The 288,358-nt window shown below is 44.5% G+C and overlaps 2 long non-coding RNA genes across 3 annotated transcripts; both read left to right on the forward strand.

The window, feature by feature from the left end:
- Window positions 1-17,746: 17,746 nt before the first annotated feature.
- LOC112547699 (uncharacterized) lies at window positions 17,747-167,330 on the forward strand. Of its 2 annotated transcripts, XR_012903916.1 has the most exons (4): window positions 17,747-18,023; window positions 70,585-70,654; window positions 141,240-141,345; window positions 166,271-167,330. It is a non-coding gene; the product is annotated as an uncharacterized LOC112547699 (long non-coding RNA). The 2 variants fall into 2 exon arrangements; XR_012903915.1 differs by lacking the exon at window positions 166,271-167,330 and having other exon boundaries at window positions 141,240-142,038.
- A 61,997-nt stretch (window positions 167,331-229,327) lies between these two features.
- LOC142829488 (uncharacterized) lies at window positions 229,328-253,153 on the forward strand. Its single transcript, XR_012903914.1, has 3 exons — window positions 229,328-229,764; window positions 238,997-239,077; window positions 252,612-253,153. It is a non-coding gene; the product is annotated as an uncharacterized LOC142829488 (long non-coding RNA).
- Window positions 253,154-288,358: the final 35,205 nt, after the last annotated feature.

A 288,358-nucleotide genomic window follows, 5' to 3' on the forward strand; every position in this document is an offset into this window, starting at 1 on the left:
GCACAAATAGCCTGCTGATGATAATTTCTTGCCCACCCACTGGAGTTTACTCTGAATGTATTTTTGGTGGTGCTGATTCAATCAACTGAAAAAAGAACTAATTTAGTACCAGAAAATGCTCACATTATGTTATTTGTGAGAGTAAATCTTCCACATTTAGTGTTACATGAGCCATGCTAGAAGAACATAGGGGATGTTGAAATAAATCAGGAGAAAACAATCCCTTTGAGCTACTCTTCACGGCACCAGACTTTTTGTTACATGCACTGAGCAGCACCGGGCATCTTTCAGTGCTGCTGTGTGCTATGACCTGACAGATATATCCCAGCTATCTCAGCTGTGGCTGGACCTGGTGAAATGTGAACAGTCAAATAGGGTTCCGTTTGCTTGTTCTGGAATGTGGGCATGGTAACTTTAGATGCAAAGCAGTTTAGCAGAAGAAAAGTCATTTTATTTTTTTTCCTAGGAGTTAAGCTCTCATGACAAATTTGGTCAAGTCACATCTTGTAAGAGCTGGACTCCGAAAGCCAGTTGAAGCACATAACTACTTTAAATCAAACCTAGCAACTTACAAGCAATGCTAAATACTAGTATTTTTCCATCAGACAGCAGTATTTTTATTAACTATTTATGTAGACATCCCTTTTTTATGGAACCCCATAGAAACACCTGTATACAGAGCAGAAGGATAGAAACTCCAGGGCCCTGTGCTTTGACTCTGAAAAGCACTTTAGCACATGCTTCAATCCATCCCTATTCAGAAAAGCATTTAAGAGATGGGACTACGTCTATGCTGACAATGTAGGTTTAAGCATCCTTTCCAAACAGGGACGCTTTCGTGAATCGAGGCCTACATCTTCCACAGTGACATTTGGGCTGTGTCTACACTGGCATCCCTTTCCGGAAAAGGGATGCTAATGTAGCACTTTGGAATAGGCAAATCCGCGGGGGATTTAAATATCCCCCGCGGGATTTGCATTAACATGGCTGCCGCTTTTTTCCGGCTTGGAGATAAGCCGGAGGAAAGTGCAAGTCTAGATGTGATTCTCCGGAAAATAAGCCCTTTTCTGGAGGATCTCTTATTCCTACTTGAATGGGATGCCAGTGTAGACACAGCCTTGGTGTCTGTAGTGTATGTGGTTGAGAGCATGGAATATAGACACTTTGCTGTCTCCAATGGGCTTTCCCCACACAATTATAAGTGTATAATTAAAACACACACATGCGCGCATGTGCACGCGCGCACACACACACACACACCCACCCCTCCCATTGAAAGTTAGGTCAGAATAGGGCTATTTGGTTTGGGAGATCTGAATATCAAAAGACTGTCCATTCCTAATGATCACCACTGAATTGCTTCTGACCTTGCTAGATTTCATTTGCAGGTAGGTCAGAGTTTGTTAATAACATTATTATTGTTCCATGAAGCTCATTACCTACCTACTAAACCATGTTGTTTTCCTCTTTGGATCCTTTCAATGGCTTCTCTTTACCTGATAAATCTAAACATCTCATCCTTGTGATGATAAAGTGTTCCACTTCCACTCCATCACAGGTGCCTTTAAGGCCATGCCTACTTGTCTTCTGACCAAATCACATACACTATTTTTCAGTGTCTCCCATTTCACTATCTTCACTCTCCCAACTACAACAATCTCTCCATCTTTTCTTTTCCCCTCTTCTCCCATTTTTATGCCTTCTGCTCAGCTGCCCCACAGGGCTTGGAAGCTTCCTGCTCCTCATTTCAAGACTCAAATGAGTAGAGTTGAACAAATAATTCCTTAAATTTCTTCTCCCTTTCTGTTCACAATATATGTGTGCACAACGAGCAACAGTCTTGTATTTATCAATGATTTCAGATTATTCAATAATTATTTTACTTTGCTATATGAATAGCTTGTAAACTGTTCAGTGCACATATTTGATACTCAGTTTTGCACTGTGTTCTTATTGATTAATTATTACCTTTTAATTCTGGCAATGCCAATAGTGTGAAGGACTCTGTACAAAGAGAAAGCAACAACCCAATTCCTGACAGCAAATTACTTGAATCGTGGACACAATATGAATTTTCAACATTGCACATTTGCTTTCACTGGCTAGCCACACATTTGCTTTCAGGAAGAATTCATGCTTGTGTGGCTCAACTACTGAGCATTCACAAGAAGTGATCATGCTCAAATCCAAATTTATTTTTCCGTCTGAATGAATCTACACAAAGTTTTCCTCCTTGCTATTTGTTCTGCTCTTAAGGCCTGCCATAAGAAAAGCACTAAAACACATGCCTGCCTCCCACTGACTTTAAGCATGTGCTTAAAGTTAAGCATGTACATAAATGTTTTGCTAAATTAGCATACAAAGCCTGACTATAGCCTTTCCATTGACTTCAGTGGAAAATAGATAATAGGTGATAAAAGAGATCAAGTTCTAAATGGCCTGCAAAAAGTGGGTGGTATGTTTCTTTCCTATCCAGATAAATATTGCACGTAGAAAGTGTTCCTATTCTGGCCCAGGCTGGAATGTAAGTACATTTGGTCTGTTAAAATACTTGATGGAAAAACACTAAACAGTCATTGTGTAACTCCGTTTACCATGGTGTCCCCCAGGAAAGAATTGTGTAAGCCTCCACTTCCAGAAAGGATTTATTTGTAAGATAGTTTCTTATTCAGAAAGCTTTTTATAGAAATGTACCATTTTATTTACCCAAGTTAATTTCTGGATTCTGTTCAGGTTGTTCTCTTCAGTCTTACTAACAATGACCTTCTGTCCATTCCTATAATCAATCCATCAGTGTTCTATTTAAAAAAAACAAAAACTTTACCATAACAAGTCCTGTGTTTGCAGAAGAACTTACCTTTGGAATTGTGGGTGTATGATTCTCATGGTCAGTTTCAATGATTAAAAAGCATTAGGACATCTGTTGAAACAAACAACATTGCAGCTGGTGTTTGCTGTTAAAACAACACACTTTTCAAATTCTAGCCAGGAGATCTGATAATAATGGTAACATTTGGGGGTATTCAGTATCTTCTATATAGGGAATTAAGACTGTTTTCCAAACTAATTTATTTTCATTATAACCCTTTGAGGTAAGCATAGAATAAGTATTATTATCAATATTTAACAGGTAGAACACAGAGAGGTTATATGACTTAACCAAGGTAAAACAAAGAAATTAGAAATAGAACCAAACATAGGACCCCAGAGATCTGACTACTGCCAGATTGCTGCTCTACCCATTAAACATCACTGCTGTACTTCAAGTAAGTTTTGATTGATTGATTTTAGGCAATGCCCTGGAGTTGGGGTAGGAGAATCAAAGCCTCATTTTTCTTGATTACATTTACTTTAAGGGGGAACTGTCCTCAGTTAAATGTGCTTTGACTGATTGTTCGGAATTGTTATGAAATCTGACTGCATGGGGGTATTGAGCTGCTGATTAGCTTTCTATCATGCCTGTGTCAGTAATAACAGCATGCTTCAAGAATAATGCTTTGTCAGCAGATGGTTTGTATGTAACTGTTCTGCAGTTGAAAATATTTGCATGTTCTGTAGAAAGGAATGGTGATTAAGGCATTGGCCTAAGGCTTGACTTGCTACTTCTGCCACAGAATTCCTGTATGAAGTTGGGCAAATCACTTCGGGTTACAATGTGTAGCTGCAGTGCTCCAAGTCAGTGATTCTCAGGTATCGATACATGTACCCCTGAGGGTACACAGAGGTCTTCCAGGGAGTACATCAGCTCATCTAAACATTTGCCTGGTTTTACTATGGGATGTATAAAAACGCACTCCTTTTTCGAGGCATAAGGCTCTTGCGCAAAAAGGGCTTTTTTGCGCAAAAAGGAAACATCTACACTGAACATAAGAACATAAGAACGGCCGTACTTGGTCAGACCAAAGGTCCATCTAGCCTAGTAGCCTGTCTGTCGACAGTGGCCAGCTCCAGGTGCCCCAGAGGGGATGGACCAAAGACAATGATCAAGTGACTTATCTCCTGCCATCCCTCTCCAGCCTCTGACAAACAGAGGCCAAGGACACCATTTTATCCCCTGGCTAATAGCCTTTTATTGACCTAACCTCCATGAAATTATCTAGCTTCTCTTTAAACTCTATTATAGTCCTCGCCTTCATAGCCTCCTCTGGCAAGGAGTTCCACAGGGTGACTACGTGCTGTGTGAAGAAGAGCTTTCTTTTATTAGTTTTAAACCTGCTACCCATTAATTTCATTTGGTGACCTCTAGTTCTTCTATTTAGGGAACTAATAAATAACTTTTCTTTATCTGCCCTCTCCACACCACTGATGATTTTATATACCTCTATCATATCCCCCCTCAGTCTCCTCTTTTCTAAACTGAAAAGTCCCAGTCTCTTTAACCTCTCCTCATATGGGACCCGTTCCAAACCCCTACTCATTTTAGTTGCCCGTTTCTGAACTCTTTCCAAGGCCAAAATATCTTTTTTAAGGTGAGGAGACCACATCTGTACACACTATTCAAGATGTGGGCGTACCATAGTTTTATACAGGGGCAGTAAGATATTCTGGGTCTTATTTTCTATCCCTTTCTTAATAATTCCTAGCATCCTATTAGCCTTTTTGACCGCTGCTGCACACTGTGTGAAAATTTTCAGAGAACTGTCCACGATAACTCCAAGATCTCTTTCCTGATTTGTTGTAGACAAATTAGCCCCCATCATACTGTATGTATAGTTGAGGTTATTTTTCCCGATGTGCATTACTTTACACTTATCCACATTAAATTTCATTTGCCATTTTGTTGCCCAATCACTCAGTTTGGTGAGATCTTCTTGGAGTCCCTCACAGTCTGCTTCTGTCTTGACTATCCTGACAGTTTGGTATCATCTGCAAACTTTACCACCTCACTGCTTACCCCTTTCTCCAGATCATTTATGAATAAGTTGAAAAGGATCGGTCCCAGGACTGACCTTTGGGGGACACCACTAGTTACCCCTCTCCTTTCTGAAAATTTACCATTTATTCCTACCCTTTGTTTCCTGTCTTTTAACCAGTTCTCAATCCAAGAAAGGACCTTCCCTCTTATCCCATGGCCATGTAATTTACACAAGAGCCTTTGGTGAGGGACCTTGTCAAAGGCTTTCTGAAAATCTAAGTATACTATATCTATTGGATCCCCCTTGTCTGCATGCTTGTTAACCCCTTCAAAGAACTTTAATAGATTAGTAAGACATGATTTCCCTTTACAGAAACCATGTTGACTTTTGTCCAACAAATTATGTTCTTCTACATGCTTCACAATTTTATTCTTTACTATTGTACACTGCTTGTTTTTGCGCAAAAACCCCTACTGAAAAAATGGATCGGCAGAAAATATACAAATGAGATTGCGGCTTATGCTAATGAGTCCCTCATTAGCATATCTTTTGCTGCAAAAACTTGTAGTGTAGACGTAGCCTCACAGCCTACTTGTGCACAGCAGGGAGCACTAGGGGTATGTCTAGACTACATGGCTCCGCCGACGGAGCCCATGTAAACTAGTTTAATGAACTAGTTTAATGAATTGGAGCCAGATCAATTGTTAGAATCTGAGTTTGGTAGATCTAACTATTGAGTCCAGCGATTAAATAATATGGTTACATAGCTTAATTCTAAGAAGGAAAGTTGTCCTTCAGGTATCTATGTCCATGAGGCATGCCCCTTCACTATGACTGTAATATTTACTTTGACACCCTCCATGGCCTCTCATCAATCACTGCATTTGAGGGACTCTATAGAAAATTGAAAGGCTCCTGGGATTTTGTGACTCTTCTTTACTTTGAGATTGTAGGAAAGAGGGTGCAAGGAGATGAAAAGTATGTGTGGACAAATTTGGCTAGTATTGGAATCCCAGATTGCCTTGCCACTCCGGATGTTTTTTTGCAGCCTGCGGCTGGTGCATTGCTCTGCTTTTCAGTCACAGCACTATGAAAAGTACATGAGTAAAGTGTACAAAAATAGTTTCCCTTTGGAAATTACCTTGCATTTTTGCCATTTCATTTATCAAATGTAATTATAGTACACAGGCCTGACGACGAGGGTGGGGGTAGAAGGGGCAACTGCCCCAGGATCCAGAAATTCTAAAGGCCTGATTCTCCTGGCCATTGTTGCTGCTGCTGCTGCTGCTGCTGCACCAATGGTGGTGTCCAGAACCGAGGGCCCTTTAAATCACCGCCGGAGCTCCATGTAGCACAGGGTGGTTCTGAGGGCTGCCTCAGGGAGGCTAGTTCCCAGCCCTGCCCCTTCTGCCCAAGGCCCTGCTCCTTCATGGGAACCTCCCCCACATTGTCCAGGGGCCTGGCAACTCTATCAGACTTCATGATAGTCCAATAACAACAGGTGATTGTGAACAATTCATTGTCCTCCAATCTGGGCTATTGACAGTTTGTATTTGATATCTTCCTTTTATAGCTTGAACCTCCCACGTTTTCGAATCTCTAGTCTGGCAAGATCTGTGGTCTGGCAGGACTACAGGGATCCAGAGGCTTGGAGCCTGAGCCAAGTGGGAGTCCAACAGTTTCTGGGGAGCCCTGCTGGGCTGGCAGTAGCTGGGGAGCCTAGCCCCGGGGAACCCCACTCAATGAGAGTGGGCCTTGTGGCAGCTGGGGAATCCCCAGCCCCAGTCAGAACCCTTGGGGAGAGTGAGACTGGTGGCAGCTGGAGAGCCCCAGCCCAGGGAGCCTGATCTTGGGAAACCTCAGTGGCCTGGGCCCAACATCAGGGCAGGCATCCCATGTTCCAGGGAGCCCCACAGCCTGGAGGGAAGCTGAAGAGTGGTGCCTGCAGCCAGCAGGGGAGCACTGACCTCCCCCGGTCTGGCAAACTCCCTGGTTCGGGACCGCTCAGGTCCCAAAGGTGCTGGATCAGGGAAGTCCAACCTGTACTACATTACATACCACTGGCACTTTTCAATGGCATCCAAAAATAGATTACTCTTGTGTTTAGGGATGTGATCCATCGTCCATCAAAGCCAGCGTGGAAAAAAATCCCATTGACTTCAAGGGTTTTTTTGGCTCAGCACAGGCAACATTTATAGAGGCTTGATTCTTCTTTCCATTGCACATCAGAGCAGTGGAGAGTCGAATCAGACCTGAGGCTATCCTGTATACTCCTGATCAGGTATCAAGATACTCAAAGATCAATCCAAAAGCCAGAGAAGTAGAGAGATTTTTCTGTTTGGTGGAAAACAACTTATTTTCTTTGGCTTGGCGATCCCAAAATATAAACACTCTACATTTCAGAGGAAGGTTGGGATTTGGCATTGCAAACTAGAGAGCCCAGCTTAGCCACATTAAAAAAAATTGTGCCGTATGTGCAAACCAGCACTAAGTAAACAACTCTCTAGTTCATGTGCCTGTGCAAAATTATACACAGCCAGAATTAATTAGAAAAGAAAAAGTATTGACCGTGGAAAATGGCTAAGAAACATATTGAAAGCCTGAGTGGTGAATACTTTATTAGTCTTCTCAGATGTTCTGCACTTCAGTATTGAGCTGAAACACACTGAGACCCAAAGATGGTCACAATATAAGAACAGCTGCATCTTAACTCTTATACTTAGATTTACTTGAATAAATATCACCAAAGCTGAGACCTATCATAAAGGGCTTTAGATAGCTGACAGAGTAACAAAGAAGCCTCACAAAGTAGGTCTCTGACTGAATACTGGGCTAATATTCTCTAATCCCAAAGGACTTTTCAGACAAACATATCCCCACAGAGGTCTATTTACTCAACAATTGGCATTTAAAATAGGTATCGTACCAAGATTAGGCTTTTCTGAGCCTTTGTTTGTGTTCTGAAAATCAATATTGCAGTAAGAGGAAAGACCCTTTGAATGCTATTATTCTTGTGACTTTATAATTCATTTTCCCATAAGACATTTGTGAATAACCAGAAACCCATAATGTCTTAATTACTCATAAAAAATATACATCACAGCTGATAAATATACATATTCAGGATGAGAAATTTTTGCCAAAGGACATATTAATTTCCTGGGTAACTTGCCCTAGATTTGTCAATGCTTTATTTATTAAATCAGATCAAATGATTGATAGGAATGAAGAAAACTGTATTTTTACTGCCTACATTAGTTTATCGGTTTATATTTCATTCTCTCTTGCCTCCTCAGTCTGAGTATGGGTGTCAAATGGAAGGGAAAGAGGATCAAAATGGAAAAATAAAGTTAGCTAATTTTATTAAGAGGTTAAAATAATATTTAAAAAAACCCCAAACAACCCCTTAGAGTAAAACTGAGATTTTTGTATGAGAAACTCATCATTACATCAATTGTTCTCTTCTTTTCATGTTCCATCATCCATGCTTTTATTAATGAGCATAGTGCTCTCTAGTTTAGCCAGTGACATTGCTTAAACTGTGATTATTTGCTGTAGTATAGCTAGTGTTTGCAAGGTTTGACCCTGATGCTCTGTGCCTCAGTTTCCTGACCTGTGAAAATGAGGATAATGCTTGCCTCTTCTGTGATGTGCTTATAGATCCATTGATGTAAAGCACCATGCAAGAGTAAAGTGATGGATGGAAAAACTTCTCTCAGATACCAGTAAATGTAAAATTTTGGTACTCGCTACAATACTAACTCATTCCCAGGTAGAAGGACTCTGCAAAGGGTGAGATAATAGGATGCGGGGCTGACATGGCAAGGGATATAGTGGAGGATTTGATGGAGCTAGTATACAGATAAGTGTAGATGTGCATAGCATTAGACCAGGCCAGCTGACAGGAGTGGGCAAAGAGGGCAGTAGCCCTGAGGCCCGGTCATTCAAAAGGGCCCAGGGCTCCCAGTCATTGCTTCTGCTACTGCAGTACTGGACCCTTTTCTGCTGAAATGCCTTGTGGTATTGTGTGGTGCACTCCAGGCAGCACTGAGGACTGGGGAGAGAGCATACCACTGTCTGGGTGGCCTTGAGGGCTGGCTGCCATCTTTCCACCCAAGGCCCCACCCCTTCTTGGAGCATGGAGCTGCTGTCCTCCCCCACCTTGCCCAGGGGCCCAGTGAGGTTGTCAGCTCCCCTGCATTAGACTGTGGGTTCTGGGCGATGAATCTGTTTGCCTGCCACTCCCTATTGGTCAGTCATCAGCAGCAGCAAGTGAAATATTTAGAATTAAACCAGTTTTAAGCTCAACACTGTCTCCTGCTATTTTTCCCCTCTCAGACTTGTTCTGCCATCCTCACACAGATGATCACAAGCACATAATGTACAAGGTGGGTTCCTGTTCGTTATAAATTACAGGAAAGGGCCAGATTCCCAGCTAGTGTAAATCAGCATAACACCACTGCAGGCAAAGGAGCTGTACTGATTTAGTGGTGCTGAAGCTCTGCCCATTGTGTCTCCATATCACTGTGTAACCGCCACTGGGCAGATTTAAACCTGGGACCTCTGAAGCTTGATGTAGGAGCCTCCACAGCTTGTGTTAAAAGCCACCTGGAGCTCAGCTTAGGCTGTAGAGCTCCCTTGTTGTTATCTCTGGCTGTAAGTGGTATAAGTGTCACTACATGGTACAGTGAACCACAATAGGTGTGTGGGTTACAACTGCTCTGGGAAATTGCCTACTCTCACCCATGTTTTCTAGAAAACCTTGGCCCCAGAATGAGTTTAGGGACTAATTCACCCCTGAGCAGCATTCTGTGACTGAAGAAAGCTGGGGTTAGCATGATAAAGCAACTCCTAAACACAGGGGCAGATGAATGTTTTGCGGGGCCCCGGGCAGCGTAACTCCGCGGGGCCCGCCTTTTGCCACGGCGCATGCGCGGGGCTTTTTTAAGTGCAGAGCCCGGGGCAGTCGCCCCGTTCGCCCTGCCCTATATCCACCCCTGCCTAAGCAGTGTCTTGAGTTTATGCTGGGAGCTGGCCCTTTCTGGAGCCTGGAATGCAGGAGAGAGGAGCATATCAGATGGTAGGGGATGCAGGTCATCCATCTGCCCATGTAAAGGTAAAGACCAGGATCAGTTGAAGGAGGTGGAATACTGAGGAGAAGAGAGAGCTGCCATTAGTTACACCAGAATTTGTTCCAGCATCATTTGGAGTATTTGCATATATGTGAACTCAGGGTAATTCAGGAGTCACAAACCAAACTCATCATTTATAGCTCCGTAATATTGTACTACGTGGGATCTGTAAGTTTCACATAGGACTTGGGCAGACCATCTGTGTACATAGAGACAACTTGGTCATATCCAAATCCTTTTTGCCCCGTGATTCCATTTTTAAATATACACAGGACCAGTTAGCAGATGACAAACTGTATCCGTAGACAAACCAAAAGAACAGTTCCTGCAGCAAACTGTAGGTAAATGAAGGCATTTCCACAGTCAGAGCACTTGCACTTGATATTTGCTAGCTCACATCTTTATAGGCATTTGTATCCCCTTGTAGCACTGGGAAAGTCTTGACTCCTAGCATGAGAGGATTATGAAATATGTGATCTTACAGGAAGATACTTTCCATTGTGTCTTGCAGTTTTTGAGAGTCTACAGCAAATGTTTTCATCAGTCTAAATATAAAGATTAGAGAAGTACCCTATAAATAAACAATTCTTTGAACAGAGCAGTCCCCTTATTTCACTTTAGACTTCTAACATCTAACAAGCCATTGTATATGGAAAGAGCTTGACTTTCCATCCCATTGTTTTAGATTCCCCTCAAAATGAAATATTGATGGGGTAATATCTTACAGATACAGCCATCTAATACAAACAAAACTAAATTAAGCTTTAAAAAAATAAGCTAATGTTAAGGACCTGAAAGCAGACTGGAAAAACAAAAGGCAGAGTTAAACTGCCTTAGCTATGCCAGTATCCTTTATTTAATTCTACTACAACTAAGCAGTAGGGGTGTGTCTAAAATACATGGCTCTGTCGATGGAGCCATGTAGATGAGTCAGAATGACAAAGGGAAATGAAGCGGCAATTTAAATAATCGCTGCTTCATTTAAATCAAAATGGCCACTGTGCTGTGGGATTTGAATTTCCCGGGCTTCATTTGCATAAAGCCGGGCGCCGCCATTTTTAAATGTCCGCTAATGCGGACTCCGTGCCGCGCGGCTACACGCGGCACGGACTAGGTAGTTCGGACTAGGTTTCCTAGTCCAAACTACCGTTACTCCTCGTTTCACGGGGAGTAACGGTAGTTCGGACTAGGAAGCCTAGTCCGAACTTCCTAGTCCGTGCCGCGTGTAGCGGCGTGGCACGGAGTCCGCACTAGCGGACATTTAAAAATGGCGGTGCCCGGTTTTATGCAAATGAAGCCCGGGAAATTCAAATCTCGGGCTTCATTTGCAACTCCGGTTGCCTTCATTACCACCCTAGTTCAAACTAGGGTGGTAGTGTAGACATACCCCCAGAGATTACAGTTCTTCTACTCATGTATAACATCACATAGGAATAGAGCTTCTGGGAAAAGTGGGGAGATTCAAAAGCTCAAGCTGTTTTCTATGCTGCAGAGTTCAAAATGGAACCATTATTGTTCTTTCCAGAATTTTCACTATTTTTTAAAAACAAAACCAACATTTTGTAATTTTGCTTTCCTTCCCTACATCTCCCCTATTCTCTGCCCCCCTCTCACTTTTTTTTGTTTTGTTTTGACATTTAGTTCAATAAAATGAATGATGTTCAGACTTGGTTTTGTTTTCCTATTTTTTTCCTTTTTCTTTTTCTTAATTTTTCAAAACTTTGTCAACTTTGGGAAAGTTATTGAGTTAGTTTCATTTTTCTTTTAGCCTCTCTATAACTTTTCCAAAATTGACAAAGTTTTGAGAAGTTACAGAGGGATAGGGAGAGAAGGAAAAGGAAAAAGCAGGAAGAAAAAAACTTTTATTTATTCTGTTGTGTTTTGTAGCAAACAAATGTTGGGGGAGAGATGGAGGGAGAGAGAAGAAGAAACAGAGAACAAAACTGCAAAATTTTAAAAATCAATTTTCAAAACCAATATAGTCTAAAATTTCAGTCCAATAATAAAATACTTTTTTTCTTTTGAGACTTCCCATTAAAAAATTTGAAACAAAAGGTTGAAACTTATATTTTATTTCCAGTGAAACCTTTTGTGACAGAAACAAAGATCAAGTTGCAAAATTTCCCTCTGCTCTAAATAGGATCCTTGTATGAGTCATTTAAACCCAGAAGTGTCAAGTCATTTTGAGTACCTGTATCTGGAGCAGAAGTAGGCAATAATCTTTGATGAGCGGACACTCTGAGAATTTCGTGCTGCACTCTTCCATAAAATTAATGGAAGAGGTACAGACTCTGAGATGGAGTTTGGGTGAAGGAGGGGGTTGTAAGCAGCGGAAAGGGATTGGGTAGCTAGAAGAGGTGCAGGATCTGGGAGAGGAATGGGTGCAGGAGGGGATTCTGATCAAGAGACGGGGTGTACAAGGGGGTGCAGTGTCTGGAAGGGGTCTAGGTGTAGGATCAGATATGCAGAGGGTAGGGGAAAAGGGGATAGGGTGCCAGGTGCAGGCTCTGGCCAGGAGGTGCTTAACTTAGGCAGTTCCCAGCCAGCAGCCCAGCAGGTCCCTCAGGCAGGCTCACTGTCTGCTGCATCCCCAAATGTCAGTCAAAGTGGCCAGCTGTGGGGGACCATGTGCATCTCTGTGCACCCCTTAAGGGGGGACTCTGCATGCTGCCTGCACCACAAGCACAGTCCAGATAGCTCCCATTGGCTGGTTTCCAGCTAATGGGTGCTGCAAGATTGTGCTAAAGGTAGAGGTAGTGCATGAAGCACCCCCTGGGCATGCAGCACAGAGAGATACACATGGCCCTGTCCCAAAGCTCCCACTGGCATGTGTCAAGACAGGTCTGGTGGTTTGGCAAGCTTAATTCAGCCTGCAGGCTGTATTTTGCCTGCCCCGATCGAAAGGCTATTTCCACGGTACATTGAGACACCTGTGGCTGCTATGCACCAGCTGACTTGGATTCACAGGGCTCAGGGCATGGCCCTGTTTAGATTCAGTGTGGATAATGTGGCTCAGGTTGGGCCCTGAGTTCTGAGACCCTATTAACATGCAGGCTCATAGAATCCTAAAAGATTAGGGTTGGAAGAGACCACTGGAGGTCAGTTAGTCCAGCCCCTTTGCTCTGCCCAAAGCAGCACTGCAGCCCTAGCCTGGACATCTGTACAGCAATTCAACAGCCTTGAAGCCTGAATTAGCCTGAGTCAGCTGGCACAAGCCTGCTGCACATTTTGAATTGCAGTGCAGACATATGCTTAGTGGTCAGCTTGAGATACTCTGGCATCCAAAAATCAAGACATACATTTCTGAACGCTTGTGGAAAAAATATGGGACTTAGTGTCTCTGTGATTTCCATGCCCCATCTGTAAAATGGGTCTAATGATTCTCTATTTCTTGGAGATGCCAGACTGAATACATGAAAGCCTGTAAAGTAATCTGAAACTCGTTCCCAGAGTTCTGAAAGTCCCTGTAAGAGTTGCTTGGTACAGGATAAATGTGCTAAATGTGTCCAAGTATGAACATTATCAATGAAAAAAGTTTGGAATAGAGGCAGATGAAGGTAGGAGGCAGCCCAGGGAAGTCACAGTGAGTCTGAGGGAGCAGAGTGGAGTGGCTTAATACAGGATCCCTTGGCTGGAACTCAAAGCAGAGGGGGAGAAGACCTTGCCTAAGGTCATTGTTGGGAGTTTTGCCCACCCAGTAAAGGGCGAGGTTATCAGTGATCTGGTTGGTGGGCTGAGTCCAGGAAAAGGGCAGCCGTTGCAGGTTTGGAGAGGCTGTTGACAGAAGGGGTCAGAGCAGAAGAGGCTGCTTTACCATGTCTCATCGTGAAAGGGTGCATGCTCTGGTGAGTGACTCCGGTCCTACTGCCTCAAAGAGTTCACCATCTAAGGACTTCATCTTGCCATTCAGTGTGGAGGGACAGAAATCTGTGAGCTCATGGAGTCTCAATGACTTCAGCTGCAGGGCCCCGGAAGAAAGTAAGAGCTATGTAAAAACTGGATTTGTTTCTCAAAGGGTTTCTGTCATGTGGTTGGTCTTTTTGTTATGCCTATTGCCACCTGGTGGTCAACGTGAAAATAACTATTGTTAGATGCCCTAAGGAAGGCTGTACTGAGAATGGTCCAGTCCAGAAGGAATGTAGTGAGGGAGTGAGGAAGTTGTTCAAGATGGAGGCAGATGAGTTGTCCAAGTGAATACGTACCAGACTAACAGATCTCCTTTATTCCCTCCTGGTCTAATCTGCTTGGGCTCTTCATATACTACAGTTTTGCTGATACCTTCTTTTGTACCAACTGGGGTAACGTTTAATTCTGGAATAACATCGCTGAGAGATACATGAACACTATTATCCCCACTTTACAGATAAGAAAATAGAGGCACAGTCAGTGGTTTGTCCAGAATCTCACAGAAAGGGGCAAAGAGATTGGAGTATAAATCCATGTCTTCTGACTCCTTTTTTTTTTTTTTTTTTTTTTTTGAAAGAACAAGACCTTCCTTCCTGTAACTGCTGAGTATACTGCCTCCAAATACAGCAGACAGGCAGAGATTCATCTCTGCACAGGAATGGTGTTAGGTAAGATTTCTAGTGATGAGAGGGCTATTCATAGGACCACAGGGAAACACACGACAGTTTCCAATCAAAACAAAATAGGAAAATATTGTGTAAAATCAGCCCTGTATCTTTTTTCATTCCAGTCTGTCGCTCTCTTTTGACTGTTGGATGTTGTGACTTGTGTCCAGGGGATGTTTCTCCTGCCCTTGACCAGTAGGTTAATATGTCAGTCCCCTCAGGGTACACCCTTTAGTTCCTTCTTTGCTAATGGATTAAATATTATTTTAATGTTTCTTAGAAGATGAGCCTTAAAGAAACCACAAGACAGGATCACAAGGAGAGAATCTAGACTCTAGGGGTGCATCTACACGGCACCCTTAGCTCAAAATAAGCAACACAATTTGTGGTATGCAAAGTGTAGCTTATTTCAATTGTATTTCTAAATAGCTTTTTTCGTACACAGCACCAAATTTTGAAATAACACACTATTCCCAAATTCCCCTTAACCCTCGTGGAATGAGGGTTACTGGGATGCAAGAATAAGCCACCTGTTAATTTGAAATCTATTTTGAAATAACAGGCTGCTTCAATAGATGCAGAGTAGATATTTCGGGATACTTCTTATCCTAAAATAGCTCCACAGTGTAGATGTACTCTGGTGTGCAAAAGGCTAATGCCAGGTCACTTTGCAATGAAAGGGAGTTTTGATATTCACTGCAGTGGGCTGTTCAGCACAGCATGTTGGGTTTTTTCCCCCACAGTGAAATATCCAGAAGTTAAACTTCCATCATCAAGGGCATTATGCATGAATCTGACTGAAAACACTATTCTTTCTGCAAGCAGTTCATGCTATCTTGGGCTTTCATTCTGTTTGCAGTTGAATATGTTCATGTATGGCTAAAGGTTCTGGTCCAGTTTTACATTTTTCCCTGTAGATTTTGCTGGACATTGAATATCATTGAACAAGCCTTTCAAAAGATACTAGCAATTGTTCTTTTAATTTACAACAGAAGGTTTTTTTCATTCTCTACTTTACAGACTGAAGTTGGAATGATGGCCAAGATTTTCAGAAGTAATGAATGATTTAGGTTGCTTCCATTTTGAGGTATTTTAATTGAGACAGACTAAATTGGTCTCCCCCAACTTCAGACACCAGGGGATTTTTCAGAAAATGTTGGGTACTCACCCTTTGAAACCAGAACTATTTATGGTGTCTCAATTAAAATACTTCGAAGTGGAAGCAACCTAAATCATTCATCACTTCTGAAAATCTTGGCCATCATTTCAACTTCACCATGTAAAAGTAGAGAAGGAAAAATCCTTCTGTTGAAAGTTAGAACAACAATTCATGAATGGCTTTCACATCCTCTGCCCTTCTCTTTCATAGCTACTGTGTATCTCTATTTTACTAAGTTATTTAAACTGAGACTAAATTTCTTCCCAGGCTCCCGGCCCCTCATGGCATGTTTTCTCTGTTGGAGATTCAGTCCTGGTACATCATGTAGTAAATATAAAAAAGTAGGTTTACAGACCAGTGAATAGAGAAATCTCTTTCCAGGTCAATGCAAGAAATTATAGAGCATCGGAAAGCCCTAGTTTTATCTCCTGCCAAAGGAGGGATTAAGCCACAATGATTCCCAGGCCTAAGGGTTTTTTTCTCTCCGACGGCCTTCTTTGAGCGCAAACTGACAGAGACGAGTTTTTACTCCAAACAGCTGTCTGTTATTTGAATGGAGTCAGTTCCTAATCTAGCACATGACTGCCATCAGAGCCTGTTGTAGTGGAAATGTTTCTAGTATCAAAACAAAGCCTTTGGCACAGAGATCTGTTTGAGCGGGATCTAGGCATAACCCCTGATTTCAAACACTATCTTTTCGCAGAAAGCAGCACTCTGCTGGCTACCAAGCTAGTCATTACCCAGTTAACTAAGAAAAGATGCACTGAGATTTGCATAATTATAAAGAAGCAAAATAAATATAAGATGTTTAACTGAAAATCGGTCCCTGGCATCTTTCTCCTTTGGTTCATATGTGTTTTCTTTCCTTAAAGGTCCATCTGGAAATTAGGATTTCAAGTAAAACTGGATCTAATAATAAATGGGCTGGTTTTTACCTTTAAATTATATATCCCAAAACATCACTTTGCTGGAGATACTTACAGCAGCTCTCGATTAATTTGATAAGGGTTAGTTTGAAATAAGTATCCAGAATGTTTATTTCGTAATTTCCACTTGTATGCTACCTGCTGGTCAATGGTTACAATGTGGTTAACACAAGGAATAAGTTACTATTACAGGTGGGGAAACTGAGTCAGAAAAGCTACAGCCCAATTTTTCACACTTGGGTAACTAAAGTTAACAAGAGACACTGGTGGCAGAATGATGCTGTGGTTAAGGCTATACACTTTGCAACACAAGGTTTAGGTTCAGCAGGTTTACGTTTAGGTTCTAGCTGGCTTGGCTAGCGATTTCTTGCCTGACCTTAAACAAGTCACAATTTCTTTGTCTTTCAGTTTTCCTTTTGTGAAATGGTGCCATAAATACTTCTGCTGTTGTAAGTTCTCTGAGGCATGGACTGTCTCTGACTTGTGTTCAGCACCTAATCTTAGCTAGGGGTCTCTAAGTTCTAGGTTAATAAAAATCAGGGCTGCTGACAGAATTCCCTGCCCCCTAGGCAAGGTGGGGGGGGCCACCCCTCACCCCCAAAAAGGGTGGGGCCTTGGGCAGAAGGGGTGAGGCTGGGAATAGCTGTGGCATGACCTGTGCCACCCAGAGCTCCAGTGGTGATTTAAATGGCCCAGGGCTTAGGCTGCTGCCACAGTTACAACAGTAGCGCCCCGCACAGGGTTAGAACTGATATCCCTACCTTGGAAATGGAAGTTCCACGCACTAAGCATCCACAGATTGTCTGGTGTCTCTAGTGGGGATACCGTTCCTTCCCAAGAAGCCTTTTCAATCCGGTGCATCTTAAGGGTAAAAACCCTAGGTTTGTAATGTTTAAAGGTATTATGGGGCATCCATTTTGAAAACAAAATGAAAGATCAGTCCCATTACACTGGGTCTGACAGGCAAAGGTTTTCCCGCCTTTTTACAACAGAGAGGTAAACAAGTTCCAGTTAGAACCAGAATTACCTCAGAAGATCCTATGGGGTTTCCCTGTAGGGGCAGACCCCACAGGGTCTCCCTTGCAGGGGTTACCCACCATAGACAGCATAAAAGGCTGGCAGCCGAACAGCTCAGGGCTGCCCATCCTAGTGGCAGGTTGTGTGGGGTTTTCCTTTCAGGTCATCTAGTCTCAGACTAGACAGCCACAGCCATACTGAAGACTCCACAAATACCACCAGATAACTAGTAACCTTGCCAGTTACCTTCCACCTGAAGCGGGGAAGACATCGGGGGTTCTCCTCAGTGCTCCTCTCTCACAGCTCTCCAGGAGCCATGAGATATGAGGTCCTGAGCGACCATCTTGGGAACTTTCAAGAAGGTTTCTATAAACTTATTGTAATATTTACCTTATTATTTAGACTCAGCCAAAGGCTTATTTTGTTCAGTGGGTGCTGGGGACTGACTACTGTACAGGTTAAATTGTTCTTTTGTTTTTAAATTACTTTTGGTTACCCATTGAATTCCCTATTTTCTTAAATTTTCCCTAAATACATTTTCTATATGTTCAATTTACATACAGTGAATTGTCCTCTGATTAATTAAGGGAAAAGGGAGGGACACCACCAGATGATAGATGCTCACTGTCACAAAACTGCACAGAGGGTCTAGTGTTGTTAGGGGACCGCTTGCAGCATTATCTTTCTAAAATCATTTAGCTACCTAACATGCGGTAAGGTGCCTAATAGCTAGTAGAAAGGATTTTAGATCAGCCTCTCATAAGGGTTAATCACGGGCTCAGAACATATCTCAAGTAAGCTGCATTTCAGCTGTCAGGCAATTACTTGACGTATTACCCATGAGAGCAGTGGCTGTGGCTCATATACTTACCTGCTTGCTTGCTGAGAAGAGTAAACCATGGCTGGGCCCTATAGACAGAAGAAGGAACTACTGGGATGCTCTCCACAATGGTCCCTTGCTTCCTCCTTCTGGCATAAGGTGGGCAAGTCCAGGGGAGTAACATCACTGAGCTTCATGCTCCGCACCAGCACTGTGGCAAATTTTCTGACAGTTACATGGACTCCTTTGGAGTGCTCTGCGACTTCTCAGTGCATCCTGCTGTGCAGTTGCAGGCAGTGAGACTAGGGGTGCTGGCTGTAGGGTGGCAATTGAGGTGTGTGTGTGTGTGGCGGGGGGGGGGGGGATTTTTTCTGTAGTCTGCAAACTCCATAGGTATAAATGACTCTGTGAGATGTTCTAACAGTTCATAGTTTGCTTATCTCTGCTCATTTCTCTTAAAAAAAAAAAAAGACTAAATGTTTTAAATTTTAAAAATCATGTCACTAATGCTGTCAATTTCTAGGACTTTCCACAGTATCTGAGGAAAGTTTACATTTACAACACTACTACACCACTAGCACAGCTACATAGTGCTTCAGTGTAGACAAAAATTACTTATGCTGCTTGGGGGCTCAGTGTAGGTCAGTGGCTCTCCCAGTTCAGTTTCTGGATCACTAGTAGTTCGCAGACTGCACTTTGAGAACCACTGACCTTACAGGTGGTCCGTAGCTCAAGTTCACCCCCCCCTTATACTGCACACAGCGGGGAGCCCACGCTGCCGTTTGAGCCTCGCAGTTGCCAGGTGAGTGGAATGGGTGACATGGAGCCGAGTGAGGGCCCTGCACTGAGATGCTGCAGATGGCCAAGGAGGTCTTTCGCGGTGGCAACTTTGAACTGGCGGATGAGATCTACAGCTCGCAGCTGGCCGAGCTGCTGCAGCCTGAACGGGGCCTCTACCTGAATCAGGGGAATACACTGGCCTGCGCCGGCTGCATGGCTGAGGCCCTGGAGGTCTACAGCGCCTCCACCCAGCTGGCTCACCTGCAGCCCAAGGACCTGCAGGAGCTGGCCAAGAGCCTGGAGCGCTGCCTGTGTGAGAAGGCACTGTGCTGCCACCCTGGCCTGTCAGTAGCCCCGAGGGGGCGGGTGAGGCACTAGGTGACCCCGCCTGTTGCTTCCCACTGGCCCTGCTCAGCTGCCTGCTGTGCCAGCGACTGCTGTGCAAGCCAGTGACACTGCATTGCGGCCACACTCACTGTCACGACAGACGCATCCGGCCCCACCAGCCCACAGATCAACATGGTACTGGGCAGCCTGCTGAAGAAGTGGCTGAAGGGGGAGAGCCAGGCGCGGCGGCTCCGTGCTGAGGGCGACAAGTAGGAGCTGCTGGCTGTGCTGGAGAAATACAACCAGGCGCTGGAGACTGCTTCCTGCAAATGTTCATTAATAGCACAATGAGCAGAACTGTGGATAACTTTGAAAAACTACCAGCAAGCTCTCCATGATGCACATATGCTCTGCCAACACAAACCCCTCTGGCCCAAGAGTCATTATGTGAAAGCATATGCTCTTCCTGCATTGGGAAAGACTGAGAAAGTTGGAGCTGCTTGCTCTGCCTTGGTCCATGAGCCAGATCTGGAGGGGAAGGTCAGGGCTTTCTTCACTTCTCCGCTCCCCACACACATTCTCTGAGCGGGAAGCCAGAGCTGGTGCTCCAACCTTGCAGCTGCGTGGCAACTGCAAGGCTGCAGCAGCAACATGGGCTCCCCGCAGTGTGGGGAAGAAGAGGGAGACTGAGCTCTCCCTCTCCCCACTCCACTGGGGGAATGACAGCAGTTACGTGAAGTCCCCGCTGCTCCCTTTGGCCTGCCAACAGGAGTGGCAGGGGCAGTGCTTAGGAGCAACAAGGGTGCAAAGCCAGGTAAGCATACCCCCTCATGCCCATACCTCTGCATCCCAATCCCCCTCACTCATTCCCTGTCCTCCCCACCAAGATCCTGCACTCTCACCTTGCTCCTGTACCCTCCTCTTGGCCAGACACCCTACTCCCATCTTGCTTCTGCACCCTACCTCCCACCCAGACCTTGCACACTCACCTCCTCCTGCACTCCACTTCCTGCCCAGATCCTGCACCCTAATCCCTATCGTACTCGCTGACAGTCAGTTTTTTTGAAAGGAATCCCGCTGTCACTAATCTTCATTATTAAAAGATACATGGAGATATTTAGAGGGGCTGACAGCCTAGCTGGACTCCTAGGCAAGATAGGTGGGGGAGGAGCTTCAGATGGAAGGTGAGGGGCTGGGGGTAGCTGTCACTCAGTGCTACCTGGATTTTGTTGTTCCCCTCCCAGACCTCAGTGCTGCCTGAAGCGTGCCGCGATTTAAAGGCCATTTAAAGGGTTCAAGGCCCTAGCCACCGCTGTTGTCCTGGGCCCTTTTGAAAATCACCAGTCACTCCTTGGGCTCCCCTCTCTGCTGTCAGTGGGCCTGGAGATAATACAATCCCAATTAACTCTTTGTTAATCTAAGTTTGGATCCCAGGTGTAGCTTGGGTGCCTCCAGTGCAGGTGTCAAAGCTCACTTAACTACATCTCTTGAGGTAATTGAACTGCAGGATACCCACAGGATACCATAGTGGAATTTATGTTGTTTCCACATAATGTGCAAAAGCTAGACACCTAATGCCATTCACACTGCTTCCACCAACACAGAAGACATTTACACTTTAACCAAAGCATCTGTTCACTGCAGAAGATACCATGCCACCAACTTTTGGTGGCTACTTGCATAAAATCAGTTTCACAGCAGGTAACGTAAGATAAGAGGCTCCTGGCTCCACTTTCTACCACATCTATGAATCACAAGCCTCTCTCTCACTTCCCCCAGATCTGAAACAAAGGAATCATTCAACAAATGCCAAAGTACAACAGGATAAAAACGAAAAAGTCATCATCTTTCCCTGCGCTTCCCTTTGGGTGTTTGAAAGGGATACACTCAGCATGCAAAAAAACCTGCTGACTTCACACTCCATTAGAGAATGTGATTTGAAACCAACAAAAATAATTGTCACTGTGTTTAGCCAGAGTCAATAAAAGCACTAAGGGCCTGGCAGTGTCAACCCAAGAAGAAAATAAATTGCCAGCTCATGAGCACTCGCTACAATGCATCCTGAAAAGACGTTTTCTTTGCTCTTTCCTCAGAAAAAAAAGAAAGGGGTTGTAATGCAGAGTTCCCAGTGACATATTTCATGTGTGTCAATATTGTTTTAACAGGGAGCTTTAAACTCGGGGAGCTTGAATCATGGCCAAGGCTTGCACGGATTGCATAGTTCGCTCATATAGTAAATCTACAGTCAAATGTTTATCTATTGGGATATACACAAAAGTTTCAGAAGAAAAATTGGTATGCAGCCTTCATTTTCCATACCAGCTAGAGATTTCAGGTGCCCAGCTTGCTTTTCAGAGAGATGCAGTGCTCAGGACCATATTAAAACAAGGCTTTCTTAAGACATCTCAGCTTGAACCCCTCAAAAATGGAGGCATCCAGAATCACTCATCACATTTTTTAAACTATGGGACAAAATACAGGTATAATAACTTCTCAGGGAAATAGTACTGCAAATCGAAAGATAAGTAGAAATGATCTTTTACTGTGTGTTTTAATAAAATCAGCTGAATACAAAGATGAAAAAGGAGCAATATGCCACAGGTGTTTCAGGATGGGGACCCACAAAATGGAGGCACCCAACATTTTATGCTGACATTTGAAAATTTTGACCTCTGTTGCATTGTCAGTTCAAGTGTTGAGGGCACGGTGGGTTCCCCCTACAGATTTGTATTTGCTGTGTAAAGCACATATCATGTTCTTGGGCACTGAATACAAAATAAATAATAATGGCATGGTGCCTCTCCAGAGCTGTGGAATAGGACCTTCTGTTTCTGGATCTCCCCTCCACATGTAAAGAGCATTCAGGCACCCTTATGGTGACATCCCGACTCCTATCACTTCCTCTCCACCCTTTTCCTGGTTACTCTGTATGCAGGGATTCTCATGTGCGAAGTGGGGATTCATAAGAACAGCCATACTGGGTCAGACCAAAGGTCCGTCAAGCCCAGTGTCCTCTCTGATGACAGTGGCCAATGCCAGATGCCGGGAACACAACAGGTAATCACCATGTGATCTCTCTCCTGTCATCCATTTCCAGACAAACAGAGGCTAGGGACACCATTTCTACCCATCCTGGCTAATAGCCATCGATGGACCTACCCTCCAAGGATCTATCTAACTCTTTTTTAACCCTGTTAAAGTCCTACTTTTCCCAACATCCTCTGGCAAGGCGTTCCACAGGTTGACTATGCGGCGAGTGAAGAAAACCTTCCTTTTGTTTGTTTTTAACCTGCTGCCTATTAATTTCATTTGGTGATCCCTAGTTCTTATATTGTGGGAATAAGTAACTTTTTCTTATTACTTTTTCCAAACCAGTCATAATTTTATAAACTTCTATCATATCCAACCGTAGTCTCCTCTTTTCTAAGATAAAAAGTCGAAATTTTTTTAATTTCTCTTCATAAGGGCCCCATTCCAAACCCCTAATAATTTTTGTTGCCATTTTCTGAACCTTTTTCAATGCCAATATATCTTTTCTTCAGATGAGGTGACCACATTTGTATGCATCATTCAGGATGTGAGCGTACCATGGTTTTATATAGAGGCAATAAGATATTCTCTGTCTTATTCTCTATCCCTTTTTTAATGATTCCTAACATTCTGTTGATTTTTTTGATTGCTGCTGCACATTGAGTGGATGTTTTCAGAGAACTATCCACAATGAGTACAGACAGGATAACACAGCATTCTCTCCTTCAGCCTTAGATGATCATACAACTCCATTTTCCCATGCTTCTCCCATACTAGATACAAAAGATTACCTATTGCAGCTGTTCTCTTGGGTCTCAGGTGACTTAGTCCAGTCCAGAAGCCTGGGGCCTTTGTATGGATGACGCTAACCTCCTGCAGATCTTGGGGGTCATCATGGACCAACCCTGATGCCTTCTCTGCGTGGGGAAGAAATTTCTGCATGACCCTCCCATTGAGAAGGGCACTGAAGCATGTAATAGTGTTATTACTTTATGTGAACAAATTAAGCTCTTAGGCTAGGTTAAATCCAGTGTGTGCAATGCCAGAGCCACAGTAGAACTAAGTGGAAGGCCTTTGGAGGTTGAAATTCAGCCCAAGGCAGCAGAGGTTGATATAAGAGGCCCACAATTGTTCTTCAGTGGCAGTGCGGAAAGCACAGGGAGCATCTTCAAACACCAAGAGCACTGGCTAGGGGGCAAAGATATGCACACTTAATATCATCTTATGGTGGCCTCCCTGGCAAGGGAGCCCCAGATAGGTGCCAAAATTTGGCTCGCTCTGGTGGTATTCCCAACAACAGCTGTTGGAGGAAATCCCACGTTTCCTCTGCAGGGAGTAAATCACTTATGGTGTCTGAGTGGGACAGGGACGTACAAGTTCACAGGTGAATCCGCCCATACAATGAGAGAGAGGCCAAGCCAAGCACCATAATATTCTTCTTTTATGCAATGCTTCAGCCATTCATCCAGAAAGAGGTATATTCACTGCAAGTCCTGCTGGGTGGAATGGCAAAGAAAAAAAGATTTTTAAGAAGAACAGAACAAGAGCAAAGGGCTCCCACAAGCACACAGCTGCCAGGGGCTGAGAAATCCCAACTGCTACAAGCAAGGCCTCAGACCACAGTTTTTTAACTATATGTGACAGCTAAGTGTTCAGGCATGTGAGGAATTCTAAGATAAATGAAAAGGGCCCAGGGAGGGATCAGCTGGGATAAAGAGGCTGAGATAAGGAGAAGGACCTGCTTAATCTTGTTTTGATCTTTGTTTGTTTATCCTAGACTGTCAGCAGCACTAGCACAATCGCATAGGCAGTCATGTAGAATCCAGCACGTACTAGGTGCCTTACAACATGACAATAACAGTTCTGCCTTGTGCATCCAGGCTCCCAGCCCCTTGGTAAACAGAGTCTTCTTGTTTGTCAACACGCAGGAATTTGTGACCCCCTTTACTTTCTAGTTCTCATCAGCTGGGCAAGGCTCTGGACATTGTTGTGTCTCCCTCCTCTTGATAATGAGTGTTGCTTATCTCTAGCACCTCAGGGCTTTACAGCTTCCAAACAGTCTGGGCCAAAGATTAATGGGTTGATTCTGTGAGTAATGCAGGGTGTTATCCATTTTACTATAGTGGGTCTATAAGTCATGCTTCCCAAAGAAACACACGCTGCAATTCCCTTCCAAGCAATTTCTAGCCTATGTCTAATATTCCGGTTCAGCTTTTATGGAGTAAAAGAAATGCCTTGCCCTTGTAGGAGCACCTTCCACGGGGGTTCCAAAGCAATGTATAGACAATTAGAGTTGGTGTCCATGAATCCTCTTGGAAACCAAGGGAGATAACTCAGGGCAGAATTTTATCCTAATTCATTGTCTCTCAACCTCCCTGTTCTGTTAGGTGTCCACTTGTGTTCTGATTTACAGTCCCTTCTAAAGAGGCCATGGAAGTGCAACTCAGCAGAGAGTTTGGCTCTAACACAGCTACCTCTGGGAGTTAGTTTCGCCACCTTGTTTGTACAAAGCAAATTCACTGTGTATCCTTCTTCCTGATGCTGGCAGGAAAATGTTCATGGAATTGTAGCAAGGTGTGCAGGACCATATTCTCAGTTACACTGTGTTTCCTGTACACAACTGGGTGCAAAAGGGCCAAGAGGCATACAGTGACCCAGTTTACCCCATCTTAGGTAGGGCTGCTAGACACTGAAAGTCCCTTCCAAACAATTACTACTCTATGCCTAATTTTCTCATTCAACTTTTATGCCATAGAAGAAATACCTTGCACTTACAGAAGCACCTGGAAGCTGCCAGCATGTCAGGCTCTTAGATGCAGGGATGGCTATGGATCTAGGGTGCCTATTCGGACTCCAGGCCAATGACCTGGAGGGCTGGCAACCCTGACAGGGTCTCTGTATGGTGTCCCTGCCCCCAGTGCCCACTCTACAGCTTCCACAGCTCTGGTACCCTAGCCAATCAGAGTTGTGGGGTGGTGGCTGAGGGCATGTGCAGAGCCCCTAACCCTTCCACCTAGGAGCCAGACATGGCAGCCACTTGCAGGAGACACATGAAGCCTGGACAGGCAGGGAGCCTGCCTTTGTCCTGCTGTGCTGCCAATTGGGAGTTGCCTGGCTGGAGTCCATACCCCCTCTTATCCCTCCAACTCCTTGCCCCAGCCCTGATTCTCTTCCCAGAGCTAAACTCCCTCCTAAAACCTTCACTCCAACCCCTTGCCCTAGTTTTGAGCCCCCTCTTGCATCCAAACCCCTCATCCCTGGCCCCACACCTAAGCCTGCAGCCTTAGTCAGAGCCCTCCTCACTCATTCTGCACCTCAACTTCCTGCCCTAGCCTGGTGAAAGAAAGACTGGATGGGGAATAACGAGTAACGGAAGAAGGGGGGAGCAAGGGGAAATGGAGTAAGTGGGGGGCAAAGAGAAGGAGTGGGGCAGATAGAGGCGGGATCTCAGAGAAGAGGTGGGCTTGGGCAAGGTTTTTTTTTTTTTTTTTTTTTTTTTTTTAGTGGAAACCCTAATCTAAGGTCCTGGATGGGTTTTGTGAAATCTCATGTACTGAGACTCCAAATGAGTGGTTGCTCTACAAAGAGTATCATGCAGCCTATCCTCAGAATGCTGCCTTTGCTGTTCCTAGATCCCACTGCTTGCTGAATAATTCAAGTGAGGCTAATTCAAGTGAGGCTATTTTAACATATCACCACTTTGATCTTCAGCAGGATTTCTCTGCCAAAAGTGTAAAATTCCCTTTTTTCCCCTTTGCAAGCATTTGATCATTTCTATGAATGGTTGCAAGAGGTAAAATGGTTTTTCATTATCCTAAATATCCACATTTCCTACTGCAAGCCAGTGGTCATTTCAACAGAGAGGAAAATAATAATCATAGTAATTTGCTGCACTTTTAGGACCTAACTTTCACTAGGTCTTCTTAAATTAAGCCTAGTAGAGATTGATAGATTCTAGGCACAGAAGGAACCATCACACTCCTCTAGTCTGACCCCATTCATAACATAGGCCAAAGAACACCCCCCAAATAACTCTTATCTCGCTTTAAAAATGGGCAGGGATGGAGAATCCACCACAACCCTCAGTAAGTTGTTCCAAGGGTTAATTACTCTCTATATTAAATTCAGACTTGGAATAGGTTGTATATTATAAATCTTGCTTCAACTTTAAGCTATTGAATCTTATTGCCTCTTTCTCTGCTAAAGAGCCCATTATTTAATATTTGTTCCCTGTGTAGATGTTTATACACTGTAATCAAGTCACCGCTTAGTCTCTTTGTTAAGCGAAATAGATTGAGCTCCTTGAGACTATCACAGTAAGACACGCTGTGACATTTGCATCTGAATTCAGATTCAGAACCAAAACTGTGGGTGTGTTCTGCTCCAGGTTATATATTGAAATGCTGTTCTTGCTGGCAGAAATCAGAAATGTGAGCTGGGTGCATGCCCCACCCACCCTGAAGTGAACACATTGGGAAGTTTTAGGTGAAAGTTTCTGTTGGTCTCATTCCATCCCAACTGTTTTGCACATTTTGTCATGATCTAACCCAGGCCTGCACAACTCGGAAAGCGGTGAGGGCCATATTGGTCCAAAGAAAACAGCTGCAGGCTGCAAGTAGGGATGCTCTCCCAAAAAATACTGAACATGCGGGCTAAAAATTTTTGTTGAGAAGAAAAAACACCCACGCGTGTCTTCACTTGGCCCCCTGGCATTGTCTCTCCTGCACCCTGCCCCTTGATGTCTTCCCCTTTCTTCTGAACTGCCCCTCTCCCCTACCTGGCACAAGACCCTTCCCCTTCACCTCTCCTACCTGGCTTCTGCCTTCCAGGGGCTGCCGGAGCCTTTTTGAATCCAGTGGTTGCCAGCCATGATGCCATGTCATGCCAGCATCCTGGTGTCTGCCAGTGTCCCGCCCTCTGGCTTGTGCCCTGCCTCCTCACGCCAGAGCTGCATGCAGGCAGCCTGGCAGCGAGAATCACCGCACTTCCCTCTCCCTGGCGACACTCCGCTCCTCCGCCTGGCCGGTGGATCAGATGGTGCTCTGCCGCCCATAGTTGGCACAGGCCGCACAGTGAGCCCCTGCAGGCTGCATGCGTCCCTCGGGCCGTATGTTGTGCAGGCCTGATCTAACCATAACTCCTGTATTCATAAAGCACTCATCACCCTAGCAGCTAGTTCATTTACAGTGTTTAACATACAAAGTGAGAGTGGGGGAGAGTAAGCAGGAGGGAGGGGGATGGAGTAATTAGGGGGAGCTTAAAGAAGGAGGGGCAGGGATGGGGCCCTGGAGCCGGTTCACTTCCCACCTCAATGGCCCTGATTTTGGATGCTGTGTTCATTCTCCTTCTTTCAGTTCAGTCCTTGGCTATTATTTGTGAGGGTGTTGTTCACTGTTGTTAGCATCTCTTCTTGGTAGGTTTGGCTATACTCTTTGGAGCTGTCAGTGAGTTCTACTGAAGACAACAGGTACAACGTGGGCAGCGCAGACTGAAGCACTGAGCCATTCAGGAATGCACATCATCATCTCTAGAGTGGGGAGTGGAGAGGGAGGGCAGGGCTATTACCAGAGGCTTCTCCAGGCTTTCTAAAAGCCTGTGTTAGGGTATGTCTACACTACGACGTTAATTCGAACTAACTTAGTTCGATCCAGACTAAAAAACTAGTACGAATTAGCGTTTTGCTAATTCGAACTAGCATGTCCACATTAAGTGGACCCTGAACCGGGCTTAAGGATGGCCGGAAGCAGTGCCGGCAGGGCATCAGAGAAGAACGTACAGCGTGGAGATGCTTTCTCAGGCTAGCCGAGGGCTGTGCTTAAAGGGTCCCGACCCCCACCCTGGACAGACAGTTCTCAGGGGTGCCCCGCTTGCAAAGCAGTCCTGGCTTGGATTGCCCGGACTACCCACACTGGGCATATCACACCACTCGGCCATCAGCCCGACTGCACTTGCCGCAGGCTGCCATCTGGGGAGAGGGAGCACCAGGGAAACCTGGGGAGGGCTAGCCTCCCACTAGTTCGAATTAAGGGGCTACACACCCCTTAATTCGAACTAGCTAGTTTGAACTAGGCTTAATCTTCGTAAAATGAGGTTTTCCTAGTTCGAACTAAGCGCTCCGTTAGTTCGAATTAAATTCGAACTAACGGAGCGCTAGTGTAGCACCTATGAAAGTTAGTTCGAACTAACGTCCATTAGTTCGAACTAACTTTGTAGTGTAGACATACCCTTAGATAGTGTTGGGACAGTTCATGTTTTCACAGAAAATCACCATCTTCTCACATTGCTTAATCTAAATTAGTCCTGCACCCATTACGTAGGGCCATTGAGAGTTCAGCTGATCAATTACATACTCAGGTGGAGTAACAGCGCAAGGAATGTAGAGTATGCAGTTGCCCTGGCATTGGATGTGCATAATGTGACTCCAAGGGTATGTCTACACTACAGCACTAATTCGAACTAACTTAATTCGAATTAGTTAATTCGAACTAGTGCATTGAGACCTAAAAACTAGTTCGAATTAGCATTTTGCTAATTCGAACTAGCATGTCCACATTGAGTGGACCCTGAACCGGGGTTAAGGATGGCCGGAAGCAGTGCCGGCAGGGCATCAGATTAGGACTTAAAGCATGGAGCTGTGTCTCAGGCTAGACCAGGGCTGTGCTTAAAGGGACCCTACCCCCACCCCAGACAGACAGTTCTCAGGGGTTCCCCGCTCGCTTGTCTAACTCGATGAGGGACAGCAAAGAAATCCAGGCTTGGAGTGCCCTGAATGCCCACACTCGGCACATCACAGGACTCGGCCATCAGCCCGGCTGCACTTGCCGCAGGCTGCCATCCGGGGGGGGGGGTCAATCGGGGGGCTTCACCCCGAGGAGCCCGCAGAGCCACCCCAGTCCTCCCCATCGCGGGCTCGTACCCCATTCCTCCCTCACTTCCTTCCACTTACCCCTCCCTAACCCCCCTTCCTGATGTACAAAATAAAGGACACGTGTGTTCAAAAATAGAAACTCTCTTTATTGAACAAAACTCGGGGAAACTGGGAAAAGGAGGTGGGAGAGGGAAAGAGAGAGGTTGGGAGAGGGGAGGGCAACTAAACTGATCAGGGGTTTGGAACAGGTCCCATATGAAGAGAGGCTAAAGAGAGTGGGACTTCTTAGCTTAGAAAAGAGGAGACCAAGGGGGGATATGATAGAGGTCTATAAAAGCATGAATGGTGTGGAGAGGGTGCATAAAGAAAAGTTCTTCATTAGTTTCCATAATAGAAGGACTAGAGGACACCAAATGAAATGAATGGGTAGCAGGCTTCAAACTAATAACAGAAAGTTCTTCTTCACAAAGCAAATAATCAACCTGTGGAACTCCTTGCTGCAGGAGGCTGTGAAGGCTAGAACTAGAACAGAGTTTAAAGAGAAGTTAGATAAAGTCATGGAGGTTGGGTCCATGAAGTGCTATTAGCCAGGGGGTAGAAATGGAGTCCCTGCCCGAAGTTTGTGGAAGGCTGGAGAGGGATGGCATGAGACAAATGGCTTGGTCATTGTTTTGGTCCATCCCCTCCAGGATCTCTACTGTCGGCACACAGGCTACTGGGCTAGATGGACCTTTGGTCTGACCCAGTACGGCCATTCTAAGCTCAGGGCTCAGGGTCGGGGGTCTCACTGGACCACCCTGATTTTCATGCAAACCTGCTCCTGGGTGGCCAGGCTGGCAGCTCTCCTGCCCTAGACAGCCACTTTCCTGTGCCTAGTGCGGAGGTCGTGGATGAGGTCCACGATCTCCGCACTAGAGCAGGTGGGCGCCCGCCTCTTGCGGACCTGGGCAGGGGTCCAGGAGCCGCCAGCCTGGTCCCGGGAAGAGATGGAGGGCTGGGTGGCAGCAGATGGCTGGTTCGTGCCATGCCAGGTGCAGGGTCTGCTGGCTGGGTGCTGGCAGGCTTGCACCTGGCACGGGCACCGTAGCCAGACTGTGCCCCTTTAAGGGCTCCGGAGCCGGGAGAGGGGCAGACGAGTTTCCCTGGTGGTGCCCAGAGTGGCCACCAGGGAAAGCTGGGGAGGGCTAGCCTCCCACTAGTTCGAATTAAGTGGCTACACAGCCCTTAATTCGAACTACTTAATTTGAACTAGGCGTTAGTCCTCGTAGAATGAAATTTACCTAGTTTGAATGAAGCGCTCCGCTAGTTCGAATTAAGTTCAAACTAGCGGTTTGCCTGTGTAACACCTATCAAAGTTAATTCAAACTAATGTCTGTTAGTTCGAATTAACTTTGTAGTGTAGACATACCCCAAGTGAGTAGTTGCTCCAGGCCTCACTGCAGGACTTCGTGCCGCTGCAGTTTTGCGCAAGGCTCTGAGGGCATAAATGGAGTTTTCACAGTGTTAATCAACTGAAATCAGAGTTATGCAAGCCAGCAGCATGCCTGGAAATCAGGCCCCGCAAGTCTCAGTTTGGCCAGCTAGAAACTGAGGTCCCTAAAACTAGGGGAAAGTGGTGAAAAGTCAAACTTTAGCTGACGTGCCTGAAATTTCCCACCTCTAGGTTCGGGCTAAAAACACTTCTTATTCTCCCATGAGTGTTTTGTGGATGAATTTCGTAGTGTTTGGTAAAGCACTCAGCTCCTCGGATAAGAAGGATGCTGTGGAAATGCAAAGCGCTGTTATTTTAGCATTTGGGCTTTGAGAGACAAAGCTCTGGGCTATTCAGAGATTTCCCATTACCTTCTGCCTGACAATCTGTCTACTTTGGGGTTTTTCAACACCGTAGCAGCCTAAATGCGTTCTGCCTCAATGGCATGTTCCTTTCAGTCATTGTAGTTAATCCATGTCTCTGATATGCAGCAGCTAGGTCAACAGAGGAACTCTCCCATTGAGCTACACTGAGAATTAGGGGCCAGCCTTACCATTCAGGGCACAAAAATGTTCATATTCCCAAGCCCTGTAGACAGGCTGATATAATTATAGTCCAAGCTTCAGTCTAGTGGATCCACACTAGTATAAAATGGGTCCAGTCTTGGCATAGCTCAGTGATTTTCAAACTTTTTTTCTCATGACCCAGTTGAAGAAAATTGTTGATGCCCATGACCCAACAGAATTTGACTAAAGTGTGAGGTCTGGGATGGAACTGAGAGTTTTGGTCTATCGGGGGAGGCTCTGAGTCAGGGCCGGGGCAGGAGGAGCTTACCTCAAGAGGATCCCGGTCAGTAGTGCAGCGGGGGTGCTAAGGCAGGCTTCCTGCCTCTCCTGGCACTGCAGATCATGCTGCTCCCCAAAAGCAACCAGGAACAGGTTCCCAGCCAATGGGCAGTACTCAGGGCAGGGGCAGTGTGCGGAGCTCTGTGCATTTTTCCCCACCTCCAAGGAGCCAGGCCTACCGTCGGCCACTTCTTAGGTGTAGCCCAGTCTATGGTTCCAGGCTGGGCAGGAAGCCTGCCTTAGCACCCCCACTGATCACCTGGCAGCAATGAGACCTAGTGCCTGATATTCCATGACCCAGTGGTGGGTTATGATCCCTAGTCTGAAATCCACTTGCATATCTGGGGGCTTCACTGGGATAGTAGCACCAGTGCACAAATCCTTAACCTAAGCTTGAGTTGGACTGTTTCAGTGTAAGACAGCAGTTGCCACTCTATTTAAGTGCTCGCTGATACTTAACTTGTAAGCTGTTTGGGGGCAGAGCCTGTCTTTGTTCTGTGTTTGTACAGCACGTAGCAGAATGAGGTCCTGGCCCATGACTAGGGCTCTTAGGCAGCACTGCAATACAGATAAATCATATTGTCCACAAACAGAGACAATCACCTACAGGATCTTTACAGAGCATTCCTAAAACTGAAATACCCACCTGGAGAAGTGAAAAAACAAATTGACAGAGCCAAAAAAGTACCCAGACATGAACTGCTTCAAGACAGACCCAAAAGAGAAAATAACAGAACTCCTTTTGTTGTTACCTACAGTCCACAACTCAGACACCTCCAACGTATTATACACAACCTACAACCCATCTTGGAAAATGATCCCTCACTCTCAGAGGCCTTGGGAGAAAAACCTATTCTTGCCTACAGACAACCCTCTAACCTGAAACGTATTCTTTTTGGTAACCATGTCACACAACCACATCATAAGCCCCCAGGAACACAGCCATGCAACCAAAAGAGATACCAACTCTGCCCACATATCTATACTGGCGAATTCATCACTGGAGCAAACAACATAAGCCACAAAATCAAAAGGTCATTTGACTGCACATCCAGTAATCTGATAGATGCCATCAAATGCCAGCAGTGCCCCACTGCTGTATATATTGGAAAAACTAGACTGTCTCTGTTAGAAAGAATTAATGGACACAAATCAGATATAAATAAAGGAAACATACAGAAACCTATTGGTGAACATTTTAACTTTCCCAATCATACTATGACACAGTGATCCACAACGCAGTGCTTGTGGGTACCATGGCGGCCACCAGGGGATTTATGTGCGCCTGCACATAAACATCTGGGCTGGCCCCGCCCCCAGCGCGCGGCACATGTGTGGTGCTGGCCCCAGGCGCGTGGTGCATGGGCGGCCCCTGCCCCGGGCCCGTGGCACATGCTCAGTGCCCCATGAAAGCTCATGATACCATCTCAATTTATTGTTAGTCTATAAAGTGCTACCAGACCATTTGTTGTTTTTTTCTGTAACAGACTAACTTGGCTACACCCTGAAGCTCATGTTCATTTTGTTTGCTTAAAACAAGAATCCACTCTGCTTCTGCGTGACTCAGTCCAATGAAGCATTTTACCTTTCCCACCATCTGTAGAACAATATCACAGTATTAAATAGAATCATTTGAAAACATTACAGAGGCCAGATTCCCAACTGGACTAAGCCATCATACCTTCATTCAACATCAGTGGAGCCAGAATTATTTTTATCATCTAAGGAACTGGCCCACTAAGCTTAAAGAATTTAACAGATATGGAAAGGACTGTCTGTGAGTTTCAGACATTAACAGCAGTAAAAATGGTGCTGCTCTATGTAAAGGCTTGGGAAATACCTTAGAAACCTCTATGAATGTCAGACTCCTGATGATGATCATGGGGATGGTCCCTTTGTTCTTAGTGATGCATGATCATTAGACGTTATAAGCAGTATGTCAGTAAATCAACCTACATACTTTGCTATAATAAGCCTCAGTACAAAATGCTGATAGATTGACCATGCTCCATTTCAGTTCATGAACAAAGCTCCCTGCTCCCACTGGCAGGATGATTAATGTAAGGTTCACATACTTAACATTGGGGGCCAATATTTATGGCCTTAAAAACATCAAGAAAAAAGTGAAATGTGTACAGTGACAGCTTGTATAGCATGAGTGTCAAATCTTATCAGGGATTTTGCCATCCATTATGGCTTCAAGAGACACTATCATTTACCAAGCTGCCCTGATAGACCTCAAACCTCATTGTAACATTCTTTGTATAATCTAGTTGAGAAGCCAAACACTAACTAAGGAAAAAGTAGTTTAACACTTTCACGTACTTGATAAAACTGTTCTTGGGAACAGCAAGGCCAGTAAGGGTATGTCTACACTACCCTCCTAGTTCGAACTAGGAGGGTAATGTAGGCATACTGCACTTGCAAATGAAGCCCGGGATTTGAATTTCCCGGGCTTCATTTGCATAAGCGGGGAGCCGCCATTTTTAAAACCCCGCTGGTTCGAACCCCGTGCAGCGCGGCTACACGGGGCTCGAACTAGGTAGTTCGGACTAGGCTTCCTATGAGGTGTACCGGTAGTTCGGAATAGGAAGCCTAGTCCGAACTACCTAGTTCGAGCCCCGTGTAGCCGCGCTGCACGGGGTTCGAACCAGCGGGGTTTTAAAAATGGCGGCTCCCTGCTTATGCAAATGAAGCCCGGGAAATTCAAATCCCGGGCTTCATTTGCAAGTGCGGTATGCCTACATTACCCCGCTAGTTCGAACTAGCGGGGTAGTGTAGACATACCCTAAGTGTCTCACATCATTTGTTTTCCCTAATTTTGACCCAAGCTTCTCGATGACTCTTGTCTATAAAGGTTTTTATATCACACTAAGCTTTCTAGTTGCTGAGTGCCTTGAAGGAGCGAATTAAGCAACATGACAGCCATCTTTCATAACTTGCTAGGTTAGAGTCCCAGTGATATTTGTAAAGGGGGCAAAATATAGATTTGTGTGACTCGTGTCTGCATCAGTGAAGCCACTCTTTAACCAAGTGGGCGAAGGAGGTGAACATATGAATTTGCCTAAGTCAAGAGGCAACAGTCAGTACTTTAGCTAGATTTAGGCAGAGCCACTTGGTCTCTCATGCTGCTCTCCTTGGCTCCCACAACCCACCTAAGGCTACATCTAGACTACATGCCTCTGGCGACAGAGGCGTGTAGATGAGGCTACCTGGCATAGGAAAATGAAGCGGCGATTTAAATAATCGCTGCTTCATTTAAATTTACATGGCTGCCGTGCTGAGCCGACAAACAGCTGATCAGCTGTTTGTCGGCTCAGCGCTGTAGTCTGGACGCGCGGATGTTGACATCAAAGGCATTTGTCGACCACCCAGGTATGCCTCCTGGGATGAGGTTTACCTGGGTGGTCAACAAATGCCTTTGATGTCGACACCCGCAAGTCCAGACTACAGCGCTGAGCCGACAAACAGCTGATCAGCTGTTTGTCGGCTCAGCGCGGCAGCCATGTAAATTTAAATGAAGCGGCGATTATTTAAATCGCCGCTTCATTTTCCTAAGACTGGTAGCCTCATTTACATGCCTCTGTCGTCAGAGGCATGTAGTCTAGACGTAGCCTAAGAGGCAGACAGAGGAGAAACCAGAACGTCCCTCTCCTTCCTTTTCACCCTGTGCAGTGCAGCAGGTTGCCGATGGGGGTAGCTGTTGAGCAATGCTAGCTCAGAATTCAAATCTTTCCATTTAAAAGTCAGGAGCACTGTTTCAATTCCTAATTAAACAAACTTTTTCTTTGGACTACAGTAGCCCAGGAGGTCCCCAATTTAGCAGCTGAAGGGCCAGTACGTCCATATGAAATGCTATCATCCCTAGTAGCAGATCTGCTCTGTGAGTTTATAGATCATGAACATTTTGAAAGGATTATTCAAGGAGCAACCAAGAACTGGCTGAGTAATTATATATGTTCCTCCCTTGAAAATAAAAATAATGAAGTATGAGTCAACAGTGTGACAGTGTTGCAAAAAAAGCAAACATGATTCTAAGCTGCATTAACAGGTGTGTTGTGAGCCAGGGGTGGATGAGAGTGCTGTGGGGCCCAGAGCAGCTCCGCGGGGCCCTGGGCAGCGAAATTTTGCGGGCCCCCCCTTTGACACAGCACATGCGCAGGGCATTGGGAAGCGCGGGGCCCGGGGCAGCCGCCCCACTCGCCTTGCCCTAAATCCACCGCTGTTGTGAGCAAGACACGAGAAGTCATTCTTCCACTCTACTCTGTGCTGATTAGACCTCAGTTGGAGTATTGTGTCCAGTTCTGGGCACCACATTTCAAGAAAGATGTGGAGAAATTGGAGAAGGTCTAGAGAAGAGCAACAAGAATGATTAATGGTCTAGAGAACATGACCTATGAAGGAAGACTGAAAGAATTGGGCTTGTTTAGTTTGGAAAAGAGAAGATTGAGAGGGGATATGTTAGCGATTTTCAGGTACAGTGAGCCCTCGCTACTTCGCGGTTCGACCATCGCGGATTCACGACTTCGCGGACTTTTTTCTGTACATTAAAGGGTGGTTTGTTAACAGTACTACCGTATATTCCGGCTTTCAAAGCCTCGGGGGAAGCCGGCGGGGGGGCATCCCAGGCGCGCCTGGGCTGCTCCCCCGCCGGAGCCCCTCCGCGGCTTTCAAAGCCTCGGGGGAAGCCGGCGGGGGGGGGCATCCCAGGCGCGCCTGGGCTGCTCCCCCGCCGGAGCCCCTCCGCGGCTTTCAAAGCCTCGGGGGAAGCCGGCGGGGGGGCATCCCAGGCGCGCCTGGGCTGCTCCCCCGCCGGAGCCCCTCCGCGGCTTTCAAAGCCTCGGGGGAAGCCGGCGGGGGGGCATCCCAGGCGCGCCTGGGCTGCTCCCCCGCCGGAGCCCCTCCGCGGCTTTCAAAGCCTACTTCGCGGATTTTCAGCTATCGCGGTCGGGTTTGGAACCTATCTACCGCGATAAACGAGGGTTCACTGTATCTAAAAGGGTGTTACAAGGAGGAGGGAGAAAAATTGTTCTTTCTGGCCTCTGAGGATAGAACAAGAAGCAATGGGCTTAAACTGCAGCAAGGGAGGTTTAGGTTGGAGATTACAAAAAAGTTCCTAACTGTCAGGGTGGTTAAACACTGGAATAAGTTGCTTAGGGAGGTTGTAGAATCTCCATCTCTGGAGATATTTAAGAGTAGGTTAGATAAATGTCTACCAGGGATGGTCTAGACAGTATTTGGTCCTGCTATGTGGGCAGGGGACTGGACTCAATGACCTCTTGAGGTCCCTTCCAGTCCTAGTATTCTATAATTCTATGATTCTATGATTAAACGGGTCTCATGCATGATCCAATATACTTAACCTACTGTGCACAGGAAAGGCAATAAGAGCATATACATGCTTGTAAGGGATTAAGTCAGGAATTGAGGTTTAGTAGCATGTCCCTACATCTTTAATTTAAGTATTAGCCATAGTTTGAATTGTGTTTTGCACAGGTTCCTCCCTGTAAATATCTCTTTATAGCTTGGATATCAATATATAGACCTACCTGGACTTTAGATACCATAAACGGTAGAATAAATAAGCAACAATATATTACTTACTGACTTATATTACAGGTTGGACCTCCCTGGTCTGTCACCCTTAGGACCTACGTGGTCTTGAAGGAGGGATTTTGCAGAACCAGAGGAGGTCATTTCTGGCCCTGCTATGACCAGCTCCCTTCCAGCCTGGCTCCACTCCTGGATTGGCCTCCCGGCTGGCTCCCCACCTGCCACCAGCCCTACTACCCTGCTACGGCAGCCCATAGTCCCACCAGAAGGGCTCCAAGCTCTGCCGCAGCAAACCACTACTCTGCTGCCAGTGCTCTTGGCCTCGCCAGCCCTGCCATGAAAGCACCAGCCCCACCAGCCCATAGTCCCGCCACTGGGACTCCCTCCCTTCCGTGGCAGATCACTGTCGAGCCACCAGGATTCCCAACCTAGCCAGCCGTACTGGGGCAGCACTGCCAGGACTTCCATCCCCACCACAGCAGATGGCTGCCCTGCCTTCAGGGCTTCCAGCCCCACCATGGCAGACTGCTGCCCTGCCAGAGACTGCTGGTATTCTGGCTTCCCTGCCACTGGCCCAGCTGGACTCCTGAGGCATGGCTCCCAGGTGCTTGCCTCCCTGCAGCCAGCCTGGCTGTGTTCCTGGCCCTGCAGGGCTTCTGCCTCTAGCCCTCCACCAAGTCTCTCTGTTCCAGCAACATCTGTGGTCCTGTCAGGAAGTCCTGGTTGGGAGAGGTTCAACCTGTAGTTCCATTAAGGACAGCAGTTAAATATGTGCTTTATTATCTCTGTCCTGGAAAACTCTTACGTGCATACTTAATTTTAAGCAAGTGCTTCAGGACTATTGACTTCAGTGGGACTTAAGCATATATTGGAAGTTAAGCTCATATAACTGTAGGAATGTAGAGCTGGAAGGGTCCTCAAGCAGTCATCGAGCCCTTCCCCTCTTGCTTCAGCAAGAAGAATTATATCCAGATCATCCATGACAAATATATACTAAAAAGATGGTATCCACCATTTGCAATTTGTTATGCACATGCTGAAACAGTTCAACTAGCCATTGGAGTGCAAAAAGAATACAGTGCGATTTAAGTGATTAATTACGTACCAGGAATAGGATTTGAGACCATCAAAGTCAACCAGTTTTTCCACTGACAACAGTGCATGTTGCACCAGTCTCATAGCATATAATTAAAGTGCACAGTTCATGAATAATTGATGGGCTGAAAATTTCTTCCCCGAACTCTTTGGAAACATCTGCAAACAACAAAGACATTTTGAGAAACCAGATTTGGGAACATTCTCAAATAGAAAAAAGGAATATTTGTGAAGGAGCATTCAGTCATCTGTAGTCACAATCAAAGTCAAACAAAAACAGGCACCTTGACAAAATGCTCAGATATGTTAATCTGATGTTTTAAGGCCCTAAATACTTGTTTTACCTATTTTAGAGCTGATTTGGTACTGGATTTGGTTGTCTTATTAAGATGCCTATATTCAAATCTTAGACTCACTGGAATACATACATTTTCATTAAACTTTCATGCCTCATTTCACGGTAACAGCACTGTGAATACTAGTATGAAATACTGCAGAAAAGCACAGGCTTGTGTCTGAAGTGGTAGCTCTCCTAAGCGGGATTTAACTCCATATACTGCTATTTGTAATCAATAGTAGATTTCAGTCCTATAAATTGCAATCCATGCCATGTCCCACTGATCTGGTAAAACAAAGACATTGTTTGTCAACAGCTGGATGTGGCAAATTTTAGTGCTTTTATCCCATGCTTTGCTTTAAAAGAATCTCTTTTTCATTATACAGTCACAGTTCTCAACCCCCCTGTGAGTTGTACTTAAACCACTCCTTTTAAATGCCTATTGACTTAGCTACAGCTCCCCTGAAGAGCACAGAGACTATTGTTTTTGAAATGCTTCCATCTGAGCTATGATGCTGGGTCTGCAGACAAGCATCACATTTCCCAAGAGGTTTCCAAGAGGAGTTCCATTTGGGAGTTGGGCTAGACTTGAAAGGGAGCAGGCTGGAGAGTCTTCTGCAAGGTAAATTAAATTTTCCTGTTTATTTATCTAACATAGAAAAAAATGGTGCTGCCTAGCAGAGCATATGTTGGGCATAATGAAAGACAAACTTTGGCTTTGGAGGGAAAACAGACATTCATCAAAGTATGTGGAAGAACAAACAACTTTTTCATTAAAACACAATCGAAAGGTAGCTTCTCATATCCGTTCCACCTGCTTTCCCATGTCATGTGATGGATGGGAATCTGCTATTCTCTTCAATTTTCAGTCAGTTTCTCTTTACTGGAGTTGATGCAGGGCCCCCCACACATGGCAGGCAATCCAGGGCTTACCACCCATAGGCATGGGGGTAAGGAGCAATGCATGTGGTACCTTAAAAGATATAATAAAGCTCTGCTGTGGCTTTGTCCCAAGCCTTGAGTAGAAAGTCAGCCCAAGACCCATGCAGCACTTTAAACCTATTATGAGTGGAACTGACTTTCTGCATGGGGATTGAATTTCCTCCTCCCCCAGGGCCCAATCCTGCAAGGTGCCAAATGCCTCAACTCTCATTACTTTCAACAGGAACTGAAGGCCAACATACCCTATCATTGAGTCCTCAGTGCCTAAGAGGAAGCGTACAGACCATTGTCATAAGATAGTAAAGTAAATGTGCAGCACAATGAGGCACTTGTTCAAAGGAAAAGCAGATTTGTACAGAGTGTGCAAAGTTGTTTTCATTGCACTTTCCTGAAAAAAATATTATGTCCTCTTCCCTCACTTTAATGAATGGATCTTTCCCCTTCTTCCCCCCCTCCTCTCCCACCTGGCAGTGTCTTTTATTCAGGTGTGTTAACTCCATATCCTTTTATCTGTTACTAAGGGTATGTCTACACTACAAAGTTAATTCGAACTAACAGCTGTTAGTTCGAATTAACTTTAATAGTGGCTATACATGCAAACCGCTATTTCAAATTTAATTCGAAATAATGGAGCACTTAATTCGAACTAGGTAAACCTCATTCTACGAGGAGTAATGCCTAGTTCAAATTAAGTAGTTCGAATTAAGGGCTGTGTGGCCACTTAATTCGAACTAGTTGGAGGCTAGCCCTTCCCAGGTTGCCCTGGTGGCCACTCTGGGCCAGACAAGGAAAACTCTTCTGCCCCCCTCCCAGTCCCAGAGCCCTTAAAGGGGCATGGTCTGTCCACAGTGCCAGTTGCAAGCCTGCCAGCATCCAGCCAACAGACCTTGCACCTGGCACAGGATGAGCCAGCCACCCACTCCCAACCAGCCCTCCATCTCTTCCAAGGACCAGGCTGGTGGCTCACAGGAGCCTGCCCGGGGCCAAAAAAGACGGGCACCCACCTGGTCTAGTGCAGAGATCATGGACCTCATCACGTTTTGGGGGAAGGCCCCCAATGTCCATGATCTCTGCACTAGGCACAGGAATGCGGCCGTCTACAGCCGCATGGCTGCCAGCCTGGCCACCAGAGGCCATGTGCGGACCCAGGAGCAGATCCGCTACAAAATTAAGGACCTACTCCAGGGCCTCCCAACCAGGGGCTGACCCAGAGGCCTGCCCTCACTTTGAGGCCCTGGACCACATCCTGGGGTCTCACGCAGTCAGAGGAGGAGGACGCCCAGAGCCAGGAGCCTGCAGGGAGCCTGCCCAGGACCAAGGACCCCCGAGGAATCCCACAGAGCACATCAGCTATGTCGTCTGAGGCCGGGGAGGGATCCACATGTGAGTGCCATCATGCTCTCCTTATGTGTATTGGAGGCGTGGGGGGAGAGGGAGTCCAGAGACTCTGCACCTGGGCTTTGCCCACCATGGAGCAGCAGCTGGGTGTCATGCAGGGGCTCTGGCCCGTTCCCCACACACCGACCTCATCTTGCAGAGAGGGGGCTGGGTTTTACCCACCATGTCCCCAGGGAGAACTGACCACTGCTCGTTTCACCACAGCCACAGCACCTGGGACTGCAGGGTGCACCACCCCGCCTGGAACAGCCACACGCAACTGGGCCAGCAGGCGCACCCGCAACCAGGAGGACTACCACTGGCAGCACCTGTGGCTACTGGAGCACCAGATCTGCATCCAGGGCCACTGGGTCCGGGAGGACCTGAGGCTGCGGCTGTGGCAGAGGAGCTTGGAGGTGCTGGAGGAGCAGGGCCGTGCCCTCTGAGGTCACCTCCAGACCCGTGTGCACAGGTTCCTGCCTCCTCCTGCTCGAGCCCCTGCGGCCACCCCAGCTCTTGCTCCTCCTCCCATCACTGGTCCCCCTCCCACTTCCTCTGCACCACCTGTCCCTCCTGTCCCACCCTCCACACGCACTCCCCCCCGACGCACCCACAGTGCTGCGAAACGGGAGAGCCAGCAGGACCCCCAACCCTGAGATTTTCCTTCCCTTCCTCCCATTTCTCCCCCTTCCAGCTCCCTCCTTCCAGGTTTCCCCCTTCTCTCTCCCACCCTCACTCCTCCCTCCTCCCACCCCAGTTATGTAATATAAAAAGAGATTTTTGTTGGCAAAACAGGTATCTTTATTTGACGTTAGGGAGGGGAAAGGGGAAGGAGGGGAGGGTGGAAGAAGGCCACAGTGGGGCATGCAGGAAGAGTTCAGTCCTCCTCCACATGGAAGCTCTCCCACAGGGCTTCCCGGATCTGGACGGCCCCCCGCTGGGCCTCCCAGACAGTGGCTGTGCGGGGCTGCGCATACTGGCAGGAAAAGCCTCCCCCTTCCACTCACATAAATTGTGCAGAACACAACATGCTGCCACTACGGGAGGGATATTGTGCTCGGTGAGGTCAAGGCGGGTGAGGAGGCACCTAAAGTGTGCTTTCAGTCAGTCGAAGGCCCCCTCCACCACAATGCAGGCCCTGGTGAGCCTGGAATTGAAGGCCTGCCGGAAGGGGTTGAGGTGCCCCATGTAGGGCTTCATCAGCCAGGGCTATAGAGGGTAGGCCACATCCCCACCAGGCAGATGGGCATGTTTACATCCCCGACTCTGATGTGGCAGTCGGGGAAGAAGGTCCCGGCCTGCAGCCTCTGGTACACGGAGGAGTTGCGGAACACCCTGACGTCATGTGCCTTGCCAGACCAGCCCACATTAATGTCCGTGAACTGGCGCTGGTGGTCAGACATGGCCTTGCGGTTGATGTACTGGGAGGCCTGGTATTCCGGGGCATGGATGGGGATGTGTATCCCGTCGATGGCCCCCCCGCAGTTGGGGAAGCTGAGGGCACTGAACCCCTGGATGACCGTGTCCGGGTCGGAGAGGTGGACCACCCTGCGGAGCAGCACTCTGTTGATGGCCTCGACCACCTGCAGAGAGACACACCAAACCACGAATCACTGGGGTGCCAGGGTGGTTGGGAGTGTTCGTTCCCTGGCACTGCCCCGCGCCCCACTCCCAGAAGCAACCCCCATGGGCGCCGTGTAGTACGGCTGGGACAGACTGAACCCTCCCGTGCGGGGCACTTTTGCCTCCTCCCACCCCTTTTCCCTGGGGCGGCCCATCCCCTCCTTGCAGCCCGCTTTCCCCCCCAGCACAGTGGCCAGTGAGTGCCATACCTGCATGAGCACCGCTCCAATGGTGGATTTCCCCACACCAAACTGGTTTCCGATGGATCGGTAGCTGTCCGGCGTGGAGAGCTTCCACAGGGCGATGGCACATGCTTCTGGAGGGAGATGGCGGGCCTCATGTGAGTGTCCCATCGCTGCAGATCAGGGGTGAGCCACTCGCAGAGCTCCAGGAAGGTGTCCTCCTTCATCCTGAAATTCTGGATCCACTATTGGTCTCCCTAGCTTTCCAGGATGATGCAGTCCCACTAGTCGCGGCTGGTGTCCAGACGCCAGATGCGGTGGGGCATGCTGGGCCAGGGAGGTTGTGGAATCTTCATCTCTGGAGATATTTGAGAGTAGGATAGATAAATGTCTATCAGGGATGGTCTAGACAGCATTTGGTCCTGACAAAAGGGCAGGGGACTGGACTCGATGACCTCTCGAGGTCCCTTCCAGTCCTAGTATTCTATAATTCTATGATTCTAAGGTGGGACTTTAAGAAAAACATCAAATATCACAAATCCAGTGATAAAAGAATGAGTTGGCAATGCTGGATTTCTAGCTGCTCCCTTTCTGATAGGATCTGCTACTTTAACAAGCAGACAAAACATGCAACAAATGAAAGTGACTGCAAGTTGAACCTTTCTAGTACAGCACTCTCTGATCCAATAACATCTGTGGTCTGGCATGATTTTAGTTATCTGGATGTCCACTTATCATGGATACGGCCAAGTTTTCAACAGTTCCATAAGATTTGCTTAGAGCCACCAGTCCTTGCTCTCAGTGTTCTGTTATTTAGCTCTAATTTACCCCTAAATGTCTTCTAACATCCCAGTAAGCAGTAGAAGTGTTGGTAGTGCTGCAAGACAGTATTGACCTCCTGTAGTCTGGCAAATTCCTGGGTTTCATGCTGGTCTGGTTCCAAGGATGCCAGACTAGAAAGGTTCAACCTGTAGTACATAGTGCTGCCAGCCATCTGCGAGGACAGGACCCTATATATGGACACATCAAGAGACTAGGAAGAAGTGAATACCCTGGTAGAACACAGTGGTCATCTCTTTCTTTCTTTCTTTCTTTCTTTCTTTCTTTCTTTCTTTCTTTCTTTCTTTCTTTCTTTCTTTCTTTCTTTCTTTCTTTCTTTCTTTCTTTCTTTCTTTCTTTCTTTCTTTCTTTCTTTCTTTCTTTCTTCCTTTCTTCCTTCCTTTCTTCCTTCCTTCCTTCCTTCCTTCAATATGGCCTAAAAATTAACTGTTAAACTGGGAATAAAGTTCTACACCAGACTGGGGGTTATTTCAAGAAGGACTGTAAAGACCCACAAAGCTCTGCAGGGGAAGGAGTAGAGGTGGTTTTATTAAACTCATTTGCTGGAAAACTGATTTTTTCATTTAGAAATTTAAGCAAGTTACGGTAAAAAAATCCTTTAAAAATAAGCTCAAAATTGAAATGGAACACTTAGAAGTCTTCACAATGAAACATTCTGAGTGATCTCAATCTAGGTTTGTGGGTTAATTGGGGTGATGAGGTGATTGTGAGTCTGTGAAAATTTTCAATTGACTCTTTGTTCTGATGTGGGGGAAATAGTGAACTCTCAAATGTATTCCTGAGATGCAAAAGCTATTTCCCAACTAGTTCTTGGAATGAAAACACCTTTAAAGGTCTAGAGAAAGCAATTATTCTCCTTTGGTGAGTCTATCAACAAGCAGAGGCTAGGTCATCTAAGGTGAATAAATACCTTTGTAACATATGCTATCCACCTGTAATCTTATTATCACAGTTTTGGTCTGCGATAGAAATGTAGCCGTGTTAGTCTGGTGCAGCTGAAACAAAATACAGGACTATGTAGCACTTTAAAGACTAACAAGATGGTTTATTAGGTGATGAGATTTCGTGGGCCAGACCCACTTCCTCAGATCAAATAGTGGAAGAAAATTGTCACAAAGGATACAATTAAAAAAATGAACACATATGAAAAGGACAAATCATATGATTTTTTAATTGTAGCCTTTGGTATATATGGTTGTGACAATTTTCTTCCACTATTTGATCTGAGGAAGTGGGTCTGGCCCATGAAAGCTCATCACCTAATAAATCATCTTGTTAGTCTTTAAAGTGCTACATAGTCCTGTATTTAGTTTTGGTCTGGTTATCCCTTCCCCTGTGGGCTAGATTGGGACTTGGACTTCATACCTACCTATGGGTATGTCTACACTACCCTCCTAATTCGAACTAGGAGGGTAATGTAGGCATACCGCACTTGCAAATGAAGCCCGGGATTTGAATTTCCCGGGCTTCATTTGCATAAGCCGGCCGGCGCCATTTTTAAATCCCGGCTAGTTCGAACCCCGCGGCACGGAGTAGCTAGTTCGGATTAGGCTTCTAATACGAACTAGCTGTACTCCTCATGTAATGAGGAGTACAGCTAGTTCGGATTAGGAAGCCTAATCCGAACTAGCTACTCCGTGCCGCGTGTAGCCGCGCAGCACAGGGTTCGAACTGCTGGCATTTAAAAATGGCGCCGGCTGGCTTCATGCAAATGAAGCCCGGGAAATTCAAATCCCGGGCTTCATTTGCAAGTGCGGTATGCCTACATTACCCTCCTAGTTCGAATTAGGAGGGTAGTGTAGACATACCCTATGGGTGTAAGCCCTCCTTTTATGCCCTGTGTAGGCAACATGGGCATTGAAACCAGATCCAAAGAAGGAAGTGGGTGCTGTCAGCCTGTGTAATTCCCCACTGCTCTCCCTATAGCAGGTGGTTAGAGAGAAACAGGGAATGACTAGATCCAAGGCCTCACTCCACCGATCTGAAAAAGCACAAGGGACTTGCAAGTATAGACTAGTATAGACCAGCAGTAAGTTAGGATCCTTTACCTTACCTCTAGCCATGGGGAAGCATTCAGAGGGGTGTCTCTGAAGCTACGTCTACACTACAAGTTTTCTCGGCAAAATATATGCAAATGAGGGACTCATTTGCATGAGTTGTGATCTCATTTGCATATTTTCTGCTGATCCGTTTTTGCGCTGGGGTTTTTGTGCAAAACCAAGCAGTGTGGACGTTTTGTTTTTGTGCAAAAACTCCTTTTTCTGCAAGATCGGTATACCCTATACCAATTTTGGGGTGTGTCTAAACTACATGGCTCCGTCGATGGAGCCATGTAGATTAGGCTGATCGGCAGAGGGAAATGAAGCCGCGATTTAAATAATCGTGGCTTCATTTAAATTTAAATGGCTGCCACACTCTGCCGACCAGCTGATGATCACCTGTTTGTCGGCAGATCGGGGCAGTCTGGATGCGCCGCTGTTGACAAGGAAGCATTTGTCGACCGGCGCAGGTAAACCTTGTTTCACGAGGCATAGACGGAGCCTGAGACAAAGGCTTTGTCTATGGTGCTTTAAACTGAAAGAATGGCCACAGCAGGAGTGCTGGGAGAAAGCATCCCAGTGCTCCATGTAAACCACCTCCGCAAAGGGAGTAGCTAACAGATTTTGGAGCTCGGGTCTCAGTGCTGTAGCCTGGTTCACATTGATGCTGTACAGAGCTGTAACTTTGCTGCGCTCAGTGGGAGGGATGTTTTAGTCCACCCCGAAGCCCGAAAGCTATAGTGCAGAAAAGCACAAGTGTAGCCTGAGCCATAATGTTTTATGAGATTACAGAGATGATGAAGCTGTCATATCACTCCTTGCTTGGAGCTGTGCCTGTGGAAGCTCACAGAATTGCCAGCCCTCTGGGCAAGGTGTGTGGGAAGGTGGCTCTGTGCTCCCAGAAGGGGTGGAGCTAGGGGCAGGCAGTCTTCAATGCCATGCCCTGCCCCACCCTGCCCCACCAACCTTTAGCATGGAGTGGCAGGGAGCCCAGGGCCTTTTGAATAGCTGGTCCCTAGGGCAACAATCCCCTTTGTTCCTCCTCCACTCCCCCGAGTTGGCGGGTCTGGCTGTGCCTAAAGGAGCTGAATATGACAAAGTTGTTTACTTTTCCTGTTTTCCTGGGAGCTGATTTTCCTCTCCTTTGCACCAGTATAAATCCAAAGTAGTTTCACTGAAGCCTGTTGAGTTAATCAGTTAATGCAAGTGTAATCTGCCAAGCTAATGTAAGTGAGAATCAGATCCCTCAGTATGCCCCAGATTATAAACTCCTCTAGGAAAGGAATCTATTCTATGTTTGTTCTGTGATGGGCCATGAACATCTGTGGAACTATAAAGAACAATTACTAAATGGTAAATGTTTTCAGTAAAAGCACACAAAGCTTTTTGGAATGCACTCATCTGCTCTCAATCTAATTGGTTTATGTTTTCACGCTTCTGAGTATTCATTACTGCATGACTTTCTGGTCAATCATGAGCCAAAATATTGATCTTGTATTTAATAATAATTAACATATTTATCTCCAGAGAGAGCAGGGAGTCTTTGTTCATTAGTGTTAGTGAAGACTTGAAAGGTGACAGAAGAGTAGAAGCATTATCATGTGGTGACGGCCATCTGTTTTGTGCTGTGTTATAAGATTTGCCTTAGAGTTCCCAAATTACTGGATGTCTGATTGGTTATAGAATATCTCTGTTGTTGACTCAGAGTTCAGTTCAAAGTTTAAGAAAAGAGTTATTCAAAGGACACTGACTGTACTCCTCTACTTGTCGGTCATGTTTTTGCTGCTTGAAGTCATACAAACAAACGAGACATTGAGAATGCTCTTGAAGTTGTGATTTGGCTGGGAAAGAACTCAAGAGGGGAGAGTGGAGTAGAGATATTCTGATTTGTGCTTACATCTACAATCCAAATTTCAGGAAGAACAATACTGCCCCGATCTTCGATCATCTTGTAATTATGAATCTGATGGCTCTTGGGCTGGACACATTGAATATTTGTGTAACTGGGTTTCACTGAGGCCAGCATGGCCAGTGAGCAAGCCACAACTCAGCAGGCTCCAAAAGTCTTGGGACGTATTTGCTGGTCATTCTCAGGGCCTGGAGGCCGAGTTACAGTCCGCCATCCCACAGCACTGGGTTCTGCCAATCATCCAGAAGAGGGAGTGGAAGGGAAGGGGCAGAGGTGAGTACCTCAGTCTCCTGGTGCTAGTACAAGAGATGCACATGCCCTGGACCACTTCCTACCTCTCCTGTTCTCCAGTTTGGAGCTTGGTCCCATCACTGAGCTTCTTTTTCAGAAGAAGTTGCTCATAGTCTTAATAATTGAGACAATAGTTAGTTGGGGGCTTCTCAGATCACTTTTCAGGGTCCATTCCCCTCCCCCAACAGGGAGAAAATGAGATCAGGCTGGCCTTGGCCTCCCAGTCAGGTCATACCCATTGTCCAGATACCTGTGTCCTGGACGTTACAGTGTGGCTGCTTTCCTGAAGACATGTCTCTGCATAAACAATGCCCTGGTTTGACCGGCAGATCCCCTTTTTAAGCAGGTCCTCTGTTTGGAGCATGCTCTGCAGCTTCTTAGCCCAGTAATGCTCCACAACTACCTTAGCCTTAGTGTGGGGTCTGTAAGCCCCAGCACAGTCCATAACATTACTCACCAGCTTTGTCACTAAACAGTTTTGGCGGTTGCTAGGGTGTAACTAGAAATTATTAATTATGGTCCTTTTTAGTTGGGCTTTTTCTTGACCTATAAAATTTAAGTAGCTTTTTTTTTCTCCCCAAACCACCCTCCCTCTGAGTCTCACTCTGTGGGCTGTACTGAATGGGCCCCTTGTGTGGGCAACATATCGGAGCCATGTGGAATATAGGCTTTTATTTTCAGAATGTTTGCAAACAGACACCAGCCTTTGACTTGCCCCCATTCATGAGTCTACCTGGGACAGAGGGAGGCCACAGACATTTCAAGTTGTACCTTCATTTGCTTAAATAGCATATTACTTTGTACCCAAAGATAGAGCAAAATCGAGGCCAGACAGAAGGGCAGCGTGAAGCTGAACAAGCCTTCAGAATGAAGTGTCATGTTAAAAGTCATGGTCCTATCCCTGGTTCGCCTCTTGAGCCAGGAGGAAAATAATTTGCTACTGGATTGTACAAGTAACAAATTCATTTGTGATAGTGCTGTTTTAGATCAACTTGCTGGTGTATGGATGGGATAGAGCCAAGTCCCTGCCACTCCACACTTTGCTCTGCCCATTCCCAGCACACCTTTACTAGCAGGATGTAGCAGCCCTACAGAACCTGTTCTTCTTCGGGTAGTGTCCCCATGGGTGCTCCACTGTGGGTGTTGGGCTTGTCCTGGTGCTGCAGACTGGAGATTTCTTTGCTGTTGTCTGCCGGACCACGCATGCGCAGTGGCCATCTTGTGGCTTTTCGTGACGTTTCTAGCACGTTTTCGTGTAGTCCAGCTCCCACCAGTTCCTCCTAACCGTCTTCGGGGACAGACGGAGAAACAGCTCCCTCTCCTGTCGTTTCTCAAACCTGAGAGGAGAGAGTCAATTTAGTTGTAAATAGTTATTCTATCGTAATCTAGTTAGTTAGTGTTAATACGTTTAAAAACAAACAAACAAACAAACAAAAAATGTTTCATAGTACTTTCTCTTAGGTAGTTATATTGTAATGCCTGGCTCCCCAGGCTTCAAGAAGTGTGCGGTATGCAAAGACTCCATGCCCACTTCAGACAGGCATTCGTCCTGCATAAAATGTCTCGGTGAGGGGCACATTCCACAGAAGTGCCCCCACTGTTCAAAGCTGACTGCCAGGGCATGTAGAGACCGCGAAATACGACTCAAAATGTTACTCTTCAACAAGGCCCTCAGGCCACAGTCAGACCCTTCTGTGGAGGTGCCTCGCCATGTTTCAGCCAAGATGGCTCACAAGAAGAAGCCTCCTTCCCCCTCTCTCTCTTTACTGCTGAGAGTAAATACGGGTGATGAGCCGGGAACCGCAGGACTGACGGTGACCTCTAGGCCAGAGAAAGAGAAGCACGCACGCAGCGCGTTGGCATGTAGCCTGGCAGAACGTACGTCACATCACCCTAAGTCGGCTTCAGCACCCTCGGCACCGTTTCCCTCAGTGCCGACTCGGTCAGCAACTGTAACCGCACCACCGGACGTTCTGGCACTGAAAGCCTCGGCACCAAGAGCCTCAGCATTCACCACCGCGACATCAACTCCACCAGCGGCACCAACTCCATCGCCAGTACCAACTTTGCCTCCAGTGCCGGATACATTGCCACAGACACCGATTCAAACCACGGCACCGAGTGCCTCGACCACTGTTCAGGCGGCATCAGTGCACGTGAAACAGACCTCTTCTCGGATAGTACCATCTCCTAAATCAATGCTATCCGCATCACCAGCACTGCAGGATACGGCACTGAGAAGAGTGAGGAAGAGGGCACATAGGCTGTCTACTCTATCTCCTAGTCCTGAGCCAGAAGCCTTCTCTCCTGAACCACTGTCTCCACCGGTGCGTTCACCTCGTGCAGTCCGTTGTTCCTCTCCCTCAAGATATCATGCACCCAGCATCTCACCTCATCAGGGACGTCACTACTATTACCGCTATTATTCTCCATCACCTTCATATCCTAGACGATGCTCCAGGTCTCCGAGATCTCCTTCATATCAGAGGATGTCTCACTACAGGCACCATTACCTGAGTGACCATGATTACTCACCTTATCATGACGACTGCTGGCGTAAACACTACGGCTGTGTCTAGACTGGCCAGTTTTTCCGGAAAATCAGCCGCTTTTCTGGAAAAACTTGCCAGCTGTCTACACTGGCCACTTGAATTTCTGCAAAAGCACTGACTACTGTAAGAAATCAGTGCTTTTTGCAGAAATACTATGCTGCTCCCGTTTGGGGAAAAGTTCCTTTTGCGCAATACTCTTGTGCAAAAGGGCCAGTGTAGACAGCTGAGATTTGTTTTCCGCAAAAAAGCCCCGATCACGAAAATGGCAATCGGGGCTTTTTTGCGGAAGAGCACGTCTAGATTGGCCACGGACGCTTTTCCGCAAAAAGTACTTTTGCCATTCGATAGGCAAAACTTATTTGCAGACAAGACAAACCAGGTTCTGCATTCTGGAAAGGACACACTTACCATACTAAGAACATTAGGGATGTATACACCACCTTTCAGGCGGAGACGTTATACAGCCTACTGAAGGCAGAGGCCACTCCCCTATGCGCCCCACCAGGGGAGACAATACGACCCTCAAAGAGGAAGACAACGTTCCCAGAGGTGCCATCCACAACCACCTAGACCAGCTCATCAACAATCAAGCAAGCAGCAGGTTTGACGGGAACATTGAGGGATTGAAAACCATTGAGTTGCTACCCACCTGCAATGTCACCAAAGCACTTTTCCATCATCGCTTGTGGCCCTTTCAAGACCATTGGGCGGCAATAACATCAGACCAATGGGTCATGCAGCTCATAAAATCTGGCTACATGATCCCATTTCTTCCCCTCCCTTCCTCTTCAGGGACCCATCTCACAAATCTCTTCTCGCTCAGGAGGTATCCCACCTACTCAACATAGGAGTGATAGAGAGGGTTCCGGAGGCATTTCAGGGCAGGGGTTTTTACTCCCATTATTTTCTGACAGAGAAAAAGTCAGGGGGATAGAGGCCCATACTCGACCTTTGACAACTCAATCATTACCTCCGCAAGCAGCGATTCAAGATGGTGATATTAGCAACAATCATTCTGGCATTGGAACAGGAAAACTGGTTTGCATCCCTCAATTTACAGGATTCCTACTTCTATATTGCCATTCATCCAGCCCACAGGAGATTCCTCCACTTCCTAGTAGGCAAGGCCCATTACCAATACAAAGTTCTTCCATTCGGACTATCTTCAGCCCCAAGAGTTTTCTCCAAAACCTTTAAGACCTTTCCTTTGTTGCCTAGGAATCATCATTTTTCCATATGTAGACAATTGCCTCCTCAGAACACGTTCATTCAAGGAAGTGTCACAAGCCGTCACCATCACGAGGCATATGTTCCATGTATCGGGGCTCATAGTCAACATTCAAAAATCCTCTCTTATGCCACAGCAGTCCAAAGAGTTCACAGGAGCCCACCTTGATTCCACCACAGCACGTGCCTACCTACCTGCTGCCAGGTTCCGTACCATTCAAGATCTGGTATAAGTCATTACCACAAGCCCTACCGTAGCCAACAAGTCATTACCACAAGCCCTACCATAGTTACATGTTTCCAACTTTTAGGACACATGGCGGCGGCGACATTCGTTGTACCCAACGCAAGACTCCACCTCCACTGCCTTCAGCACTGAGTGTCCAAAATATATGCCCCTGGCAGACACGACGTACACAGGATGGTAGTAGTCACCATCACTGTCAAGCGATCCCTTACCTGGTGGACTGCGCCTCACAATATGATGACAGGTATGCCTTTTCACAAACCGCAGCCCACTGTTCAGGTCACAACAGATACCTCTCTGCTTGGATGGGGAGCACACATGCAAAGCAGCCAAGTTCAAGGTCGCTGGTCCCCTGAGGTGTCTCCTCCATATAAACCTGTTGGAACTACGAGCGGTCTCCAATGCCTGCAGATACTTCCTTCCCCACATCCACAACTAGGTTGTGAGGATACTGACTGACAACATCACAACCATTTATTATATAAACAGACAGGGAGGCGCTCTCACTCCCTGCATGGAAGCGGTCCGACTCTGGAATTTCTGCAACCTGCTTATCTACCAGGTCAGGACAATACCATTGCAGATGCACTCAGCAGGTGATTCGCTCAACAACACGAATGACAGATACACCCACATGTTCTGCATACCATTTTCGACGACAAGTGGTGTCATCCTTCAATCGATCTATTTGCCACACAATACAACACAAAGTGCACACAGTATTGTTCGAGAGTGGGTACCGGCCTCGCATCCATAGGAGATGCCTTCCTCTACACCTGGGGCCACGAGCTAATGTACGCATTCCCTCCCATTCCATTATTATTGAGGGTCCTGGAGAAGATAGTTATGGAGAAGGCAATGGTGATTTTAATAGCACCATTCTGGCCCCACCAGATTTGGTTTCCTTACCTGTATCGAATGTCTCCTTATCGTCCATTCCATCTTCCCAATCGTCCAGATCTTCTTACACAGGATTATGGTTGAATATTACACCCATAACCACATCTCCTCGCTCTTGCTGCGTGGTTCCTAGTTGGTTCAAGCAAACAGAGATGAGCTGCTCCCAGGAAGTTAAAAATGTTCTCTTGCATAGCAGGAAATCCTCCACACGCACTACTTACCTGCAGAAATGGCAGAGATTCCAACAGTGGTGCTCATCTCAGAATCTAGTCACTACCATTAGCCCATTGCAATCGATACTGGACTATATCTTACACCTTAAACAAGCTGGACTCGCCCTCTCACACTCAAAGTACACTTAGCGGCGATTACAGCCTTTCACCAGCCAATAGAAGGGTTCACCCCCTTTTCTCACCCAACTACAAAGAGATTCCTCAAGGGCCTTACCAATCTCTTTCCTGAACACAGGCAACCTCCGGACTCCTGGAACCTAGAATTAGTCCTAGATATGCTAATGTGTCCACCATTCGAGCCCTTGACTAAATGTGACTTCAATACCCTATTGATGAAAGTGTTATTTCTCATGGATATTACATCTGCTAGGAGAGTGGGAGAATTAGCAGCCCTTGCGGCTACTCTGCCATATATCATCTTTACACCACAGGTGATTATCCTTCGTCCTCAACTGTCCTTCCTACCGAAGGTTAATTCCGCCTTCTACATAAATGAACCCATCACATTACCAGTATTCTATCCAAAGCCCCATACCTTGGAGCATCAAGCAAGACTATATTCCCTCGAGGTACGCCGGGCCCTTGCCTTTTACATCGAAAGGTCTCGTGAATCACAGATGTCTCAGCATTTGTTCATCTCAATAGATGCTCATTCAAAGGGTTCCCCACTCTCTTCGCAATGAATTTCTAGAATAATCATTTCCTGTATAACCCGCTGCTATGAACTAAGGAACAGGCCACTTCCGCACACCACCACAGCCCACTCCACAAGAGCGATGGCCTCTTTAGCGGCTTTCCTTAAGGGAGGTCCTCTGAAGGACATTTGCCGAGCAGCCACCTGGTTCTCGAACTTTACATTCGCGAAACACTACGCTCTACAGAACATGCTCATGACTGATGCAGCTGTAGCCACCGCAGTGCTATCCAAGGCGGCAATCCACTGGCTCGATCCCGCCGCCTTCTTTCCAGCTACTGCTATGAACTCACCCACAGTGGAGCACCCACGGGGACACTACCCGAAAAAGAAGAAGTTACTCATCTTGTGCAGTAACGATGGTTCTTCGAGGTGTGTGTCCCCATGGGTGCTCCACTACCCGCCCTCCTCCCCTCTTCGGAGTCTGTTCTGTATGTCTTTCAGACCTCGATGGTCAGGAGGAACTGGTGGGAGCCGGACCGCACAACTAGAAATGGTGAAAAAAACCGCAAGATGGCCGCCATGCATGCAGGGTCTGGCAGACAACAGCTAAGAGATCTCCAATCTGCAGCACTGGGTCGAGCCCGACACCCACAGTGGAGCACCCATGCGGACACACACCTTGAAGAACCATCATTACTGCACAAGGTGAGTAACTTCTTCTCTCCTGCAGTCTGCTCTCCAGTGCTCACATTGGTACTCCAAACTCCTGCAGTGGGGAAGAGAAACAGGCAAAGAGAACATGGCAGCTTTTTGCCCAATATTCAAGTGAATTCACGTGAATTTTGCCCAATATTCAAGAAGCTCTTCAACCCACATACTGCTTCCATAACTCATAAAATAGACCTAGTCTAAAGAGAGACCATACCTCCATACTCAGACACCTATCACCCCATGAGAGCTCACAAGCTAGAGCTGAAATAAACACTGGTCAGTAGGTGGACTCCACAAGTAACGTTCCCTCTAATTTTTTCCATCCAAGGGAGGAATAAATGTTATGTGCTCCAAAGCATGCATAGATGTGCACCACCAGTAAAAACACATGCCATTGATTGTAGGTAAAGCAGGTGCTCAGCTAAGTAGGTGAGCAGCATTTGAATCTCTCCTAGGTGGCCACCCAAGCACTCAGTTTACAGGGAACACTGCCCACTAGGAATGCTCATGTGGATGCAAAAAAAGTTCTGGAACTGAATCAATGGATATCACTCTTTCCTCTGAGTTAGTGCTGCAACAATGCCAAGGCATGATAGTGAAACCGTTATGCTGTCAGTACCATTTTTCAGATGAAAGATAAAACTGACCTTGCCCGTGTGAGGCTGTTAAAGATCCCATCACACTTTTTTGCAAAGGGAAGGAGCAATTGCATTGTGCCTACTTACCTTTCCCTTCATTTTAAACTGTATACAACATTCTTCCTCCTATCCTTTTAAAAATATTGCTTTGCACCGCTGGACTGTACTACATCCTCCCTCCAAGGTGCCTGCGTATAAATGATGGGTAAAATTACTTCATTATAATAAAGCTTGCATTACATTTCAGGCTCTTTTCAGGAGAAAGACAATCACAGAGCATGATTATCATTTTTTCTGTATTACTAGATGATGCCTGGATACAGTTAGCAATGTTCTGATGGATGGTCTGTTCTCTTTCTCTTGCTGTCATGTCAGTGCTGTAAATATTTCTTTGTTATTATTTGAAAGGAAGATGGTCCCAGACATTTGTCATTTCTACATGAGAGGTCTTGCTCATTGATCTCATTAGCATGTGAACATATGAAGAAGCACGTCTGGAAAAGCACTAGAGATTATATTGTCAGCAAAGATCTTTTTAATTGCTTGGCAAGTAAGTGCTCGATTTGGTGACAATTCACCAGCAGCTTCATTTTAAATACAAAAATGAGCAACACCATCAGTATAGTGACCCTTGTGTGGTTTATTTTATTATTAAAATAAACTTGTTTTTATGCAACCTCAATATGCTGCAAATTTAGTATCAAGTACACATACTTCCACTGTATTGTAGAGTCAGGACTAGAATCTCAGCGTGGCTTTAAAATGTCTTTAGAGTGACCCCTTTTGACACTAGCTGAGGCTCCAGTCCTATGAGAAGATGTGTTAGAGGATCATTTAGAGGGGAAACACTTCACACTGATGCCAGGTTTTTAGAATAAGTTTTCCTTCGGATGATCACAGGTCCAAGATATATTTTAGTTTTCTAAAATCGGATTAATCTCCCTGCTTCAATAACTTTGTTCCACCAAACGATGAAAATGGTAAGCTAAGGGATAACCCAGCAAGTGAGATATTCAAGCTTGGACTTAGTTTAAAGGGACATTAATGGAAATTCCATCCTGGTCATGTAGCCTGTATCAATTTTGGTTTCCTTTTCACCAGGTTTTAAATCTGTCTCTTTGTATGTATGGTTGTTGCCAGAATGGAAATGTGGAATGTAGATTTAGCTGATGTAAATTGGCATAACTATTGACTTTAATGGAGTGTGCCGATTTGCACCTTGTCAGTGTCTGGCCCATGGAATGCAAATAACACCTGACACTGTTTAAATAACTGTTGGGTGAATCACAATGGCTTAGTCCAAATATCTCAGATTTAACTATCTGAAAAAACAAGTATTTTCTCTTTGAACAAATACTTTGGGTGAAATCCTGGTCACAATGAAGTCAATTGTAAATCTTCCATGGCAGTTCACTAGGAAAAGATTTCACCCTAAGCACCTGACTAAACCTTGAGTTTTTCAGAGATCGATTCAATAATTATTTCTTTAAATTTTGACGTATACATTTGTAATCATATTTGAGATGCTTCCCCCCAAAAGAAAAATAAATTAATAGTACAATGGGAGTTAGTGTGTGCAGAATGTAACTTAGGGTACGTCTAGACTACATGCCTCTGTCGCCAGAGGCATGTAGATTAGGCTACCTGACATAGTAAAATTTACATGGCTGCCGCGAATTAACCTCATCCCAGGAGGTTTACCTGGGTGGTCGACAAATACCTTTGATGTCGACACCCCCGCGTCCAGACTATCGTGCTGAGCCGACAAACAGCTGATCAGCTGTTTGTCGGCTCAGCGCGGCAGCCATGTAAATTTAAATGAAGCGGCGATTATTTAAATCGCCGCTTCATTTTACTATGCCGGGTAACCTAATCTACATGCCTCTGGCGACAGAGGCATGTAGTCTAGACGTACCCTTAAATTTGTGTACTAATGATAATAATACCAGTACTTTCCAGCTATGGCTCTCAAAGCATGTTACAAATATTAATAAATTAGGCACCACAATGTCCTTGTAAGGTATATAGGTATTGTTTTTCTCATTTATAGATAGGAATACTGATGCATAGAAAGTTTAAATGATTTGCCGAAAGTTATACAGAAAATGGGTGGATAAGTGAAAATGCAATCCAGAATTCCCAAGATCTTATCCTTCACTGTAACTTGCATCTATTCTTTTCTTTTTTGGTTATATGCACAAAAACATCATCATCGTCATCATCATCATCATCGTCCTTCATGCCCACTGGCGTATAGGGCAGCAACAAAGGTCCTCCACTTCTATCTGTCTCTGGCCAGCCTCTCAATAGTGCCCCAAGTGTAATTCATGCTCTTCATTTCTACTTCAATGGTCTGGCGCCATGTTGTTTTGGGTCATCCTTGTTTCCACTTCCCTTCAAGGGTCCAGTGCATAACAACCTTTGTGATGGAGCTTCCATCTTTCCTGAGCAGATGCCCAATCCATCTTCAGCATCTTTTCATAATGATAATAGCCATGTCGTCTTGTTTACACCGCGCAAGCAGGTCCTGATTAGAAATGATTCTTGGCCAAAATATATGGAGGATCCTTCGAAGACTTCTGGTCTGAAAAGTCAACAATTTATTGAAGTCGTACACTGTCATCTGCCAGCATTCTGATCCATATAATAGTGTTGATAAAACACAGCTCTGATAAAACTTCAGTTTGGTATGGATGCTATACTGTGATGACTTCCATTCAGCATTCAGACTCATGAAGATATTTCTGGCTTTACTGAGTCTGCTGTGGATATCACTTCTGACACCTCCGTCTTGCCTGATAACACTACCCAAGTATGTAAAGCTCTCTGTGATAGGTAGGTTGTGGCCATCGATCTTAACTGATGCTGGTGCCTCAATATTTAGGGTCATGGCTTCTGTCTTCTTCTGGCTAACTCTTAGACAGACATGTTTTCCGAAGGTGCAAAGTCTATTTGTCTTCTCTTGCATATGACGATGTGTATGAGAGAGCAGCACGAGGTCATCAGCAAAATCAAGGTCCTCTAATGTGGAGAAAACAGTCCATCTGATGCCTCTTGGCTCATCTTCTGTTGTACACAGCATAACCCAGTCTATGACTAAGTTAAAGAGCATTGGAGACATGACACATCCCTGACTTACTCCAGTCTTAACTTCGAAGCGTAGATCATTGTTCCCCACACTGCATGTGAAATTCCCCACACTGCATGTGTGATTCCTACTCCGAACAACCTAGTTCGAGCCCCGTGTAGCCGCGCTGCACGGGGTTCGAACCAGCGGGGATTTAAAAATGGCGGCTCCCCGCTTATGCAAATGAAGCCCGGGAAATTCAAATCCCGGGCTTCATTTGCAAGTGCGGTATGCCTACATTACCCCGCTAGTTCGAACTAGCGGGGTAGTGTAGACATACCCCAAGTGACTCTGGAAGGCCATCACACACAGTTGATATGGAATTCTTTGTTGCTGTTCCATAACAAAAGCTTCTTCTAGGTCAGGGTTGTTAGCCCTGAACTAAACCCCCACTCCTGGAGGACCGGTGTGCATGCTTTGTCTGGCTCCTCTCCCCTTGACCTTTCCGGCTTGGTTGAACCTATCAGAAGCACTAAGCTCCCGCCAACATAGCTCCTGGAATCATAAGAACACACAAGCTGCCCCACCCTGACAAGGCGCATGCACATGGGGCAGATGCATAAAAACATGCACTCATTGAAAAGAAGAACTATGCTGTAATAACATCCTGGCAATTAGAATTGGCCAAGACATTTTTTGACAAAACATATTTTTTGACAAAAATGCTGATTCATCGAAACAGAAAAGCGAATTTTGCAAAAATGTAGAAAATAGTGTCATAATTGTTTTGTTTCAACATTTCTGAAATGAAACACTCCAAGTTTCCAATTCAAAACAATTTTGTGTTTCAGCATAAGAACTAATCAGACTTTATAAAGTTAAAGAATAAAGTTGGAAATAAAAATTAAATGTTTCTAAATTTTCAAAATAAAACATTTTGATTGATCTAAACTGAAAAAAAAAAGTTTTTTCAGTTTAAAAAAAAATCTAGATTTTGACTTTTAACTGGATTTCAAATGGGAAAAAATGTCAAACTCTCAAAAATATTCAGGGAATGAGAAATCTGCTTCCCATATGGCTCTACTGGCTAGCTGGGTCTCCACCGTTGTCATCATGCCATATACCATTGATGATTCACATTTTCATGGCAATTTTTGGGAAAGAGATGAATTCCTCTGCTCAAAATGCATGAGTCTGCTACATGAACCAAGGAAGAGTTTCCATTAGCCACTTCTAGGATAAGGTTTAATATACAAACTGGCTTGATTTCATAAACTCCAAAAATGTATGGCAAGAAACTAGAGCTATTCTATAAATATTACAAAGATAAATTCAATAATAAATGGCTAAATGTGATTTATTTGTACAGTAGTGTTGAGCAAGAACATATGATGGGAAAGGCTGCTGTTAGATTTGTCTTGCCAATCAAGATGAACCTAAGCTATAATATTTGGGTCTAAAAATGAACTTTCCCAGAGTTTGGGATGGTTTCAGTCCAGGGCATGGGAAAAGGAAGGAGGACATTTGGTTTTAAATGAACATGAACATCAGCTGTGTAAAGAGTCTAGCATGTGGGAAGTTAATAGTCTTGGTTCTCCTCTTATGCCTGCTGCTGCAAATCAATGAAGGGAGAGGTGCTACAGAGGTGAGTTAAGGATCCAGTTCACCAGATACTGAATGAATGTATAGTTTTGCTACCCTTTGCTATTAATGTGTGACATGACTCTCTTAGTAAAGTCCACTGCAGCCAACCCACTTGCATCACGGAGGGGACAGTACTTTATTGCTAAAGACCGTGAACCTGCCCTTTCATTGCCCTTTCTGTACACTTTCTGAAATTACACTTTCTGTAATTTCTTACACCAGGACAAGGCACTTTGGGTCTCATTTGGAAGCATATCACACTGATAGTGCTCATTTTGTCCCATGTAACTGACTTCCCAAGCTGCAAGGCAGTGGAGTATCAGACCTTGTCCCTTCTATAGCAGCCAGCAGATATTCATGTGGTCGAATGATTTTATGTGGAAATGAGCTTTCATGTGCTGGAACCCACTTCATCAAATGCATGAAATGGAAACTTCAACTTGGCAGTGATATGTTCCCATTCAAAGAGGGGAGTGTTACATAACTATGTGGAAGACCAGTGCTAACGAGGGCAGTTCAATCAGGGTGGATATGGCCCATTCCCAATACTTGATGAGAAGGTGAGAATATTAAAAGGCGGGGGGAAGGGGAGGGATTACTTTTTGCAGTGAGTCAGCCACACCCAGTCTCTATTCAGACCCAATCTGATAATGTCAAGTTTGCATATGAGTTCGAGTTCTGCAGTTTCATTCTGTAGTCTGTTTTTTTTTCTAACATAAGGCATAATGTAACACTCCTCATTGTTTTTGCTGAAACACAGTTACACCTCAGAAACAGGTATCCATGGCAATTCTTCAGACTGGCTCTTGAGTGGGCACATTTATTTCTATTGACATAGGATCAAGGTACCACCAGTTTCGTACATTTAAAAATGACTGTCTTGTCTAAGGCAGCTTTCCCTATCTTTACCTGACCGTGTTCAAGTGTGCAGCTTATTAATTTAAAAGATACATACCGATGGTGAACACCACATCTGCTTATCCAAGATATCCTCATTTGCAGCTTAGAGACATTTCATCCATCATGCCAGCACCAGATAGCTATGCTGAAAAATTATTCATGAAGTATTGTTTGTTTTGGCCGAGCATATATTTGTTTAAATGTTAATATCTCGGCTTGTGCTTTAGAATATCCTGTTTTGTCATCTCACTGAAATGATCTCCACTGTGTTTCACATCAGGATCTTCTTAGGCTTGAGGGAAAAGCTAGCTCATTTTGTCTAATTCTTAACCTGCTGGAATGGCTTTCCAACCAAAATGGTTTTTTTTTTCTGAACAATTTCATTTTGATAGCCATCGTCCCATTCTTCAACAGAAAAAAGGAAATCAGATCGTGACATCCCTTCCTACCCATGCTGCAGGAGGAGGGGGGCTACCACCAGTTCTTGTGGCCAGACAGGGGCCAGACCACGGGGCTTGCCCCAGCATTGGAGCCAGGGCAGGCCGCTGTGGTCAGATGGGGGCCAGCCCCTGATTGGGGCCTTGTTGGCCAGGCTGCCACAGCTGGTGCCCAAGCCAGGCCACTGCAACCGGGCTATTGCAGCAGTTGTGGGGTCGCCATGGTTGGGTCACAGGGTCTGCCCCAGGATCACGGTGGCTGGGGAGAGACCACGACTGTCAGATGGGGGCAGTATCTGCCACCACCAGCCCCTCTTACTATCCCAGTTTGGAGTGAGCACACATCCCCTACAGCATGCCCTCAGCCGGCCCTTTAAATGAGCAGAGTCCCACAGCTGGCTTTTGCCAAAGTACACCTGGTTCTCCTTCAAGAGACGTCCCTGGGGATGCTCCATATCAGGTGTAGAGCATCCGAGCACCTCTGGACGGAGTTTTGCTAGTAGTGCCTCGGCGGGGGTCATGCATGAGCAGCGCACTACACGTGCGAACTCCCTGACTAGCTATGCGCATGCGTGACCCCCCACATCCCTTCAGTTCCTTTCTACAGTACCCAGCTGCGGACGGAACGCGGCAGTGCTCTCTCTCGCTTAGCTTAGTTAGTTAGTTCTCAGTTTCTAGTTTAGTGTTTAGTCTTTGTTGTTCAACGTTGGCTTAGTTGTTACTGGTACTTTAAAAAAAAAAAGTGGTGCTGGGTTTGAACCGCCACTTCAGCACTCAAGCCAGTATGAGTTCTCCCAGCTTAAAATGCTGTGCGCTCTGTAGTGGTGTGATGGCCACCTCCGACAGGCATGAGTCCTGCCTCTAATGCTTGGGGAGCTCTCATTCACGCAGAGATTGCCCCCACTATGCTAAAATGAGACCTAGGTCTCTCAGAGATAAGGAGCTTAAAGTGAAATCACTCCATATTGACAACAACAAAAGATAGGTCTCTGACCTGGGCAGGGCTCATCATCTAATAAGGAAATCTCTAAGCCTTCTAAAGGAAGGGCAAGTTCTTTACCTCAGGACAAGAGCTGCCTCAGCGCATTCAACCACACAGATACTTCGGGCAAACAGCGTAGTAAGCCTGAAAGTGCTTCAAACACTGCACCGATAGAGGCAAAGCACCACTCTGTGCCAGCCTCAGTAAACCTGGTAATGCTGACCCCTATGACAGCTACACCGGTACCTCAGCCATTCACGATGGCACCCAGTGAGGGGATAGAACACTCTCTGAATGTTGCCCCCTTTTCTCAACAGTTAGGGACTACAGCTCTTCCTCTCACCTCTGAGAAGAAGCTCCTCTCAGTTAGCGCAGCCCTCCATGTCGCAAACTCCCCTGGTCACTTACAGGGAGGGTAAAGACTTGTACATTAATTCAACCCTTCACTCTCCTATATTGAGTGAAGAGAGATATATTCAGTCGCTACTCTCTGATGACTCAGATCCACAATCCCTCCTCTCAAAGAAGAGGAGGAGGAAAGTGAAATGTTCTCACCAGAGCCCCCCCTTAACCTCAAGGGGCACTGGGGACTCACAGGTACATGCCACCAGACCTCCTCACAGCACAGATGGCCCTGTGGGCTCCATATCTTTGGATGGCCCCTCCAGTAGCAAATGTGAAACCAGCATCCACATCAGCACAAAAAGAGATTGTGTAAAAGAAACACATAGAGAAGCCGCTCTCGTGCTTCACTGAATCTCCTCACAGAGACATTAGGAGTGATGATGGCAGCAGGTACTCCACCAGATTAGCCACAGGGTCTCTGGCTCAAAGGTCATCATTAGCAGATATGGGAGAAGTGATGCTACCTCGCACTGTGAATACTTCAGAGGACATAACCTCTTTCCAAGATTTATTTAAACATGTAGTGCAAGACCTGAACATCCCAGTGGAGGAGGTACGAGACACTCTTCACAACCTCACTAACATCCTACAGTCCAGCTCATTTTCAAAAACTGTTCTCCCTATCAATCCAGCTATTCTCCAACCTGCAAAAGCTTTATGGCAGACACCTGCCTCGATTCTCTCTACTAGTAGAAAGGCGGATTGAAAATACTTTGTGCCACCCAAAGACTCTGAGTTTCTCTTCACACATCCTGCCCCTGGCTCTCTGGTGGTGGACGCTGCACAACAGAGAAACAAGCAACAAAATTGCTCAACCCCATCCAGTAAGGAGAACAAAAGGCTAGATGACTTTGGCAAGAGAGTGTATGCGTCTGCTACACTCCAACTGAGGGTGGCAAACTATTCAGCCCTTCTCAATAAATACGACTACAACAATTATATAAAAATGAACTTATTTATTGATGATTTGCCAGACAGTAAAAAAGGGCACTTTGAGGCCATTGTCTCTGAGGGCCAGGCAATTTCATGGACAGCGCTCCAGGTGGCACTTGATGCAGCGGACAGAGCCACTAGAGCATTGGCTACAGAAGTTACTATGCGCAAGGCCGCTTGCTACAACTCCTCGGCCTTCCTGACGCAACTTCAGACAGCTGTAGAAGATCTGCCCTTTGAGGGTAACAGTTTCTTCTCCTCGAAGATCAATGCGTTTTTTCAGTTCATGAAAGACTCCAGGACCATCCTTCAATCCTTGGGTATTCAGGCCCCTACAACAAGATCCAGACAATATAGATATTAGTTGTACCACAGGCCAAGATACCAGCAGCCCCCCTTCCAGTACCACAGACAGGAACAACCCCCTTACCAACAGCAGGGTCAGAACAAGCAGCAGAGGTGGCGGTCTCAAACCAACACCCCCAACTGCCAGGGGCAATCCAATAAGCAAATTTGAGAATATAGTCAAAAGATCGAAAACCAGATCACCATTTCCAGCAAATCAAAACCCTTACAATCTCTTCCAGTTTCATTTACTCCCCTTCCTCCACCAATGGGAATTTATTTCCTCAGATAAATGGATACTTCAAACTATAACCCAGGGATACACCATCCTCTTTCTTTCCCTTCTCCCCTCCCAGCCTCCAACCCCGTTCCTCTTTAGGGACCCATCTCACGAGATCATCTTACAACAAGAGATAGATCACCTGCTACATATAGGATCCATAGAACCTGTCCCATCTTAATTCCACAGAACAGGGTTCTTGTCTCACTATTTTCTAATCCAAAAGAAGTCTGGTGGGTGGAGACCTATCCTGGACCTCAGATACCTAAATAGCTTCCTAAAGAAACAAAGGTTTAAAATGGTTACTCTAAATACAATCATCCCAGCTCTGGAGCCAGGTGATTGGTTTTCCTCTCTCGACTTGCAAGATGCCTATTTTCATGTTCCTATCAGACCTTCTTATAGATGTTTTCTCCATTTTACTTTAGGTGCACACCATTTTCAGTACACAGTCGTCTCCTTCGGACTTTCTACAGCTCTGAGAGTTTTTTCCAAGACCCTAGTGGCAGTCACTGCTCACCTAAGGAGACAAGGGATCACTATATATCCCTACCTGAATGACTGCCTAGTAAAAGCAAGGTCCAGACAGGAGTGCCACCAGCATACTCACATGGTGCTAGACTGCCTCCATTCTTTAGAGCTCCTAGTGAACCACCCCAAATCAATGCTTTTTCTCTTGCAGACCATCCAATTTATTGGGGCAAACCTCAATTCTATCACAGCCAGAACTTCCCTTCCTACTGACAGAGCTACTCACATCAAGCACCTGGCATTATCCCTCCAGGACATATGTACAGTCACCACTCTCGACTGCCTCCGACTGTTAGGCCATATAGCTTCCTGCAACCCTGTGGCTCCCAATGCAAGGCTATTTATGAGGTGTCTCCAAGGCTGGCTCCTAATGTAGTACAGACCAAACATTCATTCACTGACAAAGAGGCTAACTATGCCTCCATCAGTCAAAGCATCACTGAAATGGTGGACAGAGGTGTTTAATCTAACTACAGGCACACCCTTCCAATCCATAGAGCCCTCAGTGATCATCACCACAGACGCCTCACTCACAGGCTGGGGCACTCACATAGAAGGGAGAACAGTTCAAGGACTGTGGTCTCCCACGGAACGTGGCCTTCACATAAGTATCGTAGAACTCAGGGCCATTCGCCTAGCGTGTCAAAAGCTGCTCCTTCAGGCAATGGGAATACATGTCCGTGTCTTCATGGACAACACGGCGTGCATGTTTGATGTAAACCAACAAGGTGGGGCATGGTCACAGCCCCTGTGCAGAGAAGCCATAGCCCTTTGGAACTGGGCAATAGAACAGGATATCCAGTTATCTGCATGCCATATACCTGGGGCTCTCAACACAACAGCAGACATGCTAAGCAGGGCCCTTCCCCAGGAGTATGAATGGGAGATGGACCATACAATCTTGCGAGAAATATTCAACCAATGGGGCCACCCTTGCATAGACCTGTTTGCCACTAGATCCAACAGAAAATGTAAGATGCATTGCTCCAGAGCAGGCAAACACTCCCTAGGAGACACTCTGACTCTCTCATGGAATGCACCCCTACTATACGCATTCCATCCCCTCCTGAACAGGGTCATCATAAAGATAAGGAGGGACAAAGCGAAAATCATCCTCATAGCCCCATGCTGGCCATGACAGCCTTGGTTCCCTCTGTTACTCAGGGATGACACAATGCCACCCAATCACATTACCACAAGTTCCTTACCTCCTCTATTACCTGCAAATCAGCATGGCGCACCCTCAACTCGCGATGCTCCATCTAAAAGCGTGGCACCTTAATGGTTCACTGGCATAGAGCTCCAGTGCTCCCAACAAGTCCACAAAGCTCTTCTGCACAGCAGAGCTCCTGCAACAAGAAAAACATATATCAGCAAATGGACATGATTTACACACTGGGCCTGCGAGCTCAATATATCATCGCAAACAGCCCCACTCACGACAATATTGAAATACTTACTACATCTGAAGCTGTCTCATCTCTCATTAGCCTTAGTCAGAATGCACTTAGCAGCTATAACAACATTCCACGTACCACTGGATGACACCACTTTGTTTGCACACCCCACGACGAAAAGGTTTCTGAAGGACCTGCAAGCTCTTTACCCTGACATGTCACCCCCACAAGAACCATTGGACCTCCACCTGGTTCTGGCAACCTTAACAAAACCACCCTTTGAACCTATGGCCATATGCTAGGAATTCAGTCTGTAGAATTGACTGATTGCTGTGTGACAACCCCCTTACAGAACCTTTCTTGGCACTTCTCTTTTGATAGCTGGCCTTTTAAATCAGATATAATGGGCTTGTTTTACACCTGACTGCTGCAGGATGCCTCTTTTGGTCTTGTTTTTGGCATGTATTTTAGCTCCCATTATTTATGCTTCTGATTGTCCCTGTCTCTCATCCCTTGGATAGCACAGCCTTGGTGAGGTGCTGAAAAGGAAACACGGGAAGGAGGTGCTGAAGAGTATTTAATTCTCCTGATTCTCCTCTGGCTCCACGGAAAGCTACAGTAGCACAAACCAATGTGTGCTCAGAAGCAAGCCTTGTGGAGTTATTCTGGTATAGTGCTGCTGTCAGTGGAAGAAGAAAAGGACTCTATGATCCCCAGCTGGTGTAAAATGGTGTAACTCCACTCACTTGGAGTCAGCTAACAGATGGCCCTATATTTGCAGTGGCTGGGTTTATGTTCAATTTGAAGAATTAATTTCCTAGTGTGATACTTACAAATAAATGAGGACTGATAAACTAGGGTAACCTTAATTAAGTTACCCCTTATCTATTGCAAGTGGAAGATTTTGAGGAGTTTTTTTAACTGTTATGATCTTTTGCAGTTGTTCTGTAAGTGTTACATAACCTTGTGGTGCCCAGTATAAGATGATGGTTTTGTAGTCTGATGGAGGAGAAGGGTGAATCTCATCCTCCCCTTCCAGAAATATCTAAGAGTGGGGTTGGGTTTTGGACTGATGATTAGGGTACAGTTAGCTCTGAGGAGGAGAAAAGGGTCTGGCAAAACCCCAGATCCTAGCACCCCCATGAATTTTGGACCTAGAGTTAGACATGACTGTCATGGATGGAATAGTTGATTGGAGCCCTGTAGTTACGGATCCTTCAGGCAGGTATCTGTCACTTTCCCAACCCACACTCAAACTTCTCTAAAACTCCCCCACTCTCTTATTTTGGAGGCATGAGTAGCTTCTACAAAGTTGTGAACTGTGTCATGGAGGACTTGCTGCAATGCCTGCATAGACTCCCATTCATCCTGCTTAGCCTTATCCTGATGTTGTGGAAATTCATTGTATATGGGATCCTTCCATACTAAGGGTACGTCTAGACTACATTCCACATTCGAAAGAGGAATGCAAATGAGGGAAATCGAAAATGCAAATGAAGTGCTGATTTACAAATCTCACTCTTCACCTGAATAATCTCATCCGATCACTTTTTTGGAAGAGATTTTTTTAGAAAAAAACAAAAAAAACCCCATCTAGATGGGGTTCTTTTGAAAAAAAAAACACCCTTTTACAAAAGAACTCTTATTCCTGAACAAATGAGGTTTACAGGGTTCTTTTGAAAAAGGGTGGGTTTTATCGAGAAAACCCCGTCTAAACTGCTTTTTTTATGAGATTTGTAAATCAGCGCTTCACTGCATTTTTTATTTCCCTCATTTGCATTCCTCTTTCAGACGAGGAAAGTAGTCTAGATGCACCCAAAGGGTTGGGAGGAAGATATTTTTGTGATCAATGGCTATTTCTGTGGGATGGAAATGAATCTAGTGTGATTGATCCATAAATCCTCTGTACTGAATTCTGCCCCTTCATGCAGACTAGTCGTTTCTATTTACTTTTTAATAGGAATCCCTTTTGTACATCCAAAATCAGAATTTGCAGATTCAGCTAACTAAAGGCAAAAGCAAAAAAACTTTGTTTAAAATAATGATAATGCAAGTTGATTTCTAAGTAAAAGTTACCTAGTACCATAACTTCAAGCCTAAACAAGACTGAACCAAGGAGTATTTTGTCCCAAGGCAAATATGAAAAGCTGATACTTATTTTCCATGGGAAATTAATTTTTCCGGAGAACAGCTTCAGCTTGGCTACTTTGTATAATGCTTCTATGACAAGCTGCTCTTTTAGCAGCACTGACAGATCTCCAGAAATATTTACTTTTTCAGCTAAATCCTGACCTGGTGACAGGTACATAATGGAATGAAAGCAGAATGAAGAGAAGCATGAAAGAAAGTACAGAAGGGAAGAGAAGACGCCTGTTAGGAGCCTAACCACAAGAGGCACTGTTTGCTGTGAGATTTGAGTTTCCTCTCGCTCATGGTGCACTAAGTTTTGGCTTAGGTCTTAACTGGAAGACACACTTTTTGAAAGCTTTGTTATCACTCTTTAAAAATGAGGAGCAAACAAAGAAGGAAATACAAATGTTAAATGACCATTTATTGTCCATTCCCTTAATCCACAGCACCCTTATTTTTGGAATATGTGAATACATAAACCTACAGACTCCTCAAGGCCTAATTTTTCAAGATGTGTGAAGGAAATTAGAAAACTAACAATGAAGAGTATGATGGGCAGTCAGTTGTGGGCAGTGCCTAACACAGCTGGGCTCTAATCTGGTTTGGGACTTTATTGTACTGTAATGAGATCCCTCTCCATCACCCTGTATATAGGTAGTGTCTAACCCCATATCCACTGAAGTCAGAGTCTTGCTTTCTATTGATTGTAGTGAGTGTTGGATCAAACGGTTTTGGTTGAAATCTAGGCCACACTGAAAACAACCAGAGTTCAACCATTGACTTAGCATTATAGATTGTTATAATAAGCCATAAACTCAGGCTGTGTCTACACTACAAAGGAGAGTTGGAAAAAGATACGCATTTGAGAACTGCAATTTACATATATTTTTCTGCTTCTCTTTCAGAAGAGGCTTTTCTGAAATTTGGCGTGTCTACACAGCACCAAATTTCAGAAAAACCTCTTTCAGCACATCTCTTCTTCCTTGTACAATGAGGTTTACAGGGATGGCGAAAGAGCGCATCCACTTTTCCAAAAATGTTTTTGGAAAAGTAGACTTGTTCCTTGGACATAGCATAGCTTTTCCAGGTATCCCAGAAAAGAACTGCAGTGTAGATGTAGCCTCAATGACTTTATGAAGACCATGATTTTAGTGTCCAGCAAAATTGTGAATTTTAGCTCCCAGGCTTGTCTTTTGAAGGTAATGTACAGGGTCCTTTTGAGGATGAGGACTAAGGGTATGTCTACACTAGCTCGTTAGTTCGAGCTAGGTAGGCAAATGAGGGCAACCGGAGTTACAAATGAAGCTCAGGATTTAAATATCCCGGCTTCATTTGCATGTTCCCGGGCGCCGCCATTTTTAAATCCCCCTTAGTCTGAACTCCGTGCCCGCGGCTACACAGAGCAGGTAGTTTGAATTAGAGATCCTAATTTGAACTACTGTTACTCCTCATTCCACAGAGGGGGCTGGAGCATATGACTTATGAGGAGAGGCTGAGGGAGTTGGGTCTGTTTAGTCTGCAGAAGCAAAGAGTGAGGGGGGATAGCAGCCTTCGACTTCCTGAAGGGAGGTTCCAAAGAGGATGGAGAGAGGCTGTTCTCAGTAGTGACAGATGGTAGAACAAGGAGCAATGGTCTCAAGTTGTGGTGGGAGAGGTCCAGGTTGGATATTAGGAAAAACTATTTCACTAGGAGGGCAGTAAAGCACTGGAATGGGTTACCTAGGGAAGTAGTGGAGTCTCAATTCCTAGCGGTGTTTAAGTCTCGGCTTGACAAAGCCCTGGCTGGGTTGATTTAGTTGGGATTAGTCCAGTTTAGAGCAGGGGGCTGGACTTGATGGCCTTCTGAGGTCTCTTCCAGCTCTATGGTTCTATGATTCTATGAAATTGGTGGCTATGGATTGAGCTCCTTGAAGCTATCAAATAAGGCACATTTCAAGCTACAGGACATAGAATTGGTCCCGTTGTGCTAGGCATTTTACCAATCCAGAGCACAAAGACCATCCCTGCTCCAAAGATTTGACAATTTCAATATAACCCAAGAGACAACAGATGAATGCAGACAGACAAGAGCACCAGAAACAGTTGCCTCATCTGATAAGCATTGGTCTCAGCACACAAGCTGGGCATGTCTTCACTACCCGCTGGATTGTATGCTAGATATGATAAATCGACTGCTGAGCACTCTCCTGTCGACTCCAGTACTCCACCAGAGTGAGAAGCATAGGTGGAGTCCATGGGAGAGCATCAGCTGTTGACATATCATAGTGAAGACACCTCAGTGAGTAAATATAATCATATAAGTATGTCGACTTAGCTATGTTATGCACATAGCTGAAATTGTGTAACTTAGAAAAATTGCTCGCGGTAGTACAGACTAATTCTTGATTTTTTTTTGTAGGCATCACATCAAAGGAGAGTTAAAGGAAGGATTTGAAGGAGGCTAGTGAGGTGAATTTACAACTTTGCAAGTATGTTGTAGAACTCTTTCATTTTTGTGCTCAATTTTCCCAAATGAACAAACCATGCCACAATCCTTTACTATTCTAAGGAGTGGTTTGTCTTCTGAAAGGTGACTATGTAAATGTAATTGTGGAGGCTCCATGACTGCCTTGCAAATGTGTTCAGTTTACAAGGTTTCTTTTTTCTAACTGGCAGCCCGCCCCCCACAAACTCATCACTGCATTCCTTTCCCAATCAATGACTTCTAAACATAAATAAGGGGAATACCTCTCTCCTCAGCATTTCAGAACATTGACTTACACATGAGAACTGTGCAAAGTAGTTACTGACCTCTCTTGTCTTTCTTGATCATTTCCAACTCTGTCAATAGCCAATATGTCCCATATCATAATGACAGGCAGTTATTGTATGATTACATTAGCAAGAACATGAAGATTTATTAATATCCACAAACTTAGGGATGTCCTAGGGATATTTGATTGTCATAGGAAGAAATATGTGGCCTTAAAAGCTAATAAATATAAGCCTTTGTATTTGTCCATAATAAGGTTTCATAATAACTTCACCTGTGCTACAATTTAATGGTCAGAAGAAAAACACATTGGAAACAATTCATTGATTAATATAAATTGTACCTTGATTCCCTGCTTAAAAACAAATTTTATCATTTTTACAAGTCTTTATATTTTACTTTCACCCCTTGAGAACTTTTGTATAAGAAGCTTTTACTGTGGAATAAATCCAGATTGACTTGCCTCTGAATCTAAGCCAGGTTGCAGAATTCCTACACCTGGCTTACCTCCAAGCCTCACAAAAGACCAATAAATCTGTGAATATTTCCCTTCTGATGCTTCAGAGGATATAGAGTTACTTCACAACTCCTCAAGCCTGGAGCACTGCTGAAGCTAAGCTCCAAATGGAGTTGCTGAATTGTGATGCAAAAAAGCAAATCCCTCTACAAATTTGCAGCAGGATGATTTATCAGACATGATAGTGATGTCTGAAAAACAATTCTCTCTGTCTTTTTAGGCTGTAAAAACTGTAGCAACTGTCATAAGGTTCCATTCATGTCAAGTTGTAAACAAAAGCATTTGACACAAAGTCATGGATAAAGACAATTTAGTCTCATCATTGTATAGCCAGTTGTTCCCTCCTTTTCCTGAAAAGGAATAAATTATGCAGCAGCCTAAATTTTATATAGTGTTATTGAAAAAAAGAGAAAAAATAATATTCACTGAATTGCTGTTTTACAGGAAGATGCATGTTACAGTAAGTTGCATCTTTGGCATATGTTTTATTGAGTATTCCATTTCTGCAGGCTTTTAAGTGGAATTTCACATGAGCATACAAACTCAGGCTAAGAGAAGCAGCAAACTAGCAGCTGCTGCCCATTTTTAAGTACCTTCATCTGTGAGATCTAGTAAACTGTGAAAGAAAAGCACGGTATGGCTTGAATAACATCATTTGAATTTACTTTTAAGCAGGAAAAAAGAAAACCGTTGTCTTTGATAATTATTGCATTTGTAATCTCAGAAGAAATGGCCATTTGGGTATCAGAGTGGTTTGCGTATCAATTAAATAAAAGCAATGCAAGGTAAAATGTGAATGACCTTGCCCTGCTGTCTGATGCAAATTAAGATTCATTAGGGCCCTGGGTACAAAGAACATTCGGGCCCCTCCCATTTCTCTTTACCACAAGGCCCAATCCTCTGCTACTCCCCTTCCCCCTGGAATTCCAGCCCCCTGGTCAGGCCAGAAGCCAGGCAATGATAAGAGCTACCTTAGGAGCAGAGTCTACTTTGCAGAGCCCCGACCATCTTGAGCATCCTGGCCTCTTGCCCAGGGCAGGTGGAGGGTCCAGGCTCCCTGGGAGACCTTACAACAGCCTAGGAGGATCGTGTGTCCCATTTTGGCTGGGACAGGACACTTTTTAAGGCCTACCCAGGAAGTCCTGAATTTTTCTAGCAAAATTGGCCACTTGTACCAAGTTGCTCTTGCCTGGTGGGGATGAGCAGAGTCCTTCATGTCAGGGCTTCAGCCAGCCCCATGTGTGTGGGGAGGGGGGGGGGAGAATGATGGGGGGGCGGGGCTCGGGCAAATGGCTTGGGCAAGCCCCACTGGTGTGAGGGAGAAGGTAGGCCAGCTTTGGATGTGGGTGGTCGGGAGGGGACTTGGGCCAGAGTCAGGCAGGGAGGAGAAGGCAAGCAGCTTGGGCTAGCTCCATGTGCGGGAAAGGAGGGAGGCTTGGTGAGTGGCTAGAGCCAGGTTTTCGCAGGGCAGAGGGCGAGTGGCTCAGATCAGCTCTTGAGTGGGGAAGGAGAGGGAGGCAAGCAGCTCCGGTCAGCTTCATATGTGGGGGGAGAGGAAAGAGTGAGCCGTTTAGGTCAGTTCCATATTGTGGGGGAGGAGGGAATATGGCAAACCTACCACAGCCTGGCTCTGGCTTCTGGCCTTGCCATGGGGCAGGGCTGTATTCCAGTGTCAGTGACCTCCCCACTTCCTCACAGGTTCTGATGTGCCTCCAGGAGCCAGAGGCTCTGGGTACGCAGTCCATGGACCCATGCACTAATCCAATGCTGCCTGCACTTCTCCTCTACATGGAACTGGTGCATGCAGTGGCTGTGTGTTTAATGCTTTTCGTGCACTAACCAAAAGAAAAAAAAAAAAGATGGACTGATGGTCCCCATTGAAGTCAATGGCAAAACTTCTTGTGACTTCAGTGGAGCAGGGATTTTCACCTAAACTTAGCATCAGTCCTGTTTCTGCAAATTATGTGCCCCGGATCTGCCACCTGCACATGCTGTGGTAGATTAATGTTTGTGTACAGAACATTTTCTGCTTTCATGTGGTATGCTAGTAGAATTTGTGTATTTTGAGTTGGGCCATAGTAGCAAGAGGCAGTTAAAGATGATAGGATTTTCAAAAGCAAGAAGAGATTTTGGACATCTTGTAAGTTGGGACTGAGCAGCTACTTTTTTGAGGACCAAGTATCTCAAATTGGACAACCGAAAATTGAGGCACTAAAAATCACTGCTCATTTTGGAATATCTTGGCCTCTGGGGGTATGTCTACACTACCCCGCTAGTTCGAACTAGCGGGGTAATGTATGCATACCGCACTTGCTAATGAAGCCCGGGATTTGAATTTCCCGGGCTTCATTAGCATAAGCGGGGAGCCGCCATTTTTAAATCCCCGCTGCTTCGAACCCCGTGTAGCGCGGCTACACGGGGCTCGAACTAGGTAGTTCGGACTAGGGTGCCTATTCCGAACTACCGGTACACCTCGTTTCACGAGGAGTACCGGTAGTTCGGAATAGGACCCTAGTCCGAACTACCTAGTTCGAGCCCCGTGTAGCCGCGCTACACGGGGTTCGAAGCAGCGGGGATTTAAAAATGGCGGCTCCCCGCTTATGCTAATGAAGCCCGGGAAATTCAAATCCCGGGCTTCATTAGCAAGTGCGGTATGCATACATTACCCCGCTAGTTCGAACTAGCGGGGTAGTGTAGACATACCCTGGGGGTTAGTTCTCTTAGACCATAGAGCAGAAATTCCGGTGAGTGGGTCTATTAATAATAGAATGCTTTGCACTCCCCAGGCACCCTCCACTGGAAGGACTTCAACGTCCATATTATTCCCCGTTTATATTGTGGTAGGGCTGAGAGGCCTCAACTAGATTGAGTTTGTGCAGATGTCCCTAGCTTCCAGGGAAGTGACCCCATAGTTTCTTTTGGTGGGGAGCGAGCTCCACATAACCTTCAAGAGAACAAAATGTGTGTGTGAGGAGGAAAATCTCTAAGGCTTTGTCTACACTTGCAATGGATCCACAAAACTTTTGTAGTTCACGGATGTTTAACACCTCCCATCCTGAAGGACAAAAGTTTTGTCACAACAAGTGCAAGTGTGAATGCTACTTTGTTGGCAGGAGCCACCACCTGTCCCACCCTGCTGCAACACACAGCAACTTACCACCCTGTGCTGCTATGCCCTTCCCTGCACTCAACTGCGCTAGAACAACTCACCACCACACACTGCCCCCCAGCTCACTGCAACAGAGTAACTTACTGCCCCACGCCGCTGCCTGCCCCACCCTCATCCCACTGCAGTAGAGCAATTTACCCTGTGTCTCTTCCCTTGTTTCATACTCTACTTTCAGTGACTTGCCCATGAGCCTTGGGACTTGAGAACAATTCCTGGCTGCCTGCTGCACTGGTTGACCCCACAGTGAGCCCCTCTTTCTTGTCCTCTTTCACCTCTTCATCAAGAACTTCTGCCTGCGGGTTAAGTCCTTTTTCTGCTGACTCTGGGCTTTGGGAAGTATCCAGTGGATCCTTACCTGAGGAGGTAGGGTCCTCACGCAGGACTGCATCATGCAACACTAGACTGGCTGTTTGCTTCCTTCACCTTCTGGTATGATTGCAGGATTCTTTTATCTTGGCTCAGTCATACCCCTTCATACAGCACTTGAGAAATGTGACTGTACGTGTCCCAGTTCACTCTCAGCTGTGATTGCACCGATTCTTCACCCCACACACTGATAAGATCCAAAAGCTCTGGGGGTGCTCCAGGCAGGAGAGCATATGGAGCGATAGCCACCCCTGTTTTCCTGAGAATATGACATCAAGAGCATTCCACACTGAGACAATCAGCAGGAAATGAATTTTAAATTCCCTGCGCTTGTAGGGCTGAGGGGCACATTTCTGTTTACCTGTTTACATGGCTACAGACATGGAGTTCAAAGCACTGGCCAGAATGGCTAATCGGACACGGTGGGAAACATCCTGGAGTTCAATTAACTCAAATAAACCCCAACCCTACCATAGTACACACTGCATGATTGTTGACAGAAAAGGCAGGGAGAGACTCAAAAGTCCCTCATAGAGACGGAAGTTTTTGGTGCTGAAACTAGGTATTTTTCATGACTTTTGTTGTGTTTTTTGGTGACAAAACTTGCCAGTGTAGACAAGTCCATACCTTAAAAGAGGATACATGCTGAAATTTTACCCTTGTTCTCTGTGTTTAGAATAGGATTTACAGGCATACTACTGTAGCTTCCAGATCCCCCTCCCTGCTTGTGAATGTTTCTAGCATCACCAAAGTTAAACAATTAGAAGATGTGTTTTTCTCACAGCATGGACACCTTGTTCCAAATATTTCTTCAAGGGCGTGGGTAAACACAGGAAAAGATGTCCCAGCAGGAGAAAAGTGTTTGTCAGGACAGTATGGACCAGTTCCAATTCAGAGTTATCAGTGGTCTAGAAAGCAAGATGTAGATAAACATTTTCTTTATTTAAAGAACCAGAACATCTCCTTTCAGAGAACAATGCAGTCATGGCTTGCAGTACATGTTGCACTCTTCTTTATTTGTTCATGCTAATGAAGACAAGAAGAGTTCAGATAACATTGTTGATGCACTGAGGGGGCAGTGTTTTTTGGGTCTGATTCTTCTCTTACTGTGGAGTAAGTCACTGGAATTAAAAGGTGTGACCGGGTCAGTCCTCCTCCTGGGACCCTGACCCCTGTTCCATCCACTCTCTTGCCCTTTGAGGGCTGCAGCAGGGCCCTCACTTGCCAAATTTTTTAGCCCTGGGCCACTCACAGCTAAGTAGCGAGCCCTCTTCTAGCCCCGTCGGGATAGGGAGCCATTCAACACTCTTTGGTCGAGCACTTCACCTCCCCCTGCAGCCTTTAGCAGGACTGGAGGTTCCTCCTGTTCTGCTTCTCTGAGTCTCCTTATCCCTGGGTTGTTTGCTCCTCCTCCACTCTCTCTCTCCTTCTGCCCTAGGGAAGGCTTTTAAAGAGGCCCTGTGGCAGCCTAATTCAGCTCACCTGGTCCTTAATTAGTTTACAGCTGCCCTGTCTCAGCTGCCTCTTTTCCCTTTTAACAGGCTTTTTACCCTTACCTGTCACAAAGGGCAACAGGAAAAGAGTTGTGGAAATGAGAGCAGAGGTAGACCTAGTCTTTTCCATCTTATAGATGACTTCTAGTTCTCATTGTACACTTCTAGGAGACTCTCAGACATCCCAGTGCCAGGCGTGAGGAGGGCATATAAATAGATAGATATTTGGCTACTTTCTCAACCCAAGGAGAGGAATCACTGCCACTTTTATTTTCTGGGATTGATCACATCATCTTGTGGAAGTTGAAAATATTTTAAATGTGGAAAAATACTATGACTGCCTCTGTACTACAGATAGGTTAAACGGCTGCACAAGCAGGTGAAGCGACTTGCAAGTCATTGGAAGAGCCTGAGAGAGAACTGAGACTTCCTGCAACATGAATGCAGTTAATACATACACTTGCAGATATGGGGTCATTATCGAGTGTGTGTGCGTGTGTGCATGCATGTATGTATATATATATATAGACACAGACGCACACACACCAACAACATCTATAGTCTACGAAGATACTGCATAGGCAAGAAAATATAGTGTTCCATTCTTAAGTATTTTTATTCTGACGTTGTTACTTTAAGCTGATCTCTAGGGGAATATCTACACTATAGAGAAGATTGAAGCTGCCACTGTTGATCTTCCAGGGTTCAAAATAGCAGTCTAGTTAATTAAGACAGCTAATTAGAAGTGAGAGGGGCACTCTGGTCAATGCCGGTAACCCTGCTTTCACAAGGAGTAAGGGAAGTCAAAGGAAGAGTGTTTTTCCTTCGACTTTCTGCAGCGTAGACAGCGCCAAAAGCCGAACTAAGCTACTTCTACTTCAGCTAATGTACCTAAAGTTGAGTTTCTTAGTTCAACTTTGTCCTGTAGTGCAGACATACTAGGTGAAGCAAAACCACTGCCACCTGTTAAATATCTTCAAATAGCTGGTTACCTTTGTTTCCCATTTGCCCAGGAAAGTTCTGTATCTACAGCCGCGTGGTAGCCCCTGAAATGTATGGATGGAGTTCAGTACATTTTGACTAACATTTTCAGAGCTGCCTATGGGATTTAGAAATAAGTATTCCTGTGGTACCTTACAGACTAACAAAAATATATATGGTATCATTAGCTTTCATGGGCAAAACCCACTTTTAAGTCTGTTGATACTACCAGTTAATATGACATTCTAGGATACGGACACATTACCACCAAGAATTTGGGCATAAATGCACCAGTTTATTTCATACATGCCACCAAATAACCATCATATGGGAACAACTTTAATTCAATACTGATCTGGTTTGGATTTGAACCAGTGAACACAAGATGAAAGGTTCAATATTTCAATACCAGTTCCAAGATCTATGCACTCCAATGAATGAAACAGAAATACGTTGGAAGCACATGCAATAATATTATTTTGGCTAAATTACCAGCACAGCAAATTATAGGGTCTCTATTGGGAAAATATCTCCTCCAGATCTTGCCTTGTTTTTTTCCAATATTGTTTATATTCCTGGCATTTTCCCTTTCTGATAAAACCTCAAAGTTTTTTGGGATGACAGTCTCTCACTCCACAAAATGCCGTTTAGTGGTGGACTCAAGACTGTAATTATACAACAACTGGCTCAGATTTCTATACAGCACGATGGTATCTAACTTGTGGTGTATTTTAGAATGAAGTATGCAGTTCTGGGCCCTGCAAATGCAAAGTGAGGCACAAAAATGGGAGTGAATGTATAGAAGAGTGATAAATGTGATTAAGACCCAAATTTTTAAACGCAGCTTCTAATTCTGAGGTGCCTAACTTGACACATTGAAGCTACACTGGTCAGCAGTGAATCTGCCACAGAGTTCAGTTGCATGGGATTGATTCTCTGACAAAGTTTGTAGTTGCAGAATTGGAGAACACACTGTGAGATTTCCCAAAGCACTCAGAATTACCATAGGTTCTGGAACTCTGGGTTCTGGGGTGTGTGGAAACACTCCCTTAGTTGAAGTGGTTTCCATTATATATAGGGTTTATAGTTTGGTTCCATGGCTCTCAATACTCCCACTATACAAATTATTCCAGCACTCCTGAACTAGTTTATCACAGCTCCCACTGAAGCCAGTGGGAAAATTCCCATGTCTTTGGTGGGACCAGAGGCAGGCCAGCACTATCTACCTACATGCTTGTGTGCCTCTCATCTCTGTAGTATCTGAGCTCCTCACAATGATTAATGGATATTACCCTCATAACACCCTGGTCAGGCAGGGAAATATCTTGATTCACCCGCAGGCCCATGGTGACTTGCCACAGAAAGTCTCTTTCTGAGCTGGGAATTGAACCCAAGTGATAGATCAGTGCTCTGTTCACTAGGTATTCCTACCCTGAGGTTAAGACACAGTATTCTTGGAAACATGACCCACAATGACTCAACCAATGCTAAGGAGGGATTTTTCTAGGAAAATATAATTGGTGAGATTCTGGGATGCAGAATTCTCAGCCCAGATAGATGGGGCTATAATGCCTTTAATCAACCTTTGCGCCTTCCCAATCCTTGTGGCCTCTCTAATCCTTAGCAGCCTCTTTCCATCATCTTTGTGTCCACCAAAATATCCACAGGACATTTGGCATTGGAGGTGGGGTCGCTACCGAGGACAGCAACCAGCTCCTTATAGGAACGGCAGGTCTTAGGAGCGGCACCAGAATGATAGTTTACCTCCCTTGTCTTACGACATGCTTGCCTCAGCTCCTTTAGCTTCACTCTGTCCTGCAATTGTTCTTCCTTTTCTCACAAGCCTCAAGGTATGTGCCTATAGGCTTCCTAATTCTGTGTATCAAGCACAACTAGGACTGCACAGATTCTTCTTCCCATATACTGATCAGATCCAAGAGGTGGTCCAAGTGGGAGAACTTTGGGCGAGATAGCCAGCCATAGTGACCTGGGAAGATGCAGTGGGACCTCTCTACACCAAGACACCAAGCAGGAAATGGAATTTAAAATTCTTGGGCCTTGCAAGGGGAAGGGGTGGATTGTTATTTACCTGGCTGCAAGACATCAGAGTTCAAACTGCTGACCAGAGTGGTTAGCATGGACATTATGGGACACTTCCAGGAGGCCAATTAAAGCAATTAAAGCAGGTGTGCTGTCTATATTGGCTCTTTGTCAATAGTAAAGGGAGGGGAAAAGAAAAAAGTCTCTCATAGGGATGGAAGTATTTTATTCCTGAAACTGGGCATTTTTTCCTGACAAAAGTCGCATTGTAAGGTGTTTGCTCTCACTGTTTAGTCACCAAAAGGCAATTTTTGCTAGCTAAACTTGGTGTTATAGACAAGACCTAAGTGACTTGGGCCATGTCAGGGGACTTCCCCCCCCCCCGTTGAAGGGTGCCGCCTAAGTCCGGGGCATAGTTTAGACCACTTGGATCTAGTCTCACAGTACGCTGCCCCTGTATTCGGGGAATTACGGCCCACTCACCTAGTCCCACAGTATGTTGCCCCTGTATTCGGGAAATTACGGCCCACTGGCCTAGTCCCACAGTACGCTGCCCCTGTATTCGGGGAATTACGGCCCACTGGCCTAGTCCCACAGTACGCTGCCCCTGTATTCGGGGAATTACAGCCCACTGGCGTAGTCCCACAGTACGCTGCCCCTGTATTCGGGGAATTACGGCCCACTGGCCTAGTCCCACAGTACGCTGCCCCTGTATTCGGGGAATTACGGCCCACTGGCCTAGTCCCACAGTACGCTGCCCCTGTATTCGGGGAATTATGGCCCACTGGCCTAGTCCCACAGTACGCTGCCCCTGTATTCGGGGAATTACGGCCCACTGGCCTAGTCCCACAGTACGCTGCCCCTGTATTCGGGGAATTACGGCCCACTGGCCTAGTCTTAAAGTATGCAGGCTCTGAGGCCTAGACCTTCAGCTGAGCCCCCACTCACCGGGGTTCCGGGAAGGAGGAGGAGGGGGGCCCGTGCCCTTCCTCTCCACCAGGCCCCGACCCAGGGCCCTATCAGCGGCAGACGGCTCCCACCACTGGCTCAGCGGGGGCTCCTCCCCGCAACGCGCCGAGCCCTTGGGCCTTTCCAGCTCCCTGCCCCGGATCACTTCCTACCCCCTTCGCCGGCCCGTCGCGGTCCCATGCGTTGGCCTGAGTCGGGTGGCAGTAGTGGCACTTCCCAAGTCAGCGTCGGGTTTTGCGGTGGCCGGTCTGGTGCCTGGGTCACTGGGGGTTGGCTGGCGGCTCCGTCGTTGGGGTCAAGCCCAGCTTAGGCCTGGCAGCGGCGCGTTCAGTGGGCCTGGCGACTCCCTCTCTCGCAGTCCAGTCCAGTCTGCGACTCTGGAGGTTGGGTGCTAGCTCCGGCTCTGACAGTGGTCTGCCCCTTCTGAGCAGGCCTGCAGCCCTTTATACCTTGGCTCCCCTGGGAGCGTGCCCAGTAGGGCTGCGTGGGTGGGGCCCTCTCCGCCCCCTGCGCCAGATGGTTTCCCTGGGCTTGAGTGCAGGGCGGGGCCACCCCGTCACAGGCCACATCTATACTTACACAAGATTTGAATTAAGATACGCAATTCCAGCTATGTTAATTGCATATTGAGTCAATATACCTTAATTTGAACTTTGACGCCATCACTTCCCCTTACTCCTCACAATTTGAGGAGTACCACCATCGGTGCGGGCACCCTCAGTGTTTGATGTAGCGGGTCTTTACTAGATCCACTAAATCTAACTCCAGAAATCGACTGCTGCAGCGTCAATCTTCCGGGAAGTAAAGATGTGGCCTTGCCTAAGACCACAAAGCCTGTGACAAAGTAGGGCTTTGATCTTCCAAAGTTCTCTTTTAAAGGACAGCAGTTGGACACCTGTGGCTGGCCCATGCCAAATGACACAGGCTTGCAGGGCTTGGGCTAAGGGGCTATTTAACTGATGTGAATATGTCTGGCTGAGGCCGTAAGCTGGGTACTGGGGTCTCTGGGAAAAATGAGGTAGGGCTCTAGCCTGAGCCTGAACATCTACCTAACAGTTAAGCAGCACATTAGCCAGAGCCCCACGAGCCCAAGTCTGTTGGCATGGGCCAACCACAACTGTCTAATTGCTGTGTAGGTGCAGCTTATAAGGCCTCCTTTGAATTTGAACTCAGGACTATTCATATAAGTTAGGGGGGCATGAAGAAGGAGGGAAAGAGTCACAACTGTGAAATATTTCCCAACCCACTGGACAGGTTAATCAGACTAACACTGAAATTTCTGAAGCAAAATGCAGGACAATGTAGCACTTTAAAGACTAACAAGATGGTTTAGTCTTTAAAGTGCTACATTGTCCTGCATTTTGCTTCAGCTACCCCAGACTAACACGGCTACATTTCTATCACTGAAATTTCTATTTAATACAACTAGAGTTTCTCTAGGGGACCAGTTGCCAGAGTATCTATCCTCAGTAGTATTACTTATATGGTACAATTGATTTAGATTTGATTTGTAGTTTGCCATGTAGCGTTTGAATGGGTTTGGCCTCCTTTTTGGCTACAGCATCAGAATTGTTATCAGAATGAGAGACTGAGTGATGGGCAGACAAGAAACAATAAAAACAACTCAAACTAATCACATGATCCTCTATCAGTGATCCTATTAGCCTGCAAAACAACCAGGCATTCACTACACTATAATGAAGGACATGGAACCAATACATGCTGTCCGCGCCATCATTACTCATTTGTTCTTTGTGGGAACCCTGGACCAGGTAAGATGATTAGCGAGTAGTCATCATTCTGGTGTGACCCAGTGTATCCCACAGCATACAAGCTGGGTGACACCTTTTGTAATGAGTTATGCTGGTGCCCTGTCGGGTGCATATGCATGTATAAGGTTTTCAACTTGTTTCCTTATCCATACTTCCATACCCTGCTAATGGTGGGGCACACTTCTCACAAGCTAACCTATTGGTTCCTCTTATAACAATTAATTGACATAAATGCTAATAGCAGTTTGCTGTGTAGATTTCTGCTTACACACATTTCTTAAGGATTCTCCAAATTTTAGTAACCTCCATCAACAGGCATCTTGCAATATAAACTGTTATATTGTGGTATTGTGGTATTACTTTCCCTAAATATCAGCAAATAGTAAACTTGTTCACTATAGCACTTTGGCTTTTGACAGAGGATTACTTATCAATTGCTGATTTCAATTTATCCATAGGCCTAAGGCCTTGACATGTTTGGCTAAGCTAAAAATCTCTTAGTCCTGAATCCCTTAGGCCTTTTGTTACTGCCTTAATCAATACTTATATCTTATTGTTAACTACACCCTGTAACATGTGGATATAGAAAGGGAATTAAGAAAATTGATGCAAAAGCAGAAAGAGAGACTTGAACACAGAGGGAGAGGACACTGGTGCCATCATTTTCTCATGTTACATACCAGTGACACCCCATTGATTGAAAGACTGCTCCTCTTGTTTCTTTTCTTAGCACCAGTGACTCTGAATGCTGTTTGCACAGTTATTTAATATTTTGAAATGTATATTCACTGATAATGATCATAACTGCATTTCGCAACAGGTAACAATAAAAACAATTATCCTTTGACCAAGAGAATATGCAATGAAAGCCATTAAGAAATCAATCTAATGTGCTGCACATGTTTTGTATTATTAAAATGGTTACACATCTGATAAAGGGTATATTGTTCTATCAATAGATTTATTTTGGGGCACGCTGAAGTGACAAGTAAATCTATCAGAAAAGATTAAAGACAGTGAGTTCAGCTTTAAAATACAGAGGTAAAGAAATAAATTTTCTCTTATCCCAGAGAATTTGTGGTATTAACTTCATACCAAAGACAGGGATTTTTGCATTAATCTTCAGGTGAGACCAGTATTGCACATTCATCACTATTTAATTAACAAAATTAATGCTTTGAAACCTTAAATATTTGCAAACTCATCCAGTATAATATCTTCCATTGATTACTATTTATATAGGGGAAGATTTTCAAAACCAAAACCATTATACACCATCTCCTATGTTCCCCAGCTCCATCAAACAAACTGGTCATTTCAGTCAGATGCTTAAATGGGAGTGGAGTTTTTCCAATACTCTGGCTCCAACTATAGAGCTTTCGAAAATCTGTCACTAGTGTGCATAACTGGTTAGATGCTTCACTGACAGGTAGAAAAATATTGGCCTTGATTCTGAACTCAGTTACATAAGGACAGTAGGAGTCGGAGCTGTGTAACGGAGACACAGCTTGTTTACATTAGGAACACTTTGCCAGTATAGTTATACAGTTTACCAGTATAATTAAATCTACACTAAGTAGGGACTTTTGCTGACATAGCTATGTCAGACAGAGATCACACCTCCCCCTGACCAATACAGCTATGCTGGTAGAAGTATAGACCTGGCCTGAGAGAATAGTTAGCCTAAAGTCCCAGTATCAAAGAATTTACCATTGAAATAGATTAGATTTGTAGGTTGTGCATCTGTGGCAGGGGTGGTCAGTAATTTTTGCAGGGAGGCCACTTCATTAATTTTGGTACATGGTCATGGGCTTCTGCCCTTCCCCCTGAAGGGGATGGACCTCAGGTAGAAGCATGTGTCCCTGGCGGGGTGTGATGGATAGGAGGAGTGTTGGCCTCTTAAAGGGTTAAACTCGGGCAGCTAAGGGTGTAGTTGGCAGGGAGCCAGAAGAACTAATGAGATACAATGCTGAAATTTAAAATTGTAAATATATACCTGTGACCGTTTGCTCTGTGGGAGAGTTAAGCCGGGAATTGAGAGACGCAGGATGATTTAAACCCAGGCAGGACTACAATGACTCCAAGAAATTTGGGGCATGGGAGTGGACTGAACCAGGAAGGGATCGTGAGTAAATAAAGGAGAAAAAAAATGTTCTTTGAAAATCCTGAGGTCTGTGTTCCTGATTCAAAATGATCCCACCCCTGCCACCATGTCAGGGCTGTTCTTCTTTCTGGCACTCCGAGTGCAGAAAGTGTGCGCCTGCAAAGATCTTAAATACCTTTGCCTCTAGGCTCTGCTTGTAAAAACTCCCAGAGTCACAGATGTCTCGGCTCTGAGAAAAAAACAAAAGCTGCCACCATCACGTGATTTACCCTAAAACATGGGGGACGATGACACTTGAATTCCTCCCCCAGGGCTACCATCAAGCTCTTTTGTCCCAAAGAGCTTGAAAAAAACAAAAGAGAAAAACAAGCTGCCATTTCTGGTAGCTAACTGCCCAGTCTCAGGCAGGCAAATACACACACAGACCACTGTTACTTTCCAGGACACAACAATCAAATCATCAAGATTAAAAAATTATTTTTATTAACAAAATAAAAGATATACTTGATAAAGCATGCTTGGTTACTAGATGTTACCAAGCAACTAGGAAAGAACAAATCAAAACATGAAGAACCATAGTCCTTTGGGCAGTAAACCCAGGCAGTACTACTATGCCTGGGTTTAAATCATCCTGTGTCTATCAACTCATGGCTTAACTCTCCCACAAATGGTCACAGATATATATTTACAATTTAAATTTCAGCACTGCAGCCCACTGGTTCTTCTGGCTCCCTGACAACAACACCCATAGCTACCCAAGGCTATATCTACACTGCGTTCTTTTTCCACTTTTTTTTCGGAAGAGGCTTGTCTGATATTTGGCCCATCTGCATGGGGCCAAATGTGGGAAAACCCTCCTCTTTCAGAAGATCCCTTATGCCTCATAAAATGAGTAATACAGGGCTTTTAAAAGAATGTGCCCACTTTTCCGGAAATTGTTCCGAAAAAGCAGACGCGTTCCCTGGACATGGCAGAGTTTTTCCGGGATCCAGAAAAACTCTGCAGTCTAGACATACCCTCAGTTTAACCCTTTAGGAGGCCAACACTCTTCCTATCCATTACATGGCAGGGAGGAGACCTCACTCATTCTCCTGTCCCCAGCCAATTGGGGCCTAGGGGCAGGAGAATGCGCAAAGTCTCTTGCTCCCTACCCCTGCTCTTCCAGGGCCATGTGATACCTAGAGGGATCCACCAGCCATTTTGAACAGCTGGTGGTTCCCTCTATGTGCTGTGCAACACCAACTGCATTGAATAGTGAATGACTTCACACACTCAATTGGCCTGGGGGTGGGGGAGTTGCAGGGCGGACTGAGGGCTGGATCAAAAGACTTGATGGGCTGGATACAGCTCGCAGGCCATATCTTGCCCACACCAATCTATGGCATGTATAACTGTTTCTCAACCTGTGGTATGAGTACCCTTAGGGGTACCCGAGAGAAGTCGGGTATGTCAGCAGAGCTGAAATTTGGAGAAAATTGAATGTTTGTTTTAAGTTTTACAGCATTTTATTATTTTTGTACTTTTTACACCCAAAAATTTCATCGCCTGCCTGGCTTCGATTAAGTTGTTTAAACAAATGTGTTGCAATGGTAGAAAAAAATTGTGAGAGTACCTGTGGAGGTACTTATAATTTTTTTAAAGGAGTATTTTATAAAAAAAAAAAAAAGGTGGAGAAACACTAGCATGGATGATTATGCAGAAAAGCAATGGAGAACATTTGCAAAATGTTGTTACAGTCGTGCTGGTGTTATGAGGGGTTAGAGACAATATTGCCTTTTGGATATAGCCTTGTTGTGGGGCCTAGGAAGCCTGGGTTCTAGTCCCAATGCTGCTACTGGATTGCTGGGTCCCCCTGAGCAATTCACTTCACCTGCCCATGCCTTCATTTCCCCACCTGTAAAAGGAAGCAATGATACTTTGCTAGCAGCCAGTTGTTATGATTGTATCTGATGGGAATATAGGCCTGTCTTGAGTCATATACAGGTTTTATTGTCCTCAGTTTGTGGTGGGAGCAGTACTCACAACTGTGGAAGCCAGCTTAGACCAGTTCAAGCTATTCTACACAAGAGCTGACTTTTTTTTTTTATGTTACAGCACACCACACCGGCATGTATTGAATGGGGGAGGGGAAACCATTTCAGGAATGCTTTAAAATAATTATTTCTTGTATTTGTCTGCCTGTAAAGCCAAGTCCCTCTCTGATGAGGAGTCCAACCATACAGGTTAATTAATATTAATAAATGTAAAATACCTTCATACATAGCCAAATATAAATACTTTATGCATAAAAATGTCACAGTTTTACAGTCTATTATCTCGGCACTAATACCTGTGTCCCGATGGGCAACTGCAGATGAGACTCTCCTCATTCCCAAGAGTATAAAGTTCTCATTGCTAGTGAGATTGCAGAAGATGTAATCCCTGTGAGCCTTCCTTATGTTCCTCTGAAAATGTGCCTGAGTTGTAGCAGACTGAGGTAATTACAGAATAATTTACAACAGTTACTCCAGGACAGAAGCTGTCATTACAGCCTTCTGCTTAGAAAGTAGCACGCCAGGAAAAGGCATGTAATCGTGGTGGTGAACAGGTGCGTGATATGTGTTCACACATTGTAAGTACCATTGGACAGAAAGACTCTCCACTGCGTTTGTGACTATCACATTCCCTGGAGGTTGGCCCACAATATATATATATATCTATATATATATATATATATATAGATATATATATATACACATGCCTTTACATAGGGATTGTAACAGTCCATCAGATAAGTGATCTGTCTAGTCCACTATGCCATCTCAGATAGTGGACTGTACTGGATGATGATTCAAAGGACGATGCAAGAAACTCCCTAATGGATTATTATGGAATAATCTGCTCTGAGAGGAGGTAACTTCCTAGTCAAAAAAGATCTGTCTACATTGGAGCTGATTTTGAAAACATGCAAAAACAGAAGAGTAGCCGTGGTGGCAAGAACAGTGGGACAGGTAGCTGTCCTGACTACACATCTGGGAACTCAGATGGGATCCTGCTCAAGGTAGCAAGCTCCTCCTGATGCTTGTGCTGCCACAGCTAACCTCCATTTTTAACACAGCAGCTCGTTCAGAGGTAGTGCAGATATGTCTCAATGGACTAGCACTTACACTTTCCAGATGTTATGTATACCTTGCCATGGTGGCTGATTTATGCCCAGAACTACAAGTATTTTACTTATAATTGTTTTTTAATCTAGCTAACATAAATAAGAACTTACTGGGTCAGACCAATGGTCCATCTAGCCCAGTATATTGTTTTCCAAAAGCGGTTGATGCCAAATGCCCCAAAAGGAATGAACAGAACAAGGGACTTGTCTAGTTCCATTTTCTAGCAGTTGGAGATTTAGGGACAACTGGAGCATGTGGTTGCATCCCTGACCATCTTGGCCAACAGCCATTGATACTCTTGTCCTCCAACAAATGAAACTTTCCTCAGGGTAGCTATTCTAATGATGACTGCTCTCATCCATATAAACATTTGATCCTTCTTCTGAATCCTATTGATTCTTAGCTTAAATGGTACATCAGGATGACAAGACAAGTACAAGGAGATTTTCTTTTAGTTCCGGTGTTAGAGAATATGTCAGGAAGAGAAGGGCATACGTTGTATCACCATCCACTGTCACTTGTGAAGTCCCAGGCATTCATGAAATGCAAAACATTTGCACTGACTGTGTAAATGTAATATTGTGGGCAACCATGCCATAATTATAATGCCTGTCAGTGACTTTTCCTCTGCCTGTCTGTAAACCAAAATACCTGAGATGGTGTTTTTCTGAAAAATCTTTAGGAGCTAGATTTAACAGTTTATTATTTGTGAAGCACTAGTAGATTTTTAGGATCCAAGGGATGAAAATCTTGGCCTCAAAACTCCCATTGATTTTAATGGGAGACAGGGGCAGGATTTCACTCCAAGTGTTGCCAATTAGATGATGAATCCCAATTTCCCAGGGTTATTCACTTGTCCTTTCATAGTCCTATAAAGTTTCATTGTAGCTGAGTGCATCCTTTATAACAAGATTTTATGTATATATATGTACATATACCTACTTATATAAAATCATGGTATAGAAAGGAGGCAGCACCTTCTCAGTTTTCAAATCCGTCTTGAAGAATCACTGTACCCTGATCCGTTCTATTTAGATTCTTTCGCTGATACTCTTTACTTCGTATTGGAGTGCCTGTCTGCCATGCAATGACTATATATCCCTGCTTAGAATTCTACTGATGCCAACAGAACACCCATGTTTTCTTGCATAGATCTCATCACCATAATAATTTAATCTTGTTTATCCTCTCTTCCTCTTCTGTAAAATGGGAATGATTACACTTCTTTAGCTCACATGAAGGTGTAAAAATCCATTCATTTGTGCATCTGATGTCCAGCAATAATTCAGCAATGTAGTCTCATTAGTACCTGAAAATGTTAATAATTGCAAAGTTGAAGGGCAGTTTTGGAGAGCATACAAACCTAATTAAAACACCTTGGATTTTCAAATATGAAGTATTATTAAGATTTGCCCAATCCTCACCTTGACCGCTTTCCTTGTATATTGTGCATCTTTCCATATGCTGCATCTTTCAGCTCCTGCGACTCAGAGACTGTACCTTTCTCTATCTTTCTACAGCACCTAGCACATTGTGGGTGCTACCAGAAACAATAAATAATATTATCTAGTATTTAGAGAGAAGGAGGGAGAGAGTGGGAAAGCTAAACTGAAACCATTAAATTTTTAAAATTAATTAAGGATCATGTGTTACCACTCATAGCAGATTAGTACTTTATTCCCATGAATAGTCCTTTTGAAATCAGAGGTGTTATTCATGGGATTAAACTTCTAAAGAATGTCAATATGGCAAAACTTGGTCCTAAAGCAACCAAGAATAAAATTGACAATACATAGTCTAAAAATACATTACAATGTATCTGGCACTGGTCAGTACGCAAAAATAGATTAGCTACAATGTTCTCCTTGGGCATAAAACAATACTGACAAACCATACCAAACCAATAATATATTATGAAATCCTTGTATAAACAGCCAGGGAAAATTATGCTAGTGACCTCTCACTGAAGATTTCTAGTGCAGATGTCTTCTTCATATAATGGCATGGAGAATTTCAGTCAATACTAGTCGTGCAATACTAGGGAAGTTTTCCGTTGTATTTTGAAAATGAACCTCTCAAAGTCATTTTAACTTATGAAATGAAGCTGCTGCTGACCTGATCACAAATGGTTGTCTGCTATTTGGCAAAACATAAGCAGTTCCAGGGAGTAATTTGTAAAATTCACCCAGATAGATTTTTTTTCATGCTGCTCAGCCATCAAAGTGCCTTTTGTGCTGGCCTCCGAAACAGTTTATTCTCTCGCAAACAACATCATTTAGCTCAAGCTGGAGAATCTGAATGGACCCAAGCTAAGAGAACCAGATGTATTTGAATCATCTGTCAAAATTAGAGGCCAGTACTTGATCTATAGCAAAGTAATGAAAAGAGTCACTCATACATTAATAGGACTGAGTTGTAGGAGCACTGCAAATCATTGAGGGGGGATATTGTATGGAATGTGTCAATGTTACTGATATCCAGGGGCCTATTACCAAGCCTGCACTGATGAAAGACTTTATGTGTAAGTTCAGCAATGAACCAACAAAGTCCTGTTCATTGCAAGCAAACAAAAACAACATCTGAAAAGGCTGCACAGTGTTAAAATAACAATCTCGAGTTACACATTTTGCTATCACTGGAGCAAGATACTGGGCTTGACAGGAATTTTTTTAAAAACATTTTCTCATGTTGACACAAACTTTGCAGTTTACCTAAAAACTTGTGCCAGCCAAATGATGACTCATGCTCTTCTATGGTATCTAATCCCTCTTCCTATGTTATTATTTGTTATTTGTATTATAATGGCATCTAAAGGCAGAAACACTGACAGGGGGCCCCACTGTACAAACACATAGTCAGAGAGAGTTCCCTTTCTGCTGCAGGGCTTACAGCATACACAGTGAAGACAGAGAAAGGATGGAAGGCAAAAGAGAGACACAGAAGGGAAGTGACTTAACTACGGTCACCAAGGAGTTTAGTGGAGTACAATCCAGGTCTCCGGAGGCCCAGGCTAGTGTCCTACCCACTGTTTCTATATCAAATGACATGGGTGCATGTGCATGTGTATAGAGATCACCACCACACTATAATGAAAGTTTGAAAATCCTCTCTGAACAGATTGAAAATACATCGTGCCAGATCTTCAACTGGTGCAAATTGGTGTCGCACTACTGGCTTTTACTGGTGTGAATCTATCAAAGTGGGAAGCCCATCTGAGCATCTGGCCCTCTCTTTCTTACAAATGATGTATAAACAATGAAAGAACTTTGCTATCATTTAAATGGTTTTGCACCTTTTGTTTTGGAAATGCGACTTGTTCCAGACATGTAATTAAGTCTGGCCCTTTCAGTAACAGGAACCATTTGGACAGTTGCAGATTGTAATACATAAGAACATGTGTATATGTGGGGTTAAAGCACCACTAAACTCAAATGAAAGAGATTGTATGTGGACAGCAAGATGGGCGAGGGGCAATATGTGAGTAAGAGTTAATTCTGCAATGATGACACCTAACAGGCAGTACTCCTCCACATACGCTACTGCTGCACCTGGCGGAGCAGGGCTTATGTTTGTTTTCAGAATTCCAAAGATAGAATACAAATCACTGCTTTAATTCTGGAAATTCGATATACTTTAAAGCTGCTCAGACAACTTGGCCAGGCCCATAGTGAGATCATGGGAGATTTCAGTTTTCCAGGCTGACACTGATTTCTGAGTCTAATATACTGTCCATTCCATGTCCACTCTGACTACAGGTTTTATTGCTCTGATTGATGACTCTTATGCTCAAATTCCAGAGAAACTTGTTTTCTGGTCCATGCTAGAATGACACCACAAAACCTAGGCTCCCCAAGATTGATTTTCAGTTTTTAGGTTAGAGAAAAGGAAATGTAGAACTGGCTTGGTAGTGCAGTAGACCTGGGGACTGTAGGTTGATGTCAATCCTGACACCAGAGTTTCCATGGTGGAGAGATATTCTGGATCTCAAAAATGGAGTGGAGGGGGTTCTAGTGTCACAACTTCAGGAAAGTTCTTGATCCTATTTATTTGTTAGTCTCTGAGGTGCCACAGGACTACTCATTACAGACTAACATGACTCTGAGACTTCTTAACTCCAGGAGAGTAACTCCTCAAAGAGTGGAGAGATTCACCTATCTTCCTCTTTTCATGGGCTGATGTCTATATAGATTAAACTTTACCTAATCAAAGGCCAAGCTGACTCAGATATTGCCATGCATAACTGGCACAGAGGAAAATGAATTAAAAAGTGACACTGTAAAGAGTTTGAAAGACTATCATTAGCCACAATCAACCCCCTAGAGCTTTAATGGTATGTTTACACTGTATAGATTGAACAAACTAATTCTTTTTTTAAGAAGGGGGCAGGAAGTTCATGTTACCATCTCTCCCCCAGGTTAGGTTGTGCATGCTAATGTCACAGGATGATCCTGAAGGAGTCATGGGGAAACGAAGAGCTCTGAGTCTGTATATGTTTGCCAGAGAATAAATGGAATGCTTGGATCTGTTAGGGAAATGGGGAGTTTTGTTACTTACACTCGTTTAAATTTTCTTTAAAAAAAAAAAAGGTGTAGAGACCCACTTTCAGACTTGGGCTCTACTGCTGGACACTCAAATGCATAAGATCATTTATGGTGGTGGTGGGAACAGAAGGGCATGAAGTTGTCTTACTTTCTCCAGTTTTGGCTCTGCTGATTGTTAGTGCAGGCTAATCTGAAGTATCCTTCAAACTTCTATTTTCTTTGGATAGAGCTTAAAAAATGAAAGTGAATACTGTTTTTAATTTTTTGGGGAGTGGGAAACCTAACTGTATTGATTTTGTTTTCCAAGTTCTGAAACAGCAACCACATCCTCTGTTTGACTAGTTCTCTTTTTCTGACAGAGGAGGTCACGTTGCGTGGATAAAACAACATATTCGGAATGAGATGCGTTTACATGTTCACAGGGAACAGCTTTCCCCTGCATGCCTTGCTCCTTTAATACGTTTTTGGCAGCATCTATTTTTTTTTACATTTCTTTGATGGGTTATATTGGGTTAGTTTTTTTCCTTATTCAGAGAAAACTCTATGAACTTTAAGCCTCTGATTTTCGATACAGTTCCAAACCATGAAACTCTTGAGTGCCAAATCCTTTTCACTTTACAATTTCTTTCAAGCAGAACAGGGCTAGAAAGATCCGATTTAGTGCACTCAAGTGACCTCAGTTGCCACATCACAATCTCATACATCCCGTAAAGAGCATTAATACCTGTACAGCACTGCGGGTGTCTTATCAGCTGGTTGCTTTAATATGAAAAATAATGAGCAACTTTTAACAGCCATGGCTTTGCTCAAAACAGATGCATAAATTCTGTAACATGCAATTCTGAGGTCCTGATCCAGCAAAGCACTTGAGCACATGAGTAACATGAGATCACTGAAAATTTTCCATCCAAACTGGTTTTCAACTGAAGATTGAGCTTTCAATTAAACTAATGTTGTTGTGAAAAGTGTCTGCTTTTGGCAGAAAACTATTTTTGATAAAAATATGCCAGAAAATTGAAATATTTCTTTTCAGATCTCCTCCTACAGGGCCTGAAGGGAATTGCAGTTTGATTTCCACCTGTCCTCATTCTCCTTTATGGGCTGAGTACTATGCCAAATCTCCTCTCTCTCAGTGCCCAATGGCCAAGGACTCCCATGTGGCAACTGCCTCTCCTCAGCATAGCAGAGACCATGTTCCACCATGAGACTTATAGTCTAACAGCGAATCCAGGCTATAGAGAACATGAACATGAGACACCTGAGTTACGACTTTAAATGTGCTCCTCTGGTGCCTTGTTTATTAAAAATATTTTGTGATTATTACCAACATCTGAATTTTTCTGCTTACTTTTGGATGTTTTTAAATTTTTCAACGAACTTTTCACATATTGGGGGGGAACAAGCCCATTTCTGACCAGACTTATGATAATAGTCAAATTGGGGCATAAATACAGGATTATTTCTGTAAAATACTATTAGAATTCAAAAGTTTCTTTTCCAAGGAAGGGTCAAAGAGTGGCCTTGTATAGCAAAGTCCTTCTGAAAAAGCAGTGTAATGAAAAATTGGTACTTTTTTAGTCCTTCAACTCTATGGGTTCATTGTGAAGATCATCAAGCTTAAAGAGAAGGCTTAATTATGTGGAGGCTAGCATTCACCATGAAATAATTTCTAATGTGCTCCGAGACCAAAAGTAGTTCATAAATATAAAATGTAATTATTTGTGTTTCTGAGATTATAGATCCATAACACTTCCAAGTCAATTGAATACAGCTATTTGTTGACCTACTGGTTGTGAAAAATAGTATTCACTGTGATTAAATCCATATATGCAAAGGGATATGGCAGTACCACAGGAGTAAGTATAGATATTTTTTATGATTTAAATGCTGACAGCATGCTTAACACTATACAAGATGCACAGTTTGAGACAGTGCTGTCTCCAAGGACTTACAGTCTAAATAACAAACAGGGAAGGTGAATGTGATGAGAAATGTGGAGGAGGGAGTTAGCAAGGGACTTTAGTTTAATTATTTACAGTCTGACTCTCAACACTTACTTACAATGAGTATTTACTTGTGTGATTTATGCTGTTGAAGATTTCCTCTCTGATGAAAATGGTTTAGATGCCTCATGTCTACGGGGAAGGCCCTCAAGAAGTGAGGTAGGGCTAAATTCTGCCCCTGCCTCATGCAGCAATGCAGGGGTATAGTCTCTACTCCATGAGACTAACAACTGTAGCCCTTGACACATTCACACATACTTCTGCAGTCCCATTTGGACTAGCAGCACCCCAGATATTTCCCCCAGGAGCAAACAGGCAGAGCCAAAGTATCTCAAGTTGGAAACCCAAAATCAGAGGCCACTTTTGAGAATTATAATCACAAATGGCTCATCTAGTTGGGTCAAATTCTGAAAAACAGTCTAAAGCCTTAATACATGGACCTTTTACTAAGTAAAGTAGTTTGAAAAGCAGCCAGCTTTGTGATGGAGCTGGCTGCTAGCCTGCAATCTCTACTTCCAGGTATAAGGGGGCAGCATATTGACTGAGGCTCCTCTTCATGGAAGGGTTAGCATAGAAGGGGTGGGGAACCTTTTTTGGGACTGGGGCTTCTGACCCACAAAAAAAATCAGTTGGGGGCCACACACAAGTGAGAAACAAAACAAAACAAAAACAAACAAAAAAACCCCAACCCTCACTGTTGTGGCCCCTAGCTGAGAAGGAGAAAGACATTTTGTACATTCCTCTCGCACACCAGAGCCTAGGGGGGCCCAGGCTAGTACATTTGTGTGCTCCAGCCCTGCAATGGGGTGGGGGCAAACTTGAGTGCCAGTGCAGGCTTCTCAATGCTGTAGGGGAGCCCTGAACCTCAGGGGCCAGATCCAGGGAAGCCATGCCCCTGGGCCTGAGGTTCCCCACCCTTGGCCTAGAGGGTGTTCACTGGCCATGAGTTTGTCATGTTCCAACATGCAGGGTTACCAGGTGTCTGGTTTTGAACCAGACAGTCCAGTATTTGAGCTTCCTGTTCGGGAAACAAATTGAGAAAATATAATGTCCGGAATTTTCTAAATAAGATGTAATGTAGATTGTGATGTAACGTCAAGTGTGTCCGGTACCTTTGTTGAAACCATCTGGCAACCCTACCAACATGCCCAGTTCCCCTTTTTATTCCACAGGGAAGGGGCACTGCAGAGGGCACAATGCATCAGGCTGAAAAACCCTCCTTGCTTGGGCTAACTGCAGCTCTGTCCACTGCTCAGCAGATCTGCAACTTTTCCACTGTATTCCAGGTTTAATTATATTTGATTGTTTATCTCTATGAATATGTAATTCATGCCCATCAATTTGCAAGCAGAACCACTCCACACAACTACATTGTACTTGATTGTAGCAAAAATGGCTAGGCTAATATAATCTATTATTTTACTTATGGATGTGTAAGTGGGAATCAAAGCTGGAGGCAATTTACCTTAACTCAATACGATTTATTTCCCCATAGATATTTCCACCAGTGCTGAGTGTAGTTCCTATTGACTGCGGTTGGAGTTGTGGGTACTCTATAACACTCCTGAAATTCAGGTATTCAGCATATGGGCCTCAATTACCAGCTATATTATATAACTTCTTTTAACCTCTAGGTTTAATACTAAAATAAATCATTAATTTGTCAAATATGGTTCTTTGAGTTCAATTCTCCAAAGCACAGATTTCATTGTGTGGTTCACCACCGAGGTGTTAGAAGGAGGTGAAAGTTTTTCCAGCAAGAGAAGAAAAATGTCCTAGAATCACTGATACAGACAGCAGTGATATTGTCCTCTGAGAGTCCATGCAACTTTATCTATTCTGAACTCCAATTCATTATGTAGATGAGACAATGCTGACGTTTTCTGCTTGTATCTTACTATGTTGCAAGCGCTTGCCTTTTACATGGAGTGTTAATCACTATACCTCTTTTTACTGTAACTGGTACATGGGCACAAAGAACATAATTTGAATCATGCTGTGAAACACCTATGTCCATAACAAAAGTTCCTCAGGTAATTCAGAGTGATAACTTGATTTGAGTGTGAGGGGAATAGTAGAAAAGCTCTGAATAACCAAGACTATGTCCCTTATAAAGAATGCTGGAATACCTGAAAAGAAAAAATGCCACTGCAAAATAAAATATACCTCATTTCCAAGGTATACAAGGAGCCTAACAACTAGTCCTTTCAGAAGTTAGCCATGAAAAAAAATCTCAGCAATATGCTGGGAGCAAGCATGGTATTTTCTAGGTATTTGTGATAATAGCTACATGTGAGGCTAGTTCTCTGCACATCTGATAGAAGGAACATTGGGCCTTTTTTCTTTTCATTGTAGCTGCTGACAGCTTAGTTGGCTGTTATCACTTTTTGCGAGGTCTGAAGCTAAAGGGTGCAGTGCACCAAGAAAAAAAATCCAGCTTCAAACATCTCCAGGCCTCCACTTCTCTTGCTTATATTGGATATAGTTTCAGGAATTAGTGAGAACAAGGGAAAGGGACAGAGAGATTATTAAAGCTCCTGGAGGAAGCTAACAATTTCTCAGATCACAAGATCTCATCGTTTTTAACTGTGGCAGTCATATCAAAATAGAGGGGTTGTCTTATGGTCCTCTCCACTCCCATCTGCCATCTCACAAAGCATTTTCCACTTCAATAGTGGTGTAAGTATAGCATTTCCCTCCCTTTTGCACTGATGAGATATCCCTAGGGAAATACAATTGCTACAAGTGAAAGTACTTTTAGCAATGTATTTTAAGCCAAAATACTTCCTATGCTATCCCAGCAGTCAGCAATCTACTGAGTGAGATCAAATGTAGAGTAAGAATCCAATTCAGCTAAGCATTTTTGCTCATGCTTAACTCTCAGCACATCCATAAGTGCCATTGAAGTTAAATACTTTGCTGTAACAGGGCCCATATGTGGTGTGTCAGGAACTCAGCTGCCTATGAGTTTAGTTGCCTAGCAACCCAATGAGCTTGGCTGGGCCCAATAAACCCTCATGTTTCAGGCATTATGCTCCCTGGTTGGTCAGGAGAGCCAACAGATCATCATTTAAAACCTGTAGTAATAGCAGTACAATGGCTATTCGCTGTATTCTAGGCTTGCAGCTGTGTCAGACTTGTGCCTTGTCTGGTCCACTCCAGTCCTAGTTCCTGTTTACCTCTGAACTCCTGCATCTGAATCGGGCTTTTTTTCCCCCTTCAGCTCTGTCCTTTGCTTCTGTGGTTGCTCCTGGCTCTGACTATTGCCTTGTCTCCTCACTGGTTCAGCCCTCCTCACTGGTTCAGAGTTTGCTCTGGCCAGTAGGTTGCACTGCCTTGGGGCATGAGGCAGAGCTAACAGCTTGTGCTTTCTATACAGTGACAATGTAGCTGTGAAAAAACCTCTTTGGAAGATAAGTTGGTCTCCAAAGAAAAGGCAATGTTTTAATAAGCCCATGTTTGCATAATATTCAAACTAGAGAAGGACCTGAGCAATGCCAGGTAAATCAACTGAAATATTTTTTGTATTTCTTCATTTAAATCCATTGCTCTGGAGTGGGGCTGGAGATGAGGGGTTTAATATGCAGGATGTGACAGGGAGAGAAGATCACCTCAACCCTCTCTCGCTACAGCAGCTTGTGGCCAGGTGAGAAACCATGGCTACTACAGTTGCAGTGAGCACAGCTGGGGGACAGACATGCAGACAAACTCTCTGAAATATATAGTAGATAGCTGTCCTTTCTCCACCTCTGCCCCCATAGAGATAGCTGTTCTGGTTCCCATCTCTGGCCCCTTGCTGCCCCCATGTGGTCATTATACAGTATAGTTGTCCCTGATAGAAGAACCCTCCATTTCCATGTTAGGAGAAACAATCACATTCCAGCCACATCCCTTTGTTCAGGCACAACCAAACTCTGGTTGTGATAAGAGGAAGTTGCATACTGTATTTGGTGGACAAACACAAACTCTCTCAAATATATAGTAGACAAAGTACAGGCCTGATCTAGTGACTTCTATAGAGCTGGACTGAAGTCTCTCTGTGGGGGGCGGGGGGAGAAAGATTATGTCTGGTGATGAACTCCAATCTATTATTCAGGGAAATCTCATTAAAGTATAAAATTATGGAATTTGGGCATATAAAGTTCATATCTCTGAAAACAACAGGTTCTTTTCTCAGTTCAAATAACAGATCAAGTGTTATTTTTGAAACTCACATTTTGTCTAATATTTCATTTTTATTTTATTCCACCACCAGAGAGGTTGTTTGTATTTGTCTAGTGATATTTTTCCCAATCAGCATATGATGGAGTGGCAGTAGCATAGGCCTGGCTCAACGTTCTGGGCTCTTTGTGAGCATTTCTGCCTAGGTCAAATTGGGAGAAAATTGATTAGCACTGGCTAATTAACCCGTTAACAAGGGATCCAGCTCATTGTCTAGGAACTGTTAAATGGGAGACAGGACAGGAGAAAAAGGAGGCTGGGCAAAGAAGTTCAGGATCTTCAGCCTGGCCTATGTTAGAAAATTAGGTTGGCATAACTATTTCATTGGGGTGTATGAAAAATACAGCCTCCCCCAAGTGGTGCAGTTAAGTCAACTGAAGTCTCTGCATAGACAGCACTAGGGTGATGAAATAATTCTCCCATAGACTTAGCTGCTGCCTCTCAGAGTGTGTCTAGACTACAGGGTCTTTTTGAAAAAAAGTAGCCTTTTTTTCAAAAAAAACTTCACCTGCATCTAGACTACAGCCGCATGCTTTTCTCGATCATGGTAAGCCTCAGTTTTTTTGCACGGTAAACCTCATTTTAGGAGGAATAATGCCTTTTTTCAAAAGTACTCTTTTGGAAAAAGATGCTATTGAATGCAAACTGTGCTTTTTTTGAAAGAGAGCATCTAGACTCTTTTGAAAAAGCAGCTTGCTTTTTTGAAAAATCTGTTTGTAGTCTAGATGCTGTCTTTCAAAAGAGGCTTTTTTAAAAGATTCTTTTGAAAGAGGCTTGTAGTCTACACACAGCCTCAGGGAAATAGATTCCTATACCGATCCCTTTTGTTGATATAGGTTGCACCTAAACCGCACAGTGGTGGGTCTGTGCCACCATACTGTTTTAAGTATCGATGAACCCTTAAAAAGATGAGATCTTTTTCCTCCTCCAGTACCTAAGGGATACCTGTAACTTGAGAGAATTCTTATGGTGATAAGACATACTGCTTTATAAGACATTGTGGCTGTGTCTACATTGGTGTGATCTTGCACAAAAGCAGCCTCTTTTGCGCCAAAACTTGCCTGTCTACACTGGTGGGGGAGTTCTTGCGCAAGAACACTGACGTTCTAATGTATGAAACCAGTGCTTCTTGTGCAAGAACTCTGATGCTTCCACTCAGTAATAAGCCCTCTTGCGGAACTGTTCTTGTGCAAAAGGCCAGTGTAGACAGGCAACATGAATTTCTTGCGCAAGAAAGCCCTATGGTTAAAATGCCATCAGAGCTTTCTTGTGCAAGAGAGCGTCTACACTAGCATGGATCTTCTTGCACAAAAGCACATCTCTTGCGCAAAGGCATATGCCAGTGTATACGCTCTCTTCTGGAAGAGTTTTTGCACAAGAACTCTTCCGCAAAAGAGTTCTTGTGCAAAATCATGCCAGTGTAGATGTAGCCACAATGTAAAATACACTATGGTGAACTTACATAAGAATGTCTGAGGCCTGCTTGCAAGAGAAAAACCAGGATGAAGTAGCCAATTCTGTGACAGGAGAATAAGGACCAATAGGAGGAAATGTTGTCATTTGTGAGTTGAGGGGACATGTAGGTCTAGAAGAACCTACAGAGGGAGATGATGATGTTGGATTTTTAGAGGGCTCTTTAACCTGTCAGACAAAGGCATAATGAGATCCAGTGGCTGGAAGATAGTTAGATAGGGATACCATATTTGAACATTCGGTAGGGATACCATATTTGAACATTTGGACACTCCTGAGTGGGAGTGTATCTGTATCAGTATCTACCAACTCATGTTGTATTAATGTGTTATATTAGACTCTATACAACAAGTAACAGAGAGTCAACAACATGAGAATATAATATAAAAAAGTATACAGCACGCACTCAGAAGACACTGAATCAGACTCACTGACTGACCTTGTTAGCCCCTCTGTTCTTACCCTGTTGCCACGTTTGCACCGACAGATACACCAGCTCCCCAGGCTCACTGGCTGAGCCCTCCTCCCCCACCTTCTGCGCAGTAGCTGGGCTGTGCCTTACCTAGGATGCTGTTGTTGCAGGGGTGGGTGGGCTGACTTCACTGGGGAGCCCCAGCTGCTGCTCCTGCTGTCCGCTGTGGTGACCCGAGCATGGGAGCCATGGCCACTCGGACACCAGCTGCTGTTTCTCTGGTACCTGCCAGTGCTGCTGCAGCAGTGGCTGCTCAACTTGCACAGGAAGCCAGGTTTGGGAGCCAACAAACTCATCCCTGTGCATGCCTTGCTGCTGCTGCTGCTACCTCTGCTGGCTCTCATGGTACAAGGGGATGCCGTGTGCCAGGCTCCTGCTTCCCCACCACACTGACCCAAGATGTGCAGCAGCATGGGCTCCAGCAGCACTGCCAACCAACTGGCAGCCCAGGCTGCTGCGGGGCAAATGCAACCATTGCTCCCCCAGAGCCAGGCACCCCCAGCATGCGTGCTCTAACCCACCCCTCCCCCAGAGTCAGGCACCCCCAGCCCTCCTGCTCTAATCTACCTCTTCCCCCCAGAGCCAGGCACCCCCAACTCTTCTGCTCTAACCCACCCCTCCCCCAGAGCCAGACACCCCCAGCTCCTCTGCTCTAACCCAATGCCTTTCCCTTCCCACAGAGCTGGGGACATAACCTAGCGGGGCAGAGGGTAATGTGGTGACTCTGTGGGAGGAGCCAAACCTGCTTCCCACATCGGATCTGCTCTGTGTCTCGCTGGAGCCACCATGCACTAGAACGTGTGCAAAAAGCAGCTATTAGCAGTCTGAGCATGCGGCTTCAAATGTTCCATTTGACAGGCACGTGCCCCCCCACCTCTCCCTGCTCCCCCTCTGCAGGGCAAAATCATGGACATTTTTAGCTATTTAAAAAGCCCACCCGGCTGGAGATTTCAGGAGTGAAACGGAGGACATATCTCAGAAAAACCAGATGTATAGTAACCCTAAAGTTAAAATAATTCATATTGGAAATAAAATAAACCCTTTTAAACTGTGGGTTGTTAACCAATGGAACAGATTACCAAGCTTGATAAATTCTGCATCCCTTGTACTCTTATGGCCTCAGGTTAGCCAGGTGCTGACTATAATGTGTACTTTGCTGAATTGGGGCATCTGCCAAGTTTGTATGTTTTCTGGAAAATCCTCTGGTTTGACTGCAAGTGACATTGGGCTTGTTAGCACTTGGTTATATAGCAGGGAAAGGTAATTCCCTCCAAAGTAGGAATGACCCAATTAACATAGGCCAGAGAATTTAAACAACTTCAGACTACAAGAGCCAAGCCTTAGCAACTATACATCTATAAAAAGCTATGAAACCCACATTTTTTAATCTGACATCCATGGTTATCTACAGCTCAATACCCTAACTTTCAAAATCAGTAGCTACTTTTGAAAATATTGATGTCATATGTAACTTCTGCAATCAGATACTTCGGCAATAAGATATAATCAGGCTGGAAGAATTTCACAATAATCATGACATTCAGGTTTCACAGAATGTTAATTTATTTCACTACTGTGATTGACAGCAGTGCCTTTGAGATAATGAAAAATATTAGCAAATAATTACTCATAGAGAAGGTGTGGGCTAATGGTGTGAGCATGGGGCTAGATGCCAGGAATTTCTGGTGTTAATCCTGTGACCTTGGGCAAATTGTTTAAGCTCTCAGGTTTCCCATCTGCTTCATAAGAGCCTATATTGAGGCTTGATTAATATTTGTAAAGTGTTTAAAAGGTGAAATGGGTTAAATCTTATTCCTATGAGATATTTATAAAAATGCAGTGGGGGGAAACTCTGTTCTCAAGTAAAACCATTTAAATCAGTGCTACTACTTTTAAACTTACATCAGTGGAACAAATCAGAAGTGGGCTGCAAATGTTTTGTTATCTATATACACAGTGACAAATTATGAATTTCTAGCATGCATGAGCCATAGAAAAATGGAAAAGTCTGCTCCCTCTAGTGAGCTGTAGGCAAAGGTGTATTTCAATAAAACAAAATATTTGCACATATATATGTTGAGTATTAAATGGAAGTACCAGTTAAATCAAGGCGGATCATTTCTTTATTTAAATAGACTTGCTGTGACAAACATTGAACAAAAGTATGGGGTGGCCACAGAGAAAAGCTGCCGAGAACAGGTTTGACTGAAGTGCTAATTTTGACATCACCCCACCAAGAGAGATTCTTCCCAGCCTTTCAAGTTTCAGGCCTCCTCTGAAGGCTTGACCTTTGTCCTAGACTTACCCACTGAGAGCGGAGGTCAGTTAAATTCTCATTAGATCAGAGCTGCATTATATTTCCTGAGTCTTAGTGCTATAAATGGGAAGGAACACAGGGTGGAAAAAGCTTTTTCTAAACCTCATATCTTAAGAACTCCACAGCTTTCAGTGATGATCCATCAGTTTGAACAACTCATCACTTTCAGAATTTTGAAAAAGAGGGGGAATGTGTGTGTACGTGAAGTTGCCTAAATAAGTAGAGAAATAGTGAAGCTTCAGAGGCCCCACTGAATTAAAGGTTCTATTTATATTTCAGGTTGAGCTGTGGTTTAGTAATTTATAGTTTCAAGTTTTAAAAATCGTGAATTGTCTAGCCTGTGTTTTATGACTAATGCTGTTTTATATACATTTTCTACACTTTAAATCTTCCTCTCCCTAACAAACAACACTAGTAAGTAGGTCTAGGATTGTGCAATTAAAAATCTTGGCCTTTAGCAGTTTCTTGAATAGAAATTCCCCCTCTAATTGCTTACAGTTGCCTATTCATAACTGTTACTACAAGTGCAGTTACTTTAGTTTAGTCTAAACCTTCCTATTTAAAAAAAAGCCCTTATTAAGGCATTTGGAAGCCCACACAATCTTTTCTTTACTCCTGCTGTTTTTGAATTCTGTCTACTGCATAAGGCTGAATCCTGCCTTGAATTACGTCACCCTCCTTTTATTTGATGTAAATCAGAACAGAATTTGGCCCATAGCCTCAGTCTTTAAACACTTGAGGGGGTGAAAATATTTTTTCCCTTTCTCGGATGGTGTTACTGTATTATTTGCATATTACTAATTTCAGATACTTTTTGCAAAGAATCTTGATGATCAAGAGACCTTCTGGGCAAATTCTTTTCGTAATTATACCCCCAATGGATAGGATACGTCATTGGGGCCACATGAGTGTGAGAGAGCAGGTTTTGGCCCATCATCACTTTGCCACTGCCATTGTGGGAAACCATGCTGAGTGGAAAATATTCCAGTTCTGGATTCTACTATTGTTAAAAAGTCAGATCAATATACTCTCTTTATAGGAAAAAAGAGAAGTTTATTGCAGATCAAGTGGTATTCATACATTACGTAACTACAGTGTATTCATATACAGGCAGTCCCCGAGTTACGCAGATCCGACTTACATTGGATCCGCAGTTACGAACGGGGCCGTCTCCCTCGTCTCCAGCAGACCAGGGAGAGGAAGCAAAGCGGCGGAGCACGCAGGCAGCGGACAGCCAAGACGCGTCTGGGCTGTCCTCTGCCCGCGTGCTCCGCGGCTTTGCTCTGCTTTGCTCCCCGTCCCCCTGGTCTGCTCCGCGTCTTTGCTCTGCGGCAGACCAGGGAGACAGGGAGCAAAGCAGAGCAAAGCCGCGGAGCCCGAGGGCAGCAGGACAGCCATGACGCGTCTTGGCTGTCCGCTGCCTGCGTGCTCCGCCGCTTTGCTTCCTCTCCCTGGTCTGCTGGAGACCAGGGAGACGGCCCCATTCATAACTGCGGATCCAATGTAAGTCGGATCTGCGTAACTCGGGGACTGCCTGTATATGAATACACTGTAGTTACGTAATGTATGAATACCACTTGATCTGCAATAAACTTCTCTTTTTTCCTATAAAGAGAGTATATTGATCTGACTTTTTAACAATAGTAGAATCCAGAACTGGAATATTTTCCACTCAGCATGGTTTCCCACAATGGCAGTGGCAAAGTGATGATGGGCCAAAACCTGCTCTCTGGGCTGTCCCGCTGCCCCCGTGCTCCGTGGCTTTGCTCCGGACGCCTGTGGTACAGCAGCTGGGGCACTGCCGGTTGGTCCCGTAGCGCCGCTCTGGGCGCTACTGGACCAACCCGGCAGCACCTCAGCTGCTCTGCCCCAGGTGTCCTGATTCAGCCACTGCTGGTCAGTTTCAGCAGCGGCTGAATCAGGACGCCTGGGGCAGAGCAGTTTAGGTGCTGCTGGGTTGGTCCAGTAGCGCCGAGGAGCGGCGGCGCTACTGGACCAACCCACCAGCACCCCAGCTGCTCTGCCCCAGGCGTCCCCAAGTCAGCCGCTGCTGAAACTGACCAGTGGCTGACTACAGGAAGCCCCTGCCCTGGGCTTCCTGGAATCAGCCGCTGATCAGTTTCAGCAGCAGCTGACTTGCGGATGCCTGGGGTTCTTAAGTTGAATCTGTATGTAAGTCAGAACTGGCGTCCAGATTCAGCCGCTGTTGAAACTGATCAGTTTCAGCAGCGGCTGAATCTGGACGCCAGTTCCGACTTACATACAGATTCAACTTAAGAACAAACCTACAGTCCCTATCTTGTACGTAACCCGGGGACTGCCTGTAGTCAGTCTCTCTCTCTCTTGTTCTTTTTAGTGTCAGATTTACCATACAATGGATTTGTCTTTTTAAAATTAAGAGCTATATGAGACCCACAGAATAAGTAGGTTAAGGGACCCAGGATAAACCCACAGAGATAGGACAAAGAGCCCTGGACACTAAATGAAGATTTCTTTACATTCACACCTCAGATGGGAAGAACTGAGTGGGCCACAGAGGCAGTGGCCTAGGAAATCCAAAGCAATTGGGGATTAGTGAAGTAATTTTGTCCTGTCATACATGTTCCAGAAGCTCAAAAGACAGGAAGGCTTGAGGGACTGGTAATGAATCCTCTTTTACAGGTATAGCTTTGAATTTGAGTTCAAGTTCTCAATTGCTAATAATCACACATGCTTAGTGGTGAAATAAGTTGGCTGTGTCAGGCCAGTTCTCATGACTCAGAATCTATTAGGGTTGCCATATGATTTCAACAAAAATACTGGACACACTTGACATTACATCACAATCTACAGTACATCTTATTTAGAAAATACCGGACATTTATATTTTCTCAATTTATTTCCTGAACAGAAAGCTCAAATACTGGACTGTCCGGTTCAGAACCGGACACCTGGCAACCCTAACTTTGTTAACTAACACCAACTGGAAATGTTTTTGGTAGTCCCAGAAGAGTGGCTATGGAAATGAATAGGCATAGAAACTGAACTACTCTCCCCTCTTGATCTTTCCAGCTATGGGTTGAGGTGCATTTGTGTGAAGTAGCGTGGTAAGTTATTGATAGAGAACTGTTGTATCTACAGAGTTGTCAGTGTGGCCCCCCCTTAATGATAACTTAAAAATGTAGGCCTTAGTCTTGCAGAAATTTAAGTATGTGGATAACTTCGCATAGCTGAAAAGTCCCAATGACGTTTGTAGATGCTTAAGTCCTTGCTGTATTGGGGGCTAAAACTGTAACCTTTCCATTCAGTAGATTTATTTGAATGTGCAGCCTTGATACTCAGGTCAAACATTTAAATAAATATGGCAGTGCATATTTCTTATTTGAGCTGTAACAACTCGAATAAGAAATCAGTAAAATATGTATTTCCCTTGTTTTTAAGAGCCCAGGAACTTGAAATTAAAATATTTAATGCAAAGTTAAGGTAAATAGTTTAATAGCAAAAATATAAGAAAGTTCAAAGTGATGGTACGGATTGACAGATTTTAAGGCCAGAAGGAACTGTTATGTTCACCTAGTCTGACCTCCTGCATAATGCACGCTAAAGCACTCCTACTAATTCCTGCATCTAACCCATATCTTATGATTGAGGTTGAACATATCTTTACACCAATCTTGACATTAACACCATACATGAGGGAGAAAATACCACTTTCCCTGATAAATTGTCCCAGTGGTTAATTAAAAATTGAAAACCTGGGCCTTATTGCTAGGCTGAATTTATCTAACATGTCTACAGCAATCATAATATGTTGCATGTAGATATACTGAAGTGTCAATATTAGTTTGCCATACAAGAGTGCATTATATCCAGAGCCACAAGAAAAATACTTCTAGTGTTTAGGGTTTGTTTTTTCGTATAACCTGTGCCTTGGCTAGGCTAGGTTCTCCTTTTTATTTTTTTAAAGTCTAACTAAGAATGGAAAAGTCTAAAACCAGTATCACAGTTCAGGAATGTGATTTAGGCCAACCTAAGATGCAATACTGAATTCTGTTTAAACCATAGTGAGGGACTAGTGTTTTGTAACCAGCTCTGTCAGCAATGGTGATCAATATAGTTTTGCTTGAGATATTTTTCTTCTCTTGTAATTGCAGTAGTTTCTTGATGCAAGCTATTGGATTTTTTTGGTCATGCTGAAATTTGCATTTGAATAGACAATTTCAGCATGAGGCAAAACAGTAGATTCTGTGGTAGCAATGATCTTTTTATTTAAAAAATACTACTACTTTCTTTGCAAATCACTAGCATAAATTCTGTTCTGATGCAGGAAAAGTTATCTAAAATCTGTAAGAAATATAGGTCAGTCTGACCATATATAGAATGTTCAGCCAGAGGGAATAAAGAGTAGCATTATTAATTCCTCTGCTTTGCCATATCTGACATGGCTACCCAAAAACTGTGTCTGTGTAATCTGTACTTTGGGGTATTTACATTCCTGACAACATGGCCGGTTTGAGATGTGTTTGCAGCAATTTGTTGGAATCTAATAAAAGGAAAATCTTCTAGGGGATCTGCTAAGGTAATTCCTATTTATTTTATCTTCCATTTTCTTTTTTCAGAATTATAAATGTTGATGTTGAGATGGCAACATGAGTTTATTGCAACTCTGAATGAGTCAAAGATGAAAATGCCCCACAAGGCTATTTATAATTAACTTCTTCTCATGTTTTGTCCTTTTATAATCATAACTTCAGTATAACCACCATCCTGACTAAAGATACAGGACTAAATTCTGATCTCATGATTATATAAATACAGACTATGGCAGTGGAGTTATGCTAGATTAATAGAAGTAGGGTTGAATCAGAATTCTATCCCATGTAGCAAGATCATAGTTCTGAAGTTTGGCATGGGTGAGGGGACATAATTGGCTAAGAATTGCATAATCCTATTCTTTCAGTCCCCTCTATCCTCCTCTCTAGTCCTTTTGTTTGTCTCTACAACCTATTATATCTTACCTTTTAGAGCATAAGCTTTTTTGCCGGGGACTGCCCCTTTCTGTATCTTTGTGCAGTGCCTAATAGAATGTTGATAGGTAGAACTGAACCTTGGACCTCTGGAGCATAGTGCATGAGTCTCTACAGTTTGAACTAAAAGTCACTCATTCTTGCTCTCTGTAATTGGTCAAAGTGACAGTACACGGGACAGTGAACCACACCCAAAGGCTGTGTGGGTTATGTGCTTCCCCTAGCTGAGGAAGCATGTCCCGAAGTTCAGAGACCCAGTTGAAATCCTGGACAAGTTTCCCTTGTAATGCTGACAGGACCTGGGATCTCTGGAGCTTAATGCATGAGACTCTACAGCTTGAGCTAAAAGCCATCTGGCTCTCAGCTAAGACTGCAGAGCTAAGGTTGCCAGGTGTCCAGTATTTGCGCCCTCTGCCTGGTAAAGAAATCAGACAATACCGAACATATACAATGTCCGGTATTCTCTGATTTTTCCAGCTGGCCACCAGACAGAAGCCTGACGTGGGCAGAGGGAGTGGCTGGGAGGCGGGGCATGATCGCCGCTGGGAGCCTCTGGTTGCGTCAGAAGCCTGGCGAGGACGGGGGGAGTAGCTGGGAGGTGGGGCATAATCGGGAGCTGGGAGCCTTCAGCTGGTTGCTTCTGGCCTTCGAGTGATGTCTTGGGAGAAGGAGAAGCCCTGTCCCTGAGTGCTGTTCAAGCAGGGTGTGGAGCCGTAGTCCAGGACAGAAGCCCACAGGTGATTTGTGGTTGTTTAGGTGCTTTCCATGGGCGCTCAGCCAAAACTGAGTGGGGTAGAATTCCCGCTTCTTTCCACTGGGACACCCAAAGACTTGGCTATGGGAAAGTCACCTTCCTACCCATGGTCACCCTACCCTCTGCCCTGCCATTGTGTTGCCCTGGGGTCTGCTTCTCTGCTTTGGGTAGCAGGCGGCTGCTGCTAGGGTTGCCAGGTGTCTGGTATTTTCAGCTCCTGTCCGGTAAAAAAAATCACCTAAAATGTCCAGTATTTTCTGAATTTTTCCCTGGCCAGGAGGCAAAAATGCCGGGCACCTGGCAATCCTACAAACACTCAGTGCCCAGCCTCCCCCTTGGATCCCAACACCCCCAGCCCCCCGACCCTAGGCCCCATGCTTACCTGGTTCCCCAAGGCTGCCAGCACAAAATGGCTGAAGGCCAAAAGACCTAGGGGAAACAATGCTTTCCCCTGGGTCTCAGTGCTCAGCCGCGCCCCTGTTCCTATCCCTGAACTCACTCTTAAAGGGGACATGCTGTTTTAATGCTGTTTTATTTTAATTTTTTTTTTTTGGTTTAATAAGTCTTTGGAGTCCTTTTTTTGTTTTTGTTTTTGTTCAACAACTTTGGTCTCTCTCCCCCCCCCCATTTTTCCCCTTCAACAGAATTTTTTCCTGGTTTTTTTTTGGGGGGGGAGGGAGGGATTGGTATTTTTGTTTCAACCATCTGGCAACCCTATGTAGAGCAGACTCATTCTTTCTCCTTGTAAGTGATCTTAGTGCTACTACATGGGACAGTGAACCACACCCAGAAGGTGTGTGGATTACACTAGCAACCTCACAGTAGCGTCATTGAACTCAATAGGAATTCACAGATGTAAAGGCTTCAGGGTTCAGCTTCAGGCTCTTTGTTCCTGATCCAAGCTTCCTTGTAGTCAATATGGAGTGTTCCCATTGACATAAGCTACGGCCACATTGGCACTTTTGTTGGAATAACTTATGTCGCTCAGGAGTGTGAAAAAATACACCCCTGAGCTCTAAGCAACATAAGTTACACCATCACAAATGCCTGTGTGAACAGTGCTGTGTCAGTGGGAGATGCTCTCAGAGGTTATGTCTATGCTAGGTGGAAGATTGATGCTAATTTATTTGATTTTTCCAGTGTTTGATTTAGAGAGTCTTGAATAGACTCACTAAATTGAACTCAGAGGGCGCTCCAGTTGGTGCCGGTATTCTTGCTCCTCACAAGGAGTAAGGGAAGCTGACCTCAGTATTTGCTCCTGTTGGCTCCCTGCTGTGTGGACAGCAGAGAAACACAATTTAAGATATGTCAACTCCAGCTACATAATTTACATAGCTGGATTTGTGTATGTTAATTCAACCTTTCACTGCAACGTACACCAGCCCCAATGCCACCAACATAGCTCTCCCTACTCATTGGAGGTGGCATGTTGCCAGGAGAGCTCTTTCCCAGCAGCTACCTGAGAGATCTTACAGTTGAGCAGCTGCATCAGTTCAGCTGTACTACCATAAACCTCAGTATAGGCATGACTGTAGTGCACTTCAGATCGAGCCTGATCTAGTGATTGGGAAAAGCTGATGGTATTTTCTTTAAATGCCTGTAATTAGCCATACAATTTGTCAAGGAAAACACATCATTAAAAGAAGTATTTGGGATACCTGACATGGGTGTACATATCATGGTTTACACAAGACCTCTGTAGAATTTTATATACTATTTCATGTTTCAATATCTGATTGTCTGGACTAGTTTAAAGCAGCCACCAGAGAGACACTATGATCTTTTGTTCCATGCTTATCTTTGTGTGTGCATGTGTGTGTCTTGCTTCAGATAACTTACTAGCTAATCATCCAAGATGTCAGATACACTCACTGCAAATTGCAGTTCTACATGGCTGAAAGGAGCATTGTTGTTCCTTTCTCAAACAGATATTGTATTTATACAGTCAAGCAAACAGTTGATGTGAAAAAGATAATTCCCTCAAAATTTGGCACATACACTTTTCGGGGAAAGATAAATGATATTTAATTTGTTTTCCACTTGATGTAGAGCCAACAGATTTCCCGTGTTGCAAAGCAGCTATTATGATTCCAGAGCTTTATGTATTTCTCAGTTTTCACTCTTCAGTAGGCTGTCAAACATCATGGCTGCTCAGCCAACAATAGGTCTGACTAGCTGCCGAAATAGATGTTTTGATGAATGAAGAAAGCTGACTTGCTTTACCTTGGAAAATACAGACATTCTCCTCCTTTCCAGCTCCAAATAATTTGGAATGTGATAATGAAATGCCTGTGCTAGCTTTTATTATTTATGTTAAGATAACTGGGAATTGAACATTGAAATCAACCAAATTCATCCTGGCGTTTTGGGAGCAAAATCTGGCTGAATGTTATTTTATAGTAATTCTCTGTGATCAGTGCTCCTTCATAGCATAGTGGGCACAAAGAAGTCAACATGGTATTAGTGTAAGGCTGGCCTGTCTAGCTAATTACTGCATCAACAAATATTTGACTGATCCGACTCTCACTGTAGTTCTCCCACTACAAAGAGACCTTCGGACTAAGTACTACACTCAGCTACCCCAGAAACTCCCACTGCTGTCTGTATGGAGAGTTGAGTATATCAATAGGATCACAGTACAAACAGGTGATTGGCCTGCTAAACACAGGGTTGTGAGTTCAATTCTTGAGGGGGCCATTTAGGGATCCGGGGCAAATCTGTCAGGGATGGTACTTGGTCCTGCCCTGAGGGCAGGGGACTGGACTTGATGTCCTCTCAAGGTCCCTTCCAGTTCTATGAGAGAGGTATATCTCCATATAGATAGGTGAGACAGACTGATTAGATCAAGGACAAGTTATGGGATATATCAGATAGTATACAATGCTACACTACTATGGACCTATGTCTGCATTGTGCTAATTCATGGGTTGCTAATGCAGTTTCAGCCTGGGAAGTTCATGTGCAGGGAATGAGAAGGGGGATCTTCTTTCATTGTAGCATGTGTGACTGTCCTTAGGCAGCAGTTTATATAAGCCATAAGCAATAACCATCATTTAGAGGCATCATAGCATTACATCATCCAACTTTATATAGGACTTGTCACATATCTAAGCAACAGAACTGACTATAAACTGTAACGTCTATTTTCAATTCAACTGGAAAATCCCTTGTCTGTTAACAGGCTGCTTTTCCTTGCTGATACGTTGTGGCAGGCTGAGGCAGCTGCTTTCAGGGTAAATGTTTCGGTCTGAGATTGGAAGAAGGCCAATTAGTAATTACCTGAAGGGCCAGATACTACAAGATGCTGAGCATCTGCCTCTCCCACAAATGTCATGGGAGTTGCAGGTTCTCGGCATCCCATGGGTTTGGAAGTATGGGAAAGTGCCTCAGATGGTGTAAATTGGTGCAGCTCCATGGATTTATACCAACTGAGGCTCTGCCCCTAGAAACAGGAGTCATTAAAATGTCTTCTCTTTCTGACCGCACTGGAAGCCTAAAGTAACGCACAGAGGGAGATCCTATTTATAAGCTATTGTGTCATGCGCCTAATTTGAAAATGGTATTTGTCAGCGAAAGCAATAATTTTTTCAAGATGCTTCACACAGTGCGCCTAAGCAAATAGGCCTGAAAATTACAGGCCTTTAAACCTGGCTTTGACTAAAGTAACTTGATGATGTTCACTGCTGAACTATTTGGGGATTGCTATTTAAACACATCCCGCAGTTCATTATTATTTGTGTTTCTCTGCTAAGCTTCTACTCTTTTGTAAATCCACTTCAGCCTGGGATTGAGACATTCACAAACCTGCCAGGTCATTCCTGCTTATCTTTCCCATGACACTCTGTCTCCCAATCAGCCCAGGGCCATGTCAGTGCATTTCCACATAAAGCAATTCTTCTAGCTGAATGGAGTGCCCCGCACCCCCCACCCTCCCCATACATCCCCATTCGGGCCTAGTAGCACAGTTTAAACACAGACAGTATGACAGATGCATAGTGGTTTTCTCAAGCAGAATGGAGATAGGGACCATGGAGTGAATGCTAAATGTACCATACACTAAACATAAAAACAGCCCAAACATGCTTACTAGATTTATACCAAAGCTTACTTTCTCTGGCTGGTCAAAGGTTCAGGCACTTATAATAGTTTCCCAAGGCCTGTTGACTGTGACAGATTTTAAAGAAGAGGCTCCTGAAGGAGTTCAAGGCATAAATTGAATTACAGTATGCTTGGCCTGTGGTTGCTAGGGAGACCCAGGAGCCTAAGAGAAAGTTCCTGGTGATTTTTCACTGTTGTTTGAAGGCTGTGAAATTAAGGCTTTGTGGAATACTCACTGAGACAAGGCTGAGTTTGGCGTTAACCATTGACATCAAGCAGGAGTGGCCCAGAGGGGGCAAATTTGTGTAAAACAGATATGACAAAGCAACATTTTGATCAAGACATTCTTCTGTTTCAGAAGGGCCGCTTTACCCTTTATTTGAAACAAGACACAGACAGTCTGATAAATATTTTCAGCTGGAAGCAGACCTGACTGAAAGCCCTGGAGCCCAAACCCTCTTGAACTTTGGGAAAGTCCAGACTGAGGTCTCCCTAGCTCAGTCGTGGATTGAACCAAATTCCTAGAGCTGAATCCATCACTCCTAAATGTTGGGACAGAGCAGGTCATCCGAGACTGAGCTGTACAGCTTGAGTTCATCTGACTTCAGTGCATCCTATGTATTTGGACACTTCTCACTACAGGGAGATGGGTTTTGTCTCTTGTATCCAGTGGTGCACTGATGATGGAGGTGTTGGGCCTGAGCCATGGTAGCCAGGAGCATTGTATCTGTGTAGTGTGGGCCCAAAGGATGGTGGCCAGGGAACCCTGGAGAACAACACTTTGTTGCTACACCTGTAAAATAGTATAATGTGCACTTCCATAAACACCATGCTGCTCAGGGTAGGTGCAGCCCTCGCCCTGTTTCCTGTCTACCCAGCCAGAGGCAAATCCTCCCTGAGGAGTACAGCATTTCTGGCAACACAAGCTTCCGCACCAGGGTTCACCATCTGATGCACAATTGCCTCCTGCTTGGGCGCACCAAACAAGAAAGACCTATCCTATTCCCTTCCCAGCCTAGCACATCTAGTCAGGGAATGCCGAAGGTGTGGCCCTTAGATTAGAAAACTCAATCTGGAAGGGACCTGCCTTATATTTTCCATTAAGCATCTAAGGTGCTGCATAACGTAATATGTAATAATACACGCAATATGTAATAATATAACATGATAGTGGTGAAGCAGAATCGAGACGTGCCATTCCCATAGCAACAGGTGTCATTCACTGCTGAGAAAGAAGGGGCTTCATAGCCAATGTCATCTTTTTCTCAGGAGGTTCCCTGAGCCACTTTCCTGACTGTGGAACTGAACCCTAGGGGTCCTTAAGCTCATAAAAGTCTGTGTTGCATTGCAAACAGAGGCTGACAGACTTGCTGGGCCCCTGGGCAAGGTGGAGAGGTCTGGCTCCATTCTCCCAGAAGAGGCAGGGTTTTGGGTGGAAGGAATGTTAGCCAGCCCTCAGTGCTGCCCTAAGTGTGCCACACTGGCCACCCCCCTACACACAGGCAGCCCTCAGATTGCCCAGAGTGCACAGTATGGTGCTGTGACCATGATTTAAAGGGCATGGGGCTCTGGCAGACATTGCTCCTGCATTAGCAATGGTGGCAACCAGGAGCCCTGGGCCCTTTTGAATCACTGAACCCATGGGCAACTGCCCTCTTTCCTCCCCTCCCCTTCTTCCCTGTTGAAAGGATGGGTGCAAACAAGCCTATGATTATTCAAGTGAAACCACTTGGCAGGAGCTTTTATCCATGAAAGGAGGTTTGTGTCAGGATGGGTCAATGGTTTTGGTGCTAGCCCAGGCCTCAGGAAACCTGAGCCCAATTACTAGCTCTGCTACAGGTTTCTCATGTGGCATGTGCCTCAGTTCTTCAGCGAGTGGTGTCCCTGTGGGTGCTCCACTCAGGTCTGGGTGAAGTCTCGCTCCGGGGATTGGAGAATTTTGCTGAGCAGTGCCACTCATGCCATGCCTGTGCACTTAGCGTCTCGTGCCCCTGCCGTTTATGGAATGTGCACACAGTGCGAGTCCCATCTGTTCCTTTTCTACCTGAAGCCCATGAAGACCCAAGCAGAGGGGAAGATAGGAGGGTAATGGAGCACGCACAGAGACACACTTCTTGAAGAACCATCATTATTACACCTGGTGAGTAACTTCTTTTTCTCCATTGTCCTTGTGGGCGCTCTACTCAGGAGACTCAGTAGCAGTACCCGCCAGATGGTGGTGGGCATTGGAGTCATTTATGTTGAGGAAGGAAGAACCGCATCTACTAGAGATGTAGAGGGTATTGGCCCCTTCTGTTGGGCATAATGCTGTGCGAAAGTATGGTGTGACGACTATGTGGCTGCCCTATAAATGTCCACTGATGGTACATTGTTCAGAAAGGCCATCGTCATGGTCATCGCATGCATGGAGTGAGCCCCGATAGTCTGTGGTGGCTGCTTGCCCTGGAGTTCATAAGCTGTATGTATGCAGCCTACAATCCACTAGGATAGGTGCTGTGCCGAATTCGCTGTTCCTGTGTGTGATCCAGACCTCGTCACAAAAAGTCTGTCCGGTTTCCTGATTGCTGTAGTTCTATCGAGGTCGAATGCAATTACTCACTTTGCATCTAGAGTATGTAATATAGCCTCCTTGGAGGAGGTATGAAGTTTAGGGAAGTAAGCAGGTAAGTAAATGGGTTCATTTACGTGGAAGTCAGATATGACCTTTGGGAAAAACTTCAGATGGGGCCTGAGTATCACCTTGTCCCTGGTAAAGGTAGTGAAAAGTGGGTCTGCCATGAGGGCTGCAATTTCTCCTACCCATCGTGCTGATGTTATTGCCTCTATAAAGGCCACCTTCATGGATAAGTATTGTGGTGGCTAGTGGTTCAAAGGGTGTCCTAGTTAGCGTGTGAAGGACCAAATTCAAGTTCCACAATGGTACGGGGGGCGAGGGGCGGGTGCAGTTTGGGCGCGTTTCCTGCAGGCCTGTGAGAAATCACTTCACAATGGAATGTGTAAAGAGAGAGAAGCCGTCCACCAGATTATGGAAAGCCGTGATCGCCTCCAGGTGGACTTGGGTAGAGCTGATGGAAAGGCCCGTGTCACTGGAGTTGAAAAATTCCCGAGTGAAAATTACAGTTGTTCCCATTTCTCCCAAATTAATTTCTTTCCATTCTCTGACCCTCACCAGCAGAACCCCTCTTTGCTCATCGGCTGATATACTTTTTGGTATGGCAATGTATATTTGAGGTGAGCTAAAGTTATCTTCATTTTTTTTAAAAGTTGAAGCAGTTAAAAAAATTCACCAGGCTGAACCCCTCTGTTTCTTGTGTTGGCCTATTGTGTACAAAAATGACATTGCTCTGTTTGCTGAGAACAAGCAAGTGAATAAAATACATAGGAGAGGGAGAAAGGGGAGTTTACATTCTCTCCTGAACTGTTTGCTCTGAAACACTACGCAATGCAGATTCATGTTTTGGCACAAGAAAGTTCAGCTGCAGTCCTAAGATTATGCCTCCTCCAAAAGGAATAACAAAGAAGGCATCTTGTAAGGGGGAGGAAGGAAGAAACTCCTGAAATCCATATGTGATGGAGTGTGGTCCCAGAAGACTCCTTGGAATTGTTTCCTGATGTGCTAATTATGCCACTGACACCCAATTTCTTCATATCTTAGGCTCCCCACTTCCCTGTCTCAGTAGGCCAGATTCTCTGGTCTCCCCCAGAGAAGGCACTGAACAACTTCTGCTCTGGGAGGATACAATTCTAGGGCACAGCACCCAGGAAACCAACCCTCAAAAGGGATAAAAACCCCAAATAAATTTGTCTTTCTCTGAGTAAAAGTGTTACACAAAGAAAGCTCATGAGGATGTTTGCTCTCTTTCTCAATGAAAGAGAGATATGCACATTTGTCATCCTCCCCAGGTAACAATTATTTTTACTGGGCCTGATAGTAAACAAAAGTGTTTTTATTAAGTACAAACAGTAGGATTTAGCAAGGAGAAGTCCTGTGGCACCTTATAGTCTAACAGGTTTATTAGAGCATAAGCTTTCATGGGCAAAGACCACAACATGCATTTGACGAAGTAGATCTTTGCCCACAAAAGCTTATGCTCTAATAAATCTATTAGACTATAAAGTGCCACAGGACTTCTTGTTGTTTTTGCAGATTCAGACTGACACAGCTACTCTTCTGATACTTGTCAGTATCAGACAAATAGTTTACACCCCAGAGCTGGAATTTTTTGTTCTATGTTTGTAGGAGAAGTGAATTTCACCCACTGTGAACAGTAATGGTCAGAAAATATTGCAACTTGAAATGAAAAAATGGGATGTGAAAATACCAACTGTCTGTATTTGGAACTACATTCTGCACTCCTTGGATTCCTTTGCTGAAGTTTTGAGTGCATGAATTATGAAACATCAGACTTTTAACAAGTTGTTTATTTTCAAAATTTTCCCTCACTGCACCTCACCCTTCCAAAAGTGCTAAATACCAAAATAAGATTGGGGAGGAGAGAAGGAATCAGATCATGACATTTCTTAATGAAAGTCCCTCAGAGATTGAATTACTTGCCATTTGAAGAATGACCCTGCTAACAGTGATAATACAGAATCATTAAGATTTCATATAGCCCTTGCCTGACTGCAAGTGAAAACATAAGACATAAGCCAAATTCATCCCTGGTCTAACTCCTTTTGACAATGCTGGAGGTTACATTAGGAATAAATTTTCCCCATACTTTTGATTCCTTACTAACATCAACTCAGGATGGGTTAGTTTGAACTTCATGCTTGATATATGACTCCCAATAGGGTTAATTACTCAGCTTTCTAGTAATCCATAGCCCAGTCAACCTACAATATATTTCATCACAGTAGCAACCTGAATGCTCAGTTAAGGGACCAATTAATCAACCAGACATTTAAAAATATAAATTCACATTTTATAATAATGTAAACCAGCAAGGTATTAATTTTTAGATAGAGTGTAGCAAATGCAGTCCCACCATCCCCCAAATCTTGGCAGCTTGATTTATTACCTTTAAAATTGAATGACTTTGGAAATCAGTTTTATTAGCTTTCATTATTTTAAAGTATATAATAAAGTGAAAACATTAGCTAATAACTGCTTTTCAATTCAAGATACAGGAGGTCTAAAGAGTACCTACAGAAGCCTAGAAGCACTGTATGGTATCTAGTCTTCTCAAGGATCAGCTTGATGATTTGGAGACAGAATTGCATAATATTAAAAAAGGCACAAATGGACCACATTTGTAATATTAGGGGCCTGATCCAAAGTCCACTGAAATGAATGGGCCATGGTTTTCAATGGGCTTTGGATCAGCCGATAGTTGAGAGAATCTAAATATAGAATCATAGGAATTATGGAGATGTAGTGTTGAAAAGTTCCTCAATCTCTCCCATCTTGTCCATCTTCCCCTGAGCTAAGGCAGGATTAAGTATACTGAGTCTACCACCCTTCAGACAGAAAAAAGAAATTGGGAGCTGTATTTTAAGAGACAAATGACAATTCCTTCCTTTATTCTGCAAGCATTTTCTGAACTAGAGCTGTAAAGAAGGGAAAGATGGATTAGAACCTGATGGAACAAAAAGAAGGAAATAATGCTGCAGCACTAAGAAGCTGTCTTGAAAAATGTTTTCATCAGCATGTAACATACCTTTTATTCTCTACCAATACCTGTTTAAAAGGAAAAAAGCAGAACACAGAGAAATATCTCTGGGACAAGCAGTGGGATATGGAGCATTTCCATCTGGGGGTATGTCTACACTACAGAGTTTTTTTCAGAAAAATGACCGTTTCTCCAAAAAAACTTGAATTTCGTCCACACTGCAATCACGTTCTTTTGAAAGAAAATCAAAAGAACCAATGGGTTTTCTGACATTGGTAAACCTCTTTCTACGGGGAAGAAGCCTTTTTCCAAAAGAGCTCTTTTGGAAAAAGGCATGTGTGTATGGGAAAGAGGGAGTTCTTTCAAAAGAAGAGGAAACAGGAAAAAGCACAGGTGCCCTGGTGGCCACTCTGTCCATAGTAATCACAGTCTAAATGCGAGATAGCATCCACACTGATTGGATGCTATCTTTCGAAAAAGCAGATTGCTTTTTCAAGGAACTTTGGCAGTGTGGATGCTCTGTGTCGGAAGAAGTTTTTTTTGAAAATCTCTTCCGGAAAAGCTTCTTCTGAAAGAAGACTGCACTCTAGACATAGCCTGGGTGACTTAGGGCTTGTCTATAGGGAAATTCAGTTAGTGACAAGCTGGAGTGTGAATCTACCCCATGTTAGCCTGCTGTCTACCTGACTGTCCCTTGCACTCTGCTGACGCACACTAACATCTCATTAATGTGCTTTGGTCTACCCTGCTTTGAAATGGGAGTAGATTAAAGTGCACTAGCAAACTGTTAGTGAGCATCAACAAGGTCTACTGGGATAGTTACTGCATGGCAGACTAATATGGGGCAGATTTCCATTGCAGACAAGTCCTTATCAAAGTACAGGCTGAGTTGGTAATGAACAAAAGTCATCAGTTTCAGACAACTGCCCCCCTCATCTATATGAAATGAATCTGAAGGATTCAAGCCAATCCTCAATAACTGACATGACTTACACCTTTGTTGGATGCTTTATTGGAGAAGAGGGATGGTTGTCTTCAAGGGTGAGCAATAATTTTTAATGGAGGACCACTCCAAGATTTTGGCAATTGGTTAAGGGCCACACTTCTGTGGAGGGGGTCTGGGGTCAGGGATGGAGGTTGGGTGCAGAAGGGAGCTTGGGCTAGGGGACAGGAGTGCAGGAATGGGTGTGGGGTCTGAGGGAGTTTGGGTGAAGAAGGGGGTGGTGATCTGTGGCAGGGGATTGGGGTCCATGGTCCAGGAGGGGGTAAGGGTACAGGAGAGGATTCTGGCCTGGGGGAGATGGGAGGGAGTTGTGATCTGGGAGAAGGGGGAAAAGGGGTACAGAGGGTTTGGGTGGTGGTCTGGGGTGGTAGCCAGAGGGAGAAAGGGCTCTGCCTGGGAGGCGCTTATCTAGGCAAGTCCCAGCCAGCAGCCCTGCAGTAACCTGAAGCAGACTGTCTGCTGCAGTCCAAGGCTGCTGGCTGCTCCACATGACTCTGCTCTGGGCATGGGAGGCTTCCCGCACTGCCACTGCACCCCCAGGAAAATTTCTCAGCTCCTGTTGTCTGGAAACTGGCTAATAGGCGATGAGAGATTTTGCTGAGGACAGGGGGGCGGGGCAGACTCCTTCCTCCCTCCCCAGCCATTCAGAGTGGAGAGCCGATGGCTTTTTCAAGCATGAACTGTTCTCTGCCTTAGGGTTCCGGTGAAGTGGCCACAGGCCGGATCTGGTGGCTTGGTGGCCCAGATCCAGCCTGCTGGCAGCCTCTTACCCATCCCTGGTCTTGTGGGTCAGAACCTCAGAAGAACTAGATTCAATTCGTGCATGAGGGGCATGGATAAAGAGGTTAGCAAAAACATAGGAGCTACTGAGAAGAATGTTGATGAACTGGCAGCAGGTTTATAAGCTTGGAAAGGTGAAAATCAAAGGGTGATTATTGCTTCATAGCTCTGTTCGAATGCAGTTAACTAGCATGAACCGGTGTTGATGTTACCATCTTACCTGCCTCAGCATGTAACCACTACATGTGAAATGAGAAGGTGAAAATGCAAGTAAAGCAACATTCTTAATGTGAGCTTCTATGTTCTTTTGTGCCAACATTTATAGGGATTCCTTTAGGCTCTATCTACATTCTCTGACTTGCTAGAACATGCATGCAGGCCAAATGATTCTCCTTTATGTTAATTAATTGCATTATAAAACAACTGTAAAATAATAATTACCCCTGATTTTTGCCTCTCCAAACCTGTAAAACTGTTACGATCCCATGAGCTTTGCCACCCTCTGCTGTCAACATCTTTCTTCTCTCCAACATCTCTAGCTGAGACACTGTGCAGAGGTTGCAATCCTGATACATCCTGGGAAGCAGGATAGTTGCATTAAGATCTTCTTCCCATACTACAGGTTGGACCCCCTTGGTCTGGCACCCTTCGGATCTCAGCAGTCCCGAAAAAGGGATTTTGCCAGACCAGGGGAGATCAGGCAGCTGGGTTCTCCCGGGGCTCCCCTTTTGGCCACTGCTCTGGCAAGCACACTACTCCCAGCCTGCTGGTCTGGCTCCGCTACCCCCCTCCCACTCATGGGGCTCTGCTCCTGGTTGCCTGGCCCACAGCCTGCTCATGGAGCTGTGCTTCTGGCCGTCTAGCCCCCCCATAGATCAGCAGCTGCTTCTGGCTGCCAGAATCCAATGAACTCTGAAAATTCTAGCACTAGCCTCTTATATGGCAGCTGTAGCAGATGCATTTAACCCCTTCTTTTATGCAGCCCCTGAAAAGGGATAAACACTGCACTAACTGAGGGGTCCTATGGCACCTTAAAGACTAAGGGTACGTCTACACTAGCTCATTAGTTTGAGCTAGGTAGGGGAATTAGGGCAAGCGGATTTGCAAATGAAGCCCGGGATTTAAATATCATTCCACGAGGAGTAATGGTAGTTCGAATTAGGATCTTTAATTCGAACTACCTACTCCGTGTCGCATGTAGCCGCGGGCACGGAGTTCGGACTAAGGGGGATATAAAAATGGCGGTGCCCGGGAACATGCAAATGAAGCCCGGGCTATTTAAATCCCGGGCTTCATTTGCAAATCCGCTTGCCCTAATTACCCTACCAAGCTTGAACTAACGAGCTATTGTAGACATACCCTAACAGATTTATTTGGGCATAAGCTTCCCACCAAAAACACTTTGTCAGAATACCTGAGTGAGGGTCCATTTCAAATGTGGCTTGTAAAATAGGAGAGTAATTTCATATCAATCTGCTCTCTCGTCTCTAATTACAACTTTCTTCCCATAGCTCAGGTTGCTCCCAACCAGTCCATGTTCACTTTGCATTTAAAACCTGATAAAACAGAGTCTGTGGTGAGCCCGAGTGCTTCTTTGGGACTCTTGACTCCTTCCCAGCCAGAATCTGTCCCATCAACAAGTTTCCAGGCAATATGGACTGGAGTAAATAGGGTGGTTCTAGGGCAACCCTTTTGCACACAGAATTGCCTTAGGTCTTTATAAACGGTTTTCCCCACAGGCCCCTCCCAGCCTGTAGAAATGTTGTGGTGATCAGCCATTGTTCATGCCCTCAAGTTTTGGAGCTAAGACAGCTCCTGTCCTATAAGTAAACAGAATTTGTCACTACATTTGGTCTGAGTGTCTGTTCTTTAGCTCATCTGTTCACCATCTTGGCAAGCATTCAACAAAATGCAAACCAACTACCCCCCGCCCCTGCCAAAAAAATCCTATTAATAAAACACTGCTCCTAAACCTCCCTGGATTTTCCACTTTGCAGTGTGCAGCACTGTAGTTCTCTTGTGAAGAAAAACGATAGCAACATGAGAAGGTCCCAGATGCAAGGGGAGCAATATGTGCATAGCAGCTTTTGGGTAGTCTTGTCTCTCCGATGTGGCCCTCATAACTGGGGCATCTAAACACCTCACTGTGTTTGATGGATTTAGCTACACAATGCCCCTGAGAGGCAGGAAGTGCTATTACCCCCCATTTTACAGAGGGGAAACTGAGGCACAGAGAGTCTGGAAATTTTACAATATCACACAGGAACTCTGTGGTGGAGCAGGAAATTGAACTTGGTCCTCCTAAGTCACATTTTTTTTTTTTTGAGCCATTCTTCTTTCCACCAAGCAATGTCTGGTAGGGCTGCTTAGGGCTGCCAATGGGGGAGGGGAGCAAAGGGAGCAGTTGCCCTGGGGCCTGGTAATTCAAAAGGGCCCAGAGCTCCCAACCACAGCCACTGTTACCACGAGCCGAGCTGAGCCCCTGGCCCTCTAGGCAGCTCTCAGAGCTGCTGCAGGCGTTGGGGGGGGGGGGGGGGGGGGAGAGTTAGGGGAGAGAGGGAAAGCATGGCGCAGCACACTGTGGGGAACACAGAGGGCTGGCTGCCCCAGCCCTATCCCTTCCACTGGCCCTCCCCACCTTTTGGGAACATGGAGCCCCCCTACTTTGCCCAGGTGCCCAGCAAGTCTGTTTGGTGTCAACAATTTTTTTTCTACTTTTTTTTTTTTAATTGTCAGTGTTTGTTTTGACATTTTTGAAATCAACATGTTTAGTATTCCAGTTAAAATGACTTTTTGTTTAGAAATACTGTATAAATTAATGATAGTAAAAGTAATCTTTTAGAAAAAATGGTCAAAAATCAAAACAAATTGACCCAAACCCAAATTTTTGGCTTTTCAGATCACAAAGATTTGATTGACTTTAACAGCCTCATTTGGGGTGAGACAATTTTTTGATTTCTTAAAATTTTTGCAGGGTTGGAAAACCATTTCTAGCTCAGGTCTGGTATAATACAGTATGGAAACTTGAACCACGAGTTTATGGTAGCGCCTCAGTTTAAACAATGGCTAATTCTTTTTCAAAATCACAGTCCTTTATATGTGAGGAAGAACATTTAAAATGGATAAGAAATAAACTAGATTTTCTACTACACTAACATTCTCTATCATTTACTACCACCGAATCTGATGAGTACTGGATACATTACACTAAGAAAAGGTTATTGTGCTTTTTGAGAACTAAGACGCCTAAATCTAATTTTAGTAACTTTGCTGTGTCTGTTTTAGTGTAGATTAAAGAAAACAATTATTTCTCATCCTAAAGCCTATGCCTACTAAGCAGAAGCCTCTTCATTTTTCATAAGTGTACATCATTAAGGAAATGTCTTTTTCCTCCATTAGAATAAATTACTATGCAGCAAGTATGGACTACAGCTAATTGTGTTGGAAAAGAAAAGAGCATCTACTGTCTTCTCTGGTTAACATGTTAAACCTGATAAGGAAAGCTTTATAACCACTACTTCAACTGTCCAGGAAGTAAAGAAACCTTTTTTTTTCTTTACAAAGAGAAGGAGAAATTTAATTTAGAAGGATTTTTTAATAACTACAATAATTAATGGACAGGAAGAAATTACAGTGAGGTTAGGTATAGCTTGCACAACACCAGGTATAATCTACTCATTGTGATGTAACTTATTGTCCAATTCATGGGGCTAAATTCTACAGAGCTAAAATGATGTAAGTGAAGAGTAGATCTGTCTCACTTAGTGGACTTACTCTTGATTTACAAGTAAGATCAGAATCCAGCCTACATACTTTGATAGTTTTCTTTCCCTGGATTTGTTGCATTATGAGTTGGAGTCTATAAGAATGCAGTGAACTAAAGATAGGTTGAGATTTTTCCTACTTTTATACCTAATACTCCATATGGGCCTTCGAGTCAGGAAAGTAATTAAAGAAGGCATTTAATGTATTTTTGTCACAAAGATATGTCTTAAGATTTATCCGATAAGCATGTGCTTTGTGTCAGGCTATCCCCAATTAAAATTATACCAGCCATTGAATCAAATTCTGTAATTTACACACGCTGCCTGTAGTTTCCCACTGGCTTCAGATGCCACTGAAATGAGCACAGTATAAATATTGCATCCAGATTCATACATCATTCAGGCACAGAGCACTTCCAGATTCAGGCTTTTCTACAGCAGTGATGCCAACGATATAGGCTTTCAATTAGTATTGCAGTGCTTTGAGAGAGTCCCACAGCTTGCGGCACTGCGTCTAGGATGATTAGTTTCCTCTCTTAGATTTTGTGGACTAAATCTGGGTGGAAGATGTTAAGTATTTTTTAGTTGTGGGATGAACGATCAGTAGGGCCCTACCAAATTCATGGCCATGAAAAAAGTCATGCACCGTGATCTGGTCTCTCTTCCATGAAATCTGGTCTTTTCTATGTTTTACCCTATCCTAAACCATTTTCATGGGGGAAACCAGCATTTCTCAGTTGGTATCCTAACCCAAAATGTGATTGTGGGGTGTCACAAGGTTATTTTTAGGGGAGCTGAAATATTGCCACCTTTACTTCTGCACTGCCTTCAGAACTACCCAGCTCTGAAGGCAGTGCTGCCATGAGCAGCAGCACAGATATAAGGCTAGCAACATCTCAGCCCCCCCTACAATAACCTTGTGATTTCCCCCCCTCCTTCAACTCCTTTTTGGGTCAGGCCCTATGCAATTACAACACCATAACATTTCAGACTTAACTGAAATCATAAATATTATTATTTTTAAAAATCCGCTGACTGTGAAATTGACCAAAATGGACCACGAATTTGGTAGGGTCATAGCTATCAGTATTTCCTCTTCTTCTTGTATAGAGTTGTCTTGAGCTCAACAACAGAGGATTTAAAAATCAATTTTCTATGACATCAATGGAGTTACTCCAGAGAGGAATTTGGCCCTAGAGCTTTGCTGTTAATTTTGCACAATGGCAGCCAGGGCCGTAACAAGGGCGAGGCAAGTGAGGCACTTACCTCGGGAGCATGGCTGAGTGGGAGCAGAAAAATAATATAGAACACTAATTATTTTAAGACAGCTACTTATTTTAAGACAGTGCCGCTTCCCTCCCCCGCTCATTAGCATCAGCTGGCCTGCAGTTTACATGTCAGGCAGCACATTGTCGCTCCGTGATCCAACAGTCACCAGGCCTGATGGCTACCTAGTGCGTCAGCTGCTTCTGAGCAGCGCAGGAAGCCGGGTACCAGCTCAGCCACACCAAGCGCCACCTTAGGGTTCCCTAGCACAGTTCCTAGGTGTGGGGCCAGGTGAAAAGGGGCTCAGATTGCCCTGCACAGGGGCAGAGGTGCAGGGGGTGAGGTAGGGGTGTCTGGCTGGGAACCAGGACTCCTGGGTCTTGTCTCACCTCTGCCAGGGGAGTGGCTCTAGATCTTAGGGGTATGTGATTAGAGCTGGGGGTCTCGAAACTATGATCCCTGGGTTCTATAGGTCGGGGTAGCGAATAATATTAATTTCAACACAATTATTTATGAGTTTGCCTCATTAAAAGTGCGCAAAGTACAATTATAAACAAATACCTAATAGTACCTGACATGGCGATATTTTTAAATTATATGTATTGATTGCTTATGCAGATCTCATAACTATAATAAAAAACGTGTTATTATTATTGTTACTTATGTATTTTCCCTTTTTCTATTAAATAACTACTATGAATATATACACTTGAAGGGGCGCAATTTTATATTCTTGCCTCATGCGCAAAATGAGCTAGTTATGGCACTGATGGCAGCTCTTGAGCAGCCTTCTCACCATCCAATTTTGTTCTCAAGGCCTATGTCTACACTGCTGGCTTTTGCTGACAGAGTATGCAAATGAAGTGCTGATTAGCATTTTGTCGCATTTCATTTGCATAATCTATTTGAGCCGTTTTTGCGCTGGAGGAGGCATAAGGATCTGGCGCAAAAAGGGGTTTTTGCACAAAAAGGAAATGTCATACTGCTCGTTTTTGCACAAAAATCCCTTGCGCAAAAATGGCTCGAATAGATTATGCCAATGAATTGTGACAAAATGCTAATCAGTGCTTCATTTGCATACTCTGCCAGCAAAAGCTGGTAGTTTAGACAAAGCCCAGGCAGTCAAGCAGCAATATATTGTTCAGGTAATGTGCTTGCAGCATTCCTAAAGTCCAAATGGAATGTGTATCTCTTTCACTTTTACCAGCCAGACTGATTTGTTGGAGCCTTGAACTAGACATCAGAGTTGAGGATGGCAGATTTCTTCATAAGATTCGGTTTCCTCAATTACTTGCAATGTTCCTGCCTCACCCTGTTCACAGGGTGTCTAGCTATGATGGTTATAACAACTATGGCATTGCCAAAGCATGATTGAAGCTCACCATGCCTAGGATTAGCCTCTTCCATCTCACTGGCATGCAAAGTAAGTATTTATCAGGATACAAATAGCTGGTGATTTGTCAAGTTTACAAGAATTTAATCTACGCTGTATTTATACAGGAATTAATTTTGCATCATTGTACCACATCATCTTCATCTGAGCATTGATCCTGAATTTAATTACAACAAAAAAAATCTTGATCTCTGTTATATTGTGACTATGAATATGCTCTACATTTATAATACTGCTGAGGTCAAATTCTAGTCTAATCAGTCCCACCATTGGCCAGCAGACTGAAGCGGTAGGCAACTGGGAGCATCTGGTGTAGTCTTGCAAATATATTTTCCTGATCCATAGTTAGTTACATCTGTAGCTACTGGCTGAGTGGTATTGTTGAAGTAAATACTGGTACTTAAAACTGGATTTATTTCACTCTTTTGAATGCTACCAGTTGCATCCAGCTCTAATACTAAATGATTTCACTTTCAGAATTCATGGATGTAGTGGATCAGCGAAGTTGGGTACATATCTGAACACTTAGGCTACGTCTAGACTGCAAGCCTCTTTCGAAAGAGGCTTTTTCGAAAGTATCTTTCGAAAAAGCCTCTTTCGAAAAAGAGCATCTAAACTGCAACCAGTACTTTCGAAAAAGCAAGCCGCTTTTTCAAAAGAAAGCACCCAGGCAGTCTGGATGCTCTCTTTCGAAAACGCCCTGTTTGCGTTCAAGAATGCCTTTTTTCGAACGAGCACTTTCGAATAAAGGCGTTCTTCCTCGTGAAATTAGGTTTACCTCCGTCGAAAGAAAAGCCGCGTTCTTTTGATTTAATTTCGAAAGAACGTGGCTGTAGTCTAGACGCAAGTGAAGTTTTTTCGAAAAAAGGCTACTTTTTTCAAAAAAAACCTTGAGTCTGGACACAGCCTTAGTGAATCATCACATCTAAGATTCTTCCATCTGGTGCAGCCAGCCTGTTGCTAAAGTTAGTTCATAGCTTAACAAACTGAGTTTATGGGTCACTGTGCTGATAAATTAAACTCTATATTTATACATGGCTAGAAACTTTTTATTGCAGGAACATTTCCTCATGTATTAAAGTAGGATTATTAACTCAGGTTATTCCAGTTCTCATGTATGGATTCCAGAGAACATACTTGCCTCTGCTCTTGTTTCCCTCTTAAATCTGACTTCAGTATCATTTATAGACAATACCCCATTTCACAACTCATTGGAATAATCTAGGCAGGGTAATCCCAGGAAGAGTGAAGCCCTCTGAATTACTACCCTGATGCTTTCTCAATCATAACTCTGAGTATACATGTTAGAGAGAGGCTCTGAAAAGACTCCTCATTCACAACAGCACCTTAATTCCCCTCAGCTCAGTCTCTGATGGAAGTGTCAGTTATTTAGTGTAATGAGCATGTGGCAGGATTGAGAGCCCAAATCCAATATCATGAGCCAACCCCTCCTCCTTCCCAAATCCTGAGATTTTAAATATTGAAAGTTTTAGGTTCTTTTCATTTCCTTTCAGTTTGGAGATTCAGGGGTCATTTTCAGTTGGCAGGGGAGAGGTAGGTCCACACTATAAGGTCTTGAAACTTATTTTTTTTAAATAATCTAAATTTCTCAATCCTATAAATCCAGGTGCTAGGTTTAACAAGCTTACCCAATTTGACATCAGATCATACTGCTCTTTTGGTTTTTACTTCTTGGGCTTCTTAAGACCGCCCCCAGCCACTGGGAATTCAAACACCCCTTCCTAGAATCTTGTTCATTTAAACAACAGAGTGAAAATACCAATTTATTCCAGAACAAGTCTTTCCCCAACCTCAGCTCTTTATGTTCCCCAAACTCAGGTACGGCTGCCTGTTTATTCCTCAAGTCTTATATTCTTAAGTCTTCTGCTCTTCAATGCAGTTTGCTCCAGCTAGGCCTTCTTATGTGACTAGTATGCTAGTGTTGAAATCCTTGATGCAGGTCTCTGACCGTGAGTTTTTTCTGGCTCTCCTGCAGGTGTCTCTCCCATTTACCTTTATTATCAGGACCTAAGAGCAGAGCAGCTCCTCCCGACTCACTTTGAGCTTTTCTGAACAAGCCTCCTTTTGCCCCCTGGTGTTTCCTCATCTCTGATCTGCCTTTGCTATTTCTTACGGGAACCACCAACACAAACCCAACATCTGAGACAAGGTGCAAGTAAGGCTGAGACCAAAGTCCTTAAAGGGCTAGCCCACCCTCTTGAAGTGGGCCTTTAAGAAAAAAACAACAAATATTGCAAGATTTGGGATAAAATTACAGAAGTTTGCATTATGGATGATGGGATCCAGGAAAAATAAAACAAAACTTATCTGTTGTTCCCCTCCCTCCCATCTTTTATGTGAGTTCTACTGCTGTAAATCACCACAGTGTTTCATCTAAAGGTTTCCCAGATTGATAATCCTATCGTTCCCTCCACCTTCTGCTGTTTGACTGAATATTTATTCTCTGGAGAAGGCAGGATAACTGGAAAGGATTCTTGAAGTTGAATTCCATGCATGTTTAACGAAATGAGGGGAAAATGTCCACTACTCACTGATTGCACTAGAAAGTAAAACATAGTAATATGTGGGTTTATTTTGTTACTCATAAAACTATGAGACTATCAAACCATCTGAAATAGGCCCACAAACAACCATAAAGCCGATGGACCCTTGTCATCAGTAGGAGTTAAAAGCCATGTGCCTCTATTGCATGAGATAAAAGTCAACTGGCTCTTAGCTAAGGCTATAGAGCAGACTTCATTCTCCTTTTCTCAGTAGTCTCTGTGCTTCTAGGTTACACAACCCTCAGCTAGTAATAACTTTAAATCACTACTAATTTGGGACAGATTTAACAGGCAGGTTAGCTACACCTTGAGCTTTGCTTCTGAATGGTGTTTTTAATAGGTACGTGTGTATATACAAAAATTGGGAGAAGCAACTTAAAATTTCAGACTTATTACCATTTTGCAAGCACACATTAGTATCTATCATCTCAATAAGTACAATTTAGATCAGTGGGTCGGATTTGGATCTCAGGCACATCAGTGCAAGTCTGGAGTGTTTTTAGCATGTACACAACATGCCTCTAGCGGCATGTGATCAGGAATCATCACTGAATTTGGTCATTATCTTCCTATTAGCTTGGACTGGGTACTGAAAGAGAATGTGACATGAATACTGATTCAGTGAAGCCAATAGCATTATTCTGAATCACACTGGTGTAGCTGAGATGAGCATCTGCCCTATTACAACTAACAAATGTAATACATTTGCCAGTAGATCCTAAATATAGTACACAGTCCCTGTTATGTTTATGCAAATACTGCATATTATGTGAAGTGAAACTCAGTTTGCAGCAGTATTCTACCTTATCAAAAGTCTATACAAACACTGAATTTATGAGCTGCACATTAAGCCTTTTGATTTATTCCACTTTTTCTGCCCAGATCTGTGTGCTTTCCCCTAGGGATCGTATCTGTGTGCGTATGCGCTTTCTGAAATTTCTATGCACCATTCAGACACAAAATGGTCTTTCATAAGGCTAGCTACATGGCATCAAGAAAGCAACTGTGTTTCTTTCATAAAACTTTAAACTCCGTCAACTACACAACATACAGTATTTGGCCCTTGGAAAATAGCTAGCTCTGTGTGTAGCAATGATATATTAATACAGAAATGTTCTTTTAATTTAGAACTGCCTGTGTTTCTGTCCCTGGCCACAGGGTGCTGTAACAGAAGTACAAGGGCCCCTCTGTTTGTGTCACCAGGTTCGATGCAAAATAGGTAAACTCTGACACATTCTCTTTTCCAGGGGATCTGCTTGTTCGTGTGCTGCCCTGGATGAGGCATTTTGGTGTGCTCAAAACATGCTCAGCGCATTGCCAGTGCACAATGTGCAAGGAAATTAAAATCCGCACACTTTCTTCTCCTTAGCAACAAAGCATTTTGAACAGTTGAAGAAATTAACATCTAACAGGAACATCAAAAAAGCCTGAGAGTATTTACAGTCCAGTTTGGTTTCTTTGGGTGGAGATGGAAAACTGGCAGGTAAAGCAGAACCATAAAGCCCTCACTGAATTTTCACCAAAGGCCACGTCAGCTGGGTTTCATTGGCTTTTGTTGTGTAGCTCAGTGTTTGTTGCAACAAGGAATCAAGAAAGTTGGCTCCCAAATAATAATCAGAGCAGCGAAATATTATATGTATTACACATGATGTATATGCCATACCTACTGAACATTTAGAGTCAGCAGAATATGCTTGCATGGTCTGTTTAAAGCTCAGCCCCCTTTACATATTTCTAAACAGCTGCACACCTTTTCAGTTTGGCGTAGGAATTCTAAATACATTTCTAAAGGAAAACCGTTAGTCTGGGCTTTAGCCCAACTTTTCATGTGTCTTATTTATAACTCTCCTCATACACCAGTTGATTTTTTTTCCCTACGGGGTTTCTGAAACTCTGCAGCTCACCCTAGCTGGCAGAGGCCAAAACCTTGAATAATAAATAATAATAATAGTAATAATTAATAGCAACTAGTAGGTGAAAGCCCGTGCTGTCACACGGGTGTAATTCATAAAGTCATCTGTGCCATAAAGTCAAAAATGGCTGTGAATTTACAAATTGGATAGCAACAGACTGTGATTTCTGAGAGTTGACCCAACTAATTCATAATCGGTATCCCTCGTACAGCCAATGAATTCATTACATGCAGATTAGCTGTAGAATAAGTGTGGTGATTGGCTGAGTAACTTCTGATGAGGCAATGACCTAAGCATTACATAAATATCTTCCTTACTATAGTTATACAAGTCACAGGTGTAATTCATAACAGCAACATGGCTGAGTCCTTAAAAACGGGAGAGCAATGAACTGCAAAACCCAGTAATGATTCAGCCTAGTGATGTTACTCTGACATTATTTTAATCACTTCACACTGACTGCACAGATATCTTAGGCCTCAGGATGACACAGAGACCTCCATGGAATCTTACTGTATAACTAAAAAGAATTACTGACCTGGGCATCTGGTCATTCCACTTAGTGATTGCATCATTTGCCCCCTTTTCTTGTTCACTTCCTGTTTATAATACAGTACAAGCTGTTAAGGGCAGGCGCTGTCTCTTCTTATGTGTTTGGAAAGTGCCTCGCACATTATACGTTCTACAGTAAGTTAAATAATAGTGTCCTTCTGTATAATCCCTGTAAATTAGTCATTGATAAATTAACTGTTTGCATCTAAATGTGACTCATGATCCTCTTGGTGCCAACTGGCAGAGAGCATGGGGAGTCCAACAAGTTAAACAGAGGTCCTATGTGTCAAATACATGCTGAATAATCCATGAAAGGGTGGCACACAAGGTCTTTAGCAAGAGGCAGTAACCCACTGGTGGTTGTTATCATGGTGAAATGTATGGATGGCTAATATATAGAAATTAGCCAATTAGCTTGTCATAAAATGGGATTTTCAGGTCTCTCCTCCACGTCGGTCTTCTCTCCTGAGTCTCCGGTCTCTCACTCCATCTCTCTCTCTCTCTCTCTCTCTCTCTCTCTCTCTCTCCTCCTCCTACTGTATCCCCCCCTCTCTCTCAGCTCTCCTCTGCCTCCTGCCTCTCTCTCTGTCTCTCTCTTTCTCTTCTCCTCCCCTTCCTGCCTCTCACTCGGGGGACCATGCACTCTCGTGCTGCATGGGGAGCCCAAATGGTCACTTGCTCCCACGCAGTGGCCTGGCTGAGCAGTGCCGAAGTCAGCTGACCCCCATGGTGGGAGACGAAGGGGGACGGAGCGGTGATGTTCACAGCCGGGGGACGGGGCCTGGAGCCGCTGTCACGCTGCACATCACCGCCCTGCCCCCCTTCCCCTTCCCCTCCCACCATGGCACTCGGCTGACTTCTGCGCCGGTCAGCCGAGCCACCGCAGGGGAGCAAGTGGCGCAAGCGACCATTTGGGCCCCTCATTCCTCATGCAGCACGAGCCGCCCAGAGGAAACAGCCAGCATTTCAGCGTTACAGACTCAGGGTACGTCTACACTACAGCGCTAGTTCGAACTAACTTAGTTCGAATTAGTTAATTCGAACTAAGCTAGTTCGAACTAGCGCATCTAGAACTAAAAACTAGTTCGAACTAGCGTTTTGCTAGTTCGAACTAGCGCGTCCACACTGATTGGACGCAGGGGGGCATTTAAGGGCAGCTGAAACCGGTTCTGGCAGGGCATCAGGTCAGCAGTTGCTTTGTGTGGCTGCTGTCTGAGGCTATCTGAGGCTCGTGCTTAAAGGGACCCCCCCTGGACAGCCGGTTCTCAGCTTTTCCTGCTTGCTTGCCAACCTCGCCGAGGGACAGCAAAGCGTCGGTCTCTGTGCCCGTCTGTGTCGGTGCTTCCCTTCGGGGGGGCCGCCGCAGGTGGCAACATGGAGCCACGGCTCGCCCTGCACCTTCTGGTGCACGTTCTGGACTTGCTGCTGCAAGCCTGCCAGCAATGGCTCGAGGCTGCCTGGCACCACCTGGGGAACGTCAGCCCCCTGCCTCTCCGCCTGGCCGCCCTGGGGGCCGTGGAGGAGCCGCGGCAGCGCCCCGGCACCGGCGTGCCCCGCCGCATCTGGCGTCTGGACACCAGCAGCGACTGGTGGGACCGCATCGTCCTGGAGCACTGGGACGACCGACAGTGGACCCAGAACTTTAGGATGAGGAGGGACACCTTCCTGGAGCTCTGCGAGTGGCTCGCCCCTGCCCTGCAAAGAAGGGACACTCGCATGAGGCCCGCCATCCCCCTCCAGAAGCGGGTGGCCATCGCCCTCTGGAAGCTCTCCACGCCGGACAGCTACCGATCCGTCGGGAACCAGTTCGGCGTGGGGAGATCCACTGTCGGAGCAGTGCTCATGCAGGTACGGCGCTCGTCGGCCACCGAGCCGGGGGGGAGGGGGGCTGCGAGGAGGGGATGGGCCGCCCCAGGGACAAAGGGGGGGGGCGGGAGGAGGCGAAGGCGCCCCGCACCGGAGGGGTCGGGCTGTCCCGGCCGTACTACACGCCGCCAGGGGGGTTGCTTCCGGGAGTGGGGCGCGGGGCACTGCCAGGGCACGCACGCTCCCAGCCACCCGGGCGCCCCACTGATTGACGCTTTGCTGTGTCTCTCTCCGCAGGTGGTCAAGGCCATCAACCGGGTGCTGCTCCGCAGGGTGGTCCGCCTCGCCAACCCGGATGCCGTCATCCGGGGATTCGGCGCCCTCGGCTTCCCCAACTGCGGGGGGGCCATCGACGGGACGCACATCCCCATCCGTGCCCCGGAACACCAGGCGTCCCGGTACGTGAACCGCAAGGGGTACTTCTCCGTCATCCTGCAGGCCGTATGTGACCACCGGGGACAGTTGACGGACATAAATGTGGGCTGGTCCGGCAAAGCACACGACGCCCGGGTGTACCGGAACTCCTCCGTGTGCCAGCGGCTGCAGGACGGGACCTTCTTCCCCGACCGCCACATCAGGGTCGGGGACGTGGACATGCCCGTCTGCCTGGTGGGGGATGCCGCCTACCCACTGCAGCCCTGGCTCATGAAGCCCTACACGGGACACCTCAATCCCTCCCGCCAGGCCTTCAATAACAGGCTGAGCAGGGCCCGCATCGTGGTGGAGGGGGCCTTCGGGCGACTGAAAGCCCGCTTTCGATGCCTCCTCACCCGTCTGGACCTGGCCGAGCACAACATCCCTCCCGTGGTGGCGGCATGTTGTGTGCTCCACAATTTGTGTGAGCGGAAGGGGGAGGCTTTCTTGCCAGCCTGGATGGCTGAGGCTGACCGCATGGCTGGACACTACGGTCAGCCCCGCACCGCCGCCGTCCGGGAAGCCCAGCGGGGGGCCATCCGGATCCGGGAAGCCCTGCGGGAGAGCTTCCAGGTGGAGGAGGAGGAGGACTGACCTCTCCCTGCATGCCCCACCGGGGCCTTCTTCCACCCTACCCCCCCCTTCCCCTTTCCCCTCCCTACCTACTGTCAAATAAAGACACCTGTTTTTCCAACAAAAACGTCTGTTTATTTCACAGAACTGGGGTGGGGGAGGGAGGAATGAAGGTGGGAGAAGGGAGGGGGAAACCTGGGACGAGGGAGCTGGAAGGGGAGGGGAGGGAAGGGAGGAAGGGAAAGGAAAGCTCAGGGGTGGGAGTCTGGGTGCCTCTCCCGTCTCGCCACACTGCGGGTCCGGGGGCGTCGGTGGGGAATGGTTGTGGAGGGGGGGGCAGAGAGGACAGGGGGTGTGGAGGAAGCAGGAGCGGAAGCAGGAGGAGCAGGAGGAGCAGGGGGAGCAAGAGGGGGAGCAAGAGGGGGAGCAGGGGGAGCAAGAGGGGGAGCAAGAGGGGGAGCAGGGGGAGCAAGAGGGGGAGCAAGAGGGGGAGCAGGGGGAGCAAGAGGGGGAGCAAGAGGGGGAGCAGGGGGAGGAGGAAATGGGAAGCGGTCTAGCAGGCTCTGGAGGTGGCCTCGCAGGGCACGGCCCTGCTCCTCCAGGGCCTCCAGACTCCTCTGGCGCAGCCTGAGGTCCTCCTGGACCCAGTGGTCCTGGAGACGGAGCTGTCGGTCCAGGAACCGGAGATGCCGCCTCTGGTAGTCCTCCTGGTTCCTGGCTGTCCTGCTTGCCCGGGCGCGGGCGGCTGCTGCAGGCGGGGTGGTGCGCCCTGCAGTCCCCGGTGCTGCAGCTGTGGTGCAAGAAGACCAGCGGTCAATTACCCCAGGGGCCCAGGTGTGTGAAACCCAGCTCCCCTCTGCAAGGCCAGGGCCCCTGCAGGATCCCCAGCTGCTGCTCCGTAGTGGGCAAGGCCCAGGCGCACGGTCCCGGGGCTCCCTCTCGCCCCAGCCCCCCGTACACATAAGGGGAACACGAGGGTACTCACAGGTGGACGCCTCCCCGGCCTCTGATGATGCAGGCGAGCGGCTCTGTGGGGTGCCTCGGGGGTCCCGGGTCCTGGGAAGGCTGGCAGCAGGCTCCTGGCTCTCAGAGCCCTCTTCCTCCTCCTCGGTGTCCAGGAGCGGTCCCTCTGCCCCGGGGTCAATCACGTCCCGGGGGGCAGGGACGGCATGAGGCCCCAGGATGCGGTCCAGGGCATGGAAGTGGGGGCAGGCCTCCGGGTCAGCCCCTGGCAGGCAGGCCCGGGAGTAGGACTGCCGCAAGTCTTTAATCTTGCAGCGCACCTGCTCCCGGCTGCGCTGGTGGCCCCTGGCGGCCAGGCTGGCAGCCATGCGTCCATAGACGGCCGCGTTCCGGTGGCTAGTGCGGAGATCGTGGACATTTGAGGCTTCCCCCCAAACCTCGATGAGGTCCACGATCTCCGCACTTGACCAGGCGGGCGCCCGCCTTTTGCGCCCCCGGGCAGGCTCCCGGGAGCCGCCAGGCTGGTCGTGGGGAGCAGTGGAGGGCTGGGAGCCCTCGGATGGCTGGCTCATAGTGTGGCAGGTGCAGGCTGTGCAGGCACGGGTGCTTGCAGCCTTGCAACTGGCACAAAGTGAGTAGCCAGCCCGTGGCCCTTTAAGGGCTCCGGGGCCGGGAGGGGGGCAATAGAGTTTCCCTGGTGTTGGCCAGAGTGGCCACCAGGGAAACCTGGGAAGCCTTAGCCTCCCACTAGTTCGAACTAAAGGGCTACACAGCCCTTAGTTCGAACTAGCTAGTTCGAACTAGGCGTTAGTCCTCGTGAAATGAGGTTTACCTAGTTCGAACTAAGCGCTCCGTTAGTTCGAATTAAGTTCGAACTAACGGAGCGCTAGTGTAGCGCATAGGAAAGTTAGTTCGAACTAACGTCCGTTAGTTCGAACTAACTTTCTAGTGTAGACATACCCTCACAGACTTTGGGCTACTATATATATGATTATGTACCTATACTCAAAATTATGTTCTTATATCTCTGGGATTGGGGCAGGCCAGTAGGAGGTGATTTACTTCAGAAATGTTCCTGTGAAGAAGGAGGTAACATGCTTATCTCTCTGTTTAGTCATATGTGCACTGTTTAGTCATTGTTTGCATGCTGAGCCAAATGGTAATCAAGAGATTGCAAAATCTTGAAGAGAGGAAGTTTACAGGCAGAAGTAAACTGCAGAAGGGGCTCCTGTGAAGACAGTGGATTGTTGGGGGGATCTGAACTAGGGCAAATGGGTCCCCTCAATCTTTCACCAAGAGGGCACGCTGACTGCATGATGTCTCTCGTGAATGGAAGGTCATGGACAAGCCTGGCTGAAAAATGATGCAAGGACTTTGGGGGAGTATTGCTCTATAGGGCGTAAAAGTATCTAGTTAATTAAGCTAAGGTTGTAGAATGTGTCTTATGATTTTATTTTATATGTAACCCTTTGTTTCCAATAAGTCTACTTGCTAACACTTGAATTTCTGATCTTTATTAGACAAATGTTTGCTTGTATTCATTATAAACGTACCTTCGTGATGTGTTTGAAGCAGAGCTGAGATCTGAAGTATAAATGGTCAGTTGGCATGTACTACTTTTTTGGGGTCGGCAAATCCATGAATCTCATGGATTGGGATGTGCCTATCACTAACCTCTACAGCAGGAGTGGGGAGTCCTTTTTGGGATGGGGGCCACTGGCCCACAGAAAAATCAGTCGGGAGCCCCACACACAAGTGCAAATAAAAAAAATTTTTAAAAAAAAGAGAGAGAGAGAGAGAAAGACTCCCTTTACTTCCCTCATACTCCACAGAGGGGGAGAGCACTGAGGCTCAGGGCTTAGCCCCAGGGCCAGATTAACTCTTCTGGGGGCTTGGCACAGTCCATTTTGTGGGCCCCCCAAAGCTCTGGGATGGGGCAAAAATGAGGGGATTCAGTGTGTAGGAGGGGGCTGCCAGGGAGCAGGATGAAGAACTGAGTTTAAATTACTTATCCAAGATCATATTGGGTCTTGAAATTATGCCACTCAAATCCCAAACTAGTGCTCCAACCCCAGGATCAGCCTTCTTGTTTACAGCTCAGCCTCTGCCATGACTGACACATGCTTTATCTTCTGGATAAGGGAGAAGCGGTTTACCTAGACTTTAGTAAAGCATTTGATACTCTCACATTTACCTTCCTATCAATAAACTAAATACGATAAAGTTTAATAAGGACAAAGGCAAAGTACTCCACTTAGGAAGGAACAATCTGTTTCACACATACAGAATGGGAAACGATTGTCTAGGAAAGAGTACTGCAGGAAGGGATATAGTGGTCATAGTGGAACACATGCTAAATATGAAACAGCAGTGTGACACGGTTGCAAAAAAAGCAAAAACGATTCTTAGATGCATTAATAGAAGTGATGTGTGAGCAAGACACGAGAAGTAATTCTGCTCTACTCTGCACTGATTAGGCCTCAGTTGGAGTATTGTGTCCAGTTCTGGGCACCACGTTTCAAGAAAGATGTGGAGAAATTGGAAAAGGTCCAGAGAAAAGCAACAAAAATGATTATAATTCTAGAAAATATGACCTGTGAGGGAAGACTGAAAAAACTGGGCTTGTTTAGTTTAGAAAAGAGAAGACTGAGAGGGGACATGATATCTGTTTTCAGGTATCTAAAAGGGTGTTACAAGGATGAGTGTGAAAAATTGTTCTCTTTGGCCTGTGATGATAGGACAAATGCAATGGGCTTAAACTGCAGCATTAGAAGTTTAGAATGGACAGTAGGAAAAACCTCTTAACTGTCAAGGTCGTTAAACACTGGAATAAACTGCCTAGGGAGGCTGTGGAATCTCCATCACTGGAGATATTTAAGAGCAGGTTGGATAGACACCAGGGATGATCTAGACAGTGCTTGGTCCTGCCATGAGGGCAGGGGAATGGATTTGACGATCTCTCGCGGTTCCTTCCAGTTCTAATATTCTGATTCAATGATGCTATGCCAATCCATGGCACAATCTAGATCAGCTAAAGAAGATGCAATGTTAATCAAACTACAGGAAAACAATCTGCATTTGTATATTAATCTAAGCTAATGAGATGCAGCAGACATTGTCAGATGAAGCATACATACACTGAAGCAGTATAATCTATGTGGCTACCTACACAATGGGAGTGAGACATTTGCAAAGAGTATCAACCCTTTGTGCCTGTATAGCTGCATGCAGCTCCCAGGGTAAAGCTATAAAGGGAAGGAGCTCTAGAAGGGAAGTTGTATGGAGCTATTAAGCTTTTATTCAAGGGAAGGAACAGAACAGGGCTGGGGAACCTAAGGCCTGGGGGCTAGATGTGGCCCCTGGCTTCCCTGCATGCAGCCTGAAAGGCTTGGGGCTCCTCCCCTTGCACTGGGGAGCCTGCACTGGCACTCCAGGCCCTTGCTGTCCACCTGTGGGACTGGAGCATACAAAGCCTACTAGCCTGGGCATCTCCCCCCTCCCCCCCCCCCCCCCCGCCTCAGGCCCTGGTATACCAGGGGAATGTGTGGGAGTGTGTAGCTCCTGACTGATTTTTCTGTGGGTCAGTGGCCCCTGATGCAAAAAAATGGTTCTCTACCCACGTACTAGAGGGAGCCATGAGAAGAAACTGTCAGGGGTTTCCAAGAAGCAAGGAAGATAGAGGTTTGACCAAGATGCCGGACAGTAGGATTGCCTGGTGCAAGGCCACACTGATTGTCCTGGTGCTGCTCTTAAGTTTTTCACTCCTTGCTCACTTTTGACTCTTACCTGCAGTGGGGAGCACAGGACAGAAGAGTTGTGGCCTTGACAGTCCTCTTTGAAAGGCCATGGCATCTTTTCCCATAGGGCACACAACATGAACATTACCTGTGCACTGGATTGCAAACCCTTCTCCCCACACACTCCTGATGGAAGAAACTTTGTCCCCTCTAGCAATGTTGGGATAATTTTCTCAAAAGAGGCAAGTTGTGCCACTTTTAATCAGGCCAGGTTCGTACCGACATCAATTAGAGCAGTGGTCCCCAACCTTTAGAGGCGTCCGGCGCTGGCATGTGCCCCAGGGCGGGGGCCAGCGTTGCCCGAGCACCTTGTGACGTGGGCCTGGGGCCGGCGCCGCCGCCTGAGCCACGCGCCTGGGACCGGCGCTGGCGCCGCGCTCCCGCATGTGCCCCAGGGCTGGGGCCGCCCGAGCACTGCGCACCAGGCGCCGGTGCGTGTCGCGTGCCTGGGGCTGGCGCCTCCAGTGCCATGGCACCCGCGAGTACCGTGTTGGGGACCACTGAATTAGAGTTTGGCTTGAGTTAGTTAGGAAGAAGAGATTTGATCCTTTCAGTCAGACACATGGAGTGCATGGCCCTGAGAGGGAGATAATAGGAAAGCCAAGAAGGAAGGTTCCATGTCATATGGAGGGAGAGAAAAAGATTTATTGAGGGATGCGAACACGTGTCAGATATGGCATCTGGCAAACAGTCTTTTGAACCTAAGGCTAGATCTACACTGCAACAGAAAGTCAAAGTGAATAATGTAGCTGGAGTCAATGTATTGTAAGTAGAGTTACTACAGGCTCCACCCCATAGGTGGTCAATGGAAGAAACTCTCCCATTGAGTTCCCTTATTCTTCTCACCTAGAGAAGAATAACAGGATTGATGGGAGAGCCATCTGCAGTTGAATTGGCAGGTCTTAATTAGACCTGCTAAATCAATCACCAGTGGATTGGTATCATAGTGTCAATCTAGGCTGTTGTGTACATATAGCCATGACAATAAGCATGTTCTGGTAGCTAGGGCACTGCATTGAGAATCAGGACACCAAGGTGCTACTTTCAACTCTGCTACTGATCTGTGATGTAACCCTGGACAATGCAATTCATCTTTCCGCACTTCTGTTTCTCCTCCCACCATTTATTTTTCTTGTCTACTTAGATTGTAAGCTCTTAGAGCTAAGGATCATGTATACCATGCACTCAGCATAATGGGTTCCCAGACTCAGTTGGGCTGCTGGACACTCCTAGCCATTCAAATAAAAGCCAATTACCTTCTCCTTGTATGCATAACAGATGTACCTGCTTCTGAAAGTGTTAGAGACACAAGGTGGATGAGGTAATATCTTTTATAGGACTAACAGCTCGGTGAGAGAGCTGTGAGTCTTAAACAAACAATATTTGCAAAGCATTTTGTGATTCTTGAATAAAAACCATTAGGATTTATATTCTTTTAAATAAGAGCCGAATTTGATGCTGTGGGCCAGATGCACCAGCTTTTGGAGACTATGGAGCTATGTTAATATACATCAGCTAAACATAGGGCCCCTATGGTTTCACTGCAGGATCCAGGAGCAGCTGGTTTGTGAAAAGACAAGGATCTTCACAAACAAGAATCACATGCCAATAGAAATACCTGCTTAAAAATAGGACCTCACTAATATCAGGCCAAACTAAGCTCTGGGTTACACTAAGTGTAACCCCATTGATGTCATAGAAGTGTAAGGGGCAAAGTAAATAGAGATTGTAATAAAAGTTCTCTTCCTTCATTGGGAGCAAAAATTCTTGAAGCTTTTATGCTAGCCATGAGGGAAGGGCTTCCTCCCAGGCAAAAAGTTCCCATCATTGTTCTTTTTTTTATAGTTCCATTTTTCAAAAAGTAATTTTGAAATGTTCTGTGAAATGCAGGGGGTGAAGTTGCTAATCAATCATCCCGTTCTGATATTGTTTAATTAAAAATCACTGCTATTAGTCATCCACTACCCTACCACTAGGACTGGCCTGGCAATGGCTTAACATACTTTAAAAAGGGAAATTCAGAGGAGGTTCCCCCTCCCCATTGTTACAGGAGGAGAGCTCAAACATAGAATGTAAGGGAGGGAAGAGGGAGGTTTCCTTGTTAGTTTCTGAGAAGATTAATCCAATATTTTACATGTAGGCGGTTTCTGTGCTCTCTCTGCATAAATCCCACCCCCCTTTTTAAGCATTGGAATGAAGCTATTGTATGAATGACTCTCAGCCTCCAAAATAGAATCTTTGTTAACTTGCATTTTGCTCTTTGCAGAGCTAGAACTCTTTAAAGGTTCCATAATGGAACCTGAAGACAGATAGAATCTACCTTCTCTCAGATTTCATTATGAAACAGAATCTTCCTCAGAACCCATCAATAGATTGACTGTTTGCCTTCTTTCTAACAGGTCTCATTACATACCTGCTTGCTGGGTGCATTCTACTGATTGAGAAATGATCCACAATACCAGAAAATATTCCCAACAAATAGTTGAGCCCAGCCTGGGAAGAAGGGTGAGATGATTTTCAGTTACACCACTCTTCATGTTTCGTGATATCATCCAGGTTATCCAAACTGGAAGATACAGGTTTTAAACACTCAAAAATTTGGTGGGGTGGAGCAATATGGTTGGGCTACAGATTTTGCCTCAGCCCATCCTAAAGATAAAGGCCAGTTGTCAAGTATAGGTCCAGATTCTGATTCTTCTACATGCCAGTGATGCTGGAAAACCATATAAAATGCTTTTTAACATCCCTAGTGAAGACTGCCAAACTGACCATCGATCACTCTCCTGTTGTCTCTGGTTCTCCACTGGAACAGGATGAATATAGGGAGTTGACAGGAGAGTTCTTTTTGTCAACCCAGTGCAGTGTGGACCCTGTGGTAGAAGAATCTAAGCTCCATCGTTTTGAGGGACACTACCAATGCAACTCAAATTGCATAACAAGGTTAACTTGTCCTTGTAGGGTAAACCTGCTCTTAGTTTTGAATGCACCCAAGTCTTTGTGCATGCAAACACAGGAAAATTGCATTCTCCTGAGTAAATGTCAGAATTCAAGATGCAGCTTTTTCACTCACAGCTGATCTTTGCATATATAAAAGTTACAGCTGTCAAAAAGACAATGCTAAAAATTGTGGATACTTGTTTGGAGTTAAAGTTCTGAAAATGTGGTCATAAATAAGGTTCAAGCAGAAGCTTCTTGTAAATGATGATTTCCAAGGGGATTTTGTTGTTACTTCATTTAACCAAACTATTACTTTACTATGAATTACAGAATGGTGAAAAGATAAAATTATCCTCTGCGTTTATTTTTCTTTTTAATTCGTTATAATATTTGGTTTGCGCTGTTAATAAACATGGCGCTAAAGAAATGAAATATATACCAGCTGGTTATAGGCTAAAAGTGATTATGCTAATGTTTTATTCATATGAAATTTTAATTAAGCTTTTGCTGTAATTACACTCTCATCATCACTGTGTGGCCTGGAAATACATATGATTTATTGACATATGGGATAGTAGAACCATCTTCTATTAAGTGATGTATGGACAAACACTTGACTGGACGACTTTCACAGCTCCTGGTGTGTCCTTTTAAAAGGTCTCAGAGGGGTGGAAAATGTATCAAAAGATATCAGTCACCACCACTCCCAGAAACTTTTGAAGACAAAGCTATATTTTCCATTTCAGGTCTAACAGTACGTTGCCTGCTGTGCAATCTTTATCAGCATTTTAGGAGAAAAAAAATAAACATTGGCTAACCTCCAAGTCTCCAATGACAACAGAATAAATGTTAGAAGCAATGAAAGATGGATGTTTAAAAGAGGAGGATTCATTATGCATGACATAATTCAGGCAGTTTCTGAGCCTAATACATAACTAGGGCAGCATGTTATGTGCTTTCATTTGTATAATGGTTCCCTCACTCCACTCTGTACAATCTTTGAACCTGCTGGCCCATGACTTTCTTTTGAATGATGACATTGTTATTGTTCAAAAGCTTCAGAGGGGTGGCCAACTTAGTCTGTAACTGTAAAAACATAAACAACGAATAGTTTTGCATTACCTTAGAGACTAACAAAACATGATCGTATCATGAGCTTTCATAAGCACAACCCACTTCTTCAGATAAATGGAGTTATTAAAGGTCCAGTTTCTAAATAAATAGGGGATGGGGTTGCTCATTAAACTCCCTGATACAACTCAGGACCAAATCTATACAAACATACTCCCTAATGCCCAACCAGGAGTTTTCTAACTGCTACCCAAGATACACAAACCTGGAAATTCCAGACAACTCATCTCAAGCATTGGCACACTTACAATAGGATTATCTGGCTATATTGACTCTCTCCTCAGACCCTATGCTGCCAGCACACCTCGCTATCTTCAAGACAGCACCAACTCCCTGAGGAAACTACAGAACATCAGTAATCTTCCTGAAAACACTACGCTGGCCACCATGGATGTAGAAGCTCTTTACACCAACATTCCACATGAAGATGGACTACAGGTTGTCAGGAACACTATCCCTGATGACACCACTGCACACCTGGTTACAAAGCTCTGTGACTTTGTCCTCACCCACAACTATTTCCGATTTGGTCAATGTATATCTTCAAGTCAGCAGCACAGCCATGGACAGTTGCATTGCCCCACAATATGCCAACATCTTTACAGCTGACCTTGAACAATGTTTCCTCAGCTCTCACCCTCTTGCACCTTTACTCTACTTATGCTATATTGATGACCTCTTCATTATATGGAGCCACAGAAAAAAGACCTTTGAAGAATTTCACAGGGATTTCAACAACTTCCACCCCACCATTAACCTCAGCCTGGACTAGTCCGCACAGGAGATTCACTTCCTTGACACTACAATACAATTACATGATGGAAAAATTTCCATCTTATACCGGAAACCTACGGACTGCCTTATACACTTACCTACATGCCTCTAGCTTCCATCCAACACACATTTCTCAATCTACTGTTAGACAGAACCAGATTTGCTCCAGTCCCACAGACAGAGTGTGCTGGACAGAAAGCAGAATTTTTACCCCATAGGAAATTTTGACATTTTTCAAAATTAGTTTCTGGAATTACTGTTTAAAATAAATAGAATGTTGAAATATTGAAACATTTTCCAAAATCAACTATCTCAAATCAGAAATTGTGAAACAGAGGGTTGTGATGAGGTGTCTGCTCCACACTGGCCTTTTAAGATAAAATCCAGCCCTAGGAGAGGGCTAAGAGCAAAGTCCACAGCTGTGGTTGATATTGCCAATTAGGGCCCAGCTGTGGGCTATATAAATGAGGGCACCAGGAGGCAAAGAGGGATGGACTTGCTCTAGCTAGGGAGCAGGAGGGACCTGGCTGCCAGGGAAGCTGGGGTCTTCCTGGGATAGAGCAGTGCTGGGAAAAGGCAGATAGGGCTGGGGCACTCTGGCCTGTCCTCACTCCCAGGCTGCAGGTCCTGAAGCAAGGCTTCAGGGTTTTGGGGCTATGGGGTGGCAGCCAGAATAGGCAAAGGGCACCAGGTCCACACTCCCTTGCCAATGATGAGTGGACATTTCAGACTGCAGTTTGTCTCTGTGGCAGGGGCTAGATGAAGAGTGACAGAGGGTCTCTGAGGCAATGTGGGTATAGAGGAATTGGAGGTTTCCTTGGAGGGGAGGACCCCAGAGTGCAAAGAGTTATTTATTTATTTATTTAAATATTTTACCCTGCCTTTCTATTAAAATATTCAAGGCGTCTTACAAGAACAAACAAAAAAAATTCAAATATATATAAAAATTTAAAATATGAGAATTTAAAATATGAGACCTCAGAGGGACATAACCAGCTAAAAACATATAGAGAGGAGGAACACACACATACAGACTCAAACATTAATAAAAGCACGAGTAAAAAGGGTAGCTTTAGCCTGACGCCGGAACAACGCTAGCATTGGCGCCATGCGACTATCCCAAGGAAGAGAATGATAAAAACTCTCCCCCTCCCAGAAGGGGGATGAGAGACAACAATAGTGGGCATTGCTGGAGGGCACTGTCCTGAAGAAGATGTCACGGTCTGACAGCGATGCCGGTCTGGAACGGAAATATGGAGTGAGGACACGAGGAGACAACCAGCCAGAGGGAGGCACCCTGTGAATGAACTAATTCCCAGTACTACTGGCAGGAGGGACTGTGGCAGTGAGTGTCCACTCCATGACAAGGGTTTTGTTTGCGTCTAAATCATCTGGAATATCAAAATATTTTTCATTTCCACTCAACATTTCACAATGGAAAATTTCATTGGGTTTCAAAATTTTGACTTGAAATCTACTTTTGTGTTTTGATTCTTCCAAATGAAAAATCTGAACATTTTAACTGAATTTCAACATTTTGCTGAATAACTTTTGACACAAACCACATTATTTGATGGAAACCCTTTTTGTGTGACAAATTTCAACTTTCACATCAGTGATAATCAAGCTACTGAATACACCAGTAAAGGATTTTCTTGTGATACATACTAGAGGATGAGCAGGCATTCTTTGAGTGGACAACATTGTAAGTGTCACTTACTTACTTGTCTTTAACAAATTTCTTGACTAATATCTGGTGTCCTTAATTACCTTCATTCAAAAATAGAGCCTCCATACATACCGCAACCAGCTCATAAGATAAATATATATAAGTTATGGAAATTGTTAGGCTGGTATCAAATCTTACTAATCTTTCTCCCATGTAATCAGTTGTCCATAATGAGTATCGAATTGCTATTTCTTTGTATAGTACCTAATGACGCTAAGTGTTTTTTGGGGGTGCTACTACAGTGCAAATAATTTAGCAAGTTGAAATCTGAGATGAAAGTTTGGTGACCTTTCAGTGACCTCTGACAGAAAAAGTCACTGTTCAGACTTGTTTCTTTACCCCTGTATTCAGCATCTCATACTAAACAGGCAAGTGTGTTGTACTTCAAGATTGTAGCTTAGTATAATTTGGAAGCTGTAAGTCTGTCAGTTTCCCTTTATAGATGTCTGTCCTATGTTAGACATTTGCAGTTTATATAGATCACCTTTTGGCATTTCTACCCCACACATTTTAATGGCAGCTGGAATTCTTGTCACATACAAGCTCATTTGTCAAGTTTGCAGTTTATATAGATCACCCTTTGGCATTTCTACCCCACACATTTTAATGGCAGCTGGAATTCTTGTCACATACAAGCTCATTTGTCAGGCTATCTTGCTTATGAGGTGAAGGCTGTTTCAAGCATGTTTCCTTTCAAGGGAGCAGAACTCAACTCAAACCTGCTGGAGGTGACTCAGTGGGTGCTTATTTTGGGGAGACTATATCTCTCCCTACTTTACTTCCATGACTTGATGTGATATCAGCCTTTTATACAGTTTACAGATGCTTTTCCTGATTTTCCTTCTAGCGAAAGGTATCAAAAAGTTCTAGAGCACACATCTCTTGTGAGGCTGGGTGGGAGCAATCGCTCTCTCATCCAACTTTCATTGGAAGTAGCTCCTTTTTGGGGCTGGGGATTGACTTCTTTCCTGAAGACTCTTAAACATGCTACACAGCCTTTAGGGTGTTCATCACATATGATCTCCACAGTGGGTCAGGAAGGGGACTGTAAGCCTAACAGGCTTCTGATGTTCCACTGCAATATTTGCTCAAAGACCATCCCCCTCAAAAATCCCTTAAGGTGTGACATTGATTTCTGCTGTCCCTGCAGTGAAGTACATCAGGAACTTTTATCTCCGTGGAAAGAAATACCACCATGCGAAGACACTGGGGCAGATCAAAATATGGCTGGTTCTGATTGATTTCATGCATGATTGGAGAATGAAAAAGCCCAAACCAGAGAGCTGGTCACAGCTATAAAGAGTCAAATTCACCCAAACACTGGGCTACATATGAAGCCAGATTCTTGGAAGTAGATCCACTGGCACCAGGGATGAATGTGGCCCTTTATTTCTAAAGGCAAAACCTACAAGAGCAATCCTGTAATAGCATGTTGCTATTACAGTGCTGATGTGTTGTGGCTCTGGAGACATGCCTGAAAAAGGTTGTTGTTAATCCCTCATGTTAAATGAGCAAATACATGGCTCTTCTTGATTAACATAAGGACTTAAAATGTGTTGCAAGAGTTAATGGTCCACTTCACCATGAATGGTCTTTTGCAACATAGATCAACTCATCATGCTGAACAATCTGTTCCTTCTTGTATTTAGGTGTGACACCATCAGTGCCTTTCCCAGACATGAGAAGAGGTCTGTGTAAGCTGGAAAGCATGTCTCTGTCACCAACAGCAATTTGTCCAATGAATACATTGTTTCTCTGAAAAGGTTGTGTGCATTCAAGCTGTGATTTGTAGTTTATCTGCCATCACAGGCAAATAGTGTTGCCATTTCTAAATATTCTAAGTCTGGCCATGAGAAAACATAAGACTGGCTTAAAACAGCAGTGGGCAAATACCGACCCATGGGCTAGATGTGGTTCTCCAGGTTAGCCCCAGTGGGCAGCCACCACTATATTTACCTGCGCCTCCATGGGTATAGGCATTTGTAGCCCCTATTGACTGTGGATCATTGTTCCCGACCAAAGCAGAAGCAGCAGCCCAACCTCCACACTATTGCCCACCCGGCTTAAAATCATCAGATTACTTTAAAAATAATTAATAGTGGGTTCTTTTAATTGCATGTTGGTTTTTCATGCCTGATTGTTCACTTGCTTCAAGTTTTCAAACTTTTTTTTCTGCAATCTTGCGAGGGTATTTTTAAAGGAAATTAAGAGTGTCGTGCAACAGCATGATTGTAGCAGGTGGGCTATGTCTACACTGGCCCCTTCTCCGGAAGAGGCATGCAAAGCAGGCAAGTCAGAATAGGGAAATCCGCGGGGGATTTAAATAAACATAGCTGCCGCTTTTTTTCCAGCTTGAGGAAAAGCCGGAAAAGAGCGTCTAGACTGGCGCGATCCTCCGGAATAAAGCCCTTTTCCGGAGGATCTCTTATTCCTACTTATTCCTACTTATTCCTATGAGGCCATGCCCTCTCTGTGGCTCTGTCTCTACTCATCTATTCCTCCCAAGGCTCCATCCCATAGCCAAGCCAGAAACTAGGGAGCCAAGTCAACTCCACCTTCTTGTGGTGGGGGGCCTGAAAGCAGCTCCTGACTCAAGTTCTCCTCCGAAGGACAAGGGGAGGGTCTACAGCTCCACATAGCTGCCCAAGTGGCTCTTACCCTGACTTGGCTCCAGCTTCCAGCCTGGCCCAGTGGTGAGACTTCTGGGATGGGGAAGAGCAGGAAAGAAGGATTGGGGTTAAGCCTATGGCAAAATGGATGGGCCAGGCCCATGTACTTTCAAAAGTGGGAAGGCCATGAAACTCCCCTCCCAATTCTGGCACCCCTGACACCAAAAATATCCATTCGTTGGTTGTCTCCCCCCACCCCCAATTATTCCCATGCACAATGTGGCAAATGGAGTGGCTATGGCTGGACTTGGGAGGGGAAAGAAGACAACGAAGAGCAACAGTCTTCAAGGAGAGCAGGCTTAGGGCACAATTTTGGCATCCCTCTCTTAAAACCAGGCAGGAAGTGACCCAGTGGGCTCAACGTCTATCTTTTGCTATTACAATGGGGGTGGATCCCATTCTTCCCCTCCACTATTGCCTCATAGTCATTCCCATAACATATTATGCTCCCCATCGTCACTATATTCCATCTCTCATGTCAATCCAGAACAAAGTTCATGTCCTTTTTTCTCAAGAGCAACTCTGAAGAAGTGGGTTGCCCCGGCCCCCCACAAAAGCTCATAGAATCATAGAATACTAGGACTGGAAGGGACCTCGAGAGGTCATCGAGTCCAGTCCCTTGCCCCCATGGCAGGACCCAGTACTGTCTAGACCATCCCTGATAGACATTTATCTAACCTACTCTTAAATATCTCCAGAGATGGGGATTCCACAACCTCCCTGGGCAATTTATTCCAGTGTTTGACTACCCTGACAGTTAGGAGCTTTTTCCTAATGTCCAACCTAAACCTCCCTTGCTGCAGTTTAAGCCCATTGCTTCTTGCTCTATCCTCAGAGGCCAGGATGAACAAGTTTTCCCCCTTCTCCTTATGACACCCTTTTAGATACCTGAAAACGGCTATCATGTCCTCCCTCAGTCTTCTCTTTTTTAAACTAAACAAACCCAATTCGTTCAGACTTCCTTCCTAGGTCATGTTCTCTAGACTGATAATCATTCTTGTTGCTCGTGATACCATCTACATATTTTGTTAGTCTTTAAGGTGCTACTAGACTGTTAGTTGTTTTTTAAGCTTTTTCTTTTTTAAGATTATTTCTTGCTGCTGTTATTTTCCCACTGTTAAATTCACCATCGACTTTAATTAAACATCTCTGGCCTTGAAAATGTGAAAAAAAACTTCTTTTTTTAATGCATGAAAAGCCATTAAGCAGGTTTTTCTAATCTCTCACCAGTGTAAATTGAGCTTTCATTATACCACAAAGTAAGCTTCAGAGTTTTAATTAATTTCTCTGCTTGCAAAAGCATAACAAAATTAGTCATGTAGATCAATAAATTGTACCTTCCAACTTGTTTTTTAATTAAATTAGTGCCATTGCATTCAGAGCGATGATCTATTTTCCTGTCACATGGTCTCTCCAGTTCTCCCCTCATCCACTTCTGATTCCTTGTTAAATGCACAGGTGGATTTCAAGCAGGGCACAATAGATGAACTTACTAACCAACCATTCTGAAACTGGCTACCTATAATTAATTAGTCCTTCAGAGAAGCCATTCACTCATATATATTGCAAAACAAGGAAGAATGAGAAGACTTTATGAAACAAGAAATCACAAATCAATAAGGGAAAATATATCCCTGGGTTTCAAACAATACTCCTCATTGTTTTTGAGACAATTTGGGGAAAATAATAGAAATCTCATCTTATATAATTAATGCAATAGTCATAGAAATGTAGGACAGAAAGGGACTTCAATAGGTCATGTAGAACAGTATCCTGCACTGAGGCAGGACTAAGTATTACCTCAGCCACTGTGACAGGGTTTTTTCTCACCTGTTCTTAAAAACATTGAATGACAAAGATTTCACAGCCTCACTAGGCAATTTGTTTCTGTGCTTAACTACCCTTTCAGTTGGAAAATCTAACTTAACTCTCCCTTGCTGCAATTTAAGCCCATTACTCCTTGTTCATTCCTTATTGTTTAACAAGAACAACGTATTATGCTCCTTTTTATATCAATGCTTTATGTAGTTGAAGACTGTTACCATGTCCTTGCTCAGTCAGTAGAATATCAGCCTCACTGCTAGACCAATTATATTCCACAATGTTCGCCATAATTAATACATAATAGCAGCTGGGAGAGAGAAATTAAGAGGCATAGGAAAGTGGCAAAGGGAATGATACTTGTATCCTTGTGCTATTAAAGGTTATCATCAAAGAATTGTCTTGGGAAAAGTCAACTGCTCTGTAAATATGCTTTAGATTAAATGCAGTGGTGGAGGATGCATTAAAATGTGAGTACCAGTTCTTATTGAGACACAAAGAACATGTATTTAAATATCACACATCTCAACGGCAAGAGCCTTTTTTAAATGTCAGCGGCAAATCTGTTCCATCTCTTTCCATCCACAAACCAGCTTTCCAAATTGAGAGTAACTTTTGGTGTCTGCAGCCACATCCCATATAACTGATTACAATAGGTGATACCCACACAACCATGTACCCTTGATGTATTGAAAACCCAGGTTGCTATGTGGGTTTTGCTGACATAAGTTACAGGAGAAATATTTTATCCCTGTGAGAATATTCATGGCAACATCGATCCTGCAATTGATCCTGCTCACTTAATTTAATTTAAGTTCTTTGGGACTGTCTTTTTTGTTCTGTATTTGTAGCATCTAGCCCAATGGAGTCCAGATCCATGCCTGGGGCTCCTACAGACTACTGCAATACAAATGATTGATAAATATTCATAATAATAGTACCTGACTCTATATGGGGAGACCCCTGTTTCCATGCACTGACTTCTGCCATCAGTGGGGCTCTGTACTGATGCTAGGAGTCACACCTGCCCAGAGTCAGTTGTAATGTTATTTGACCCCACAGCCCCTCACTGGCATGTTAGCACAACCAAGCTGGGTCCCCAGAATAACAACAATAACGACACAATAACAGAGCTATGGGTATTTATTACCAGAAGAGGGATCCAAGGTAGCTTCCCTCTTTCCCTCAGTGTTGCCATGAAAAATATTTAGCTTTTTCCTCAGGCAGAGTGCTCCATTTATGCCAGGGCTAAGCCCCAGCACCTCTAAGCTTGGCAGTTCATAGACCCAGCACCTTTGAGCTTGCAGCCTCAGCTATGAAAATATAAAAATGACATGAGCCCAGGTGCCTAATTGCTTGAGTCCCAACACCTCTTTCATTACAAATTAAGCACTGCTCAAGCAGGAAACCCACCTCCACCATTCCACCCAACTTCTTCACCAGACTGTTTCCTCGGACAGGGTCCTTCCCACCCTCTGGGATGAGCCATACCTAGAACTCTCTTACCCGGACTGCATACTAACTCTCCAATTCAGCACACTGGTGAGCAAGAGGCCATCAGCTCCCAGTATTTGGGTTCCTCAAGTGTCAGGTGCTCAGGAGTGCAGGTGCTGGGCATAGCACCGTACGCCTCCAGGGGCACGGCTGGGTGAATGTTTGGCAAGGGCCCTGCCTCCCTGTGCACAGGTGAGTGTTGTAAGTATGGTGACAGGAAGAGTGGCTACTTGCTCTTTGCTCCAAGACATTCTATATTTCAAAGGCAGAATGTTCAGCCCCGAGCTGCAGCCTGACTGATCATTCTGAAGCTGGGTTGAATATAGAACAACCAAAGTTTCATGATTAAACCCTAAATTTGATCCAGTTTGGCTGAAAGGTCCATGATCCATTTACAAGCCCAAACTAAAGCTAGAACAGAACCATGAAACTCCCCATAGGAAGGAGTTAGGATGTAATGCAGTAACCACGCTCAGAGTGTAACAGGATATTGTGTGGGTTACAGCACTGCTATTTCATTAAGAGCTGAAGTTCTGGTGTTGCAAAGGGAGGGTAGATATTCTTAAAGGCAAAACTGGATATAAGACCAAAAGAACAGCCATACTGGGCCAGACCAAATGTCCATCCAACATGCCCAGTATCCTGTCATCCAACAGTGGCCAATGCCAAGTGCCCCAGAAGGAAGGAATAGAACAGGTAACCCATCAAGTGAGTCATCGCCTGTTAACCAGTCACAGCTTCTGGCAAGCAGAGACTAGGGACACCATTCCTGCTCATCACCATTGATGGACCTATCCTCCATGAACTTATCTAGTTCCTTTTTAACCTTGTTATAGTCTTGGTCTTCACAACATCATCTGGCAAGGAGTTCCACAGGTTGACTGTGTGTTTTGTGAAAAAAATACTTCCTTTTGTTTGCTTTAAATCTGCTTTCCATGTGGTCACCAGGAGCAGCTTGGACTAGGGGCTTCACAGGCGAAAGCTGCAGAAGCTAAAGGAGGGAAAGGTGCACCGAGTAAGTTGTTAGAGCTATGGGAGGCCCTGACAAGAAGGCATAATATAGTTGCTTTCCTGGAGCCTGGCCTGACACTTCTGCAAGAGGGGGTTAGTTGTGTGAAGTTTACTATCCTCATGTAAGGAAACTGAACATAAATGCATTATGTAAATAAAGAAATGCCACTAAGAAAATGTCAATATTCATCCACAATTTTTATCCCAAACAGGAAAATGATCTATAAGGCCCCAAAGTCTGCTACTGATTGGCAAAAGGGTAACAATACAACTGATGGTGGAATCCAGGAAAAATGTGATGATTTTCAGAGTTTGTTCCAGAAACTCACAGGCTACATCTGAGTTTCACTTTCATGTTTGGGATTCAAAGCCATTTGAACCGAAACTGGACTAAAGAGGCCAGATCTTATGCTGAGACAAACATGCATAATTTTAATACAGTCAATGGAAATTCTCCAGTTTACACCATCTGAAAATCTGGGCCAACGTTTGTACAAATCCTTAGAAAACTAAAACCACCCAGGCACCACTGGTGAACTCTCCTGAAGGAGTCATAATTTTCTAATTAATCCTTCAAAAGCTGTAAAATTCTGTTCTGGACAAAGATCCAGGTAACAAAACTTCAAGAGTTCTTGGATATTCACTTCCAACATTTTGTTTCATCCCATTGTAAAGAGAGGGACTAGGGTTTGTCAGAAAATGGGAGGAAGAAGAGGAAATTTTCTGTGGATTTTTTTAAAAAGCTTGTTTTCACTGAAATTTTCCTTAGAAACTGTTGACTTTTTGTCAAAGAAAAAATAAAAAAAAATTTGGTTTTTGGACAGAAGATGCCAAAAAACAAATAGTTTTTGATTTTCAGAGTTTGTTTTTTGTTGTTGTGGGATTTTTTTTTTTTTTTTTTTTTTGGACAGAGTCAAAAATTTCCAAAGGAAGTGGACACTTGCTGCCATAAAAGTTCATTTTGTCACAAACCCAGTTTCTGTTACAGGTTGAACTTCTGTAGTCCAGGACTCTCTGGTCTGGCAGTGAGGGAGCCTGAGCAGAGGAGGCAGTTGGAGGGGCCAGTGGGGCACCAGAGTCTACGGGGCACCAGAGCCCGTAGCTGGTGGGCGAGAGAGGCTGGTGGGGCCCCTGGGAGCTCTGGAGGAGCTGTCACAAGGCTAGCGTGGTTGCTGGGAACTCTGGTGGGGCTGCTGCAGTTTGTGGGGCTGAGAGCTCCAGCAGGGCTGCTACAGCTTGAGGTACTGGTGAGAAGAGCCCTAGTGAATGGGGAGAGATGCTCAATGAGGAGGCTGTCACCCTTCCTCCCAGACCTTGCCTGGTCCGGAAAACTCCCTTGTCTGGGAACTGTCAGGTCCTGAAGGTGCCGGACCAGGGAGCTCCAGCCTGTAATAAGAAAATTTTGAGAGAACACTTTAACCCAAGACAAATGGGGACCATTTTCAAAACGTAAGTATGGGTTTGGGCATATCTGAGGGACTGACAGTCAAGGAAGCCCAAATGACACTAAGGGTGGCTGTGTTTAGACTCCTGCTTTTTTTCGGCAAAAGGTATGCAAATTTCACTCCTCAATTTGTGTATCTTTTTCCAATAGTTTTGTCGGAAGAGGCTTTTCCAAAATTTGGCCCGTCTACACTGGGCCAAATTTTGAAAAAAACCTCCTTTTTTGGAAAAGACCTTCTTCCTCATGAAATGAGGAAGACAGGGCTTCTGAAAGAGCGTGTCTGCTCTTCCACAAAAAATGTCAGAAGAGCAGATGTGTTCCTTGGACCTCTAGTATCCTGGAAAAACCCCGTAGTCTAGACATAGCTGGTATGTCTACACAGCAGGGCAAAAGTCGAATTAAGCTATGCCACTTAAGGTATCTCAGCTTAAGTCAAAATAGTTTAGTAGGCTTTTGGTGCTGTCTACACAGCAGAAAGTCAAAGGATGAACACTCTTTCTTCCACTTCCCTTACTTCTTGTGAAATGAGGGTTACAGAAGTTGAGTAAGAAGTCTCCAGCTCGCCATTATTTCAAAATAAAGGCTTGCCATGTAGACATGTTCTTTGTTATTTTAGAATAATGTCAGTTATTCCAAAATAATGCTGCTGTGTAGACATAGCCTACGGGTATATCTACACAGCTATTAAAATCCCCTAGTTGGCCCATGCCAGCTGACACAGGCTCTCAGGGCTCTGGCTAAGGGGCTGTTTAACTGAAGTCTGGGCTCTAGAGCACTGCGAGTTTTCCAGAGCTTGGGCTGCACCCCAAGACCAAGGCTACATCTACATTGTGCTCTCTTGTGCAAGAACATATGCAAATGAGGCGCGGTGATATTAATTGCCGCTTATTTTCAGGCAGAACGGCTCTTGCGCAAGAGGGGGGTTTTGTGCAAGAAGGATCAATGTAGACTGCTTCTTCTTGTGCAAAAGCCCCTTGCACAAAAATGGCAGCTCATTAAGTATGCAAATGAGGTGTTATGATATTCATTACTGTGCCTAATTTGCATATGTTCTTGCGCAAGAAAGCGCAATGTGGGCACAGCCCAAATGTCTACACATCAGTTTAGCTCTTAACCTGAGCCCATGTGCCCAAATCAGTTGGCATGTGCCAGCCTCAGGTGTCTAATTGCAGTGTAGGAATACCCTAAGTGTACTAAAGATACTGTGAGAGCTGCCAACTTGGCTGACACAATAGGTTTGAAGTTGAACTGAAAAGTCTGCTCCCTAGCTGGGTCTGTAACACACCAGAAGATGCAGTATTAAAGAAACAGGATGATTTAAAGGATAAATTAGCAGGTTGATCTGCTACCAAAATGTATTGAATATCAACAAGAAGGCAAGCATTAGATTGTGTTGTGCAAGGGTATGAGGAGGAATGGATCTGGGTAGCAAATTTAAGAACAGGACTGTATAGGTACACAGGAAATTATTTTCTTGTAAAAAGATTGAGCAAACCTGGCAGTATTTAGCTGTGTTCAGTCAAAGACTGAGAGAGAACTAATAAGCTCACCATATAGGGCCTGATTCTGCTCTAAGTTACATAGGTTTAAATTGGGAATGGCTTAGTAGAAATGAGTGTAGTAACAGTTGTGCAAGCAAGATTAAAATCAGACCAAAAAACATTAGAGAGGAGATAAATGTATTGTTAGAGTAAATAAGGTGAGAAGAAGGCAGCCAAGCACAGATACAATGAAGGCTAGGGAGATAACTTGCCTAGAGGAGACGTTGGACTGTTGTGTTTGGTGTATATGGTTAGAAAGTCTGAGGTTTTCAGGCAGCTGGAGATATTGTGGAAAAAGAGCAGAGTGGTATAGGGAAGATTAGTAATAATACCTCCACTAGATCAGATTAGCTGCTAACATGGAAAATTACCTCACCAGATTGTTTTAGATCAGTTATACGGGAAGTGAAAAATTTGGAGAGACTGCCACAATCCCAAGGTAATATGTTCCCTGGCTAATACTATAGAAGAGCCCATGAAAAAAGGAATGCAATGGAAGTATAAACGCTTATGCCCCAGAGTGTCATGTTTTATAGTGCTTAGCATGATGGGGGCTTCTTCCATGACTTGGATGTGTAGGCATTACCACAATATAGACAGTAATAATTTACCTCAAGGCTGTTCTATACCATTCTAGCAGTATAAAGGAGCCTGGGGGAGGGCTGGGATGGTACAGCAGCCAGAGGAGCTCCTAGCATTCTGCTCTTCCCTCACTGCCTGCTCCTCCCAGAGGGAAAGGTGCAGAACACCCTGCCCCACCCCTCCAGCCCTGTCTTCCATCAGGGCTGCTGCTGTATGGAGGAAGAGATGAAGCTCCTCCTGTGGGCAGGTCTGAGGCTGCTGCTCCTTTGCCTGCTGGCAGGAGCAGAACAGGGAAAGTAGAACTGCTGGCACCTCCACTCGTTGTTGTACCACGCTCAGCTTTCCCCCCCAGGTAACATGCCATGGGGAGAGGAGGGTGTGACGGACCGGGCCGGGTCTGGGCACTGCTGAGGACATCCGCTCAGGCTGAATTGCTCAATCAAAACCATGGACTGCTTACAGCCCCAGACTGGAGACCTTTCCCAAACAGGTCACAAACAGCCACACAGAGTGCTTCAGCTGCCAATCCAGCCAGCAGGAAGCCTCATAAGCAAAACCCCTCGGATACCCCAGCTCTCCCTGTGCCACAATCAGCCCTGGGCCTACTCACAGGTGAGGGGCTATAGAACCCAATCTCACCTACCCCAAATGGGTTCTTACAGTCCCAAGAAACCAGCCACAGATTCCTGGTCAGTTTACACTTTGGATCTTACCCACAAGAGCATGCTGGGCCAATCCTTTAGAATCTAAAATCTAAAGGTTTATTAATAAAAGTATGAGAGTAAGGTTGTTAAGGATAATACATTATATGCACCAATCACCAAGTTCTTGATGCAGGCTTTCAGCAGAGATGTTATAACTGCTATCTTAAAAGTCTCTGGTGTACATCCTATGACAGGATGGGTCCACGATCCTTCCCAGCTCTGTGTCCCTCGCAAGGCTGCACATGCGATCAGTAGCAATATTGAAGACAAGATGGAGTCCGACATGGCACTTACATATCTCTCCTGGTGTCTCCCTAGTCAGAGCAGGCCACATGGTCAAGTGACCTGTCTGTGTTTAACATGCTGGCAGCCATTATGCCCTGTCTGTTTGCATGTTTCCAGACGCATTCCTCAGGTGTATATTGGCCTCTCTGAGAGCCATTGCACATGGGACTGTGCTAGTTAGCAAAGTCATTAACTGAACAATTGTTCTTTACAACAGGCAGTCCAGGCCAGTATCAGCACTGAATCCATATTCATAATTCCACATACAGACATCATACAAGTACATGAATAGCATACATGGAATCAGTAGAACATAAGCTTTCATTTGACACCTCACATGGCCCCCTTTGCACTTTGGGGCAAACACCCTCCCCCCCGTGGGTGCAGCAGTTATCTGGCTGCTCCCCTTAAAATCCAATAACGTGACAAAGGGGCAGAGAATGGGGGCCCCAAGTGTGGTGATGTCACATGGGGAGGTCACATGCCCCCTTAGCAGCTGGTGTCTCTTACTCCCTCACCCTTGCAGCAAGAAATTTATTTTAGAATCATAGACTACTAGAACTGGAAGGGACCTCTAGAGGTCATCGAATTCAGTTCCCTGCCCTCACAGCAGGACCAAGCACCATCTAGACCATCCCTAATAGATGTCTATCTAATCAGCTCTTAAATATCTCCAGAGATGGAGATTCCACAACCTCCCTAGGCAACTTATTCCAGTGTTTAACCACTCTGACTGACAGGAAGTTTTTCCTAATGTCCATCCTAAACCTCCCATGCTGCAGTGTAAGCCCGTTGCTTTTTGTCCTATCCTCATATGCCAAGGAGAACAATTTTCACCCTCATCCTTGTGACAGCCTTTTAGAAACCTGAAAACTGCTATCATGTCCCCTGTCAGTCTTTGCCTTTCCAAACTAAACAAGCTCAATTCTTTCAGCCTTCCTTCATAGGTCATGTTCTCTAGACCTTTAATCATTCTTGTTGCTCTTCTCTGGACTTTCTCCAATTTCTCCACAACTTTCTTGAAATGTGGTGCCCAGAACTGGACATAATACTCCAGCTGAGGCCTGATCAATGCAGAGTAGAGTGGAAGAATGACTTTTCATGTCTTGCTCACAACACTCCTGTTAATGCATCCCAGAATCATATTTGCTTTTTTTGCTTTTTTCACACTGTTGACTCATATTTAGCTTGTGGTCCACTATGACCCCTAGATCCCTTTCTGCCATATTCCTTCCTAGACCATCACTTCCTATTCTGTATGTGTGAAATGGACTGTTCCTTCCTAAGTGGAGTACTTTGCCTTTGTCCTTATTAAACTTCATCCTGTTTACCTCAGACCATTTTTCCAGTTTGTCCAGATCATTTTGAATTATGACCCCATCCTCTAAAGCACTTGCAATCCCTCCCAGCTTGGTATCATCTGCAAACGTAATAAGCGTACTCTCTATGCCAATATCTAAATCGTTGATGAAGATATTGAACAGAAGTTGTCCCAAAACCGACTTCTGCAGAACCCCACTTGTTATGCCCTTCCAGCAGGATTGTGAGCCATTAATAACTTCTCTCTGAGAACAGTTATCCAGCCAGTTATGCACCCACCTTATAGTAGCCCCATCTAAGTTGTATTTGCCTAATTTATTGATAAGAATGTCTTGTGAAACCATATCAAATGCCTTACTAAAGTCTAGGTATACCAAGTCCACCTACCCCAATGGGTTCTTCCAGTCCCAAGAAACCAGCCACAGATTCCCAGTCAGTTTACACTTTGGATCTTACCCACAAGAGCACGCTTATCAAACCATATCAAATGCCTTATCCACAAGACTTGTTATCCTATCAAAGAAAGCTATTAGATTGGTTTGATATGATCTGTTCTTTACAAATCCATGCTGGCTATTACCTGTCACCCTATTATCTTCCAGGTGTTTGCAGATACAAAAGACAGGACTATGCAGCACTTTAAAGGCTAACAAGATGGTTTATTAGGTGATGAGTTTTCGTGGGCCAGACCCACTTCCTCAGATCAAATTGTGGAAGAAAATTGCAGATGAATTCCTTAATTACTTGCTCCATTATATGTCCTGGCACAGAAGTTAAACTGACTTGTCTGTAGTTTCCTGGGTTGTTCTTATTTCCCTTTTTATAGATGGGCACTATATTTGCCCTTTTCCAGTCTTCTGGAATCTCTCCTATCTTCCATGATTTTTCAGAGATTATAGCTAAAGGCTCAGATACCTCCTTTATCAGCTCCTTGGGTGCATTTCATCAGGCCCTGGAGACTTGCAGACATCTAACTTTTCTAAATGATTTTTAACTTGTTCTTTTTTTTATTTGATCTTCTAAACCTACCCCATTCCCAATAGTATTCACTATATTAGGCATTGCTTTATAATCAGACTTCTTGGTGAAGACCAAGGACTTGCCCCACTGCACATATAAGTATGGTAGGCAGTTCTTCCCCCAGAATGATCAGATTAAAACCTGGATCATTTCAGGTATCTTGAAATAATTTCCTGGGAGCCTGGGGACAGCATATATACAATTTAGATTGTCTCAGAGAAACTGGCATATATGAGCACTTTAATAATAATCAAAGCTGCTCAAACTCTAATACTTGGCATAGATTTAGCCCCATCTAGGGTTTTAAAATGTCATCTGCACTACTATGGTATTGCCCGAAATAGTCCTCAAATGTCCCTATACATCTGTATGCTTAATGTTTCAAACTTGGCTCAGTTTTGTTATTGATTATTTCCATTAACTGCGTAAAATAGCAGGATTGAATAAAGTGAGGAGTTGCTGAAATCACTTCTGGTTGCAGAATCCCTCCAGAGACTTTTAGGACATTTTTTAATGATTGAGAATAAATAAAAACATAACATCTGTGTTGCACCAGATGGCCAAGTGATATGTCAGCTGAAGGACTGCATTGCTTCTTTATAGCTGTCTCGTCTCACATGGGGACTAATGAAAGGCAGGATATTAGGGTGAACAACTTCCCATTAACCTAGCCTGAAACTGCATATGGATGTTCCATGACAATCACTGTTGTCCTACCCTTCTCCTTTAAGGGACTTGGCTAGTGTGGAGTGTGAGATTAGTGACTGAGATGTATGTGATTTGACACACATGGCTGTTAGGTGACCTGATAGCAAGTGTGAAAAATCGGAACAGGGTGGTGTTGGGAGGTATTAGGTACTTATATAATAAAAAGTGCTGACTGTTGGGACTGTACCTGTAAAGTCTGGACATCTGGTCACCTTACGTGGTTCAGTGACACTTGGGCTATGTCTACATTTGGATAGCGGTCATCTAGCTAGGGCGCCAAAACTGGTGGGGTATGTGTGATAGCAATAGCATGTGGTAGTGGTGAGCCATGTCATGGGCTACATGCCCTAAGTAGAAAGATGTCCATACCCTATGGTCACATACTCAGGGCGTCTATCCCATGCTACTGCTCATTGCTGCCTGTGTTGCTTCAGCTACACTATTATGAACAGCGTGCTAGCTAGAGGTCTATCAAACCTCCTAGCTCAAAGTGACAACATGCATCTCGGATCTTTCTGTTTTTATGCAGGCCTTGATGGGTAGCATTGTTTGTTCTTGTGTGTTATATGAGCCATATTTTTTGATAATTAAGGCCACATTTTCAGAAGTACCTTGTGATGGGGTGTCTATTCCTCACAGGCTCTTCAGAAGGGTTAAGGTGGTCCTGAGAATCTGAGAAACTCCTGCAGTCCAGGAGGGAAAGTAATTTAAATTTCTTACAGGTACTGTCTATTGCAATGAGAGCCAAAGGTTGGGGAAAGGGAGGGGTGGGCTACCCATGCATAGCACCAGTCCAGGAACCTTACCCATATATGGTGGCTGGGAGCTTCCAGGACATGGCTCCCAGCCTTCCACTCTCTTGCTGGTGTGCCAAACCAGGGTGCACCAGCTTACTTTCACCTTTGCAGCAATGTTCCTGAAATGTGGGCCAGGCTCAAAAGAGAATGAAGCCCAGCTGAGGAGGGACTGGGAGCAGATTATAAATAGATTAAGTTGAGAGCAGAAGTGGACTATGAAGAGAGAGTCTGCCATCACTTTCTGGGACTAGAGAGAGAACAGATACCAGGAGAGCCCAGCAGGATGCCTGGGAGTGGAGTAAGTCATCTTCTGTCAACAGCAATTCCAGGCCCATGACAGAACAGTCAATGGACCCCTCCACCCCCACAAGCTGTACCTCCATGGATGCAGTCCGCCTGACATATGGACTGTGCTGCACCTGCACTGGCTGGTGCCTAGTGAGCTGCCAGCTGCGCTGCTGGGTGGTCTCTTCCATCACTGCCAAGGCTTCCAGATGCCAACCAGGTAGGGTTGTCAACTATCTAACCATGCAAAGCTGAATACCGTTGCCCTGCCCCTTGCCCTGCCCATTCCCTGAGGCCCCACCCCCACTCCCACTGTTGCACTTATCAAAATAGAACTAACAGAATCTTGTTTGGGGGCTAAGGCAATATGCCATGTTTATTGTGAAGCAGAATTAATTTACTGTCCCTAGCTACTACAATGATCCACCACACATACAGACACTCATACACACAGTTACGGGTTATAATTACCAGCCTCAGTTGCTCATGCTAGTCCACTGGCCAGGTAGCCTGGACATGAAGAGGAGAGCTGGGCTGTGTTGGTGCACACCAATGCTCCTAGAGGATGACTGTAAAACTGAAAGACCCAATCCTATAGTTTTGCTCCCATATTTTTATATGGTTTAGTCCTTAGATCCAATCTGTCCCACTGCCCCAGGGCACTGTATGACCATAAGCCATCAGTTAACAGCAGATGTGACTTAGCTCTTTTTCTTGATGGGGTTAGAATCTGCTAACATCCTCCTGCCATGGTTGTTGACTCACACTTGGCTGTGCAGACTAGTGTGGTGATCTCCTGTCACAGTCAGGATACTGTTGGGATTCACCAGTCCATCATCCACATCCATGAGAGCTCCCAGTACAGTACAACGATTTGTTAAACAAAGATCCCATTTTTCCAACTTCTTTCATACTGATTTCTTAGCAGGATGCCCTTGAATACCTGCCTTGTGACCAGTGTCACCAGAGCTGTATCATTGGGAGCAGTGTGGTCTAAGGGAAGGTGAAAGCACTGTGGATATTGACTTAGGAGCTTTGTGAGTTGCAGCCTTGTATCAAACTTCATTAACCTCTGCAGGATGAAAGACATCTGGTGTTGGAGAGAGTGACTTATCCGAGTGGATGATGCTTTCCACTCATCAGGTGGTTTCTAGGGTTTTCTCCAAGGCCAGACCTTTTATCATTAGGAGTTGTTCATGAATGTTAGAACTTTTAGGTTTAGAACTCTTAGCGTATCCTGAAATAGCTATCCCGTGCCTTCACAGCAAGCTCGTTATTTCAGGCACACTATTCCGATGTCCCTGTAAACCTCATTCTACGAGGAGTAAGGGATATTTCAGAACAGCACTTTATTTCGAAATTTGGTGCTGTGTAGACAGCACCAAATGACAAAATAAGCTATTCTGAAATAGCATTGAAATAAGTTATGCCATTTGCGTAGCTCAAATTGTATATCTTATTTTAAATTATGGTGCAGTATAGACGCAGTCTTCACAACAACTGGATCCCTAATAATTTAATTTGTGAAACTGGCAAATTCGCACATTGCACTTATGTAATGCAACTATGTACCTACCGAAGGGCTTGCAAAGCATCTGCACATTGGACTCATTAGAACTTGATGTGTTTGGCAACAACATTTAGTAGAGAATTAAAATGAAAAGCAGCAACATATGGAGTTGCATCTTGTAAGCTGGTAACAGAAGAGTTATACTTAAAGACTTGTTGCCCTTTCAGGACCATTACTGTTGGTCAGATTGACACTGACCTTTACATGGGTGCCCCCTCATGCATTACAGAACAGGGATAATTACTATTTATAGTTCTCAGTGTTCCAGAAGCTGTTGGATTTGTTTGTGCCAGGGTTTGCAAATTGTCCCATTGGGGCCGGGGAAATAGAGATACTATGACTGCTCCCCAAATCTAGCTCCAGCTGGCAGTGAAGGGGGGTTATGAACACCTTCCAAAGGAATAGCGTAGAATGGTCTCTCCATCTGCTTCCAAGGGAAATCAAGGAAGGATCATGATTTCTGAGGCACAGTCTATCCTGAAGCTCTCCAAGTGGTCTGGACCTATCCTGCATTTAGTATGGGCTTATAATTGAATGTCACAGCCAGAATGTTAACCAAAGCACTAAGATTTTATTTTTCTTCTTGTTACTACATAAAATTGCATATACTTAACAGTGTGTTTGAGTTTCATGATCTATTACATGCTCACTATATTAAAAAATTGTTCCTTCAAGATAAAGTATCCTAATTGCTAAACCCCACGGTACCAACTGATTGTGTCGGGGTCCATTTGAGGTACAGCCCTGGCAGAAACTTTTTTTGCTTCTGGTTTTAGTTTTTCTGTACCCACTAGGAGAGAATGTTTGAGACTTAGCTGGTAATGATTCCTTTCCTTCCATCAAGAGGAGGCCACTTGAAATATTATTTTTAAAACAAACAATTCAAAACACAATCTGTTCTATCCAGTGACATGACTCACAGGACAAAATCTTCCAGAAAATAAAACACCATTCTTACAAAATGAGAGTTCACCCAAAGCATTAAAAGAAACTGGTATTTCTCCTAGACACTGAATTGATAATAATATAACCTTCCTTCAGCCCAAGTGACAAAGCTTCCAGCTACCTCTCACCAAGGTCTCCTCTCTGGACGTTCCTCCAGGGCCTGAAGAAGCTGCTGTTTGAAGTCCCCTCCCTTGCAATGAGGACTCCTGTTGGTGCCCTTACTCATAAGTTCTTAAGATAGATAGGTTCATCTGTCCCACTTCTGAACCGCCTTGCTCTATCATAAGCTCCTCATCCCACTAAAGCAGGCTCTGAATATGCCTCCAAGAAGAGTGACTTGTCCTGTAATTGCTCCTTAAGCCCTTCCATCCCAGTGCGGGGTTACATAGGCTACCACAATTGGAGGTTGAAAAAGTGGGTAAATGACAGCCGTCACAAAGTAGTTTCCAGTTCATAGATCTAAGGCCAGAAGGGACCATGGTGAGCATCTATTCTGACTTTCTGAATAGAGGAGATTGTAGAACTTCTCCAAATAATTCCTAGAGCTGATCTTTCAGAAAAACAAACAAACAAATTTTGATTTAAAAATGGTCAGTGCTGGCAAATCCACCATGATCCTTGATAAATTGTTCCATTGATTAATCACTCTCACTGTTAAAAATGTTCTTCCTATTTCCAGTCTGAATTTGTCTAGCTTCAACTTCCAGCTATTGAATCATGTACCTCTCTCTGCTAGATTGAAAAAGTCACTATTAAACATATGTTTCCCATGTTGGTATTTATCAACTATTCAAGTCATGCCTTAACCTTTTTCTTGTTAAGCTAAATAGACAGAGGCCCTCCTTCTTGAACTGTGGGCCCCAGAACTGAACACAGTATTCCAGAGGTGGTTGCACTAGAGCTGAATATAAACTTAAAATAACCCCTCTGCTCCTACTTGAGATTCCCTGTCTATGCATTCTAGGATCTTTCAGCCTCAGAGCCACAGTGGGAACTCTGTGTTCAGTGGCTTATCCACCATGGCCCCCAAAGCTTTTCCAGAATCCCTGCTTTCCAGGATAGAGTCTCCTACCCCATTATTATGACCTGTATTCTTTCTTCCCAGATACATATGCATATCTATATTAAAATGCATATTGTTTGCCTCTGCCCAATTTATCAAGCGATCGAGATTGCTCTGAATCAGGAACCTGCATTATTTAATTAAATTCTTCTCATTATTTATCACTTCCCCAATATTTATGTCACCTGCAAATTTTATGATAGAGAATAGCATGTTTTCTTTCAGATCATTGATATATATGTTAAATAATGTAGGGTCAAGAACCAATCCCTGGGGCACTCCACTGGAAACACACCGTTGTTTAAAGAATGGATAATTGATGGCAGAATGACAGAACTTTCCCTCACTGAGGGCTGTAGGTGATGATTTCTATAGGTTTCCTAACCCTATTCATAAACATTTTTATTATTCCTAATATCTGCAGAGAAAACATCTTAGGCCTTCACACTATTCTGTGGGAATTTTGTCTTCAGCTTGAAGGGGAGCATGTTTCAGCCTTTTATTACCAGATATCTTTAATCTGTATAAAAGTCTTAGCAAGAAACACATCTCTGTTTCTACTTGCTTTTACTTTTAAACCTGCCAGTTGGAATATAACAATTGTGCTTACATGTCAGTGTAGAGTATACAGAGCAGTATAAACAAGTCATTGTCTGTATGAAGTGTTAGTTTGTACTGACTTCACTGAGTGCTTTTTATGTAGCCTGTTGTAAAACTAGGCTAATGGCTAGATGAGTTGATGTACCCTGGGAAGACCTCTGAGTACCTCCAGGGGTACAGGTTCCCCCTGGTTGAGAACCACTGACTTAAGCTATATCTTCACTACTAGTGAGGGGTATCATTCCTCTGCTTGAGTGTATATACACATGCTTGAGTTCTCCTCTGCCCCAGTCACACCTCATCCAAAGCCATATATCCTTGGCTCTTCCTAGAATACCCATTGAATAAAAGGTTTTTGCATTGTGCCCTAAAATGAGCTATTCGACCAACAGGGGGAGTAAATTCTAGAGGACATGTTTTTAAAAGGGAAGCTGATCTCTGGACTCCAAGCTATCACTCAGCTCTCGTGTCCTGTCACTGCATTGGGACAGAAATCAGACACAAACAATTAAAGGACACCTCATGGCAACTGCAAAATCTTCCCTGAGGAGAAGAGCCATTGCCCTCTCTTAGCAATCTCCCCCCCCGCACCGCTCACTCCCACCAGGAACATCCAGAATAGCTTCCACGTTTTCTGTTGTTAATTTCCATCCGATAGAACCATTTCAGCCACAACCGCGTGGTTTTCAACTTTTGCTTTTTATGAGGGATTTGGTGCCAAAAGATTTGGAACTTTCCTGCCTTTGGTTCTTTATTAAAGAGCAAAAATCTGAAACCAGTAGAGCAGTGAAGGAAAGTTCACCACAAGTTACCACATGAAGACTAGATCTTCTGGCAATGTGAAGGCTATTTTTAAAAAAATCATTAAGACCATACGGAATGCTTCTAAAGACATCTATAAAATTCACTTTATAGCAACAAACTCCCTTTTTATATATACATGTACCATTTTAAAATCTTAACTGTTGAATCTTAGCTGACCTATTTTATTTTTCTCCAGGTATTTCTGACGAACCTATCACCATAGTACCCCTACTCATTCAAGCACAGTGTGAGAGAAACTCTGCGTTTGCAGTGTCCTCTTTCTATGCCCTGGATGCCATTTTGAATCCTCTCTGCAGGCATTTCTGGAACCACGTAGGAGGATGATTGTACTTACTAATCAACTTCATAGGGATACTTTGAGGCTTATTTTGTCATTGTTTGTACAAAGCTTTGAAGACATAAAATCTACGTAAGTATTATTTGTCAAAGTGCAAGATACTTAAGAGTTACAGTTGGTAAATCAGGGTAGCAGAAATCAAAGGAATCATAAAATCACAGTCCTTTGTCAACGAGAACTATTTGTTAAACACAAACAACTATATAAAGCAGTCACTAACAAACGATCTTCTTCACAACTTGAGTTCCAGCTTTATCTCCCTTGCTTACCAGGAAACACAACCTGTGCAGAACTCCATTCAGCCCATTGACATTTAGTGAAAACCTATAATTGCAATAGATATACCATAAAAGCATCATATTCACTACTGACTGAATTTAGTCGTTTAGTAAATCTAAGTGATTTTATAGTAAAGAATAAGAAATTCAGTCCTTTCTCACAACAGGCCAACTTAATATTTATCAATGATTTCATTGTTTATCTTGCTTTAGAGCAGGAAGTTGTCTACTAGGCAAATATCGCTTTTAGCCTGTTAAAAATCTGAGTGCTGAGCACTTTGTACTTGTCCAAAATGTCTCAATAAGATATAGGACAGTTTGTGGAATTGACAGAGTTCAGCCAGCTTGACAAGTTTCTTCAGGCTGTAATGAACCCTGGAATTTCCGAATTGCTGAGGAGAAGAAATAGGTTTAATTAATTACAGTAAAAGTTGTTCTGATCAGTATGACCATATGCAGATGTAGAGCTATATGATTGTACACTTCCAGATGGGGACAGTTAACTGTGCTGTAACTGCTTGGGTTTTCATCCTGAAGGCCTATAAAAATCTTCTGGTAGGTCGCCCACACACTCAACCTCCAGAATTCAATGGGACTTGACACTGCTGGGCAAATCGCAAGTTTAGGCACTAAATACTCTGGTACCACTATAACGTCAAGGATCTTCATAAGGGGAAAAGCTGTTTCTTCCCTGTCCATCCCTGAGAATTTATATCTTGAACCCACAGGCCAAGCCCAGAAGCAAACAGAATGTAAACTTTTTTTTTTTTAATTAGAGAAAAGGGATAGATATGTTCCTTTCAGAAGCAGGGGAGTCTGGTATGTGCTAGGAGAGAATGGGCACTGGAGATAAGGAATAGGAAAATGAAGGAGATGGGGATCAGTGGAGTCTCAGACTAGATGAAGGCAGTCAAAGCAGAGCTGGAGGTCAGGGCAGAGAAATAAAAGACTGGAGTCAAGTGAGAGAAAAAATGTTCTGGTTGAGTGAAAAGTAGGAAAGAAGCCGGATAGGAGTTGGCAAAGGCATGAAGGGAGGATGAAAATAGATCTCAAAAAATTCACATCAGACGTATGTTTCAGAACAGCCTTAACCTACCCTTTACTTATTGCACCCGCAATTTTGTGGGTATCGCTTCAGTGGAATTAGTTACTGTGCATAAAGATAAGCACATGCATAAGTCTATGTAGGACTGGGGCCCAAGCAATCAGTTACAGCAGCCTTTTAATTTCATTTACACTTGAACCTATTTAAGCCAGCAACCCTAGGAAAGAGGGTATGCCAGATTAAGGACGTTTTGTGGATCATGGATGGTGCCAGGATGGGGCCTGGAAGAGAGAGAGAGTGCATGAGGGGGATAGAGGTGGGGCACTTATCTGGTGCCCTGCTCCTGGGTACTCTTGTGGCTCCATGCTTCCCACTGCTTCCAGGCACCACCTCCCGTTGCTATGGGAGTGGTAAGGAAAAGCTTCTGGTGATGTGCTTCACTGTGCTGCCATTTGCTAAGCTGTTAGGGGAGGGAAATGACGGGGAGTAGCAGCGCACAGAGCTGCTTCCTCCTCCCCCTGCCAGGGTCCGTACCACAAGTGTTCCCACATTAGGAACACCTGGAGTACGGAAGTCCAAGTGTGAATGTTTTATGAGTAAATGTCTGTTGATGTTGGTAAGGCCCTAGGAGCTGGCCAGATGGAAATGAATTGAGCAGCAATGGTCTTATACTGCAGTTCAATTTTGGATTAGATCTGTGATAGCAAACCTGTTGGTGTTTGTACTGAAAGAGAAAGAAGCAATGTCTGCTAGGCTGCTCTCTTGTCTCCTTCCCACCTTAACAGAGATGGATGGCATTTTTCTCAGCCACTCCTCCCCCCAAGTCCAAATCCAGCCACTCAGTTCTGTCCTTCCCCAGTCCATATGGGGCAGTCTCTTTTTATGTGTCCCAGTCTCCTGCATTAGTAGCAGATAATTTCCTCTGCTCTCCTCCCTTTTCTTTTCTGCAAGCTATACCCCAGCCAATTTTCCAATCTTCTTTTCCAGCGCCGGTCTATCAGATGGAAGCACTGTCTTCTGGGGAAAATCTCCTTCCTCCCACTCTGTGAGTTTGACCGCTGCCTTCAGAGTTTTGGGCCAATGGCTCCAGATCCGCACATGGGTGTTCTCAAGGAAACTTTGTAGAAATTTCTCTAAAATTACGGAGTCCATAATTTCACTTACAGGCAGCATATCTAGCTTTCACCAATAAGTAGCCCAATACATTAATGTTTAAATGAATGTCCTGGGCCATACATCTCCAGCCTATCCAGTGGCCCAAATATTCTGCTGGTACTTTTCCATAGACTGGCCCATTCAGTCTAGTATGGCTGACTTGACACCATAGCCTCTGGACTGTTTGTTAATCAAGGCCATGTAGGCCACTTGTGCCTTCTGGCATCAAATAGTATGCTAACTTAGCTGCCCACATTCCTCTCTCTTGTTGATTTTCCCAAGTTTATTCTGTCACCCTGTCCCTCTTTTACCCTCCAACCCTCTCCGCACAATTCCCAACAAAGTTCTGTTTGTTTTAACCTCTGGGCTGAGTTCTTGTGAGTGGGGAAATATTACCTATCCACAACAGCCTGGGGAAGTGATTTAGTTTCCCAGGCTTCTAGATGGAGACTTGAGCTTCAGAAGGAACCACTAGATAATTGCACGTGGACTTTTTTACTGGTAAAAATATTCACGGAAGGGTACAGCCATGATAACTCTGGAAGATTCATGATCTTGCTATAAATATTAGCTCTAGCTGCTGCTCCAGAATGAGTAGAGGTGTGGAAAAAATGAAGAATAAAGAGGGGGAAAAATAAGAGAATGGATTTTTTTTCCTCCTCACAGTTTTGAGGGAAGCTTCAGGATGGTTCTCATTTCATCCTAGCATCTACCACAAGCACAACTGAGCAATGTAGGGAAAATGTGTGTTCCGATAGCTTTGTGTGTGTGCTTTAATAATTCTTAATGTGCTAAAAGACTTCATGTGAATATATTCTCAGGCCAATGTGGTGGGATAACGTGACATCCCTTTCCCTTCTGCACCCCCAGTTCTGGTATAATGGAGGTCATTATCAGAGCCAGCAAGTCAGGAAAACAAATCAGAACAAAAATGTAGGGAGTAAATTAAAAAATGTCTCCCTTTCATAATTCCAGGCCACAGAATCTAAAATAAGCACAGCAATAAACCACTAAGGACCAGTCTGATCATTTCTAACAAAGCTATGGTTTTGTGGTGATTTCCAGTTCAGTCTGGAAATCTGCTTACAAGGGGATGGCTCATTTCCTATCATTTAACAGTACTAAGAATGGAAAGGAAATGGTCCGTGAATGAAGTCTTATGTGCGCTCAGCTCTCTCATATGTCCGACCTAGAAGGCAAGATTGTTTGGATCACTTCCTCAGCATTTCCTACACCCCATCATACAATTCAAGTTATCCTACCAGTTTTCATGCTGCCAAATTCATTCAGGCAGCTAGCCAGTAGTATTTATTGACCAAATAAAGGATATGTTCTCCTGTTAGTGGCCATATCTCTATGAGGCCCTCAACTTATCTACAAATGAAGATCATCTTTGATTCTACATTCATCCCAAATAATTATCACTTTTCTTTACAACAGTACATAACATAGTAGCAGTGATCTCAGTGAGAATTTGGACTTCAGTAAGGCAAATTGTGATGTGTTTGAGGATGTGGCTGCAATATATTTTGACCCTTACAAAACTATGTTGTATGTTTGGTAGCAACTTACCACCTCTTAGAATTATTGCTACATTACAGAAGAGACAAAAATGTGTTCTGATGGCTTTTGTGATGGAATTCTATTGTTTTTTAGAAAGAATTACAATAATAACTAATCACATTAATAACAATTTTAAATAAACTTACTAAAATTTCAAACCTAGGCACCAAAGATGAGGCACCTAAATTTATATTTAATAATTCTGGATCATTAATATATTAATAAATGTTAGTAGATACTTTATCTGATAAACATTACTCCATGAATATATTTATATGTATAGTGTGTGTGTGCATGCATAAACTATGATCAGTTCTCATAGACTCATAGACTTCAAGGTCAGAAGGGACCATTATGATCATCCAGTCCGACCCACTGCACAACGCAGGCCACAGAATCTCACCCACCCACTACTCACCTATATCTCAGATAATGAAGTCCTCAAACGATGGTTTAAAGACCCGAAGATACAGAGAATCCTCCCGCAAGTGACCCGTGCCCCATGCTACAGAGGAAGGCGAAAAACCTCCAGGGCCTCTGCCAATCACCCTGGAGGAAAATTCCTTCCTGACCCCAAATATGGTGATCAGCTGAACCCTGAGCATGTGGGCAAGACTCACCAACCAGACACCCAGAAAAAAGTTCTCTATAGTAACTCCTATCTTCCCACCATTGGCCTATTTACCACTGATAGTGAAAGGTCAATTAATTGCCAAGATCATGTTATCTCATCAAACCATCCCCTTCATAAACCCATCTAGCTTAATCTTGAAGCCAGATAGGTCTTTTGCCCCCACTACTTCCCTTGGAAGGCTGTTCCAGAATTTCACTCCTCTGATGGTTAGAAATTTTCGCCTAATTTCGAGTCTAAACTTCCTAATAGCCAACTTATATCCATTTGTTCTTGTGTCCACATTGGTATTGAGCTTAAATAATTCCTCTCCCTCCCTGGCATTTATCCCTCTAATGTATTTAAAAAGAGCAATCATATCTCCCCTCAGCCTTCTTTTGGTCAAGGTAAACAAACCAAGTTCCTTGAGTCTCCTTTCATAAGACAGGTTTTCCATTCCTCGGATCATCCTAGTGGCCCTTCTTTGTACCTGTTCCAGTTTGAATTCATCCTTCTTAAACAACTTCTTAAACAAGTTCTAGTATTTAGGCTCCTAAATAGGAAATTAAGCAGCAACTAAGTCTGAGTTCAGAATGTAGGGGTTCCTCTTCACAATACAAAGCAGAACCAGGTTGAATCTCCACCCAATTATCTAGGAAAACTGAACACCACCCTGGGTGCCTTTAAGATACAATACTTCCTCACTCTAACACATAGAGTTTATGAATAACAAAAAAAACCTTTTATTAAGCATTAATTTAGGGAAACACCACCGTCTCCACCTTCAACAGCGTGTGGCCATAAGCAAACCCAACCTCACAGTGCATTGAGCAGTGTCATTTGCCTTAGTTTCCCACCTTATGGTGTGAAAGTTTGATAAACAAATGTCCCTCCCCTCTCCTGCTGCTGCACCCTACTCACAGTTGGCTGACCTTATGTAGCGAAGACCCAGAGTTCAGAGGAGCATTCATGGGGGACCACTTTGCACCCTTGAAGGAGGGAGCTCTTGAGCAATGCACAGTCCACAACAGAGGTAACAACCCATTCCCATCTTCACTGGCATCGTTACCCCTAGCTTACCTCAGTCAGGACATGCTAAACGCAGTTCTGCTGCCCTTTGCTCCTTCAATAAGGATAACATTTCATTTCCCCTACATTCAAATATTAGAATGATTTCTAACCCGAAAATCAGCCCCCCAAAATTCATCATTTTGGCAAAGCAGCTCCATCCACTGAGCACCTACGCAGAGTGGGTATGTCCATGCAAACACAGTCAGCTCCTGAAATTGTTTCCCCCAACTCATCGCTGGATGTCAGGGGAGAACGCATTCAGGGCCTCCTTTACATCTGTATTTAACTTTAGGTACCCAAGTATGGGTTAGATTATAGTTCCATCACCTTAGCAGTCACACAGAAAAGGAATTCTGCTGGCTGCATGTTACACATGGACCTTGATTCTGCCCACTTTGCTCCTTTCCACTACTCCGCATCCACCTGTTCCCAGCAATGGTGGAGGAAACATACTGCCTGCTTTCCTCGACCTGCCTAAACCCAGTCTGGGTACTCCAAGGCTGTGAGGACTGCAGTGTGTGTCCCTTTCATCCTTGCATGAATGTGTAAGATGAGGAACAATTATCATGTTAGTGTAAATGCCCTTTATTATATGCTGGGGACAGGATCTGAGCTATGCTTTCATTAAGTGTGTAAATGGGCAATTATTTGGGGTGACAAAATGTTATATAAAATAAATGTATTGTTCTTACTCGTACTCTAAAATAACCTTATTGAAATAAAATGGGGGGACAAAAACTAAACATATTCACTTCAAAATCTGTTTTATCCCTTGGATTGCTGGGATTTTCTTCGCCATTTTGATACAGTGCATTATGTTTTCCTCTTAATTCAGCTGTGTGTCTGGAAGATCAAGGGTGTTGTTTGGATTCTTCCCTTGCTGGAGTCAGCCATCTTCATGAGACCCAAAGATACATGCCGAGGCTGCAGCATGGACTTTGTGATTCCCACAGTGCCCTGGAACCTCTTTTTCCTGACTTTCTGACTTTTAACGCACTTAACTGAGTCAGCAAAGTGTTTTTTTTAATTTTCTTTATCTCTTCTAAATCCTTCCATAGAGTGCTTCCAGGCCCACTGCAAGCTTGTTTAGCAAGCTGTGGGTAGAGGGTTGTGAACATAACTGGTTAGGAACCTTCTAACAATCATGTACTGTGTTCATAAACAAAGTTAAACAGATGTTCAATATCTAGCTTGTATGAAATACTGCCAACATTGTATTAGATGTTGAACTAATAGTGAACTTTCATAAAGCTGGTCACATCATAAACTTCCATTAATTACTGTTTAAGCAGCTATAAATAGCTTTATTACAGGTTCCGAGCAAGGTCTTTACTGTCCCTTTGGTGGCACTAAAAATTCATGTTCCACTTCACAACCTTCTGACAGAACTACTGAAGGGTTTCACCTTTATACCATGTCTTCGTCAGATGGTACACAAAAGGTGGAACCACTCACAGTAATACAAGGCAGTTGGGGTATGTCTACACTGCAAAGTTAGTTTGAACTAACGGACGTTAGTTCGAACTAACTTTCTGAGGCGCTACACTAGCGCTCCGTTAGTTCGAACTTAATTCGAACTAACGGAGCGCTTAGTTCGAACTAGGTAAACCTCATTTTACGAGGACTAACGCCTAGTTCGAACTAGCTAGTTCGAATTAAGGGCTGTGTAGACCCTTAATTCGAACTAGTGGGAGGCTAAGGCTTCCCAGGTTTCCCTGGGGCCCACTCTGGCCAACACCAGGGAAACTCTATTGCCCCCCTCCCGGCCCCGGAGCCCTTAAAGGGCCACGGGCTGGCTACTCACTTTGTGCCAGTTGCAAGGCTGCAAGCACCCGTGCCTGCACAGCCTGTACCTGCCACAGGATGAGCCAGCCATCCGAGGGCTCCCAGCCCTCCACTGCTCCCCACGACCAGCCTGGCGGCTCCCAGGAGCCTGCCCGGGGGCGCAAAAGGCGGGCGCCCGCCTTGTCAAGTGTGGAGATCGTGGACCTCATCGAGGTTTGGGGGGAAGCCTCCAATGTCCACGATCTCCGCACTAGCCACCGGAACGCAGCCGTCTACGGACGCATGGCTGCCAGCCTGGCCGCCAGGGGCCACCAGCACAGCCGGGAGCAGGTGCGCTGCAAAATAAAGGACTTGCGGCAGTCCTACTCCCGGGCCTGCCTGCCAGGGGCCGACCTGGAGGCCTGCCCCCACTTCCAAGCCCTGGACCGCATCCTGGGGGCTCATGCCGTCCCTGCCCCCCGGGACGTGATTGACCCCGGGGCAGAGGGACCGCTCCTGGACACAGAGGAGGAGGAAGAGGGCTCTGAGAGCCAGGAGCCTGCCGCCAGCCTGCCCAGGACCCGGGACCCCCGAGGAACGCCACAGACCCGCTCGCCTGCATCATCTGAGGCCGGGGAGGCGTCCACCTGTGAGTACCCTCATTTTCCCCTTATGTGTACGGGGGGTTGGGGTGAGAGGGAGCCCCGGGACCGTGCGCCTGGGCCTTGCCCACCACGGAGCAGCAGCTGGGGATCCTGCAGGGGCCCTGGCCTTGCACAGGGGAGCTGGGTTTCACACACCTGGGCCCCTGGGGTAATTGACCGCTGGTCTTCTTGCACCACAGCTGCAGCACCTGGGCCTGCAGGGCGCACCACACCGCCTGAAGCAGCCGCCCGCGCCCGAGCAAGCAGGACAGCCAGGAACCAGGAGGACTACCAGAGGCGGCACCTCCGGTTCCTGGATCGACAGCTCCATCTCCAGGACCACTGAGTCCAGGAGGACCTCAGGCTGCGCCGGAGGAGTCTGGAGGCCCTGGAGGAGGCCCTGGACCGCTTTCCATTTCCTCCTCCCCCTGCTCCCCATCTTGCTCCCCCTCTTGCTCCCCCTGCTCCCCCTGCTCCCCCTGCTCCCGCTCCTGCTTCCGCTCCTGCTTCCTCCACACCCCCTGTCCCCTCTGCCCCCCCCCCACAACCATTCCCCACCGACGCCCCCGGACCCGCAGTGTGGCGAGACGGGAGAGGCAGCCGGACTCCCACCCCTGAGCTTTCCTTTCCCTTCCTCCCTTCCCTCCCCTCCCCTTCCAGCTCCCTTGTCCCAGGTTTCCCCCTCCCTTCTCCCACCTTCATTCCTCCCTCCCCCCACCCCAGTTCTGTGAAATAAACAGACATTTTTGTTTGAAAAACAGGTGTCTTTATTTGACAGTAGGTAGGGAGGGGAAAGGGAAAGGGGGGTAGGGTGGAAGAAGGCCCCGGTGGGGCATGCAGGGAGAGGTCAGTCCTCCTCCTCCTCCACCAGGAAGCTCTCCCGCAGGGCTTCCCGGATCCGGACGGCCCCCCGCTGGGCTTCCCAGATGGTGGCGGTGCGGGGCTTACCGTAGTGTCCAGCCATGCGGTCAGCCTCAGCTATCCAGGCTGGCAGGAAAGCCTCCCCCTTCCGCTCACACAAATTGTGGAGCACACAACATGCCGCCACCACGGGAGGGATGTTGTGCTCGGCCAGGTCCAGACGGATGAGGAGGCATCGAAAGCGGGCTTTCAGTCGCCCGAAGGCCCCCTCCACCACGATGCGGGCCCTGGTCAGCCTGGCATTGAAGGCCTGGCGGGAGGGATTGAGGTGCCCCATGTAGAGCTTCATGAGCCAGGGCTGCAGTGGGTAGGCGGCATCCCCCACCAGGCAGACGGACATGTCCACGTCCCCGACCCTGATGTGGCAGTCGGGGAAGAAGGTCCCGTCCTGCAGCCGCTGGCACATGGAGGAGTTCCGGTACACCCGTGCGTCGTGTGCTTTGCCGGACCAGCCCACATTAATGTCCGTGAACTGTCCCCGGTGGTCACACACGGCCTGCAGGATCACAGAGAAGTACCCCTTTCTGTTGACGTACCGGGACGCCTGGTGTTCCGGGGCACGGATGGGGATGTGCGTCCCGTCGATGGCCCCCCCGCAGTAGGGGAAGCCGAGGGCGCTGAATCCCCGGATGACGGCGTCCGGGTCGGCGAGGCGGACCACCCTGCGGAGCGGCACCCGGTTGATGGCCTTGACCACCTGCGGAGAGAGACACAGCAAAGCGCCAATCAGTGGGGCGCCCGGGTGGCTGGGAGCGTGCGTGTCCTGGCAGTGCCCCGCGCCCCACTCCCGGAAGCAACCCCCCTGGCGGCGTGTAGTACGGCCGGGACAGCCCGACCCCTCCGGTGCGGGGCACTTTCGCCTCCTCCCGCCCCCCCTTTGTCCCTGGGGTGGCCCATCCCCTCCTCGCAGTCCCCCTCCCCCCGGCTCGGTGGCCGACGAGTGCCGTACCTGCATGAGCACCGCTCCGACGGTGGATCTCCCCACGCCGAACTGGTTCCCGACGGATCGGTAGCTGTCCGGCGTGGAGAGCTTCCAGAGGGCGATGGCCACCCGCTTCTGGAGGGGGATGGCGGGCCTCATGCAAGTGTCCCTTCTTTGCAGGGCAGGGGCGAGCCACTCGCAGAGCTCCAGGAAGGTGTCCCTCCTCATCCTAAAGTTCTGGGTCCACTGTCAGTCGTCCCAGCGCTCCAGGACGATGCGGTCCCACCAGTCGCTGCTGGTGTCCAGACGCCAGACGCGGCGGGGCACGCCGGTGCCGGGGCCCCGCCGCGGCTCCTCCACGGCCCCCAGGGCGGCCAGGTGGAGAGGCAGGGGGCTGACGTTCCCCAGGTGGTGCCAGGCAGCCTCGAGCCATTGCTGGCAGGCTTGCAGCAGCAAGTCCAGAAAGTGCACCAGAAGGTGCAGGGCGAGCCGTGGCTCCATGTTGCCACCTGCGGCGGCCCCCCCCCCGAAGGGAAGCACCGACACAGATGGGCACAGAGACTAATGCTTTGCTGTCCCTCGGTGAGGTTGGCAAGCAAGCAGGAAAAGCTGAGAACCGGCTGTCCAGGGGGGTCCCTTTAAGCACGAGCCTCAGATAGCCTCAGACAGCAGCCACACAAAGCAACTACTGACCTGATGCCCTGCCAGAACCGGTTTCAGCTGCCCTTAAATGCCCCTCTGCGTCCAATCAGTGTGGACGCGCTAGTTCGAATTAGCAAAACGCTAATTCGAACTAGTTTTTAGTTCTAGACGCGTTAGTTCAAATTAGCTTAGTTCGAATTAACTAATTCGAACTAAGTTAGTTCGAACTAGCGCTGTAGTGTAGACATACCCTTGGAGCACCGAACTGGGCTAAGTACTAGTCTATGTATAGACAAACACTGGGTTTGAGAGGGAAAACTCTGATAGCTATACGAGCACCTTTTAATGATACAGAGAGATTTTATGAAAGTAAAATAATTAGAGGAAATGAATAAGGGCCTGCTTTTGAGAGGCCCTGAGCCCTTGACCTCACCATTCATTGCCTTCCATGGAATTGCAGGTGCTCAGCATTTGTGAAAAACAGGCACATTATGCTTCATTGCTTTTTATTCTTCCCTGTAATTTCAGATCTGATACTCTCACATGTGCCGCTCGCTTTGTCTCCCTGCTTCACAATCAGTCCCAAAGGAATAGAATAATACTGACTTTTTCAAGAAAAGACTGACCATGTCCAAGATTTTCTTGATATTCACCTTCCTTCAAACATCCATGCCTGCTTACATGGGTTTCAGCTATCATCTCTGTATCAATGAAGAACACATCTCTGATCTCTGACCCTACACCTCTAACCAGTCCTGCATCTCAGCCTATGTGTGTGACATTTTCTCCTGAGTGTCTTGCTATGCACTTAAATATAACCAAATAGAACTGAAAGCTTTGACTTTCTTCCTGAGCAACACCAATAGAAATGGTTGCTATTTTCCATTCAACAGTTTTTTAAATTAAAAATGGCCTTTTTATTAAAATGACAATTTTCTTATAAAATGTTTGTCTTTGTCAAAATAGTTCAATGTTTTCTACTAAGGGAGTGTCTACACTACCAGTTTATTTCAAAATAAGTTATTTTGAAATAGTAACTCCCAAAATAACTACTTTGAAATACGCCTATTCCTCTTCACAAGCAGGAGTTATTATTTCAAAATAACAAGCCTCTTATTTCAAAATAACAGGCTTGGTAGTACGGACACTTGCCTTATTATTTTGAAATAAGGAAAGGTATTTCAAAATAACTCCCAAGTGTAAACATGCCCAAAGAAAACAAAACCTGCATTTTTTGGTTTGTACCCTCCACCTTTATCTTTTCCCCTTCTCTCCCCTCTCTTTTCCTAAAAAAAACCCCCCTGATAATGGGGAGGAACTGCAAATCACATATCCCTTCCAAAATATATTCACCATTTTTCAACCAGTCCTATGCACCAAATTCCATTTCCCTGGTGGCAATATGATCATACTTCCTCTCAGGCAGGCCTGTATCTAGATGCCAGTTACCTAGCTTATAAATGCTTTGAGGCTCTTTTTGTTCTGTGTTTGTACAGCACCTTATTTATAACTAAATCTCCTATGCTACGTGTACACTATGATCCTCTTCCACAAGAGGAAATGCAAATGGAGCTCTTATTTGCATATGCCCCTCTCTTAGGGTATGTCTACACTACCCTCCTAGTTCGAACTAGGAGGGTAATGTAGGCATACGCACTTGCAAATGAAGCCCGGGATTTGAATTTCCCGGGCTTCATTTGCATAAGCGGGGAGCCGCCATTTTTAAATCCCCGCTGGTTTGAACCCCGTTCAGCGCGGCTACACGGGGCTCGAACTAGGTAGTTCGGACTAGGATTCCTATTCCGAACTACCGGTACACCGCGCTGCACGGGGTTCGAACCAGCGGGGATTTAAAAATGGCGGCTCCCCGCTTATGCAAATGAAGCTCGGGAAATTCAAATCCCGGGCTTCATTTGCAAGTGCGGTATGCCAACATTACCCCGCTAGTTCAAACTAGCGGTGTAGTGTAGACATACCCTTCTTTGCATTTCCTCTTCAGATCCCTTTTGCGCAATGGAAATTGCTTCCTGTGGCTCCCCTTGGCTGCAATGATGAAATGGAGCCAATGAGAGCCACGAGGCTCTGTGGCTGTGGCACTAGTACGTAGTCAAACTGGGTCAGCCAGTTAAAGAGTTTCTGAAAGTGTTTTCACAGAACACTTTCAAAAACACTGCTGTAGAGGGCCCAGTTTTGTGAGATGTAAAATGCTCTCAGCTCCTATTACTTCAGTGGAAGTTAGGGAACTCAGCACTTTGCAATAAATTCTAAGCACCTGGGAGGATAGTGCTTTACCATCTGGAATATAGTCCTACCCTACTTAGTATCCTATCTTAGGCCTCTAATATAAAAAAGAAAAAGAAAATTATAGCAACAGCCAAACCAGAACCTTTCTCTGAAATTTTTCCCATTCAAATTTGAGCCGTGCTTTAATTATGACTTTTGGATTTTCCCTCCTATATCCATTTTTTGCCAGCATCCAACATCAGCCTTTGTACTATGTGTCACTTACTCTGTAGCCATTGCTCAACCATCACTCAGGCCTGGAGTGCAAAACAAAGCTGCAAAATTTAGAAAAACACACAATCCTAGCTGCAGCCGAAGCAAGGAGATAACAGGGAGCAAGCCAGGAAAACAGATAAAATGCATTCAGCTGCTTCATTTATTAGTGGACAGAACAGCCCCTTTGAGGAATTCCATCTTTTTTTGTGTCTTTTCCAACCACTTAGGTGTTTTTAGAGCTGTAGATTGAGGAAGGCTTCCAGATAAAGACCTATGGACCTCTTTGTAGATCAACAGCAACATTCAGCATTCCTCTACACCACCCAATCAATCGGCTTCAACTTTCTTCTGGAGGAATCATCTCTAGAGGTGAAGAAAGAGACAAGATTCTTCTTCACATGTTCATTCAGTGCTTGGCTTCTTGGAACATTACCATTGCTTTATTGTGACATGGATGCTGGTCCATGATATGTCTGCACTCCAGTTGAAGGTGTGATTACAGCATGGGTAGGCTTTGATCTAGCTAGCAGATGTACGAATATCAGTGAAGCCATGGAAGCATGGCATCCGCATGCGTTGTACAAACCCATGCTAAAGTCCGTGCTGTCTTAGCTTCACTGTTAGCAGTATTCCTGCTAGCTAGATTTAAGCTAGCTCAAGTATGACTATATATGTTTCAATCTCACCTCGGGTTGCAGTGGAGAAACACCCTAAACCAGACTGGAATCTGCCACATTGGCCACTGAAGAGAAAGTCCCACTCAGACACACACACACCCAAACTCATCACTTATCCTGATGAATTCTGGGAAAACTGTATTTTCCAGTCTGTCAGGCAAATACTTAAGAAGTGCTACACACACAATGTATTGAGAGAGTGACATGTGTACACATATATCTCTTTGTAAACATTAGTCAGGCTGGCAGACTGGAAAATTCCAGTACTCTGTGGTTTGGTCTGGGTAAACACAGGGGTGGCTCACTTGGGGAGTAAGGACCCAGTTCATAAGGTTAAACACAGGAGAACTCTAGTTAGTTATACAAAAAAAGGAGTTGTACAAAAATATTATGGAGGTTCTTTCGTCTGATCACTTTGAAGTAAGACATCAGGCCAGGAGGAGTTTTGACACTTACAACCTCTCAATGCAAAGAATTATGTTTAGAGCTTAATCTATTTTGCTCTTGCCACTTTTGTACTAGAAAGTACGTGCTGCATGGCAGCTTACACAAAGACTTGTAGGGTGAAAGCTTTGATGTGTAGTGGCCGCTGGTGCTTAGGAGATCTCACCACCAAGCAATTGTTTCCAGATGGTCAAGCAATCGATTATTGGTTTGTGGATAAGGGGGTAATTTATTGGAAGCCCATGCAATAATTTATCAGAAATAAAACTTTTCTGGATCTGACTTATTCACAGGAAAGGGCCAAAGCTCACTGAAGTCATTGGGAATGTCTCCATTTGCTCCTATGGGGTTTGGATCAGGCCCATAAAGAGCTGTAGCAAGGCTGTGACCATATGGAAATGTTTTTGATTCAAAGTAGTGGGAGATATAATGAAAATATGTTGGTTTATTTTAGTTGGTAAACATATAGCCCTGTCAGACTCAGCAAGCGGCCACTGAATTAGTAAGCCTGGAAACTATCCTCTCCTCCCTAGAAGTGGTTGCTTCAGGTCAGAGTTGAGGGATACTGGCAAGGGCAATGCGGAGAAGCCCATATTGCTACTGTCTGTTTACACCTGTCCTGTGGATAAACAGGAGCGTCTCTCTCTCCCTTTGCCATCTAAGGACTAAAACTCACTGTATCAAAACAGACCCATGGAAAAAAGACATCTTAAGCAGAATAAAGGACAGTTATGAAATATACGTTGTCTGGTTGAGTTATGTATCCAGACTCCCCCTCAAAATAATCTGCCTTCAAAGCTAATTTGGAACCGACTTCCTACATTATAATGTACTAGAATTTTTGTAATCATCACTCTCATTCATAAAGAGAGAAAATAAGACTAACAACCAGCTTTCATAAGTGCCTATTAAAAACCAACTGCTAATTATTAAAAAGTAGGCTGTGAGCTTGCTCTGGATTTTTTAGTCAGGACAGGCAAAGGTGAGTTAGATCAACAGCTAGCATCTAGGTTGTTTGTTTCCTCCCAAAGAGAGTCTTTGGAGCCCTGGGGATTTCATTTAGGTTTGCTTCTTACAGTTTTTTTACTCCTGTCAACCCAGCCCATCTCCTGTGTCCTTCCCAGGAGATTTGTTGTCAGTGATGACAGCATGATGCTGCCAAACCAGGAGCTCACAAACAAAAATTTGGTGTGGACTTGCAAAGCCAACCCTAATGAGGCAGTGAGGAATGACAGATGTGTAGTTAAGGCCTTAAGCTGTGATTTACGCTTTATCCACACTACAAAATTTAGCTAGCATAGCTATGTGCGCTGAGAGGGTGAAAAAATCACTCCTATCAGCCAATATTGGCTCTGTCAGAAAACTCTTGTGTAGATTAAACTATGCCAAAAGAAGATCCCTTGGTAACTTGACTTAAGCTATGTCAACTCCAGCTACATTATTCATATACAGCTTTCTGCTGTAGTCTAGAAGTAGCTGGAGAGAGAGAGGCACCTAAGTCCAGTCTGTAAGGGGCACCTCTCTCTGCTATTGGGTCAAAGCCAGGAACCCTCTCTGGAGTTAGGCCATTATGCCATTTTTGTAAGAATCTCAGTGGCAGGAGGATGAAGTGGACTCCCTCTCAACTTTCAGCACAGCAGTTAGGGTACTCACTGGAGACAGAGGTATGACACAGTAAATCAGGTTGTAACTCTTGCCAAAACTTTAGGCTTCAGCCCAGCACTAATAAATTCATTGCTGGAAACCAGCCTGTTTCACCTGTATGTAACCAATAAGACAGTAGCAATATGGTCAAGATGGGTACTGAACCCATAACAATGTGTTTAGTGTTTAGACTCTGTGACATGCTTGTAAATTGCTGCATGCATTAATCTCACATATATTATCTTTATCACATGCTTTGAGGTAATATTTAAGTTCTTGCTTCATAGTTGTAAAAAATATTTGCTCTGAAGTTAGCCTGTCAGGAGGAATTGTCTCTTGCCCATCAGGAAAGACTATCAAAACCAAAAAGGTCATTGTGGGACAGCACAAAACAAAGACTTTGCTAATTGTCCCGCACAGTCTACTTGCAAAAGGGCTTGTCCCATCAGTTTCACTTCTGGAAGAAGGAAATAAAGATAATGAACAAGACAATTTTTCATCTCTTTTGCCGTGTGGATGTGTGAATAGGGCTGGAGCTATGAAATAGAAGCAGAAACCCCCAGGATTAACCTGGGTTATTTCTAAAACTGCTACTATTCTGTCCCTTTTTGAAATAAAGGATTGTACTAATTGGTGTGTGTACATTTGCCTGCTTTAATTACTCTCTAGTTGACAACGCAGCCAGTTAGTTTACTACAGGACTAACTACAAGCATTATCTTCAGTATGAGATCTGAGGTACAAATTGTCCTGTAGTAAGTGACTGGGGTCTGCCAATTATTACGGAAGGCTCTATACACTGGGCTATGGAATGTTCTGATGCCAGGCTCTCTCACTCTGTCCTGTTGAAGCTGTTGCTCTGTGGCTAAACAATTAAAAAGCCATACGTGTGGGAGGACTGGATGCTGTGGCCTTCTGGGTGAGTGTCCTAACCACTCCTAGAGCGTCATTCTGAAACTTGTGCTCTCTTTGTCTCTCTCTTTCCGGTCCAACTGATTCTGCAAGTGAGAGTTGGGCCTGATTGGAGCTTCTCAGTGGAACAGTAGCAAAAATAATACATTTAAATAATAACTATTCCTCAAGGACATGTTAGTGATAGGGATGAGCAAGTAGGTATGAAAAATCCTCATTGCTTCTGGTTACATAGATTTCTGCACCAGCCCCAAGACATTGCACTGAACATGCAAGTTTAATGAGCCATCTCGGAATTACAAAAGGAGGTGATTCAGCTACTACAGTTGAGGTTAAGATACAACATAACTGTGCTAAGACACCATGTAAACCTCCTCAGACCAGGTTTCCGGAGGCTAAAATTTCCATGTATGGTTTCAGCCCAGACATGAACTCTTTGGGGGATATTATAACAAACTCCCTTTGGCCATTTTTGAGTTATAGCTTTGTCAAAAAATTATGGCCACACATGTTTCAAAAATATATAAAGGTTGATCATGCATAAATCAATAACTGAACCAGGTTTATTCAAACTTGACTTACTTCCTAGATCTCATGTAATGAATAGGCCCAGCTTCAAGGAATCTGCTAGTTTTGAAGTTATCGTCATGTGAATTTTATTATGCAGGCACAATGGGACACTTCGTTAGGTTCTTTATTTAATCCTGTCTTAGTACACAGCAGATGCATGTGCCCAGTAAATTTTGCTTTTTTTTTTAACATAAAGTGACTTCAGACAAATAAAATAAAAACAAAAGACAAATATATATACCAGGTACATCTCACACTTGGCAGTACAAATCTACATATTATATAGGAGCCTGCAGTTATCCAGCCTCCAGCAGTGCCCAAAATGTAGTTCAAGATAATACAACTAGGCAGCCACTATCTCTAAACAGAGATAGGACTGTGCACATAAGACAGCTTCCAGCCCATGCAGAATGCACAAAAGATCAGCTCAGAAGCTAGTACAGACATCTACAGCTGAAAAGGGCTATACAATTGCAAGATGGTGATATCATTCCTGTTGAGCTTTTCTTTCTTGAAGCAACGGGGAAATTAAAATATAAAAGCTTACAGTAATAAGTTTGTTTATCAGCTTAAATGCTCAAAAGTTAGACAATGAAAATAAATATTTGTGGAATTCATCTTCCATTGAAAAAACAATGAGGAGTCCTGTGGCATCTTAAAGACGAACAGATTTATTTGAGCATAAGCTTTCATGGGTCAAAACTACTTTGTCAGAAATATGGAATGAAAATCACAGAGTTAGGGATATATATGTACACTAGCATATCAAAAGAAGGGAGTTACTTATCAAATGTAGGACCAGTGTTAATGAGGCCAATTCAGTCAGGCTATGTCTACACTACAGTTTTTTCGGAAAAACAGTTGTTTTTCTGAAAAAAACTTCACTTATGTCCACACTGTAATCATATTCTTTTGACAAAAAAATCGAAAGAACAGAGGGTTTTTTTGACATTGGTAAACCTCTTTCTATGAGGAAGAAGCCTTTTTCTGAAAGAGCTCTTTTGGAAAAAGGCGTGTGTATGGGGAAAAGGGAGTTATTTTGAAAGAAGAGGAAAGGGGAAAAAGCACAGGTGCCCCTGGTGGCCACTCAATCCATAGTAATCACCAGGGGAGGATGAGAGTGCCACGGGGCCCCGGGCAGCACCGCAGGGCCCCAGGCAGCACAATTTCGCGGGGGCCCCCCCTTTGACATGGCGCATGCACCGTGGCACTGCGGGGCTTCTGCAAGCGCGGGGCCCGGGGCAGCCGCCCCACTCGCCCTGCCCCAAATCCGCCGCTGGAAATCATAGCCTAAATGCGAGATAGCATCGATTCAGTGTGGACGCTATCTTTTAAAAAAGCAGATCGCTTTTTTGATGTGCTTTTGCTGTGTGGACACTCTCTTTTGGAAGAAGTTTTTTCGGAAGATCTCTTCTCAAAAAGCTTCTTCCAAAAGAAGCCTGCAGTCTAGACTTAGCCTCAGGGTGGATGAGGTTCACTCCCAGCAGTTGATGAGGAGATGTGAATACCGAGAGGGAAAATTGCCTTTGTAGTGAGATAACAATTCTAAGTCCTTATTTAATCCTAATTTGATTGTGTCAAATTAGCAAAGGAATTGCAGCTTTGCTGTTTCTCTTTGTAGTCTAGTTTTCAAGGTTAGATTTTTTTTGTTTTTGTTTTTGTAAAAGGATTGCTATTTTAAGCCTGTTACTGAGTGTCTAGGGAAGTTAAAATGTTCTCCTACTGGCTTTTGCATGTTTACTTTTCTTAATGTCTTGTGCAGAGACTGTCTGGACTGCAACTGATTTCAATGGTCCAGTATTTCCCCATGGTCATCATCATAAAATTTTCTCATAAGTGCTATTTAGTGTTGTATTTTCTATGTCTCTGTTCTGAAAAGATCAATGGACATGTTCATTTATAGCATCATATCTATAGTACATGAAGCATGATTGAACTAACATTCCTATGACTTGACAAGGCAAGAGGACACTTCCAATCCTACGTTCCATGTCCCTATGTTGCTAAATTAATGCTCTTATTATTTAATGCTAAATTAATGTTCTTAATATTTGTAGTAAGCAGGGATGGCTGCTCACTGACCCTGAGGAGGAAGAAGCCCTCTCTCAGCCAGGGTGGGCTGAGACAGAGCCTGCCCCTTTAAGTTCACAGAGGCCTAGAGGTAGGGTAGGAAGTATAAAAGCTCAGCCCAGAAGCTCAGTTGAGAGGCTGCCACTGGAGGGAGCAGAGGCGTTTGCCAAGCTTTCTGGCCTAAGTCCTGAAGACCTGGCCAAGGTGAACAACTGGTCTGGTCCGCCCAGTCCCGGCCCCAAAGAGGAGATTGTCTGAACCCCATCCCCACCAGTAGAGCACCAGGATCCTGTGTATGTGCCACTGATGAGGAGTCAGGTACTGGTGGAGATGGAGTTCGGAAGTGGCCCAGGGAAAACAGATGTTGGTCAGGTAGACCTAATAACTCTGTAATTTTTTCCCAGGTTTTTTTGGGGGGAGGGGGGTATTTTTTGTTTCAACCATCTGGCAACCCTAGAGGGAACCAAACGATAAGTCCCACGAGGCCATATACCTGAGGGGGAAATATTGTGGGTTTCGGCCAAAAACAAATTGTCAGTTTACAGACATTACTTTTTTTTTTTTTTGACAAAAGTAATCAAAAGTTTCCATGGAAATCAAATAGTTTTTGCAAAAAATACTGCATCATCTAAAATCCAATTTTCTATGGAAAAACAGTTTCAATGGAATTTTTAACCAACCCTTCTAAAGGCCCCAACCAAGTTCAGGGCTCCCATTGAATTAGGCACTGTATGTACCTATAATTAATAGGCAGTACCTGCTCCAGAGAGTTTACAATCTAAAACCAAGTAAGTCAGACAAAGGAAGTATTATAACTATTTTACAGATGCATAACTGAGACACCACACGATGAAATGACTTGCCCATGGTCACACCAGAAGTTAGTGGTGAGTATCAAATCCAGGCTTCCAACTCCCACTCCAGTACCGTAACCACAAGACTATAATTTTGCAGTAAATAAATATTTTGTCAGTTTGAAACGTCTCTTTTTATCCTGTTAGTGTTTAAGAACTGAATGTTATGTTAACTGTTAACTTTGGATGAGTTTGCAGTCTGAAATCGTATAGCACTTACAGTAGTTTTTGGAGAATTTGCTTTTTTGGACCATTCATTTGAGTAGATGAATCTTATTCTTTACTTGGCCTCTATCTGTGTTTATTTTGGGTATCAATATGCCATTTACAAGAATAATAAGAAAAGCCATTCCAAGAAATTAGCAGGCTCACAGATTAAAAGGTTGAAAAACATTCTGTGACTTTGCAAGGAACAAGATGCAGAAAGCTTTTCTTCTTTTAATTCCAAAGAGAATAAACTATTTGGGAGGGAGGAAAAAATCCATTTACCATATCTAGAAGCTGGCAAATTTGAAAAAAAGAAAGTGTGTGTATGAGAGAGAGAGAAATCTTCACATACCATCTTAATACATCAACCTCAGGGATAGCACCAAGAATCACTCAACACTTGACATAATATTTTCTTTAGCAGGTGGCCAATTACAACAACGCTGCTCCCCTGTTACGTCCTTTACCTCCTCATTGGACACATAAGAACTATTTAATATGTGTTTAAAAAAGAAGAAATAGAAAAGGAATATGTTAATTTATACTTTGGCTAAGGCAAAACATGCATGAAATTCATTCCATAGAGAAAGGCCTATGCAGCACTTCCATCCTAGCTGGCATGTTGTGCATAGCCCTTGTGCTTGCCAATCTTGCCTTCTAATATTTTGTCACTTTGATCCCACTGGAGTCAATAGAAAACATCATTGGAAGCAGGATCAGACCTTCACTTGGAAATGCCATTCATGTATTTTTACAATGAGGTTTTTTTTATCATTTAAAGTGCCCATTCTGATTGCAGGAGCTGTACATCAACACGTTATCACTAGGTGACATGGAGGAGAAGAATCCAAATGCTAACATTGTGGTTTGCTGGAGTTCCAAAGTGCTGCTAGCCCACAGCTGTTACCGTTCTCAGACAATTTGGGGAGGTTTAAAGGACAGGCTGCATTGAAGATGAGGGTTCCATAGTGAATAATAGATCAGAGTTGAAATTTTAACAGGAGAAACAATCAAACCTCTGGGCTGTGTTGAAAAGGCTGACAAAATGAAGAACTTCGGCACCAACCCTGCATGTCCTGGACCCACATTGATCCCTGTAGAAGTCCTCCTAGCACATGTATGAACTTGCTGGGACAATGAGGACCACAGGAGAATCACTTGTCATTAAAAACAGTGACGGTTTCACTATCAACTTGACTGGCAAATCAGGTTCAGAGACTCAGGTCCAAAACTTCTGTGCGTGAAGTACATCATACAATCAGGCTCTTTGTTAAGTATTAATCATCATTTTTGACCTGTGACTAGCTGATAGCAACCTCTTCTCCATGTCACAGACAGGAAATGGACTTTATCCAATACTTTTAATTAATTTCAAGACTTTCAATCAGGTCCATATGAAATGTATATGAAGTCAGATCAGCAGAAGCCCATGTGTATTAATTACTTTCTTATTTTAATAAAAAAAATCCTCATTTAAGCTATCGGAAATTGCAGTGCGTGTGTGCTCTGGGCATCCAGCTCTGCATTTTTAAGTGAGTTCACCTTGCACACACACTCATCAAATTCAAGATAATGTCCCTGGCCTGCCCCCAGGCATTTGCAGATGCCAGATATGAATCATAAAGCATTTCTTTTGGAAGGGAATAGAGCCATTAGAGGAAGAATTAAATACAAATAAAATGAAGAAAATAAATAATGTTATTTTATACTATAGCAGGTCAGTAAGAGAATCCACAATGCCCAAATTCCTATTGACTGGCCATTTGAGATGAAAACTACCAGAGGTAATATTCTGGCTTCATTAAGATCAATGACAGAAGTCCCACTGATTTCAATGAGATCAGTTTGCCACCCTGGTTTCTGTGTGCACCCAAGGAAGTGGGGGCATAGCACAAAGACTCTCCATTTTGGTGTGGAGGAGGATCCTATAGTTACAAGTGAGTGAATCACTAGATGGCAGGGGGATGGGGGTGTTTCGAAATTGAATTGTGGGATGGGATAGGCCCCGGTCCTGGAGCGGATTCACCTTGGCTCTGGGAACATACACTTTCTTTGGCCTGGCCCCAAAGTTCAGTGCGCCTCACTCAGGGGAAATATGGCCCTCCGTCCTAGTCCATAAAGTCAAAACTGTTTCCCAGTCCTGGAGGCTGGATTACGGGGGGAGTTTTGGGAAGGTAGGGGTCCTGGGCTCTCCCACTCCACTGGGTCCCAGCCTAGGGCCCTATTGGCAGTGAAAGTATCCACTGCCTGGTTGGCAGAGATGTCTGCCGGAACACGCTCGACTTCCTGGAGGTCCTTCCTCCACCCTGGGCTGCTTCCTACCTCCTCCCTGACTGAGGCTATGTCCTGGGGCCAGTGGTTAGTGTTGCGGCTCCTAGCCGGGTGGGTCCGCAGGCCTGGGTCCTGAGGTGGCAGTGCTAGCAGGCCTGACTTCGGGGATGGCTGGGGCCAGGGGCAGCCCGTGACTATAGGTGGACTTGGCCGCCGCCTAGAGCGCCGCCTTCAACGGGGCATTCGGGGTGCCTGATGATGACATCACGGGGCGCCCGGGGTGCCCGATGATGACATCAGTCCATTGACGGCCCTGGAGGCGGGGGCGCCGATCATGCGTTCTGCCTGGGGCGCCAGATACCGCAGCCCACCTTGGGCTGCTCCTGGCTGGGGCAGCCCCGGGTCTCTTCCCTGTGCTCCTGCCCCTTCAGCTACTTTTTCCGACTGCCTGCTTCCCCTGGCTTTTATCTCAGGCCTCACTCTTGAGCATGCCCCGCAGGGCTGTGGGGGTGGGGTCCGCTCCTCCCCTGGGGCCAGGTGAACTCTTTTAGATTCAGTGAGGGGCTGTGCCACCTTGTCACAAATTGAAACGTCTGCAAAAAAATTGGTTCTGTTTAAACTGAAACTGTTTTTTTTCAGCAAAGTAAACAATAAAAAAGTGTCAGAAGGGTAGCCGTGTTAATCTGTAACTTTAAAAACAGTGAGTGGTCCTGTAGCATCTTAAGGTGTGTCTAGACTACAGGGTTTTTTCGGAAAAAGTGGTCTTTTTTCTAAAACACTTCCCCTGCGTCTGCACTACCACCGCGTTCTTTCTAAAGTAAATTGAAAGAACGCAGCAGTTTTTTCGACCGCGGAAAGCCTTGTTTTACGAGGAAGAACGCCTTTTTTTGAAAGTGCTCTTTTGGAAAAAGGCAGTATGTAATGCAAACTGTGCTTTTTCTAAAGACAGCATCCACACTGCCTGAGTGCTCTCTTTTGAAAAAGCGGCTTGCTTTTTCAAAAGTACTAGTTATAGTCTAGATGCTCTTTTTCGAAAGAGGCTTTTTGGAAAGTATCTTTTGAACAGCCTCTTTCGAAAGAGGCTTGCAGTCTAGATGTAGCCTCAGATACTAACCAAAATATACAGAATCATGAGCTTTAGTGGGCAAACCCTACTTTATCAGATGTTTGGGTCAAATGAAATGGTCATTCAACTTGAAACTACTCTCCTTCCCCCACAGTCTTTTTCTTTAATTACAGATTGTTTTATGTGGTTTTCACCCCCTTTATGTTTTTTAAAGCTAACTTTTGAAATGAAACCATTTCAAAATGAAGAGTCAAAATGTTTTGTTTCAAAATGTCTGAAACAAACCCTTTCAACTTATTTGAAAGTGTTTTTCTTTCTTTTCCTTCCTCGCCACAAATTCATGAAAAGTTTTGGGGATCCCCAAATGCATTTTTCAATTAATAGTAAAATTTTGCCAGTACGGCCATTGTAAGCTCAGGGCTCAGGGTCGGGGGTCTCAGTGGACCACCTTGATTTTCATGCACACCTGCTCCTGGGTGGCCAGGCTGGCAGCTCTCCTGCCCTAGCCGGCCACTTTCCTGTGCCTAGTGCGGAGATCGTGGATGAGGTCCACGATGTCCGCACTAGCCCAGGCGGGTGCCTGCCTCTTGTGGTCCCGGGCAAGCTCCCGGGAGCCACCAGCCTGGTCCCGGGAAGAGGGGGAGGGCTGGGGGGGTGGGTGGCTCGATCCATGCCAGGTGCAGGGTCTGCTGGCTGGGTGCTGGCAGGCTTGCACCTGGCACGGGCACCGTAGCCAGCCAGTGCCCCTTTAAGGAGTCCGGGGCCGGGAGGGGGGCAGACGAGTTTCCCTGGTGTTGGCCAGAGTGGCCACCAGGGAAACCTGGGGAGGGCTAGCCTCCCACTAGTTCAAATTAAGGGGCTACACACCCCTTAATTCGAACTAGCTAGTTCGAACTAGGCTTAATCCTCATGGAATGAGGATTACCTAGTTCGAACTAAGCGCTCCGTTAGTTCGAATTAAATTCGAACTAACGGAGCGCTAGTGTAGCGCCTATGAAAGTTAGTTCGAACTAACGTCCGTTAGTTAGAACTAACATTGTAGTGTAGACATACCCAGAGAGAGTAGTTGAAGGCTTCATGTGCACAAAACAGGCAAAGCCTCCCAAAAGGTCAAAGTCAGGAGCAAAGAAACCACAATGCTCACGTATAGAATCCCAGGGATTTATTGAAACACTTCCTGTGCCAACTCCAGTTCAGACAGGCAGGAAATGACTTCCTACTAAACTCCCCAGATCAGATACAAATGCGACACAACACAACAAGCGCATAGTATCTGGACTGATCATTACAACTTTCCCACTTTGAGCAAAATGACTGAATCACACACCCACTGCCTATGTGTCTATCTGTGACTAGGAACTTTCGGATCTCACTGTCCTCTTCCTGTAGCCCAGGGCTACTCAACATGCGGCCCATTTGTTTGTGGCCTGCAGTGCAGTTTGAGTTTACGTGGGGCTCAACACAGAGTCCATAGGTGGGAGCCAAAACAAAAAAGTAGTCAATATAGTGGTCTTCTGTTGACATGAGTTTTAATAGTTAAATTCCTGGACTGTCACTGATCAATAAAGTGCTGTCATATGGGTGGAAATGGGGTAAATATTGCATTTTATTAATATCAGCAGAACTGACTTAAATGGGGCCTGTGTGTTGTGTAGTCTTGCCTTAATCTTTGTATTCATGTCTGTCAGTATGAAAGAAGCTATTTGAATATATATTTGCAAGTATATGCAACCACACTTAAGTTGCGGGCCTCAGCATGTACTGTAAGTATTATTGTGGCCTTTGGGGCTTCCAAAATTGAGTAGCCCTTCTGTAATCACTTGCCAGTTGCCACCAGACTTTTGACTTCTACAGGTGTTGTTTTCCCCAAAACTGGAAGATGCCTGTGCAGGATTTCTTTTAAAGTGAGGAGACAGGTGCACAACAGTCACCACACTATCCTTGATAGATAGAGGGCTTGAAATCAATGACATGGACACCACAACTCTATCAGCTGCAGCCTTCATCCGCCTTCACAGCCACTGCAACATTACACCACAGTTTTAACTCCATTGTGCAGTTAGCCTCCATCTACTCTGCCACTGAGGATTTCTTAGATCACACTTTGTCTGGAACCTCACCCTTGATTGTTCTGCCATGGGTGACCATAAGGGAGCACATGACTCCAAACTGCTACAAGCTGATGATCCATGGAGAGTGCCTCTTATACAACAGTATAGAACTACCATATCGGTTTTTATATCAAGTCTGGGCCTGAGGGAAAAAGATATGGCTGGGGTCCCACTAATTCCTGACTCCTTGGAACAGTATGCAGCTGGGCATATGCTAGAGATTTACACCAGGAACCAGGCTGGATCCAGCCCCTGGTTCAGGGCAAGATGAGGTTAATGTAACACTACCTCTCACACACACACACACACAAACAAAGTTGTACTGAACGTTGCTCAGACACTACCCTGTACTTAGATCATAGCTTATGTACTGGAAAGAAAAACTGGTCATTTAAGATATATCTACACTGCCATTAGACACCCATGGCTGACATGGGTTTCTAATTGCTGTGTAGCATACCCTTAATTAAAGTGTTTAGGAGTCTCTAGAGGCTCTTTCCAGCTTTCCCACAAATCTGCTCCATGACCCTGGGCACATGACTTCATCAGAATGTATTTGTGAGAAGTATGCAAGTACTTTAACAGTACCAGGCAAGGAGGTTCTGCAGATTCCATTACCATGAGTGATTTTCTACATTTGCTTTCTCATCCCTTTATCATTTCATATAGTAGGTTCGAATTAGAAACGCAGCAAACCAAGTTGTTAGGCCCAATGTTATTTCTATCTTTTTTAGAAATTATTTTTATCAACAGTGATTTGGATCACAGAAATCCAAGGCATGGAATTTGTTCCCAGTTTTGCACACAATTTGGGTAGTACATGACTGGAAAAAACAAACCAGATTGATTATAAAGAGAATTTTTCCTAACACATTATCTTTAAGGACACAGAATTTCTCACCAGATCAGGGTATCGGTCTAGCAGTCACTAGTATCCTTCACGGAAAACAGAAACAATCCTTCCTGTACCATCATATGATTCCAGCCCAGTGAAGCACCTAACTTGTGCATAGCCTTGAGTGTACGAAGAGTGCCATACGAATCGATAGGATTATTCATGTCCATAGAGTTACACATGTGCTTACCTGCTTTGTTTGATTAGGGCCTAATTGTACAATGCGGTATATTGGGCGTGCATTCCTCTTCCTGAACCCTGTGGTAATCACTTAGTGCTCTGAAGCATAAGATGTGGTTACCTTAAAAACAGGCAATGTAAAGCGAACACATCTGTTGGTATTTCATAAGGATGTATTGCGACACTTCTGCACTGCTCCTAATGATGGGACATAATATTGCCAGTGCTCTATCAGTGAGTTGGTAATGAAGTCCTGCTTATTCCTAGATTGGTCATTAATTTCTAGGGAAAGACCAGTACTGTAATAAAAAAACACCACAGCAACAACATATCAATCTTGATATGCAGCAGGCACAGGAAAAAATCACAGTTACATTATATTTCCTTCATTTATTGCTGTCACATGGTGCACAATAGCAATAACAATTTCCAGGAAAGGTATTTCCTAGAAGCTAATGACCAAGTCGGTAGTGTTTTGGACTCTCAGGTCATTTACAACCGGAAATGCCTTCTCCATCAATTGTTAGTATTTAATCTGATGGCTTATTGCTCAGTCATTCTCAAAAATGGGAAAATTCTCTTCATGGAAAGAATCTGAAAATATTGGCCATGGAATATTTTTGTAAAGTAAAAAAATACACCTTGCTTATCTGAAACAGAAAAGATTTAATTTCATTTTCCATTCTAAAGCAAAGAGGGTAAAATTCACTTCTGAGTACAGAGTAAGCAAAAGGCCTGTGTAAGTCCCATGTAAAGCCTCAAAACAGGATTTAACTGGCACTTAAGTGGTGCGTGTAGGTCTTTCGCAGATGATCTTCATGGTGTGAATTTCTTCCCTAATGACTCGTTCAACATTGCACATATGTAGTGACCAGAAATGATAAAAATGCAGACAAATGTTAATTATTTTTTATTTTTAAGTATAATTTAGTAGAAAAACACCAAAAAAAGTTTCATAAAATTTTTTAAAACATAACCATATCCAAAAATCTCAGATAGTAACTTGTCACCCAGAAGTGTTGCTTTCCAAAAAAATCACAAAACCACGAGGCAAGCCCAACGTCTCCTTCATATCAGCCTTTTCTCTAATGTCTACACGGCAACATTATTTCTTTATATTATACTAGCATTATTTCAAAATGGGGATACGTCTACACTACAGCGCTAGTTCGAACTAACTTAGTTCGATTTAGTTAATTCGAACTAAGCTAGTTCGAACTAACGCATTTAGAACTAAAAACTAGTTCGAACTAGCGTTTTGCTAGTTCGAACTAGCAAGTCCACATTGAGTGGACTCTGAACAGGGCTTAAGGATGGCCGGAAGCAGTGCCGGCAGGGCATAAAAGGAGGACTTAGAGCATGGAGATGCTGTCTCAGGCTAGCCGAGGGCTGCGCTTAAAGGGTCCCGACCCCCACCCCGGACACACAGTTCTAAGGGGTGCCCCGCTTGCAAAGAAGTTCTGGCTTGGAGTGCCCTGAGTGCCCACACTGGGCACATCACACCACTCGGCCATCAGCCCGGCTGCACTTGCCGCAGGCTGCCATCTGGGGAGAGGGAGTAATTGGGGGGCTGCAGGAGAGCTTCCACCCCCAGAAGCCCGCAGAGCCAGCCCAGTCCTCCCCATCGGGGGCTTGTACCCCATTCCTCCCTCACCTCCTTCCACTTACCCTTCCTTAGCCCCCCTTCTTATTGATGTACAAAATAAAGATAACGTTTCTTCCAACATTGACTCTGTCTTTATTGAAAAAAAACTGGGGGAGACTGGGAAAAGGAGGTGGGAGAGGGGAAGAGAAAGGCTGGGAGAGGGGAGGGCAACTAACATGATCAGGGGTTGGGAACAGGTCCCAGATGAAGAAAGGCTACAGAGACTGGGACTGTTCAGCTTAGAAAAGAGGAGACGGAGGGGGGACAGGATAGAGGTCTCTAAAAGCAGGGGTTGGGTGGAGAGGGTGCATTCAGAAAAGTTCTTCCTGAGTTCCCATAAAGAAGGACTAGAGGACACCAAAGGAAAGGAATGGGTAGCAGGCTTCAAACTAGTAAGAGAAAGTTGTTCTTCTTCACAAAGCAAATAGTATACCTGTGGAACTCCTTGCTGCAGGAGGCTGTGAAGGCTAGAACTAGAACAGAGTTTAAAGGGAAGTGAGATCAAGTGATGGAGGTTGGGTCCATGGAGTCCTATTAGCCAGAGGGTAGGAGTGGTGTCCCTGCCCAAAGTTTGTGGAAGGCTGGAGAGGGATGGCACGAGACAAATGGCTTGGTCATTGTCTTCGGTCCATCCCCTCCAGGGTCCCTAGGGTTGGCGGCTGTTGGCAGACAGGCTACTGGGCTAGATGGACCTTTGGTCTGACCCAGTACGGCCATTGTAAGCTCAGGGCTCAGGGTCGGGGGTCTCAGTGGACCCCCTTGATTTTCATGCACACCTGGTCCTGGGTGGCCAGGCTGGCAGCTCTCCTGCCCTAGACGGCCACTTTCCTGTGCCTAGTGCGGAGATCGTGGACGAGGTCCACGATGTCCGCACTAGCCCAGGAAGGTGCCCGCCTCTTGCGGTCCAGGGCAAGCTCCCGGGAGCCGCCAGCCTGGTCCCGGCAAGAGGGGGTGGGCTGGGGGGCATCGGGTGGGTGGCTCTGTGCCGTGCCAGGTGCAGGGTCTGCTAGCTGGGTGCTGGCAGGCTTGCACCTGGCACGGGCACCGTAGCCAGCCCGTGCCCCTTTAAGGGGTCCGGGGCCGGGAGGGGGGCATAGAGTTTCCCTGGTGTTGGCCAGAGTGGCCACCAGGGAAACCTGGGGAGGGCTAGCCTCCCACTAGTTCGAACTAAAGGGCTACACAGCCCTTAGTTCGAACTAGCTAGTTCGAACTAGGCGTTAGTCCTCGTAAAATGAGGTTTACCTAGTTCGAACTAAGCGCTCCGCTAGTTCGATTCAAATTCGAACTAGCGGAGTGCTAGTGTAGCACCTATTAAAGTTAGTTCGAACTAACGTCCGTTAGTTCGAACTAACTTTGTAGTGTAGACATACCCTAACTTAGTTCGCATCTACACAGCAGGCAGTTATTTCAAAATAGTGTCAAAATACTGTCAAGCTGGAGGACTTCTTACTCCAATTCCTGTAACCCTCATTGTACAAGGAGTAAGGGAAGTTGGAGGAAGTGTGCTCTATTTCGAAATAAGTGCTGTGTAGACGCTCCCAATTTCAAAATAAGCTACGCAATTTTGAGTTAAACCCTGCTGAGTAGACACACCCAGATAGATTTTCAAAGTCTGTTTAAAATGCAACTAGTGGAGCAAAACAAAATTACAGCCTTTGGAAAACCAATAACACCCACATCAATTTAATGTTATTGAACAATCTATTTCATGGTTTGGAATTAATTGTGATTGGGTCAAGACAAAAAGTCTGAAGCCTAAAGTGGGTTGTTGGGTTTTGAGGTTTTTTTATTATTAGTTTTTTGAAGAGGGTGTTATTCAGAAGGAAATATATATTTTAATAATAATGTTACAATAAGTTTGGGACTATATTTTGTTGTTTTCTTCTTTTTTTCTTTGTAATAAACCCTTCTTTTCTATCAAATTTCTGTTACTTGTGGGAAGGGACAGTCTGGTGTTCTCATCTTGTGGGAAATTATTGGCTGGAAGGTGTATCATTTCTATAATTGCCACTTTCACTGAAATAGTTCTGGGAAATCCAAAAATACCTTCAAGTATTTGGTCATATGCACCAGGAGTTGGAGGAGCTGCTGCTAATAGCTGATGGCTGTTCTTCAATCCTACCAAAGAAAAGACTGGTTTTGAAAACTCCTGTTGAAACTTCTTAGAATCCCCTCCATCACACACACACACACACATACACATACAACACATCTCCAGAACCAAATAAATGATCTTTGTTGCCTGACTATAATACAGAATAGTTCTGACCATTATTACTTTGCAAAAACTCATGGAGAACCCCAAAAGTCAGGAAAATAGCATTGCTTTGCGCTTTGGTAAAGCCTCCCCTATGAGGCCCTATATACATTTTATGTATGGCAATGAATTAAACCTCACTACACCCATTCATGTGATGGATTACCCCCTTTTCACACATGGGTTTGCTGAAGGCAGTGGGAGGCTAAGGGATATCTTTACACCAGAGCCACAACTTTCTTGCAAGAACAGTGTACACCTGCAAAATGTGTGTGCTTGTTTCTGTGCAAACAAACACCATGATTATTCAAACCTTCCTCATTTTGATGACTACAGTACTCACACTCAGACTTGCACTCTCAATTGCATAGCTTATTTTGAAATAGCTTATTTCAAGTTTTGGTGCTGTCTACAGAGTACTTATTTCAAAATAGAGCACTCTTCCTCCAACTTCCCTTACTTCTCACAAAATGAGGGTTAGAGGAGTCGGAGTAAGAAGTCTTCCACCTTGACAGTATTTCGACATTATGTCAAAATAATTGCTGGCTGTGTAGACTAAAAATGTTAAGGATTAGTCGACTATCCGATAAGCAAATGCTTATCAGTTAGTCAAGTTGATTAGTGGATTTCCCTCCCCCTTGCTGCCTCTATCAGATATTGGCATTAAGGTTGGGGGGAAGGGTGTACTTCAAAGCAGCAGAAACGCATGGAGCCTGTACCCAGGCTCCATGTGGCACTGCTGCTATGAAACGCCTCCTCGGCATTTCAAAGCAGTGTGTTTCCTCCTCGGCATTTCAAAGCAGTGCCACAAAGAACTGATCTTGGCTACATGCGGCACTGCCCCTTAAAGGCATTTGAAAAAGATGGCGTTTCAAAGTGGCAGTGCTGCATGGAGCCTGGGGTCCCAGGCTCCGTGCAACATTTCCGTGGAACCTAGGATCAGCTGAGGAGTCCTCAGCTGACCCCGGGTTCTGGGAAAATGCCACGTGGAACCCACAGTCGGCTGGGGAGTCCCCAGCTGATTCCAGGTTCTGCAGAAATGCTGCATGGAGCCCGGAATCAGCTGGGGAGTTTCCAGCTGATCCTAGGCCCGCATGGCATTTCAAAGCGGCAGCGCAGCATAGAGCCTGGGGTCAGCAGGGGACTCGGAGTCCCCTGCTGACCTGAGGCTCCATGAGGGCTCTTCCACTTTAAAATGCACAAGAGCCCCCACTGGGGACTCTTGTAAATTTCAAAGTTGTCACCCATGTGCAGCCCGGAGTCAGCAGTACTTCCCGCTGGCCCCGGGCTACCCGCGGAGTTCTGCATTCTTCCTTTGAAATGTACAAAAGCCCTAGCAGGCATTCTTGTACATTTCAAAGGAGGAATGCGGACATGCCTATCGACTAGTCGAGTAGTTGATGGAAATTCCATCGACTACTCAACTAGTAAATTAACTGCATTTTAACATCCTTACTGTAGATGCAGACTACCGTTGACTTTCAGGCACAGATTTTGCATGTGCAATTGGTGCCCACTAATGGGATGCTGCTGTTCTGAAAATAATGTCTTACCTGGTTAGCCTGATGCCTGTGAGAAGAGCTGTGAGTGCCTAGTTTCCAGTTCCACCCAGTTCAAGGGTGAAATCCTGACCCTGTTGAAGTCAGTGGTGATTTGCCATTGATTTTAAAGCCAGGATTTCACCACAGTTGCACAAGATTATCTGAACTATCCCAACACTTTGAATATATAACATTAAGCTGCAGTTGGTCCCTCACAAACATACTGTTAAAGCAAATTTGTCATTTACTGAGCACCATGCAAGCACTCCGTGCTGCTAAATACAGAGAGCAGAGTAGGTTTTCACTTGGAGCTGGAGGTGTGAGCTCAAGGAGAAACTCTTGTGCTAGTACTAGTCGAGCTAGTGGTCTACAAATAGAATGTAGCTGTGGCTGTGCAAGCGGTAGGATGGACTAGCTGGCCTGCACACATGCCTATGGTCTTGGATGGGTATGTACTTGGCAGGGCTCTTATTGGCATGGCTCATCCCTGTGCTGCCGTGACTGTACTATTGTTAGCGTCCTACCTTGTTGAAAGTTAGCGCCAGTTTGTCTTCTCAAGCTGGGGATCACAATCCCAGCTCCAAGAGATGTGTTTCCTGAAGGCTGAATGCTTAGGCAGCTGCCCAGGAGAGTTTCAAATGCTGCCCAGCTGATTGGCAGAGCGCCCACAGCCACCCACAGCTGGAAGCACGTGTCTTTGCTGGTGGTGCACATCCACACATGCTTTAGTGCACATAACAAAATTAATTCTGCACATGGGTGGAAAAATTAGAGGGAACATTGGAGAAGGCATACCCTAAAACACAGCTACTGACCTCTTGGGTTCACAGTCTAATCTAGACACTCAGACCAGGATCCTCCTGGTGGCAATGTGATGCTTCTAGTCCCAGCGAACACAAACAAAAGCAGAAAGATGGAGTGGGAGTGGGGGAGAGCATGTTCGAATTATAATAATAATGAGGTTGGTGATGCTCCCAGTACAACAAGGTGCTCGAGCATGGCCTTACTTAGTGTATGTCAGGGGTGGGCAAAAGGACTTCTGTGGGCACGGAGGCTCTGCTGCTCCCCCATCCCCAGGCCTTAATTGGCCTGGAGGTGGGGGAGCTGGGGAAGCTTCCTCCTGCCCTGCCAGGAGCACGTGGCGCTTTGAAGTGCCGCACGCTGCTCACAGGGGGCGGGGAGAGTGGAGGAGGCTTTATGTGCTCCCCTGCCCCTAGGCCAATCAGGACCTATGGGTGGGGGAGCTGCGTGAAGCTTCCTTTGCCCTGCCCCGGCCCTGCGAGGAGCCCACGGCACTTCAAAGCGCCATGTGCTCCATGCAGGGCGGGAGGAGGCTTCCCGTGCTCCCCCGCCCCCAGACCCTGATTGGCATGGGGGTGGAGGAGCATGCCAAGCCTCTTCCAGGGCATGGGTGCCTAGTGGGAAGCGGGGGCAAAGAGGCTTCTCCACCTCCTGACCAATCATGGTCTGGGAGTGGGTAGACCCTCCCCTTCCTGTTTAGGCCCCGCCCCTTCCGGGGTGGTCCAGGGCTTCTTCAAATATTTTTGAAGTGGCCCCTGGGCAAAAATTATTGCCCTCCCCTGGTGTATATGAATACCTTGATGTCAAAGAGACTATTCACATGCTTAGGGTTAGGTTCATGTTTAAGTAATTTTTTGTATAAGGGCCACTTTGTATCACTTTGTGGTGAAGATTGGGCTTGTAGAAATTAACAAAGTAGAGGATTCTAATTTTTTCTGAACAAGTCCGCCATTCCTAATTATTGACACACAAGTACAAACAGTACTGTATATTTTTTCCCTATTTTCTAGATGAAGACTCTCCAGATAATCACTGTGTTTTAAGCAAAGGCTGCCGTTCTATCCATTTAAGCAGGGGCCCTGTATCTAGTTATTTTCCAGCTGTCTTGTCATTATTGACAGCTGGGTTTGGCGAGGAGATAAAATCCTTGTCCCAAACACTTTCTTGCTATTGACAATATACACAACAAGCTACTCTTCTTAACGCTGTGTGCCTGTCATTAGCAGCAAAAGCACATTCCCCAAAAAATAGGTTTACATGAGCCAAAAACAGAGAGATGCTAATATTTAGACATTTTAGTCCTTAAGTAACACATCTGTGCGTGTGTACACGTGCATGCAACTTATTTTTTCTCCCAGCTATAACGGTGCATAGATTAAACTGGTAAATTAACAATAGTCATTTTCAATTAACACCTTAGGCCAGAGACTTCATGTTTTTGAAGACTGGTTATTTGATCACTGGCCAAATACAAACTGCTGGCAGTCTGGAGCACTGGGATTATATGGAGCCCAGATACATTTGCATGTGGTACATATGTGAGAAAAGGGAGGACCATCAAGGGGGCTCTTGCGGTGAATTTGAAAGCTGCGGGCCTGATCGTCTGCTGAGATCAATCAGTATTGCTGTGCTGAAATTCATGCAACAATGCTGCTTTAGCACTAGCTGAAAATCTGGCCCTGTGTCCCCTCCTTAATATACAAAATCCCATATCCACACACACACAAGCCACTGCGTGGGAAAATCTTCTCTGTTCACTCACTGTTATTAACCCTGGGCCCATCAGACTCTTTGTCCTGTCCTGTGTTCTAAAGAGGGAATACCGGTTAATATGGAAAGATGAGAGCATCTCACACAGACAGAAGTTAAGCTGTCAAAGCAAAAATGCACTTCAATCTGTAAATACCAGCAAGAGTGCAGGGCAGGTCATACTGACGAGGACCCTGAACACTTTTGTTTCCCCTGAAGTTTAAAAAAAAGGGGGAAGCCTTCCAGAGCCCAGTCTAGCATTGTGACTGTTTTGACTGCTCAAGCTACTGATCAGTGAATTTGTTCCTCTACTATTGCTGTGACTCACAGGGACTCAGAGCGTTCCAGTGAAGAGTCCTTGTCCTTGCCAGCCAAGTTAAGGAGACTTAATTCAAGGGCGTGAAGTACTGATAAGCAAATTAACCAAGCAGCACTAATTGCTGTATGGTGCCAAGCCACTTAAGGGAAACCTGGGAATGCACATGCCATGAATGAAGGCTATACTTGCATTCTCTGAGATACGGTAAGATGGAAGCATACAAATACAGTAATGGGCTTCCAGAGGTTAATTTAAAAAGCTAATATCCCATTAGTGTTGCTAGATGGCCAATTTCTTCACTAGCTTGTACAGGTTTGGTAGTTGCTTCCTATTTTTTAAAGGAATGTTAGATTAACCAGATACCATGGAAGTTCACTCTGTGTAATTAATAACCCTTTTAATATTAGCATATGGCACAAACTAAATGCAGTCAGAATGAGAGCTGGTAGGAAAATTTGTGATGAATTTTTTTCCCCTGATGGAACATGTTCTTTTTGCAAAAGTGAAATTTTCTATAGGAAAATAATTTTGCAAAATAATTTTGGAGATTATTGTGCTCCTGCCCTATATCAAAAAGTGAAATTGAGAAGAGTCATGCAGGTGCACATCTGATAAGCTGAAAACATACATTTCAGTTCTTACAAAATGGATTTTCTGTTCAATACTAGCCAATTAGCCCGTCATAAAATGGGATTTTCAGGCCTTCTCTGCTGAGCTCTCTCGCTCTGTCTCTCTCTCTCTTTCTCTCTCTTTCTCTTCCTACTGCCTCCCCCCCTCAGCTCTCCTCTGCCTCCTGCCTCTCTCTCCGTCTCTTTCTTTCTCTTCTCCCCCTCCTGCCTCTCACTCTCCCTTTCTCTTCTGCTCCTCCTCCTGCCTCTCTCTCCTCTTCGTCTCTCCCCACCCCCGTTTCCCTTCCCCTTCCCCTTCCTCTTCCCCTTCCCTCCCGCCCTGGTTCTTGACTGAGTGCTGGCTGCTCAGCTGGGCTGTTGCGAGGGAGGGAGGCGGGACGGTGACGTACACGGCTGGGGCCAGGGCCATGTACATCACCGCCTTCCCTTCCCCTCCCACCCCAGGGGAGCCCAAACAGCCCCTTGCGCTGCTGGCTCCCCCAGAGGCCCAGCTGAGGGGCGCATCACTGAGCTGAGTGCCACAGTGGGAGGGGAAGGGGGGCTGTGTACGTTACCTTCCCGCCCCCTTCCCCTCCCTCCGTGGCGGCTCGGCTGAGTGTTGCGCGCTCAGATGGGCTGCCGTCAGGGAGGAGGGGTGGGGCAGTGACATACACAGCCAGGGGGCGAGGCTGTCTATGTCATCGCCCCCCCCCTCCCACGGTGGCCCAGCTGAGGGGTGCACCACTCAGCGCCATGGCAGGAGGAGGAAGGGGGGGCGGTGATGTACACGGCCCTGCCCCCTGGCTGTGTACATCAACGCCCCGCCCCCCTTCCTGTCTCACCAGGCCCACCTGAGCATCGCTCAGCTGGGCCCCGGCGGGGGAGCAAGCAGCAGCAAGCGGCCCTTTGGGGTCCGCGCTCTCCAAGCGTGGGGAGCGCGGATCCCAAAGGGCTGCGCACCGCTACTTACTCCCTCACCAGGGCCTGGTGGGAGTGCCGTTCAGCTGGGAGCAGCGCAGCACACCAGGCAGGGAGGAGAAGGGGGCGAGGCTGGCTGGAAGGAGGGTGGAAAGCAGAGCTGGAGGGGATTGAGGGCTGTGGGGCTGGAGGGGAGGGGAGAGGCCGGAGGAAGGGGGGAGGGAAGCAGTGCTGGCGGGGGGGGGGCTGGGGGGCCGTGGGGCTGGCCGAACAGCCATGGAGGGAGGGGAAGGGGAGCCGGGCACTGACGTACATGGCCGGGGGCGTGGCCGTGTACGTCAGTGTTACAGACGCACAGACAATGGGCTACTATATATATGATTTTAGTCCCCCAAAACACTGTTGACATTTTTTTCCCCTTTTGTCCTAAATTAAGATGAAAGACCAAAGACCAAAATTTTCCTCAAGACAGAATTTTGATTTTCTGGCCAGCTCTAATCAAAACTGCTTTTCCTTTTATTTCATACACCTTTCAGTGCCAAGCTTTCCTGATTCTCCTTTCACTCAGCTTTTAATAGGCTGTGTTTTAGGGCAGAAGTAGTTGTATTTAATCCTCTGAAGCCATGATGTTCCAAAAGGACAGGGAGTGCAGCACAGTGACAAGCATGTGGCTACCGGCTACTTAACTTATTGCAATATATAGAAATAAAGACACAATCTGAGATTTTCAATGAGCCAAAGAAAATTGAGAATCAAATTCCACAGAAATTCAATGGAAGTTGAAGGTCTTTAAATCATCTTTTCCCTACTTCTTTGAGTCCAGCATTCTCTCACCCAAACTGCAGGGTTCGACTCATGATCTTTAATATGAATACTTGTGCTCTCACTAGAGCAAATCCAAAAAGGAACTTCCAGCCCAAAACCTTTCAAACTTTGTGGGGATTTGAATTCAAGTGCTCAAATACAAATCTGTCCCTACCGTTCCCCATGTCTCCATGTCAGAAATCTGACCTGGATGTGACTTGAAAGAAGCTGAAATCTCTCAAGAACAGCTTCACCTGTGAGATTCAATTCACAGTGGTACAAGTCCCATGAGAACTTTATGGATAGTGAAAAGATCATGAGATCTTACAGAAATTCCATCCTCTTGGGCCTAAGCTTGTGAGATTTTTACTATATTCAATCTGAATGCATGGGGCACAGATCACTTGCTGAAGGATTCTCTGCATCTTGGGGTCTTCAAACCATAATCTGGGGACTTCAATATCTGAGATATAGGTTAGAGGATTATTCCAGGAGTGGGTGGGTGAGATTCTGTGGTCTGCGTTGTGTAGGGGGTCAGACCTTAAAGTCTATGAGTCTATGAATGTGAACCTTAGGCGTTATTCAATCTTGATAACGAATCTTGACATCTATTCTAAACCTAATTCAGGTGCAGATGTGAACAGTGTCTCAGAACACCATGGTTTGATTTATATCTTATGTTCATTTTTGTATGTTAGGCCCACTTAACATCTCTTAGAGCATGTCTACAGTGCACGATAGCTCAAAATGAGATACACAATTTGAACTATACAAATTGCGTATCTTATTTCAATCTTATTTTGAAATAACTTGCTATTCTAAAATATCCCTTATTCCTCATGGAATGAGGTTTACAGGGACATCAGAATAGCAAATCCATTGTATTTCGAAATAACGGGCTTGTTGTGACGAGGCGGCATAGCTATTTCGGGATACTCCAATATCCTGAAATAGCATTGCAGTGTAGACATAGCCTTACATATTAGTAGAGGTCTAAAGAAGATGTAAGTAAATCTAAGGTCAACCTTATGCATCAATTCTGACTTTCACCCTCTAAGTTCAAAGGGGCTACTCCAACTACTTAGTACTACTTCATGTAAGTAACAGTTACAGAACTGGGCACTAAGAGCTGGTCTATAAAAGTCGATCAGAGTTATGCTACTTCTATTACATAAATACATAACTGAAGTTGAAGTAACTTAGGTAGATTTATAGCAGTGTCTACACCATGCTTTATCAATGAGAAATGCTCTCCCATCCATTTAGCATGTTTCACCAGATCCACTACATTGACACCACTGTATCAACTGCAACAATGCTGACTTAGCCTGCTATGTAGACATAGCCTAAATAGTGGTATATGGGAATCATTGTTATATGCAGTGAAAATCAGAATAACACAGAGAACAGGAACTCATGATGATCAGTATGAGCAGTATATTAACATCTTCAAATTACAGTGAGGAAATAGCTAAGTCCTAATTGTGAGCTGTCTTTGTTCAAAACAAAGTGATATCCAAGCAGGCTAATACACTGGCTGTTTCTAGCATTAAGATAGTATGACAGTCTCTCATGCTATCCCCTAGCTGCCTGCCAGGAAGATCACAGAGTTCTAAAATGTTCTTCCTGCTAGTGAAGATGAAAGGAACTTTGGATGCGCAGTTAATTTGTCAAGCACACAATGTTCAGATGTAGTCGCTTTATCTTCTTCTGTTTCTCTTCTCCCATCACTCACAGCTCAACTAGATAATGGGATAATTATAGGAATAATGTGGTATCTTTGAGCGGATGCTAGAATTGATTGCATGACTCTGAATGAACAATTTGTTCATCAGACTTCACCTGCTTTCTTTCTGTAAACAGATCTTGAGTAACATTTTGATAAGCATCTAATTCCCTTATCACAACTCCAGTTGAAAATCAAGGAGATTTGTGCACCTACATCACTTATGCTAGTAGTCTCCAACCTTTTTAACCACAAGGTCACTTTTTCAATTTAAGTGCAATGTAAGAGCTAACTCAAACCCAAATACCCTTACCTGGCTTCCCCTCCCCCCCCTTCTCCGAGGCCTCACCCTGCTCACTCCATCCCCCTTCTTCCCTGAATCTCATTCACTTTCACCAGGCTGGGATGCAGGCTCTGGTCTTAGGCCAAGGGGTTTGGAGTGTGAGAGGGGACACCCTGAAGGTAGAGCAGTGTGAGAATGACAGAGACACACAGTGTGAGAGTGAGAGAGATTTGCATTGCCAAGCTCCCTCCATCCCCTTCTCTCTGTGTGGAGATAGGGTACAGAAGAGAGGGAAGAAGGAATACCCTGACATCAGCTCCCCTTCCTTCCCTCCCACACCCTGCACAGCAAACAGGAGGCTCCCAAGGGGCAGTTCCAGGGCAGAGGGCAGGAACAGCTGACAGTGGGTGGAGGGGCAACTGAAGTGCCGGTGCTTGATAGCTTCCCGGCCAAACCAGTCAGGATCACCTGTCAGAGATCTACTGGTTAGTGATCACTTACTTAGGCTCAGCTCCTCCAAGGCATTTAGGCACCTCTTGGTGGACTATATGAGCCAAAGGTGTTAACACAGCCCACTCTCTCTCCAACATTAAAGAGTTGCAAAAAAGGCCCAGAGTTTGATATAAAGAGAACACAGACTGCTCAATACCCTGGCAAAGACACCGTGAACAACCCTTTTAAGGTTTTTATTAAAGAGAAAGGAAAGAAGGAAAAACAGTTACAGCATTTGAAATGTAAAGTATTAAATAAGGTTTTCATCTGAACAACATTTCTTGTCTCCTTCCTTTTAGCTGGAGAGAGTTTTAGATGAAAAATGCCCCTTGTTTGAAAGTTTCTTACATGGTATTAAAGATGGTGACGAGCACCCTATTGGGTAAAAGAGAAGAAGTTAGTTGAAATGACATGGAACTGTTGGTGGTAGTGAGGTCCCAGGTGTTGTCTGGGATTCTGCTAGAGCTGGCAGAGGTCTCAGTGTTGGCTGGGTTCCTATTTCTGTCATGGTCTGGCTAGTATATCCCTTAGGATGAGAATGACACAGGCCCAAGAGATGGTGTGGACGGCAGCCTTGATCATGAAGCTTGCTTCAGTCGCCTCTCTTTCTTCTTCTATATAAGTTACTTTTGGAAAGGATCTAAAAAGAGAGTGATGGTTGAGATACCCAACCCCTTATTATTTGGTCCACCAATTAGTCAGAACTTCCCACACATCAATTTTGGTTCATTAATTTCCAGTTCCACATCTGTTTTTACCAAGCACAAATTTAATATAGTCCTTGAGTTGTATCAATGTGGTCTTTTTTAGTCTCTCAGTCTGATTCTCTCACACCTCTTTATAATATTATTCATTTCTGAAAACAACTTGACCTACTTTCTATCAGCATTTATTATCATAACTTATTGTAACATCTTATGAACTGTCATGCACTTTTTATAACAGAGCTCACAATTGTAATAATGGGTCTATTAAATTTGCTCTGACATCTAAATCTTAGGGTGCATCTACATTGCAGTGCTATCTCAAAATAAGCTATGCAATTTGAGCTACACAAATTGTATAGCTTATTTTGAGCTTATTTCAAGACAGTCTATTTTTAAAAAGCTTGAAATAAGGTTTAGATGTACCGTTATTGATTTCAATACTAGTTAGGAATGGAAATACCTTTTGAGGATCCTGGGCTTATGTGCTCATGTCAGAAATTATGGAGCAATCACGAGACCCGGGCTGGTCGCCAAATGTATCATGAGTGCTTCCTGATTTTTGATAAAAAATGCCATGATAAATAATAAATAATAATAATAATAATAATACTTTGTAATAACTAATAATAAGTCCAGTGGTTGAAACATGAAAAAAATCCAAGGAACAAAACTACCATGAACGAATCTCTCAGCCCAGCACAATGTACTTCTTAACCTCCTTTCCCTCAATTTCAAACCTATTCAATCTCTTCCCATTTGCCCCCCCGCACACACACACTCTGGGCTTTGTCAAACCAGCAGAGGGAATACATTCCAGAATCAATACTTACTCTCATTGAAGGCCTGATCCAAAGTGCATTGGAGCCAATAGCAGATGCCGGTTGGCGTCCATTTAATCTGAATCAAGCCCTGCAATGCCTTGCCATTATCTCTTCTTATTTAAATGAGGATCAGCTAGCTGGAGCATACAGGCTAACTGTGAACACCTCAGAATCACATGAAGAGAAGTGGTCTCTGAGGTAAACGGGGCCCAAGCCACATATTAGCCCTCTCTTGATATGTATATCCTTCAGAAAGCTGCTTGGGTGACCCGCCTGGGGCATACGAGTCTTTTACATCTGGTATCCATTAGTGGGCATCTGACGGAGGTAAGGCATGGCTGACATGGTTTGTTATTTGGGGTGCTTGTTGCTTGGTGGGACAAACAGTTGGTGAGCCTAAAAGAGCCAAATGCTGATATTTCCACAATACTTGTAATCTGAGTGTTAGTTTGGTTACTGTGGTTTACACATATAGCCACATGCCTTTAAATATAATATTTATTAAGCTTACTTAAGTTTATTCTAAGGTATGACAGGAACCCAGTTTGTTTTGGCGATGGCAGAGAGAACGTGTTGGATTTGGAAGTGCGGTGTCCTGCAATGTGCACGGACGCTCTCCAAGCACTGGAGCAATATGTTTTAAATTAGCAACCAAGTTTATTTTATTGTACTTGGCCTGCTGTCTCTATCCAGTGACCTGGAACTTGATTGTTCTTAAAGAGATAATATGATCTGATCTACTATAAAAACCTGCAAAACCATTCCTTGAAGTATCAGTATTTGGTACCTAATTGTAGCCCACAGTATAGAGTCCTCTAAGTTATGGAGCACATTGTTCATAAACTAAAAGGCTACGTCTACACTAGCATGATTTTCCGAAAATGCTTTTAACGGAAAACTTTTCTGTTAAAAGCATTTTCGGAAAAGCGCGTCTAGATTGGCAGGATGCTTTTCCACAAAAGCACTTTTTGCGGAAAAGCATCCGTGGCCAATCTAGGCGTGCTTTTCCGCAAAAAAGCCCCGATTGCCATTTTCGCGATCGGACTTTTTTGCAGAAAACAGTACTGTGCTGTCTACACTGGCCCTTTTGCGCAAAAGTCTTTCGGAAAAAGACTTTTGCCCGAACGGGAGAAGCATAGTATTTCCGGAAAAGCACTGATGATTTTACATGAGATCGTCAGTGCTTTTCCGGAAATTCAAGTGGCCAGTGTAGAGAGCTGGCAAGTTTTTCCGGAAAAGCTGCTGATTTTCCGGAAAAACTTGCCAGTCTAGACACAGCCTACAAGTAGCATTGTTGCACCTGTGTGTTGGCAGGCAAGAGCCCCTTGTTCTTCTCATACACCAATAATCTGTTAGTAGTCTGTACCCAGTGGCCATTGCCTGATCAAGGTGAATTTATGCAAAATTATGTGGAATTCCTCCTTAGTCATATCTGCAGCTCCTTGGGCAAAGCCAGCCTTTTTGTGAAATAAGGAAGAATCAGGACTGAGACTGAAAAAATCTTCTTTCCTGTGCCAGTTTCTGAAGGGTCACTAGATGCAGTGCCTGACTAGAAAATGTCCCTTTATAAGGATTTGCTGAGTAAAGATGTTGGCTTAGTGTGTGCTAATTACACATAATTTTTATTATTGCCTTGTTATATGGGAGGTTAAACCATGGTAGCAATCCATGGCTAATTGATATCTTGTAACTGGATCTATGCAGCATAAACAGCATTCCCTACAATGGGATGCACTGAACACTGAACTCTGTTTCGTCAGATACATAATAATTCTTCTTGGTGGGTTTTTCTAAAGTTATTCATCAGAGTTTTTTTGGAAAGCTCAACTCTTGATTGGCACTGAGAAATGCAGAATGCAATCCATGTGAAACCACCATTTTGCAGTTTTTAATACCAAAAACTTTAAGGACACTGAAGGTCAAGGGAAAGAAAAGGGAGAAATGCAGTTTCTTTGATTCCTCAGAAACTTACTTTCATTTGTAATCAAATTGGCAGAAAAGAGAGTTTATGAATCTGAAGATTTGAATTAATTCGATTGACTGGTTTGTCAATGCAACTGATGTACTGAAATAATCTTCAGCAATGGTCATTTTCCCCCAGTCAAATTTAATTACCTCAGAACTGCTCTTTGGTTATAAACCTCATATCACTGTGGCAACACTGGATGAACCATTAGGAGGCAGTATGTCTAGTGGTCAGAGATGGGACTTAGGAGACATGGATTTCTCTTCTTAGCTCTGCCACAAGGACTGTTGTACACCTCTCTGGGATCTATCATACTGAGACCCTGGTCTAAGTTAGCACTGTCAGGTGTAACTATAATACATATGATTAGGGCTGTTTGCAAACTGGTTATCAAAGATTTTATTTCAAAAACAAATGTTTTTTCAAATAATACCAGCATTTTCACGTGCACAAAAATCAGAAAACAGAAACAGATGATTGTTGGTTTAAATTCTATTTGATTAGATTGCAAACAATGATTTGAATAATATAAAAATATTCAGTTTGGGATTTTAGGTTTTTTCCTCCCCTTTTTTTCCTTTTGCCCCCACAAAAATCAAAACATTTTCATTTGGATTTTTCATTTTGAATAGTTTTCTTAAAAAAAAAAAAAAAAAAAAGAACATTCTGTGGAAACATTTCCATTATATTCTAAGCCCCAAATCAGCATTGCCATAGTGCTGCAGAATGGGGGAAGCAGTTCTGGGCTTCTGTAGGTACCATATTTAAAGCAAGGTGTAAAGCGGAAATCCTGACCACTTTCTGGGTCTTTAAACATACCATGGCACTTTTTGTCCTAGTGTCCCAACCTTAAATTACTAGTAGAGTGCTCTAAAAAATCCTGGGGGGATTTGAGGCAGTGTGTGAAAATGTTCACACAAGCTTCTTCCTACTCACATAATTATATTCTGCCAAATTAAGTTTTCCCCTGCACTTTCAACTGGGCATGGTATTCTTTGGATGCTTTGACCAGTTGATCTGTACCAATCAGGTCCCTCCTATTGCCTTAGACCACCTGAACATTCCCCTATGCCCTCTTTTGTGCTGCCACAGCACACAGCTCTGCCGTGTGCAGGAGGTATCCATGCTGCCTCACCCAGGCACAGCAGAACTGCTGTGGTTTAGCTTTTTAGGACATGAGCTGTTTTTTTCTCCAGGCAAAGCTGGGGTAGGAAGGTTGGATGTGAAAATTCCATAGGGCCAAATTATAGTTGTCCACAGTTCAGTTGTCCATAGGCCATGCCCGCCACCACTAACTCTCTGAGCCCCATGAAGATCTAAGCTAGCATGTAAAGGTTGCTTCCTTTCATACCGCTGTGAGTAGGGTTCTCTGAGGAATTTGAAATCACATCCCTGCTTCTTATAGTAATTAACTACCGCATATCAGAGACATATGTCTGGCGGAAAGCATTTCACTGTAACCAGTGCTAGCAATTCTGACCCATGCAGGAGGAATTATAACCATCTTGAAGACCTCTCTTTGTGCCCTCTTACATAATGGGTATATTTTCTTGTTCACATGAGCTAGGAGAGGTGTCACAGACTCAGTTTGCAGTGTTCCTGCCCCTTACGCAAAGGTTAAAAAAAATACAAATCTAGAGGATATTGCCTTTCTGCACACATTTGCTAATTGCTAGCATCTATTAATTGTAGTTGGCTGACGTACTCTAACAGGGGAGATTGTGTCAACAACACAAAATAGAACAGTATTGCTCTTAAAGAGGCATGCAATTTTCCTGCCAATTGCTTTATCACTGCTATAGTCTCTTTGCTCAATTGCTCTTTGTTTTCAAAGATATTATGGGTCCATCTAAGCCCATTCTCAATTAGGGAAAACCTGCAGGGGATGAATGTCAGATTAGATCCCTACACAAGGACTCCTAAATCCAAGTACAAGGTCCTTTGTACTTGCTGTCTTAGACTTGCCCAACATTAATATGTTGGAGACCATTAGGGTTGTGTTGTGTTTTGGGCATGAGGTATGAGAAAGGTAAAATGTGGATGGAAGTAAGATAGTGGTTGAAACCAAGGAGTGTGTGAGAACCTATAGGATTTCTAGAAGCTACTCCAGAGCTGTATGTTGGAAAGCCAGCAGTCGGAGGAAGACCCATGCAAAGGAGGATGTGTGGAGAGTTGCCAGCTACAAGTGATTTGGTTCGGACTGGCTGAAGTTGCCAAGAAAGGTCTCACCAGACACTGGTCCATCAAGGATCATAGAGGTTCAGGCTGCTGAGAGGCAGTGAGATCACATTGGCAGAACACTGAACTCTGCAGCTTATGAGAATAAAGGCTTTCCAGGGCTTGAGATGGACACATGATCAGCGCCAGAGTTCATTCATAGCTATGAACTGCAAATAATAAATTCCAAGTTAGTTAATTCATTCAGGAATGAAGCAGTAGTGAATGGGGATTTTTGCAATAGTGTTCAAAGAACATCTACCATAGCTATCAGAAATTCCCACCCAGTGGGAATCAGGTCCTTGTAACAGGACAACAGAAGGAGGATGCAGGGAAATAAAATGTCCAAGTGAGAAGCTTGATGATGGCCATACGTAATCAAGTCCAGGCTGTAGAAAACACAAGATCGTGATGGCTTATAAGAAATAGTCTCTTGCACTTTCAAGAAAATAAATACTTGGAGCAATATCTATCATTATTACAGTAGGTACCAATGATTTATTGTCAAACTTAGGGGAAGTATCTAGTGGGGATTAATCACCATTTTAGTTGCACTCTTAAACAGTAATGGAATACTATTTCTTGGTTTTAGATGTTTTCTATATGTGCTCACTTTATTTTTATGGCACATATTTTCACTGTAAAAAAGATGTACAAAAGCAATCATACTTCAATTCACACCATGCAAGTACTGTAGCACAATCTCTTTATTACAAAAGTGCAATGTATGAATGTAGAATTATTATTATTATTATCGTTCTCATTATAGTTATTTTCACATGACTCCTTTCAGCTGAGTGATCCCTCATTTCCAAGGGCAGATAGATAGATGGATTGGACTTGGCATGCAGCCAGGGAGGAGAGGCTGATGCATAGAAGGTGAGCTCCCCAGGCTCCTATTCTCTATGGCAGCATTTCTCTAGGCTTCATACCATCAGCCCTAGAGGGTTCTGGGTTCAGTGCCTCAGTCCCACTCATGGCTCTGAGTTTAAACCCCCCCTTGGGACCCAGGGCACCAGGTTTCAGTTCCCCTCAGGGCATGGGGCTCTGGGTTTCAGATGCCCTTGGGGCTTGAGCTCTGAGATGGAGCTTGGAAACCTCCCTCCCTAGCACCTGCAGAACTCCAGGCTGGGGCTTAAGCCCCACAGAGCTCCAAGGTGGGACTTCACCACGCCTCTCCCCTTTTCTCTCTCCCACCCTGCTGCTAATGCAATAAAAAAAATCTTAATATGTTAATTTTGATTTCAAGCTAATTGCAGGCATTAACTGTGATTAATTAAGTTCCCTACAAACAATCTTTACAAATTGGTCTGAAATCAACCAGCTGAAATTCAGTAAAGACAAGTGCAAAATTACTACACTTAGGAAAGAAACATCAAATGCACAATGACTAGACAAGGAATAACTGGCAAGGTAGTTGTCCTTCTGAAAAGGGGGCTGATCGTGTATCACAAACTGATTATGAGCCAGCAATGTGATGCTCTTGTAGAAAAGGCTAATATTCTGGGGTGACTAATGGGAGTGGGGCCAGCTCAGTGCATCTGGAAGGGGTGGGGCCTTGGGTGGCAGAGGCGGGGCTGGGGCAGCCAACTCTCAGCATCTCCTGGAGTGGGCCACTACCCCCATTCCCCTGCACCAGAACTCACCACGACACAGAGTGCGGCACCCCCTCACACCTCAGAGCCATCCAGAGTGCACAGGGCAATGCTCTGATGGTGATTCAAAGGGCCCAGGACTCCTGATGCCTTTGCCTTCTCCCCTCTCCCCATTGGTGGGACTGGATGGGAGTGCTGTCTGTAAGACATAGGAGTTAATTGTCCCGCTTTAGTTGGCACTGGTGAGGCCTCAGCGGGAGTACTCTGTCCAGTTGTGGGCACTATAATTGAAGGAAATGTGGGTGATGATGTGAATCACAGATGGGATGATTACCATGCCAATACGTATGTCTCACCGGAGTCACTCAGAATCTAGAACGACAGAAAAGAGTATGGCGTCAGAGCCATCAATCCTTCAAGAGGAAGTGGGGTGTACTATTATGAAAATGAAGCCTGGGAAAGCATCTGGGACAATAGCATGCCTACAGAATGGTCAAAAGCCATCAGTAAACTTAGTACTGATCACATGTAGAAAATTTATAATGATGTGCGGGAGACTAGAAATTGACCAGACAACTGGACAAAGGAATTTTTTTCCCCCTTACCAAAGAAGAGAGATATAACTGAGGCAGCCATTCCCCAGGAAAAGGGAGGTGTGTGTAAGGAGTGTGGGCTACAAGGAAGTCTCGGGTGAACAGTAGCTAAGTACTGGCTATGCAGATCATAGCTGCTGAAGGGATGGTCCCTGAGCTAGAACATGGAGAAGAGGGCAGGCCTGGATCCCCACTGGGGAAGTGACACAGATCAGACGGTGGGGAGCAGACTTCCTGGGACCGTTTGTGCTGAAGATTTTGATACCCTGAAAGGGGGAAACACGCATAATGACCTGGCCAGAGAGTCAAATTGCTAGGGGGGGGAACCTACAGGAGCTTGCAGCATGTGGGCGGATCTAATCTCCAGACCGGCTGGGGGGGGGCGCCTTAGCGGTGTATGGACCCTATGATATCCTCGTTCACAATTGTTCTCCATTGTGGCTCCTTGCGATAATTGCAGAGAGTCCCTGTTGCTAGTAGAAACCTGCCTCTTTACAAAGGGCAAGTCTAGCAGTTTCCTTGGCACTTGCAGAGAATCCCCGATGTGATGGTTTGGGCAACACAGAGTTTTAACTGGCTTGAAGGAAACAATCTGATGTGCTGGGCTCTGTTACAGTCCATCAGTGTGTTGATGCTTTGCAGGGGCTGCCCGTCCATATAGGCGAACTAGGCGGTCGCCTAGGGCACCAAGTTAAATGGGGCACCAAATGGTGGCGCAATATCATTGAGCGGTTTGGAGGTGCGGGCGCCGATTGCATGGTTCACCTAGGGCACCAGTTGCTGGCAGCTCGTCTAGGGCCACCTCTGACACTTTGATTGGAATTCTGTGACAAGACTTAGTACCCAGAGAAGGCCAACATGTGGTGAGAAATGTGACTATACACAGCGGTCTGTTGGATCTAGAGATACACAACAGGCCAGATCCTCTGTCCACTTTGCCCTTTCCTTTCAGTAAAGGGATCAACAGCTGGGGGTAAAGCTCCATGTTCCCTCCTCCTCCAGACCACTTATGTCCTGGAAATTCCAGGTGCTTGCCCAGGATGGGAGGGCACATGGAACTGCAGCATATTTTGAAAATAATACAGGCTTGCAAATAGGAGCTCTTATGGCAGCATGCAACAGTAAAAGCTTCCCACAGGAATACAGGGGTTTGCAGGCTTCCCTGAGGCACAGTGTCTCCTGGAGAAACCCTGGGACAAGGTGGATGCAGAGTGCTTTCTATAGGCACAATCTTTTCATGCAGGCATTGAGAACTCTCAGGCACCTGCTCTCAGAGACTTAACAGACAGCAATAGCCATCAAATTTGCAGGAATGACTGGGAAAGCCTAGCTGGGACTCTCAAACAGCATTCCCTTCCAGACCCGTTGGGACAGGATGCCATGCATCAAGATCCAGAGCATCCTGGGAGTAAGATGGGGGAGGATCTATCCGCTCCAACCAGTGCAGATCTTTGCATGAAGAACTGCAAACATTCACAGGAGTCAGGATACCACTTCCCTGCTCCAATCTCCCATGAATGGAGCCTGCCTCCTGCAGCCTCACTGTCATGGCTGTTCTGGGTTTGGGGTAGGGAAGCTAGCTGTTCTAGTGGGATGGTTGCTATTCCAGGAAGATATTGCTGGAATGGAACTCTCGAGTGTAGGGTCAGATTGTAGCATTAGAGAGGACAGCCTCTACACACACACACACACCTCTGCACCTTTATAGGAGGCTGCAAAAGCCCTGCCCTAGAGAGGGTAAATCAGCAGAGCTGGATTTACACCTTCTGCGCCCCTAGGCACAGCATTTTCAGTATCCCTCCCCTGCCTACAGCTGGCCTTCAAATTGCCCAGAATTTTAGTGAGGGAAGGCACCCCCTAGAATGTGGGCTACCCTAGGCATGTGCCTACTGTGCCTGACTGGAAATCCTACCCTGTGTATAGAGAGGGACCATGATTCCCACCACTGCCCGTGTGCAAGCACAGCTAAGGAAAATGCTGGCTTCCCAATTGTAGCCCCAGCTGTCTACCAAGAACCCACTCCCCAGTACTCAGGAGACAGTGTGATAATTCACAGTAGCCTAGTGCCTCTCTAAGCAGCTCTGAGTTGCTCTCTCTTCTTCACATTCCCCTAGCTGTCAACAACCCCAAAGCATGCAACATGAAGTCATTCAGACAGCCACGGGCTTTTTATACAACGGTTGGGCATCCTGGAACAGACAGACTGGGCCACAAAGGCCCCTTTATTACTGATGAAGTGTGGAGGAGCAAGCGTTTCCAGATGCTGGCTTGCCAGCAGCCCCTCTTTGAGAGGACTCTGCGCCCTTTCACAAGCAGTCTCCAGCCAGCACTGAAACGCTGTCACTTCGAACGCTGCACCCACCAACTGGAGCCAGCTCCTCTGCCAAACTCGTCCTCTTTCACTCACAAGGGTCTGGGAGTCTGTGGCTAATAGGCTCCAAAATGAGTGGGAATACTTGCCAGGGGGCAGGTAGCTTTTTCCCAGAAAATATTCATGGATCACTGCAGCCTCCGAACTGAGATGAACTTGATACAGGTCCATGTTTTAAACAGTTGGAGTGGCAAGGGGAGGAGGGCGGTGCTGAATAGCTGGCACTCGGAGTTGCATGGAATGTGCTGCCAAGCGTCTCTCAAAAAAAAGGCACCAGTTATTTCCCCTTTCATCCGCTTTTGTTTAAATTCCTTTAGCTCGCTCAAAGAACTTTTCTTGAACATTTCTCCTAACAGCTACGGTCAGCTGTGACCTTAGCCTAAATGTACATATGTATAGAAGGGTCCGGTTTGAAAGGGTTTTGTTGTTGCTGTTCTATTCTCAGATGGTCCTTTGGGGGATTGGAGGAAGTCCAAAGCCCACTGGAAGATGGCAGATGCAGTGCAACGTGAGGTGAATTGTTTACATCTCTCAACGGTTCCTCATTAGGTTTGACCTTCCCCTAGACATGGAGGAGATGTGTTATCCCACTTGTACTTAATAGCAGAAACTGATAAGATACTATTCATAGACAGTATGTCCTTCAACATCCGACGTTTTCCATTCTCAGTTACAACGGGTGATTTATGCTGATATATATTGTAAGACAGATATTTTTATACATTAGTGACTGAACCAATTAAATAAGGAACAGTGAGTCTAATATTTCCATATTAAGAAAAGTGATATTGTGTTCAGAATTTGGCTCCCTTGCTATCTTTTATCTTGGTGTTACTCTTTTTTTTTTACATCTGTTGTATCATAATTTCAAATAATGTATTTCATAGTATTGCTGAAATTCAAAAAAGAGGGATCTGACCCCTGTATGTGGAAGATTGTTCCTTACCATATGTTTCTCAGTGTTTGGTGGCTTCCAGGGATGGGGCTTCCACTACATTTCCATGGCCTGGTTTACACATGAAGTTCAACAAAAATGGGATGTTAAGTGGTTTAGTGAAATGAGTGCAATTTTGCATATAGATATGCGTATATTGATTTAAACCTGGCTTGTAAGAGGTTAGCTTGCACCTGGGGATAATTCCACACATAGCCTTATAGGTCAGAGGCTTAATTTCCAGTTGGTCTCAATCGGTGTAGCTCCACTGGAGTGACTTGGATGGACTCCAGCAGGGGCATCCCAGGGAGGGAGTGGGGGATGCAAGACCATGTCCTGGCCCATGTCCTGCTCCCTTCCCACCTATTCCTGTCCCTGTTCTGCCCCCACTCCACCTCTTTCCCCAAGCCCCTGCCCCTACTCCATCCCTGCCTCACCTCTTCCCACCCTTGCTCTTCTCTTGCCCAGCCCTCATCCTACCCATGCCCCAAAGCTACTGACACCTGCTCTCCTGAGTGAGGCCAGGAGGCGGCAGGGTGGAGCAGAATGGGGCTAGTCGTGCTGCTGCTGGCCTCTGTGTCGCTCAGGTCCCTCATCCCCCCCACAGCTCAGGGCAACTGCTCCAAACCATAAAATGGACAGGATGACTATGGACTCCAGTCAAAAATTAGTTCCCTAAAGGTTTTGATTAATCTTGTGGAGGTAAATTTAGGTGCACGAACACATAGGGGTCATCAAACAAGCCAACCTACTATATCTCACTGGAAGGATGTTTAAAAGGAGTTTGCCCCCCCTCCTCTCAAAAGGAAATACCAGGGTCAACTTAGGTTTCACATTAATTAGAAATAACATAGTGAACTGATTTGGATTTGCTACAAATAAATATATTTTATAAAAAACCTATTCCATGCTAAAGAGACTGGAAATTAGTTTATTGCATAGTTGGAATATGTCCTCTTTCTGAAACATCTTCTGATTTCAGAGCAGTTAATGAGGAAAAAACCAACAGCAATAAATGCGCATTTAAGTTGCTGTAAACAGCATTTTATTTTTCCTAGGGTTTCCTGTTTTGTAAACAGGAAGTATCATGTAACTTGAAAAGTACTATGCGATAATCTGTACACATTATCAGACAATAAATTATGTAACCACGGTAGCATCTCATGAGGAAAACCTACAATCTGTCAAAAAAATTGTTGGAAATTTTGTAATATGATCTATCTGTCCAAGCTGAATACCTGACCGTAGAATCATAAAATCATAGAATACTAGGACTGGAAGGGACCTTGAGAGGTCATCGAGTCCAGTCCCCTGTCTAGACCATCCCTGATAGACATTTATCTAACCTACTCTTAAATATCTTCAGAGATGGAGATTCCACAACCACCCTAGGCAATTTATTCCAGTGTTTAACCACCCTGACAGTTAGGAACTTTTTCCTAATGTCCAACATAAACCTCCCTTGCTGCAATTTAAGCCCATTGCTTCTTGTTCTATCTTCAGAGGCCAGGAAGAACAAGTTTTCTCTCTCCCCACTTGTGACACCCTTTTAGATACCTGAAAACCGCTATCATGTCCCCTCTCAGTCTTCTCTTTTCCAAATGAAAGCCCAATTCTTTCAGTTTTTCTTCATAAGTCATGTTCTCTAGACCATTAATCATTCTTGTTGCTCTTATCTGGACCTTCTCCAATTTCTCCACATCTTTCTTGAAATGTGGTACCCAGAACTGGACACAATACTCCAACTGAGGCCTAATCAGCACAGAGTAGAGCGGAAGAATGACTTCTTGTATCTTGCTCACAACACTCCTGTTAATGCATCCTAGAATCATGTTGGCTTTTTTTGCAACAGCATCACACTGTTGACTCATATTTAACTTGTGGTCCACTATATCCCCTAGATACCTTTCTACCATACTCCTTCCTACACAGTCACTTCCCATTCTGTATGTGTGAAACTGATTGTTCCTTCCTAAGTGGAGCACTTTGCATTTGTCCTTATTAAACTTCATCCTGTTTACCTCAGACCATTTCTCCAATTTGTCCAGATCATTTTGAATTATGATCCTATCCTCCAAAGCAGTTGCAACCCCTCAAAACTTGGTATCATCTGCAAACTTAATAAGTGTACTTTCTATGCCAATATCTAAATTGTTGATGAAGATATTGAACAGGCCCAGTACCAAAACAGATCCCTGCAGAACCTCACTTGTTACTCCTTTCCAGAAGGATTGTGAACCATTAATAACTACTCTTTGGGAATGATTATCCAGCCAGTTATGTACCCACCTTATAGTAGCCCATCTTAGTTGTATTTGCCTAATTTATTGATAAGAATATCATGCGAGACCTAAAGTCTAGGTATACCACGTCCACCACTTCTCCCTTATCCACAAGACTCGTTATCCTATCAAAGAAAGCTATCCGATTGGTTTGACATGATTTGTTCTTTACAAATCCATGCTGGCTGTTTCCTATCACCTTATTATCTTTCTATCATATAATGAAGCTTTTATTTGTTTTAATTCCATGTCATAGCAATCAAACATTTGTCTACTCCAGTCCCAGTGTCTTGACACTCAGAATTATTTTAGAATTATATGTTGCATTCTGTTAGAGAAACAAACTGTCAGGTTGTTTTTCTGATGTTAAGATTGTTGCCATAGCTATCAACCTCCCAGTAAGTAGTTATAATCTGGTTAATTTCATCATCATTTTGTGGCATTTCCAACTGGGATGACTGGCACTAAGAAAATTTTCAGATGTTGTTACTTGTGCTCCCAGACGTGACTGACTGGTGCTTGTAAACTATTTGCAATGTCCAGCCTGGAATTTTTCACTTTTTTACTTCTACATTTGGGGATTTAACGTTTTAATAACTTTTCTCCCATTCCAAGACTCCAAGAAACAATTACAATGGATACTTTCCAATGATTTTGTCATAATGGAAATCTAAATGCCAAATCCTTATTTAGTGTAAATTGGTGCAGGTCTACTGATTTTTTTATATAGCTGCACCAAATTACACCAGCTGAAGATCTGGTCCTAATTCTAAGTGTAGTATAATAATAATAATAATAATAATAATAATGTACCTAACAATAATAATGCCCATTTTCTGTGTAAGACTGTATCCCATATTCATCAGTGATATTATGATTAGACATAATTATAATGCAGTTCATGCAAGACAAGTCATGTGAGATGTCAATGGAAAAGTTATGAGTTGCTGAATACGATTTTCCTATTATCTTTTTGTATGCGAGTATCCTGTTTGTATCTGAAGTTATAAATATTGTCTCTCTAGTTATACCTGGGTCTAGTAATTCCTACAAGGCTAGGTAATTGCCTTTAGGTTGGACATTAGGAATAAGTTCCTAACTGTCAGGGAGGTCAAACACTGGAATAAATTGCCGGGGAGGTTGTGGAATCTCCATCCGTGGAGATATTTAAGAGTAGGTTAGATAAATGTCTATCAGGGATGGTCTAGACAGTATTTGGTCCTGACATGAGGGCAGGGGACTGGACTTGATGACCTTTCGAGGTCCCTTCCAGTCCTAGTATTCTATGATTCTATGAATTGCAGATTAGATAGCTGATGGAGAAGGGCCTATTCAGGGCAATAGATCATTAGGGAAAAACAATAGACCTTAGAAGAAGCTAACCTCCCACCTGGAGACCCTTCCAGAGAATGCTACAGGGAGCTTCATTTTTATGAGGAATAAGGGCTCTTCTGAGAGGAGGTTGTTCTGAAATTTGGCCCTGTGTAGATGGGCCAAATTTTGGGAAAGCCTCTTCCGAAAAAACAATCAGAAAAAGATATTTGCAGTCTAGACGTAGCCCCTGTCATCTGTTAGGGTAAGAATTTGCTGTTCATATCCAATCAACTGAGAATATTAAATTTAGTTTGCATTTTTGTTTATTTGCTAGGTAATCTGCTTTGATCTGTTAGCTACGACTTATAATCACTTCATCTATCTTTTGTAGTTAATAAATTTGTTTTTGTTTTATCCAAACCAGGGTGTAATATATACGGAAATCTTAGCTCAGGGGGAAAAAGCTAATGCATATTCCTCTCCACATTAGGGAGGAGGAGGATTTTATGAAAGTGCTCGATACAGTTCTCTGTGCAGTGCAAGATGGTAGAATGTCAGAAAGGGATCTAGGGGTCATAGTGGACCACAAGTTGAATATGAGTCAACAGTGTGATGCTGTTGCAAAAAAAGCAAATATGATTCTAGGTTGTATCAACAGGTGTGTTGTAAGCAAAACTCGTGAAGTCATTCTGCCACTCTACTCTGCACTAGTTAGGCCTCAGCTGGAGTACTGTGTCCAGTTCTGGGCACCACATTTCAAGAAAGATGTGGAGAAATTGGAAAGGGTACAGAGAAGAGCGACAAGAATGATTAAAGGTTTAGAGAACATGACCTATGAAGCCAGGCTTCATGAACTAGGCTTGTTTAGTTTGGAAAAAAGAAGATTAAGGGGGGACATGATAGCGGTTTTCAAATATCTAAAAGGGTGTCACAAGGAGGAAGGCGAAAATTTGTTCCTCTTGGTTTCTGAGGACAGGACAAGGAGTAATGGGCTTAAAGTGCAGCAAGGGAGGTTTAGATTGGACATTAGGAAAAAATTCCTAACTGTCAGGGTGGTCAAATATTGGAATAAATTGCCAAGGGAGGTGGTGGAATCTCCCTCTCTGGAGATATTTAAGAACAGGTTAGATAGACATCTGTCAGGGATGGTGTAGACGGAGCTTGATCCTGCCTTGAGGGCGGGGGGCTGGACTCGATGATCTCTCGAGATCCCTTCCAGTCCTATTATTCTATGAATCTATGATTCTATGGGGATATACTCCAGAGGAGGTACATGTCTGAGGATCTGGGATTTCTCCTAGCTGTCATCTTCCTGTGTGGGGGCTGGTCAGAGAGCTTACCTGTAAGTGCAGCTAGATATGTCCCTACTTGTTTTTAGGCTGGAGGACTTTACTGCTTGTCCCAGATGGATAGTATGAGAGGTTGGTGGGTCAGGAGCTTAGTGATATCCCAGTTCTTTTTCTTTCAGGGGAATATATTGCCCTGAATCCACATACATAAAGTATTCAATACATACAATTGCAATGTATTGTTCTGAATACTTCTTGACTGTTTTTTCACAAATGAAATAATTACAAAAGTCAGTCAGATGGTAAGTAGAAAACATGACTTCCACACTGATCTAATGTCTTGTGGAGATATAAACCCAAAGCTCAATGGGAAACATTTGCTGACTGGTCACATACAATTGCAATTTGAAAATGAGAAGTAAGCAACTAAGGATACGTCTACATTTCAGTTAAAATCCAAAGCTGGCCTCTGTCTGCTGACTTTGACTAAGGTCTACTTAATTATAGTGTAGACATGGGACTTGGGCTGGCGTCTATCTCCACTTATTGGGAGATTGATGCTGTGGAGATCGATCCCCTGGGATTTGATTTAGTGGATCTAGTAAGGACCTGCTAAATCGACTACTGATTATACCCTCATTGACTCCAGTGATCCATTAGGTCACAAGGAGTAAGGGAAGTCAATAGAAGAGTTTCTCCCATTGACCTCCCCCAGTAGGGATGCTGTGGACATTCAAAGTAAGGTACATCGACTCCAGCTGTACTCTTCACATAGCTGAAGTTGTGTGTCTTACTTCAACTTTATCCCTCATGTAGAGATGGCCTGAGAGTCCCAAAGATTGGTGTAGACATACTCGTAGTCACTCTGGTGCTTTTGAAATTTGTGCTCTGTATCTACATATATGTTTATCATCTATGTATGTAATAAATATATCTGCTCTTCTTCTAATTTCTTTTGCCATGTACCACAGTCACCCTAGATCAGAGTCTGCTGAAACGATGAAGTACCTCATTGAAATAGTTGCAGCTGTATTGCCCCTTCTCTTTGACTTTCATTTGCACAGAAGGTCCTCTGAAGGAATTCTGGCAAGAAATGCAGCATTTCATTGATTCATTCCTTAGAAATATTCCTTCAGGCAAAATCATATTCCAAAAGGAGCCTCCTTAGAATAAAATGTCCTTAATGGGGTGATGACTCCTTTTTTCATCTCAGGCTGTTGTTCCATTTTACCAGCACTCCAATGGAAAAGGAAAGACAAGAAGGGAAAAATCTGCCATCAAGAACACAAGGTTGTGCATTGAAATGCAGGCCGATGCTTTTTGGACTATTTTTCTTCCAGCTCCCTCCTCTACCCCCTTTTCCTGGTTCTTCTTGAGGCTGCTTATGTTTGCCAAAGCAAAAGAATCCCGGCACCAAAGAAACAGATATAAACAAGTTTCTTTATGCCAATTGCATCAGCTCCCAAATACATGCCTTGGCCCAATTTTGTCTGCCTGGGGCAGAAAGTAGGATAAAGAAGGATGAACCCTAAAAGTGGCAGTGTTTTGGCCAATTGGGCTAAAAGGTATTTGGCCACCAGTCAGAACCAGAACTTCCTGCACTATTTGAAGAAACATATCCCACTTATTTCCAGGTGTATTAGCTGGTAAACACTTCCTCTGGATGGACCCCAGAAATCACCAGCTTGACTTAATAATAATACTGTACAGGGCACTACCCCACACATTTTTATAGAGCCTTCAAGCGTCTTCTGGCATTTCACCAAAGAGAACAAAAACAACTAATGAGTCAACAGTAAGGTACGATTAGAAATGTGGCCAAGCTCCCGAGGGCCTCTTCCAGAGCTCCACAAAATCATTAGTAGTCTTTTCCTGTTCTTCAAAGTTTGGATCAGGCCCTTAATGAACAAGGAAAGTAAAATAGTCTATATTTGAAAATACTTACGTTCCCTTTCTTGATCATGTTAAATTATCAAGGAGCTCCGTGGGGGGGAGGGAATTGATTCAAACCCTATCTATTGTATTTTAGGAACATATAGGGAAGCTTTCAGTAGCAGCATTCATCTAGAAAATGAAGAGAAGATTTTCAAATTGATGGCATGATATTAGGCGCACACCATCCCTCTTGCAATAGGAGACGGGCACCAAAATGCCCTTCATGCCTTTGAAAATCTTCTCCCCAATCTGTGGAATGAAATTCAAAAAGGCCAATGCTATTAGCCAGCAAAGGACAGTATAACCTAGTGCCAAAAGCACTGGCCCAGGAGAACTGTGTTTTTCTAATCTTGACTCAGCCATTGGCTTGTTGAGTGATCTGGGACATAACACTTCTCCTCTTTGGGTCTCAGTTTTCCCTGTATGTAAAATGGATAGAATGGCACAGATCTCCTTTGTAAATCTCTTTGGCCATGTCTGCACTAGGGAATTATTTTAAAATTAGTAAATTCGACTTAATAACTCCCAATTTAACAAAATGGAACTAGTGTGTCCACACTATGGGAAAGCCTTGAAATTAGTCCGAGGCAGGCTCCGATAATGTGGATGTACTACCTCAGCCTTAGAGCCCCAGGAAACATTGAGGAGTAATTAGTTTGAATTACTCTGGGGAGTAGTTATTTCAAAATAGTGGTACCAGCGCATCGACACTACAGTTATTTTGAAATAACTATTTCAGATTTAGTGTTACTCCTAATGAAAAGCAGGAGTATAGATTTCAAATTCCGTGGCCTGTTATTTCAAAATAACAGGGTTGGTAGTGTGGATGCTTCGCTTATAAATTTGACCTAAGGGGGATTATTTCAAAATAAAGTCCTAGTGTAGACCAGAGCTTTGAGAATTATAGATGAGAAGATTATTAGTATAGCCTCATAAGAAAGTAATCTTAAGGACAAGAACCTTAATCAATCAACATTAAACACTTTTTGGAAGCTAATTTAGGGAAATCTCAATACAGGTATAACTTACATGTATGTTGAAAAGCATCCACCAGAATACTAGATAAATTGTAACTTAGTTATTACAGTTATGGTAAATGAATTTCAGTAATCCATCTGAGATACCCTGGAGACAACTTAATGTGCTCCTGAAACTGTAAGGTCAGGGGCATGTTATACTCTGCAAAGTTTTATGGTGTAGAAAAAATTGAACACAAAGATATCTGGAGATCAAAGATGACCCCAAAGGTGATGGATATTACTAACAGGCTGTACAACACTGCCATCAAAAAGGGATTTCAAAGAATGAAATGCCAGATGCTAACAAGGTTCAACCAAAATCAGCTCTTATTTCTCGTGACATCATTTTAATGAAAGCCACTGCTTCATAGAAGCTGGTTGCAAAAAATCTCACTCAAATTTGTGACTGCATATGCAGAAAAATTACATCCTGAAGAAGGCTAGTTATAAAACTCCCCTCTACTGGACAATCACAACTGTATCGGGATTATTTTCATTCAGTTCTGGGCACCATGTCACAGGAAAGGCACTGACAGATCTGAAGTGTTCAGAGAAGAATAAAATAATTAGGACAATACAAGAGGAAAGATTATTGTGCAAGATTAAATAAGTACAATTTAGCAATAGTGGGAAACCATCAAGGTGTAGCTACAGGAATTATTTAGGACTTGTCATCAAGATCTAATTAGGAGGAACGGACTAACATTTAAAAAAGGAAAAATGTGGACTGGGGCTGATTCAAAGCCCAATGATGTCAAGAAGTCTTGCTCCTGACTTCTATGGGGTTTAAGTTGGGGCCTCCACAAGGAAGTTTTCCTTATTATGAGATGCACTGGTATTAGCCTCTTAGGGTACATCTACACAGCAACATTATTTTGAAATAACTAGCATTATTACAAAATAACTTAATCCGCATCTACACAGCAGGTAGTTATTTTGAAATAATGTCAAAATACTGTAAAGCTGGAGGACTTCTTACTCAGACTCCTGTAACCCTCATTGTATGAGGAATAAGGGAAGTCAGAGAAAGAGTGTTTTATTTTGAAATAAGTGGTGTGTAGACTCTTGCAATTTCAAAATAATCTATTTTGAAATAAACTACACAATTGACTTGGCTCAATTTGCATAGCTTATTTCAAGTTAAGCCCTGCTGTGTAGACTCACCCTTGGAGAAAGTAGTGGAAGCCCTATTACTCAGACTCCGAAATCGAGATTTTATAAAACACTAGATGATATGCTGTAGAGAACAGCCCTGCACTGGTGGGAGGATGGACCAGATGTTCTTTCCCATCTTCAATGTCTACGATTCTTTGGTTATGTGTATACTACATTAGGAAGAGTTTACCACCCATTTTGGGCTGCATTCCCAAGCAACCCGACTCCGAGAAGACCCGGTCCCAGCGCGCCGGGGGCCGCTACCGGCCTCACACCGTCCACAGGCACCTCTTAATGGTTTCACACCCTCTTGAACTCTCTCTTCAAAGTTCTTTTCAACTTTCCCTTACGGTACTTGTTGACTATGGGTCTCGTGCCGGTATTTAGCCTTAGATGGAGTTTACCACCCGCTTTGGGCGGTCACATTAGGAAGTGATCCTCCCACCATGGGAAGATAGACTCTTGCTAACTCTGTTCAAGCTAATGCATTAAAAATAGCAATATAGGCCTCGCAGCATGGTCAACAGAATGGGCTGGCCACCTCAGCTGGATCCAGAAATCAGGTGGGCTTGTATTCCGGTGGCTAGCCTGATCTGTCACCATGCCACGGTGTCCATGCTGCTATTTTGAGTGTGCTAGTTAAAGCAGAGCTAGCAGGAGTCTGTTTCCCTAGACTGGGAGACATGATCCTGGTTGCAGTGTAAACATACCCTGATATATCACCAACACTGGTTTACAGTAAAAATTGCTTCCCTGGGTATCATGCTGGCAAATAAACTTCCATATTATTAGCCTACCTTTAATAAAACGTTTAATTCACATGATGGCACCAAATGGAAAAAGAGAGGAATAAAACTTCAGCAAAGTCAATAGCAAAGTTCCCATTGAGTCCAATGGACCATGATTTCACCCCAGGGGATAGACTACTATAGATCTAAGAACTGCGAGACTCCACGGCAGGTTGTGGATTAGACTAGATTGGAAAATACTCGCAGAGAAGGAGGATCCTTTTTCATTGAATGAAATAAAGCTAAAATTCACTTAGAATGAGGGAGGATTTCAATGTCTATCCATTTAGATGAATGGGATGAGTCACCTGTGCAAAGCTGATCTCATGTCATGTCAGGGATGAGTGTCTAAATAATACCACTGTTGTGAAGCAGGGGAGTCCCTGTTTTATACAGGGAAAACTTAGCTGGGGGACTTGTCCGAGGTCACAGAAAGTGGAGAACAGACCAAAGGAGTCTTGGCTCTTTGTACCTGGGTTGACAAACATGATTTGCTAATTTCAGCCTTTTGTTATTTTAGGCTGTTTTTTTTTTCTTTCCAGTGAAATATGCTGTTTTGACAAGGAAAAATAGCTAAGCAATGTATTTTAAAATGGCCCATGGTAATCTGCTTTATTTTTCTGTGGTGGCTGGATGGTTTGGATAAAAAAAAAAATCAATGAGGCGAGTGGTTTTGAAATCAGAAATTACTATGTGGCCTAAAAAGCATCTCTTTTCTTTCTGTAAAATGTGCTTGTTTAGCTTTATTGTCTTCCAGTTTTTCTATAAAGAGTGCATAATAGAACTGAATCTGGTTTTGGCCAATATCAAGATGTATTGTTTATTAAAGTAAATATTTAGCTTGGTTTCATTTTGGTCCATACTTGGCTCTTGGGTCAATTTGAATGAATATTGACGTCAACCACAAGTCAGTTTTGGTTTATTATTTGGTTGGCAGCTCAAAACTGTTATATTATAGGACAGTCTTTAAACTATGTTACTGAAGCCAAATGTTTTTCCTGTGAAAATTCAGGGAGAGTTGTGAATTAATCAGTCTTGTGTGGTAAAACATTAAATTATTCCAAAACCAAAAGGCCTCATTTTAAAACTAGCTGGTAATCTAATACCAGCAAGGTCATTGCCTACCATGACATTTTGTAAACCCAAGCCATTAAAATGAAGGAAATGAATAGTTAGGAACATTGTATATCACACAATGTCCATGCAGGGTGAGTTGATGGCTATCCAGGCAGAAACATGAGGAAGGAGAAGGTGCTGTCTTACCTACCTGAATGAGCTACTGGTGTCCCAGGTTATAGTGCAGTGGGGAGAGTCAATACTTTCAGCTGTCACTCCCTCACAAATGAGTGGCTGGGGCAAGCAGTGAAAATGACTTGACTCCACCCACTTCCCCAAGGTACTGGCCAACATAGCTGAGCCAGCAATATGGCAAAATTAGTCTGTGTCAGTGTAAGGTTGGTGCTAATTACAGGGGAGAAACCCGGACTGAACTGTGACTCTCTGATCTGTGCCAAGTACTCAAGCCTCTTGGAAACTCCACAATCTAACCCATCACAAACAAACCCATTTGTGATCAGTTGTCTACCCCACAGAGGAGAACAAATGGTTAGCAGGAGTCAGCCTATCAGTTAATCTATTGGATTGCACCTGGAGGATGGGCAGGGCTAATTAATGCTGAAACTCACCTGGGGAGAGGCTGAGTGGTGGTGTAAACAGAGGACATTTATAGCAGAAGGAGAGTGCAAGGCAAAAGTATGTAATCACTCTCCTGGGAGTAGGAAGTGAAGAGGCCCATAGGGAACAGACAGCCCAGGGAAAAGCTTGGTGGGAGGAAGTTCAGAGAGGTGTTTGCAAGGAGTCAGGTGAATTTACCAGGGTTCCTAACTTAGGGGCCTTGGACAGGAACCAAATGCTTGGACTGGTCCAGGACTCCCCTTCCACCCACTGGCAAAGTGGCATGACACTCCTGCAGTGGGGTGTGGACTACAGGAATCCTTGAGAAAAGAGTGTAGAAAATACTGGGCCCAGAACTGAGGGTGGCAGGTTGAAAGAAATCAGACATTTGTTGTTACTGGACTTTGTGACCTGGATGGAGTCAGCGCATGACTCAGCTAGAGGGCTGAGTCCTGACAGGAGGAAGCCATGTTGGGGCACCCCAGCAGTGTGTGCCCTCTTCCACAGCATGATAAGTAAGTATAAGGAAAGGCCTATTTCATCACCACGCATGAACTCTGACCCAGGAGTTACTGATTGTTGTATATGCTTATCTCATCTTGAGTAACTACGTATTTTCCATTTAATGGAATCCCTTAAAAGAAAAAAAATAATCAGTTAATATATTTACTAAAAATAGGCTTTGTGTTCAAGTCCTTAGTCATTCTTGTTGAGAACAATGGTGTCTGTTTTGTCTGTTTTGTATCTCTCATTCTATTCTCCCTTTCTGCTCTCCTTTCATTCCTCCATTGTTTTAAGCTAGAGCTTGCCTTGCCTCCATCCGTGGGAGTCCCATAGAAAGTCAATGAGATTTTTCTCGTGTCATTCAGGAGCTGGACTCTGTCTTTAAGAATATAAAGAACATAATCCTAAACAAACCTCTTTAACTTCTGCCTTGGGTGTTTCTTCTCCCCTCTATATTTTACTTCTAAGAGAGAAAAAAGATTGTGCAGCTTTGAGTGAGAGCAGTATGGACAGAGCTAGCTAGAAGTGCCACACCACATACAGTGGCTCTTTAGGGAAGCCAAGTCACTTATCACTGATTCAGCAATAGAAAGAGGCTCCTGCTTGTGGTGTGACTAATTTCAAACCAACAGAACAGGTTCCTGTGGCTGTGCCCAGGTAGTAGAAATATACTACTTGGCAAATAACATTGCTATTTATGATTAGCATGAAAGCATTTCAAGTTTGGCTCCATTAGGATTGTGTAGCATTGACAGGTTATCTTAGGCCATGTCTACACTGCCACGTATGTTGGCAAAACTTATGTCATTCAGGAGTATGGAAAAGTTTCACTGGCATAAGAAATAGTGTTACCAACACTATTTTGGTGAGAGAACTTCTTCACTATATTGGTGAGAGAACTTCTTCTGCCCAGCAGAGCTACTATGGCTTAATCATGTCGATAGGAGAGCGCTCTCCTTTCTGCATAATGCAACTACATTAGAGATCTTACAGTGGCATCAGTATAGTTGTGCTGCTGTAAGGTATCTTGTGAAGACAAAAATCTAAGGTGCTTTATAAATACATGCAGGTCAAGAGCTCAACCTTACTAGTGCAGATCTGGAGGGACTCTATAGAAGTCTATGAAGTTACTCCAGGATTACACCAGGAGGGTCAGAATCTCCCTAAATTATCCTAATTTGCATGGTGCTTTATTGAATTTGAAGACAATATTCCTACCCTGAAGCTTACAATAGAGGACCTGATCCTGCAAACACTTGTGACCCAGATATCAGTAACTCTCAATATTGCCAGACCCAAATAATCATAAATCACGAGTCAGCCTCCCCAAATCATGACTAGTTTAAATCTCATGAGAATTTTTAAATAATACATTTTGGGTTCTTTTGGGGAGGAGGGTTCTTCCTGGCTCTGTGCCATTAAGGTCCCCTCGCATCACACTGTCAAGCTTTATTCTGTAACCATGGTGACCAGAAATTTTCTGCCTCACCCCCCCTTGAATGCTGAGAGTCTCGTGTAATCACTTGCCTCCGGGAGCTGGGTATTTAAGATAAACCTAAATATCAGGAGACCTGTGAGAACAATGTGAGTTGGCAAAACTGAAATTTACACATCATCCTATCAAACTCAGTGGATGTGTTTGAAGGGCTGGGACCTAAATTAAATTGGCACAACAATCAATAACAGATCATGGTGGGCAGGAGGTAAGGATAGAAAAGGAGGCATGAGCACAGAAAACAAAGAGAAAAGGGAAATGATATGACACAAACATCCTATGTACCATTTAAAGTTGTAAATGCACAGCAATAGGTCCCAATTAGCACAATAAATTTTCCAAAGCCTGGAGGATGCAGCTTGGTGTTTTATAGCCTGATTTTATTTTTCCTGGAGACTTCAGCCTGCCTCTGAGAAATACCCCTGGCTCTACAAAGCCCCTGAAAAGATATAATCAGAACAGGCCCTTATTGTATCCCAGGGCTGAAAGGCCAACTCCTGTTCAAGAGATGAAAGGCAATTAATCTTGAATGACTGTTTGTACAGTAATTCTCCTCTTTCCCTCCTCCTGGCCCTGATAAGTGGCTTTGTGCTGACTGGACAGGAGCACCATGGAGTCTTTCACATGGTCTGTAGGCCTCCAATTCCCCGTGGCAGTTCTTGGCCAGAGAAATAACTGTTTAGTATTATAACTGCAGGGGCAAACGGAGTTTGTGTTCTTGCTCTATGGGAAGAATGGAGCTCATACAGATATGATGTTACTTCGGGGCTGGGTGTAGGGAAGGGGGGGGGGGGTATTAAGACGATAGCATAGTAGCTGCAGCTGTCGGCACTGTCAAGCAGGGCTCTCAGCTTCTGTAGCAACAGCCAGCAAAACATGTCACTCCTCACAAGTAATGGCTTCTGGACACTTTTCAAGCCTCTAAGATAGCGTTAGGCAATTCAGACACCAAAGCACATGTTGAGGCTGATAATCAGTGTTTTATTGTGAAGTGAAAACACATAGCTACCAATCAGAGCAATACCACAGTTCTGGCCTGCTGGGCAATTAGCTTGTCCAGCCTAGGTAAATGGCTGTCAGAACAGGTGTGTGTCTTTCAGCATTATCTGTGCATTTTTCCACTTCAGGCCAGCTGCTGTGCCTGCCTCCCCTCCCTTCCAAACACCACAAAGCCTGGGTTAAAGGGCCTGGCATAGGATTAAGAGGAGAACCTTCATCCTAAACCATTGTGGGTCTGCAGAGCTCCTGGCGCACACTCAGAAGCTGCTACTACCACAACTCAGAGTTTTGTGTGCATCTTCCACTGGAATATTGGTCAGGGGAGCCACTTCTCGTCCCCTACCTCATGCTTCCATGGGCCTAAAGGTGGATTTACCACAGAATAGATGGTATAGAGTCCTCCTACCTGGCATGTCCAGGGTATCAGTTGCACTGGGCCCTGTGTGTCTAACATCTGCAGTGGGAAGAAGGTAGAGTTGCCAGGTGTCCGGTATTCTACCTGACAGTCCGGTATTTGCGCTCTTTGTCCGGTTAAAAAAAAATCAGAATACCGGCCATGTGCAATGTCCGGTATTCTCTGATTTTTTTTCCGGCTGCACACCAGACCAAAGCCTGGCATGGGCAGGGAGAGTGGCTAGAAGGTGGGGCCACCATCGGTGCTAGGCCCCCCGCCTCTGCCAGGCATCTGCGCAATCACAGGCTCCCAACGCCGATGGCGGCCCCGCGTTCCTTTTTTTTTCTTCTTCTCGACCAAAAAATACCAGGTGTCCAGTATTTTTGGGGAGACCATCTGGCAACCCTAGAAGCAGGTCAGTATTTGGCCTAGAGGCAAAATGGGACACTGAGCCGGAATATTGATCCCTACTGCATTTTTTTATGGATTAAACCAGTGATTCTCAAACAGATTCACCTAACCATAGGGATACATAGAGGTCTTCCAGCGGGTTCATCTACTCATGTAGGTATTTGCCTACTTCTATAACAGGCAATGTATTGCCCTAGCGAAATCAGTACAAACTAAAATTGTACACAGACAGTGACTGACTTACATTGCTCTATATACTATACACTGAAATGGAAGTACCATATTTATATTTCAGTTGATTTACTTTATAATGAAGTGATAAAAATGAGACAATTAGCCATTTGTCAGAGTGTGCTGTGACACTTTTTTGTATTTTTGTCTGATTTTGTAAGCAAGTACAGTAGACTTTCGATAATCCGGAACCTATGGGACCTAGGTGGTGCCGGATTATCAGATATGCCGGACTATCAGGAGGTACTATAAGATGGTTATATAAATACTGTATACATTAAATACTATATATAAAGTGTTCTTAACCCTTTTTATTGTACATACTGTATGCAGTATACTGTAATGTTTTAGTTTTTTTAAGCCTTTTTTTACCCTTTTTGCTCAGTTCAGCTGCTGCCGCTGATACCTTGTGACTCCTTTTTTGCCGAAGCTCACTCACTAGGCTCTTGCCATTTTGATGCCGGACTATCAGGAGTGCTGGACTATTGGATGCCGGACTATTGGAGTTTTACTGCACTTTTTAAGTGAGGTGGAGCGTGGGGAGTACACAAGACAAATCAGGCTCCTGAAAGGAGTCTAGTAGTCTGGAAAGTTGGAAGCTACTGGACTAAACAACCCACTTCAACAGGCTACTTTTAAAGTTACGGGCTGTCAGGATTCATCTTAGGTGTGTACGCTCTGTTTGACTCAGCTGTGGTTCCTATGTGGGTCTCATGTTTCTGTTTACAAACTTAAAAGTGTAGGCCACCCACAAATACTTTGTATCTTCCAAATTCTCTGCGTTTTACCCTAGTGGATGCCCTTGAGGTCCTTGATTTTCACCATTTCTAGTTGCACTTTGTTAAAAGCCCGAGATCTACAGCACTGCTCTTGTCAGCCAAGAGATGTGCTGAGTTGTGTATGCTGCCAAGTTAGACTTAACATCCATAGACACTGACTTTTTGGCTCTGCCCCAGACCCTGCTCCCCCTACACTCCTGCCCCCAAGGTGACGCCCCCTTCAGTGCCTCTTCCCGCCCATTTCTGCGCTCTCCCCAAAGCGCACCGCATCCTTCTGTAAGGTGGATAGACCCTGGTTGTCTGAGGGCAAAGTCGAACCTGGAACCTCTAAGAATGTAGTGCATGAGCCTCTACCCCAGGTGCTAAAAGTCAGCTGTCAATGGCCTCAGTGACACTAGATTGGTTAGAACACCACACCGAGGAGGTGTATGGGTTATACTTGTTCCTCCTGCTTCCCTACAGAGCCTCCCAAATGCTGTGAAACAGATGATTGTGGCAGATGAGAAGCATAAAAAGAGTTGATTTGCGGGGCTGCTGGCAGGCGGAAAACACTGGAGGACAGGGGAGAGCTGATGGGGAGGCTGCAGGTGGGTGCTCAGCACCCACCAGTTTCTTCTCATGGGTGCGCCTGCACTAGTATGCCCATGTGTGAACCTGTGTGAACATCTATTATTCCTACTCGGCCAAAACCTTAGTGCTGCTGAGCACCTGCCGAGCTCTCATAGCTTACTCTCGCTGCCATGGACACTCAGCCCTTCTCAGAAGCTGACTCTGATTTTCACACCTGTGAGGGGAAAATGAGTCTGTCACCTTTGGTAACCTGTGCAGTACAGCCTGTCCCCAAGATGACAGTTGGCCTTCAAGTAGTCATGGAAATAAAAGGTGCCGAACTAGCTTTTGGAGTGATCTTTAACTCACTGATTAATTCATTGTAATTTTTATACTTTAAAATAAGTTTATAAAGCAAACCATGTAAAATGCTTCACTCCTCTTTACGTCTGCATCCATTGTTCTTCTAGCCTTCTCCTAAGTTGGGGAGGATGTACTTGAGACAAAGGTATCACTTGACAGAAAACGGAAGCAAAGCAAGCACATTAAATGCAACAGAAAAATTATAACTCAGCTGAGTTCAGACCAGCCCATGGAATAGAACTGAGTCAGCAACAGTTAGACTCATTCCCTTGTCACGCAATTCTTGACAATTTCATACAGTTTAATGCTGACATATCTTGACAGACTTGTGAATTCTGTCACCTTCTATTTGCTGACAGTTTCGGAAGCTGGGTTGTTTCCCACAGTCAGAGTCTAACTGGATAAAGATTTGAGCCAGATAATATTTGCCTATCACTGCTAATATATATTCAGTTCTCTGTCTTTTCATATGTCTGCAAACTATGTAAACTAAAAGCAGCTGTGACTTATATACTTGCCTGTCTTATGCAGGTTGTCAGATCAAATGACTGCAGTGGTCCTTTCTGGCCTTAAAAATCTATGAATCAAAGTGAATTCTAGTGAATTCCTGTTTAAAAACAAAACTAAACTAAAACAAAACTCTTGTTTACAGAAAGACAACTGGAACTTCTGTTTCTGGACTACATTGTTCTGTGCTCTCAACTGTGTTATACTTCATCAACACACTATTACAGAATCACAGATATCAGAGAACACATAACAGGTCATGTAATCAATCTGCCCATCCTTGCAGGATAGTTCCATAATATGTATTATCCATTGGGTAATTGAAAACTGGACTGGACAAAACAATCAGTGGTGTTTTTACCACTTCCATTGTAGAATTTCCAGGATTTGATTCATCAGTGTTGCTCCATTTCTGTGCTGAGACAACTCCACTTAAATCAGTGGAATTATACTGCTGTAAAACAGAAGTAATGCAGTGATAAATAAGGCCTTTAACATAGAGATCAGATGAATAACTTGGCAATAGTAGGAAGTGTGTGGTACACTCTTCCAAACTTGATGTTTACTATTAAACTCCCAAAACTTTGCTCGTGTGGCACTTGTCCCAAAGACCACTGACATGACTGAGGATATTTGCATTCTTTTCTCTGGGTTTTGAATCAAGTCCTGTCTATTATTTATATATAGTTTAAACTGGAACATCTGCTGGCTTTTCTGGTATCTGCAAGCCCCAGCATATCCCAATAAGTAGTATTTCAAATGTCTTTCTGAATATCAATGAGGCATGTGAGCCTTAAGGGAAGGTAATATATTAAAAAAATAACAAAAAAACTGTACACTCAGAATATCCTGGAAGTGCACAGATACTTTGCTACTTCAAAAAAGACTGGTATCCAGTACCAATGGCTTTCTCCTGCATAGAAAGGTCACTTGGTACGGTAGTTGTCCATATTATTTAGATGTCCACTCTCAGTAGTTATGTTGGCTTAGCATTCCAGTCATACAAAAGAGAAGGGAGGATACACCTAATAGACTATCTGAAAGACTTTAATATACTGTGAATGATGATGATAATGTTAAAGATGTGTAAATAACTGATTGTTCTGATTTGCTGTGGAATGACACTTTGTTTTGGGTCATTTGAAATGTTTGGCTTGCTCAGATGCAAAACATTTCACTTTGTCTTTTGACTTAACATAGGCTGTGTAGACAGCCCCTGACAGGCCCCAGTTGCACTGCAAGGAACAGCATTAGGTTAATCTTCATTTTTCTGCATAATACAGATGCCTGGACTCTGTGGTTTCCTGGTATCAAAAATGGTCTTCCAACACTTTTTTGTTATCCATGCCAAGATTCACAGTTTATATTCATGGAGCACTGTCAAAAAATCAGGAAGAATTTAGGAAGAGTATTTGCTAATATGTCTCCCCTTCTCTGCTTTTTGGGGTATGGAAATTTAAAATTTCAGTCATATTAAATTTGAAAGCATTTCACCTATCTGTACATTCATGATTCTTTCTGCAGACAAAGTATCACTGAATAGAAAGGAGCTAGAAGGTAAATCAAATACAGCTGGATGTAGGAAAGTGGTTAGAGAACTAGAGGGACTTCAGAGGCATGGGTTGAATCTGTCTATTCCATACATTTCCTGTGTAAGTCCTGAGTATTAGAGTTGGCTTAGTCACATAATGGACTATACCATGGGTCCCAAGATGTGACACAATGTCTCTTTACCCCACAAGGTTACTCTGAAGATAAAATCCATTGATTTTGAGATAGCAGTCAACTATCATGATGAGGCCCTCTAGATAGTACCACTGGTTGAGAACATCCCATTGAATTTTTTCCTCAGAGAAAAATGCATTTCTCGTAACATCAATTTTTTCCATTGGAAACTTTCTAATTTGCTGAAGTGTTCTGATTGCCCACCAGGAAAATCGAAATGAAGTGTTTCATTTTGGGTTGGGTTGTCATTAATATAAGTTTACCAGAGCCCCTAGTGTCTCATGGGAGTAGAAGTTCAGTGATCTCCTGCTCCCTTTCTCCTCTATAGGCCAGGGTCACCAGCTGAACAACATATTTAATGATGCAACATGGTCTCCGGTCTGGCTGAACCCTGGCAGTGCATCAAGAAAGTCACATGACCACAGTGCAATGTGAGAGTTGTAGACATGGACCCCAGGGGGGAATGTGGCTAGAGCATTTGAGCTACAACTCCTATTAGGCACTGGAGCACTTTAAAAGGACACAGATTAATGTAGGAGCAAGTCAAATGAATTTTTTTACATTTCTCAACTGATTTTTTTTCTAAATTTTCCCATACGTAAAAATCAATATTTTCCATCCAAAGTGGAATAAAAACCAATTTTGAAATACTGGAATTTCCCATGGGATGGAAATTCCTATTTTTGTCCACCTCTGCTAGATACATTTGATAGATTGGCAAAAGAAGTGAATCCAGAAGGCCAGTGTCTCCTTTTCCCTTACACCACTTTTAAACTGTGACTCCATTAATGTCAATGGAATTGCTCCAGAATTACATTGGAATAAGTGACAGCAGAATCCAGCTGCACATTTCACCAGAAATCAGTGATTTTGAATGTTAAGGGTACATCTACACAGCAGCATTATTTCGGAATAACGGCCATTATTCCAAAATAACAATGCAAGCGTCTACACAGCAATTCCATTATTTTGAAATAACGGATGGCTTATTCTGACTTCTGTAAACCTCATTCCACAAGGAATAAGACCTATTCCAAAATAGCTATTTCGGAATACCTGTAGTGTGGACATTCCACTGCTGCTATTTCGGAATAGCTCCTCCCCAGGGCCATTCAAAGTAATTACTCCCCAGTGCCTTCTGGGGCTCTAAATCGAGGTAGCATGTCCACATTAAGGAAACCTGCCTCGGACTAATTTTGAGGCTTCCCTGTAGTGTAGATGTGCTATTTTGAAAAGCTTTTTTGGAGTATTTCTTCTGGAATAGCTTAGTTTGAAATAAGCATGCAGTGTAGATGTACCCTTATTGTTTTCAGCCCTTGTCCAGCTCCAATGCCTAAAAAAGAGACAAGGTGCACATTGTCAGGACATTCTCCAGTATTCTCCCCAGCACATGAGGTTTGCCCTTGTTCCAATCCATTTAACTTCCTGACCCATTTATATTTCTACTGGCAGTGCTAAATAAATAGACCTAAACAATATTCTTCTCTTTGCCAATTGCTGCTTTTGGATCACCGGTGCCCTGAATTTTACCCAGTACAATAATGTTAAAAAATAAGAATGACTTCTCTGTTCTGGGGAAGAGAGGCGTGAATGTGCCTGTGATCAAGCCTTCTAAGTTATATAAACCATGTGGGCTGTGGGTGAAATCAAAGCTATAGATACTGCATTTGTAGGGAACAATGTAATACGAGGCTTCCTTCTAGTAATAGAAAGAATAAGGCTACAAATTAAATAAGAAAATTTAAAAAGTGGAAATCTTTCTTAGTGTTTCAATTCTTTCATATTCCTAGAGCCAGATCCTCAAGAGATGTAAATTCAAAATCCGTGGAGCTACACTGCTTTACCCCGGATGAGGTGTAGTGACAGATATGGTATGTATTGGAAAAACTTTTATTGAACTAAGCTTAAATAGCTTAGGAGTTTGCTGTATTGAAAATGCAAATATCTGCACATTATTGTAGAATGATACATAATGTCTCCAGGAAGGAGACTTGATTAATGTAAATCCTGAAGTATTACGAGTTTCCAGGAAGTATTTGAAACAATATAAACTTTTTAAAGTTAAGCAGGGAGTTAAGGTCAGGAATCCTCTAGGGGGAGATATACACAAATATAAACTTCTTAGGGTATGCAAGAACTCGTCCATTGAGACTTCAGAAAGTGGAGAGACCTTTTGTCTGCTGACCAACCATTACATGAGGACAGATTAAAGAGGCCGAAACTGTATTAGGAAGGAACTCGGGTTCATGGGGTACTTCTCCTGACTCAAAGCAGTTATGAAATTGTGACCATAGGAACACCCTTGTGGGGTGTAAAGGACTTTTCACTGGCCAGAGATCTTGTTGGAATAGATTGATTCTTTATAACCTTAATAGCATGTGTGAGTCCTTTTATGGTTCTGATGTTTTATCTGTAATGTTGTTACCTTAAGAACTGTGCTAATTTAGTATGGTAAATGTAACTCTATGGTAATGTAACTGTCAGTAACTACACAGTTTATAGACTCTGAGGAGAAGGCAAAGTTGGCCTGCTTAGGCAGTCAGATGTGTTGCGGAATTCTCAGCATAGGCAGGAACTATGCAGTCTGGAAATACCCCAGTCAGGAGTGGCAATAGGGTTGCTAACCCTCCAGAATTGTCCTGGAGTCTCTGGGAATTTAAGATTGTCGTTTCACGAAACCTCCAGGAATACATCCAATCAAAATTGGCAATCCTAAGTGGTAGAGACATGGGTCTCTGCCCAAGAGATGTGATAGCTGGGGGAGCCAGAAGCCTGTCAGTGGATACACTTAGTGGGGAATACAGGTGTAGTTTCCCCGAACTGTGACAAGAATCTGATCCATATTGTCTAATTACTTCCCATCTATAAATGACTCTCATCATCTTCATCATGGATTAGCTGAGTAGCTCACAGTGTAGTGTTGCCAACTCCCCCCATTTTATTATGTATCTTACAATATTTGGTGGCTTTTCTTAAAGCCCCAGCTCTTAGAAACAGGTGATTACATGAAAATCACAGATTTCATTTTTTAAAAGTAAGTTTCTAATCCTCACTGTTTAAGAGAGAAGCTTAAGATGTTACCTGAATGGACACACAGGCTCAAAAAGCAGAATGACAAGAAAATTTTTTTAAATGTCATTATGTTGAAGTCACACATTATTTCCACACTTTGTTCTGTTTGTACAGCACCTAGAGTGCATCTACACAGCACCCTAAACTCGAAATAAGATATGCAGTTTGCGCTATGCAAATTGCACATCTTATTTTGATTGAATTTTAAAAATTGAATTTTGAAATCGCTTATTCTGAAATTTGGTGCATCTACACAGTGCCAGATTTCGAAATAACGCCATCCCTTATCCCTTGTGCAACGAGATTTATTGGGGTGGTGAAATAGCTCATTATTAGAAAAATATTTTGAAATAACAGGTGTCTTGTGTAGACATGGGGTAGCTATTTTGGGATACCTCTGATATCCTGAAATAGCTATGCAGTGTAGATATACCCCTAGTGTAACACGAACAGGCAGAACCAAACCTGGAAGCTCTGGAGCTTAGTGCATGAGCCTCTGCCACTTGAACTAAAAGCCAATGGGCTGTCAGCTAAGGCCATAGAGCAGACTCATCATTCTCTCTATAAGTGATCTCAGTGCCACTAGGTGGGACAGTACACCACACTCAGGAGAAAGCACAAGGACGTCCTGCGTTGTGAAAAGGTGCTTGGGTGCTGGAGTAATAGGAATACAATGATTAATACATTTTCAGTATTCTCTTAATATGGACATGTCCTGCCTTCTGAAAGCTTAACTGAGCAATTATTCTTCACACGACTCTTTGCATTAATATGCTGAAAGACATAACACTCCTCTTTGCTGAGGAGAGCTAAATGTAGTAGTTGAAGTGAGTTAGCCAGTTGTGTGGTGGTGGTGGTGGTGTTTCAATTTTTAGACAAGCCTGACAACTTCCAAGGCACTTGGTTGCCTTTTCTAGATAGCTTTGATTAGAAGTCCCACAGCTAGGATTGTGGAGACCAGATTCTGAAAATCTCAGAGCTTCTTGAAAAGTCACCTGTCAACACACTGATGTAACTCTGTGAACAAGAAAGGAGTTTCCTTGATTGATAGTGGAGTAAGCAGGGCAGTGCCTAGCAGTTCTGGTGCCCTATGCCAGCCAGAACACCTGCACCCCACACCCAATTGAGTGGGGGACCTTGCTCAAGGGCTGAAGATCCTGGAAGGCAGGCCCAGAGCTGTGAGGGGACAGAAGCAGGACAGGGAGGCAAATGGGATTGGGCCTCTCCCCCACACTCACCAGCCACAGTGGGAAGCAAAACGATCCGTCCCCAGCCTGCTCCGCTCCGCTCCTCCTGTTCCCAGCCATGTTGCTCGGGGAAAGCGTGTGAGGGAAGGAGCCAAATGGGGGGCATAGATGAGGTGGGGTGAAGCAGGAGCAAGGGCTTGGAGGTAGGGGCAGCGTTGGGGGGTTGTTTCAGGCCCCACACCCTGCTAGTGCCCAACACAGCTGAATATTTTGTGTTGATAGGGACAGTCCTGGATGTAAGGGAAAGGAGAAATTAGCCTTGTTTTATATAACTAATCATAAACTAGTTAAACAAACTGCCTTTTGAAACATCTAAGGTCCAATTACTGCAATTAAAACGGAGTATCAGCAGGCCTAGTTACAAGGTTCCGATGTGTGGTATAGATGGTCCTTTTAACCATGCTCAGTAACCCAGATTAAAGCTATGTAGCCTTACTTGTGCCCCCTGTCCCCCCAGCAAAATGTTCTCCTTCCACAAAACCTTTCCATTAGTCACACACAAGAATAATATCATAGCATGTCCATCATCCTGAGAACTTTCTTCTGTTGAGTCAGGAGGCCATGGGGCCCAACGCTCCTCTCAGTGATGTTTGTGCAACTCTGTTGACTGAGTTACTTCTCAAGCTGTGCAAAGGATGAAAATTCCCTTTCACAAAGGATTCCAGGGTTTCAAATATTGGCTTCATTTTGAATTGGAACAAAACACAAAAATTTTGAAATTCTCTACCAAGGAAAATAATGGGGGAAATTATCATGTTGGAGCTGTTAAAATGTTTGACTTTTTTATGTTGGTGTACAATAATATAAAATTTAAACAAATTAAAATGGGCCGTTGCAAAACAAAAGATCAAAACATTTTGTTCTGAGAATGTCAGCTGTTATTTTTGAAATGTTGGCAAAATTGACATAATTCTGCCAAGTGTTTCAATTTCAAAAGAGCAGTGCCATATCAGTTTTTCTAACCAGTTCTAGTTACTTATGATTTGCTCCAGCAGGGAGAAGAATTAGGGCCTAAATTTCCCATTTGTAGTGTCTGTCATCATTAGTGCTTGACCGTGCACACACTTTTGTTTGTTCAGAGCTAGAGCTACATAAATAACCCTGAAAGACCCTAGGGAAGCAGTGTGTTTTCTTTGGCACATCTCAATATATATGTGCCTGATTAGTCATTGTATTTGACCCAGTGCTTGCTAGTTGTTCGGTTTCACAGATGTATTTACCTGATCGCAATCCCTTAGAATCATAGGGTTGGAAGAGATGTCAGGATTCTCAGGTATTAGACGTGTTACTGTTCTGGAAGTGGTATGCAACACAGTTTGCTATCACAAAAGATGGAGCAGGCTAACATGCGTGGGGGAAATGTTAATAAGATGTTTGTGTCTAGCGGGTTTATTAAGGGATTCCAAGTTACTTCGTCAGTCACATCACAAGAACGGATATAATGTATCCCTAAAGTCATATCTGACCCTCTTCATTGAACAGAACTTATTTAATCAATCCTGCCTTCTCCAAAGACCTAAGTCAATAACCTTCTTTAATTGTTTTCAAGAGAAAGTGTCTAGATTTCAAATTATTTCAGTCTTATTAACTCCTGTGGTATTACTCCTGATAACACTGGTGCAAGTGAACACAGAATGAAGTCCTACATGTATTGAGTGGCATTACATTTTTTAAGCTGAGGAGAGATTTACAATCAAGGGAGTCAAAAAGTTAGAAACCATGTGTTGAAATAAGTAAATAGCCTGGGTTGTGTCTGATCACATATGGGTCTGTGTCATAAGGGAGTTGGACTCAAGAACAAAAATGAGGCCGTAAGTGCAGAAAACAGTGACGCTGTCCACCTATTAAATTAAACAGGAAATTAATGTAGAGGGAAACTTGTAGAACTTTTCATAATTATTTTACTTTGTGAGAAATGGTGTCTGTCCATAGAACGGTGCACAGTGATTTATATCTGCTCTGAAATGAAATCTTTGCAACCTGATTGTATCAAGAGCTCAGCACATAAATTCACATGATGAGATTATTTGATGGGGTAGGTCAGTGTAAATATTTACATGAATGTAATAAATTGAGACATGTATTCACTACAAGGTCCTTTATCTGCATTTGCAGCTATATTTTCTATAAAGCAGCTATATAAAAATGGCACAGTGGACTTCCATATTTCTATTGCTGTAATGCCTTCCATTTTAAGGTCCAGGTTCCTCCACCTTTATGGAGGTGTCTCTTGCTCTGTGACTGCTCCCTCTGATTTTAGTGGGCCTAATCAGGAGATAAGGTATGAGTCATCCTGAGCAAGATGGAAAAGCCTGGCCTTCCATTTTGCAAGTCAAAAAAGTAATTTTTCTGTCTGAGTTCTGCAATCCCAGTTAAAATGGCAATTTTATGCATGGAGTATGAGGTAGAGGAGAGTCCGTCCTGTTCTGTAACTGTACTGGCTTTGTAGTTCTAGTGGGAGTAGACACTTGGTCTGGTTCATGAAATAAAGGGCCCAAATCTGTAACCTTTATGTTGAGTAGCAACTTGCTCTAAGTACTCAACCAGTTTAACAGGATTACAGACAGATTAAATTGCTGTTTTATCATAGCTAAAAGGTGGCTGAATCTGGCCTGGAGAGATTAGATAATCTGGCTCTTTGCGTCTTTGTACAATTGCTCATGCACAGGAAGCAGACAGTAAGAAAATGGCATTCTCAAAAACATCTCACTTTTTCTGACTCTGCACCTCAAGGTCTGTGATTTCTGGCTTCCAAGCAAAGAATGTTCGTTGTAGCTCTCTCTCCAAAGTGACACAGGTAAAATCAATGCCTTGTTTCACCAGAACCATCTCTCAAAGTGGGAGGTTTCTAGTGCAGAGGAAAGTAGTTTTATTACATTCTGTAGTTATATACTGATAGACTTTCATCATCGTTTAATACTGGTTTATGTGGCTTTTTCAGCAGTTTGCTAATGCTCCACTGATGTGCAGTTCTTCATAAAAACGGTCACTTTTAGCCAGCAATTCCCATCGATGTATGATATTCATGGGCTTCAAGCAGGCAGGAAAATGGGGTTGTTACCTTAAAGCCTGGAGCTATTCTTTGAGGCTCTACAAAATGACTCCATTGCTACTTTGGAGAGGGAAGTTCAGCTCTTAATAGCTGCAGCACCATGTCAACATAAAAAAGAACAGCAGAGTCACAAAATAATTTTTGTTTTTTTTCCTCTGATGCCTGGTGATCTTTCACTGCCAACATTGCTTCTATGTCTGGTAGAGTTGCATCATCATATACTGGACCAATGGCATGACATGATAGCAACAATGTGTCATTGGCCCTTTTCCTCTTCCCAACTGCCAAATCCCATCCTGGCCCCAGGAAGAGAGTTACTTTATTCCATGCTCCAACCTCTCCATGTACCCTGTCTATTGGATGGCCCTTCTTTCACAGGCAGAAAGATCCCTTCGGTGAATTTCCAAAGCTATGCTGAGGGCTATTTCACGGATCCAAATGAGAGCTTTGACAGTGCTGCTAGACCTTTTGCCATGAAACCTCATGGTTCTGTAGGCCTTTGAACTCCAGGAGGGGCCTTGTATGGTATTTTGAGCTTATGATCATTTTTATACAGTGCTTCTAACAGGGTTACCGGATGTCTGGTTTTCGACCAGAAGTCCAGTTGAAAATGGCACGTGTTAACTGATGTCTAGTTAGAAACATTAACTGGTCACCAACAGTCTGGTGGCCATCTGCAGGAGCAAGAGTATGACATGGGGGGACCTTCAGGATCAAGTGCCCCCCCTCACCCAGATTGGCTTGTCAGGGTAGATAGAAAAGCTTTGTCCTTCTCCCATGGCCACCATCACCTCCCACAGCTAGGCACTCACTCAGGCAACTGGTCTGTCTTGCCAACCCAGAGCAAGATGGCTGCCACTGGGAGAAGTAGGTGGTCCCATCCCATCTTCTCTCCACCTGGGCCTAGCCATGAGGGTCAGAGGCTAAGTGAGCCAGAAATAAGCTGTGGAGGGAAGGAGCAGGGTCCTTCACTTCTCCCCCCTGCCACTGTGCTCTGGATTAGTGTAAGAGACCGCCACCATGCTGGGCTGCCTGAGACACATCTTGGCTATGGGAGATGGTGGTGGGGGTATGCCATGGTGCCTAGGACAGGGGCCAAATGTGCTGGGGGGAGAGAGAGGAGAGAGCAGAGGATGGGACCTCCGGGGGAAAGGGTAGAACAAGGTTGTCCAGTGTTCAGAAATTGGAAAGTTGGTAACCCTCACTCTTATCCTTACACCTTCCTGAAGATTACTTGGCAAGTAAAAGTTACTGGGAAATAGCAACCGTGACTGAAATCTCAAAAAGGGTGCAGCAGAAGTAGGAGTTCTGAGACGGGTAAAGAGCATGGTTCACAATTCTGGTGTAAAGTGGTAGCACACTGGTGTATAAGCAAAGCCTAAGAGGGGATGCAGTGCAAAATAAAGTGTTACAGAGAAGGGTAAAAGACTGCCACCATTTATTCTTTTTCATGATAAAATAAGGGGACAGTCCATGCAGTTGAGTCAAAATTGATATCTGGTTTTGCACAATACATTAACTTGGGGAACTTACTGGGACCAAGATACTTGGGTTGTTTAAAAAAGGATTTGACCTATGGACTATGGGAACATCTACAGTGATGTTAAGTGGTTGTTTGGTTGTCTACGCACTTTTAGAGCTATAAAACCCTCACATTTCACGTCATAAGCCAACCACTAACTAATGTGGGTTAGGAAGAAATTTCCCCTGTGGGCAATTTATCCCATAACTGTCCAGTATGGGGTTTTGTGTGTCTCTTTCTGAAGCAACCGGTATTGATGTAACTCTGGGCCAACTGCATTGATTTTCATAGAGTTCTTCTAGAGTTACATCAGTAACTGAAACCAGAATCCACCTCTTTGCTCAATAATGTAAAAACTGAAGTTCGAGCAAGTTTGTTTTGGGTTCTTTCACAAAGCGTGGATCCCAGTATTTCCTATTGTGTGCCTTGACTACTTCATAAACAATGTAGCAGTGTTGTGGGGGTTTTGTTTTCTTTGCAGCCCTTTGGGAATTTCACTCACATGGGCACAGCTTCCAGTGTGGCTAATGGCAAATGCACTGGGAGCCGCAGCACACTGAAGCAAATATTAGCCTATATTTCAGGGAGGTTGAGAAGAGTTTAAGCCCACGTGAGTCCTGAGCCAGATGCTGCACTGACAGTGATTAACAAACTTTTACAACTCCACCAGGTCAGGGTGGGCGTTGGTGCTTCGTAAGCCGGAGAAACTCTCGTTAAGCACTGGCTGGAAAACCCTCAAATTCACCAAGCACATCAGCATCACATTCCCTGATTTCACAATAGGACATGTCCTCTCTGTGATCTACATGGGAACTACCAAGCAGTGATTTGTGCTGTACCAAAACACAGTTTACATAGCAAAAAAGCTCCAATGTGTCCCAGGAAAGTTGGACAGAGAAAGTTGTATATGAATGCTAAGGGTTTGCTCCATCAACTGATGTCATCTTGCTGGAAGCATTATGGGATCCTTGCTTTGGAGAGCCTCAGTTGAGAACCACATTTCAGCAAAGAAAGGTGTCATCTTGTTAATGCCCGGCCATGCTTATTTTTCTTAGGCTCGTCTCTGGAAATAAACATGGTAAAGATTATGGAGCTGGCAGCAGCAGGAATCCATTAGGAAAAGCTCACAGTGCTGGGCAAGTTTTAAAGTGAAGGCTGGCTGAGTGTTAATGGTCAAGTAATCAGTCCCAGCTGTGTTTAATAAAACACACAGCTGAAACTCAGCATCATAATAAACGGAGCAGGAATTTCACAAACATCCTGGCTGTGCAGAAAGGGCCTTCTTTTCTCTGAGATTGATTAAATATTTCCTGTTATTCAACTTACCAAAAAGGTCTTCAGAAGCCTCCCCCACTACATTCATGCCTGGAGCCTTATTTTTCACAGCTACAGCCATGTTTCTCTTTTTTCACTGCAACCAGAGGCTTTGTGGGGACTTGGAGCAAGGCAACACACTAAAGGAGAATCGCCTTATTCTACAGTCATGGCTCAATAAACACAAGTGCAACCAGCAAGCAGTTAGGATGATTACTACAGAATTCTACAGTATTTTCTTCAGATGTGGATTAGAACCTTAAACCCTGCGATGTTTACAGTCTAGCATCTCCCAGCTGTCATTGAAATGAGAAGGCTCCTCTTGTGGAGGGAGTGGTTAGAAAACAGGCCTGGGAGCTATACGTTCTGGGTCCTAGCCACTAAAAGCTGTGATTTAAAGGTTGTTAGGTATTTCTGCTCTTTTAAAAATCCTACTACGTGCCTCATCCCCTTTTTAGATACGTATGTTTAAAAATCTGGCATTTAAAAATTGGGTCTAATTGTGGGTGCCTCTCTTCTTTGGTATCCACGCATGGACTACTTTTCTGTAGTGGTGCACTCCAGCTGACAGTGCCAGCTATCCCGAACTGGGGCCATCATCAGTAGCTGGAGTTCAAAGCAGCTCCTGGGTTCTTCAAAGCTAGGCTGGGGCAGACCTGGCCGCTTCCTCCTTTGTGGTCATTGTGCAGAGCTGGGGCTTGATTCTGGCTCTCACTCATGAAGTTCTACCCTTGTGGCACTCTGGTGAGGGACTCCTGACTTTTGTAAGTGGCAGCAAACCCAGCCCCATTTGATCATAAAAACCCTGTGACGTTGCCATGCAAAATGCATTTGAGTGCAGTGAGATGCTGGTTTTCTACAGTACCCTACTTATAGCAGAGCTAACAGCATGCAGAAATCCCCCTCGCCCTACTTTGAGAATGCCAACAGACCTAGACAGTGTCCTTCTGTAAGGCAAGAGCAGAATGTTATTTATTGTTCTGAGAGTCCTTGGAGAAAACAGGGTAACCAAACCATCCTGGCCTCAATGTTTTTCTCTTCTCCTCGTGCTGTACTCCCTGCTTTTAGCCATGTGATCCAGTGGGAGGTTGTTTATGGTGTACTGAGAGCAGGCGCGATCTCTGCTGAGTTATGTTCGTTAGGACCGCAACAACAAAAAAGCACTGCTAATGAGGGGTTATACAGAAGGCCTGAATACCTGTGGTCATTAAAGATCACAGATATCACCACAAACCCAGCTGGCTCCAGTTTTTCCCCCAAGCTACGCATTTGCACACCCCAGAGACTCTACTGCTGCCCAGTTATCCTACATGTGCCAATTTAGTTACGTATTCCAGTTATCCCACTCAACTGTCCCTAGTCACCCTGCAAAGACAATGGGTCCCTGTCTGTTCCCTTCAGACTTTTCTATCCTTCACCCAGCCACTCAGCTGTTCCTGTCTTCACCCAGACACACTGATTGACCAAGCTTTTCCCCCAGTTACTCTATTCATTCAGCTTCTCTTAGAGCCAGTCTGCAAAGAAATACAAAACCAGAAGAAATAGAAATGTGAGTTTAAACTTGTGGTTTTTTTACCCACAGCTAACTGCAGCTTGAAATTCAAAATACGTCATGAAAACTTGCCTTGAAATATTCACGGGCATCCACACAGTGCAGAACACAAGGGCCCAGATCCTCTACGATTGTAAACTGATGGAGCTGAATCAAACTAAATGAACTTACAATTTACCAACATACTCTGACAGAGGATAGTGATAGAGGATGTAACTGACAGTGCCCAATTTCAACAAAAAAATCCCTTAATGCAAAAATTTTTTGCATAAAACACTCCTCTGCCAATTTAGTAGGCTAATGTTTAACCTGTGTAATATTTCACACAGCTCAGCAGTGCTCCCTCAGCTATAAAGCAATAGCTGTGAAATACTGACCTGTGGTGTATTTCTTTGCATTCTTTACATTATCTACCACAAGTAGACATATTGTTGAGCAAAAAGCCCCCAAAAATTCCTCCTAGAAGAGAGGAATAAATCTTATCACATAGATTAATGGAACTTATTGCATTGTCCTGCAAATAGAAAGCAAACCAACTGTAAAACCTGGTGACTCAAATGACATAATATAGAGAGACTGTTTGTTTATCTATAGATAGATTTGTGCTAAGCTGATCTGCTGGTTGGACATACCATTGGAGCCATCCGTAGCGGGCAGGACAATAGGGACAAGCAGGAAAGCCTGAATTCTAACCCTAACTCGGACATTGAGGTCTGGTCTACATTAAAAATTCAGATGAACTCAGCTATATGTCTCAAGAGCATGAAAAGTCCACATCCTTGAGCAGTGCAGTTAAGCTGAGCTACAGAAGTACAGTGCCACAGCTGTCCGCTTGTAACACTTCAAGTGTAGACAAGCCCTGACTCACCCTATAGCATTGCACAAGACCTAATCTGTCAAAAGCAACTATTAAATTCCTTGATAGTCAAAGCTAGCTTCTCTGGAGTAGGTAGTCTGTACTTGATCTGTCTGTTTCCCCATATCTAAAACTGCGTTGGAAATCTATTTTCCTCTTACAAGGGTGCTATGAAGATTGATTAATGTTGTACATTGAGAATTAAATTTACAGAGCTTTCAAAACATAAAGTGCTGTCTAAATGCTAAGGATTGTTAGTTTTATAAGAGCTTGCAGGGAGTTGAGGTTGGAATTTTTCAGGAGCTGGTCTGAATGACCTCCCTCTAGATTAGAGAGTATCTCCATCATATTTCAGTTTGTTGTGCATTTGGTAATGTTTAGTATTCAGCTACAGTCGGGCAAAAGGTAAAGCTTCTCGGAGGTACTTCTGGGATAAGAGACGACCTGTAATTTTTGCAAAATTAATAACATTCTCCAAGTTGTTAAAAGAGATTGGTTTCCTTTCCCCACCATTTTATTTTTCTAATACAAGATTTCAAAATGTCTTGGATGGAATTCTTCTATACATGTTGCAAAACGTCTTGCCAGAACTCTGAGCTTCAAACAAAAAGTTGTTTGGAGTACCTGAATTTTACTTCAACCTCAGGAATTCTTAGGCTGAATCTCCTAGCATTGCCCCTAAAAGTTTTTAAATGAACACAAAGCAGCATTAAGCCTTCAGTCGTATGTAGTGATGTTTTTTTAGTCTTTGTCCATTTATCTTGGATGGCCAAATGTAAATCTTCTTGGATTTTCTCAAAGTTTATATTTGTTTGTGTTTCCTCTACTTTACAGCCCTGTCCTTTCATAAATTCTCAGAAGGGATATCTTCAGACAGCAGTCCAACTTAAAAAAAAAAAAAAAAAAGTGGTGGTGTCTGAGCTCCTCCCTCTAGCCTAAGCCCCACCCATTATCAGCAAAAATGATCAGCAGTGTAATACTTCATTTTGACACGTACACTCAGGCCTACTGATAGGAGGGCAAAAGGGGCAACTACCCAGTGATTCAAAGAAGTCCAGTGCTCCTGGCCACTGCCATTGCTACCACAGGAGTGATGGCAGCCAGAGCCCAAGGCCTTTCTATAGCCACTGGAGTGCCATGCTGTGCAATGCAGAAGGTTTTGAGGAGTTCCTATGGGGTCATGGTGCGGCACGCTCTGGGCAGTGCTGAGGGTTGACTGCCCCCAGCCCTACCCCTTCCACCCAAAGCTCTGCCTCTTTTGGGAGTGGAGAACTCCCCACCCTCCACCATGCTCATGGGCCCAGAAAGTCGGTCAACCCCCTTGTGTACACTGTCATCATCAGGCATCAAGATTCACACCACATGGAGAGACTGGGGAGAATTCATACTTGTAGTGAAATAGGGTTGGCTGAGGTAATACCTTTTATTGTATCAACTTGTGATGGTGAAAGACTAGCTTGCAAGTGAAACAAAGCTCTTCTTTAGGGCCGCATTGTGATATGTGCTACACAAAGACGCAAAAAGATACTGTCCTGCTCTAAGGTGCTGCACGAAAGGGGAAGGAAGTAGCTTCTACTCTTTCAAGCACATGACTTTTCTGTTTTATAAATTGCAGTATGAGCTATATCTCAAATCTTTTTTGGGTTCCATAACACTTGTGTGCCATATCTATGCCTTGTAATTTTATAAAATAGGTGCTTACATAGCAAAATCGCTATTTACAGAGTTCACATTTAAAGTGATTTTTTTTTTTTGAGGGGGGGGGGGGTACAGCACTGTGTATTGCTACTCCAATTCCTGCATCAGGGAACCCACAGTGCACCGATGTTGCAAAAAGTGGGGGAAGTGCTGTCTGTGAATAGGCTAATCAGTTACATTAACTAGAATGAAAACGATACTTGTAATACCTTAAGTTCTAATGGTTCATTAGAACCATTGTGAATTATAACAGTGAAAGGCACTACTGTAGTCAGGGACTGATAGGAGCCAGAAATCAAATGCAAGTCTCTCACGTCCCTTAGTAAATGAAGAAAGGCAAGAGTTATTTGAGAGAATGCCCAACCCCAGCTATTAGGATGCATTTTTCTCATGCATTTACCCAGACTCCATTCCTTTCTTCCTAGTCAGGCTGATAATCAACAACTTAATACACATTAACTAATGAACAGACATTCCCTTGCCAGTGTCTGCTACAATCTGAGGCTTAGTCTCTTTAACACAGTTTTGCCAGCGAAGTTATGTCAACTAGGAGTGTGGAAAAAACCCACCCATCCCATAACATAGCTATGCCTGTAAACCCCTCACTGTAGCTGCAGCTATGCCAACAGAGTTGTTCTGCTAGCTTAGCTAACATCTTTCCAGGAAGGTGGTTTAGCTATGCCAGCAACAGACCTCCTTCTGTTGGTTTATGCTGCATCCTCCACTAGGGGACTCTCTTGGCACAGTAGTACAGGTCTAGTTTCATCAGCAAACATTTATAGTGAACACAAGCCCTGAGTGGCAAGCTTCACCCTTGCTTTATGTGTTAAAGAAACTAAGTGTCTGTATTACATCAGTGGTTAGAAGCTTCTGAGCGCCATCTGTAAACAAACGATCTCGGGCCAGATTTTGCCGTCTTGTGGGGTAAGGTATTACTCAAACAAGTAGTTCTATGGAAATACATTTGCTAGATCTTTTTTTTTTCTGCCCTTTGTAAGGGGCAGTGCATTGGTGAGCTGCCTGGTTGACTGTACAAGGAAGGGGTGGCATCTGAGAGAGGCATGACTCCTTTTTGCTCTCTCTTTACTCCAGAGATCCATACCAGCTGCGAATTCCTTTGCGATGGCCACGCCCTTGTGCAGATGTGTTGTGGAGACAGAGTGAAGGGAGGGTGGGGAAAGCAGCAGGTATGCAGCACAGCCTCACTCCTACAAAGCAGCTTCTGAGTTCCAGGAAGAATGCTCAGTAGTCTGTCATCTTCGGTTCCTTCCCATCCACACACCTCAGGGAAGTGTCTAGCCCAATGGCATACCCAGAACAAAGGAGGGTGGCAGAACCCAGCTTTACAAGCAATGGGCAAACTGGTTCAGTTAAAAAGGTCTTTTCAGGACCTTTTGTGCAAGCATTTGAAAGGGCTTTTTTTGCATCAGTCTTGATTTTCTTAGAATCTTTGCTGTTTGGGGGATTAGTTTCTTTGCACTTTTCTATGCTTCATGGGCTTGAGAGCAGGAGCTGGAAGTGGCAAATATTGCAAATAATGCTATCCTCACAGTGTTGCCAATGCCCAAAACACAAAGTGCTGGAAAACTCACAAGAAGCATCTCCTTACAGGTTTACAGTCTATTTTCCAAACCAAAGACTCTTGAATAAACATTTGGAGGCTTACTCTGTATTATTTTTCTAAAATGGTGCTCTCCCATGGGGCTATGTCTATACTGCACAGTTATTTCAGGATAAGATATTCCGGAATAGCTTATTCTGAAATAGCTTATCCCAAAATAGCTTGTTTCGAAATAGCACATTTACACTATAGGGAAGTCTCAAAATTAGTCCTAGGCAGGCTTCCCTAATGTAGACGTGCTATCTTGACTTAGAGCCTCAGTAGGAATAACTTAGAATAGCCCTGGTGAAGGACTATTTCGAAATAGCAGGAGTGGAGCATCTACACACACCTTATTTCAAAATAGCTATTTTGGAATCATTCTTCATAGAATGAGGTTTACAGGAGTCAGAATAAGCCGTCCGTTATTTCAAAATTATTTCGAAATAATGGAATTGCTGAATAGACATTTGCGTAGTTATTTCAGAATAATGGCTGTTATTCCGAAATAACTTTGTCGTGTAGATGCACCCCCAATCTCTCTTTCCCTTAAACCACAAGTCTCTGACCAATGAATATCCCAATGGAGTTTCCTCCGCCTATGGTGTAATATCTTGGAGTCAGGAAATCTTTCCTGATCATCATCCTAAGCTTTCCTTTCTTTAACTTCATTCTACTGCTTGCCTGTAGATTTATTTCAGTAAAACCCAATGAAAGCATTTCCAGAAGGGCCTTCAGCATCCACAAAGGAGCCAGAATTAACATTTTATTCTCCCTTTACTTTTCAATGGCCAAAAATGGGGCAAGATCCTCAACCTGACATCAAGAGGGCTAGCTGCATTACTTTACAGCTGCTGAGAACTTGCACAATTGTATCTACAGGTTTGAGTCTCCTCATAATTTGTGAGTCACTTGGCAGAAGATGCTGAAGCAGGGCTCTCTGAGAACGCGTCTCAATGGGTCTAGAATCAGGCATAGTGAGTTACTCAGTGTGAGTGAGAGAGAGGAGACTACAGGTGTGATGCATCCGGAACTTCCAACACTGTCAGCAGTAGCATTGTAGCAACGGAGGCAGAGAGGAAAGTGTGTGCTCTCCTGCAGCAACATGAGCTGCATCCAGAGATGCCACTTCTGAGCAACAGAAGTAAAATGAGATTCATACTTACCAGCCTAAAACACTTTAGGGTTAATCACATGAGAAAGTGGGCTCTCAGAAATATTTCCCCTCATTAGAGTGCTCAGGACTGCATTTCCACTCACATTGCAGGGCCACCAGGAACTTGTGAAAATATTGCCTATGGTTGTGTCCCCAAAACACGCATTGTTCTGACTAAACAGCAAGCCCTGCAGTGAGCGTGTGCTGCTCCGTAAACATACTGAGGGACAGAGAGAGATAAGCAAGGTGGAAGTCAAGTAACATGACAGATGAAATAGGCTGCATTTCCACCACTGGCAGTCAAAGTACCGCATAGGATATGGTGTGTAATAAGGGAGGGGGTTCAGAAGGGATTTGAGATTGTGGGTCAGTAAATGGAATTGACAAATGGAGTCGGCGGTTCATCTAGACCACATAATAGCTGAGCTGCAATATTTTCCATACTGCTCAGCTAAATAGTGAAAATCAGACCCTCTCTAAGGGTGGGAGGAATCAGTTTTCATATTAAACAATTCCAGGGCCAATCTACCAAAGCCCTAAATTATGCCAGTTAAAATCAGTCACTTTGTGGTCTTTGGTCCATCATGGAATGAAATCAAAGTAGATTGCTGTGTCCTCCTCCGCACCAGGGGATAACTTATATCCATTTAGGCAAGAAAGTTAACTCCTGTGTGAGACACTCTCTGCCGACATTTGATTGGTAATGGGAATGATTCATGAGAAAGGAGCTGATGGAGGGAGTCCTTTGTTGGGCATTGACAGCTTGTGTCGCTTTGGGAGCTATGAAGAGCTCACCTTAGTCTCTTGAACAATCTCCCTTACAAATGAAGAGGTGGCAACCATCCCTTTCTGTCTTTTGCACAGGAGTAACAAAGAAGTTCCTGCTGTCTGAGCTGGTGTGTATTTTCCCCTCATTTCACAGAGAGCTCCTCTGAGCAGAAAACTTAACACATGCCTTCTCACACTAGTTTAGACTGGTAGCGGATTCTTGGGATTTGTGACACTTGTCTGTAAATCCAGACTGGAGTTTCCTCCCTAGGTTAGATGAGTGTTTGTTGTGAAGTCCCCTGCTAGGGCTAGGTAAGAATCAGCCCTGCCTTACAGGTGGGGAGATGGAGATGCTGAGTGTTGTGTCGTGGGGAGTTTCACAGCATAGGAAGAAATCAGTGGAAAGGCAGAGAGCTGGAGTAGGTGCAAGTGTCCATTTTATTGCATAGCACAGAACTCACTAGAACAAGCCCAGACTAGCTGGGCTGACCCCAGTGCCCTACTCAGTTACCATAACAACAAGATCTATATCTACAACCCAATATACAACACTGAGCATGTAAGGGGCTCCCCCAAGACCAATAGTGTGTCTGCAGCCATGTCCAGGATAAAGTCTCGATCTCCTGCCAAGCAGAGGGGAGGATGCTTTCATTGCAAGACCTTCCTTCCCCTCATTCATTCGTTTAGTAGATTTGCTAGAACTCTTTCAATGTTGACGAGATGTACTGAATGGCCCCAGCCACTCTATTGGGAACAAAACCATGTTTAGGGTAAAAAAGAATGCAACAAATGCATCAAAACTAAAGCATATAATCTACATCTGACCCTCCCTCCTTCAGAATGAGAGACAGCTGAGCAAAGACAGGAGTACTCCACTGCCATAAGGGACTTCCGCTGCCCACGCACAAACAAGCCATGTTTAACAACACTAAGCAACTAGGTTTCCCTGCCAGGGAATGTGATCTACTGAAGTGCCTACCTACCCCAGGGCAGGAATCAGCAGCAAATTGTTTATGGTGAACAGTAGCTGCCTGATACAAAAGTTGGAAAAAATTAAAGCAGATTGTTTTGAAATGGCTGGGGAAATAGGCAAGACCTGTAAAGGTGTACAATAAATCCTCTACTTGTTTTCACCGCGTTCCAGTGTGTCCGGAATTATTCCCTACAGATGGTCACCCAGAATACACTGGCATCCGCTTATTTTATTCATACAAAGTAAGTCTAGCATTACCCCTTTTAAGCAGAGCAATGAGCCTAATTTGGGATCCTGCAGGTTGTTTCATTAGTAGGATAAACCGATAATGGAGTTAAGTGTTTCTTTGCTGAAATCTTGTTAATGTACAAATAACATACAAAATCTTGAGTCCCTGAACATGGTAGAAATCAAAGTGCAGGAGAGAGTTTCCTTGATCAATATCCGAAGCCTCTTTTTCCAGCCAGCCCATTCCCCACAAAATGATCTCTCAGGGCTGTGCTACACATACTTCTCCAGCTGGTCTGGACTTTCTGCTGCCTTTTGTCTGCTTCTGTGGGATTCTGGCTGGTATTGTACACAAAAAACTCCATCAGAAACAGTTACCCAGCCTTCTGGGTTTGCATTCCGCCTCAGAGAAATCCTTCTGCTCACCTAGGTTAACCATTTACAGACTTTACAGGTGGCCTTTTGTTAAGGTTCCAGATAAGTTTCTCCAAAAGGAGTCTGCTTATGGTTCCAGATAAGTTTCTCCAAAAGGAGTCTGCTTCTTCCATTTGTCCTAAATGAAGGGCGGCTATTACATCTACCATCTTCCATGAGGCATCACCCCACTGCCAGCATAACGTTATGCTCCACCGTGGTGTGCAAGAATCTGTGTAGAGTAAGTACTTCTGCAGCCTCCTCTCATCCCTCACAACTGTTTTGTTACCCCATCACTCTGTGTGCATCACCGGATTAGAAACCATTTCTGCTTATCTGTACTGCATGGTGCCTGGCGCACTTTTCAATGCTATAAATAAAAAGAGATTACATATACAGGATATGTGTATATAGGAGTACTCACATAATCATCTAGATAGTTTCTATATATATATATATATATATATATATATTGCTCGCTCACTGATGGATATAAATATATACAATCACGCAAACTACATTAAAACATAACTAAGGTGGCAAAGTCAAATATTCAAAAGTTATGAAATGCCAGAAAGAAAGCTGCCTCCTTAACCTTAATTTGGCCACCTTGTACATATGTGTTATGATAGGACCTGACCCAAATCTTTCTTCTACCGAACGCCTCGGCTATTGAGTGCACAGGATGGATGGTGCTCAGTCAATGTAAGGCTATTTAGGATTTTGTGTTTTCCTTGGTAAGCATGATATGACTTTAGCCCTGCTGTGTAGACATATCCATGAGAAATAACACTCATTTCAAAATTATTTCGGGAGTAGTTGTTTCAAAATAAGTTATTTAGAAATAATTTCCTAGTGGAGACATGCTCTGGGAGTTTTGTCTAAGAAATGATGGGTACTAAGTAGCCTAGATGAAATGTGTGTTTGGCCACAGTCCAAATCAGAGCAGGTGGATATCTAGATCACTAAGATGGCTGACTCCATTGTGGGCTCTCTATGGCAGTGCCAGGGAATGAATAGGCCAGTATTTGACCTGTCCTTTCACCCTTGAGTTGGGATTCGGGGTTGAGACACATCGGTGAGGTGCAGTAGGAAATCCTGTGGTGTTGCTATTTGCACTATACATCTTCTGTGGAGCCACAGAACCGATCTGTCTCTGGGGCTGCCAGTCTGACACCTTTTCTGAGCCATAAAATCACATTTTAAAACATAATGCCCCTTATTTGTTATTTCGACGGATGCAGTAGCCGTAAAATTGTGTAGAAGTTAGGCAGCAATTGCAGACATTGCGTCTTATTTCTTCTGGTGTGATGCTTGGCAAAGCACCAAGGAAGAGGACACTTTGATAGGCCCAAAATGTTTGAGCCACCCCTCTGAAAACACCATGAATTCTAACACTGTTGCATAAAGAAGTATCAGTCCCATTTTTTTCCATAAAACTTCCCTCATGTGGGAATATGCACATAATTACTAGCAGCTCTAAGGTTTGCATAAATCAAAGCAAGACTTCAGCTGCCAATGGCCCTTCAGTCCCCGCTTCTCAAATAGAGCCGAGATACAGTAATACATCCCATCCAACAGCCTGAATGGGCCATGGCTGCAATGGGCTGGCATAAAGCTATCATTATGCCACAGACTGCACCTGCTTCTGTAGCTATTGCAGTGCTGTGTAGCAAATATTTAGGGCACCTGGCAACATGGCATTTCCTGAAGCCTGCAATACCAAAACTTTAAAAAAAAAATCCCAATAAACAGATGGTTTCTATGGAAATAGGAACAATATGGAAACAAGAAAGGCCATTACCACTGCGATAAATGCAGCTTTTTCAACTAAACTGTCCAGCCTGCCCTTGGTGGGTGGTAAGGACAAGCCTAAATTCAGGTGGCTACCCTATCCAGAGAATGGGATATTGTTTTTAAAGTACATTGCTCCTCACATGGAATAAGAAAGATTAGAATCACAATGATCCAGTAAGCAGTGTCTGTCACTGATCATAAAGACTGCAAAAAAAAAAAAAAAGTGACTTTGCTAGAAATAGGCCATCTGCAAAGGGATGTAAATTTCCAAACCTTTTGACTGCACTCTGGAAGCCAGAGATTATGAGCTTGGAAAGTTGAAACATCCAGACTGAAAACAAGCAATTAATGCCAAGCAGAATGTAACATATAGGAGTGCATGAAGCAATGAGGTAGTCAGAATTCATGGAGAAAAAACAATCTCACTTTGTTTCTGTTAATTTGGCACAAATCTTAGGAACATAGGAACTATCAAACTGGATCAAAGCAGATGTATGTCTAGGCTGGTATCGATCTGTGGCATATCCCATCTACTTTACACACATGAGAGACAAGGTCCATTGTACGACAAAATCTCATAACATTTAAAAAAGTCCCTTATGATTTTGGGGTGTATCTAAATGTAAGCCAAACAAGGGGGGGAGGGTCGGAGACATGCAAACTCTATAGTCCTAGAGTTTGTTTTCCCAATTGCAATATGTCTGGTACATTTCTCAGGCTGTCCTAAATACTAGAAACTCAAATCTCTGCAGCTAGAGAAATTCAAGAAAATTACAGATAAGGGGACTCTCTATCGTCAGCTCTTGGTGGAAGGAGACCTTCTGGTGCTTACAGGTGCTGGAACAAGGGGTGCTACTGTAGTACCCCTGGCATGAAGTAGTAATAACAACCCAGATACCTGCAGGGGGGCCAACTGTCTTTCTGGGCCCCTGGGCAAATGGGAGGGGGGTGGCTGGTTCTGCACTTGTGGAAGGGGCAGGCCACTGGGTGGAAGGTGGGGCTGTGGCAGCCAGTCCTCAGTGCTACCCGCACTATGCTGCATCACTCCCCCAGCTCTCAGTGCCACCTGGACTGCACCACTCAGGACTCTGAGGGTGGGTTAAAGGGCACAGGGCTCCAGACACCATCGCTGTGGGAGAATGTGGCCATATCATTGGTTTCGTTCCCATACTTGGTCTTGCACAGTAAGCTCCTTGGGACAGGCACGATGTATTTGCACAGTGGGACCTTGATCTCAGTTGGGGCCTTTTGGTGCCACCTTATAATATGATACATGCTCTCTCATGATAAAACAACTAGCAGACGTCTCTGGTGTTGCTCGGGTCCTTAACTGTAGTAATGGGGCAGGAGTTGGAAATGAAAAGGAAAATGTACATGCTTTATTTAAATGATGGGGCTCAGGACGGAGGGTGGAGGGGCAGGAGTCAGGGCGGGAGGTGCAGGACTCAGGGCAGGGGGCAGAGAGGCCAGGGGAGGGTGTGAGCTTACCAGGGCTGCCCGTGGTGGCAACAGTGGTACTGTTCTGCTGGTGGCTCCTCCCGGGGGACAGGAGGAGCAGGGCTATGCTCCCTGGCTGGCAGCTGCTCCTGGGGGTCCAGAGCCGCAGGGTATAGCAACAGCCTACAGCCTGACTGGGGGGACAGCCTACAGCTACCACCCCCACACACACACACTGCAAATAGTATGGGATGCCAGGGCTCCAGGGACTAGCTCTGGCCTCCCCTTTTCCTTCCCTGCAGCTGGTCCAGGGATCCCAGCCCCCACCTTGCAGCTGTTGTGGAGCGGGTGAGGCTCCAGGTGCCAGCCCCGGCCTCTAGCTTGTCCAGGGGGCAGGGAGCAGACATGGATTACAGTAGTACTCGTTACAGAAGTCTGGTCAGAAATGGAACCCCTACAATAACTATCGATTATGATCCAGCCAAATACATAAAGGTATGGACACAAACCACAAAATACACCATGACTGAAAAACAGTTTTCAGCTTGAGAGAGGTTTTTATTTGAGAAAGTGACTAAATAGTATTCATGGAAAAAGATGTAATGAGTCTCAGAACATTTAAGATAAGAATAATTTACCTGTTAATTACCAGCTAATTTCCTTGGCTGCTTTTGTTTCAGTTGCAAATTACAGTATGACAACTAGCTCAAAAAAATCCTTACTTGGCAAGTTTTTCCACCTTAAGTCCTTCCCCACCTTTTATTCCATGTATTCAATCAAGCGCAAAATATGTACAATGTTAAATACTGAAAAGTGACCTCTTAGCTATACACAGCACGTGATATGGGTAGAGCACTGTGCGGATACAAAATTTGTATCCACATCTATATCCACAAAAATGAGCCTTGGCTATCTGGATCTACATCGGCATAAAAGGATTTTTCTGAGCTAGTTGTCATACTGTAATTTGCAACTGAAACAAAAGCAGGACTCTAGATATGGGGATGTGACTGCAGCATATCTGAGAGAGCTTTCATCCAGCTGGCTCGAATAACAATAGCAGTGAAATGGCAGCAATGTGGCGTGGGGGAGAAGGGCAGAATGGGTTAGTCACTTGAGTACATACATAATGTGGGCTGTCCTGTGGTACATTGGGGTATGTCTACACTACAGCACTAATTCGAATTTACTTAATTTGAATTAGTTAATTTGAACTAAGCTAATTCGAATTAGTGCATCTAGACCTAAAAACTAATTCAAATTAGAGTTTTGCTAATTCGAAATAGCATATCCACACTGAGTGGACCTTGAACCGAAGTTAGGGCTGGCCGGAACCATTGCTGGCAGGGCATCAGGTTAGGACTTAGAGTGTGGAGCTGCTGCCTCAGGCTAGCCGAGGGCTGTGCTTAAAGGGATCCGACCCCCACCCCGGACAGATAGACAAGCAAGCGGGGAACCCTGAGAACTAACTCGATGAGGGACAGCAAAGCAGTCCTGGCTTGGAGTGTCCTGAGTACTCACACTCAGCACAGCACTCGGCCATCAGCCCAGCTGCACTTGCCGCAGACTGCCATCTGGGGGGGTCAATCGGGGGACTGTCAGGATCCAGGAGGCCCTGCAGGAGGGTTTCCACCCCGAGGAGCCTGCAGAGCCACCCCAGTCCTCCCTATTGGGGGCTCGTGCCCCATTCCTCCCTCATGTCCTTCCACTTATCCCTCCCTAGCCCCCCTTCCTGATATAAAAAAATAAAGGACCACGTGTGTTCAAAAATAGAAACTCTTTATTTAACGAAACTGGGGAGGGGGAATAAAACTGTGGGAGACGAGGGAAAGGGCAGGAGAGAGGGTGGGAGAAGGGAGCTGGAAGGGGGAAGCAAGGGGAAGGAGGGGGAGGGGAAACTTAGGGATGGGGGTGGGGGTCTCGCCGGGCCAACCACCTCCCAGCATGACGAGGGAGGGGCCCTCGGCGTCTCCGGGGGGATGGGGTGGGGGGTATGGACATTAAGGAGGAGGGTGTGGGGGTTGAGGAGGAAGAGGTGGGAGGGGAGGCAGGAGGGGGAGGACCAGCACAGGGCACCATGCTCTGCAGCAGGGCCTGCAGGTTTGCATTTCTGGCTCGGACCTCAGCCAGCTGCTCCTAGGGGAACTGCAGATCTGCCCACATCCAGGCCTCCACTGTGCAGTGCAGGGCTCGCAAGGACCCCAGGTGCTGGTCCCCGTACTCCTGCTCCGTGGTGGTGGTCCGGAGCAGGCCGCGGGCGCTGGAGCATGTCCCGGGCGGGGTGGTGCGCCCTGCCTAAGCAGCTGGTACAGCTGTAGAGAAAGAAGAGAAATGGTCAGTTCTCCCTGGGGACACAGTGGATGATGCCCAGTCCCCCCACAAACCCCTTCCCCCCCGCGACGTGAGGACAACTGTGCCCTGCACCATCAGAGCCGTTATGCTTGCACAGAGGCCATGGTCAGGATGTCTGGCTCTCCCCGGGACTGGGAGCTGCCCCAAGACTGCACCCATGTCCCTGTGCCATGTATAGTGTGGCCGGGAGGAGGAGGGGGAGATGTCCCCTGCCTCCAGGTAAAGGAGACGTGTGAAGGGAAAGCATCCTGCTAGGTCCCACCCCGGGGGCGGGAGCATGTCAGGTCTCTTCATACACGCATATGCCTATTGGGCCATGGGTGTCACGCAGCTGGAGCCACCTGCCCAAGGGTGGCATGGCACGTGCTCACACATGCACAGGTGTCTGCGTGATCCGTGGGAGGCATGGCCCACACGCACGGTCCCTGGTCTCCTTCCCTCGTTCCCCCCCCCCGGGCAGGGGACAGTGCTGGCACTTACCCGGTATGGCCTCCCTGGACGACCCTGCCGACTCCAGCGCTGGAGCTCCTTGCTGTGGCCCCTCCGGTGCACCCGGGTCAGGGCTCTCCGGTTCCGGCTCACTGCCTCCTGGGCTGGCGCGGACTGCCCCGCCCCGCCCCGCCCCTCAAGAGTCAGTTGAGGGCAGGGAAGTAGGGGCAGGTGGCAGCTTCTGCCACAGCGCTGCCCCTGGTGGCCCTGACGTATGCCTCCTGCAGCTATTTAATTTTCAGGCGCACCTGCTCTTGCGTGTGCCTGTGTCCCTACTTCACATCTACAGTCCCTGGCTGGCCCCTGGTTGCTGGGGGACTGGGCGGGGGGCGGCTGGCTGTCACTGGCTGCCTGGCTCATCCTGTGGCCACTAGGTTGGGGCAGAGACTGATGGCAGAGCTGTCTCTGGCAAGTGCTGTCTGGCCAGAGTCTACCCCTTTAAGGGCCCCGGGGCTGGGGGAGAGAAGAGGAGTTTTCCTGGTTTGGCCCAGAGTGGCCACCAGGGGGAACCTGGGAAGGACTAGCCTCCAGCTAGTTCGAATTAAGTTGCTACGCAGCCCTTAATTCGAACTAGGCGTTAGTCCTCGTAGAATGAGGTTTACCTAGTTCGAATTAAGCGCTCCGCTAGTTCAAATTAAGTTCAAACTAGCAGTTTATATGTACAGACGCTATGGAAGTTAATTCGAACTAACAGCTGTTAGTTCGAATTAACTTTGTAATGTAGACATACCTTTAGAGACTAACATCTACTATATCATGAGCTTTTATTGGTAAAGCCCAGCGTTTTTATCCACAAAAGCTCATGATATAGGTGCTACAGGACTGCTTGCTGTTTTTAAAGTTACAGACTAACATGGCTACCCCTCTGAGACTTATGACCTGGCTGGTAAGCTGCCATGGCTTTACTGCTATGATTCAAGCTAGCTAGATCAAAGTTAGCTCAGTTACCTCTACGTGGGCTGCCTTCACACCACTGATTGAAGTGCAGATGTACTTTAAGGCCCACTTCAGGGCATGATTCTGATGTGACGTAGTGGGGGCGTGCTGTCTGCTCTATAACCCAGTGTGGTATGGTGGTGCCTTGCTGGTTGCTGGGCTTGGGTAGCGGGTGATCTCCACTGGCGGCTATTTGTAGCACGGCCCAACAGGATAGCGGATGAGTCTCTAGGCAAGGGTCTTACAACCTGTCTGACAGGTTGCCTCCCAGGAAGAGAGACAAAGGGAGGAAGGCAGAGACCAACCTCTGTCGTGGGGAGCAGGGCTGGAAGAGAGTCAGTTTCTGTCTGGAATCATGGAGAAAACAGCCTAAGCAAGGAGGCCTGGGATTTAGGGGGCCAATCTCCTGCATCTCAAGTGGGGCTGAGGCATCCTAGGCCTGCCCTGTAACCAGATTACATCTGTGCTGTGCTGCATCCTTGGAGAAGCAATAAACTCCCTCAATCCTACTGGCTGACGGAGTCTGTTCGTGCCACTACGGGGGTGCAGGCGTCGGGGGAACCCTGATGTGTTGTCACATCTGGTCATGTACATAAACCAAATGACACAACAACGAAGGGTATGTCTAGACAAGTGTTTTTTGGAAAAACGGCCATTTTTCCAAAAAAACTTCAATTACGTCCACACTGCAATCGTGTTCTTCTGAAAGAAAATTGAAAGAACAGAGGGGTTTTTCCAGCATTGGTAATCCTCATTTTATGAGGAAGATGCTTTTTTCCGAAAGAGCTCTTTCAGAAAAAGGTGTGAGTGGACAGGAAATAGGGAGTTCTTTCGAAAGAAAAGGAAAGAGGAAAAAGCACAGGTGCCCTGGTAGCCACTCCACCCATAGTAATCACAGCTGAAATGTGCGATAGCGTCCATTCAGTGTGGATGTTATCTGTCGAAAAAGCAATCTGCTTTTTCGATGCACTTTGGCAGAGCGGAAGCTCTCTTTCAAAGAAGTTTTTTTGGAAGATCTCTTCCAGAAAAGTTTCTTCCGAAAGAAGCCTGCAGTCTAGACATAGCCAAAGTGAACAGAGTGGCACTGATTTAAAGCTGGTATGAGGTGAGATAAGAATCAGTCCTTTTATTCCAGACAGAATTCTCTTCTAAAGCACGGGAATTTCTCCCTGGAGTCACCAGTGCAGGTTTACCTTAGGCAGTCTTATTCCCTCCAACTTATGAATGTGGAAATTTTTTTAAGACACACAAACTCACGCCTTAATCCAGAAAGCCATCAAAGGATCTCCCCCCCAATTCCAACTGGATATAGAAAAGGCACCTGACTCCGCTCTCCTTTACACCATTTTTACACATGTAGAATGCAGTACACTTACTCCTGATTTATACTAGGAGAATCAGGCCCTGTGTCTTGTCAAGGGAAAAGAGGGTTTTTTATTTTTACTATGTTGAAAAAGAATGGTGCATGCTCATGGGCAGTGCTCACTGGAAATATATGTGATAGACACAGCAGGAGCTGAACTCTCCCTGGGGATGGACTGCCAAACCTCTCACTGAGGTCAAAGGAAATCAAAGTTCTCCCCAGTCCAGGCAGAATTAAGACTATTGTTAGATCCCTACTGCTAACAGATTTGGTGGAAGTCATAAGCAAAATATTGGAGAGCAAGGAACTCTGGGGTATCCCTTAAAACCTTACTAAGTGTCTTAGGTAGCTACATAGAATTTTGTATTTGGATAACAACAGTGTGTTCAGCATGCAAGGCATTGCCTGTCATCATCTCAGGAAATTCGAAGAAATATTGCAAGCATGGGGGACATCTTCTCTTAGTCAGATTACACTGCAGTCCAGGAATAAAAATGCCCAGGTTCTCTTCTCCTCCCTCCTATGGAGGACAACTCAAAATTTAGGCAGGTGGTGTTGTCAACATAGTGTGCAATGGAGAGGTAGCTGTAAAACATTTTTTAAAAAACTGTTCTAGATGCTCACAGCTAATTGAATCATTAAAAGTGAAAGGGTTCATTGAACCAGTGGTGAGTTGCAGATTGTGTGAGCTTTGTAAGGGTTTTCTTAATCACCACCATCATTATTATTTTAATTCCATCCTTCTTTTCAATTAAACAGTTTATGTGAGAGGACTCTTCAGAGATTCCAGGGTCATTAGGAGAAGATGGATCCAAACTATTAATGCCCCAGACTTGCAGGCTCAGTGCTCCATCCATGTGCAGCACCATTGACTCTATTGTGTCTTTCTTGAAGGATTAAGGTGTTAAACAACAGAGTTAGGAGTTATATTCTATTGGGATTTTTAAAGGTACAGTTGTGTGTGTTAAGAGCCAATCCTTCCTCCACCACTGAAATCAATGGGAGTTTTACCACTTGCTTAAACACTTCAAGCCCTAGCGGACTCAGTTGTATCCTATAGTCACAGAGCTGTGGAGGAATTTCAAGCTTCTTTAGCATTCTTTGTATCTTAACTGGACTAGTTGGGTGCTTAGAGCTGAGCACATGCTTCAGTGTGTTGCTGGAGCGGGGCCTCATAGTGCAAGACAGACATATTTAGGAAAACCAGAAATGCATAAACAAAACCAAAGTACTGTTGATCAAAGTTGCTCTGCTTATTTTAGGTTTTTATCTAGGTCCTGTTGCCATAATATATGAGTGCTTCACAGTCTTTGCTGTATTTATCCTCAATTGTAGGGAATTGCTGTTATCCCCATGTCACGTTACTGGATTTTAAAGGGAGAAGCCAGATCACTTCTGCACTCATGGGGAAGGGGGGTTGCCCCAAAGTCTGTACAAAGGGGGCCATGTGAGGTGTCAAATGAAAGCTTATATTCTACTGATTTTATGTATGTTATTCATGTACTTGTATGATATCTGTATGTGGAGTTATAAATATGTACTCTGTGTTGATGCTGGAGATTCTCTGTGTGAGACAGAGCAATGGGCCAGGAATGTTCAGTCAGTGACTATGCTAATCAGCAAGGCTCTCAGAGAGGACAATATACAGCTGAGGAATGTGTCTAGGACCTGCAAACCAGCCAATATCATGACTGCTGACATGGGACACAACGATAGGTCACTGGGCCATGTGACCTGCTCCAGCTTGGAAGATACCAGGGATGGATATAAAATGCCATAAGGCGGATTCCATCGTGCCTTCGATTCTGCTACTGATTCCAGATGCAGTCTTGCAGGGAACAGTGAGCCGGGAAGAATCGTTGACCCATCCTGACATAGGATGTACACCAGAGACCCCAGTCCGTCACACCCCATTGTAGAGATGGGAAGCAGAGCCTCAGAGAGGCTAAGTGACCTGCCCAAGGTCACATGAGAAGTTAGTGGCAGAGCAAGGATTTGTACAAGCTTATGAGAACAGACTGTCCCTTCCTTCAAGAGCTGGAAAATCTATTGTAAGGACCAGTCCTGTGTTGACCAGATTTGGACTAATCAGCATCTCTAAGGTCTAAGGTCTGTGGCAGCTGTTTCAATAATTATGATATGCATGGAAAATTTTGCCGTGAGTGACTATCAAGCCTTCAGTTCTACCAGAAATGGTGTGTTGGTCTTAAGTTCAAATAAACAGAGCTTCAATATGAAAACACACAGGAATCCTGGCAAATCAACAAGAGGTATTTCCTTACACTCTCTGTGCTCCTTTATTTAGCTCAGTTTGTTGCCTTTACGCTTCATTAATATTTAGTGCACTTAAAAGAACTACAAAATAAGTTTTATTTATGTTAGTGAAATAAATACAAGAACAAACCAAAGCTATCCAAAGTCTAGGATGAAGAGGAAATTGCACGAAGATGGAGGCACACAACATTAGCCTTGAAATTTTATGATTCCAAAATCTAGACCCAACAAACTTTTTATCAACAAGCAGCAGATGGGCACGGAATAAGTAAATTAAAATGTGGCTGTGAGGAGTACAATGGGGATTTTATGTCCAGAATAATTCAGACTGTACTATATGTGTTAGGATCAGATAATAAATAATACTCATTTATGTTTATGTAGTCCTGGTCATCTCAGAGGAATCCCAGAATATTATGGCTTCACATATAAAGGACAATCTCAGAGGGGTAGCCATGTTAGACTGTAACTTTAAAAACAATGAGTAGACCGGTATCACCTTAAAACTAACAAATATATATATATATAGAGAGAGAGAGAATCAGGAGCTTTCGTGCATAAAACCCACTTCATTTTACCCGCAAAGGCTCTTGTTTTTGAAAGACATTCTGCAATTTCAAAATTTATGTTTGTTCCATATGGGAACAAAACATCATCATGAGAAACAGCCAGAAATACAATATTAAAAAAAAAAGTCATTTCAGTTCATGCATTAAGATTCTGCATCTTTTAAAAATATCTAATATCATTTATAGTGTAAAACCAAATAGAATTTTGAAATGAAAAGCCATGTAGAAATGAAAAACTGAAACACTCCCATTCTGGAAATATCCAAAGGGAATATTTTACTCATATCAAAATTCTTAATTGCAATTGTTTTCAGAATGAAAATTAATTAAATGAATGAAAATGAATCGAACTGAATATGTTCCTGCTCAAAGTTTTGATTTCAGCAAGATATATCCTTTTAAAAAAAAGAAAATATTGTCCATAATTTTTCAGCTAGCTCTATTTGTAATTAATCAAAGATGCTTGAGTACTGGATCCCTGGCCCCACCACCTGTCTTTGTCCTCCTGAACTGTTTGCTCATGGAGCTGGGGTCGGGATCAAGGTTGAAAAATCCCTAGCGCACAAAGCTGTTGCCAAGGCAGTTGAAGGCAATAATATGAATGAGTTGCCCTGTTGTTTCCCTGCAGAGCAGGTACACCCAAGTTCCTCCCTCTCTGTAAAACATGCACAATTTAGCACTGACATAGAAAGTAAAATCCTGGCCCCAGTGTTGCCAATGTCAAAACTCCCACTGAAGTCAATAGAATTAGGATTTTACCCATAGTCAATGTATCGGTGCAATCCAAGTCAGGGAGAGCGTGGATTCTAAATTCTGCTTCCCCCTATTATCCAAACAGTTGGACTATGTCTACACTGGCGGGTTCTTGCACCAGAAATATGCAAATGAAGCTAAGCGTGAAATATCGCTGAGCCTCATTTGCATAGCTAATAAGCCGCCATTTTTGTGGAAGACGCTCTTGCGCCAGAAGGAGCATCTACACTGCCCCTTCTTGCACAAGAAAAACCCTCTTGCGCAATGCAATTACACTGATTATTTTCAGGAATAACGGCATTGCGCAAGAGGGTTTTTCTTGCGCAAGAAGGGGCAGTGTAGACTGCTCCTTCTGGTGCAAGAGCCTCTTCTGCAAAAATGGTGGCTCATTAGGTATGCAAATGAGGCATGGCGATATTCCACTCTTAGCCTCATTTGCATATTTCTGGCGCAAGAACACGCCAGTGTAGACCTAGCCCTAGAGTGCAAAATTGGGCTGGAAATTGTTTGGGATCAGGCTTTCTTAGGGATGTCTATAGAGCAGGTAAGCACCCCAGGCTGACTCAGGTCAGCTGGCCCAGGCTCATGGGGCTTGGGCTACAGGGCTCTGAAATGTCAGTGTAGATGTTCTGGGTTTGGTATGATGGTGGAGCCGTGGGACCCTACAAGGCAGAGATAGTCCCAGGGCCCAGGTTCCAACTGAAGCTTGAATGTCAACACTGTAGTTTTACCGCCCCATAGACCAGGCCTCACAAGCCTAAGTCAGCTGGCATGGGCCTACCACAGGTGTTAAATTGCAGTGGCTGGTGCCCCAGGTCCTTTAAATCACCACCAGAATACCACATGGTGCACTCCAGGTGGCTCTGAAGGCTGGTTTGGGGGAGGGGGAGGAGAAGGGGTGTGGTGCAGCTTGCTCTGGGTGGTGCTGAGAGCTGACCCCAGCTCTGCCTCTTTTGCCTGAGGTCCCCCCCTTCCAGGAGCACATAGCTGGCCCCCCACATACCTTGCCCAGAGGCCCGGCAATTCTGTCAGCCCCCCTGGCTGTGTGTAGAAACACCCTAAGAGAATCGAGGCCCATCCCTGTGCTGAGAACAATCTTTTTGATAGGCTTTGGAACATTTTCAGATCTGGCCAAAGAGAATTTTCAACAGATATTTCAGTACCTCCAGCAAGGCTGAAAATGAGTCCTAAATAAATGAGTGGACGTGCAGGGTCCTGGAGGGAATATCAGCTCAGTTTAGTTATTCCCTGCTACAATTAGGTGCTAGTTTCTGGCTTGAACCATTCACATTTAGGGTCAAAATTTGCCCATTGTGGGTGAGTAGGTATTAGTGACATTTTGATTGTGTGCATTATTTAATTTTCTTATGAAGGGCTGGCAGGGAAATGCAACCTTTTGACACTGCAATAGTGTAACTCCTGTGTGAACTTGGGATCCTTGAATTATGAAATCCAAGTGAGACAATGCAAAAGAAAACAAATGTACTAATGCATATTATTTCTGAATCTAACAATCTTTTGGCTGCTCCAGCAGACATATTTGGAACAGCAGTTAATCCTCTTAATCATTTCTCACCACTTCATCCACTGACTGGAATGAAGTGCCTGTCTGATCATTCACTGTATGATCCTTTAGACTGTGCACTTCAGACAGTCCATAAAAACACTGCCATAGAGTATGCTTAGCCAAAAAAAAAGGCATCCTGTATCACCATGACAGCCAGTTTATTTTAATCGAGACAAGAATTGAGATTGTACGGCCTTAATATAAGTCACTGCATGTCAGGGAAGGTTTTGTAACAATTTTTAACTGGCTTAGAGCTGCACACATATTCAGCATTCATCCATTAAGAAAAACATCTAGCCTGTCAGCAGCTGAGAAGATGTTAAGCAAATCAGTGGAAACCGACATGTTGTTTCAAGGATTTGCTGTATTTATAATTTGTGTAATAACATTATTCATCTGTTTTGGCAATAGATGCCTAACATGAGAGTCAAGCCAAAGGTTCACTTTACTTATTCAGTCTAAACTCTCTATCTCCTCACCTCTTGTATTTTATCCATCATTCAATCCCTAAAACTATAGGCTGCTTTGGGAATGTGATAAGACTAGAAACAGCTATGAACTTTCCTGAGGCTGAGACTGCACCTGTGAGATGGTGCAAATATGCTTGGCTCTTGTTTGGAAGTCTTCTGTCTCAAAGGTGAACGTCAGAGCCCGTGTATAATGCAAGTCACAGTTTGATCTCCATGCATCCAAAAAATTAAACTAAATCAAAGGAGAAAGCTTTTGGAGGAGAAAGTGAAGGTTGTGGCTCCAATTAGTACTGTAAGGCTGTTTGGAAACCAATGTATCTGGTAGCAAAGGAGGTCTTACCAGTCTGGGTTATCTGGGCTTCTGAATCACCCTATTTCTGATTTTTAAAACAGCATATGCTTTTCTTCAGTCATCTGGTGGAGTAACTGATGTCAATAAAAAGAGTGCATATTTTTATTAACCATGTTGGCACTTCAATCTAAAGTTCTTCCTGGGTGCATATTTCTGTTCCCATGACATGTTGCTCTTATTTTATCAGTTTGTTCCATCTCCTCCTCTTCTGACGACTCAGTCTAGGACAACATCTCATCTTTATTACCTGAAAAGAGTAACCATCTCCCCAGTATCCTCTGAGGAGAGAGCTGAAAGAAATCATTAGCATCTCTGCAATGTCCTTATTCTCCTTAACTGCCCCCTTTATCCCAATGGACACCAACAATTCTGACTGACTTCCTGCTTCAAACATACTTCAACAGTTCAAACAAAATACAGGACTATTCCTGATTTGTTTTCTTGTCTTTGGTTATTTTCTCCTCTGATTCCATTTTCTTCTTGATTTCCTCCTCCCATGTAACCTGCCATGGCCACCTCCTTTCTGGCTTCAGCTGGGCTGGATTTCCAGCTCTCTGGGATATTAGAGCCTCAAAAAATGCAACCATTCCACTGAGACCCATGTTAAGTCATGTTCCCATGTTAAGACCCATGTTCATTTGTAGTGCTGTTTATTACCGTACTAGCATCTCTCCTGTCTCTTTACTTAGAGTCATGCACTGGCAAATGCTGCCTCTTGTGACAGGCACAGAGGAAAGCAAAGCAGGTCATCCTCCCTTCTGTCTAGCTAGTGGATATTTAGACATACATATGAATATAATAAGTGGCTTTTGCTTTCTCTTCCAGATGAGTTAGTGCGTGTACAGCACTTTGATGGAGCACTGTCTATGTAACTAAGTATTCCTAGTATAAGAAGAGGATTAAAATAATTAATCCTTACAATAAATAATGCTTTGCTGTAAGGTAGGGCTTTATATCTTCAAAATGCTGCATGGAGATTAGCTAATTAACCCTCAGAACACCCCTGCAGGAGCGGTAAGTATCACCCCAATTTTAACATATGAGAAATTGAGATCTGGTTGATGCTCAGGAATAGCTCCCATTCAGCATACACCTGTGAATCCCTGTTAGAGCAAACCCTGGTTTGCCCTCATCTGCATGAGAGACCAGCTCCAATGCAGCTACAGCACCCACTGAATCTGAGCTGCTCCTGAACACAGCCAAGGCCCAATGCACCGAAGCTCTGAGGCAGCTAAGAAGCACTGGCTCATGTGCCGATGCTCATTGGCTAGACTGCGTTCCCTCCAGACAAAGCTTCACAGGTAGAACAATCTGTTGGGTTCTAAAGAGACGCAAAAATCCGCGATTGCGGGTGACGATAGCGCAGTCCTGTGCCCAGTAGGTCGTGCAGGTAATGCTTTGGCTGATGATATAGTTGGAAGGGGAGAGGGTCCTCTCAGTGCTCTTGGGGCTGCCTGTAGGATATTCTCCGTCCATCACAAACAGGTAATGATCTGGATGGTGGGTTGGTTTGCACCCTCAGCAAGTTTGCGAATGACACTAAGCTGGGGAGAGAGGTAGTCATGCTGGAAGGTAGGGATGTGGCTCAGCTGATTGGCGGCACAGTCTGGACGCATTGCGGCCAACAAGGGAAGCATTTCACGAGGCAAACCACAGCAGTCGACAAAGGCTTCCCTTGTCAACCGTGGCACGTCCAGACTGCCCCACTGTGCTGATTGGCACAGCGCAGCGTCCATTTTGATGTAAATGAAGCAGCGATTATTTAAATCGCCGCTTCATTTTCCTATGTCTAGTAAACTCATCTACATGGCTCCATCAACGGAGCCATGTAGTCTAGGCCTACCCTTATACTTCACCAGTGTGTTGTCCGTGCAAAGAAAACAAGCTGTCGCCAGATAGCTCCTTGTGACAAGCACGCTTAGCCCTGGTCTACACTAGGGAGATATTACGAAATAACAAGCAGATCATCCACACTACCAAGCCCGTTATTTTGAAATAAGAGGCTGATTATTTCGAAATAATAACTCCTGCTTTCAATGAGGAATAACACTTATTTCAAAATAGTGATTTTGAAATAGTGGCAGTGTGGATGCTCCACTGCTGCTACTTTGAAATAACTACTCCTCAGAGTCATTCAAAGTAATTACTCCCCGGTGCTTCCTGGGGCTCTAAGTTAAGGTAGCATGTCCACATTAAGGGTATGTCTAGATGACATTTTTTTTTTTTTTCGAAAAAAACTGCCCTTTTTTTGAAAAAACTTCACTTGCGTCCACACTGCAATCGCATTCTTTCGAAATTAAATCAAAAGAACTCAGGAGTTATTTTGACATTGGTAAATCTCAAATTACGAGGAAGAACGTCTTTTCCGAAAGAGCTCTTTTGAAAAAAGGCGTGTGTGGATGCAGAATAGGGACATTTTTCGAAAGAAGAGGCAATCGAAAAAAGCACAAGTGCCCTGGTGGCCATTCTGTGAATAGCAATCAGGGTTTTCTTTCGAGAGAACATCCATGCAGTCTGGATGCTCTCTTTCAAAAAAGCAGATTGCTTTTTCAATCTGGTTTTCAGGTGTGGATACTCTCTTTCAAAAGAAGCTTGCAGTCTAGATATATCCTAAGGCAGCCTGCCTCAGACTAACTTTGAGGCTTCCCTGTAATGTGGACACACTATTTCAAAATAGTTATTTTGGGAGTTGTTATTTCAAAACAAGTTATTTTGAAATAATTTCCTAGTGTAGACGTGCCCTAAAGGGCCACTTATAGAAGGCCTGGGCTTGCTTCTATTGAACTCACAGAGAAGTTAGCTTTGAGCTTGGTGTGAGTAGAAGTGCCCTGTAGGATCCACAGGGATCTATGGAGCCAAATTCAGCATGAGAATTCAGCTCATGACTAACTGGAAGCAGGTGAGTAGCCTCGTGGGTGTCAGACCTTAAAGTTTGGCTTAAGTCTCCTTCTGAATTGGGTCCTAGTTTGGTAGCAATGCAAATAACTGCTGATTGGATGGGCTTTTGAGGAACCGAGCTTGAGTAGAGAGAATATCAGAACTGTGCCCCTTCCCTAGCTCTGTGACTTTACTCAAAATCCCCGCCATTTTCTATTTCTGATCTATGAGCCTGCCACATTTCAGGACTCTATACTAGCTGCTGCATTATCGTGTTCTGCAATAAATCCCCCTGGTCAGCATGGTCAGACAGTGCAAGCTGCCCCTTTTGACCCAGAAGCCTGCTTTTCATTTTCTCCTTCATCACAAACAGACGTCAGTGGTCGAGTGTGGCAGCGTAGCCAGCGAGAGCAAGAGGGCAAAGGCGGAGACAGTGAATGCAGTGAGCAAGTACATTTCGAGCACCGTGGTGAATCTGGAGCTCAGATTAAACAGTGCCCAGCTGAGAGCTTTTCTTATCAATTATGCTTTCTTATACGTAAAGGGTCTGCATCCGAGAGGCAAACCACTATGCAGACACTTGTCATTTGATCCATGATCTCCAGCCCAAAAATAACACTAACACAGGCAAGTGAACCAATACATCACTGTGAAACAGAGAGGGCCATTCACCTCTAGGTAGCTGTTTCCTCCATCTTAGGTGCGACTCATTCTGTTCAGTGTCCTGCAGTTATTTAGACTTTAAACTCTTTGGGGCAGAGGCTGACTTTTTGTTCAGTCTTTATGCAGCACCGAGCAGAATGGAGGCCTGGGCCTCGACTGCAGCTCCGACGTGCTTTTGCATTTTGAATAATAAATACACATTCTTGTTCCAGTTCCCTGATGGTAAGTGGAACAAGGTGCCCTGCCCTTTAAGTTCTGGGACCAGCCAACCCTGATCATGAAGGAGACACACCAGCCCAGGTTTCCCTGGTATCCCAAAAATAAGCAGCAGGAAGCTGCAGGGGAAGTGCTCAGGGAGGCCAGAGTCTGCTAGGAATGAGTGAGCGCTAAAAACTTGAGACTGAAATTACAGTCCAGGGGTTTAAAACAAACAAAAGGAAGTTTTTCTTCAATCAGCACACAGTCAACCTGTGGAACTCCTTGCCAGAGGATATGGTGAAGGTTAGGACTTTAACAGGGTTCAAAAAGAGCTAGATAGATTCATGGAGGTTAGGTCCATCAATAACTATTAGCCAGGATAGGTAAGAATGGTGTCCCTAGCCTCCGTTTGTCTGGAAATGGGTGACAGTAGAGGAATCATGGTAAGACTACCTGATGTTTTCCCTCCCTCTGGAGCATCTGGTATTAGCCACTGTTGGCAGACAGGATATTGGGCTAGATGGATTGTTGGTCTGACCCAGTATAGCTGTTCTTCTGTTCTAAGAAGAAAAAGCCCGGGAGGAATCCTGATAAATAGAGCCCTGCATAAATACAAAATTTGTATCCACATCTGCAAAAAAATCCATGTATATCTGTATCCACCTGTACGTATGTGGATACCCAAGGATATAAAGCAAATTTTTGCTCATTTGCAGGGATTTAGGCACAAATTGAGCATCTGCATCCACCAAAATGAGCCACAGGTATCCACGTCCACATCTGCAACTGCAGATACCTTTGGCTATCATGTGACTATCCGTGGATTTGCAGGGCTGTACTGATAAGAGGTAAATACTTGGTCAGCAGGCTATATTTTGAGCTGTTTGGGTGGAGGAAAAAGGGAGGGATTCACTTCTCAGAGCTCACACACAGTGTTCCTAACATGAGGAGTCCCAACTCCCAGGCTACATGTAGCCTACCTTCCTCTTTCGACAGAGGAATGTAAGTGAAGGATTTTGAAACTGCAAATGAAGTGCTGATTTACAAATTTTGCGTTTCATTTGCATAATGGATTCCGATCGCTTTTTCGAAAAAGGATTTTTTGGAAAAAACCCACAGTCTAGACGCGGTTCTTTCGGAAAAAAAAACTTTTTCGAAAGAACTTGTAAGCCTCATTTTTTCAGGCATTAGGGTTCTTTCATCTCCCTCACTTGTGGCTTTACAGTAGAACACAGATCCTGACATCTGTAGCTCTGGCAGTCTGCACCAATCCATGTGACAGTCATGAGTGAACATGAGACTGTCTGTTCATCTACCGACAATGAGCTAAACTATTATTTCCCTAGGAAAATCCTGCAGACAGCTAATGCTGTTAGTACTTGTTTTCTTTTACTGTTTCTGGCAAGTCTCTTCATATTAATCTATTTAAGTACATTCCCAAGGCTGTCTTGGCAATTTCATTCCCCCCCCCCCCCCCCCCCTCCGCTTCCCCGGCCAAAGGAACTCTTCACTAAGGTGCTTTTCATATTTGGCATACCAGACCTGTTGCATGCCAGTGTTTTACAACTTCCACCTGGCATAAAAATCGCCCTTTCATTTCTGCTACTATTGGAGTGGATGTATTGTTCTGGTGCTTAAACTGCTTCCTATTTTTGTATCCGGCAGGTACATGTAAAAATAGTTTTCCAGATGTCTTGAGAAACCTTTCCAAAATGTGATGCATCTAATATTTTATCTCTATGATTGGTCAAGTCCACTTATCCCTTCTGTAATGCAGTGTGTTTCTAATCCCTGGACTATTACTTAGCATTAAAATTAGTATTGTTTGTATTACAATAGTCTGTCCAAGATCAGGACCCTGTTGTGCTAGGCCAGTGTTTCTTAAACTTTTTAAGACCGAATGTGACGGGGCGCCACTGCCCCGCACTGGAGCCCCCGTCGTGCACGCCCTGTTCGGGGGGGCTAGGGACGGGGCACCGACCTTGCGCCAGTTGTATGCGGGTCGCTGAGTGTCTGGGGGTCCCAGGCACGGTGGCCGAGCCTCTGCCCGGATGCTACGGGGTGGGAGGAGCCACCCTCATGGCGTCAGGACGATGTCCTGGCTAGCGCCGGAAGCGGCAGGAGATTCAAAGTGCTGCGCTGCACCAGGAAGAGGGGAGAGGCGGGCGCAGAATAGCAGGGACTTTCCTTCCCCCATCCGTGGAGCAACAGGAGGGAAGGTAAGCCCGGGCAGCGGCCTTAGCAGGGGGCCCCATGAGGCAATGGGGACCCGAACCCCAGTGCGGGGATCGAGTGGCTGGGCCGCCGGAGACTGGGTAGGTCCCTAGTGCGGGCGGCCAGCTCGGTAGAAGAGGAGAGAGAGAGAGAGAGAGAGAAAGTAGCCCAGGGCAGAACCGGACAAGGTTGGTGGGCTGACAAGTTTCAAGAGGAAGCCCCATCAGTCGGACCGGACCCCGGAGGGTCCGAATCCTTAGGGCCCTGGGCTGGAGCCCATGAGTGAGGGCAGGCCTGGGCCCCCCTCTTCCCTCTCTTCCCCAGAGAGTGAGGATATCGCATCACGACGACTATAGGCCTCTGGGCAGAGGAAGCCGGCTAAGGACAGCACTGCGGGTGAGGTGGTGGGGACATTTGGGAATGGTTTGCCAGGCCGTGGGAGGGCAGGTAGCCCAAGGGCTTTCCCCGGGATAGCCACACTGAGGAACACCAAACAATTTTTTTATGGGGAACACCAAGGATTTTTTGTTGAGCAAAGAAAAAAAAAGGGGGGGGAGAGTTATTGAGAAAGAAAAAGGGTTGGGAGAAAGTTATTGAGCAAAAACAAAAGGTTGCCTGCCCCTTTAAGGGTGGCCATTTTGAATTCTGTTGATCTCCACAGCACATCCGTGTGCCACAAAACACAGTTTAAGAAACACTGTGCTAGGCACTACTATGCAGCAGTGGTGGAAGCTCTCTCCAAAGTGGAAGCCCACATCCACACCAAGCATAATTGCTTACTACTGTAGACAGCTTGTCTTCCCTCCTGAGTTACTCAATTGATGGTGGTTTGTGCTTGGGTGTTGAAGGTCTGGAGCTCCACTAAATATTTAACTGTAAGGGGCAGAGTGAAGTTTAGAAGCTGGGTCTCAAATTGGAAATCTCAGGATGTATATGAGCTAACTCTAAAAAGCATATATGATATAATATGCGTATTCCCTTTATCTAAAAATCTGCATTATCTTAATCCTTTATCCTCATCCCCCCATGTGATGCTGCAGCTCAAAATAGAACTTCTGTTTGTCCAAACATCCAGTTATCGTAAAATGTTGTATGCCCCCAGCACACTGGAATAAACAAGAGTGTACCACATTCCTTTTCTGAGGTATTGAGGTGGAGTTGCAAGCTATCACTCTCAGAAGGAACAAGGCCATGGGCGGTGGGTATGAGAGGCAGGGTAAGGCATTGCCTTTCCGAACTGTCAAGCATGGCCTCTTCCATACTCCACCCCTTACTTCAGCATGGTTCCCAGGCTGCCCCCAAGCCTGTCCTCCCTGTGCTCTGGGAATGGGGAAGATGGGATTGCCTACCATCTACTCCAGGACCCGGGAAGGCAACACGGGGGACTGGAGACCTGCCTCTGCAATGGGGGGGCATGGCTCCCACAGGGGGCAGGGCCTTGGGTGTAATAGGCGGGGTGTTATTTTGAATGTTAAGAAAAAATGTAGTGTTATCTTCTTATATTGCAACCTTCCAGCAGGGGCATTTGTGTTTCCCTAACTTTGGTGTGTGTGTGTGTCTGTGAACATAATACTTTTGTACAACAGCAATTTGCTTTTAAACTCTTCTAAGCAAATGAGCAGAAGAGGTACTAGCCTTCACCAGTCTTAGCAGATCGGGCTGAGACTTAGGACGTCAAGGGGAAGGGTTCTTGTCTGGTTAGGGTCCAGTGGTTTCTGAAAACAAAAAGTTGCCTGTATTGATACATGCCATTGGCGCCATAGGAGGAGTCGGGGCAGTCGTCCCCAGGCCTCACACTTTTGGGGGTTCCATGGTGGCCACCCCAACCGTCCTATGAATGGGAGGGATCTGGAGCGTGAGATAGCTGCAGAAGTCACCCCCCTGTATTCATCACATAGATGGCGGGAGCCAGAATGGCCCAGCAACCTGCTCCATCCTGCTGCACTGCTTTCTCCTACCCCACTGCACCCCACTTCTCTATGGAGGTGGGAAGCGGAGTGCCCTGGGGCTGGAGCGTTCCACTTCCTGCCACCGCAGAGCAGCCAACTGCAGTGGACGGCATGGGAGGTAGCATGAAGAGGATGGGGAGAGGAGTGAACAAAGAAAGCTGCCTGCATTGCTCTCGCTCCTGACTAGAGGGGAGGCCGGAGACAGTGTCCTGCTATGGTTGGAAACCCCCATTTCTTCCCCAAGATGGCACACTTGGATATACCCGAGTGGTTCAGCCAGAGAGGAGACTGCATTGCATCATGGCAGATATAGTCCAACCAGAAGCCTGACCCATAGAAGAGAACAGGGGCATGAGGCACAGCAGCAGCTCAGGTGGACAACATCCACCCAAGCTGAATATTTCAGTTTCATTTTTCTGACTTTTTTTTTTTAAAGGAAAACCAAAAATTGCCCATGGAAAATTTCAATTTTGTGGAAACTGCATTTTCTCTGGGGGGAAAATATGTTTATAGAAAATTCTCACCTAGCTCTAACTATGGCTTGGATCATATAGAGCAAGAGGCAGTAAGTACTCTCATGTGTCGCTTGGATTCTGTTTACTCCCTCCGCAAAACTCATGGGCCAGGAGTAGGTACAGAGGGGTAGGGAATGGTTGGGGCCTGGAGGTCACCCATGTAGCTTTGTGACTGGCCATTGCAGATGGGCGGTGAGAGAAAGAAAGGAGGGTGTTTAATGTGGAGCGCTAATAGATCATCAGAAAATTACCTTTGCCGGTGCAATTTATGAACTACTGTTTGCCTACAGCTGTGCCTAAATGGAGCTTTGCGAGTTTGTACCATCTGAGGATCTGGCCCACTGTCTAATTCTAAATCAGGCTTGCCCAACAACTTCTGTGCACCTCCTTATTGTTCTCCGTTGTCAGTAGATTTACATCATGAATGAATTTGGCCCAGTGTGTCCATAGTTTTTCCTCATTGGCATCTTAATAGTAGTGATGGCCCTGGTGTAGGGATTATCTTTTTATGGAGAAAGAACCAGCTGTGGCTAAGAGCTTTGCCGCTCAGCAAATCAATTCCTTTCAGCCAGTCAGGTTGCTATAAGAAATGCCCTTTTCTTGATTATAGACCAGGCAAATGCTACTGCTCAATCATGCAGGAGAAGTGTTGAATTCCTAGTCAGAATTTCTATCACTGGGCAGCAGGTCTCCAATTCATTTTTTCCCGCTAAAATCCATATTGTTCTTTTATATGATAAATGGATAAATAAAAAATGGGCCCAACTCTGAGCTCATATACATCAATTTGAGCCTATGGAATGGTTTTACATCTATTCTGATTTAAATTAAATCAGCGTCTGGAGCAGTGGACACTGAAGTTGTGTAAGTCAGTGTAGTACCATTACCTTCATCACCTAGCATTGATTTGTACCAACTGACAATATGGCCCTATATATTTTGAAGCCAATGGACTTGTCTTTACTATGCAGTGGATCGAAGCTACAGCAATTGATCCACTGGTGGCCGATGTATTGTGTCTACTTAGACGTGATAAATCAACTTCCAAGTGCTCCCCTGTCGACTCCTGTTCTTCACCAGGACTAGGAGAGTAGCAGGAGTCAATGGGAGAGTAGCCCCTGTCAACTTTATCACGTGGAAGACACCATGGTAAGTACAGTGATTTTGCGAGGCTGAAGTTGCATAGGTTAGATCGCCATCGGTTGTGAGGGAGCTGATGGAGTTGTTTACATCTTAGGGTGAGTAAGGATATGAGACTGAGCAGATCTTTAATGTGCATATGTGTGGTGGAATTGCAGCAGCCGCATAAGCCTGAGACCCCATACTGCTAGTTCAGTAAGTCACTTCTCAGAGACAGACTGTTCTTTAAATGGATGGTAAAACTTGCAAGGTTCTATTATAGGGAGAGTTTCCAAGAGCCACAATAGCTGAGCAGGCTCATACGTATCCAATAGATTTCCTCATCTTCAGTTTTCCAATCACTGGCCCAGTGATCATTTTTAGGCTGTGGACAACTGCAGGCAATTCCCACATCTATCATTCTCTTCTGCTTTGTTTTGTTATCTCCAACCATTCCTTTCCTGTGAGTTCAGGTGCAGACACTCCAGACCTGTGACTTTCACAAAGATTGCCAACCAGTTCGCTTTCTGACATCGCTGGTACTGGGAAAATGAAATCACCTGCAAACTAGTTCCCGTTTCATTACCTTCAAACCTCAACTCCTCCAGGAGTAATCTTGGCTCTAAAGTGGCCTGGAGCATAAGCTGTTCTTCTATCATCCCTGCCTAGTGAGCCAGGGTTCGGAGGAGACAACTGGCACACACTGTGTGGAAAGAGGAGATGAAATCCAGCCACTCATAACAAGGGCTTACATCCTGAAGTCCTAACTCAGGCAAAAATGACATTGAATGAGCTACAAATGGTCTGGTAGCACTTTATAGACTAACAAAACATGATAACTCCAGTCATCTGAAGAAGTGGGTTGTGCCCATGAAAGCTCATGATACCATCTACATGTTTTGTTTGTCTATAAAGTGCTACCAGAACATTTGCTGGGTTTTTTTTGGTAACAGACTAACTCAGCTACCCCCTGAAGCTATTGAATGAGCTGCTAGAGTAGGACATGGGCCTAATCTTCCCAACACAGAACTGCAGATGGGAGTGAGTTTTCTAGACCAGTGTTTCTACAAGTGTACCGCAGAAACACATTAACTGGCCACCCCGGTTTGTTTATGTACCGGCACTACGGCCATGGAGCCCCATGGCTCCCACTGGCTCTGTTTCATCCTTTGCAGCCAAGGGGAGCTGCAGGAAGCCCACAAAAAAGAGGTATACCGATCTTGTGGAAAAGGTTTTTTTGCGCAAAAAGAAAATGTCCACACTGCATGTTTTGGCACAAAAACAGATCGGCAGAAAATATGCAGATGAGATCACAACTAATACAAATTAGTCCCTAATTAGCGTATTTTTGCTGAGAAAACTCATGTTGTAGACGTGGCCTTTGAGTCTGCCCCCTTTGCTATGTGATCTGTCTTCTCGCATCTCCCATAAAGCTGGGATGTTGCATTTCTACACAGAACGTGCCTCTGGATGTGTCTCACCATTCTCGCTCTCTAATGGTGTTGGAACAGAAAAAAGAAAAAGAATCAAGCCCAGGTTCAGAAGCATTACAACTAATTTTCCGGCAGATCCAAGTGGCCATCAACTAATGTAGGAAATTAGATATTTAAGGCAATTATAAAACAAAAATATAAACTCTTGACAGGGAAGCCAAAAACTACAAATGCCATCATTTACCAAAAAATGGAAAATGATTCTGAAACTGCATGGGGAAGGCTGAATGAAAGGCTATATTCAAACTAGCTTAGCAGCAGCAGCAGCACTGTTTAACTTACTTCTTGGATCGTTTCCCTTTATTGATGTTGTGGGGAGGCTCTCATTCCATAACCTCTAATGCCATCGTGCTCTGTGATGAGTTACTAAAAGCAGCCGTTCTTCTGCATATGAAAACATTCAATTATTTGCATGTTTGGTGTCTTTAATGGCTCTTTTGTGCCTTCATTTTTTGGGAAACAGATGCTGAATTTCAGCAGTGTTCTCCTGATGTAAACTGGGCCAGAAGTGGGGTGGGAAAAAGAAAACAAAAGGCTTTACAACTACAGAGTCACGTCTAGGAGATTTCTCAAGTAGGGTAGGTTTTCTTAATTTGCTTAAGGACCGATGGAGGTGCTCCTTCAAGATTCACAGAGATCTGCCAACTGTTAAATAAAGACTAATCCCAGGAATGTCCATATTGTCTAGCGCTCATCCCCCGCATGAGATGGATGAACAAATCGAACCCTTCCCAAAATGTTGTGTCAATATCACAAATGTGCACATTGTATGCAGAGCAGACTACACGTTCAAAAAGCTGATCAGGAAACTGCTCAAGAAAGTTTGGCAGATGCCTTGGCAGACAGGATTAATAAATGCCAATAACCTCTCTAGTGTATATCTTTTTCCATGCTGGATACTATGCTGTTGCCCATGTCCTCACATCACCTTAGATATTCCTCTTTTAAGACAGAACCTGCTAAGATGTTAGTCAACAGAGCTGAAAGATGACACATGCAAAACCAATAGAAGGAAATATTCACATACGCTACAAGGTTTTCATTGCCACACAAGATAGCACTGAGGGCAAAAGTTTAGCAGGAGTCAAGAAGAGTGTTTATATAGATAACAAGAATATCCAGAATTATAACAGTAAATACTAAAGGAACCAATATAAAAGGAAGTATGCCTAAAAGTTTTGTGAAGGATCTAAACCCTCATGCTTCAGGGCTTAAACCGATTTCTAATGTTAAGGGATGTGGAGGAAATTTTCCTGGGGATAAAGTATTCCATAAACGCCTACTGCAGACTTTGGACCCAGGGCCATCCTTAGGCATATGCAGCATACATGATTACATAGGACACCTGAAAATTTGGGGCTGTGCCAGGACAGCAGGTAAGACTGGTTTGGCTTCTGCACATCCAGCGCACCCTGTAGTCTCTTTAGGCAGGGGTTGTATTCACAGAGCCGAATGCGACAGCACAGCTCATTCTGCATGAAGGAGAGGTACCCCAGACGTCTCTGCAGGGAACTTAACCCTTTGCGGTTATGAGGCAGGCTTGGGTGGTTCGGTATCCTTGGCTGCCTTGTCGTCTCTCCCCCCAGGCTGCCAGCCCAGGCTGCTGCAGTATCTGCAGGATACAAAGCTTGGTGTGTGTCAGCAATGGGGGGAGGAGGGGTTCTTTCGGGGGCACCAATTTAATAACACTGTATAGGGCCCCATAAATCCTAAGGAAGGTCCTCATGGGACCTTCCTCCAAAACAGGGCACCTCAATCTTTTCTTTCTCCCCTCCCCCACATACTATAAAAACTCCACAGCCCAGCTGTGCCTCAACAGCTCATTTTTTGCATATAAAAGCCATGGTCTATGTTAGGGGGTAACAGCAAGCCTGAGGCCCCACACCACAGGGACCCCCACAAAGCTACATTGCTCAGGCTTCAGCTTCAGTCCCTGGTGGCAGGGCTTAGGGCCCATGCTTCAGTCCCAAGGTCTTGGCTTTCTGTAGTGGGCCCCAGTGAGTCTAATACTGGCCCTGCTTCGTGGCCACCCATGAACTTGCTCGCAGGCCCCCAGGGGGCCTTGGACCCCTGGTTCAGAATCACTGCTCCAAAGCATGTGGTGCTGGTTGCTGTCCAAGCAAGGCTACTGGATTAGATGGAGGACTGCTCTGATTCATCACTGCAGTTCCTGTGTTCGTCCGAGTCTCCCACTGTGTCATCTTTCTGCACCGCCATCAATCTCCTTGGCTGGACTGTGCATCTCCTTGCACCCTCTTGGTGCGTAAGCAGTAATGATAATAAATTGTGATAGCCCCTTTGTTTGAAAAGAACAAGCACAACAGAAAAAAAACATGAGAATAATCGGTGTCTGAGAAACACCTCACTAATGCATAAGGCATTATGGGTCGGTTCTGCATGAGATCCCATCAATGTCCATAGCACTTCGCGTCTACATGGCACTTTACCTGTTCAAAACCTTGTACAAACATGAAATGATGTAATTGCTTCATGTTTCATGGCCTGTTTTATTCACTGAGAGGTCTGAGGAGCCTCTGAGTCCTGCAATCAGAAATCAGACACGAAAAACTCAAGTTCTCAACACCTTGCCTCATCAGAATACAGTGCTGCACAGCTAGCTGAAGATTCTTAGGGTTACCTTTCAAGGTGTTCCAAAAGCACCAAAAGGCCCTCATTTTCCCAGGCATTTTTATCTGCTGTGAGTTGGTAAATTAATATTATTTTTATTGCTCTCCTCTGTTCCCAACAGAGGTCCCCTTTCTCTTTAACAGCAGTGCCCCCTTGAGTCTATTATTATACTTGCAGCTCCATTTGGCCTGCAAAAATACCTCCTCATGCAGAGACAACTGAACATTATACAAATTATTTTAGGTGTTTAAAAAAAGTGTCAGTCTGCACAGCACCTTCTGTGTTAGTAAAAACCATTTTAAAAGTGAGAGTCTGCTCTATGAAGCTTTTATAAATGTATAAATCAAAGTGAGAGGGAGGTCTGGATGCATGGTTCAAAGCTAAACAAATTATATGCTCTAAGAGCACTTTGTATCTGTAGACTTCCAAACACTTTTAAATGGAGGTAAATATAATTATCTCCATTTTCTGATTGGGAAACTGAGTCAGAGAAGAATGAAGGGTCTTACACAATGTCACTCAACAAGCTACTTGCAAATGCTGAAACAGAGCTCCGATTTCGTGGCGTTCTGTCTAGCAGCCTAGCCATTAGGCCTCGCTACCTCTCTGCAAGGTAACGTTTTTCATCTTCACTGTTAACCACAGTTTAATTCATACTGTCACGCTCTGACTTTCTCTTTCATATCAGAATCCTCTCTTAACTGAGCAACCTTTACATGACATCAATCTTGACAACATTAAATAAACTCTTAGATCAAGGAGCTGCACTTAGGGTATGTTTACACAACAGAGAAGATCAAAGCTGTGGATGTCAATCTTCCAGGGTTAAAATTAGCAGGTCTAGTGAAGACATGCTAATTTGAATTTAGAGGGGCACCCCGGGCAATGCCAGTAACCCTGCTTCCACGGAGGAGTAAAGGAAGTCGAAGGGAGAGTGTTGTCCCTTCTACTTTCTTCAGTGTGGACAGCACCAAAAGTCGAGCTAAGGTATTTCAACTTCAGCTACACAATTAACGTAGATAAAGTTGTGACTACACAACAGGGCTAAAGCCAAAATAAACTATGCAACTTGAGCTACATCAATTGCGTAGCTTAAGTCAAAATAGCTTATTTCAGCTTTTGGGGCTGTCTACACAGCAGGTAGTCTGAGAGAGAGCACTCTTCCTCCAATTTCCCTTACTCCTCATAAAATGAGGGTTACGGGAGTCAGAGTAAGAAGTCCTCCAGCTTGAAATTATTTTGATATAATGTTGAAATAACTGCATGTAGTGTAGATGCAAATTACCTTATTTAGGAATAACATCTGTTATTCTGAAATAACACTACTGTGGAGACATACCCTTAGAGAGCAGGATAAATATTTTACTAGCAGCTTCATTAATGCTCATTATTTCCATTTCAGAGCAGCTCATTTTCAGTACAGTACATAGTGCCTGCTTGTGCTACTCTAGGGTTTTGTCTACACTACACGCTGTGCCGGTAGAGGCAATGCAAATGAAGCACAGCTTAGCATTTTCTCATGCTTTATTTGCATAATCTCTTCCAGTCCGTTTTTGCGCAAGGGGTTTTTGCACAAAAACAAGCAGTGCGGATGTTTCCTTTTTGCGCAAAACCCCCTTTTTGCCCAAGATTCTTCTCCCCGGTAGGCATAAGGATCTTGTGCAAAAAGGAAACATCCACACTCCTTGTTTTTGCACAAAAACCCCTTGCGCAAAAATGGACTGGAAGAGATTATGCAAATGAAGTGCGAGAAAATGCTAATCCGCGCTTCATTTACATTGCCTCTTACGGCAAAGCATGTAGAGTAGACAAAGCCTAGGTGTGTGTTTGCAGTGCTATAAAAAGTGACTTTTCAAGATAAGCAGTAAGTTTATCACAGGCTGATTTCAAAGGGCCCAATAGTGCATTCCTCATGCATCCAAAGATCCCACTGAAATCAGCTGGTGTTTTTGGAATCCGAGCGAAGTGGGAATTAAGTGTAATATATACAACTGGTTCCCAACCCCTTGACTCATGAGAATACAGTGCAGCAGAGCTAGCAGCAGATTCTTAGGTTTACCTTTCAAGGTGTTCCAAAATTGCCACGAGACCCCAGTCCTCTTTATCAGCTGTGAATTTGTAAATGAGTACGGTTTTTATTGGTCTCCTCTAGTCTCACAGCTTCTAAAGAAAGGATTGGAAAGGGGTCCTTGAACAGACACACAGACAAACTCAAATATTTAGTAGCTTAGGGTAGCAGTGCCCAGATCAGACAATGACCCATTGTGCATGGCACAAAGACAGTCCCTGCTCCAAAGAGCTACTTACCTACCTAATAGAAGCTGTGAGAGGTTTTAATAATGAATCAAGGCCAAATTCTGAACACAGGTGCTGATACCCCATTTCCACTGCAGTCAATGGGTATGCCTTTCTGCCCTATATTCCTCTTGCTCCAAGCAATGTAAAACAGTAATGACTCCATCAAAGGCAACGGATAGCGTTATACTGGTATAAATGAGAGGAGAATGAGGCTATTGGTTAGACTGAAGCTTTTGGGAACATGGAGTGTTTTTTCATTACATGTTAGTACAATTCCTAGCACAAAGAAGTCCTGATCCTTGATCAATATAAATAATTGATAACAGTTAAGACTGGGATAGAGCTCTGAGCTCCTTTTTTGAAAGGTGTTCTTTGCAACGGGTTACATAGTATTCTCTGTTCCACTGGCATAACTGACAGCAGACGCTGGCCCATTAACCGAAAAGCAATAGCAGAATGTCTAGAAGAAAAAAGCAAAGATTTCCTAGGAAATATTGAAATACCAGCACTCTCTTTTATCTCCTCTTTTTTTTGTCTCTCTTTTTTAGTAGTAATGGGAGGACTTGAACAGGAATAAATCAGCATAGTAATGAGGATGTTAATTGCAACTGACGCCAAAAGAGACTAAAATGTGCACCTTCCTTTTTAATTATAAATTCTACAGCCTAATTTAAACCAACTTGGAAAAATTCACAAGAGCAACTGTTGTTTTAAAGATCAACCAGCATTTCAACAGCTTTTGAATTTAAGTAAGAAAGAAGAAAAGATTAAGGGCTGGATTCTGATCTTGCCTGTCCTAATGTAAATTCAGAGTAATAACAATCTCATCACTGGAGTTATTTTAAATTTACAATGAAGTGACTGAGATCACACTCTGACCCTGTATCTGCAAGCATGGCTTTTAAATAATACAGGGAAAAATATATTTCTGTTCCCATTTCTTCTTGACTGTGCACTGTGAAACTATGAAGTAATTGGCATTTGAATATCTGTGCACAGAGACTTGTATAATCTAGCAGAGCAAAAGCCGGAATAGCAAACATCTACCCCACAGAGCTTTAACTTGAGGCGCATGGATTTTGTTACTGTTATGTTTATTTCTGACTACTGCAGTACTTGCGGCAACAAGGTCAGCTGCCATTTTAAGAAACAGAGTGAATGCAGCGTTTTTCCAGAGGAAATACATCCTCTTGCAGCGTTTTTCCAGAGGAGATACATCCTATTCTCTCATGGAGGCTTTAGGTTTGTTCTTTCCCTTGATTGTTACTCATAATACTTCAGGGTGAGTTTATGATTGCCTTTGTAGATGGAAATAAACTACACTGGCAGACCAATGTGGTTGGATTTCTGGCTTTGACATCTCGTATGTTGGCAGTTCTGCCCCTGC

The sequence above is a fragment of the Pelodiscus sinensis genome, chromosome 5 (assembly GCF_049634645.1).
Source record: "Pelodiscus sinensis isolate JC-2024 chromosome 5, ASM4963464v1, whole genome shotgun sequence".
NCBI classification, from domain to species: Eukaryota; Metazoa; Chordata; order Testudines; family Trionychidae; genus Pelodiscus; species Pelodiscus sinensis.